Genomic DNA, 288358 nt, shown 5'->3' with positions numbered 1-288358 from the left:
ATGGACATAGTGTAAAATGGTCCAATTCAAGTAAGTTATTCATTTGGCATCATTCGAAGTGATAGAAATCAAGTTTCAATGAAAATTATCATACTCAGCCAAAACATGCTTTTCAGCCCCTGAAAAGCACATTTTGGCCATAAAAACTGAATATGTCCCCTGCAACCAAACGAACTGTCAGAGACACAAATCTACAATGGACATAGTGTAAAATGGTCCAATTCAAGTAAGTTATTCATTTGGCAACATTCGAATGGATAGAAATCAAGTTTTAATGAAAATTATCATACTCGGCCAAAACATGCTTTTCAGCCCCTGAAAAGCACATTTTGGCCTTAAAAACTGAATATGTCCCCTGCAACCAAACGAACTTTCAGAGACACAAATCTACAATGGACATAGTGTAAAATGGTCCAATTCAAGTAAGTTATTCATTTGGCATCATTTGAAGTGATAAAAATCAAGTTTTAATGAAAATTATCATACTCGGCCAAAACAAGCTTTTCAGCCTCTGAAAAGCACATTTTGGCCATAAAAACTGAAAATGTCCCCTGCAACCAAACGAACTGTCGGAGACAAAAATCTACAATGGACATAGTGTAAAATGGTCCAATTCAAGTAAGTTATTCATTTGGCATCATTCGAAGTGATAGAAATCAAGTTTCAATGAAAATTATCATACTCGGCCAAAACATGCTTTTCAGCCCCTGAAAAGCACATTTTGGCCATAAAAACTAAATATGTCCCCTGCAACCAAACGAACTGTCAGAGACACAAATCTACAATGGACATAGTGTAAAATGGTCCAATTCAAGTAAGTTATTCATTTGGCATCATTCGAAGTGATAGAAATCAAGTTTTAATGAAAATTATCATACTCGGCCAAAACATGCTTTTCAGCCTCTGAAAAGCACATTTTGGCCATAAAAACTGAAAATGTCCCCTGCAACCAAACGAACTGTCGGAGACACAAATCTACAATGGACTTAGTGTAAAATGGTCCAATTCAAGTAAGTTATTCATTTGGCATCATTCGAAGTGATAGAAATTAAGTTTTAATGAAAATTATCATACTCGGCCAAAACATGCTTTTCAGCCCCTGAAAAGCACATTTTGGCCATAAAAACTGAATATGTCCCCTGCAACCAAACAAACTGTCAGAGACACAAATCTACAATGGACATAGTGTAAAATGGTCCAATTCAAGTAAGTTATTCATTTGGCATCATTCGAAGTGATAGAAATCAAGTTTCAATGAAAATTATCATACTCGGCCAAAACATGCTTTTCAGCCCCTGAAAAGCACATTTTGGCCATAAAAACTGAATATGTCCCCTGCAACCAAACGAACTGTCAGAGACACAAATCTACAATGGACATAGTGTAAAATGGTCCAATTCAAGTAAGTTATTCATTTGGCAACATTCGAATGGATAGAAATCAAGTTTTAATGAAAATTATCATACTCGGCCAAAACATGCTTTTCAGCCCCTGAAAAGCACATTTTGGCCTTAAAAACTGAATATGTCCCCTGCAACCAAACGAACTTTCAGAGACACAAATCTACAATGGACATAGTGTAAAATGGTCCAATTCAAGTAAGTTATTCATTTGGCATCATTTGAAGTGATAAAAATCAAGTTTTAATGAAAATTATCATACTCGGCCAAAACAAGCTTTTCAGCCTCTGAAAAGCACATTTTGGCCATAAAAACTGAAAATGTCCCCTGCAACCAAACAAACTGTCAGAGACACAAATCTACAATGGACATAGTGTAAAATGGTCCAATTCAAGTAAGTTATTCATTTGGCATCATTCTAATGGATAGAAATCAAGTTTTAATGAAAATTATCATACTCGGCCAAAACATGCTTTTCAGCCCCTGAAAAGCACATTTTGGCCTTAAAAACTGAATATGTCCCCTGCAACCAAACGAACTGTCAGAGACACAAATCTACAATGGACATAGTGTAAAATGGTCCAATTCAAGTAAGTTATTCATTTGGCATCATTCGAAGTGATAGAAATCAAGTTTTAATGAAAATTATCATACTCGGCCAAAACATGCTTTTCAGCCTCTGAAAAGCACATTTTGGCCATAAAAACTGAAAATGTCCCCTGCAACCAAACGAACTGTCGGAGACACAAATCTACAATGGACATAGTGTAAAATGGTCCAATTCAAGTAAGTTATTCATTTGGCATCATTCGAAGTGATAGAAATCAAGTTTCAATGAAAATTATCATACTCGGCCAAAACATGCTTTTCAGCCCCTGAAAAGCACATTTTGGGCATAAAAACTAAATATGTCCCCTGCAACCAAACGAACTGTCAGAGACACAAATCTACAATGGACTTAGTGTAAAATGGTCCAATTCAAGTAAGTTATTCATTTGGCATCATTCGAAGTGATAGAAATCAAGTTTTAATGAAAATTATCATACTCGGCCAAAACATGCTTTTCAGCCCCTGAAAAGCACATTTTGGCCATAAAAACTGAATATGTCCCCTGCAACCAAACAAACTGTCAGAGACACAAATCTACAATGGACATAGTGTAAAATGGTCCAATTCAAGTAAGTTATTCATTTGGCATCATTCTAATGGATAGAAATCAAGTTTTAATGAAAATTATCATACTCGGCCAAAACATGCTTTTCAGCCCCTGAAAAGCACATTTTGGCCTTAAAAACTGAATATGTCCCCTGCAACCAAACGAACTGTCAGAGACACAAATCTACAATGGACATAGTGTAAAATGGTCCAATTCAAGTAAGTTATTCATTTGGCATCATTCGAATGGATAGAAATCAAGTTTTAATGAAAATTATCATACTCGGCCAAAACATGCTTTTCAGCCCCTGAAAAGCACATTTTGGCCTTAAAAACTGAATATGTCCCCTGCAACCAAACGAACTGTCAGAGACACAAATCTACAATGGACATAGTGTAAAATGGTCCAATTCAAGTAAGTTATTCATTTGGCATCATTTGAAGTGATAGAAATCAAGTTTTAATGAAAATTATCATACTCGGCCAAAACAAGCTTTTCAGCCTCTGAAAAGCACATTTTGGCCATAAAAACTGAAAATGTCCCCTGCAACCAAACGAACTGTCGGAGACAAAAATCTACAATGGACATAGTGTAAAATGGTCCAATTCAAGTAAGTTATTCATTTGGCATCATTCGAAGTGATAGAAATCAAGTTTTAATGAAAATTATCATACTCGGCCAAAACATGCTTTTCAGCCCCTGAAAAGCACATTTTGGCCTTAAAAACTGAATATGTCCCCTGCAACCAAACGAACTGTCGGAGACACAAATCTACAAAGGACATAGTGTAAAATGGTCCAATTCAAGTAAGTTATTCATTTGGCATCATTCGAAGTGATAGAAATCAAGTTTTAATGAAAATTATCATATTCGGCCAAAACATGCTTTTCAGCCCCTGAAAAGCACATTTTGGCCATAAAAACTGAATATGTCCCCTGCAACCAAACGAACTGTCAGAGACACAAATCTACAATGGACATAGTGTAAAATGGTCCAATTCAAGTAAGTTATTCATTTGGCATCATTCGAAGTGATAGAAATTAAGTTTTAATGAAAATTATCATATTCGGCCAAAACTTGCTTTTCAGCCCCTGAAAAGCACATTTTGGCCATAAAAACTGAATATGTCCCCTGCAACCAAACGAACTGTCAGAGACACAAATCTACAATGGACATAGTGTAAAATGGTCCAATTCAAGTAAGTTATTCATTTGGCATCATTCAAATGGATATGAATCAAGTTTTAATGAAAATGATCATACTCGGCCAAAACATGCTTTTCAACCCCTGAAAAGCACATTTTGGCATTAAAAACTGAATATGTCCCCTGCAAACAAACGAACTGTCAGAGACACAAATCTACAATGGACATAGTGTAAAATGGTCCAATTCAAGTAAATTATTCATTTGGCATCATTCGAAGTGATAGAAATCAAGTTTTAATGAAAATTATCATACTCGGCCAAAACATGCTTTTCAGCCTCTGAAAAGCACATTTTGGCCATAAAAACTGAATATGTCCCCTGCAACCAAACGAACTGTCAGAGACACAAATCTACAATGGACATAGTGTAAAATGGTCCAATTCAAGTAAGTTATTCATTTGGCATCATTCAAATGGATATGAATCAAGTTTTAATGAAAATGATCATACTCGGCCAAAACATGCTTTTCAGCCCCTGAAAAGCACATTTTGGCCATAAAAACTGAATATGTCCCCTGCAACCAAACGAACTGTCAGAGACACAAATCTACAATGGACATAGTGTAAAATGGTCCAATTCAAGTAAGTTATTCATTTGGCATCATTCGAATGGATAGAAATCAAGTTTTAATGAAAATTATCATACTCGGCCAAAACATGCTTTTCAGCCCCTGAAAAGCACATTTTGGCCTTAAAAACTGAATATGTCCCCTGCAACCAAACGAACTGTCAGAGACACAAATCTACAATGGACATAGTGTAAAATGGTCCAATTCAAGTAAGTTATTCATTTGGCATCATTCGAAGTGATAGAAATCAAGTTTTAATGAAAATTATCATACTCGGCCAAAACATGCTTTTCAGCCTCTGAAAAGCACATTTTGGCCATAAAAACTGAAAATGTCCCCTGCAACTAAACGAACTGTCGGAGACACAAATCTACAATGGACATAGTGTAAAATGGTCCAATTCAAGTAAGTTATTCATTTGGCATCATTCGAAGTGATAGAAATCAAGTTTCAATGAAAATTATCAAACTCGGCCAAAACATGCTTTTCAGCCCCTGAAAAGCACATTTTGGCCATTAAAACTGAATATGTCCCGTGCAACCATCCGAACTGTCAGAGACACAAATCTACAATGGACATAGTGTAAAATGGTCCAATTCAAGTAAGTTATTCATTTGGCATCAATCTAATGGATAGAAATCAAGTTTTAATGAAAATGATCATACTCGGCCAAAACATGCTTTTCAGCCCCTGAAAAGCACATTTTGGCCTTAAAAACTGAATATGTCCCCTGCAAACAAACGAACTGTCAGAGACACAAATCTACAATGGACATAGTGTAAAATGGTCCAATTCAAGTAAGTTATTCATTTGGCATCATTCGAAGTGATAGAAATCAAGTTTTAATGAAAATTATCATATTCGGCCAAAACATGCTTTTCAGCCCCTGAAAAGCACATTTTGGCCATAAAAACTGAAAATGTCCCCTGCAACCAAACGAACTGTCGGAGACACAAATCTACAAAGGACATAGTGTAAAATGGTCCAATTCAAGTAAGTTATTCATTTGGCATCATTCGAAGTGATAGAAATCAAGTTTTAATGAAAATTATCATACTCGGCCAAAACATGCTTTTCAGCCCCTGAAAAGCACATTTTGGCCATAAAAACTCAATATGTCCCCAGCAACCAAACGAACTGTCAGAGACACAAATCTACAATGGACATAGTGTAAAATGGTCCAATTCAAGTAAGTTATTCATTTGGCATCATTCGAAGTGATAGAAATCAAGTTTTAATGAAAATTATCATACTCGGCCTAAACATGCTTTTCAGCCCCTGAAAAGCACATTTTGGCCTTAAAAACTGAATATGTCCCCTGCAACCAAACGAACTGTCAGAGACACAAATCTACAATGGACATAGTGTAAAATGGTCCAATTCAAGTAAGTTATTCATTTGGCATCATTCAAATGGATATGAATCAAGTTTTAATGAAAATGATCATACTCGGCCAAAACATGCTTTTCAACCCCTGAAAAGCACATTTTGGCCTTAAAAACTGAATATGTCCCCTGCAAACAAACGAACTGTCAGAGACACAAATCTACAATGGACATAGTGTAAAATGGTCCAATTCAAGTAAATTATTCATTTGGCATCATTCGAAGTGATAGAAATCAAGTTTTAATGAAAATTATCATACTCGGCCAAAACATGCTTTTCAGCCTCTGAAAAGCACATTTTGGCCATAAAAACTGAAAATGTCCCCTGCAACCAAACGAACTGTCGGAGACACAAATCTACAAAGGACATAGTGTAAAATGGTCCAATTCAAGTAAGTTATTCATTTGGCATCATTCGAAGTGATAGAAATCAAGTTTTAATGAAAATTATCATATTCGGCCAAAACATGCTTTTCAGCCCCTGAAAAGCACATTTTGGCCATAAAAACTGAATATGTCCCCTGCAACCAAACGAACTGTCAGAGACACAAATCTACAATGGACATAGTGTAAAATGGTCCAATTCAAGTAAGTTATTCATTTGGCATCATTCAAATGGATATGAATCAAGTTTTAATGAAAATGATCATACTCGGCCAAAACATGCTTTTCAACCCCTGAAAAGCACATTTTGGCATTAAAAACTGAATATGTCCCCTGCAAACAAACGAACTGTCAGAGACACAAATCTACAATGGACATAGTGTAAAATGGTCCAATTCAAGTAAATTATTCATTTGGCATCATTCGAAGTGATAGAAATCAAGTTTTAATGAAAATTATCATACTCGGCCAAAACATGCTTTTCAGCCTCTGAAAAGCACATTTTGGCCATAAAAACTGAAAATGTCCCCTGCAACCAAACGAACTGTCAGAGACACAAATCTACAATGGACATAGTGTAAAATGGTCCAATTCAAGTAAGTTATTCATTTGGCATCATTCGAAGTGATAGAAATTAAGTTTTAATGAAAATTATCATATTCGGCCAAAACATGCTTTTCAGCCCCTGAAAAGCACATTTTGGCCATAAAAACTGAATATGTCCCCTGCAACCAAACGAACTGTCAGAGACACAAATCTACAATGGACATAGTGTAAAATGGTCCAATTCAAGTAAGTTATTCATTTGGCATCATTCAAATGGATATGAATCAAGTTTTAATGAAAATGATCATACTCGGCCAAAACATGCTTTTCAGCCCCTGAAAAGCACATTTTGGCCATAAAAACTGAATATGTCCCCTGCAACCAAACGAACTGTCAGAGACACAAATCTACAATGGACATAGTGTAAAATGGTCCAATTCAAGTAAGTTATTCATTTGGCATCATTCGAATGGATAGAAATCAAGTTTTAATGAAAATTATCATACTCGGCCAAAACATGCTTTTCAGCCCCTGAAAAGCACATTTTGGCCTTAAAAACTGAATATGTCCCCTGCAACCAAACGAACTGTCAGAGACACAAATCTACAATGGACATAGTGTAAAATGGTCCAATTCAAGTAAGTTATTCATTTGGCATCATTCGAAGTGATAGAAATCAAGTTTTAATGAAAATTATCATACTCGGCCAAAACATGCTTTTCAGCCTCTGAAAAGCACATTTTGGCCATAAAAACTGAAAATGTCCCCTGCAACCAAACGAACTGTCGGAGACACAAATCTACAATGGACATAGTGTAAAATGGTCCAATTCAAGTAAGTTATTCATTTGGCATCATTCGAAGTGATAGAAATCAAGTTTCAATGAAAATTATCAAACTCGGCCAAAACATGCTTTTCAGCCCCTGAAAAGCACATTTTGGCCATAAAAACTGAAAATGTCCCCTGCAACCAAACGAACTGTCGGAGACACAAATCTACAATGGACATAGTGTAAAATGGTCCAATTCAAGTAAGTTATTCATTTGGCATCATTCGAAGTGATAGAAATCAAGTTTTAATGAAAATTATCATACTCGGCCAAAACATGCTTTTCAGCCCCTGAAAAGCACATTTTGGCCATAAAAACTGAATATGTCCCCTGCAACCAAACGAACTGTCAGAGACACAAATCTACAATGGACATAGTGTAAAATGGTCCAATTCAAGTAAGTTATTCATTTGGCATCATTCGAAGTGATAGAAATTAAGTTTTAATGAAAATTATCATATTCGGCCAAAAGATGCTTTTCAGCCCCTGAAAAGCACATTTTGGCCATAAAAACTGAATATGTCCCCTGCAACCAAACGAACTGTCAGAGACACAAATCTACAATGGACATAGTGTAAAATGGTCCAATTCAAGTAAGTTATTCATTTGGCATCATTCGAATGGATAGAAATCAAGTTTTAATGAAAATTATCATACTCGGCCAAAACATGCTTTTCAGCCCCTGAAAAGCACATTTTGGCCTTAAAAACTGAATATGTCCCCTGCAACCAAACGAACTGTCAGAGACACAAATCTACAATAAACATAGTGTAAAATGGTCCAATTCAAGTAAGTTATTCATTTGGCATCATTCGAAGTGATAGAAATCAAGTTTTAATGAAAATTATCATACTCGGCCAAAACATGCTTTTCAGCCCCTGAAAATCACATTTTGGCCATAAAAACTGAATATGTCCCCTGCAACCAAACGAACTGTCAGAGACACAAATCTACAATGGACATAGTGTAAAATGGTCCAATTCAAGTAAGTTATTCATTTGGCATCATTCGAAGTGATAGAAATCAAGTTTTAATGAAAATTATCATACTCGGCCAAAACATGCTTTTCAGCCCATGAAAACACATTTTGGCCATAAAAACTGAATATGTCCCCTGCAACCAAACAAACTGTCAGAGACACAAATCTACAATGGACATAGTGTAAAATGGTCCAATTCAAGTAAGTTATTCATTTGGCATCATTCGAAGTGATAGAAATTAAGTTTTATTGAAAATTATCATACTCGGCCAAAACATGCTTTTCAGCCTCTGAAAAGCACATTTTGGCCATAAAAACTGAAAATGTCCCCTGCAACCAAACGAACTGTCGGAGACACAAATCTACAATGGACATAGTGTAAAATGGTCCAATTCAAGTAAGTTATTCATTTGGCATCATTCGAAGTGATAGAAATCAAGTTTCAATGAAAATTATCAAACTCGGCCAAAACATGCTTTTCAGCCCCTGAAAAGCACATTTTGGCCATAAAAACTGAATATGTCCCCTGCAACCAAACGAACTGTCAGAGACACAAATCTACAATGGACATAGTGTAAAATGGTCCAATTCAAGTAAGTTATTCATTTGGCATCATTCGAAGTGATAGAAATTAAGTTTTAATGAAAATTATCATATTCGGCCAAAACATGCTTTTCAGCCCCTGAAAAGCACATTTTGGCCATAAAAACTGAATATGTCCCCTGCAACCAAACGAACTGTCAGAGACACAAATCTACAATGGACATAGTGTAAAATGGTCCAATTCAAGTAAGTTATTCATTTGGCATCATTCAAATGGATATAAATCAAGTTTTAATGAAAATTATCATACTCTGCCAAAACATGCTTTTCAGCCCCTGAAAAGCACATTTTGGCCTTAAAAACTGAATATGTCCCCTGCAACCAAACGAACTGTCAGAGACACAAATCTACAATGGACATGGTGTAAAATGGTCCAATTCAAGTAAGTTATTCATTTGGCATCATTCGAAGTGATAGAAATCAAGTTTTAATGAAAATGATCATACTCGGCCAAAACATGCTTTTCAGCCCCTGAAAAGCACATTTTGGCCATAAAAACTGAATATGTCCCCTGCAACCAAACGAACTGTCAGAGACACAAATCTACAATGGACATAGTGTAAAATGGTCCAATTCAAGTAAGTTATTCATTTGGCATCATTCGAATGGATAGAAATCAAGTTTTAATGAAAATTATCATACTCGGCCAAAACATGCTTTTCAGCCCCTGAAAAGCACATTTTGGCCTTAAAAACTGAATATGTCCCCTGCAACCAAACGAACTGTCAGAGACACAAATCTACAATGGACATAGTGTAAAATGGTCCAATTCAAGTAAGTTATTCATTTGGCATAATTCGAAGTGATAGAAATCAAGTTTTAATGAAAATTATTATACTCGGCCAAAACATGCTTTTCAGCCTCTGAAAAGCACATTTTGGCCATAAAAACTGAAAATGTCCCCTGCAACCAAACGAACTGTCGGAGACACAAATCTACAATGGACATAGTGTAAAATGGTCCAATTCAAGTAAGTTATTCATTTGGCATCATTCGAAGTGATAGAAATCAAGTTTCAATGAAAATTATCAAACTCGGCCAAAACATGCTTTTCAGCCCCTGAAAAGCACATTTTGGCCATTAAAACTGAATATGTCCCCTGCAACCAAACGAACTGTCAGAGACACAAATCTACAATGGACATAGTGTAAAATGGTCCAATTCAAGTAAGTTATTCATTTGGCATCAATCTAATGGATAGAAATCAAGTTTTAATGAAAATTATCATACTCGGCCAAAAGATGCTTTTCAGCCCCTGAAAAGCACATTTTGGCCATAAAAACTGAATATGTCCCCTGCAACCAAACGAACTGTCAGAGACACAAATCTACAATGGACATAGTGTAAAATGGTCCAATTCAAGTAAGTTATTCATTTGGCATCATTCGAAGTGATAGAAATTAAGTTTTAATGAAAATTATCATATTCGGCCAAAAGATGCTTTTCAGCCCCTGAAAAGCACATTTTGGCCATAAAAACTGAATATGTCCCCTGCAACCAAACGAACTGTCAGAGACACAAATCTACAATGGACATAGTGTAAAATGGTCCAATTCAAGTAAGTTATTCATTTGGCATCATTCGAATGGATAGAAATCAAGTTTTAATGAAAATTACCATATTCGGCCAAAACATGCTTTTCAGCCCCTGAAAAGCACATTTTGGCCATAAAAACTGAATATGTCCCCTGCAACCAAACGAACTGTCAGAGACACAAATCTACAATGGACATAGTGTAAAATGGTCCAATTCAAGTAAGTTATTCATTTGGCATCATTCAAATGGATATGAATCAAGTTTTAATGAAAATTATCATACTCGGCCAAAACATGCTTTTCAGCCCCTGAAAAGCACATTTTGGCCTTAAAAACTGAATATGTCCCCTGCAACCAAACGAACTGTCAGAGACACAAATCTACAATGGACATAGTGTAAAATGGTCCAATTCAAGTAAGTTATTCATTTGGCATCATTCAAAGTGATAGAAATCAAGTTTTAATGAAAATTATCATACTCGGCCAAAACATGCTTTTCAGCCTCTGAAAAGCACATTTTGGCCATAAAAACTGAAAATGTCCCCTGCAACCAAACGAACTGTCGGAGACACAAATCTACAATGGACATAGTGTAAAATGGTCCAATTCAAGTAAGTTATTCATTTGGCATCATTCGAAGTGATAGAAATCAAGTTTTAATGAAAATTATCATACTCGGCCAAAACATGCTTTTCAGCCCCTGAAAAGCACATTTTGGCCATAAAAACTGAATATGTCCCCTGCAACCAAACGAACTGTCAGAGACACAAATCTACAATGGACATAGTGTAAAATGGTCCAATTCAAGTAAGTTATTCATTTGGCATCATTCGAAGTGATAGAAATTAAGTTTTAATGAAAATTATCATATTCGGCCAAAAGATGCTTTTCAGCCCCTGAAAAGCACATTTTGGCCATAAAAACTGAATATGTCCCCTGCAACCAAACGAACTGTCAGAGACACAAATCTACAATGGACATAGTGTAAAATGGTCCAATTCAAGTAAGTTATTCATTTGGCATCATTCGAATGGATAGAAATCAAGTTTTAATGAAAATTATCATACTCGGCCAAAACATGCTTTTCAGCCCCTGAAAAGCACATTTTGGCCTTAAAAACTGAATATGTCCCCTGCAACCAAACGAACTGTCAGAGACACAAATCTACAATAAACATAGTGTAAAATGGTCCAATTCAAGTAAGTTATTCATTTGGCATCATTCGAAGTGATAGAAATCAAGTTTTAATGAAAATTATCATACTCGGCCAAAACATGCTTTTCAGCCCCTGAAAATCACATTTTGGCCATAAAAACTGAATATGTCCCCTGCAACCAAACGAACTGTCAGAGACACAAATCTACAATGGACATAATGTAAAATGGTCCAATTCAAGTAAGTTATTCATTTGGCATCATTCGAAGTGATAGAAATCAAGTTTTAATGAAAATTATCATACTCGGCCAAAACATGCTTTTCAGCCCATGAAAACACATTTTGGCCATAAAAACTGAATATGTCCCCTGCAACCAAACAAACTGTCAGAGACACAAATCTACAATGGACATAGTGTAAAATGGTCCAATTCAAGTAAGTTATTCATTTGGCATCATTCGAAGTGATAGAAATTAAGTTTTATTGAAAATTATCATACTCGGCCAAAACATGCTTTTCAGCCTCTGAAAAGCACATTTTGGCCATAAAAACTGAAAATGTCCCCTGCAACCAAACGAACTGTCGGAGACACAAATCTACATTGGACATAGTGTAAAATGGTCCAATTCAAGTAAGTTATTCATTTGGCATCATTCGAAGTGATAGAAATCAAGTTTCAATGAAAATTATCAAACTCGGCCAAAACATGCTTTTCAGCTCCTGAAAAGCACATTTTGGCCATAAAAACTGAATATGTCCCCTGCAACCAAACGAACTGTCAGAGACACAAATCTACAATGGACATAGTGTAAAATGGTCCAATTCAAGTAAGTTATTCATTTGGCATCATTCGAAGTGATAGAAATTAAGTTTTAATGAAAATTATCATATTCGGCCAAAACATGCTTTTCAGCCCCTGAAAAGCACATTTTGGCCATAAAAACTGAATATGTCCCCTGCAACCAAACGAACTGTCAGAGACACAAATCTACAATGGACATAGTGTAAAATGGTCCAATTCAAGTAAGTTATTCATTTGGCATCATTCAAATGGATATAAATCAAGTTTTAATGAAAATTATCATACTCTGCCAAAACATGCTTTTCAGCCCCTGAAAAGCACATTTTGGCCTTAAAAACTGAATATGTCCCCTGCAACCAAACGAACTGTCAGAGACACAAATCTACAATGGACATGGTGTAAAATGGTCCAATTCAAGTAAGTTATTCATTTGGCATCATTCGAAGTGATAGAAATCAAGTTTTAATGAAAATGATCATACTCGGCCAAAACATGCTTTTCAGCCCCTGAAAAGCACATTTTGGCCATAAAAACTGAATATGTCCCCTGCAACCAAACGAACTGTCAGAGACACAAATCTACAATGGACATAGTGTAAAATGGTCCAATTCAAGTAAGTTATTCATTTGGCATCATTCGAATGGATAGAAATCAAGTTTTAATGAAAATTATCATACTCGGCCAAAACATGCTTTTCAGCCCCTGAAAAGCACATTTTGGCCTTAAAAACTGAATATGTCCCCTGCAACCAAACGAACTGTCAGAGACACAAATCTACAATGGACATAGTGTAAAATGGTCCAATTCAAGTAAGTTATTCATTTGGCATAATTCGAAGTGATAGAAATCAAGTTTTAATGAAAATTATTATACTCGGCCAAAACATGCTTTTCAGCCTCTGAAAAGCACATTTTGGCCATAAAAACTGAAAATGTCCCCTGCAACCAAACGAACTGTCGGAGACACAAATCTACAATGGACATAGTGTAAAATGGTCCAATTCAAGTAAGTTATTCATTTGGCATCATTCGAAGTGATAGAAATCAAGTTTCAATGAAAATTATCAAACTCGGCCAAAACATGCTTTTCAGCCCCTGAAAAGCACATTTTGGCCATTAAAACTGAATATGTCCCCTGCAACCAAACGAACTGTCAGAGACACAAATCTACAATGGACATAGTGTAAAATGGTCCAATTCAAGTAAGTTATTCATTTGGCATCAATCTAATGGATAGAAATCAAGTTTTAATGAAAATTATCATACTCGGCCAAAACATGCTTTTCAGCCCCTGAAAAGCACATTTTGGCCATAAAAACTGAATATGTCCCCTGCAACCAAACGAACTGTCAGAGACACAAATCTACAATGGACATAGTGTAAAATGGTCCAATTCAAGTAAGTTATTCATTTGGCAGCATTCGAAGTGATAGAAATTAAGTTTTAATGAAAATTATCATATTCGGCCAAAAGATGCTTTTCAGCCCCTGAAAAGCACATTTTGGCCATAAAAACTGAATATGTCCCCTGCAACCAAACGAACTGTCAGAGACACAAATCTACAATGGACATAGTGTAAAATGGTCCAATTCAAGTAAGTTATTCATTTGGCATCATTCGAATGGATAGAAATCAAGTTTTAATGAAAATTACCATATTCGGCCAAAACATGCTTTTCAGCCCCTGAAAAGCACATTTTGGCCATAAAAACTGAATATGTCCCCTGCAACCAAACGAACTGTCAGAGACACAAATCTACAATGGACATAGTGTAAAATGGTCCAATTCAAGTAAGTTATTCATTTGGCATCATTCAAATGGATATGAATCAAGTTTTAATGAAAATTATCATACTCGGCCAAAACATGCTTTTCAGCCCCTGAAAAGCACATTTTGGCCTTAAAAACTGAATATGTCCCCTGCAACCAAACGAACTGTCAGAGACACAAATCTACAATGGACATAGTGTAAAATGGTCCAATTCAAGTAAGTTATTCATTTGGCATCATTCAAAGTGATAGAAATCAAGTTTTAATGAAAATTATCATACTCGGCCAAAACATGCTTTTCAGCCTCTGAAAAGCACATTTTGGCCATAAAAACTGAAAATGTCCCCTGCAACCAAACGAACTGTCGGAGACACAAATCTACAATGGACATAGTGTAAAATGGTCCAATTCAAGTAAGTTATTCATTTGGCATCATTCGAAGTGATAGAAATCAAGTTTTAATGAAAATTATCATACTCGGCCAAAACATGCTTTTCAGCCCCTGAAAAGCACATTTTGGCCATAAAAACTGAATATGTCCCCTGCAACCAAACGAACTGTCAGAGACACAAATCTACAATGGACATAGTGTAAAATGGTCCAATTCAAGTAAGTTATTCATTTGGCATCATTCGAATGGATAGAAATCAAGTTTTAATGAAAATTATCATACTCGGCCAAAACATGCTTTTCAGCCCCTGAAAAGCACATTTTGGCCTTAAAAACTGAATATGTCCCCTGCAACCAAACGAACTGTCAGAGACACAAATCTACAATAAACATAGTGTAAAATGGTCCAATTCAAGTAAGTTATTCATTTGGCATCATTCGAAGTGATAGAAATCAAGTTTTAATGAAAATTATCATACTCGGCCAAAACATGCTTTTCAGCCCCTGAAAATCACATTTTGGCCATAAAAACTGAATATGTCCCCTGCAACCAAACGAACTGTCAGAGACACAAATCTACAATGGACATAATGTAAAATGGTCCAATTCAAGTAAGTTATTCATTTGGCATCATTCGAAGTGATAGAAATCAAGTTTTAATGAAAATTATCATACTCGGCCAAAACATGCTTTTCAGCCCATGAAAACACATTTTGGCCATAAAAACTGAATATGTCCCCTGCAACCAAACAAACTGTCAGAGACACAAATCTACAATGGACATAGTGTAAAATGGTCCAATTCAAGTAAGTTATTCATTTGGCATCATTCGAAGTGATAGAAATTAAGTTTTATTGAAAATTATCATACTCGGCCAAAACATGCTTTTCAGCCTCTGAAAAGCACATTTTGGCCATAAAAACTGAAAATGTCCCCTGCAACCAAACGAACTGTCGGAGACACAAATCTACATTGGACATAGTGTAAAATGGTCCAATTCAAGTAAGTTATTCATTTGGCATCATTCGAAGTGATAGAAATCAAGTTTCAATGAAAATTATCAAACTCGGCCAAAACATGCTTTTCAGCTCCTGAAAAGCACATTTTGGCCATAAAAACTGAATATGTCCCCTGCAACCAAACGAACTGTCAGAGACACAAATCTACAATGGACATAGTGTAAAATGGTCCAATTCAAGTAAGTTATTCATTTGGCATCATTCGAAGTGATAGAAATTAAGTTTTAATGAAAATTATCATATTCGGCCAAAACATGCTTTTCAGCCCCTGAAAAGCACATTTTGGCCATAAAAACTGAATATGTCCCCTGCAACCAAACGAACTGTCAGAGACACAAATCTACAATGGACATAGTGTAAAATGGTCCAATTCAAGTAAGTTATTCATTTGGCATCATTCAAATGGATATAAATCAAGTTTTAATGAAAATTATCATACTCTGCCAAAACATGCTTTTCAGCCCCTGAAAAGCACATTTTGGCCTTAAAAACTGAATATGTCCCCTGCAACCAAACGAACTGTCAGAGACACAAATCTACAATGGACATGGTGTAAAATGGTCCAATTCAAGTAAGTTATTCATTTGGCATCATTCGAAGTGATAGAAATCAAGTTTTAATGAAAATGATCATACTCGGCCAAAACATGCTTTTCAGCCCCTGAAAAGCACATTTTGGCCATAAAAACTGAATATGTCCCCTGCAACCAAACGAACTGTCAGAGACACAAATCTACAATGGACATAGTGTAAAATGGTCCAATTCAAGTAAGTTATTCATTTGGCATCATTCGAATGGATAGAAATCAAGTTTTAATGAAAATTATCATACTCGGCCAAAACATGCTTTTCAGCCCCTGAAAAGCACATTTTGGCCTTAAAAACTGAATATGTCCCCTGCAACCAAACGAACTGTCAGAGACACAAATCTACAATGGACATAGTGTAAAATGGTCCAATTCAAGTAAGTTATTCATTTGGCATCATTCGAAGTGATAGAAATCAAGTTTTAATGAAAATTATTATACTCGGCCAAAACATGCTTTTCAGCCTCTGAAAAGCACATTTTGGCCATAAAAACTGAAAATGTCCCCTGCAACCAAACGAACTGTCGGAGACACAAATCTACAATGGACATAGTGTAAAATGGTCCAATTCAAGTAAGTTATTCATTTGGCATCATTCGAAGTGATAGAAATCAAGTTTCAATGAAAATTATCAAACTCGGCCAAAACATGCTTTTCAGCCCCTGAAAAGCACATTTTGGCCATTAAAACTGAATATGTCCCCTGCAACCAAACGAACTGTCAGAGACACAAATCTACAATGGACATAGTGTAAAATGGTCCAATTCAAGTAAGTTATTCATTTGGCATCAATCTAATGGATAGAAATCAAGTTTTAATGAAAATTATCATACTCGGCCAAAACATGCTTTTCAGCCCCTGAAAAGCACATTTTGGCCATAAAAACTGAATATGTCCCCTGCAACCAAACGAACTGTCAGAGACACAAATCTACAATGGACATAGTGTAAAATGGTCCAATTCAAGTAAGTTATTCATTTGGCATCATTCGAAGTGATAGAAATTAAGTTTTAATGAAAATTATCATATTCGGCCAAAAGATGCTTTTCAGCCCCTGAAAAGCACATTTTGGCCATAAAAACTGAATATGTCCCCTGCAACCAAACGAACTGTCAGAGACACAAATCTACAATGGACATAGTGTAAAATGGTCCAATTCAAGTAAGTTATTCATTTGGCTTCATTCGAATGGATAGAAATCAAGTTTTAATGAAAATTATCATACTCGGCCAAAACATGCTTTTCAGCCCCTGAAAAGCACATTTTGGCCTTAAAAACTGAATATGTCCCCTGCAACCAAACGAACTGTCAGAGACACAAATCTACAATAAACATAGTGTAAAATGGTCCAATTCAAGTAAGTTATTCATTTGGCATCATTCGAAGTGATAGAAATTAAGTTTTAATGAAAATTATCATATTCGGCCAAAACTTGCTTTTCAGCCTCTGAAAAGCACATTTTGGCCATAAAAACTGAAAATGTCCCCTGCAACCAAACGAACTGTCGGAGACACAAATCTACAATGGACATAGTGTAAAATGGTCCAATTCAAGTAAGTTATTCATTTGGCATCATTCGAAGTGATAGAAATCAAGTTTCAATGAAAATTATCAAACTCGGCCAAAACATGCTTTTCAGCTCCTGAAAAGCACATTTTGGCCATAAAAACTGAATATGTCCCCTGCAACCAAACGAACTGTCAGAGACACAAATCTACAATGGACATAGTGTAAAATGGTCCAATTCAAGTAAGTTATTCATTTGGCATCATTCGAAGTGATAGAAATTAAGTTTAAATGAAAATTATCATATTCGGCCAAAACATGCTTTTCAGCCCCTGAAAAGCACATTTTGGCCATAAAAACTGAATATGTCCCCTGCAACCAAACGAACTGTCAGAGACACAAATCTACAATGGACATAGTGTAAAATGGTCCAATTCAAGTAAGTTATTCATTTGGCATCATTCAAATGGATATAAATCAAGTTTTAATGAAAATTATCATACTCTGCCAAAACATGCTTTTCAGCCCCTGAAAAGCACATTTTGGCCTTAAAAACTGAATATGTCCCCTGCAACTAAACGAACTGTCAGAGACACAAATCTACAATGGACATGGTGTAAAATGGTCCAATTCAAGTAAGTTATTCATTTGGCATCATTCGAAGTGATAGAAATCAAGTTTTAATGAAAATGATCATACTCGGCCAAAACATGCTTTTCAGCCCCTGAAAAGCACATTTTGGCCATAAAAACTGAATATGTCCCCTGCAACCAAACGAACTGTCAGAGACACAAATCTACAATGGACATAGTGTAAAATGGTCCAATTCAAGTAAGTTATTCATTTGGCATCATTCGAATGGATAGAAATCAAGTTTTAATGAAAATTATCATACTCGGCCAAAACATGCTTTTCAGCCCCTGAAAAGCACATTTTGGCCTTAAAAACTGAATATGTCCCCTGCAACCAAATCAACTGTCAGAGACACAAATCTACAATGGACATAGTGTAAAATGGTCCAATTCAAGTAAGTTATTCATTTGGCATCATTCGAAGTGATAGAAATCAAGTTTTAATGAAAATTATTATACTCGGCCAAAACATGCTTTTCAGCCTCTGAAAAGCACATTTTGGCCATTAAAACTGAATATGTCCCCTGCAACCAAACGAACTGTCAGAGACACAAATCTACAATGGACATAGTGTAAAATGGTCCAATTCAAGTAAGTTATTCATTTGGCATCAATCTAATGGATAGAAATCAAGTTTTAATGAAAATTATCATACTCGGCCAAAACATGCTTTTCAGCCCCTGAAAAGCACATTTTGGCCATAAAAACTGAATATGTCCCCTGCAACCAAACGAACTGTCAGAGACACAAATCTACAATGGACATAGTGTAAAATGGTCCAATTCAAGTAAGTTATTCATTTGGCATCATTCGAAGTGATAGAAATTAAGTTTTAATGAAAATTATCATATTCGGCCAAAAGATGCTTTTCAGCCCCTGAAAAGCACATTTTGGCCATAAAAACTGAATATGTCCCCTGCAACCAAACGAACTGTCAGAGACACAAATCTACAATGGACATAGTGTAAAATGGTCCAATTCAAGTAAGTTATTCATTTGGCTTCATTCGAATGGATAGAAATCAAGTTTTAATGAAAATTATCATACTCGGCCAAAACATGCTTTTCAGCCCCTGAAAAGCACATTTTGGCCTTAAAAACTGAATATGTCCCCTGCAACCAAACGAACTGTCAGAGACACAAATCTACAATAAACATAGTGTAAAATGGTCCAATTCAAGTAAGTTATTCATTTGGCATCATTCGAAGTGATAGAAATTAAGTTTTAATGAAAATTATCATATTCGGCCAAAACTTGCTTTTCAGCCCCTGAAAAGCACATTTTGGCCATAAAAACTGAATATGTCCCCTGCAACCAAACGAACTGTCAGAGACACAAATCTACAATGGACATAGTGTAAAATGGTCCATTTCAAGTAAGTTATTCATTTGGCATCATTCAAATGGATATGAATCAAGTTTTAATGAAAATGATCATACTCGGCCAAAACATGCTTTTCAACCCCTGAAAAGCACATTTTGGCATTAAAAACTGAATATGTCCCCTGCAAACAAACGAACTGTCAGAGACACAAATCTACAATGGACATAGTGTAAAATGGTCCAATTCAAGTAAATTATTCATTTGGCATCATTCGAAGTGATAGAAATCAAGTTTTAATGAAAATTATCATACTCGGCCAAAACATGCTTTTCAGCCTCTGAAAAGCACATTTTGGCCATAAAAACTGAAAATGTCCCCTGCAACCAAACGAACTGTCAGAGACACAAATCTACAATGGACATAGTGTAAAATGGTCCAATTCAAGTAAGTTATTCATTTGGCATCATTCGAAGTGATAGAAATTAAGTTTTAATGAAAATTACCATATTCGGCCAAAACATGCTTTTCAGCCCCTGAAAAGCACATTTTGGCCATAAAAACTGAATATGTCCCCTGCAACCAAACGAACTGTCAGAGACACAAATCTACAATGGACATAGTGTAAAATGGTCCAATTCAAGTAAGTTATTCATTTGGCATCATTCAAATGGATATGAATCAAGTTTTAATGAAAATTATCATACTCGGCCAAAACATGCTTTTCAGCCCCTGAAAAGCACATTTTGGCCTTAAAAACTGAATATGTCCCCTGCAACCAAACGAACTGTCAGAGACACAAATCTACAATGGACATAGTGTAAAATGGTCCAATTCAAGTAAGTTATTCATTTGGCATCATTCAAAGTGATAGAAATCAAGTTTTAATGAAAATTATCATACTCGGCCAAAACATGCTTTTCAGCCTCTGAAAAGCACATTTTGGCCATAAAAACTGAAAATGTCCCCTGCAACCAAACGAACTGTCGGAGACACAAATCTACAATGGACATAGTGTAAAATGGTCCAATTCAAGTAAGTTATTCATTTGGCATCATTCGAAGTGATAGAAATCAAGTTTTAATGAAAATTATCATACTCGGCCAAAACATGCTTTTCAGCCCCTGAAAAGCACATTTTGGCCATAAAAACTTAATATGTCCCCTGCAACCAAACGAACTGTCAGAGACACAAATCTACAATGGACATAGTGTAAAATGGTCCAATTCAAGTAAGTTATTCATTTGGCATCATTCGAAGTGATAGAAATTAAGTTTTAATGAAAATTATCATATTCGGCCAAAAGATGCTTTTCAGCCCCTGAAAAGCACATTTTGGCCATAAAAACTGAATATGTCCCCTGCAACCAAACGAACTGTCAGAGACACAAATCTACAATGGACATAGTGTAAAATGGTCCAATTCAAGTAAGTTATTCATTTGGCATCATTCGAATGGATAGAAATCAAGTTTTAATGAAAATTATCATACTCGGCCAAAACATGCTTTTCAGCCCCTGAAAAGCACATTTTGGCCTTAAAAACTGAATATGTCCCCTGCAACCAAACGAACTGTCAGAGACACAAATCTACAATAAACATAGTGTAAAATGGTCCAATTCAAGTAAGTTATTCATTTGGCATCATTCGAAGTGATAGAAATCAAGTTTTAATGAAAATGATCATACTCGGCCAAAACATGCTTTTCAGCCTCTGAAAAGCACATTTTGGCCATAAAAACTGAAAATGTCCCCTGAAACCAAACGAACTGTCGGAGACAAAAATCTACAATGGACATAGTGTAAAATGGTCCAATTCAAGTAAGTTATTCATTTGGCATCATTCGAAGTGATAGAAATCAAGTTTTAATGAAAATTATCATACTCGGCCAAAACATGCTTTTCAGCCCCTGAAAATCACATTTTGGCCATAAAAACTGAATATGTCCCCTGCAACCAAACGAACTGTCAGAGACACAAATCTACAATGGACATAGTGTAAAATGGTCCAATTCAAGTAAGTTATTCATTTGGCATCATTCGAAGTGATAGAAATCAAGTTTTAATGAAAATTATCATACTCGGCCAAAACATGCTTTTCAGCCCATGAAAAGCACATTTTGGCCATAAAAACTGAATATGTCCCCTGCAACCAAACAAACTGTCAGAGACACAAATCTACAATGGACATAGTGTAAAATGGTCCAATTCAAGTAAGTTATTCATTTGGCATCATTCGAAGTGATAGAAATTAAGTTTTATTGAAAATTATCATACTCGGCCAAAACATGCTTTTCAGCCTCTGAAAAGCACATTTTGGCCATAAAAACTGAAAATGTCCCCTGCAACCAAACGAACTGTCGGAGACACAAATCTACAATGGACATAGTGTAAAATGGTCCAATTCAAGTAAGTTATTCATTTGGCATCATTCGAAGTGATAGAAATCAAGTTTCAATGAAAATTATCAAACTCGGCCAAAACATGCTTTTCAGCCCCTGAAAAGCACATTTTGGCCATAAAAACTGAATATGTCCCCTGCAACCAAACGAACTGTCAGAGACACAAATCTACAATGGACATAGTGTAAAATGGTCCAATTCAAGTAAGTTATTCATTTGGCATCATTGGAAGTGATAGAAATTAAGTTTTAATGAAAATTACCATATTCGGCCAAAACATGCTTTTCAGCCCCTGAAAAGCACATTTTGGCCATAAAAACTGAATATGTCCCCTGCAACCAAACGAACTGTCAGAGACACAAATCTACAATGGACATAGTGTAAAATGGTCCAATTCAAGTAAGTTATTCATTTGGCATCATTCAAATGGATATGAATCAAGTTTTAATGAAAATTATCATACTCGGCCAAAACATGCTTTTCAGCCCCTGAAAAGCACATTTTGGCCTTAAAAACTGAATATGTCCCCTGCAACCAAACGAACTGTCAGAGACACAAATCTACAATGGACATAGTGTAAAATGGTCCAATTCAAGTAAGTTATTCATTTGGCATCATTCAAAGTGATAGAAATCAAGTTTTAATGAAAATTATCATACTCGGCCAAAACATGCTTTTCAGCCTCTGAAAAGCACATTTTGGCCATAAAAACTGAAAATGTCCCCTGCAACCAAACGAACTGTCGGAGACACAAATCTACAATGGACATAGTGTAAAATGGTCCAATTCAAGTAAGTTATTCATTTGGCATCATTCGAAGTGATAGAAATCAAGTTTTAATGAAAATTATCATACTCGGCCAAAACATGCTTTTCAGCCCCTGAAAAGCACATTTTGGCCATAAAAACTTAATATGTCCCCTGCAACCAAACGAACTGTCAGAGACACAAATCTACAATGGACATAGTGTAAAATGGTCCAATTCAAGTAAGTTATTCATTTGGCATCATTCGAAGTGATAGAAATTAAGTTTTAATGAAAATTATCATATTCGGCCAAAAGATGCTTTTCAGCCCCTGAAAAGCACATTTTGGCCATAAAAACTGAATATGTCCCCTGCAACCAAACGAACTGTCAGAGACACAAATCTACAATGGACATAGTGTAAAATGGTCCAATTCAAGTAAGTTATTCATTTGGCATCATTCGAATGGATAGAAATCAAGTTTTAATGAAAATTATCATACTCGGCCAAAACATGCTTTTCAGCCCCTGAAAAGCACATTTTGGCCTTAAAAACTGAATATGTCCCCTGCAACCAAACGAACTGTCAGAGACACAAATCTACAATAAACATAGTGTAAAATGGTCCAATTCAAGTAAGTTATTCATTTGGCATCATTCGAAGTGATAGAAATCAAGTTTTAATGAAAATGATCATACTCGGCCAAAACATGCTTTTCAGCCTCTGAAAAGCACATTTTGGCCATAAAAACTGAAAATGTCCCCTGAAACCAAACGAACTGTCGGAGACAAAAATCTACAATGGACATAGTGTAAAATGGTCCAATTCAAGTAAGTTATTCATTTGGCATCATTCGAAGTGATAGAAATCAAGTTTTAATGAAAATTATCATACTCGGCCAGAACATGCTTTTCAGCCCCTGAAAATCACATTTTGGCCATAAAAACTGAATATGTCCCCTGCAACCAAACGAACTGTCAGAGACACAAATCTACAATGGACATAGTGTAAAATGGTCCAATTCAAGTAAGTTATTCATTTGGCATCATTCAAATGGATATGAATCAAGTTTTAATGAAAATTATCATACTCGGCCAAAACATGCTTTTCAGCCCCTGAAAAGCACATTTTGGCCTTAAAAACTGAATATGTCCCCTGCAACCAAACGAACTGTCAGAGACACAAATCTACAATGGACATAGTGTAAAATGGTCCAATTCAAGTAAGTTATTCATTTGGCATCATTCAAAGTGATAGAAATCAAGTTTTAATGAAAATTATCATACTCGGCCAAAACATGCTTTTCAGCCTCTGAAAAGCACATTTTGGCCATAAAAACTGAAAATGTCCCCTGCAACCAAACGAACTGTCGGAGACACAAATCTACAATGGACATAGTGTAAAATGGTCCAATTCAAGTAAGTTATTCATTTGGCATCATTCGAAGTGATAGAAATCAAGTTTTAATGAAAATTATCATACTCGGCCAAAACATGCTTTTCAGCCCCTGAAAAGCACATTTTGGCCATAAAAACTGAATATGTCCCCTGCAACCAAACGAACTGTCAGAGACACAAATCTACAATGGACATAGTGTAAAATGGTCCAATTCAAGTAAGTTATTCATTTGGCATCATTCGAAGTGATAGAAATTAAGTTTTAATGAAAATTATCATATTCGGCCAAAAGATGCTTTTCAGCCCCTGAAAAGCACATTTTGGCCATAAAAACTGAATATGTCCCCTGCAACCAAACGAACTGTCAGAGACACAAATCTACAATGGACATAGTGTAGAATGGTCCAATTCAAGTAAGTTATTCATTTGGCATCATTCAAATGGATATGAATCAAGTTTTAATGAAAATTATCATACTCGGCCAAAACATGCTTTTCAGCCCCTGAAAAGCACATTTTGGCCTTAAAAACTGAATATGTCCCCTGCAACCAAACGAACTGTCAGAGACACAAATCTACAATGGACATAGTGTAAAATGGTCCAATTCAAGTAAGTTATTCATTTGGCATCATTCAAAGTGATAGAAATCAAGTTTTAATGAAAATTATCATACTCGGCCAAAACATGCTTTTCAGCCTCTGAAAAGCACATTTTGGCCATAAAAACTGAAAATGTCCCCTGCAACCAAACGAACTGTCGGAGACACAAATCTACAATGGACATAGTGTAAAATGGTCCAATTCAAGTAAGTTATTCATTTGGCATCATTCGAAGTGATAGAAATCAAGTTTTAATGAAAATTATCATACTCGGCCAAAACATGCTTTTCAGCCCCTGAAAAGCACATTTTGGCCATAAAAACTGAATATGTCCCCTGCAACCAAACGAACTGTCAGAGACACAAATCTACAATGGACATAGTGTAAAATGGTCCAATTCAAGTAAGTTATTCATTTGGCATCATTCGAAGTGATAGAAATTAAGTTTTAATGAAAATTATCATATTCGGCCAAAAGATGCTTTTCAGCCCCTGAAAAGCACATTTTGGCCATAAAAACTGAATATGTCCCCTGCAACCAAACGAACTGTCAGAGACACAAATCTACAATGGACATAGTGTAAAATGGTCCAATTCAAGTAAGTTATTCATTTGGCATCATTCGAATGGATAGAAATCAAGTTTTAATGAAAATTATCATACTCGGCCAAAACATGCTTTTCAGCCCCTGAAAAGCACATTTTGGCCTTAAAAACTGAATATGTCCCCTGCAACCAAACGAACTGTCAGAGACACAAATCTACAATAAACATAGTGTAAAATGGTCCAATTCAAGTAAGTTATTCATTTGGCATCATTCGAAGTGATAGAAATCAAGTTTTAATGAAAATTATCATACTCGGCCAAAACATGCTTTTCAGCCTCTGAAAAGCACATTTTGGCCATAAAAACTGAAAATGTCCCCTGCAACCAAGCGAACTGTCGGAGACACAAATCTACAATGGACATAGTGTAAAATGGTCCAATTCAAGTAAGTTATTCATTTGGCATCATTCGAAGTGATAGAAATTAAGTTTTAATGAAAATTATCATATTCGGCCAAAACTTGCTTTTCAGCCCCTGAAAAGCACATTTTGGCCATAAAAACTGAATATGTCCCCTGCAACCAAACGAACTGTCAGAGACACAAATCTACAATGGACATAGTGTAAAATGGTCCAATTCAAGTAAGTTATTCATTTGGCATCATTCGAAGTGATAGAAATCAAGTTTTAATGAAAATTATCATACTCGGCCAAAACATGCTTTTCAGCCCATGAAAACACATTTTGGCCATAAAAACTGAATATGTCCCCTGCAACCAAACAAACTGTCAGAGACACAAATCTACAATGGACATAGTGTAAAATGGTCCAATTCAAGTAAGTTATTCATTTGGCATCATTCGAAGTGATAGAAATTAAGTTTTATTGAAAATTATCATACTCGGCCAAAACATGCTTTTCAGCCTCTGAAAAGCACATTTTGGCCATAAAAACTGAAAATGTCCCCTGCAACCAAACGAACTGTCGGAGACACAAATCTACAATGGACATAGTGTAAAATGGTCCAATTCAAGTAAGTTATTCATTTGGCATCATTCGAAGTGATAGAAATCAAGTTTCAATGAAAATTATCAAACTCGGCCAAAACATGCTTTTCAGCTCCTGAAAAGCACATTTTGGCCATAAAAACTGAATATGTCCCCTGCAACCAAACGAACTGTCAGAGACACAAATCTACAATGGACATAGTGTAAAATGGTCCAATTCAAGTAAGTTATTCATTTGGCATCATTCGAAGTGATAGAAATTAAGTTTTAATGAAAATTATCATATTCGGCCAAAACATGCTTTTCAGCCCCTGAAAAGCACATTTTGGCCATAAAAACTGAATATGTCCCCTGCAACCAAACGAACTGTCAGAGACACAAATCTACAATGGACATAGTGTAAAATGGTCCAATTCAAGTAAGTTATTCATTTGGCATCATTCAAATGGATATAAATCAAGTTTTAATGAAAATTATCATACTCTGCCAAAACATGCTTTTCAGCCCCTGAAAAGCACATTTTGGCCTTAAAAACTGAATATGTCCCCTGCAACCAAACGAACTGTCAGAGACACAAATCTACAATGGACATGGTGTAAAATGGTCCAATTCAAGTAAGTTATTCATTTGGCATCATTCGAAGTGATAGAAATCAAGTTTTAATGAAAATGATCATACTCGGCCAAAACATGCTTTTCAGCCCCTGAAAAGCACATTTTGGCCATAAAAACTGAATATGTCCCCTGCAACCAAACGAACTGTCAGAGACACAAATCTACAATGGACATAGTGTAAAATGGTCCAATTCAAGTAAGTTATTCATTTGGCATCATTCGAATGGATAGAAATCAAGTTTTAATGAAAATTATCATACTCGGCCAAAACATGCTTTTCAGCCCCTGAAAAGCACATTTTGGCCTTAAAAACTGAATATGTCCCCTGCAACCAAACGAACTGTCAGAGACACAAATCTACAATGGACATAGTGTAAAATGGTCCAATTCAAGTAAGTTATTCATTTGGCATCATTCGAAGTGATAGAAATCAAGTTTTAATGAAAATTATTATACTCGGCCAAAACATGCTTTTCAGCCTCTGAAAAGCACATTTTGGCCATAAAAACTGAAAATGTCCCCTGCAACCAAACGAACTGTCGGAGACACAAATCTACAATGGACATAGTGTAAAATGGTCCAATTCAAGTAAGTTATTCATTTGGCATCATTCGAAGTGATAGAAATCAAGTTTCAATGAAAATTATCAAACTCGGCCAAAACATGCTTTTCAGCCCCTGAAAAGCACATTTTGGCCATTAAAACTGAATATGTCCCCTGCAACCAAACGAACTGTCAGAGACACAAATCTACAATGGACATAGTGTAAAATGGTCCAATTCAAGTAAGTTATTCATTTGGCATCAATCTAATGGATAGAAATCAAGTTTTAATGAAAATTATCATACTCGGCCAAAACATGCTTTTCAGCCCCTGAAAAGCACATTTTGGCCATAAAAACTGAATATGTCCCCTGCAACCAAACGAACTGTCAGAGACACAAATCTACAATGGACATAGTGTAAAATGGTCCAATTCAAGTAAGTTATTCATTTGGCATCATTCGAAGTGATAGAAATCAAGTTTCAATGAAAATTATCAAACTCGGCCAAAACATGCTTTTCAGCTCCTGAAAAGCACATTTTGGCCATAAAAACTGAATATGTCCCCTGCAACCAAACGAACTGTCAGAGACACAAATCTACAATGGACATAGTGTAAAATGGTCCAATTCAAGTAAGTTATTCATTTGGCATCATTCGAAGTGATAGAAATTAAGTTTTAATGAAAATTATCATATTCGGCCAAAACATGCTTTTCAGCCCCTGAAAAGCACATTTTGGCCATAAAAACTGAATATGTCCCCTGCAACCAAACGAACTGTCAGAGACACAAATCTACAATGGACATAGTGTAAAATGGTCCAATTCAAGTAAGTTATTCATTTGGCATCATTCAAATGGATATAAATCAAGTTTTAATGAAAATTATCATACTCTGCCAAAACATGCTTTTCAGCCCCTGAAAAGCACATTTTGGCCTTAAAAACTGAATATGTCCCCTGCAACCAAACGAACTGTCAGAGACACAAATCTACAATGGACATGGTGTAAAATGGTCCAATTCAAGTAAGTTATTCATTTGGCATCATTCGAAGTGATAGAAATCAAGTTTTAATGAAAATGATCATACTCGGCCAAAACATGCTTTTCAGCCCCTGAAAAGCACATTTTGGCCATAAAAACTGAATATGTCCCCTGCAACCAAACGAACTGTCAGAGACACAAATCTACAATGGACATAGTGTAAAATGGTCCAATTCAAGTAAGTTATTCATTTGGCATCATTCGAATGGATAGAAATCAAGTTTTAATGAAAATTATCATACTCGGCCAAAACATGCTTTTCAGCCCCTGAAAAGCACATTTTGGCCTTAAAAACTGAATATGTCCCCTGCAACCAAACGAACTGTCAGAGACACAAATCTACAATGGACATAGTGTAAAATGGTCCAATTCAAGTAAGTTATTCATTTGGCATCATTCGAAGTGATAGAAATCAAGTTTTAATGAAAATTATTATACTCGGCCAAAACATGCTTTTCAGCCTCTGAAAAGCACATTTTGGCCATAAAAACTGAAAATGTCCCCTGCAACCAAACGAACTGTCGGAGACACAAATCTACAATGGACATAGTGTAAAATGGTCCAATTCAAGTAAGTTATTCATTTGGCATCATTCGAAGTGATAGAAATCAAGTTTCAATGAAAATTATCAAACTCGGCCAAAACATGCTTTTCAGCCCCTGAAAAGCACATTTTGGCCATTAAAACTGAATATGTCCCCTGCAACCAAACGAACTGTCAGAGACACAAATCTACAATGGACAGAGTGTAAAATGGTCCAATTCAAGTAAGTTATTCATTTGGCATCAATCTAATGGATAGAAATCAAGTTTTAATGAAAATTATCATACTCGGCCAAAACATGCTTTTCAGCCCCTGAAAAGCACATTTTGGCCATAAAAACTGAATATGTCCCCTGCAACCAAACGAACTGTCAGAGACACAAATCTACAATGGACATAGTGTAAAATGGTCCAATTCAAGTAAGTTATTCATTTGGCATCATTCGAAGTGATAGAAATTAAGTTTTAATGAAAATTATCATATTCGGCCAAAAGATGCTTTTCAGCCCCTGAAAAGCACATTTTGGCCATAAAAACTGAATATGTCCCCTGCAACCAAACGAACTGTCAGAGACACAAATCTACAATGGACATAGTGTAAAATGGTCCAATTCAAGTAAGTTATTCATTTGGCTTCATTCGAATGGATAGAAATCAAGTTTTAATGAAAATTATCATACTCGGCCAAAACATGCTTTTCAGCCCCTGAAAAGCACATTTTGGCCTTAAAAACTGAATATGTCCCCTGCAACCAAACGAACTGTCAGAGACACAAATCTACAATAAACATAGTGTAAAATGGTCCAATTCAAGTAAGTTATTCATTTGGCATCATTCGAAGTGATAGAAATTAAGTTTTAATGAAAATTATCATATTCGGCCAAAACTTGCTTTTCAGCCCCTGAAAAGCACATTTTGGCCATAAAAACTGAATATGTCCCCTGCAACCAAACGAACTGTCAGAGACACAAATCTACAATGGACATAGTGTAAAATGGTCCATTTCAAGTAAGTTATTCATTTGGCATCATTCAAATGGATATGAATCAAGTTTTAATGAAAATGATCATACTCGGCCAAAACATGCTTTTCAACCCCTGAAAAGCACATTTTGGCATTAAAAACTGAATATGTCCCCTGCAAACAAACGAACTGTCAGAGACACAAATCTACAATGGACATAGTGTAAAATGGTCCAATTCAAGTAAATTATTCATTTGGCATCATTCGAAGTGATAGAAATCAAGTTTTAATGAAAATTATCATACTCGGCCAAAACATGCTTTTCAGCCTCTGAAAAGCACATTTTGGCCATAAAAACTGAAAATGTCCCCTGCAACCAAACGAACTGTCAGAGACACAAATCTACAATGGACATAGTGTAAAATGGTCCAATTCAAGTAAGTTATTCATTTGGCATCATTCGAAGTGATAGAAATTAAGTTTTAATGAAAATTACCATATTCGGCCAAAACATGCTTTTCAGCCCCTGAAAAGCACATTTTGGCCATAAAAACTGAATATGTCCCCTGCAACCAAACGAACTGTCAGAGACACAAATCTACAATGGACATAGTGTAAAATGGTCCAATTCAAGTAAGTTATTCATTTGGCATCATTCAAATGGATATGAATCAAGTTTTAATGAAAATTATCATACTCGGCCAAAACATGCTTTTCAGCCCCTGAAAAGCACATTTTGGCCTTAAAAACTGAATATGTCCCCTGCAACCAAACGAACTGTCAGAGACACAAATCTACAATGGACATAGTGTAAAATGGTCCAATTCAAGTAAGTTATTCATTTGGCATCATTCAAAGTGATAGAAATCAAGTTTTAATGAAAATTATCATACTCGGCCAAAACATGCTTTTCAGCCTCTGAAAAGCACATTTTGGCCATAAAAACTGAAAATGTCCCCTGCAACCAAACGAACTGTCGGAGACACAAATCTACAATGGACATAGTGTAAAATGGTCCAATTCAAGTAAGTTATTCATTTGGCATCATTCGAAGTGATAGAAATCAAGTTTTAATGAAAATTATCATACTCGGCCAAAACATGCTTTTCAGCCCCTGAAAAGCACATTTTGGCCATAAAAACTTAATATGTCCCCTGCAACCAAACGAACTGTCAGAGACACAAATCTACAATGGACATAGTGTAAAATGGTCCAATTCAAGTAAGTTATTCATTTGGCATCATTCGAAGTGATAGAAATTAAGTTTTAATGAAAATTATCATATTCGGCCAAAAGATGCTTTTCAGCCCCTGAAAAGCACATTTTGGCCATAAAAACTGAATATGTCCCCTGCAACCAAACGAACTGTCAGAGACACAAATCTACAATGGACATAGTGTAAAATGGTCCAATTCAAGTAAGTTATTCATTTGGCATCATTCGAATGGATAGAAATCAAGTTTTAATGAAAATTATCATACTCGGCCAAAACATGCTTTTCAGCCCCTGAAAAGCACATTTTGGCCTTAAAAACTGAATATGTCCCCTGCAACCAAACGAACTGTCAGAGACACAAATCTACAATAAACATAGTGTAAAATGGTCCAATTCAAGTAAGTTATTCATTTGGCATCATTCGAAGTGATAGAAATCAAGTTTTAATGAAAATGATCATACTCGGCCAAAACATGCTTTTCAGCCTCTGAAAAGCACATTTTGGCCATAAAAACTGAAAATGTCCCCTGAAACCAAACGAACTGTCGGAGACAAAAATCTACAATGGACATAGTGTAAAATGGTCCAATTCAAGTAAGTTATTCATTTGGCATCATTCGAAGTGATAGAAATCAAGTTTTAATGAAAATTATCATACTCGGCCAAAACATGCTTTTCAGCCCCTGAAAATCACATTTTGGCCATAAAAACTGAATATGTCCCCTGCAACCAAACGAACTGTCAGAGACACAAATCTACAATGGACATAGTGTAAAATGGTCCAATTCAAGTAAGTTATTCATTTGGCATCATTCGAAGTGATAGAAATCAAGTTTTAATGAAAATTATCATACTCGGCCAAAACATGCTTTTCAGCCCATGAAAAGCACATTTTGGCCATAAAAACTGAATATGTCCCCTGCAACCAAACAAACTGTCAGAGACACAAATCTACAATGGACATAGTGTAAAATGGTCCAATTCAAGTAAGTTATTCATTTGGCATCATTCGAAGTGATAGAAATTAAGTTTTATTGAAAATTATCATACTCGGCCAAAACATGCTTTTCAGCCTCTGAAAAGCACATTTTGGCCATAAAAACTGAAAATGTCCCCTGCAACCAAACGAACTGTCGGAGACACAAATCTACAATGGACATAGTGTAAAATGGTCCAATTCAAGTAAGTTATTCATTTGGCATCATTCGAAGTGATAGAAATCAAGTTTCAATGAAAATTATCAAACTCGGCCAAAACATGCTTTTCAGCCCCTGAAAAGCACATTTTGGCCATAAAAACTGAATATGTCCCCTGCAACCAAACGAACTGTCAGAGACACAAATCTACAATGGACATAGTGTAAAATGGTCCAATTCAAGTAAGTTATTCATTTGGCATCATTCGAAGTGATAGAAATTAAGTTTTAATGAAAATTACCATATTCGGCCAAAACATGCTTTTCAGCCCCTGAAAAGCACATTTTGGCCATAAAAACTGAATATGTCCCCTGCAACCAAACGAACTGTCAGAGACACAAATCTACAATGGACATAGTGTAAAATGGTCCAATTCAAGTAAGTTATTCATTTGGCATCATTCAAATGGATATGAATCAAGTTTTAATGAAAATTATCATACTCGGCCAAAACATGCTTTTCAGCCCCTGAAAAGCACATTTTGGCCTTAAAAACTGAATATGTCCCCTGCAACCAAACGAACTGTCAGAGACACAAATCTACAATGGACATAGTGTAAAATGGTCCAATTCAAGTAAGTTATTCATTTGGCATCATTCAAAGTGATAGAAATCAAGTTTTAATGAAAATTATCATACTCGGCCAAAACATGCTTTTCAGCCTCTGAAAAGCACATTTTGGCCATAAAAACTGAAAATGTCCCCTGCAACCAAACGAACTGTCGGAGACACAAATCTACAATGGACATAGTGTAAAATGGTCCAATTCAAGTAAGTTATTCATTTGGCATCATTCGAAGTGATAGAAATCAAGTTTTAATGAAAATTATCATACTCGGCCAAAACATGCTTTTCAGCCCCTGAAAAGCACATTTTGGCCATAAAAACTTAATATGTCCCCTGCAACCAAACGAACTGTCAGAGACACAAATCTACAATGGACATAGTGTAAAATGGTCCAATTCAAGTAAGTTATTCATTTGGCATCATTCGAAGTGATAGAAATTAAGTTTTAATGAAAATTATCATATTCGGCCAAAAGATGCTTTTCAGCCCCTGAAAAGCACATTTTGGCCATAAAAACTGAATATGTCCCCTGCAACCAAACGAACTGTCAGAGACACAAATCTACAATGGACATAGTGTAAAATGGTCCAATTCAAGTAAGTTATTCATTTGGCATCATTCAAATGGATATGAATCAAGTTTTAATGAAAATTATCATACTCGGCCAAAACATGCTTTTCAGCCCCTGAAAAGCACATTTTGGCCTTAAAAACTGAATATGTCCCCTGCAACCAAACGAACTGTCAGAGACACAAATCTACAATAAACATAGTGTAAAATGGTCCAATTCAAGTAAGTTATTCATTTGGCATCATTCGAAGTGATAGAAATCAAGTTTTAATGAAAATGATCATACTCGGCCAAAACATGCTTTTCAGCCTCTGAAAAGCACATTTTGGCCATAAAAACTGAAAATGTCCCCTGAAACCAAACGAACTGTCGGAGACAAAAATCTACAATGGACATAGTGTAAAATGGTCCAATTCAAGTAAGTTATTCATTTGGCATCATTCGAAGTGATAGAAATCAAGTTTTAATGAAAATTATCATACTCGGCCAAAACATGCTTTTCAGCCCCTGAAAATCACATTTTGGCCATAAAAACTGAATATGTCCCCTGCAACCAAACGAACTGTCAGAGACACAAATCTACAATGGACATAGTGTAAAATGGTCCAATTCAAGTAAGTTATTCATTTGGCATCATTCGAAGTGATAGAAATCAAGTTTCAATGAAAATTATCAAACTCGGCCAAAACATGCTTTTCAGCCCCTGAAAAGCACATTTTGGCCATAAAAACTGAATATGTCCCCTGCAACCAAACGAACTGTCAGAGACACAAATCTACAATGGACATAGTGTAAAATGGTCCAATTCAAGTAAGTTATTCATTTGGCATCATTCGAAGTGATAGAAATTAAGTTTTAATGAAAATTATCATATTCGGCCAAAACATGCTTTTCAGCCCCTGAAAAGCACATTTTGGCCATAAAAACTGAATATGTCCCCTGCAACCAAACGAACTGTCAGAGACACAAATCTACAATGGACATAGTGTAAAATGGTCCAATTCAAGTAAGTTATTCATTTGGCATCATTCGAATGGATAGAAATCAAGTTTTAATGAAAATTATCATACTCGGCCAAAACATGCTTTTCAGCCTCTGAAAAGCACATTTTGGCCATAAAAACTGAAAATGTCCCCTGCAACCAAACGAACTGTCGGAGACACAAATCTACAATGGACATAGTGTAAAATGGTCCAATTCAAGTAAGTTATTCATTTGGCATCATTCGAAGTGATAGAAATCAAGTTTCAATGAAAATTATCAAACTCGGCCAAACCATGCTTTTCAGCCCCTGAAAGCACATTTTGGCCATTAAAACTGAATATGTCCCCTGCAACCAAACGAACTGTCAGAGACACAAATCTACAATGGACATAGTGTAAAATGGTCCAATTCAAGTAAGTTATTCATTTGGCATCAATCTAATGGATAGAATTCAAGTTTTAATGAAAATTATCATACTCGGCCAAAACATGCTTTTCAGCCCCTGAAAAGCACATTTTGGCCTTAAAAACTGAATATGTCCCCTGCAACCAAACGAACTGTCAGAGACACAAATCTACAATGGACATAGTGTAAAATGGTCCAATTCAAGTAAGTTATTCATTTGGCATCATTCGAAGTGATAGAAATCAAGTTTTAATGAAAATTATCATACTCGGCCAAAACATGCTTTTCAGCATCTGAAAAGCACATTTTGGCCATAAAAACTGAATATGTCCCCTGCAACCAAACGAACTGTCGGAGACACAAATCTACAATGGACATAGTGTAAAATGGTCCAATTCAAGTAAGTTATTCATTTGGCATCATTCGAAGTGATAGAAATCAAGTTTTAATGAAAATTATCATACTCGGCCAAAACATGCTTTTCAGCCCCTGAAAAGCACATTTTGGCCATAAAAACTGAATATGTCCCCTGCAACCAAACGAACTGTCAGAGACACAAATCTACAATGGACATAGTGTAAAATGGTCCAATTCAAGTAAGTTATTCATTTGGCATCATTCGAAGTGATAGAAATCAAGTTTTAATGAAAATTATCGTACTCGGCCAAAACATGCTTTTCAGCCCCTGAAAAGCACATTTTGGCCATAAAAACTGAATATGTCCCCTGCAACCAAACGAACTGTCAGAGACACAAATCTACAATGGACATAGTGTAAAATGGTCCAATTCAAGTAAGTTATTCATTTGGCATCATTCAAATGGATATAAATCAAGTTTTAATGAAAATTATCATACTCGGCCAAAACATGCTTTTCAGCCCCTGAAAAGCACATTTTGGCCTTAAAAACTGAATATGTCCCCTGCAACCAAACGAACTGCCAGAGACACAAATCTACAATGGACATGGTGTAAAATGGTCCAATTCAAGTAAGTTATTCATTTGGCATCATTCGAAGTGATAGAAATCAAGTTTTAATGAAAATTATCGTACTCGGCCAAAACATGCTTTTCAGCCCCTGAAAAGCACATTTTGGCCATAAAAACTGAATATGTCCCCTGCAACCAAACGAACTGTCAGAGACACAAATCTACAATGGACATAGTGTAAAATGGTCCAATTCAAGTAAGTTATTCATTTGGCATCATTCGAAGTGATAGAAATCAAGTTTTAATGAAAATTATCATACTCGGCCAAAACATGCTTTTCAGCCCCTGAAAAGCACATTTTGGCCATAAAAACTGAATATGTCCCCTGCAACCAAACAAACTGTCAGAGACACAAATCTACAATGGTCATAGTGTAATATGGTCCAATTCAAGTAAGTTATTCATTTGGCATCATTCGAATGGATAGAAATCAAGTTTTAATGAAAATTATCATATTCTGCCAAAACGTGCTTTTCAGCCCCTGAAAAGCACATTTTGGCCATAAAAACTGAATATGTCCCCTGCAACCAAACGAACTGTCAGAGACACAAATCTACAATGGACATAGTGTAAAATGGTCCAATTCAAGTAAGTTATTCATTTGGCATCATTCGAAGATATAGAAATCAAGTTTTAATGAAAATTATCATACTCGGCCAAAACATGCTTTTCAGCCCCTGAAAAGCACATTTTGGCCATAAAAACTGAATATGTCCCCTGCAACCAAACGAACTGTCAGAGACACAAATCTACAATGGACATAGTGTAAAATGGTCCAATTCAAGTAAGTTATTCATTTGGCATCATTCGAAGTGATAGAAATCAAGTTTTAATGAAAATTATCATACTCGGCCAAAACATGCTTTTCAGCCCCTGAAAAGCAAATTTTGGCCTTAAAAACTGAATGAAAATTATCATATTCGGCCAAAACATGCTTTTCAGCCCCTGAAAAGCACATTTTGGCCATAAAAACTGAATATGTCCCCTGCAACCAAACGAACTGTCAGAGACACAAATCTACAATGGACATAGTGTAAAATGGTCCAATTCAAGTAAGTTATTCATTTGGCATCATTCAAATGGATATGAATCAAGTTTTAATGAAAATTATCATACTCGGCCAAAACATGCTTTTCAGCCCCTGAAAAGCACATTTTGGCCTTAAAAACTGAATATGTCCCCTGCAACCAAACGAACTGTCAGAGACACAAATCTACAATGGACATAGTGTAAAATGGTCCAATTCAAGTAAGTTATTCATTTGGCATCATTCGAATGGATAGAAATCAAGTTTTAATGAAAATTATCATACTCGGCCAAAACATGCTTTTCAGCCCCTGAAAAGCACATTTTGGCCTTAAAAACTGAATATGTCCCACTGCAACCAAACGAACTGTCAGAGACACAAATCTACAATGGACATAGTGTAAAATGGTCCAATTCAAGTAAGTTATTCATTTGGCATCATTCGAAGTGATAGAAATCAAGTTTTAATGAAAATTATCATACTCGGCCAAAACATGCTTTTCAGCCTCTGAAAAGCACATTTTGGCCATAAAAACTGAAAATGTCCCCTGCAACCAAACGAACTGTCGGAGACACAAATCTACAATGGACATAGTGTAAAATGGTCCAATTCAAGTAAGTTATTCATTTGGCATCATTCGAAGTGATAGAAATCAAGTTTTAATGAAAATTATCATACTCGGCCAAAACATGCTTTTCAGCCCCTGAAAAGCACATTTTGGCCATAAAAACTGAATATGTCCCCTGCAACCAAACGAACTGTCAGAGACACAAATCTACAATGGACATAGTGTAAAATGGTCCAATTCAAGTAAGTTATTCATTTGGCATCATTCGAAGTGATAGAAATCAAGTTTTAATGAAAATTATCATACTCGGCCAAAACATGCTTTTCAGCATCTGAAAAGCACATTTTGGCCATAAAAACTGAAAATGTCCCCTGCAACCAAACGAACTGTCGGAGACACAAATCTACAATGGACATAGTGTAAAATGGTCCAATTCAAGTAAGTTATTCATTTGGCATCATTCGAAGTGATAGAAATCAAGTTTTAATGAAAATTATCATACTCGGCCAAAACATGCTTTTCAGCCCCTGAAAAGCACATTTTGGCCATAAAAACTGAATATGTCCCCTGCAACCAAACGAACTGTCAGAGACACAAATCTACAATGGACATAGTGTAAAATGGTCCAATTCAAGTAAGTTATTCATTTGGCATCATTCGAAGTGATAGAAATCAAGTTTTAATGAAAATTATCGTACTCGGCCAAAACATGCTTTTCAGCCCCTGAAAAGCACATTTTGGCCATAAAAACTGAATATGTCCCCTGCAACCAAACGAACTGTCAGAGACACAAATCTACAATGGACATAGTGTAAAATGGTCCAATTCAAGTAAGTTATTCATTTGGCATCATTCAAATGGATATAAATCAAGTTTTAATGAAAATTATCATACTCGGCCAAAACATGCTTTTCAGCCCCTGAAAAGCACATTTTGGCCTTAAAAACTGAATATGTCCCCTGCAACCAAACGAACTGCCAGAGACACAAATCTACAATGGACATGGTGTAAAATGGTCCAATTCAAGTAAGTTATTCATTTGGCATCATTCGAAGTGATAGAAATCAAGTTTTAATGAAAATTATCGTACTCGGCCAAAACATGCTTTTCAGCCCCTGAAAAGCACATTTTGGCCATAAAAACTGAATATGTCCCCTGCAACCAAACGAACTGTCAGAGACACAAATCTACAATGGACATAGTGTAAAATGGTCCAATTCAAGTAAGTTATTCATTTGGCATCATTCGAAGTGATAGAAATCAAGTTTTAATGAAAATTATCATACTCGGCCAAAACATGCTTTTCAGCCCCTGAAAAGCACATTTTGGCCATAAAAACTGAATATGTCCCCTGCAACCAAACAAACTGTCAGAGACACAAATCTACAATGGTCATAGTGTAATATGGTCCAATTCAAGTAAGTTATTCATTTGGCATCATTCGAATGGATAGAAATCAAGTTTTAATGAAAATTATCATATTCTGCCAAAACGTGCTTTTCAGCCCCTGAAAAGCACATTTTGGCCATAAAAACTGAATATGTCCCCTGCAACCAAACGAACTGTCAGAGACACAAATCTACAATGGACATAGTGTAAAATGGTCCAATTCAAGTAAGTTATTCATTTGGCATCATTCGAAGATATAGAAATCAAGTTTTAATGAAAATTATCATACTCGGCCAAAACATGCTTTTCAGCCCCTGAAAAGCACATTTTGGCCATAAAAACTGAATATGTCCCCTGCAACCAAACGAACTGTCAGAGACACAAATCTACAATGGACATAGTGTAAAATGGTCCAATTCAAGTAAGTTATTCATTTGGCATCATTCGAAGTGATAGAAATCAAGTTTTAATGAAAATTATCATACTCGGCCAAAACATGCTTTTCAGCCCCTGAAAAGCAAATTTTGGCCTTAAAAACTGAATGAAAATTATCATATTCGGCCAAAACATGCTTTTCAGCCCCTGAAAAGCACATTTTGGCCATAAAAACTGAATATGTCCCCTGCAACCAAACGAACTGTCAGAGACACAAATCTACAATGGACATAGTGTAAAATGGTCCAATTCAAGTAAGTTATTCATTTGGCATCATTCAAATGGATATGAATCAAGTTTTAATGAAAATTATCATACTCGGCCAAAACATGCTTTTCAGCCCCTGAAAAGCACATTTTGGCCTTAAAAACTGAATATGTCCCCTGCAACCAAACGAACTGTCAGAGACACAAATCTACAATGGACATAGTGTAAAATGGTCCAATTCAAGTAAGTTATTCATTTGGCATCATTCGAATGGATAGAAATCAAGTTTTAATGAAAATTATCATACTCGGCCAAAACATGCTTTTCAGCCTCTGAAAAGCACATTTTGGCCATAAAAACTGAAAATGTCCCCTGCAACCAAACGAACTGTCGGAGACACAAATCTACAATGGACATAGTGTAAAATGGTCCAATTCAAGTAAGTTATTCATTTGGCATCATTCGAAGTGATAGAAATCAAGTTTTAATGAAAATTATCATACTCGGCCAAAACATGCTTTTCAGCCCCTGAAAAGCACATTTTGGCCATAAAAACTGAATATGTCCCCTGCAACCAAACGAACTGTCAGAGACACAAATCTACAATGGACATAGTGTAAAATGGTCCAATTCAAGTAAGTTATTCATTTGGCATCATTCGAAGTGATAGAAATCAAGTTTTAATGAAAATTATCATACTCGGCCAAAACATGCTTTTCAGCCTCTGAAAAGCACATTTTGGCCATAAAAACTGAAAATGTCCCCTGCAACCAAACGAACTGTCGGAGACACAAATCTACAATGGACATAGTGTAAAATGGTCCAATTCAAGTAAGTTATTCATTTGGCATCATTCGAAGTGATAGAAATCAAGTTTCAATGAAAATTATCAAACTCGGCCAAACCATGCTTTTCAGCCCCTGAAAGCACATTTTGGCCATTAAAACTGAATATGTCCCCTGCAACCAAACGAACTGTCAGAGACACAAATCTACAATGGACATAGTGTAAAATGGTCCAATTCAAGTAAGTTATTCATTTGGCATCAATCTAATGGATAGAATTCAAGTTTTAATGAAAATTATCATACTCGGCCAAAACATGCTTTTCAGCCCCTGAAAAGCACATTTTGGCCTTAAAAACTGAATATGTCCCCTGCAACCAAACGAACTGTCAGAGACACAAATCTACAATGGACATAGTGTAAAATGGTCCAATTCAAGTAAGTTATTCATTTGGCATCATTCGAAGTGATAGAAATCAAGTTTTAATGAAAATTATCATACTCGGCCAAAACATGCTTTTCAGCATCTGAAAAGCACATTTTGGCCATAAAAACTGAAAATGTCCCCTGCAACCAAACGAACTGTCGGAGACACAAATCTACAATGGACATAGTGTAAAATGGTCCAATTCAAGTAAGTTATTCATTTGGCATCATTCGAAGTGATAGAAATCAAGTTTTAATGAAAATTATCATACTCGGCCAAAACATGCTTTTCAGCCCCTGAAAAGCACATTTTGGCCATAAAAACTGAATATGTCCCCTGCAACCAAACGAACTGTCAGAGACACAAATCTACAATGGACATAGTGTAAAATGGTCCAATTCAAGTAAGTTATTCATTTGGCATCATTCGAAGTGATAGAAATCAAGTTTTAATGAAAATTATCGTACTCGGCCAAAACATGCTTTTCAGCCCCTGAAAAGCACATTTTGGCCATAAAAACTGAATATGTCCCCTGCAACCAAACGAACTGTCAGAGACACAAATCTACAATGGACATAGTGTAAAATGGTCCAATTCAAGTAAGTTATTCATTTGGCATCATTCAAATGGATATAAATCAAGTTTTAATGAAAATTATCATACTCGGCCAAAACATGCTTTTCAGCCCCTGAAAAGCACATTTTGGCCTTAAAAACTGAATATGTCCCCTGCAACCAAACGAACTGCCAGAGACACAAATCTACAATGGACATGGTGTAAAATGGTCCAATTCAAGTAAGTTATTCATTTGGCATCATTCGAAGTGATAGAAATCAAGTTTTAATGAAAATTATCGTACTCGGCCAAAACATGCTTTTCAGCCCCTGAAAAGCACATTTTGGCCATAAAAACTGAATATGTCCCCTGCAACCAAACGAACTGTCAGAGACACAAATCTACAATGGACATAGTGTAAAATGGTCCAATTCAAGTAAGTTATTCATTTGGCATCATTCGAAGTGATAGAAATCAAGTTTTAATGAAAATTATCATACTCGGCCAAAACATGCTTTTCAGCCCCTGAAAAGCACATTTTGGCCATAAAAACTGAATATGTCCCCTGCAACCAAACAAACTGTCAGAGACACAAATCTACAATGGTCATAGTGTAATATGGTCCAATTCAAGTAAGTTATTCATTTGGCATCATTCGAATGGATAGAAATCAAGTTTTAATGAAAATTATCATATTCTGCCAAAACGTGCTTTTCAGCCCCTGAAAAGCACATTTTGGCCATAAAAACTGAATATGTCCCCTGCAACCAAACGAACTGTCAGAGACACAAATCTACAATGGACATAGTGTAAAATGGTCCAATTCAAGTAAGTTATTCATTTGGCATCATTCGAAGATATAGAAATCAAGTTTTAATGAAAATTATCATACTCGGCCAAAACATGCTTTTCAGCCCCTGAAAAGCACATTTTGGCCATAAAAACTGAATATGTCCCCTGCAACCAAACGAACTGTCAGAGACACAAATCTACAATGGACATAGTGTAAAATGGTCCAATTCAAGTAAGTTATTCATTTGGCATCATTCGAAGTGATAGAAATCAAGTTTTAATGAAAATTATCATACTCGGCCAAAACATGCTTTTCAGCCCCTGAAAAGCAAATTTTGGCCTTAAAAACTGAATGAAAATTATCATATTCGGCCAAAACATGCTTTTCAGCCCCTGAAAAGCACATTTTGGCCATAAAAACTGAATATGTCCCCTGCAACCAAACGAACTGTCAGAGACACAAATCTACAATGGACATAGTGTAAAATGGTCCAATTCAAGTAAGTTATTCATTTGGCATCATTCAAATGGATATGAATCAAGTTTTAATGAAAATTATCATACTCGGCCAAAACATGCTTTTCAGCCCCTGAAAAGCACATTTTGGCCTTAAAAACTGAATATGTCCCCTGCAACCAAACGAACTGTCAGAGACACAAATCTACAATGGACATAGTGTAAAATGGTCCAATTCAAGTAAGTTATTCATTTGGCATCATTCGAATGGATAGAAATCAAGTTTTAATGAAAATTATCATACTCGGCCAAAACATGCTTTTCAGCCCCTGAAAAGCACATTTTGGCCTTAAAAACTGAATATGTCCCACTGCAACCAAACGAACTGTCAGAGACACAAATCTACAATGGACATAGTGTAAAATGGTCCAATTCAAGTAAGTTATTCATTTGGCATCATTCGAAGTGATAGAAATCAAGTTTTAATGAAAATTATCATACTCGGCCAAAACATGCTTTTCAGCCTCTGAAAAGCACATTTTGGCCATAAAAACTGAAAATGTCCCCTGCAACCAAACGAACTGTCGGAGACACAAATCTACAATGGACATAGTGTAAAATGGTCCAATTCAAGTAAGTTATTCATTTGGCATCATTCGAAGTGATAGAAATCAAGTTTTAATGAAAATTATCATACTCGGCCAAAACATGCTTTTCAGCCCCTGAAAAGCACATTTTGGCCATAAAAACTGAATATGTCCCCTGCAACCAAACGAACTGTCAGAGACACAAATCTACAATGGACATAGTGTAAAATGGTCCAATTCAAGTAAGTTATTCATTTGGCATCATTCGAAGTGATAGAAATCAAGTTTTAATGAAAATTATCATACTCGGCCAAAACATGCTTTTCAGCCTCTGAAAAGCACATTTTGGCCATAAAAACTGAAAATGTCCCCTGCAACCAAACGAACTGTCGGAGACACAAATCTACAATGGACATAGTGTAAAATGGTCCAATTCAAGTAAGTTATTCATTTGGCATCATTCGAAGTGATAGAAATCAAGTTTCAATGAAAATTATCAAACTCGGCCAAACCATGCTTTTCAGCCCCTGAAAGCACATTTTGGCCATTAAAACTGAATATGTCCCCTGCAACCAAACGAACTGTCAGAGACACAAATCTACAATGGACATAGTGTAAAATGGTCCAATTCAAGTAAGTTATTCATTTGGCATCAATCTAATGGATAGAATTCAAGTTTTAATGAAAATTATCATACTCGGCCAAAACATGCTTTTCAGCCCCTGAAAAGCACATTTTGGCCTTAAAAACTGAATATGTCCCCTGCAACCAAACGAACTGTCAGAGACACAAATCTACAATGGACATAGTGTAAAATGGTCCAATTCAAGTAAGTTATTCATTTGGCATCATTCGAAGTGATAGAAATCAAGTTTTAATGAAAATTATCATACTCGGCCAAAACATGCTTTTCAGCATCTGAAAAGCACATTTTGGCCATAAAAACTGAATATGTCCCCTGCAACCAAACGAACTGTCGGAGACACAAATCTACAATGGACATAGTGTAAAATGGTCCAATTCAAGTAAGTTATTCATTTGGCATCATTCGAAGTGATAGAAATCAAGTTTTAATGAAAATTATCATACTCGGCCAAAACATGCTTTTCAGCCCCTGAAAAGCACATTTTGGCCATAAAAACTGAATATGTCCCCTGCAACCAAACGAACTGTCAGAGACACAAATCTACAATGGACATAGTGTAAAATGGTCCAATTCAAGTAAGTTATTCATTTGGCATCATTCGAAGTGATAGAAATCAAGTTTTAATGAAAATTATCGTACTCGGCCAAAACATGCTTTTCAGCCCCTGAAAAGCACATTTTGGCCATAAAAACTGAATATGTCCCCTGCAACCAAACGAACTGTCAGAGACACAAATCTACAATGGACATAGTGTAAAATGGTCCAATTCAAGTAAGTTATTCATTTGGCATCATTCAAATGGATATAAATCAAGTTTTAATGAAAATTATCATACTCGGCCAAAACATGCTTTTCAGCCCCTGAAAAGCACATTTTGGCCTTAAAAACTGAATATGTCCCCTGCAACCAAACGAACTGCCAGAGACACAAATCTACAATGGACATGGTGTAAAATGGTCCAATTCAAGTAAGTTATTCATTTGGCATCATTCGAAGTGATAGAAATCAAGTTTTAATGAAAATTATCGTACTCGGCCAAAACATGCTTTTCAGCCCCTGAAAAGCACATTTTGGCCATAAAAACTGAATATGTCCCCTGCAACCAAACGAACTGTCAGAGACACAAATCTACAATGGACATAGTGTAAAATGGTCCAATTCAAGTAAGTTATTCATTTGGCATCATTCGAAGTGATAGAAATCAAGTTTTAATGAAAATTATCATACTCGGCCAAAACATGCTTTTCAGCCCCTGAAAAGCACATTTTGGCCATAAAAACTGAATATGTCCCCTGCAACCAAACAAACTGTCAGAGACACAAATCTACAATGGTCATAGTGTAATATGGTCCAATTCAAGTAAGTTATTCATTTGGCATCATTCGAATGGATAGAAATCAAGTTTTAATGAAAATTATCATATTCTGCCAAAACGTGCTTTTCAGCCCCTGAAAAGCACATTTTGGCCATAAAAACTGAATATGTCCCCTGCAACCAAACGAACTGTCAGAGACACAAATCTACAATGGACATAGTGTAAAATGGTCCAATTCAAGTAAGTTATTCATTTGGCATCATTCGAAGATATAGAAATCAAGTTTTAATGAAAATTATCATACTCGGCCAAAACATGCTTTTCAGCCCCTGAAAAGCACATTTTGGCCATAAAAACTGAATATGTCCCCTGCAACCAAACGAACTGTCAGAGACACAAATCTACAATGGACATAGTGTAAAATGGTCCAATTCAAGTAAGTTATTCATTTGGCATCATTCGAAGTGATAGAAATCAAGTTTTAATGAAAATTATCATACTCGGCCAAAACATGCTTTTCAGCCCCTGAAAAGCAAATTTTGGCCTTAAAAACTGAATGAAAATTATCATATTCGGCCAAAACATGCTTTTCAGCCCCTGAAAAGCACATTTTGGCCATAAAAACTGAATATGTCCCCTGCAACCAAACGAACTGTCAGAGACACAAATCTACAATGGACATAGTGTAAAATGGTCCAATTCAAGTAAGTTATTCATTTGGCATCATTCAAATGGATATGAATCAAGTTTTAATGAAAATTATCATACTCGGCCAAAACATGCTTTTCAGCCCCTGAAAAGCACATTTTGGCCTTAAAAACTGAATATGTCCCCTGCAACCAAACGAACTGTCAGAGACACAAATCTACAATGGACATAGTGTAAAATGGTCCAATTCAAGTAAGTTATTCATTTGGCATCATTCGAATGGATAGAAATCAAGTTTTAATGAAAATTATCATACTCGGCCAAAACATGCTTTTCAGCCCCTGAAAAGCACATTTTGGCCTTAAAAACTGAATATGTCCCACTGCAACCAAACGAACTGTCAGAGACACAAATCTACAATGGACATAGTGTAAAATGGTCCAATTCAAGTAAGTTATTCATTTGGCATCATTCGAAGTGATAGAAATCAAGTTTTAATGAAAATTATCATACTCGGCCAAAACATGCTTTTCAGCCTCTGAAAAGCACATTTTGGCCATAAAAACTGAAAATGTCCCCTGCAACCAAACGAACTGTCGGAGACACAAATCTACAATGGACATAGTGTAAAATGGTCCAATTCAAGTAAGTTATTCATTTGGCATCATTCGAAGTGATAGAAATCAAGTTTTAATGAAAATTATCATACTCGGCCAAAACATGCTTTTCAGCCCCTGAAAAGCACATTTTGGCCATAAAAACTGAATATGTCCCCTGCAACCAAACGAACTGTCAGAGACACAAATCTACAATGGACATAGTGTAAAATGGTCCAATTCAAGTAAGTTATTCATTTGGCATCATTCGAAGTGATAGAAATCAAGTTTTAATGAAAATTATCATACTCGGCCAAAACATGCTTTTCAGCATCTGAAAAGCACATTTTGGCCATAAAAACTGAAAATGTCCCCTGCAACCAAACGAACTGTCGGAGACACAAATCTACAATGGACATAGTGTAAAATGGTCCAATTCAAGTAAGTTATTCATTTGGCATCATTCGAAGTGATAGAAATCAAGTTTTAATGAAAATTATCATACTCGGCCAAAACATGCTTTTCAGCCCCTGAAAAGCACATTTTGGCCATAAAAACTGAATATGTCCCCTGCAACCAAACGAACTGTCAGAGACACAAATCTACAATGGACATAGTGTAAAATGGTCCAATTCAAGTAAGTTATTCATTTGGCATCATTCGAAGTGATAGAAATCAAGTTTTAATGAAAATTATCGTACTCGGCCAAAACATGCTTTTCAGCCCCTGAAAAGCACATTTTGGCCATAAAAACTGAATATGTCCCCTGCAACCAAACGAACTGTCAGAGACACAAATCTACAATGGACATAGTGTAAAATGGTCCAATTCAAGTAAGTTATTCATTTGGCATCATTCAAATGGATATAAATCAAGTTTTAATGAAAATTATCATACTCGGCCAAAACATGCTTTTCAGCCCCTGAAAAGCACATTTTGGCCTTAAAAACTGAATATGTCCCCTGCAACCAAACGAACTGCCAGAGACACAAATCTACAATGGACATGGTGTAAAATGGTCCAATTCAAGTAAGTTATTCATTTGGCATCATTCGAAGTGATAGAAATCAAGTTTTAATGAAAATTATCGTACTCGGCCAAAACATGCTTTTCAGCCCCTGAAAAGCACATTTTGGCCATAAAAACTGAATATGTCCCCTGCAACCAAACGAACTGTCAGAGACACAAATCTACAATGGACATAGTGTAAAATGGTCCAATTCAAGTAAGTTATTCATTTGGCATCATTCGAAGTGATAGAAATCAAGTTTTAATGAAAATTATCATACTCGGCCAAAACATGCTTTTCAGCCCCTGAAAAGCACATTTTGGCCATAAAAACTGAATATGTCCCCTGCAACCAAACAAACTGTCAGAGACACAAATCTACAATGGTCATAGTGTAATATGGTCCAATTCAAGTAAGTTATTCATTTGGCATCATTCGAATGGATAGAAATCAAGTTTTAATGAAAATTATCATATTCTGCCAAAACGTGCTTTTCAGCCCCTGAAAAGCACATTTTGGCCATAAAAACTGAATATGTCCCCTGCAACCAAACGAACTGTCAGAGACACAAATCTACAATGGACATAGTGTAAAATGGTCCAATTCAAGTAAGTTATTCATTTGGCATCATTCGAAGATATAGAAATCAAGTTTTAATGAAAATTATCATACTCGGCCAAAACATGCTTTTCAGCCCCTGAAAAGCACATTTTGGCCATAAAAACTGAATATGTCCCCTGCAACCAAACGAACTGTCAGAGACACAAATCTACAATGGACATAGTGTAAAATGGTCCAATTCAAGTAAGTTATTCATTTGGCATCATTCGAAGTGATAGAAATCAAGTTTTAATGAAAATTATCATACTCGGCCAAAACATGCTTTTCAGCCCCTGAAAAGCAAATTTTGGCCTTAAAAACTGAATGAAAATTATCATATTCGGCCAAAACATGCTTTTCAGCCCCTGAAAAGCACATTTTGGCCATAAAAACTGAATATGTCCCCTGCAACCAAACGAACTGTCAGAGACACAAATCTACAATGGACATAGTGTAAAATGGTCCAATTCAAGTAAGTTATTCATTTGGCATCATTCAAATGGATATGAATCAAGTTTTAATGAAAATTATCATACTCGGCCAAAACATGCTTTTCAGCCCCTGAAAAGCACATTTTGGCCTTAAAAACTGAATATGTCCCCTGCAACCAAACGAACTGTCAGAGACACAAATCTACAATGGACATAGTGTAAAATGGTCCAATTCAAGTAAGTTATTCATTTGGCATCATTCGAATGGATAGAAATCAAGTTTTAATGAAAATTATCATACTCGGCCAAAACATGCTTTTCAGCCCCTGAAAAGCACATTTTGGCCTTAAAAACTGAATATGTCCCACTGCAACCAAACGAACTGTCAGAGACACAAATCTACAATGGACATAGTGTAAAATGGTCCAATTCAAGTAAGTTATTCATTTGGCATCATTCGAAGTGATAGAAATCAAGTTTTAATGAAAATTATCATACTCGGCCAAAACATGCTTTTCAGCCTCTGAAAAGCACATTTTGGCCATAAAAACTGAAAATGTCCCCTGCAACCAAACGAACTGTCGGAGACACAAATCTACAATGGACATAGTGTAAAATGGTCCAATTCAAGTAAGTTATTCATTTGGCATCATTCGAAGTGATAGAAATCAAGTTTTAATGAAAATTATCATACTCGGCCAAAACATGCTTTTCAGCCCCTGAAAAGCACATTTTGGCCATAAAAACTGAATATGTCCCCTGCAACCAAACGAACTGTCAGAGACACAAATCTACAATGGACATAGTGTAAAATGGTCCAATTCAAGTAAGTTATTCATTTGGCATCATTCGAAGTGATAGAAATCAAGTTTTAATGAAAATTATCATACTCGGCCAAAACATGCTTTTCAGCCTCTGAAAAGCACATTTTGGCCATAAAAACTGAAAATGTCCCCTGCAACCAAACGAACTGTCGGAGACACAAATCTACAATGGACATAGTGTAAAATGGTCCAATTCAAGTAAGTTATTCATTTGGCATCATTCGAAGTGATAGAAATCAAGTTTTAATGAAAATTATCATACTCGGCCAAAACATGCTTTTCAGCCCCTGAAAAGCACATTTTGGCCATAAAAACTGAATATGTCCCCTGCAACCAAACGAACTGTCAGAGACACAAATCTACAATGGACATAGTGTAAAATGGTCCAATTCAAGTAAGTTATTCATTTGGCATCATTCAAAGTGAAAGAAATTAAGTTTTAATGAAAATTATCATATTCAGTCACTCACTCACTCAATAACTCACTCACTCAGTCACTCACTCATTCAGTCACTCACTCACTCATTCAGTCACTCACACATTTAATCACTCAGTCACTCACTCAGTCAAACACTCAATCACTCACCAACTTAGTAACTCACTTATTCAGTAACTCACTCACTCATTTATACACTCATTCAGTCACTCACTCAGTCACTCGCTCAGTCACTCACTCATTCAATCACTCACTCAGTAACTCACTCACTCAGTAACTCACTCACTCAGTAACTCACTCACTCAGTAACTAACTCACTCAGTAAGTCACTCACTCAGTAAGTCACACACACATTCAGTCACTCATTCATTCAGTTCCCAACTCCCTCACTCACTCACTAGATCACTCACTCACCTACTCACTCACCTACTCACTTCTCACTACTCACTCACACACCCAGTCACTCACTCACTTAGTGATTCAATCACTCAGTCACTCTCTCACTCACTTAGTGACTCACACAGTCACTCACTCATTCACTCACTCGCTCACTCACTCACTCACTCATTCATTCACTCACCCGCTCACTCACTCACTCACTCAGTCACTCACTTAGTCACTCACTCAGTCACTCACTCAGTCACTCACTCAGTCACTCACTCACTCACTCACTAATTCACTCACTCACTCAGTAATTATTTAACTCAGTAACTTACTCACTCAGTAACTCACTCACTCACTCAGTAACTCACTCACTCAGTAACTAACTCACTCAGTAACTAACTCACTCAGTAAGTTACTCACTCAGTAAGTCACTCACTCAGTAAGTCACTCACTCATTCACTCACTCACTCAATAACTCACTCACTCAGTAACTAACTCACTCAGTTAGTCACTCACTCAGTAAGTCACACACACATTCAGTCACTCATTCATTCAGTTACCAACTCCCTCACTCACTCACTAGATCACTCACTCACCTACTCACTCACCTACTCACTCACCTATTCACTTCTCACTACTCACTCACACACCCAGTCACTCACTCACTTAGTGATTCAATCACTCAGTAACTCTCTCACTCACTTAGTGACTCACTCAGTCACTCACTCATTCACTCACTCGTTCGCTCACTCACTCATTCATTCATTCATTCACTCACCCGCTCACTCACTCACTCAGTCACTCACTCAGTCACTCATTCAGTCACTTATTCAGTCAGTCACTCATTCACTCACTAATCCACTCACTCAGTCACTCACCTACTCACTCAGTAACTCACTCAGTCACTCAAACACTCATTCACTCACTCACTCATTCACTAACTCACTCCCTCACTCATTCACTCACTGACTCATTCACTCACTCCCTCACTCATTCGCTCCCTCACTCATTCACTCACTCACTTAGTAATTATTTCACTCAGGAACTCACTCACTCAGTAACTCACTCATTCACTCACTCAGTCAGTCACTCATTCACTCACTAAGCCACTCACTCATTCACTCACTTAGTCACTCACTCAGTCACTCACTCAGTCAATCACTCAGTCAATCACTCAGTCACTCACTCAGTCAATCACTTACTCACTCACTCAGTCAAACTTTTAATCACTAACTCATTTAGTAACTCACTCTCTCACTCACTCACTCATTTAGTCACTCACTCATTCAATCACTCAGTCACTCACTCAGTCAAACACTCAATCACTCACTCACTCACTTAGTAACTCACTTACTCAGTAACTCACTCACTCATTCACTCAGTAACTCACTCACTCAGTCACTCACTCACTCAGTCACTCACTCACTCATTCACTCACTCAGTAATTATTTAACTCAGTAACTTACTCACTCAGTCACTCACTCATTCACTCACTCACTTAGACACTAATTCAGTCAATCACTCAGTACCTCACTCAGTCACTCACTCAGTCACTCACTCAGTCACTCACTCAGTCACTCACTCAGTCACTCACTCAGTCACTCACTCTGTCACTCACTCAGTCAGACAATCAATCACTCACTCACTCAGTCACTCAATGACTCACTCACTCACTCACTCAGAAATTCACTCACTTAGTAACTGACTCACTCAGTAAATCTCTCAGTCACTCACTAAGTAACTCACTCCCTCATTCACTCACTCACTCATTCATTTAATCACTAACTCACTCAGTCAGTCAAACACTCAATCACTCACTCACTCAGTAACTCACTCACTCAGTCAATCACTCAGTGACTCACTCAGTTACTCATTCAGTCACTCTTTCAGTCAATCACTCAGTTACTCACTCACTCACTAACTTACTCACTCAGTAATTATTTCACTCAGTAACTTACTCACTCAGTAACTCACTCACTCAGTAACTCACTCACTCAGTAACTCACTCACTCAGTAACTCACTCACTCAGTAACTCACTCACTCAGTAACTCACTCAGTCACTCACTCAGTCACTCACTAAGTCAAACACTCAACCACTCACTTAGTCACGCAGTCACTCACTCAGTCAAACACTCAATGACTCACTCATTTAGTAACTCACTCACTCAGACACTCACTCATTCAGTCAGTCACTCAGTCACTCACTCAGTTACTAACTCAGTCACTCACTCAGTCACTCAGTCAACTCAGAAATTCACTCACTTGGTAACTGACTCACTCAGTATTTCATTCATTCAGTCAATCACTCATTCATTCACTCACTCAGTAACTCACTCACTCATTCAGTCACTCACTCCACTAATCAATCAAATTAAGTGACTCATTCAATCAATCACTCACTCAATCACCTACTCAGTCAAACACTCACTCACTCACTCATTTAGTAACTCACTCACTCAGTCGCTCACTCATTCACTCAGTCACTCACTCACTCAGTAATTATTTCACTCAGTAATTTACTCACTCAGGAACTCACTCACTCATTCACTCACTCAGTCAGTCACTCATTCACTCACTAAGCAACTCACTCATTCACTCACTTAGTCACTCACTCAGTCACTCACTCAGTCACTCACTCAGTCACTCACTCAGTCAATCACTCAGTCAATCACTCAGTCACTCACTCAGTCAATCACTTACTCACTCACTCAGTCAAACTTTTAATCACTAACTCATTTAGTAACTCACTCACTCTGTCACTCACTCATTCAGTCACTCACTCAGTGACTCACTCAGTCACTCACTTAGTAAATCTCTCAGTCACTCACTCAGTCATTCACTCTCTCACTCACTCACTCATTTAGTCACTCACTCATTCAATCACTCAGTGACTCACTCAGTCAAACACTCAATCACTCACTCATTTAGTAACTCACTTACTCAGTAACTCACTCACTCATTCACTCAGTAACTCACTCACTCAGTCACTAACTCACTCAGTCACTCACTCACTCATTCACTCACTCAGTAATTATTTAACTCAGTAACTTACTCACTCAGTCACTGACTCATTCACTCACTGACTTAGACACTAATTCAGTCAATCACTCAGTACCTCACTCAGTCACTCACTCAGTCACTCACTCTGTCACTCACTCAGTCAGACAATCAATCACTCACTCACTCAGTCACTCAATGACTCACTCACTCACTCAGAAATTCACTCACTTAGTAACTGACTCACTCAGTAAATCTCTTAGTCACTCACTAAGTAACTCACTCCCTCATTCACTCACTCACTTATTCATTTAATCACTAACTCACTCAGTCAGTCAAACACTCAATCACTCACTCACTCAGTAACTCACTCTCTCAGTCACTCACTCAGTGACTCACTCAGTCACTGACTCATTCATTTAATCACTCACTCAATCACCTACTCACTAATCACTCAGTCACTCACTCAGTCAATCACTCAGTGACTCACTCAGTTACTCATTCAGTCACTCTTTCAGTCAATCACTCAGTTACTCACTCACTCACTAACTTACTCACTCAGTCACTCACTCAGTAATTATTTCACTCAGTAACTTACTCATTCAGTAACTCACTCACTCAGTAACTAACTCACTCAGTAATTCACTCACTCAGTAACTCACTCACTCAGTAACTCACTCAGTCACTCACTCAGTCACTTACTAAGTCAAACACTCAACCACTCACTTAGTCACGCAGTCACTCACTCAGTCAAACACTCAATGACTCACTCATTTAGTAACTCACTCACTCATTTAGTAACTCACTCACTCAGACACTCACTCATTCAGTCAGTCACTCAGTCACTCACTCAGTTACTAACTCAGTCACTCACTCAGTCACTCAGTCAACTCAGAAATTCACTCACTTGGTAACTGACTCACTCAGTAATTCATTCATTCAGTCAATCACTCATTCATTCACTCACTCAGTAACTCACTCACTCATTCAGTCACTCACTCCACTAATCAATCAAATTGAGTGACTCACTCAGTCAAACACTCAATCACTCACTCATTTAGTAACTCACTCACTCAGTCACTCACTCATTCACTCAGTCACTCACTCACTCAGTAATTATTTCACTCAGTAATTTACTCATTCAGGAACTCACTCACTCATTCACTCACTCAGTAATTATTTCACTCAGTAATTTACTCATTCAGGAACTCACTCACTCATTCACTCACTCACTCAGTCACTCATTCACTCACTAAGCAACTCACGCATTCACTCACTTAGTCACTCACTCAGTCAATCACTCAGTCACTCACTCAGTCAATCCCTCAGTCACTCACTCAGTCACTCACTCAGTCAATCACTTACTCACTCACTCAGTCAAACTTTTAATCACTAACTCATTTAGTAACTCACTCACTCTGTCACTCACTCATTCAATCACTCACTCATTCAATCACTCAGTCACTCACTCAGTCAAACACTCAATCACTCACTCACTTAGTAACTCACTTACTCAGTAACTCACTCACTCAGTCACTCACTCACTCATTCACTCACTCAGTAATTATTTAACTCAGTAACTTACTCACTCAGTAACTCACTCAGTAACTCACTCATTCAGTAACTCACTCACTCACTCATTCATTCACTCTCTCACTCACTCACTCACTCATTCAGTCACTCACTCACTCAGTCACTCACTCAGTCACTCAATTAGACACTCATTCAGTCAATCACTCAGTACCTCACTTAGTCACTCACTCAGTCACTCACTCAGTCACTCACTCAGTCACTCACTCAGTCACTCACTCAGTCACTCACTCAGTCACTCACTCAGTCACTCACTCAGTCACTCACTCAGTCACTCACTCAGTCACTCACTCTGTCACTCACTCAGTCAGACAATCAATCACTCACTCAGTCACTCAATGACTCACTCACTCACTCAGAAATTCACTCACTTAGTAACTGACTCACTCAGTAAATCTCTCAGTCACTCAATAAGTAACTCACTCCCTCATTCACTCACTCACTAATTCATTTAATCACTCACTCACTCAGTCAGTCAAACACTCAATCACTCACTCACTCAGTAACTCAATTTCTCAGTCACTCACTCAGTGACTCACTCAGTCACTCACTTATTCAATCACTCACTCACTCAATCACCTACTCACTAATCACTCAGTCAATCACTCAGTCACTCACTCAGTCATTCATTCAGTCACTCTTTCAGTCACTCACTCAGTCAATCACTCAGTCACTCACTCAGTCACTAACTCACTCACTCAGTCACTCATTCATTCACTCACTCACTCACTCATTCACTCACTCACTCATTCACTCACTCAGTAATTATTTCACTCAGTAACTTACTCAGTCAGGAACTCACTCACTCAGTAACTTACTCACTCAGGAACTCACTCACTCAGTAACTCACTCATTCACTCACTAAGTCAGTCACTCAGTCAGTCAGTCACTCAGTCAAACACTTAATCACTCACTCAGTAACTCAGTCACTCACTCATTAACTCACTCATTCACTCACTAAGTCAGTCACTCAGTCAGTCAGTCACTCAGTCAAACACTCAATCACTCACTCACTCAGTAATTATTTCACTCAGTAACTTACTCACTCAGGAACTCACTCACTCAGTAACTCACTCACTGAGTCACTCACTCACTCAGTCACTCACTCAGTCAATCACTTAGTACTTCACCCAGTCACTCACTCAGTCAAACACTCAATGACTCACTCATTTAGTAACTCACTCACTCAGACACTCACTCATTCAGTCACTCACTCAGTCACTCACTCAGTTACTAACTCAGTCACTCACTCAGTCACCCAGTCAATCAATCACTCACTCAGAAATTCACTCACTTGGTAACTGACTCACTCAGTTTTCATTCATTCAGTCACTCACTCATTCATTCACTCACTCAGTAACTCACTCACTCATTCAGTCACTCACTCCACTAATCACTCAGACACTCACTCAGTCAATCACTCAGTGACTCACTCAGTTACTCATTCAGTCACTCTTTCAGACAATCACTCAGTCACTCACTCACTCACTAACTTACTCACTCAGTCACTCACTCACTCACTCACTAACTTACTCACTCAGTCACTCACTCAGTAATTATTTCACTCAGTAACTTACTCACTCAGTAATTCACTCACTCAGTAACTCACTCACTCAGTAACTCACTCACTCAGTAACTCACTCACTCAGTAACTCACTCAGTCACTCACTCAGTCACTCACTAAGTCAAACACTCAACCACTCACTTAGTCACGCAGTCACTCACTCAGTCAAACACTCAATGACTCACTCATTTAGTAACTCACTCACTCAGACACTCACTCATTCAGTCACTCACTCAGTTACTAACTCAGTCACTCACTCATTCATTCACTCACTCAGTAACTCACTCACTCATTCAGTCACTCACTCCACTAATCACTCATTCACTCACTCAGTCAATAACTCAGTGACTCACTCTGTCACTCACTCAGTCACTCTTTCAGTCACTCACTAACTTACTCACTCAGTCACTCACTCATTCACTCACTCAGTAATTATTTTACTCAGTAACTTACTCACTCAGTAACTCACTCACTCAGTAACTCACTCAGTCACTCACTCAATAAAACTCTCAGTCACTCACTCAGTCACTCATTCAGTCACTCACTCATTTAATCACTCAGTCACTCAATCAGGCAAACACTCAATCACTTACCCACTTAGTAACTCACTTACTCAGTAACTCACTCACTCATTCACGCACTCATTCAGTCACTCACTCAGTCACTCACTCAGTCACTCACTCAGTCACTCACTCAGTCACTCACTCAGTCACTCACTCAGTCACTCATTCAGTCAATCTTTCAGTCACTCACTCAGTCAATCACTCAGTCAATCACTCAGTCACTCACTCAGTCACTCACTCACTCAGTGACTCATTCAGTCACTCACTCAGTGACTCATTCAGTCACCCACTCAGTCACTCACTCAGTCACTCACTCAGTCACTCACTCAGTCACTCACTCAGTCACTCACTCAGTCACTCACTCAGTCACTCATTCAGTCAATCTTTCAGTCACTCACTCAGTCAATCACTCAGTCACTCACTCAGTCACTCACTCACTCACTCACTCATTCACTCACTCACTGAGTAATTATTTAACTCAGTAACTTACTCACTCAGTAACTCACTCACTCACTCAGTAATTAGCTCACTCAGTAACTCACTCACTCAGTAACTAACTCACTCAGTAAGTCACTCACTCAGTAAGTCACTCACTCAGTAAGTCACTCACTCAGTAAATCACTCACTCAGTAACTCACTCACTCAGTAACTAACTCACTCAGTAAGTCACTCAGTAAGTCACTCAGTAAGTCACACACATTCAGTCACTCACTCATTCAGTGACCAACTCACTAGATCACTCACATACCTACTCACTTCTCACTACTCACTCACAAACCCAGTCACTCATTCACTTAGTGATTCAATCACTCAGTCAGTCTCTCACTCACTTTGTGACTCACTCAGTCACTCACTCATTCATTCATTCATTCACTCACCCACTCACTCACTCAGTAATTATTTCACTCAGTAATTTACTCATTCAGGAACTCACTCACTCATTCACTCACTCAGTAATTATTTCACTCAGTAATTTACTCATTCAGGAACTCACTCACTCATTCACTCACTCACTCAGTCACTCATTCACTCACTAAGCAACTCACGCATTCACTCACTTAGTCACTCACTCAGTCAATCACTCAGTCACTCACTCACTCACTCATTCAGTCACTCACTCAGTCACTCACTCAGTCACTCAATTAGACACTCATTCAGTCAATCACTCAGTACCTCACTTAGTCACTCACTCAGTCAATCACTCAGTCACTCACTCAGTCAATCCCTCAGTCACTCACTCAGTCACTCACTCAGTCAATCACTTACTCACTCACTCAGTCAAACTTTTAATCACTAACTCATTTAGTAACTCACTCACTCTGTCACTCACTCATTCAATCACTCACTCATTCAATCACTCAGTCACTCACTCAGTCAAACACTCAATCACTCACTCACTTAGTAACTCACTCAGTAACTCACTCACTCAGTCACTCGCTCACTCATTCACTCACTCAGTAATTATTTAACTCAGTAACTTACTCACTCAGTAACTCACTCAGTAACTCACTCACTCAGTAACTCACTCACTCACTCATTCATTCACTCTCTCACTCACTCACTCATTCAGTCACTCACTCAGTCACTCACTCAGTCACTCAATTAGACACTCATTCAGTCAATCACTCAGTACCTCACTTAGTCACTCACTCAGTCACTTACTCAGTCACTCACTCAGTCACTCACTCAGTCACTCACTCAGTCACTCACTCAGTCACTCACTCTGTCACTCACTCAGTCACACAATCAATCACTCACTCACTCAGTAACTCACTCAATCAGTAACTCACTCACTCAGTAACTAACTCATTCAGTAAGTCACTCACTCAGTAAGTCACTCTCATTCACTCACTCACTCATTCACTCACTCACTCAGTAACTAACTCACTCACTAAGTCACTCAATCAGTCAATCACTTAGTCACTCACTCAGTCACTCACTCAGTCACTCACTCAGTCAAACACTCAATCACTCACTCATTTAGTAACTCACTCACTCAGTGACTCACTCAGTCACTCACTCAGTCAGTCAAACACTCAATCACTCACTCAGTAACTCACTCTCTCAGTCACTCACTCAGTGACTCACTTAGTCACTCACTCATTCAATCACTCACTCACTCAATCACCTACTCACTAATCACTCAGTCAATCACTCAGTCACTCACTCAGTCACTCTTTCAGTCACTCACTCAGTCAATCACTCAGTCACTCACTCAGTCACTAACTCACTCACTCAGTCACTCATTCATTCACTCACTCACTTATTCACTCACTCAGTAAATATTTCACTCAGTAACTTACTCACTCAGGAACTCACTCACTCAGTAACTTACTCAGGAAGTCACTCACTCAGTAACTCACTCATTCACTCACTAAGTCAGTCACTCAGTCAGTCAGTCACTCAGTCAAACACTTAATCACTCACTCAGCAACTCAGTCACTCACTCATTAACTCACTCATTCACTCACTAAGTCAGTCACTCAGTCAGTCAGTCACTCAGTCAAACACTCAATCACTCACTCACTCACTCAGTAATTATTTCACTCAGTAACTTACTCACTCAGGAACTCACTCACTCAGTAACTCACTCACTGAGTCACTCACTCACTCAGTCACTCATTCAGTCAATCACTTAGTCACTCACCCAGTCACTCACTAGGTCAAACACTCAATGACTCACTCATTTAGTAACTCACTCACTCAGACACTCACTCATTCAGTCACTCACTCAGTCACTCACTCAGTCACTCACTCAGTCACTCACTCAGTCACTCACTCAGTCACTCACTCAGTCACTCATTCAGTCAATCTTTCAGTCACTCACTCAGTCAATCACTCAGTCAATCACTCAGTCACTCACTCAGTCACTCACTCACTCAGTGACTCATTCAGTCACTCACTCAGTGACTCATTCAGTCACCCACTCAGTCACTCACTCAGTCACTCACTCAGTCACTCACTCAGTCACTCACTCAGTCACTCACTCAGTCACTCACTCAGTCACTCATTCAGTCAATCTTTCAGTCACTCACTCAGTCAATCACTCAGTCACTCACTCAGTCACTCACTCACTCACTCACTCATTCACTCACTCACTGAGTAATTATTTAACTCAGTAACTTACTCACTCAGTAACTCACTCACTCACTCAGTAATTAGCTCACTCAGTAACTCACTCACTCAGTAACTAACTCACTCAGTAAGTCACTCACTCAGTAAGTCACTCACTCAGTAAGTCACTCACTCAGTAAATCACTCACTCAGTAACTCACTCACTCAGTAACTAACTCACTCAGTAAGTCACTCAGTAAGTCACTCAGTAAGTCACACACATTCAGTCACTCACTCATTCAGTGACCAACTCACTAGATCACTCACATACCTACTCACTTCTCACTACTCACTCACAAACCCAGTCACTCATTCACTTAGTGATTCAATCACTCAGTCAGTCTCTCACTCACTTTGTGACTCACTCAGTCACTCACTCATTCATTCATTCATTCACTCACCCACTCACTCACTCAGTAATTATTTCACTCAGTAATTTACTCATTCAGGAACTCACTCACTCATTCACTCACTCAGTAATTATTTCACTCAGTAATTTACTCATTCAGGAACTCACTCACTCATTCACTCACTCACTCAGTCACTCATTCACTCACTAAGCAACTCACGCATTCACTCACTTAGTCACTCACTCAGTCAATCACTCAGTCACTCACTCACTCACTCATTCAGTCACTCACTCAGTCACTCACTCAGTCACTCAATTAGACACTCATTCAGTCAATCACTCAGTACCTCACTTAGTCACTCACTCAGTCAATCACTCAGTCACTCACTCAGTCAATCCCTCAGTCACTCACTCAGTCACTCACTCAGTCAATCACTTACTCACTCACTCAGTCAAACTTTTAATCACTAACTCATTTAGTAACTCACTCACTCTGTCACTCACTCATTCAATCACTCACTCATTCAATCACTCAGTCACTCACTCAGTCAAACACTCAATCACTCACTCACTTAGTAACTCACTCAGTAACTCACTCACTCAGTCACTCGCTCACTCATTCACTCACTCAGTAATTATTTAACTCAGTAACTTACTCACTCAGTAACTCACTCAGTAACTCACTCACTCAGTAACTCACTCACTCACTCATTCATTCACTCTCTCACTCACTCACTCATTCAGTCACTCACTCAGTCACTCACTCAGTCACTCAATTAGACACTCATTCAGTCAATCACTCAGTACCTCACTTAGTCACTCACTCAGTCACTTACTCAGTCACTCACTCAGTCACTCACTCAGTCACTCACTCAGTCACTCACTCAGTCACTCACTCTGTCACTCACTCAGTCACACAATCAATCACTCACTCACTCAGTAACTCACTCAATCAGTAACTCACTCACTCAGTAACTAACTCATTCAGTAAGTCACTCACTCAGTAAGTCACTCTCATTCACTCACTCACTCATTCACTCACTCACTCAGTAACTAACTCACTCACTAAGTCACTCAATCAGTCAATCACTTAGTCACTCACTCAGTCACTCACTCAGTCACTCACTCAGTCAAACACTCAATCACTCACTCATTTAGTAACTCACTCACTCAGTGACTCACTCAGTCACTCACTCAGTCAGTCAAACACTCAATCACTCACTCAGTAACTCACTCTCTCAGTCACTCACTCAGTGACTCACTTAGTCACTCACTCATTCAATCACTCACTCACTCAATCACCTACTCACTAATCACTCAGTCAATCACTCAGTCACTCACTCAGTCACTCTTTCAGTCACTCACTCAGTCAATCACTCAGTCACTCACTCAGTCACTAACTCACTCACTCAGTCACTCATTCATTCACTCACTCACTTATTCACTCACTCAGTAAATATTTCACTCAGTAACTTACTCACTCAGGAACTCACTCACTCAGTAACTTACTCAGGAAGTCACTCACTCAGTAACTCACTCATTCACTCACTAAGTCAGTCACTCAGTCAGTCAGTCACTCAGTCAAACACTTAATCACTCACTCAGCAACTCAGTCACTCACTCATTAACTCACTCATTCACTCACTAAGTCAGTCACTCAGTCAGTCAGTCACTCAGTCAAACACTCAATCACTCACTCACTCACTCAGTAATTATTTCACTCAGTAACTTACTCACTCAGGAACTCACTCACTCAGTAACTCACTCACTGAGTCACTCACTCACTCAGTCACTCATTCAGTCAATCACTTAGTCACTCACCCAGTCACTCACTAGGTCAAACACTCAATGACTCACTCATTTAGTAACTCACTCACTCAGACACTCACTCATTCAGTCACTCACTCAGTCACTCACTCAGTCACTCACTTAGTCACTCACTCACTCAGTCACTCATTCAGTCAATCACTTAGTCACTCACCCAGTCACTCACTAGGTCAAACACTCAATGACTCACTCATTTAGTAACTCACTCACTCAGACACTCACTCTTTCAGTCAATCACTCAGTTACTCACTCACTCACTAACTTACTCACTCAGTCACTCACTCAGTAATTATTTCACTCAGTAACTTACTCACTCAGTAACTCACTCACTCAGTAACTAACTCACTCAGTAATTCACTCACTCAGTAACTCACTCACTCAGTAACTCACTCACTCAGTAACTCACTCACTCAGTAACTCACTCAGTCACTCACTCAGTCACTCACTAAGTCAAACACTCAACCACTCACTTAGTCACGCAGTCACTCACTCAGTCAAACACTCAATGACTCACTCATTTAGTAACTCACTCACTCAGACACTCACTCATTCAGTCAGTCACTCAGTCACTCACTCAGTTACTAACTCAGTCACTCACTCATTCACTCAGTCACTCACTCACTCAGTAATTATTTCACTCAGTAATTTACTCACTCAGGAACTCACTCACTCATTCACTCACTAAGCAACTCACTCATTCACTCACTTAGTCACTCACTCAGTCACTCACTCAGTAACTCACTTAGTCACTCACTCAGTCAATCACTCAGTCACTCACTCAGTCAATCACTTACTCACTCAGTCAAACTTTTAATCACTAACTCATTTAGTAACTCACTCACTCTGTCACTCACTCATTCAGTCACTCACTCAGTGACTCACTCAGTCACTCACTCAGTCATTCACTCTCTCACTCACTCACTCATTTAGTCACTCACTCATTCAATCACTCAGTCACTCACTCAGTCAAACACTCAATCACTCACTCACTCACTTAGTAACTCACTTACTCAGTAACTCACTCACTCATTCACTCAGTAACTCACTCACTCAGTCACTCACTCACTCTGTCACTCACTCACTCACTCACACTCATTCACTCACTCAGTAATTATTTAACTCAGTAACTTACTCACTCAGTCACTCACTCATTCACTCACTCACTTAGACACTCATTCAGTCAATCACTCAGTACCTCACTCAGTCACTCACTCAGTCACTCACTCAGTCACTCACTCAGTCACTCACTCAGTCACTCACTCAGTCACTCACTCAGTCACTCAATGACTCACTCACTCACTCAGAAATTCACTCACTTGGTAACTGACTCACTCAGTAAATCTCTCAGTCACTCACTAAGTAACTCACTCCCTCATTCACTCACTCATTCATTCATTTAATCACTAACTCACTCAGTCAGTCAAACACTCAATCACTCACTCACTAATCACTCAGTCAATCACTCAGTCACTCACTCAGTCACTCATTCAGTCACTCTTTCAGTCACTCACTCAGTCACTCATTCATTCATTCACTCACTCATTCACTCACTCAGTAATTATTTAACTCAGTAACTTACTCACTCAGGAAATCACTCACTCAGTAACTTACTCACTCAGGAACTCACTCACTCAGTAACTCACTCATTCACTCACTAAGTCAGTCACTCAGTCAGTCAGACACACAGTCAAACACTCAATCACTCACTCAGTAACTCAGTCACTCACTCATTAACTCACTTAGTCACTCACTCACTCAGTCACTCACTCAGTCAATCACTTAGTCACTCACCCAGTCACTCACTCAGTCAAACACTCAATGACTCACTCATTTAGTAACTCACTCACTCAGACACTCACTCATTCAGTCACTCACTCAGTCACTCACTCAGTTACTAACTCAGTCACTCACTCAGTCACCCAGTCAATCAATCACTCACTCAGAAATTCACTCACTTGGTAACTGACTCACTCAGTTTTCATTCATTCAGTCACTCACTCATTCATTCACTCACTCAGTAACTCACTCACTCATTCAGTCACTCACTCCACTAATCACTCAGACACTCACTCAGTCAATCACTCAGTGACTCACTCAGTTACTCATTCAGTCACTCTTTCAGACAATCACTCAGTCACTCACTCACTCACTAACTTACTCACTCAGTCACCTACTCACTCACTCACTAACTTACTCACTCAGTCACTCACTCAGTAATTATTTAACTCAGTAACTTACTCACTCAGTAATTCACTCACTCAGAAACTCACTCACTCAGTAACTCACTCACTCAGTAACTCACTCACTCAGTAACTCACTCAGTCACTCACTCAGTCACTCACTAAGTCAAACACTCAACCACTCACTTAGTCACGCAGTCACTCACTCAGTCAAACACTCAATGACTCACTCATTTAGTAACTCACTCACTCAGACACTCACTCATTCAGTCACTCACTCAGTTACTAACTCAGTCACTCACTCATTCATTCACTCACTCAGTAACTCACTCACTCATTCAGTCACTCACTCCACTAATCACTCATTCACTCACTCAGTCAATAACTCAGTGACTCACTCAGTCACTCACTCAGTCACTCTTTCAGTCACTCACTAACTTACTCACTCAGTCACTCACTCATTCACTCACTCAGTAATTATTTTACTCAGTAACTTACTCACTCAGTAACTCACTCACTCAGTAACTCACTCAGTCACTCACTCAATAAAACTCTCAGTCACTCACTCAGTCACTCATTCAGTCACTCACTCATTTAATCACTCAGTCACTCAATCAGGCAAACACTCAATCACTTACCCACTTAGTAACTCACTTACTCAGTAACTCACTCACTCATTCACGCACTCATTCAGTCACTCACTCAGTCACTCACTCAGTCACTCACTCAGTCACTCACTCAGTCACTCACTCAGTCACTCACTCAGTCACTCACTCAGTCACTCATTCAGTCAATCTTTCAGTCACTCACTCAGTCAATCACTCAGTCAATCACTCAGTCACTCACTCAGTCACTCACTCACTCACTCACTCATTCAGTCACTCACTCAGTGACTCATTCAGTCACCCACTCAGTCACTCACTCAGTCACTCACTCAGTCACTCACTCAGTCACTCACTCAGTCACTCACTCAGTCACTCACTCAGTCACTCACTCAGTCACTCATTCAGTCAATCTTTCAGTCACTCACTCAGTCAATCACTCAGTCACTCACTCAGTCACTCACTTACTCACTCATTCACTCACTCACTGAGTAATTATTTAACTCAGTAACTTACTCACTCAGTAACTCACTCACTCACTCAGTAATTAGCTCACTCAGTAACTCACTCACTCAGTAACTAACTCACTCAGTAAGTCACTCACTCAGTAAGTCACTCACTCAGTAAGTCACTCACTCAGTAACTCACTCACTCAGTAACTCACTCACTCAGTAACTAACTCACTCAGTAAGTCACTCAGTAAGTCACTCAGTAAGTCACACACATTCAGTCACTCACTCATTCAGTCACCAACTCACTAGATCACTCACTTACCTACTCACTTCTCACTACTCACTCACAAACCCAGTCACTCATTCACTTAGTGATTCAATCACTCAGTCAGTCTCTCACTCACTTAGTGACTCACTCAGTCACTCACTCATTCATTCATTCACTCACCCACTCACTCACTCACTCACTCAATCAGTCACTCACTTAGTCACTCACTCACTCACTCAGTCACTCACTCATTCACTCACTTAGTCACTCACTCATTCACTCACTCAGTCACTCACCTACTCACTCAGTAACTCACTCAGTCACTCACACACTTATTCACTCACTCACTCACTGATTCACTAACTCACTCCCTCACTCATTCACTCACTGACTCATTCACTCACTCACTCACTCACTCATTCACTCATTCACTCCCTCACTCATTCACTCACTCACTCAGTAATTTACTCACTCAGGAACTCACTCACTCAGTAACTCACTCATTCACTCACTCAGTCAGTCACTCACTCACTCATTCAGTCACTCACTCAGTGACTCACTCAGTCACTCACTCAGTCACTCACTCAGTCACTCACTCAGTAAATTTCTCAGTAAATCTCTCAGTAAACCTCTCAGTCACTCACTCAGTCACTCACTCACTCATTCAGTCATTCACTCACTCATTCAATCACTCAGTCACTTAGTCACTCACTCGGTCAAACTTTTAATCACTCACTCATTTAGTAACTCACCCACTCAGTCACTCACTCATTCAGTCACTCACTCAGTGACTCACTCAGTCACTCACTCAGTCACTCACTCAGTCACTCACTCAGTCACTCACTCAGTAAATCTCTCAGTCACTCACTCAGTCACTCACTCACTCATTCAGTCACTCACTCACTCATTCAATCACTCAGTCACTCACTCAGTCAAACACTCAATCACTTAGTAACTCACTTACTCAGTAACTCACTCAATCATTCACTCACTCATTCAGTCACTCATTCAGTCACTCATTCAGTCAATCACTCAATCACTCACTCAGTCACTCGCTCAGTCACTCCCTCATTCACTCACTCATTCAGTCACTCTTTCAGTCACTCACTCAGTCAATCACTCAGTCACTCACTCAGTCACTAACTCACTCACTCAGTCACTCATTCATTCACTCACTCACTCATTCACTCACTCACTCATTCACTCACTCAGTAATTATTTCACTCAGTAACTTACTCACTCAGGAACTCACTCACTCAGTAACTTACTCACTCAGGAACTCACTCACTCAGTAACTCAGTCACTCACTCATTAACTCACTCATTCACTCACTAAGTCAGTCACTCAGTCAGTCAGCCACTCAGTCAAACACTCAATCACTCACTCACTCACTCACTCAGTAATTATTTCACTCAGTAACTTACTCACTCAGGAACTCACTCACTCAGTAACTCACTCACTGAGTCACTCACTCAGTCAATCACTTAGTACTTCACCCAGTCACTCACTCAGTCAAACACTCAATGACTCACTCATTTAGTAACTCACTCACTCAGACACTCACTCATTCAGTCACTCACTCAGAAATTCACTCACTTGGTAACTGACTCACTCAGTAATTCATTCATTCAGTCACTCACTCATACATTCACTCACTCAGTAACTCACTCACTCATTCAGTCACTCACTCCACTAAACACTCAGTCACTCACTCAGTCAATCACTCAGTGACTCACTCAGTTACTCATTCAGTCACTCTTTCAGTCAATCACTCAGTTACTCACTCACTCACTAACTTACTCACTCAGTCACTCACTCAGTAATTATTTCACTCAGTAACTTAATCACTCAGTAATTCACTCACTCAGTAACTCACTCACTCAGTAACTCACTCACTCAGTAACTCACTCACTCAGTAACTCACTCAGTCACTCACTCAGTCACTCACTAAGTCAAACACTCAACCACTCACTTAGTCACGCAGTCACTCACTCAGTCAAACACTCAATGACTCACTCATTTAGTATCTCACTCACTCAGACACTCACTCATTCAGTCAGTCACTCAGTCAGTCACTCAGTTACTAACTCAGTCACTCACTCAGTCACTCAGTCAACTCAGAAATTCACTCACTTGGTAACTGACTCACTCAGTAATTCATTCATTCAGTCAATCACTCATTCATTCACTCACTCAGTAACTCACTCACTCTTTCAGTCACTCACTCCACTAATCAATCAAATTGAGTGACTCACTCAGTCAAACACTCAATCACTCACTCATTTAGTAACTCACTCACTCAGTCACTCACTCATTCACTCAGTCACTCACTCACTCAGTAATTATTTCACTCAGTAATTTACTCACTCAGGAACTCACTCACTCATTCACTCACTAAGCAACTCACTCATTCACTCACTTAGTCACTCACTCAGTCACTCACTCAGTAACTCACTCTGTCACTCACTCAGTCAATCACTCAGTCACTCACTCAGTCAATCACTTACTCACTCAGTCAAACTTTTAATCACTAACTCATTTAGTAACTCACTCACTCTGTCACTCACTCATTCAGTCACTCACTCAGTGACTCACTCAGTCACTCACTCAGTCATTCACTCTCTCACTCACTCACTCATTTAGTCACTCACTCATTCAATCACTCAGTCACTCACTCAGTCAAACACTCAATCACTCACTCACTCACTTAGTAACTCACTTACTCAGTAACTCACTCACTCATTCACTCAGTAACTCACTCACTCAGTCACTCACTCACTCAGTCACTCAGTCACTCACTCACTCACTCACTCACTCACTCACTCATTCACTCACTCAGTAATTATTTAACTCAGTAACTTACTCACTCAGTCACTCACTCATTCACTCACTCACTTAGACACTCATTCAGTCAATCACTCAGTACCTCACTCAGTCACTCACTCAGTCACTCACTCAGTCACTCACTCAGTCACTCACTCAGTCACTCAATGACTCACTCACTCACTCAGAAATTCACTCACTTAGTAACTGACTCACTCAGTAAATCTCTCAGTCACTCACTAAGTAACTCACTCCCTCATTCACTCACTCAATCATTCATTTAATCACTAACTCACTCAGTCAGTCAAACACTCAATCACTCACTCACTCAGTAACTCACTCTCTCAGTCACTCACTCAGTGACTCACTCAGTCACTGACTCATTCAATCAATCACTCACTCAATCACCTACTCACTAATCACTCAGTCAATCACTCAGTCACTCACTCAGTCACTCATTCAGTCACTCTTTCAGTCACTCACTCAGTCACTCATTCATTCATTCACTCACTCATTCACTCACTCAGTAATTATTTAACTCAGTAACTTACTCACTCAGGAACTCACTCACTCAGTAACTTACTCACTCAGGAACTCACTCACTCAGTAACTCACTCATTCACTCACTAAGTCAGTCACTCAGTCAGTCAGTCACACAGTCAAACACTCAATCACTCACTCAGTAACTCAGTCACTCACTCATTAACTCACTTAGTCACTCACTCACTTAGTCACTCACTCAGTCAATCACTTAGTCACTCACCCAGTCACTCACTCAGTCAAACACTCAATGACTCACTCATTTAGTAACTCACTCACTCAGACACTCACTCATTCAGTCACTCACTCAGTCACTCACTCAGTTACTAACTCAGTCACTCACTCAGTCACCCAGTCAATCAATCACTCACTCAGAAATTCACTCACTTGGTAACTGACTCACTCAGTTTTCATTCATTCAGTCACTCACTCATTCATTCACTCACTCAGTAACTCACTCACTCATTCAGTCACTCACTCCACTAATCATTCAGACACTCACTCAGTCAATCACTCAGTGACTCACTCAGTTACTCATTCAGTCACTCTTTCAGACAATCACTCAGTCACTCACTCACTCACTAACTTACTCACTCAGTCACTCACTCACTCACTCACTAACTTACTCACTCAGTCACTCACTCAGTAATTATTTCACTCAGTAACTTACTCACTCAGTAATTCACTCACTCAGTAACTCACTCACTCAGTAACTCACTCACTCAGTAACTCACTCACTCAGTAACTCACTCAGTCACTCACTCAGTCACTCACTAAGTCAAACACTCAACCACTCACTTAGTCACGCAGTCACTCACTCAGTCAAACACTCAATGACTCACTCATTTAGTAACTCACTCACTCAGACACTCACTCATTCAGTCACTCACTCAGTTACTAACTCAGTCACTCACTCATTCATTCACTCACTCAGTAACTCACTCACTCATTCAGTCGCTCACTCCACTAATCACTCATTCACTCACTCAGTCAATAACTCAGTGACTCACTCAGTCACTCACTCAGTCACTCTTTCAGTCACTCACTAACTTACTCACTCAGTCACTCACTCATTCACTCACTCAGTAATTATTTTACTCTGTAACTTACTCACTCAGTATCTCACTCACTCAGTAACTCACTCAGTCACTCACTCAATAAAACTCTCAGTCACTCACTCAGTCACTCATTCAGTCACTCACTCATTTAATCACTCAGTCACTCAATCAGGCAAACACTCAATCACTTAACCACTTAGTAACTCACTTACTCAGTAACTCACTCACTCATTCACGCACTCATTCAGTCACTCACTCAGTCACTCACTCAGTCACTCACTCAGTCACTCACTCAGTCACTCACTCAGTCACTCACTCAGTCACTCACTCAGTCACTCATTCAGTCAATCTTTCAGTCAATCTTTCAGTCACTCACTCAGTCAATCACTCAGTCAATCACTCAGTCACTCACTCAGTCACTCACTCACTCACTCATTCAGTCACTCACTCAGTGACTCATTCAGTCACTCACTCAGTGACTCACTCAGTCACTCACTCAGTAAAACTCTCAGTCACTCACTCAGTCACTCATTCAGTCGCTCACTCATTTAATCACTCAGTCACTCAATCAGGCAAAAACTCAATCACTTACCCACTTAGTAACTCACTTACTCAGTAACTCACTCACTCATTCACGCACTCATTCAGTCACTCACTCAGTCACCCATTTAGTCACTCACTCAGTCACTCACTCAGTCAATCACTCAGTCACTCACTCAGTCACTCACTCACTCACTCACTCATTCACTCACTCACTGAGTAATTATTTAACTCAGTAACTTACTCACTCAGTAACTCACTCACTCACTCATACATTCACTCACTCAGTAACTCACTCACTCATTCAGTCACTCACTCCACTAAACACTCAGTCACTCACTCAGTCAATCACTCAGTGACTCACTCAGTTACTCATTCAGTCACTCTTTCAGTCAATCACTCAGTTACTCACTCACTCACTAACTTACTCACTCAGTCACTCACTCAGTAATTATTTCACTCAGTAACTTAATCACTCAGTAATTCACTCACTCAGTAACTCACTCACTCAGTAACTCACTCACTCAGTAACTCACTCACTCAGTAACTCACTCAGTCACTCACTCAGTCACTCACTAAGTCAAACACTCAACCACTCACTTAGTCACGCAGACACTCACTCAGTCAAACACTCAATGACTCACTCATTTAGTATCTCACTCACTCAGACACTCACTCATTCAGTCAGTCACTCAGTCAGTCACTCAGTTACTAACTCAGTCACTCACTCAGTCACTCAGTCAACTCAGAAATTCACTCACTTGGTAACTGACTCAATCAGTAATTCATTCATTCAGTCAATCACTCATTCATTCACTCACTCAGTAACTCACTCACTCTTTCAGTCACTCACTCCACTAATCAATCAAATTGAGTGACTCACTCAGTCAAACACTCAATCACTCACTCATTTAGTAACTCACTCACTCAGTCACTCACTCATTCAATCAGTCACTCACTCTCTCAGTAATTATTTCACTCAGTAATTTACTCACTCAGGAACTCACTCACTCATTCACTCACTAAGCAACTCACTCATTCACTCACTTAGTCACTCACTCAGTCACTCACTCAGTAACTCACTCAGTCACTCACTCAGTCAATCACTCAGTCACTCACTCAGTAAATCACTTACTCACTCAGTCAAACTTTTAATCACTAACTCATTTAGTAACTCACTCACTCTGTCACTCACTCATTCAGTCACTCACTCATTCAATCAGTCACTCACTCAGTCATTCACTCTCTCACTCACTCACTCATTTAGTCACTCACTCATTCAATCACTCAGTCACTCACTCAGTCAAACACTCAATCACTCACTCACTCACTTAGTAACTCACTTACTCAGTAACTCACTCACTCATTCACTCAGTAACTCACTCACTCAGTCACTCACTCACTCAGTCACTCAGTCACTCACTCACTCACTCACTCATTCACTCACTCAGTAATTATTTAACTCAGTAACTTACTCACTCAGTCACTCACTCATTCACTCACTCACTTAGACACTCATTCAGTCAATCACTCAGTACCTCACTCAGTCACTCACTCAGTGACTCACTCAGTCACTCACTCAGTCACTCACTCAGTCACTCAATGACTCACTCACTCACTCAGAAATTCTCTCACTTAGTAACTGACTCACTCAGTAAATCTCTCAGTCACTCACTAAGTAACTCACTCCCTCATTCACTCACTCAATCATTCATTTAATCACTAACTCACTCCGTCAGTCAAACACTCAATCACTCACTCACTCAGTAACTCACTCTCTCAGTCACTCACTCAGTGACTCACTCAGTCACTGACTCATTCAATCAATCACTCACTCAATCACCTACTCACTAATCACTCAGTCAATCACTCAGTCACTCACTCAGTCACTCATTCAGTCACTCTTTCAGTCACTCACTCAGTCACTCATTCATTCATTCACTCACTCATTCACTCACTCAGTAATTATTTAACTCAGTAACTTACTCACTCAGGAACTCACTCACTCAGTAACTTACTCACTCAGGAACTCACTCACTCAGTAACTCACTCATTCACTCACTAAGTCAGTCACTCAGTCAGTCAGTCACACAGTCAAACACTCAATCACTCACTCAGTAACTCAGTCACTCACTCATTAACTCACTTAGTCACTCACTCACTTAGTCACTCACTCAGTCAATCACTTAGTCACTCACCCAGTCACTCACTCAGTCAAACACTCAATGACTCACTCATTTAGTAACTCACTCACTCAGACACTCACTCATTCAGTCACTCACTCAGTCACTCACTCAGTTACTAACTCAGTCACTCACTCAGTCACCCAGTCAATCAATCACTCACTCAGAAATTCACTCACTTGGTAACTGACTCACTCAGTTTTCATTCATTCAGTCACTCACTCATTCATTCACTCACTCAGTAACTCACTCACTCATTCAGTCACTCACTCCACTAATCATTCAGACACTCACTCAGTCAATCACTCAGTGACTCACTCAGTTACTCATTCAGTCACTCTTTCAGACAATCACTCAGTCACTCACTCACTCACTAACTTACTCACTCAGTCACTCACTCACTCACTCACTAACTTACTCACTCAGTCACTCACTCAGTAATTATTTCACTCAGTAACTTACTCACTCAGTAATTCACTCACTCAGTAACTCACTCACTCAGTAACTCACTCACTCAGTAACTCACTCACTCAGTAACTCACTCAGTCACTCACTCAGTCACTCACTAAGTCAAACACTCAACCACTCACTTAGTCACGCAGTCACTCACTCAGTCAAACACTCAATGACTCACTCATTTAGTAACTCACTCACTCAGACACTCACTCATTCAGTCACTCACTCAGTTACTAACTCAGTCACTCACTCATTCATTCACTCACTCAGTAACTCACTCACTCATTCAGTCGCTCACTCCACTAATCACTCATTCACTCACTCAGTCAATAACTCAGTGACTCACTCAGTCACTCACTCAGTCACTCTTTCAGTCACTCACTAACTTACTCACTCAGTCACTCACTCATTCACTCACTCAGTAATTATTTTACTCTGTAACTTACTCACTCAGTATCTCACTCACTCAGTAACTCACTCAGTCACTCACTCAATAAAACTCTCAGTCACTCACTCAGTCACTCATTCAGTCACTCACTCATTTAATCACTCAGTCACTCAATCAGGCAAACACTCAATCACTTAACCACTTAGTAACTCACTTACTCAGTAACTCACTCACTCATTCACGCACTCATTCAGTCACTCACTCAGTCACTCACTCAGTCACTCACTCAGTCACTCACTCAGTCACTCACTCAGTCACTCACTCAGTCACTCACTCAGTCACTCATTCAGTCAATCTTTCAGTCAATCTTTCAGTCACTCACTCAGTCAATCACTCAGTCAATCACTCAGTCACTCACTCAGTCACTCACTCACTCACTCATTCAGTCACTCACTCAGTGACTCATTCAGTCACTCACTCAGTGACTCACTCAGTCACTCACTCAGTAAAACTCTCAGTCACTCACTCAGTCACTCATTCAGTCGCTCACTCATTTAATCACTCAGTCACTCAATCAGGCAAAAACTCAATCACTTACCCACTTAGTAACTCACTTACTCAGTAACTCACTCACTCATTCACGCACTCATTCAGTCACTCACTCAGTCACCCATTTAGTCACTCACTCAGTCACTCACTCAGTCAATCACTCAGTCACTCACTCAGTCACTCACTCACTCACTCACTCATTCACTCACTCACTGAGTAATTATTTAACTCAGTAACTTACTCACTCAGTAACTCACTCACTCACTCATACATTCACTCACTCAGTAACTCACTCACTCATTCAGTCACTCACTCCACTAAACACTCAGTCACTCACTCAGTCAATCACTCAGTGACTCACTCAGTTACTCATTCAGTCACTCTTTCAGTCAATCACTCAGTTACTCACTCACTCACTAACTTACTCACTCAGTCACTCACTCAGTAATTATTTCACTCAGTAACTTAATCACTCAGTAATTCACTCACTCAGTAACTCACTCACTCAGTAACTCACTCACTCAGTAACTCACTCACTCAGTAACTCACTCAGTCACTCACTCAGTCACTCACTAAGTCAAACACTCAACCACTCACTTAGTCACGCAGACACTCACTCAGTCAAACACTCAATGACTCACTCATTTAGTATCTCACTCACTCAGACACTCACTCATTCAGTCAGTCACTCAGTCAGTCACTCAGTTACTAACTCAGTCACTCACTCAGTCACTCAGTCAACTCAGAAATTCACTCACTTGGTAACTGACTCAATCAGTAATTCATTCATTCAGTCAATCACTCATTCATTCACTCACTCAGTAACTCACTCACTCTTTCAGTCACTCACTCCACTAATCAATCAAATTGAGTGACTCACTCAGTCAAACACTCAATCACTCACTCATTTAGTAACTCACTCACTCAGTCACTCACTCATTCAATCAGTCACTCACTCTCTCAGTAATTATTTCACTCAGTAATTTACTCACTCAGGAACTCACTCACTCATTCACTCACTAAGCAACTCACTCATTCACTCACTTAGTCACTCACTCAGTCACTCACTCAGTAACTCACTCAGTCACTCACTCAGTCAATCACTCAGTCACTCACTCAGTAAATCACTTACTCACTCAGTCAAACTTTTAATCACTAACTCATTTAGTAACTCACTCACTCTGTCACTCACTCATTCAGTCACTCACTCATTCAATCAGTCACTCACTCAGTCATTCACTCTCTCACTCACTCACTCATTTAGTCACTCACTCATTCAATCACTCAGTCACTCACTCAGTCAAACACTCAATCACTCACTCACTCACTTAGTAACTCACTTACTCAGTAACTCACTCACTCATTCACTCAGTAACTCACTCACTCAGTCACTCACTCACTCAGTCACTCAGTCACTCACTCACTCACTCACTCATTCACTCACTCAGTAATTATTTAACTCAGTAACTTACTCACTCAGTCACTCACTCATTCACTCACTCACTTAGACACTCATTCAGTCAATCACTCAGTACCTCACTCAGTCACTCACTCAGTGACTCACTCAGTCACTCACTCAGTCACTCACTCAGTCACTCAATGACTCACTCACTCACTCAGAAATTCTCTCACTTAGTAACTGACTCACTCAGTAAATCTCTCAGTCACTCACTAAGTAACTCACTCCCTCATTCACTCACTCAATCATTCATTTAATCACTAACTCACTCCGTCAGTCAAACACTCAATCACTCACTCACTCAGTAACTCACTCTCTCAGTCACTCACTCAGTGACTCACTCAGTCACTGACTCATTCAATCAATCACTCACTCAATCACCTACTCACTAATCACTCAGTCAATCACTCAGTCACTCACTCAGTCACTCATTCAGTCACTCTTTCAGTCACTCACTCAGTCACTCACTCAGTCACTCACTCAGTCACTCATTCAGTCAATCTTTCAGTCAATCTTTCAGTCACTCACTCAGTCAATCACTCAGTCAATCACTCAGTCACTCACTCAGTCACTCACTCACTCACTCATTCAGTCACTCACTCAGTGACTCATTCAGTCACTCACTCAGTGACTCACTCAGTCACTCACTCAGTAAAACTCTCAGTCACTCACTCAGTCACTCATTCAGTCGCTCACTCATTTAATCACTCAGTCACTCAATCAGGCAAAAACTCAATCACTTACCCACTTAGTAACTCACTTACTCAGTAACTCACTCACTCATTCACGCACTCATTCAGTCACTCACTCAGTCACCCATTTAGTCACTCACTCAGTCACTCACTCAGTCAATCACTCAGTCACTCACTCAGTCACTCACTCACTCACTCACTCATTCACTCACTCACTGAGTAATTATTTAACTCAGTAACTTACTCACTCAGTAACTCACTCACTCACTCATACATTCACTCACTCAGTAACTCACTCACTCATTCAGTCACTCACTCCACTAAACACTCAGTCACTCACTCAGTCAATCACTCAGTGACTCACTCAGTTACTCATTCAGTCACTCTTTCAGTCAATCACTCAGTTACTCACTCACTCACTAACTTACTCACTCAGTCACTCACTCAGTAATTATTTCACTCAGTAACTTAATCACTCAGTAATTCACTCACTCAGTAACTCACTCACTCAGTAACTCACTCACTCAGTAACTCACTCACTCAGTAACTCACTCAGTCACTCACTCAGTCACTCACTAAGTCAAACACTCAACCACTCACTTAGTCACGCAGACACTCACTCAGTCAAACACTCAATGACTCACTCATTTAGTATCTCACTCACTCAGACACTCACTCATTCAGTCAGTCACTCAGTCAGTCACTCAGTTACTAACTCAGTCACTCACTCAGTCACTCAGTCAACTCAGAAATTCACTCACTTGGTAACTGACTCAATCAGTAATTCATTCATTCAGTCAATCACTCATTCATTCACTCACTCAGTAACTCACTCACTCTTTCAGTCACTCACTCCACTAATCAATCAAATTGAGTGACTCACTCAGTCAAACACTCAATCACTCACTCATTTAGTAACTCACTCACTCAGTCACTCACTCATTCAATCAGTCACTCACTCTCTCAGTAATTATTTCACTCAGTAATTTACTCACTCAGGAACTCACTCACTCATTCACTCACTAAGCAACTCACTCATTCACTCACTTAGTCACTCACTCAGTCACTCACTCAGTAACTCACTCAGTCACTCACTCAGTCAATCACTCAGTCACTCACTCAGTAAATCACTTACTCACTCAGTCAAACTTTTAATCACTAACTCATTTAGTAACTCACTCACTCTGTCACTCACTCATTCAGTCACTCACTCATTCAATCAGTCACTCACTCAGTCATTCACTCTCTCACTCACTCACTCATTTAGTCACTCACTCATTCAATCACTCAGTCACTCACTCAGTCAAACACTCAATCACTCACTCACTCACTTAGTAACTCACTTACTCAGTAACTCACTCACTCATTCACTCAGTAACTCACTCACTCAGTCACTCACTCACTCAGTCACTCAGTCACTCACTCACTCACTCACTCATTCACTCACTCAGTAATTATTTAACTCAGTAACTTACTCACTCAGTCACTCACTCATTCACTCACTCACTTAGACACTCATTCAGTCAATCACTCAGTACCTCACTCAGTCACTCACTCAGTGACTCACTCAGTCACTCACTCAGTCACTCACTCAGTCACTCAATGACTCACTCACTCACTCAGAAATTCTCTCACTTAGTAACTGACTCACTCAGTAAATCTCTCAGTCACTCACTAAGTAACTCACTCCCTCATTCACTCACTCAATCATTCATTTAATCACTAACTCACTCCGTCAGTCAAACACTCAATCACTCACTCACTCAGTAACTCACTCTCTCAGTCACTCACTCAGTGACTCACTCAGTCACTGACTCATTCAATCAATCACTCACTCAATCACCTACTCACTAATCACTCAGTCAATCACTCAGTCACTCACTCAGTCACTCATTCAGTCACTCTTTCAGTCACTCACTCAGTCACTCATTCATTCATTCACTCACTCATTCACTCACTCAGTAATTATTTAACTCAGTAACTTACTCACTCAGGAACTCACTCACTCAGTAACTTACTCACTCAGGAACTCACTCACTCAGTAACTCACTCATTCACTCACTAAGTCAGTCACTCAGTCAGTCAGTCACACAGTCAAACACTCAATCACTCACTCAGTAACTCAGTCACTCACTCATTAACTCACTTAGTCACTCACTCACTTAGTCACTCACTCAGTCAATCACTTAGTCACTCACCCAGTCACTCACTCAGTCAAACACTCAATGACTCACTCATTTAGTAACTCACTCACTCAGACACTCACTCATTCAGTCACTCACTCAGTCACTCACTCAGTTACTAACTCAGTCACTCACTCAGTCACCCAGTCAATCAATCACTCACTCAGAAATTCACTCACTTGGTAACTGACTCACTCAGTTTTCATTCATTCAGTCACTCACTCATTCATTCACTCACTCAGTAACTCACTCACTCATTCAGTCACTCACTCAGTCACCCAGTCAATCAATCACTCACTCAGAAATTCACTCACTTGGTAACTGACTCACTCAGTTTTCATTCATTCAGTCACTCACTCATTCATTCACTCACTCAGTAACTCACTCACTCATTCAGTCACTCACTCCACTAATCATTCAGACACTCACTCAGTCAATCACTCAGTGACTCACTCAGTTACTCATTCAGTCACTCTTTCAGACAATCACTCAGTCACTCACTCACTCACTAACTTACTCACTCAGTCACTCACTCAGTAATTATTTCACTCAGTAACTTACTCACTCAGTAATTCACTCACTCAGTAACTCACTCACTCAGTAACTCACTCACTCAGTAACTCACTCACTCAGTAAATCACTCAGTCACTCACTCAGTCACTCACTAAGTCAAACACTCAATGACTCACTCATTTAGTAACTCACTCACTCAGACACTCACTCATTCAGTCACTCACTCAGTTACTAACTCAGTCACTCACTCATTCATTCACTCACTCAGTAACTCACTCACTCATTCAGTCGCTCACTCCACTAATCACTCATTCACTCACTCAGTCAATAACTCAGTGACTCACTCAGTCACTCACTCAGTCACTCTTTCAGTCACTCACTAACTTACTCACTCAGTCACTCACTCATTCACTCACTCAGTAATTATTTTACTCTGTAACTTACTCACTCAGTAACTCACTCACTCAGTAACTCACTCAGTCACTCACTCAATAAAACTCTCAGTCACTCACTCAGTCACTCATTCAGTCACTCACTCATTTAATCACTCAGTCACTCAATCAGGCAAACACTCAATCACTTACCCACTTAGTAACTCACTTACTCAGTAACTCACTCACTCATTCACGCACTCATTCAGTCACTCACTCAGTCACTCACTCAGTCACTCACTCAGTCACTCACTCAGTCACTCACTCAGTCACTCACTCAGTCACTCACTCAGTCACTCACTCAGTCACTCATTCAGTCAATCTTTCAGTCACTCACTCAGTCAATCACTCAGTCAATCACTCAGTCACTCACTCAGTCACTCACTCACTCACTCATTCAGTCACTCACTCAGTGACTCATTCAGTCACTCACTCAGTGACTCACTCAGTCACTCACTCAGTAAAACTCTCAGTCACTCACTCAGTCACTCATTCAGTCGCTCACTCATTTAATCACTCAGTCACTCAATCAGGCAAACACTCAATCACTTACCCACTTAGTAACTCACTTACTCAGTAACTCACTCACTCATTCACGCACTCATTCAGTCACTCACTCAGTCACCCACTCAGTCACTCACTCAGTCACTCACTCAGTCACTCACTCAGTCACTCACTCAGTCACTCACTCAGTCACTCATTCAGTCAATCTTTCAGTCACTCACTCAGTCAATCACTCAGTCACTCACTCAGTCACTCACTCACTCACTCACTCACTCATTCACTCACTCACTGAGTAATTATTTAACTCAGTAACTTACTCACTCAGTAACTCACTCACTCACTCAGTAATTAGCTCACTCAGTAACTCACTCACTCAGTAACTAACTCACTCAGTAAGTCACTCACTCAGTAAGTCACTCACTCAGTAAGTCACTCACTCAGTAACTCACTCACTCAGTAACTCACTCACTCAGTAACTAACTCACTCAGTAAGTCACTCAGTAAGTCACTCAGTAAGTCACACACACATTCAGTCACTCACTCATTTAGTCACCAACTCACTAGATCACTCACTTACCTATTCACTCACCTACTCACTTCTCACTACTCACTCACAAACCCAGTCACTCATTCACTTAGTGATTCAATCACTCAGTCAGTCTCTCACTCACTTAGTGACTCACTCAGTCACTCACTCATTCATTCATTCACTCACCCACTCACTCACTCACTCACTCACTCAATCAGTCACTCACTTAGTCACTCACTCACTCACTCACTCACTCAGTCACTCACTCATTCACTCACTTAGTCACTGTTAGAATTATTATGGAATATTCTACATGTGTTGTAAGCATTTTTCAATAAGTAGTAAGGCTATAAATCAAGTCATGGGAAGATGGACTTTTTTCCTGCACAGTCGACTCCTCAAGGGCGAAGGAAAAGAGGTCACCGCGTTACGGACACTTCTACCAAATGTTATGACGAAGACTCCAACAGCAGATTTGAAAATACGGCTTTGCTTACATTATAATACTACTTTGTTGACCTTATAGTGCATTCCTCACACTGTTGTTTTTCTAAACCATCGAGTGTTATTGTACTGATTACATAACCATGTTTTTCGAATGTCGCGATAAAATACAATGATTCAGTTACTGCAATTCAGAATGCACTGTGGACTGAGACGGCGTCACAAGGCATCTCCTTCGAAGTTGTCAGCAGCTATGTTGAAAGATGTTTTTCCTTTTTTAATTAAATATTACTAATAATGATTTAAAAGGTTTGAATCATTATTCCAACATTTGGTCCTTCGAGTAGCCGGGGTCAACACACCGATAAGGAATCCAGACGCTGCAGTTTAATATCTGGAGTGACCGTGCACGGCGAGAATCCCTTTTCCAGGCTGGATTATTTCTCAGCAGCGCCTGTTTTCTAATCGGTTGACGACTATCCTCTGGGTAAGCATCTTTCGACATTTCTGCCGAGTCCGCGTGTGATGGCTGCATATTGTTGACGGGATCCAAAATGCGCGAAGGGCATCACACGCGAAGGCCTTATTTTGAGAAGTAAGGCTCGCATCCTGGGGATGGCGATTTTAAAACCCTGCGAATACTAGTCACTAGCAGGTAGACACGTTGTGGTCTATAAACATCGACGGTGTTTGGGTGTGTGTGTAGTTGTTAAAAAAACCTAAAAAGAAAAAAGGTACTACGGGGATACACACAAATCCACTCCAAAAATGGGTGGTGCAAACAGTAAGCGGCTATTGACGTCTGCCGTGTACAGATTGGATTGTTGAAAATCAAAGCGCTACAAGGGTTAAACACCTAAACTTATGGATAAATAAATATGGATTTGCTGGTGTTGGGGTAATCATTATTATAAATGTGTTTGCAATGAATATAAAGCCTTATAATATACATGCTTACTATATTGATCAATATATTTGCTTATTAGGAATAGTAATGCTCATCCTAAATGTGTAACTATATTAAACAATATAGTTATATGTGTTGATCGCTTTCAACGAAGACAAACGCTTACGCCAAGGTCGCTCTCCAGGACAGCTGGGTCCAGCGAGAGATACAAGTTCGCAAAGACATAAAACAATACACCGAGTCCTTGCTCCGAGGACTGAGTACTGGAAGATACACCTCAACCTTTTCCCCAGATGCGAGTTCGCAATGAAGATCTGTGAAGGACGCTTAAATTGTTGTTGGGTCAGCGGATGGCTATCAAGCATATTGTTTTAATTTGTGACGCTAGTATGACGCTAGGTTTGCTTGATTATAGAATTGTTTTGTTTCTTGCTTACGCAAATGGAATCGATAACCTTGTAATTGTTTTGATTTGAAGCCTTAAATGGGCAGGACATAATGCCGCTCTTTAGAATAATCTTGGTCGGCCGAGCGGTCCGGATGTATTCTCTTCTTGCAAGAATTAAATGGTGAGATGTGACTACAGATGCCTTTTTTATTGAAAGCTGAATTGGAAAAACCTAAGGATAAACGTACAATTGGATGAACCTAACAGCTGGCCAGCTTAATATGCATAAGATATTGATACTGCAGGATAAAATACGTGCTAAGCATGGGGGAAATCTTAACAAAATGGAGCAGGAGGGATATAATGATACCTATTATTGGTTTATGATACATGGGTTAAATCAGTTGATAACGGTGGGACTGGAAACACAGAGGCTGTGTTATTCCACAGAAAAGAGGACGACTAGCCCGGTGGGGAAAAAGTGTGTTGTTGTTGTTGTTAAAAAGGAGGGCCCCCTCCGACAAATATGACCAGGTCGGGAGGGCCCGTGGGGGACATGGGGAGAAAACGCTATCTCCCCAGCCCGGGGCGCCGCCAATGAGTGATGTGTTTATTGAACAATATCCCATGATCGAAGTTGCTAATACTAATGTGGGCAAGGAGCAGGCTCCTACTAAATTTGGATGTTCAAATCCAAAAGCTGATGGTGGCCCGTTGTGTCATGACGGTCGTAATTTGAATTTGATTGATCGGGTTACGGGGAAGTTTAAAACAAAAGTTAATTATACCGTGATCAGCAGAGCTAAGCAGAGGGATGGTGAGCCTTTTGCAGAATATCAAATCAGGATGACGGCTTGTTTTAAGGCCAACAGCGGCATCGCTGAAGACCACGCGGTGGGCAGCATTTATCAGGAGCAGCTAAAAAATGTGTTGCATGCTCATTCAAATGTGTTGCATGCTCATTCAAATTATACTTATATATATTACATATATCGCTTGATTGCCTGGACAAAAAGGTCTCTAAAAACAAGGCAGGCCTGCTCAAAATGATTTGAATGAGGATTTTGAGGATGTTGAGCTAATTTTAAACCAGAGATCACATTCTTTGGGAATGAATTCAATTGGATTTTTTTGTGTGATGCTGAAAGTTGTAAAATGGCAATTAAAATGGTTATTTCAAAGTGCTAGGCATACTTGTTAATAGTAACTAAATGTACTGTCAATGTACTGGAATGAAATGGCTTATTGTGGCTTATCCTGGTTTCGTTCCCGTCTGCTAGCGGGAATATTTTGGTTAACAGAAATACAAAACAGCCAATTAAATGTTTAGCGGGGTTGCCAAAACTGCGTTTTGGTCAGACTCTAAACTTGCCGAATAATGCTTTGATTGCGGGGGGAGCGCTCTGTTTTGGTGCGGCTGAATATTACAATAATTGGCCTTGGGGGTGCTGAAGCAAACTTGAGGGCAGAAATGGGTTTTGCTATGATATAGTTGTGCTTGCAGCATATTGTGATTATGGGGTCTTGGCAAACTATGATGATATAGTTGGATATCGGGAGAGTAATTAATTTAGTTTATTAATTTAGTCTTCTCTAAAAAATAATTGCTCACAGGAGGCGAAGCATTGGGCACAAAGAAAAGAGAGCATTTTGGAATTTGTAAACAAAAGATAAGGATGCTGCTTCTGCAGCGAGCGTGAAGGTCACAGTCAGCGGGTAAGGGCGCGCTTCCGTTTAAACATTTCAGAATAAGAACAAAACAGTCTGCAAGGGATGCAGGGTTCCGCGATTATCTTCGCATTTATTTTTGGGATTTAATCAGAAATGTCTTTCGAGGTGATAGAAAATCTGTTTGGCAAAGATTGATTTGGTAAAAGCTTTGGAATTGGGAATAATACTATTATTATTATTTTATTTTTTGTTTTGTGAAGTTCAAAGGGCTCTTAATTGAAGAGAGCTAGTTTTGGAGGATAAAACGATATTATTACTGTTTTTGAATGGTTGGATTGTTCAAAATACTTTAATATAGGATTTTTTTTACAATATTATGGCATATTGGTTACAATTTGTGGGTCCTTTAATAAGCATTGAAAATTGTAATTAGGAAATGCCTAGTAAAAGGTGGATTTCTCTAATTTAATTATTGTAGATTTTTCTTGTGGTAACAGAGAGCTATAAAAAATAGCTCTTATCTTAAGTAAACATAGTATGGGGTGATTTACAAATTATGTTTTAGGTACTAAGAGTTATTTGGTTGTTAAAGGAATCAGACATGAAATTAACAATGCAGAAATGCGAAATTTCATGGCATTCGTCCAAATTGTTAGGTAAATTGAACCTGGCTGGGGTAGATAAGATAATTGGTTAAGGATAGGCATAGTTTCCCTAGAAGAAACATGGAGCGTCTTTCAGTGCACAAAATACGTTCCTTGTTTGACCTAGAAGGGAAATATGCTTTGGTATAGGTCATATTGATGACTATTGGGACGTTATTACTGTCTATTGCTTTAGGGGCATACACATTAAGAATTTAGCCAAAACTTACTGCATTGCAATTATGGGGTTAATACACCTGAATGTTACGGTGATAACGATGGGCAATAACAAGATTAGATAAAGGGGAATATCTACAAAAAAATCTAAATTCAGGTGGGGCCTTTCATAGTGGGAAACAAGTGATGAAAAAATGTCTATGTTTTAAAAATAACATCTCCAAATTATAAAATATCAACCTTGGAGCTTTAAGTAGATAGGTTGACTAGAATGGGCAAAATTCGATAACATTGAAAGGGGGTGTAACTTAATCCAGAACATGGAGATAAAGTTTTTACAAACGGTTAAAATACTAAAAGGGTGTGTGTGTGTGTGTTTCAATGTGTCACAACGTTTCCGTTATTGCATTATTGGCGAATAGATAGTTAATCACAGCCACTCGCATGGCAGTCTACATGCTGTCTGACTGGAATAAGGGGCGGTGGCAATTGAACAAATTTCTATTTTTAGATATGTGGCATGTGAATCTAATACATTAATTATCTAGTTTCTTCAGGCATCAATCTTGCGGTTCGAGGATCTACTAATGCGGAGTGGATCCAGACCTTCCGGAGTGTGGAGTATTCCTGGTGTCCTCAAGAATTCGTAGGTTTTCTCTGGGTACTCCAGTTTTACTCCAACAAACCAAAATTATGGATGATTGGGGGAGCACTCAAAGCAAATTCCTTGATTATGAGTGCGAGCGTGGATGAGTGTCTGTCTTTTGTGTTTTAATTGGCTGGCCACCAAGATATATCAATATTCTAATATCAAGGTGGAATATTTCTGAAATCGCTGATAAGCCTTTCAAGGACGGCGGTGGCAGAGTAGGACAGAAACAAAAAGAAAATAATTTCGCCAAATGAAATTTTTTGATTTCTGCAATGCGAAATTTTGGGAACCTGGGGGACTAAACAAAAACAAAAGTCTTATCTAGGAGGGCTACCATTTTGAGTCATGGTAAATTTCATGCCTCAAAAAAGGGGGAGGTTATATATTCAATCTATATGCAGATATACCAAAACACGGGCGATTCCCCCTTATGTCAAGCTACAAAAGCTACATATCCATTTCAAAGGATACACATGGATTTTATAGAATATGTGTGGTACATAACAGTCCTAAAAGAGATTGGGGAAACCTTGTTGCAGAAACTGGTCTAGATTGGCAAGCTTGGATGACACACGTGTGCGAAAAAACCATCAGGCCTTCGATAAAAGTAACCCATACGGTGGGGGCATTACAAATCATAATTCAGACTGACAAATTAACTTGTGGATCCTTGTCTGACGTTTTTCCTAAGTCCATGGGCAGGTGGAACCATGTCTATGGAGACGGTGGGAAGGTCGTCAGAGATGGAAACACCCGGATCCGCCATTGTAAAATTAAAATCTGAGATGACCAGAGAATTCATTTCTGCAACGGGGAGTTCCCAAACGGGAGGCGGTAAGAAATAATTGGTTATTGTTGAAAATGCAGCTATTATAAATCAAACCTGTATCAAACCTGTATAACATGTATGGGGGGCCGACCTCTCTTAAGAGTAGTACCCGCACAAATTACCCCTGATTGTGTAAAGGAGATAATGACAAAAGAAGATGTAAGCCCAAAATGTATGAAATGGAATAATGTCTACCCAGTTACAACGGCAGCAAGGGACAAGCCTAACTTTTCAACACATGTCGCGCGTTTAATCATTTTACCTGCTTAGTCCTCACAGGGCACGGTCCGGCACTGGGAGCGATAAATGTGACGTGGTGTGCCCACGTCCTAAAACAGACTGCACCCCTAATTCCACGTTCTGACCTATGGTGGTGGTGGGGTCAAAACAAATTATACGACTCCTGCCAAAATGACAGCAGGACTTTGTGCCTTGGTCTCACTGCTATTACCAGTGTCTGTTTTTCCATCCACAGTAGAGGAGATACAATTGGCTGCACAGAAATCCGGTATGATGGCGGGCCCCTCGCGACGGCGTCGATCGGCACGGAGAGAGGGTGATCCGACATACATTGATGCGATTGGCATCCACGGGGCGTACCAGATGAGTATAAGTTGGCTAATCAGATCGCAGCAGGTTGGGAGTATATTTTTCTTTTAATTACTCCAAACAAAAATGTTGATTGGATAAATTACCTGCATTACAATGTCCAAAAAACTTGGAAATTATACTGAACAGGGATTTGTGGCGATAAAGGAACAACTGGCAGCCACTAGTCTGATGGCGTTCCAGGATCGTGCAGCGGTTGAAATGCTTCTTGAAGGAGCAGGGGGCGTATGCAACATTTGAAAATGTTGCACTCAACAACACGTCCCCCACTGGGTCCCACACCAGGGCCAACGATGGCCTGCAGACCCTAAACCGCAAGATGAAAAAGCATCCTGGAGTAGAATAATGTCCGCTGACAGATTTGTGGCCTCACTAATAATGATTTGGCCTAATTATTAGCCCTTTTTGCTACGATTTTGACATTATGTGGGTGTTGTATTATTCCCTGCTTAAGATCTTTGATGAGCCGACTTATAACCACTGCGATTGCCCCTACAAATTCTAAATTGCATGAATTATATCCCCTACTGAATTCCAGGAGCATGGTAATTCTGAGGATGGATTGGACGAAAATTATCTTGTTTTCTGCTCTTCAGACCTGCCGAACGAGTAGAGCCTAAGCGGGTAAAATTAAAACAGCCAACGGTGATATCCCTCTCATTTTGAATTCGTCATAAAATGAATAACAAACATATAGTAAAAGGAGGGAATGTTAGAATTATTATGGAATATTCGATATGTGTTGTAAGCATTTTTCAATAAGTAGTAAGGCTATAAATCAAGTCATGGGAAGATGGACTTTTTTCCTGCACAGTCGACTCCTCAAGGGCGAAGGAAAAGAGGTCACGGCGTTACGGACACTTCTACCAAATGTTATGACGAAGACTCCAACAGCAGATTTGAAAATACGGCTTTGCTTACATTATAATACTACTTTGTTGACCTTATAGTGCATTCCTCACACTGTTGTTTTTCTAAACCATCGAGTGTTATTGTACTGATTACATAACCATGTTTTTCGAATGTCGCGATTAAATACAATGATTCAGTTACTGCAATTCAGAATGCACTGTGGACTGAGACGGCGTCACAAGGCATCTCCTTCGAAGTTGTCAGCAGCTATGTTGAAAGATGTTTTTCCTTTTTTAATTAAATATTACTAATAATGATTTAAAAGGTTTGAATCATTATTCCAACAGTCACTCACTCATTCACTCACTCAGTCACTCACCTACTCACTCAGTAACTCACTCAGTCACTCACACACTTATTCACTCACTCACTCACTGATTCACTAACTCACTCCCTCACTCATTCACTCACTGACTCATTCACTCACTCACTCACTCACTCATTCACTCATTCACTCCCTCACTCATTCACTCACTCACTCAGTAATTTACTCACTCAGGAACTCACTCACTCAGTAACTCACTCATTCACTCACTCAGTCAGTCACTCACTCACTCATTCAGTCACTCACTCAGTGACTCACTCAGTCACTCACTCAGTCACTCACTCAGTCACTCACTCAGTAAATTTCTCAGTAAATCTCTCAGTAAACCTCTCAGTCACTCACTCAGTCACTCAGTCACTCATTCAGTCATTCACTCACTCATTCAATCACTCAGTCACTTAGTCACTCACTCGGTCAAACTTTTAATCACTCACTCATTTAGTAACTCACCCACTCAGTCACTCACTCATTCAGTCACTCACTCAGTGACTCACTCAGTCACTCACTCAGTCACTCACTCAGTCACTCACTCAGTAAATCTCTCAGTCACTCACTCAGTCACTCACTCACTCATTCAGTCACTCACTCACTCATTCAATCACTCAGTCACTCACTCAGTCAAACACTCAATCACTTAGTAACTCACTTACTCAGTAACTCACTCAATCATTCACTCACTCATTCAGTCACTCATTCAGTCACTCATTCAGTCAATCACTCAGTCACTCACTCAGTCACTCGCTCAGTCACTCACTCATTCACTCACTCATTCAGTCACTCTTTCAGTCACTCACTCAGTCAATCACTCAGTCACTAACTCACTCACTCAGTCACTCATTCATTCACTCACTCACTCATTCACTCACTCACTCACTCACTCATTCACTCACTCAGTAATTATTTCACTCAGTAACTTACTCACTCAGGAACTCACTCACTCAGTAACTTACTCACTCAGGAACTCACTCACTCAGTAACTCACTCATTCACTCACTAAGTCAGTCACTCAGTCAGTCAGTCAGTCACTCAGTCAAACATTTAATCACTCACTCAGTAACTCAGTCACTCACTCATTAACTCACTCATTCACTCACTAAGTCAGTCACTCAGTCAGTCAGTCACTCAGTCAAACACTCAATCACTCACTCACTCACTCACTCAGTAATTATTTCACTCAGTAACTTACTCACTCAGGAACTCACTCACTCAGTAACTCACTCACTGAGTCACTCACTCACTCAGTCACTCACTCAGTCAATCACTTAGTACTTCACCCAGTCACTCACTCAGTCAAACACTCAATGACTCACTCATTTAGTAACTCACTCACTCAGACACTCACTCATTCAGTCACTCACTCAGTCACTCACTCAGTTACTAACTCAGTTTCTCACTCAGTCACTCAGTCAATCAATCACTCACTCAGAAATTCACTCACTTGGTAACTGACTCACTCAGTAATTCATTCATTCAGTCACTCACTCATACATTCACTCACTCAGTAACTCACTCACTCATTCAGTCACTCACTCCACTAAACACTCAGTCACTCAATCAGTCAATCACTCAGTGACTCACTCAGTTACTCATTCAGTCACTCTTTCAGTCAATCACTCAGTTACTCACTCACTCACTAACTTACTCACTCAGTCACTCACTCAGTAATTATTTCACTCAGTAACTTAATCACTCAGTAATTCACTCACTCAGTAACTCACTCACTCAGTAACTCACTCACTCAGTGTTGGAATAATGATTCAAACCTTTTAAATCATTATTAGTAATATTTAATTAAAAAAGGAAAAACATCTTTCAACAAACTCTGCCTACAACTTGCAAGGAAAATGCCATGTGACGCCGTCTTAGTCCCCAGTGCATTCTGAATTGCAGTAACTGAATCATTGTATTTAATCGCGACATTCGAAAAACATGGTTATGTAATCAGTACAATAACACTCTCGCTGGTTAGAAAAACAACAGTGTGAGGAATGCTTTCAAGGTAAACAAAGCAGTATTATACTGTAAGCAAAGCCGTATTTTCAAATCTGCTGGTGGAGTCTCGTCATAACATTTGGTAGAAGTGTCCATAACGCCGTGACCTCTTTTTCTTTGCCCTTGAGGAGTAGACTGTGCAGGAAAAAGTCCATCTTCCCATGACTTGATTTATAGCCTTACTACTTATTGAAAAATGCTTACAACACATATAGAATATTCCATAATAATTCTAACATTCCCTCCTTTTACTATATGTGTGTTATTCATTTTATGACAAAATCAAAAAGACAGGGATATCTCCGTTGGCTGTTTTAATTTTACCCGCTTAGGCTCTACTCGTTCGGCAGGTCTGAAAAGCAGAAAATAAGATCATTTTCGTCCAATCCATCCTCGTAATTACCATGCTCCTGGAATTCACTGTTAGTGTCAGCACGTTTCATCAGTAGGAGATATAATTCATGCAATTTGGAATTTGTAGGGGCAATCGCAGTGGTTATAAGTCGGCTCATCAAAGATCTTAAGCAGGGAATAATACAACACCCACATAATGTCAAAAACGTAGCAAAAAGGGCCACAAATTAGGCCAAATCATTATTAGTGAGGCCACAAATCTGTCAGCGGACATTATTCTACTCCAGGATGCTTTTTCATCTTGCGGTTTAGGGTCTGCAGGCCATCGTTGGCCCTGGTGTGGGACCCAGTGGGGGGCGTGTTGTTGAGTGCAACATTTTCAAACGTTGCATACGCCCCCTGCTCCTTCAAGAAGCATTTCAACCGCTGCACGATCCTGGAACGCCGTCAGACTAGTGGCTGCCAGTTGTTCCTTTATCGCCACAAATCCCTGTTCAGTATAATTTCCAAGTTTTTGGACATTGTAATGCAGGTAATTTATCCAATCAACATTTTTGTTTGGAGTAATTAAAAGAAAAATATACTCCCAACCTGCTGCGATCTGATTAGCCAACTTATACTCATCTGGTACGCCTCGTGGATGCCAATCGCATCAATGTATGTCGGATCACCCTCTCCATGCGACGCCGTCGCGAGGGGCCCGCCATCATACCGGATTTCCAATTGTATCTCTACTGTAGATGGAAAAACAGACACTGGTAATAGCAGTGAGACCAAGGCACAAAGTCCTGCTGTCATTTTGGCAGGAGTCGTATAATTTGTTTTGACCCCACCACCACCATAGGTCAGAACGTGGAATCAGGGGTGCAGTCTGTTTTAGGACGTGGGCACACCACGTCACATTTATCGCTCCCAGTGCCGGACCGTGCCCTGTGAGGACTAAGCAGGTAAAATGATTAAACGCGACATGTGTTGAAAAGTTAGGCTTGTCCTTTGCTGCCGTTGTAACTGGGTAGACATTATTCCATTTCATACATTTTGGGCTTACATCTTTTGTCATTATCTCCTTTACACAATCAGGGGTAATTTGCGCGGGTACTACTCTTAAGAGAGGTCGGCCCCCCATACATGTTATACAGGTTTGATACAGGTTTGATTTATAATAGCTGCATTTTCCATCAACAATAACCAATTATTTCTTACCGCCTCCCGTTTGGGAACTCCCCGTTGCAGAAATGAATTCTCTGGTCATCTCAGATTTTAATTTTACTATGGCGGATCCGGGTGTTTCCATCTCCGACGACCTTCTTACCCATGGACTTAGGAAAAACGTCAGACAAAGATTCACAAGTTAATTTGTCAGTCTGAATTATGATTTGTAATGCCCCACCATATGGGTTAATTTTATCGAAGGCCTGATGGTTTTTTCGCACACGTGTGTCATCCAAGCTTGCCAATCTAGACCAGTTTCTGCAACAAGGTTTCCCCAATCTGTTTTAGGACTGTTATGTACCACACATATTCTATAAAATCCATGTGTATCCTTTGAAATGGATATGTAGCTTTTGTAGCTTGACATAAGGGGGAATCGCCCGTGTTTTGGCCATATATCTGCATATAGATTGAATATATAACCTCCCCCTTTTTTGAGGCATGAAATTTACCATGACTCAAAATGGCTGCCCTTCCAGATAAGTCTTTTGTTTTTGTTTAGTCCCCCAGGTTCCCAAAATTTCCCATTGCAGAAATCAAAAAATTTCATTTGGCGAAATTCTTTTCTTTTTGTTTCTGTCCTACTCTGCCACCGCCGTCCTTGAAAGGCTTATCAGCGATTTCAGAAATATTCCACCTTGATATTAGAATATTGATATATCTTGGTGGCTAGCCAATTGAAACACAAAAGACAGACACTCATCCACGCTGGCACTCATAATCAAGAAATTTAGAGTGCTCCCCCAATCATCAAGATTGATGCCTGAAGAAACTAGATAATTAATGTATTAGATTCACATGCCACATATCTAAAAATAGAAATTTGTTCAATTGCCACCGCCCCTTACCCCAGTCAGTCAGTCAGCATGTAGACTGCCATGCGAGTGGCTGTGATTAACTATTCGCCAATAATGCAATAACGGAAAAGTTGTGACACATTGAAACACACACACACACCCTTTATGTATTTTAACCGTTTGTAAAAACTTTATCTCCATGTTCTGGATTAAGTTACACCCCCTTTCAATGTTATCGAATTTTGCCCATTCTAATCAACCCATCTACTTAAAGCATTTCTCCAAGGTTGATATTTTATAATTTGGAGATGTTATTTTTAAAACATAGACATTATTTCACTTGTTTCACACCATGGAAGGCCCTACCAGACTTAGTTGTAGATATTCCCCTTTATCTAAGCTTGTTATTGCCCATCGTTATCACCGTAACATTCAGGTGTATTAACCCCATAATTGCAATGCAGTAAGTTTTGGCTAAATTCTTAATTTGTATACCCCTAAAGTAATAGACAGTAATAACGTCCCAAAAGTCATCAATATGACCTATACCAAAGCATATCCCCCTTCAGGCCAAACAGGGAAAGTCTTTTGTGCACCTAAAGACGCTCCATGTTTCTTCTAGGGAAACTATGCCTATCCTTAACCAATTATCTTATCTACCCCAGCCAGGTTCAATTTACCTAACAATTTGGACGAATGCCATGAAATTTCTCATTTCCGCATTGTTAATTTCATGTCTGATTTCTTAATACCTAAGACATAAATTGCAAATCACCCCATACTACGTTTACTTAAGATAAGAGCCATTTCTTATAGCTCCCTGTTACCACAAGAAAAATCTACAATAATTAAATTAGAGAAATCCACCTTTTACTAGGCATTTCCTAATTACAATTTTCAATGCTTAATAAAGGACCCACAAATTGTAACCAATATGCCATAATATTGTAAAAATCCATTCATTTTTCTTTAACCAGCCAACCATTCAAAAACAGTAATAATATCGTTTTATCCTCCAAAACTAGCTCTCTTCAATTAAGAGCCCTTTGAACTTCACAAAAAAGAAAATAAAATAATAATAATAGTATTATTCCCAATTCCAAAGCTTTCCCCAAATCAATCTTTGCCAAACAGATTTTCTATCACCTCGAAAGACATTTCTGATTAAATCCCAAAAATAAATGCGAAGATAATCGCGGAACTCTGCATCCCTTGCAGACCATGTTTTGTTCTTATTCTGAAATGTTTAAACGGAAGCGCGCCCTTACCCGCTGACTGTGACCTTCACGCTCGCTGCAGAAGCAGCTTATCAATGTTGACATTCCTAAGTGCTCTCTTTTTATTTTTGAGCACAATGCTTCACCTCCTGTGTACAATTATAACGCTTTTTAGAGAAGACTAAATTAATTACTCTCCCGATATCCAACTATATCACACTATTTTAGCAATACCCCATAATTACAATATGCTGCAAGCATAGCAAAACCCATTTCTGCCCTCAAGTTTGCTTCAGCACCCCCAAGGCCAATTATTGTAATGTCTTCACGGAAGGGGTCCAAAAAAATTAGCCGCTCGTGCGGTCTGCGCGCATACTGAATGCCTAACACCGTCAAATCAGCCGCTACGCGGTCCACATGTTTTTTTGCATTCAAATCAGCAGCAAAGACAGCCGCGCTCCCCTGCAGCCAAAGCATTATTTGACCAGTTTAGAGTATGACAAAAAACGCAGGTTTGGCAACCCCGCTAAACATTTAATTGGTCGTTTTGTATTTCTTTTCGACTGTTAACCAAAACATTCCCGTTGACAGGATAAAACCAAGATAATCCGCAATAAGCCATTTCATTCCATTAAATTGACAGTACATTTAGGTACTATTAACAAAGTATGCCTAGGACTTGGAAATAACCATTTTAATTGCCATTTTACAACTTTCAGCATCACACAAAAAAATCCAATTGAATTCATTCCCAAAGAATGTGATCTCTGGTTTAAAATTAGCTCAACATCCTCATGTTCAAAATCCTCATTCAAATCATTTTGAGCAGGCCTGCCTTGTTTTTAGAGACCTTTTTGTCCAGGCAATCAAGCGATATATGTAATATATATAAGTATAATTTGAATGAGCATGCAACACATTTGAATGAGCATGCAACATATTTTTTTAGCTGCTCCTGATAAATGCTGCCCACCGCGTGGTCTTCAGCGAGGCCGCTGTTGGCCTTAAAACAAGCCGTCATCCTGATTTGATATTCTGCAAAAGGCTCACCATCCCTCTGCTTAGCTCTGCTGATCACGGTATAATTAACTTTTGCTTTAAACTTCCCCGTAACCTGATCAATCAGTTCATGCACTCTCAAATTCAAATTACGACCGTCATGACACAACGGGCCACCATCAGCTTTTGGATTCGAACATCCAAATTTAGTAGGAGCCTGCTCCTTGCCCACATTAGTATTAGCAACTTCGATTCATGGGATATTGTTCAATAAACACATCACTCATTGGCGGCGCCCCGGGCTGGGGAGATAGCGTTTTCTCCCCATGTCCCCCACGGGCCCTCCCGACCTGGTCATATTTGTCGGAGGGGGCCCTCCTTTTTAACAACAACAACAACACACTTCTTCCTCACCGGGCTAGTCTCCCCGTCCTCTTTTCTGTGGAATAACACAGCCTCTGTGTTTCCAGTCCCACCGTTATCAACTGATTTAACCCATGTATCATAAACCAATAATAGGTATCATTATATCCCTCCTGCTCCATTTTGTTAAGATTTCCCCCATGCTTAGCACGTATTTTATCCTGCAGTATCAATATCTTATGCATATTAAGCTGGCCAGCAAATCCATATTTATTTATCCATAAGTTTAGGTGTTTAACCCTTGTAGCGCTTTGATTTTCAACAATCCAATCTGTACACGGCAGACGCATCTTTGGATCGTCGTCAATAGCCGTTTTACTGTTTGCACCACCCATTTTTTGAGTGGATTTGTGTGTATCTTTTTAGGTTTTTTTTTAACAACTACACACACAACCAACCACCGTCGACGTTTATAACCAACCACCGTCGACGTTTATAGAACACAACGTGTCCACCTGCTAGTGACTAGTATTCGCAGGGTTTTAAAATCGCTATCCCCAGGATGCGAGCCTTACTTCTCAAAATAAGGCCTTCGCGTGTGATGCCCTTCGCGCATTTTGGATCCCGTCAACAATATGCAGCCATCACACGCGGACTCGGCAGAAATGTCGAAAGATGCTCACCCAGAGGATAGTCGTCAACCGATTAGAAAACAGGCGCTGCTGAGAAATAGTCCGGCCTGGAAAAGGGATTCTCGCCGTGCACGGTCACTCCAGATATTAAACTGCAGCGTCTGGATTCCTTATCGATGTGTTGACCCCGGCTACTCGAAGGACCAAATGTTGGAATAATGATTCAAACCTTTTAAATCATTATTAGTAATATTTAATTAAAAAAGGAAAAACATCTTTCAACAAACTCTGCCTACAACTTGCAAGGAAAATGCCATGTGACGCCGTCTTAGTCCCCAGTGCATTCTGAATTGCAGTAACTGAATCATTGTATTTAATCGCGACATTCGAAAAACATGGTTATGTAATCAGTACAATAACACTCTCGCTGGTTAGAAAAACAACAGTGTGAGGAATGCTTTCAAGGTAAACAAAGCAGTATTATACTGTAAGCAAAGCCGTATTTTCAAATCTGCTGGTGGAGTCTCGTCATAACATTTGGTAGAAGTGTCCATAACGCCGTGACCTCTTTTTCTTTGCCCTTGAGGAGTAGACTGTGCAGGAAAAAGTCCATCTTCCCATGACTTGATTTATAGCCTTACTACTTATTGAAAAATGCTTACAACACATATAGAATATTCCATAATAATTCTAACACTCAGTAACTCACTCACTCAGTAACTCACTCAGTCACTCACTCAGTCACTCACTAAGTCAAACACTCAACCACTCACTTAGTCACGCAGTCACTCACTCAGTCAAACACTCAATGACACACTCATTTAGTATCTCACTCACTCAGACACTCGCTCATTCAGTCAGTCACTCAGTCAGTCACTCAGTTACTAACTCAGTCACTCACTCAGTCACTCAGTCAACTCAGAAATTCACTCACTTGGTAACTGACTCACTCAGTAATTCATTCATTCAGTCAATCACTCATTCATTCACTCACTCAGTAACTCACTCACTCTTTCAGTCACTCACTCCACTAATCAATCAAATTGAGTGAATCACTCAGTCAAACACTCAATCACTCACTCATTTAGTAACTCACTCACTCAGTCACTCACTCATTCACTCAGTCACTCACTCACTCAGTAATTATTTCACTCAGTAATTTACTCACTCAGGAACTCACTCACTCATTCACTCACTAAGCAACTCACTCATTCACTCACTTAGTCACTCACTCAGTCACTCACTCAGTAACTCACTCAGTCACTCACTCAGTCAATCACTCAGTCACTCACTCAGTCAAACACTCAATCACTTAGTAACTCACTTACTCAGTAACTCACTCAATCATTCACTCACTCATTCAGTCACTCATTCAGTCACTCATTCAGTCACTCATTCAGTCAATCACTCAGTCACTCACTCAGTCACTCGCTCAGTCACTCACTCATTCACTCACTCATTCAGTCACTCTTTCAGTCACTCACTCAGTCAATCACTCAGTCACTCACTCAGTCACTAACTCACTAACTCAGTCACTCATTCATTCACTCACTCACTCATTCACTCACTCACTCATTCACTCACTCAGTAATTATTTCACTCAGTAACTTACTCACTCAGGAACTCACTCACTCAGTAACTTACTCACTCAGGAACTCACTCACTCAGTAACTCACTCATTTACTCACTAAGTCAGTCACTCAGTCAGTCAGTCAGTCACTCAGTCAAACACTTAATCACTCACTCAGTAACTCAGTCACTCACTCATTAACTCACTCATTCACTCACTAAGTCAGTCACTCAGTCAGTCAGTCACTCAGTCAAACACTCAATCACTCACTCACTCACTCACTCAGTAATTATTTCACTCAGTAACTTACTCACTCAGGAACTCACTCACTCAGTAACTCACTCACTGAGTCACTCACTCACTCAGTCACTCACTCAGTCAATCACTTAGTACTTCACCCAGTCACTCACTCAGTCAAACACTCAATGACTCACTCATTTAGTAACTCACTCACTCAGACACTCACTCATTCAGTCACTCACTCAGTCACTCACTCAGTTACTAACTCAGTTTCTCACTCAGTCACTCAGTCAATCAATCACTCACTCAGAAATTCACTCACTTGGTAACTGACTCACTCAGTAATTCATTCATTCAGTCACTCACTCATACATTCACTCACTCAGTAACTCACTCACTCATTCAGTCACTCACTCCACTAAACACTCAGTCACTCACTCAGTCAATCACTCAGTGACTCACTCAGTTACTCATTCAGTCACTCTTTCAGTCAATCACTCAGTTACTCACTCACTCACTAACTTACTCACTCAGTCACTCACTCAGTAATTATTTCACTCAGTAACTTAATCACTCAGTAATTCACTCACTCAGTAACTCACTCACTCAGTAACTCACTCACTCAGTAACTCACTCACTCAGTAACTCACTCAGTCACTCACTCAGTCACTCACTAAGTCAAACACTCAACCACTCACTTAGTCACGCAGTCACTCACTCAGTCAAACACTCAATGACACACTCATTTAGTATCTCACTCACTCAGACACTCACTCATTCAGTCAGTCACTCAGTCAGTCACTCAGTTACTAACTCAGTCACTCACTCAGTCACTCAGTCAACTCAGAAATTCACTCACTTGGTAACTGACTCACTCAGTAATTCATTCATTCAGTCAATCACTCATTCATTCACTCACTCAGTAACTCATTCACTCTTTCAGTCACTCACTCCACTAATCAATCAAATTGAGTAAATCACTCAGTCAAACACTCAATCACTCACTCATTTAGTAACTCACTCACTCAGTCACTCACTCATTCACTCAGTCACTCACTCACTCAGTAATTATTTCACTCAGTAATTTACTCACTCAGGAACTCACTCACTCATTCACTCACTAAGCAACTCACTCATTCACTCACTTAGTCACTCACTCAGTCACTCACTCAGTAACTCACTCAGTCACTCACTCAGTCAATCACTCAGTCACTCACTCAGTCAAACACTCAATCACTTAGTAACTCACTTACTCAGTAACTCACTCAATCATTCACTCACTCATTCAGTCACTCATTCAGTCACTCATTCAGTCAATCACTCAGTCACTCACTCAGTCACTCGCTCAGTCACTCACTCATTCACTCACTCATTCAGTCACTCTTTCAGTCACTCACTCAGTCAATCACTCAGTCACTCACTCAGTCACTAACTCACTCACTCAGTCACTCATTCATTCACTCACTCACTCATTCACTCACTCACTCATTCACTCACTCAGTAATTATTTCACTCAGTAACTTACTCACTCAGGAACTCACTCACTCAGTAACTTACTCACTCAGGAACTCACTCACCCAGTAACTCACTCATTTACTCACTAAGTCAGTCACTCAGTCAGTCAGTCAGTCACTTAGTCAAACACTTAATCACTCACTCAGTAACTCAGTCACTCACTCATTAACTCACTCATTCACTCACTAAGTCAGTCACTCAGTCAGTCAGTCACTCAGTCAAACACTCAATCACTGACTCACTCACTCACTCACTCACTCAGTAATTATTTCACTCAGTAACTTACTCACTCAGGAACTCACTCACTCAGTAACTCACTCACTGAGTCACTCACTCACTCAGTCACTCACTCAGTCAATCACTTAGTACTTCACCCAGTCACTCACTCAGTCAAACACTCAATGACTCACTCATTTAGTAACTCACTCACTCAGACACTCACTCATTCAGTCACTCACTCAGTCACTCACTCAGTTACTAACTCAGTTTCTCACTCAGTCACTCAGTCAATCAATCACTCACTCAGAAATTCACTCACTTGGTAACTGACTCACTCAGTAATTCATTCATTCAGTCACTCACTCATACATTCACTCACTCAGTAACTCACTCACTCATTCAGTCACTCACTCCACTAAACACTCAGTCACTCACTCAGTCAATCACTCAGTGACTCACTCAGTTACTCATTCAGTCACTCTTTCAGTCAATCACTCAGTTACTCACTCACTCACTAACTTACTCACTCAGTCACTCACTCAGTAATTATTTCACTCAGTAACTTAATCACTCAGTAATTCACTCACTCAGTAACTCACTCACTCAGTAACTCACTCACTCAGTAACTCACTCACTCAGTAACTCACTCAGTCACTCACTCAGTCACTCACTAAGTCAAACACTCAACCACTCACTTAGTCACGCAGTCACTCACTCAGTCAAACACTCAATGACACACTCATTTAGTATCTCACTCACTCAGACACTCACTCATTCAGTCAGTCACTCAGTCAGTCACTCAGTTACTAACTCAGTCACTCACTCAGTCACTCAGTCAACTCAGAAATTCACTCACTTGGTAACTGACTCACTCAGTAATTCATTCATTCAGTCAATCACTCATTCATTCACTCACTCAGTAACTCATTCACTCTTTCAGTCACTCACTCCACTAATCAATCAAATTGAGTAAATCACTCAGTCAAACACTCAATCACTCACTCATTTAGTAACTCACTCACTCAGTCACTCACTCATTCACTCAGTCACTCACTCACTCAGTAATTATTTCACTCAGTAATTTACTCACTCAGGAACTCACTCACTCATTCACTCACTAAGCAACTCACTCATTCACTCACTTAGTCACTCACTCAGTCACTCACTCAGTAACTCACTCAGTCACTCACTCAGTCAATCACTCAGTCACTCACTCAGTCAATCACTTACTCACTCAGTCAAACTTTTAATCACTAACTCATTTAGTAACTCACTCACTCTGTCACTCACTCATTCAGTCACTCACTCAGTGACTCACTCAGTCACTCACTCAGTCATTCACTCTCTCACTCACTCACTCATTTAGTCACTCACTCATTCAATCACTCAGTCACTCACTCAGTCAAACACTCAATCACTCACTCACTCACTTAGTAACTCACTTACTCAGTAACTCACTCACTCATTCACTCAGTAACTCACTCACTCAGTCACTCACTCACTCAGTCACTCACTCACTCACTCATTCACTCACTCAGTAATTATTTAACTCAGTAACTTACTCACTCAGTCACTCACTCATTCACTCACTCACTTAGACACTCATTCAGTCAATCACTCAGTACCTCACTCAGTCACTCACTCAGTCACTCACTCAGTCACTCACTCAGTCACTCACTCTGTCACTCACTCAGTCAGACAATCAATCATTCACTCACTCAGTCACTCAATGACTCACTCACTCACTCAGAAATTCACTCACTTAGTAACTGACTCACTCAGTAAATCTCTCAGTCACTCATTAAGTAACTCACTCCCTCATTCACTCACTCATTCATTCATTTAATCACTAACTCACTCAGTCAGTCAAACACTCAATCACTCACTCACTCAGTAACTCACTCTCTCAGTCACTCACTCAGTGACTCACTCAGTCACTGACTCATTCAATCAATCACTCACTCAATCACCTACTCACTAATCACTCAGTCAATCACTCAGTCACTCACTCAGTCACTCATTCAGTCACTCTTTCAGTCACTCACTCAGTCACTCATTCATTCATTCACTCACTCATTCACTCACTCAGTAATTATTTAACTCAGTAACTTACGCACTCAGGAACTCACTCACTCAGTAACTTACTCACTCAGGAACTCACTCACTCAGTAACTCACTCATTCACTCACTAAGTCAGTCACTCAGTCAGTCAGTCACACAGTCAAACACTCAATCACTCACTCAGTAACTCACTCACTCACTCATTAACTCACTTAGTCACTCACTCACTCAGTCACTCACTCAGTCAATCACTTAGTCACTCACCCAGTCACTCACTCAGTCAAACACTCAATGACTCACTCATTTAGTAACTCACTCACTCAGACACTCACTCATTCAGTCACTCACTCAGTCACTCACTCAGTTACTAACTCAGTCAATCACTCATTCATTCACTCACTCAGTAACTCACTCACTCATTCAGTCACTCACTCCACTAATCACTCATTCACTCACTCAGTCAATCACTCAGTGACTCACTCAGTCACTCACTCAGTCACTCTTTCAGTCACTCACTAACTTACTCACTCAGTCACTCACTCATTCACTCACTCAGTAATTATTTCACTCAGTAACTTACTCACTCAGTAACTCACTCACTAAGTAACTCACTCAGTCACTCACTCAATAAAACTCTCAGTCACTCACTCAGTCACTCATTCAGTCAATCACTCAGTCACTCACTCAGTCACTCACTCACTCACTCATTCAGTCACTCACTCAGTGACTCATTCAGTCACTCACTCAGTGACTCACTCAGTCACTCACTCAGTAAAACTCTCAGTCACTCACTCAGTCACTCATTCAGTCGCTCACTCATTTAATCACTCAGTCACTCAATCAGGCAAACACTCAATCACTTACCCACTTAGTAACTCACTTACTCAGTAACTCACTCACTCATTCACGCACTCATTCAGTCACTCACTCAGTCAACCACTCAGTCACTCACTCAGTCACTCACTCAGTCGCTCACTCAGTCACTCACTCAGTCACTCACTCAGTCACTCAATCAGTCAATCTTTCAGTCACTCACTCAGTCAATCACTCAGTCACTCACTCACTCACTCACTCACTCATTCACTCACTCACTGAGTAATTATTTAACTCAGTAACTTACTCACTCAGTAACTCACTCACTCACTCACTCAGTAATTAGCTCACTCAGTAACTCACTCACTCAGTAACTAACTCACTCAGTAAGTCACTCACTCAGTAAGTCACTCACTCAGTAAGTCACTCACTCAGTAAATCACTCACTCAGTAACTCACTCACTCAGTAACTAACTCACTCAGGAAGTCACTCAGTAAGTCACTCAGTAAGTCACTCAGTAAGTCACTCAGTAAGTCACACACACATTCAGTCACTCACTCATTCAGTCACCAACTCACTAGATCACTCACGTACCTACTCACTCACCTACTCACTTCTCACTACTCACTCACACACCCAGTCACTCATTCACTTAGTGATTCAATCACTCAGTCAGTCTCTCACTCACTTAGTGACTCACTCAGTCACTCACTCATTCATTCATTCACTCACCCACTCACTCACTCACTCAATCAGTCACTCACTTAGTCACTCACTCAGTCACTCACTCAGTCACTCACTCATTCACTCACTTAGTCACTCACTCATTCACTCACTCAGTCACTCACCTACTCACTCAGTAACTCACTCAGTCACTCACACACTTATTCACTCACTCACTCACTGATTCACTAACTCACTCCCTCACTCATTCACTCACTGACTCATTCACTCACTCACTCACTCACTCATTCACTCATTCACTCCCTCACTCATTCACTCACTCACTCAGTAATTTACTCACTCAGGAACTCACTCACTCAGTAACTCACTCATTCACTCACTCAGTCAGTCACTCACTCACTCATTCAGTCACTCACTCAGTGACTCACTCAGTCACTCACTCAGTCATTCACTCAGTCACTCACTCAGTAAATTTCTCAGTAAATCTCTCAGTAAACCTCTCAGTCACTCACTCAGTCACTCACTCACTCATTCAGTCATTCACTCACTCATTCAATCACTCAGTCACTTAGTCACTCACTCGGTCAAACTTTTAATCACTCACTCATTTAGTAACTCACCCACTCAGTCACTCACTCACTCAGTCACTCACTCACTCATTCAGTCACTCACTCACTCATTCAATCACTCAGTCACTCACTCAGTCAAACACTCAATCACTTAGTAACTCACTTACTCAGTAACTCACTCAATCATTCACTCACTCATTCAGTCACTCATTCAGTCACTCATTCAGTCAATCACTCAGTCACTCACTCAGTCACTCGCTCAGTCACTCACTCAATCAGTCACTCATTCAGTCAATCTTTCAGTCACTCACTCAGTCAATCACTCAGTCACTCACTCACTCAGTAACTAACTCACTCAGTAAGTCACACACACATTCAGTCACTCACTCATTCAGTCACCAACTCATTAGATCACTCACCTACTCACTCACCTACTCACTTCTCACTACTCACTCACACACCCAGTCACTCACTCATTAGTGATTCAATCACTCAGTCACTCTCTCACTCACTTAGTGACTCACTCACTCACTCACTCAGTCACTCACTTAGTCACTCACTTAGTCACTCACTTAGTCACTCACTCAGTCACTCACTCAGTCACTCACTCATTCACTCACTTAGTCACTCACTCATTCACTCACTCAGTCACTCACCTACTCACTCAGTAACTCACTCAGTCACTAACACACTGATTCACTCACTCACTCACTCATTCACTAACTCACTCCCTCACTCATTCACTCACTGACTCATTCACTCACTCACTCACTCACTCATTCACTCCCTCACTCATTTACTCACTCACTCAGTAATTTACTCAGGAACTCACTCACTCAGCAACTCACTCATTCACTCACTCAGTCAGTCACTCATTCACTCACTAAGCCACTCACTCATTCACTCACTTAGTCACTCACTCGGTCACTCACTCAGTCACTCACTCAGTCACTCACTCATTCAGTCACTCACTCAGTGACTCACTCAGTCACTCACTCAGTCACTCACTCAGTCACTCACTCAGTAAATCTCTCAGTAAATCTCTCAGTCACTCACTCAGTCACTCACTCACTCATTCAGTCACTCACTTACTCATTCAATCACTCAGTCACTTAGTCACTCACTCAGTCAAACTTTTAATCACTCACTCATTTAGTAACTTACCCACCCAGTCACTCACTCATTCAGTCACTCACTCAGTGACTCACTCAGTCACTCACTCAGTCACTCACTCATTCAGTCACTCACTCAGTGACTCACTCAGTCACTCACTCAGTCACTCACTCAGTAAATCTCTCAGTCACTCACTCAGTCACTCACTCACTCATTCAGTCACTCACTCACTCATTCAATCACTCAGTCACTCACTCAGTCAAACACTCAATCACTTAGTAACTCACTTACTCAGTAACTCACTCAATCATTCACTCACTCATTCAGTCACTCATTCAGTCACTCATTCAGTCAATCACTCAGTCACTCACTCAGTCACTCGCTCAGTCACTCACTCAATCAGTCACTCATTCAGTCAATCTTTCAGTCACTCACTCAGTCAATCACTCAGTCACTCACTCACTCAGTAACTAACTCACTCAGTAAGTCACACACACATTCAGTCACTCACTCATTCAGTCACCAACTCATTAGATCACTCACCTACTCACTCACCTACTCACTTCTCACTACTCACTCACACACCCAGTCACTCACTCATTAGTGATTCAATCACTCAGTCACTCTCTCACTCACTTAGTGACTCACTCACTCACTCACTCACTCACTTAGTCACTCACTTAGTCACTCACTTAGTCACTCACTCAGTCACTCACTCAGTCACTCACTCATTCACTCACTTAGTCACTCACTCATTCACTCACTCAGTCACTCACCTACTCACTCAGTAACTCACTCAGTCACTCACACACTTATTCACTCACTCACTCACTCATTCACTAACTCACTCCCTCACTCATTCACTCACTGACTCATTCACTCACTCACTCACTCATTCACTCCCTCACTCATTCACTCACTCACTCAGAAATTTACTCAGGAACTCACTCACTCAGCAACTCACTCATTCACTCACTCAGTCAGTCACTCATTCACTCACTAAGCCACTCACTCATTCACTCACTTAGTCACTCACTCGGTCACTCACTCAGTCACTCACTCAGTCACTCACTCATTCAGTCACTCACTCAGTGACTCACTCAGTCACTCACTCAGTCACTCACTCAGTAAATCTCTCAGTAAATCTCTCAGTCACTCACTCAGTCACTCACTCACTCATTCAGTCACTCACTCACTCATTCAATCACTCAGTCACTTAGTCACTCACTCAGTCAAACTTTTAATCACTCACTCATTTAGTAACTTACCCACTCAGTCACTCACTCATTCAGTCACTCACTCAGTGACTCACTCAGTCACTCACTCAGTCACTCACTCAGTCACTCACTCAGTAAATCTCTGTCACTCACTCAGTCACTCACTCACTCATTCAGTCACTCACTCACTCATTCAGTCACTCACTCACTCATTCAATCACTCAGTCACTCACTCAGTCAAACACTCAATCACTCAATCACTTAGTAACTCACTTACTCAGTAACTCACTCAATCATTCACTCACTCATTCACTCACTCATTCACTCACTCATTCAGTCACTCATTCAGTCACTCACTCAGTCAATCACTCATTCACTCACTCAGTAAAACTCTCAGTCACTCACTCAGTCACTCACTCACTCATTCAGTCACTCACTCAGTCACTCACTCACTCACTGACTCACTTATTCACTCACTCAGTAAATATTTAACTCAGTAACTTACTCACTCACTCAGTAACTCACTCACTCACTCAGTAACTCACTCACTCAGTCACTCACTCATTCAGTCACTCACTCAGTGACTCACTCAGTCACTCACTCAGTCACTCACTCAGTCACTCACTCATTCACTCACTCAGTAAAACTCTCAGTCACTCACTCAGTCACTCACTCACTCATTCAGTCACTCACTCATTCAATCACTCAGTCACTCACTCAGTCAAACACTCAATCACTCACTCACTTAGTAACTCACTTAGTCAATAACTCACTCACTCATTCACTCACTCATTCAGTCACTCACTCAGTCACTCTCTCAGTCACTCGCTCAGTCACTCGCTCAGTCACTCACTCAGTCACTCACTCAGTCACTCACTCAGTCACTCATTCAGTCAATCTTTCAGTCACTCACACACTCAGTAACTCACTCACTCAGTCACTCACTCACTCACTCATTCAGTCACTCACTCACTCATTCAATCACTCAGTCACTTAGTCACTCACTCAGTCAAACTTTTAATCACTCACTCATTTAGTAACTTACCCACTCAGTCACTCACTCATTCAGTCACTCACTCAGTGACTCACTCAGTCACTCACTCAGTCACTCACTCAGTCACTCACTCAGTCACTCACTCAGTAAATCTCTGTCACTCACTCAGTCACTCACTCACTCATTCAGTCACTCACTCACTCATTCAGTCACTCACTCACTCATTCAATCACTCAGTCACTCACTCAGTCAAACACTCAATCACTCAATCACTTAGTAACTCACTTACTCAGTAACTCACTCAATCATTCACTCACTCATTCACTCACTCATTCAGTCACTCATTCAGTCACTCACTCAGTCACTTGCTCAGTCACTCACTCAGTCACTCAATCAGTCAATCTTTCAGTCACTCACTCAGTCAATCACTCAGTCACTCACTCACTCACTCACTCACTCACTCATTCACTCACTCACTGAGTAATTATTTAACTCAGTAACTTACTCACTCAGTAACTCACTCACTCACTCACTCACTCACTCAGTAATTAGCTCACTCAGTAACTCACTCACTCAGTAACTAACTCACTCAGTAAGTCACTCACTCAGTAAGTCACTCACTCAGTAAGTCACTCACTCAGTAAATCACTCACTCAGTAACTCACTCACTCAGGAACTAACTCACTCAGGAAGTCACTCAGTAAGTCACTCAGTAAGTCACTCAGTAAGTCACTCAGTAAGTCACACACACATTCAGTCACTCACTCATTCAGTCACCAACTCACTAGATCACTCACTTACCTACTCACTCACCTACTCACTTCTCACTACTCACTCACACACCCAGTCACTCATTCACTTAGTGATTCAATCACTCAGTCAGTCTCTCACTCACTTAGTGACTCACTCAGTCACTCACTCATTCATTCATTCACTCACCCACTCACTCACTCACTCAATCAGTCACTCACTTAGTCACTCACTCAGTCACTCACTCAGTCACTCACTCATTCACTCACTTAGTCACTCACTCATTCACTCACTCAGTCACTCACCTACTCACTCAGTAACTCACTCAGTCACTCACACACTTATTCACTCACTCACTCACTGATTCACTAACTCACTCCCTCACTCATTCACTCACTGACTCATTCACTCACTCACTCACTCACTCATTCACTCATTCACTCCCTCACTCATTCACTCACTCACTCAGTAATTTACTCACTCAGGAACTCACTCACTCAGTAACTCACTCATTCACTCACTCAGTCAGTCACTCACTCACTCATTCAGTCACTCACTCAGTGACTCACTCAGTCACTCACTCAGTCATTCACTCAGTCACTCACTCAGTAAATTTCTCAGTAAATCTCTCAGTAAACCTCTCAGTCACTCACTCAGTCACTCACTCACTCATTCAGTCATTCACTCACTCATTCAATCACTCAGTCACTTAGTCACTCACTCGGTCAAACTTTTAATCACTCACTCATTTAGTAACTCACCCACTCAGTCACTCACTCATTCAGTCACTCACTCATTCAGTCACTCACTCAGTGACTCACTCAGTCACTCACTCAGTCACTCACTCAGTAAATCTCTCAGTCACTCACTCAGTCACTCACTCACTCATTCAGTCACTCACTCACTCATTCAATCACTCAGTCACTCACTCAGTCAAACACTCAATCACTTAGTAACTCACTTACTCAGTAACTCACTCAATCATTCACTCACTCATTCAGTCACTCATTCAGTCACTCATTCAGTCAATCACTCAGTCACTCACTCAGTCACTCGCTCAGTCACTCACTCAATCAGTCACTCATTCAGTCAATCTTTCAGTCACTCACTCAGTCAATCACTCAGTCACTCACTCACTCAGTAACTAACTCACTCAGTAAGTCACACACACATTCAGTCACTCACTCATTCAGTCACCAACTCATTAGATCACTCACCTACTCACTCACCTACTCACTTCTCACTACTCACTCACACACCCAGTCACTCACTCATTAGTGATTCAATCACTCAGTCACTCTCACTCACTTAGTGACTCACTCACTCACTCACTCACTCAGTCACTCACTTAGTCACTCACTTAGTCACTCACTTAGTCACTCACTCAGTCACTCACTCAGTCACTCACTCATTCACTCACTTAGTCACTCACTCATTCACTCACTCAGTCACTCACCTACTCACTCAGTAACTCACTCAGTCACTCACACACTTATTCACTCACTCACTCACTCATTCACTAACTCACTCCCTCACTCATTCACTCACTGACTCATTCACTCACTCACTCACTCACTCATTCACTCCCTCACTCATTCACTCACTCACTCAGTAATTTACTCAGGAACTCACTCACTCAGCAACTCACTCATTCACTCACTCAGTCAGTCACTCATTCACTCACTAAGCCACTCACTCATTCACTCACTTAGTCACTCACTCGGTCACTCACTCAGTCACTCACTCAGTCACTCACTCATTCAGTCACTCACTCAGTGACTCACTCAGTCACTCACTCAGTCACTCACTCAGTAAATCTCTCAGTAAATCTCTCAGTCACTCACTCAGTCACTCACTCACTCATTCAGTCACTCACTCACTCATTCAATCACTCAGTCACTTAGTCACTCACTCAGTCAAACTTTTAATCACTCACTCATTTAGTAACTTACCCACTCAGTCACTCACTCATTCAGTCACTCACTCAGTGACTCACTCAGTCACTCACTCAGTCACTCACTCAGTCACTCACTCAGTAAATCTCTGTCACTCACTCAGTCACTCACTCACTCATTCAGTCACTCACTCACTCATTCAGTCACTCACTCACTCATTCAATCACTCAGTCACTCACTCAGTCAAACACTCAATCACTCAATCACTTAGTAACTCACTTACTCAGTAACTCACTCAATCATTCACTCACTCATTCACTCACTCATTCAGTCACTCATTCAGTCACTCACTCAGTCACTTGCTCAGTCACTCACTCAATCACTCAGTAACTCACTCACTCAGTCACTCACTCACTCACTGACTCACTTATTCACTCACTCAGTAAATATTTAACTCAGTAACTTACTCACTCACTCAGTAACTCACTCACTCACTCAGTAACTCACTCACTCAGTCACTCACTCATTCAGTCACTCACTCAGTGACTCACTCAGTCACTCACTCAGTCACTCACTCAGTCACTCACTCATTCACTCACTCAGTAAAACTCTCAGTCACTCACACAGTCACTCACTCACTCATTCAGTCACTCACTCATTCAATCACTCAGTCACTCACTCAGTCAAACACTCAATCACTCACTCACTTAGTAACTCACTTAGTCAATAACTCACTCACTCATTCACTCACTCATTCAGTCACTCACTCAGTCACTCTCTCAGTCACTCGCTCAGTCACTCGCTCAGTCACTCACTCAGTCACTCACTCAGTCACTCACTCAGTCACTCATTCAGTCAATCTTTCAGTCACTCACACACTCAGTAACTCACTCACTCAGTCACTCACTCACTCACTCATTCAGTCACTCACTCACTCATTCAATCACTCAGTCACTTAGTCACTCACTCAGTCAAACTTTTAATCACTCACTCATTTAGTAACTTACCCACTCAGTCACTCACTCATTCAGTCACTCACTCAGTGACTCACTCAGTCACTCACTCAGTCACTCACTCAGTCACTCACTCAGTCACTCACTCAGTAAATCTCTGTCACTCACTCAGTCACTCACTCACTCATTCAGTCACTCACTCACTCATTCAGTCACTCACTCACTCATTCAATCACTCAGTCACTCACTCAGTCAAACACTCAATCACTCAATCACTTAGTAACTCACTTACTCAGTAACTCACTCAATCATTCACTCACTCATTCACTCACTCATTCAGTCACTCATTCAGTCACTCACTCAGTCACTTGCTCAGTCACTCACTCAGTCACTCAATCACTCAGTAACTCACTCACTCAGTCACTCACTCACTCACTGACTCACTTATTCACTCACTCAGTAAATATTTAACTCAGTAACTTACTCACTCACTCAGTAACTCACTCACTCACTCAGTAACTCACTCACTCAGTCACTCACTCATTCAGTCACTCACTCACTGACTCACTCAGTGACTCACTCAGTCACTCACTCAGTCACTCACTCATTCACTCACTCAGTAAAACTCTCAGTCACTCACTCAGTCACTCACTCATTCAATCACTCAGTCACTCACTCAGTCAAACACTCAATCACTCACTCACTTAGTAACTCACTTAGTCAATAACTCACTCACTCATTCACTCACTCATTCAGTCACTCACTCAGTCACTCTCTCAGTCACTCGCTCAGTCACTCGCTCAGTCACTCACTCAGTCACTCACTCAGTCACTCACTCAGTCACTCATTCAGTCAATCTTTCAGTCACTCACACACTCAGTAACTCACTCACTCACTCACTCACTCATTCACTCACTCAGTAATTATTTAACTCAGTAACTTGCTCACTCAGTAACTCACTCACTCAGTAACTCACTCAATCAGTAACTCACTCACTCAGTAACTAACTCACTCAGTAAGTCACTCACTCAGTAAGTCACTCACTCAGTAAGTCACTCACTCATTCACTCACTCACTCATTCACTCACTCACTCATTCACTCACTCACTCAGTAACTAACTCACTTAGTAAGTCACTCACTCATTCAGTCACCCACTCCCTCACTCACTCACTTACTAGATCACTCACTCACCTACTCATTTCTCACTACTCACTCACACACCCAGTCACTCTCTCACTCACTTAGCGACTCACTCAGTCACTCACTCATTCACTCACTCGCTCGCTCACTCACTCACTCATTCACTCACCCGCTCACTTATTCACTCACTCAGTAACTCACTCACTCAGTAACTCACTCACTCAGTCACTCACTCATTCAGTCACTCACTCAGTCACTCACTCAGTCACTCACTCAGTCACTCACTCAGTCACTCACTCAGTCACTCACTCAGTAAAACTCTCAAACACTCACTCAGTCACTCACTCACTCTCTCACACACTCATTCAGTCACTCACTCATTTAATCACTCAGTCACTCACTCAGTCAAACACTCAATCACTCACCCACTTAGTAACTCACTTACTCAGTAACTCACTCACTCATTCACGCACTCATTCAGTCACTCACTCAGTCACTCACTCAGTCACTCGCTCAGTCACTCGCTCAGTCACTCACTCAGTCACTCACTCAGTCACTCATTCAGTCAATCTTTCAGTCACTCACTCAGTCAATCACTCGCTCGCTCACTCCCTCCTGACCGATTTTCTCTCACTCACTCAGTAATTATTTAACTCAGTAACTTACTCACTCAGTAACTCACTCACTCACTCAGTAACTCACTCACTCAGTAACTCACTCACTCAGTAACTCACTCACTCAGTAACTAACTCACTCAGTAAGTCATTCACTCAGTAAGTCACTCACTCACTCAGTAACTCACTCACTCAGTAACTAACTCACTCAGTAAGTCACTCACTCAGTAAGTCACACACACATTCAGTCACTCATTCATTCAGTCACCAACTCCCTCACTCACTCACTAGATCACTCACTCACCTACTCACTTCTCACTACTCACTCACACACCCAGTCACTCACTCACTTAGTGATTCAATCACTCAGTCACTCTCTCACTCACTTAGTGACTCACTCAGTCACTCACTCATTCACTCACTCGCTCGCTCACTCCCCCCTGACCGATTTTCTCTCAGCAGCAGGTGATAGCTTGCGTTTTCTTCCTGATCGTGGCAGTGACAAAACAGTGCCATGCACTTTATACATACAAACAATTGTTTGCACTGTTGCTCTTGGGATCTGCAGCTGCTTTGAAATGCCTCCAAGTTACTCTCCTGACTTGTTCAAGTCAAGTATTCGCTTTTTCAGATCCATGCTGAGCTCCTTTGACTTTCCCATTGTAGCGTTTGTGGGCATTTGCATCCAATGAGCCCTATTTAAATGGCCTCAGAGAAGTCACCAGCTGTAGTCACTCATAATCACTCACAAGAAGTTAAGAGGCCATGCTATGAAGCTCATTTCACTGACACAACTTTCTAATCACCAAAATTGCTAATTTGTGTTGCTGTATGTATATTTTTGACCCAGCAGATTTGATCACTTTTTCTGTTAACCCATAATAAAGTATTCATGAATGTTTTTGTGACAAAGAAGTATCTGTTCCACTCACTCTATCAGAGAAAAATCAGAGTTGTAGAAATAACTTTATAAATATTTGGATTAGATCAGGTGGCTTTACAGGAATAAACATGCAAGGAACCTTGAGAAATAAGGAGTTAACAGATGATTTAAATGCAGGGTTCCTAGGATAGTAAATATATCAAAGATACGCTCAGGTGTTTTATTATATCTTGGTCTTCTAAAAGTCTTGGCAACAAAATGTAATATAACTTCCTATGCGGCAAAGCTAGGCTGTCAAAATTCTCTTATTTGACATCCTTTCAACAGACATGTCTCAACCATTTTGCAGTTGAGCACCAGTGTCTGAGCATTGAGAGCCAGGCCCGTTGCCTCCACAAAAGTAAGCAGCTTACCCAATCGTGCTGCAAATGTACGTCAAAGTTCCCAACAAAACAAGAAAATGCCGGGGCAAATCAGCAGAAACTGGCTAACAATTATCAGATTTGTAGACATTTTCCACAACCTTACCAAAAGATTAGCAAATGATTTTCAGTTTTAATGGAAAGCAGTAAGAGCTTCAGATGGTAAGACACAGACGGCATGAGATGTCGCCATTTCTGCTGCTATATGTTAGAATATGCATGTGATTGAACCACTGAAATAACCAATTAGAGAACCAGTGCAAAAATAACAAACATTTTAGAATGGACAAGTTCTGATGTTTATTATGATGATTAAACATTTCTAAATTACAGATTACTAATAGGTACATTGGGGAAAACGAACATTTACCCAAGTATAATAACAAAAAAAAGACAAAGAATATACAGACGCTCCCCTACTTACGAACATTCAACTTACGAACAACGGTACATACGAACATGTCTGCAAATTGCGTTTAAGTCCAAAAATGTTCGCAAGTCCAATTTTGTATTTCGCGCCTTTTTCGGAGTAGTACTTCTTTCCGCCGCTAATACCGACGCCTGGCGCTGTGAGAGCTCAGCTCACCCAGCATCTACCTTCTTCTTCGTTGCAATGCGGAAGTGCGTGAATGTATCTCCAGTGTGCAAAGAACCTTTTTCATTTGTATCATTAAATATCTCATGCATCCAATATTGAATATGGTTGGTAAAAAGCTAAAGGCTTCTATTGAGGGAGTTGCAAGGAAGAGGCAAGCCATTTCATTTGAAACGAGTGGCAATAATAACGAAGCTTGATGCGCGTGAGAGTGGTGAGCGTTTCACGGGCATTGAATCGTTCGACCGTCAGTACCATTTATAAACAGAAAGATCGAGCAGCAGGACCCAAATATTGAACGTTGTATCGAAGTTTGCAAATCAATTGAATGATGCCATACAGTGCTACCGCATCATTTATGATGAAAAAAAGAAGAAAACTGTGCAATCGTCATTAGGTCGCTTCTTTTGGCCAGTTTCTAATACATAAATCTCTCTCTCTCTCTACAGTACTGTACATATTCTCTCCATTTTATTAAATGTTTTTTTTCAGTACAAACCAATGCGTGTTACTTATACAAGCCTTAAACATACAAATGCACTTATATAAACCTTCAATATACTTATATCGGCCTTAAACATAAATTATAATACAAAATATAGCACTGAATCAACTTACAAACAAATTCAACTTTGGAAACAATCGCTCGGAACCAATTGCGTTCGTAAGTAGGGGAGCGTCTGTATTGGTAAAACAAACTTGGGTATCTACAGTAACCCTTGTCTCTTGAGGTCCTCATATGTTTTTTTGTTGACTACATTTCCACTGGAGTCCTCATACTCTTCCTGGGAAAAAAAACATCTCAGTATGTATTGTCACATTACTGGATCAGAAAATGATTATGCAAAATGTTTTCCATTCTTACCTCTGTGTCAGGCTGCCAACGCTCTAAGGCCTTTTGGGACTTCAGTTTGGCCCACACTAGTGTTAAAAAAAGTGTATTATTATTATACATTTGCCTGCAACCTAAAAGAAGCTTGGCCTTGCTATTAAATAATGCTTTTCTCGCCTCTAGTTATGCGCACAGTATAATTATCATACTTGCTTGCAATGAAGTATAAGGTTTGCTCTTGAAAGTCTTGTTTAATCTAAACAAAGAAGTGCCAGGATGGACCGAAGTACTCATACCTAAGTCAAGGCTGACTCAACGACCTGCAATGAGCACTCCACACTCGTCATCTACACCCCACCATGGACACTCGAAGCGGCTTCCTGACGCTTCGGTCCTCATCTGTTTTGACTTATGAATGTGTTCTGGTACACAATTACTAGGCTAAAGACTGAACGCTCTCGCGCATGCACGCACGCACACATACACAGGGCACATGTAAAAGTCAAAATATTTGTGGCAATCAACATTTTGAATTAAAAAAATGAATAATGAAAGGCCTACAAATTTTATACCGCATGCAAATTCAATCAATTTTCTTAGTTCTATTAAATTTCTCAGTTGCACGCTTGGCCTCTTTGAAAGGAGCTCCTCCCTTGAATATTTCTGTTCATTGCAAGCTGCTCCAGCCAGTTGCATGTCCATCTTTACCAGTTGCATGTCCATCTTTACCATGGCCTCAAGTGTGCTTGGTCTCATTGACATCCTGAAGTCTGTCCTGATCTTCCTCACAGCACTGAAAACATGTTCACATGTGGCATTGCTGTGGGGAATCAAAAGTATGCCCAGTGCAATCTTTGTTATGTTAGCATATTTTGGGTTTCCAGAGCTGTCTTTTATTTCTCCTACTAGTCCCCATTGCACATCTGCTCACTCCTGTACTGTAATGTCTCCTAGCTCCTCAACTTGCAGGCAGCTTAATTCTTCTTCCAAGGCATCAACCTCATAGTCAGGCTTCATGCATGGAAATCTGTTGATGAAATACCTCCTTACACTTGTGAAGAAACTTTTTTGACGATGCTGAGATCAGCTACCTCAGCATGTTTGAGCAATTCGCCCTTCATTGGAAATTTTTCTTTTACATATTTCACTGCATTTTTATAATACTTTCTCACACTTGTGCACTTTTTTCAGGCATTTCTTGCTCTTTCATATACTGACGAACGTTCTCACCAGTACAAAGTCCTTCATCATCTTACTCAAATAGAATACTAATCTTCTCATAATCCACTTTCACTTCCAACCAGACTTTGTCACGCAAAGCAACAGTTTTCATGTTGCAAAACTTATAGTACGCAAAGAATTCTCCTTCGGTGGATGGCGCCAAACACAGTTCGTTGTATTTTTTTTCCGATAGCAAAATATCAGTATCACAGTTCTCTCGTCTTCGCTTGGAAGCCATGGGTATGGTACGTCTATGCTGCTTCAAAAATCTATCGAAACTACATCCACATGACCTAAACGGATGTGACTTAAACAGATGTGACCTAAACGAACGGTCATGGGGATGTAGTTTCGATTTGTGCCATCCTCAATTAGCAAATTTTAACAGAAAAAGTTATTAAAAGCAAACGTAACGTTTTGAAACACCGATCGCGTCAAACATTGCTTGATTATTTTTTTCTTCATAGTTTTCATTGAAAATGCAGATTTTGTAATTTGCTATAAACTGGCGTAATAAACTACGGACGATTCGTAGTATTTGGTAGCTCTGCATTACGTATCCAATTATAACGGCCACGAAGGCAACTATTTTAGCGGGGCAGGGCACATTTTCACATGCTTTTTAAAATTTTAACACATTAATAAATCATTTCCTTATAATTTTCTTTCATTTTTGTGTGTTTCCTCATATCTTTCATATAAAATTGGTACACTAACCAATTTTAAAGGTTTAAGTTGGTAGTTGTGTGAGGACCGTGGAACGAATTAGAGAATTTACATAAAAAGTACACCTACTTACAAAATTTTCAAGTTACAAAAAAAGTTTTGGAACCAATTAATTTCTTAAGTAGAGGTACGACTGTACTAATGTTATGTAAAGGCGGTCCTGGGTTAGGATGCACATTTCCTGATAACAGGAGTAAAGTCAAAATCAAAATCTTACATGTTATGTTGTAAGATGAGCCACTAAAAGTATTTTTTGGTTCCACAGTGTTAATAACTGAGTTGTGACTGCTGTTTCTTTTTTTTTTAACAAAGACATGCCACCTATCTCTTCTTCCTCACTCCCCAATTTCATCATTTCGACGAGATTCTCAACAATTTTGGGGGTTGAGTGGCTCGCGAGCACAACTCCATCGTCATGTCTGGGAAGCCTAGCTAGCATAGCCAGCTTCACAGCCTCATCTGATCGTCTGACTGATGAACCTCCATCATAATCATGGACGATTTTTTTTCGGCCAGAATTTTTTCAGCCTGAAATGATGGTCTTCTCCTTCACATCATTAATTCTTCAAATCATAGTAATTTACCGGCCTGTTTTTCTCTCTATGGAGAGGCGGCCTGCAGTTCTTCAAGAAGGCTACAGCACTTAATTCTTATGAAGTTTTTTTATTTTGGATACTTGGATGAAAAATATGGTGATAGACTGAAGCCACAAACTTTGAATCCGCGAAGTGGCGAGGTATGACAATAATCACCCAGGAGGCGAGACAGTGTCTCAAAATATTTGACGTGACAAGCATTTGTTGTGCAGCGTTTTGGGTTATTCCAATGTTGTGTTGCACTAATCATTAATATATTTGTGGATCTCTTAAGTTAAAATCTTGGATATATTTGTAAATCTTGAAAACACAAGCGTGAATTGCGGATGTGTGTGTGAATATTCTTTACGGAAATCTCTCCCCAGGCAAAGCCACAGTTAAAACTCAACGTAGGATGGTGGCTGCAAGTAGGATATTGGTGAAGACAACTTCTTCGCTACTGCTTCTCGACCTCTACCACTTGACGACTGTTTGCTTACAAAACTCGTTGTTGCGATAGCCCTACGTAGATGGTCCTTGTGTGGATGAGCAATGAGATGGTGCTTGCTCTAGTTGTCACCCCCCTCGGGCTAGCTTCAGACATCATAACAGAAACAACTAGTGCTAAACCGAGCTTGAGCCAAAAACGAACACCAAAACCAGATTATTTATCTCTACTATATAATGATAGTTTCTGCTTGTTTGTTGTTTCGTCCATAGACTCAGCGAATGGTGCGACTTGGCGCTGAATGCCTACAAAACCAACCATGGAACTCCTGTACTTCAGAACGGAACAGGCGCGCTTCACTCTGCTGACCTCACTTGGACTACTTATTTATTAATTTATTTGTCCGTCTGCTTTTATTTGTGCACTGTGGTGAAAGCTTTAAATCTCATTATACTTGTATAATGACGATAAAAAGCATTCAATTCAATTCAAAAAGGGGCCGCATTGAAGTAAAGAGTAAGTAAAAGATGTTGTTTTAATGTTATTTTTCAATACTATATTATTTTTATTCCTATGTTGTTTTGTCACTTTGTCTTTCAGGCTACCTGACGTGATTTACATGGAACATGCATCTTATTTTATTGCAAATATATTGTCTAACCCTATTTTTGTACAGTGGTACCTTGAGACACGAGCTTAATGCGTTCCGGGACTGAGCTTGTATGTCGATTTACTCGTATCTTAAATCAACGTTTCCCATCGAAATGAATTAAATACAAATGAATTTGTTCCCACCCTGTTGGGGTTATTCTGGGATGTTATTATATGTGCATTAATCATTCATATGTATAGGAGCTTTATTTTAATTTGGGACCGAGCAAGCTCAAGGTCACTCTACAGGGCAGCTGGCTTCGAGGACATTTAATTGTTTTCAGGACTATTGACCGGACAGATCCCCATGTTCCAGGCCGAGGACTGTTGATCTGAGTTCGCAATGAAGATCTGTGAAGGACTCTTAAATTGCTCTGACTTGGATTCTGGCAGATGGCGATAATCGAAACAACTTCCGAAAATACTCGCATATTGTTTAAAGATACTATCGCCCGGTTTACCTTATATGAAGTTATTATGCTTACTTGTGCAAATTCTTACGCAGGTGTTTTTGGTGGCCGACCTGATATGCAATTGTTGTGGCAGTTGTTTTTTGACCTTAATGGTGTTATTCGGTTAGCTTATGCAATTGTTTCAATCAGATTACCTTAAGTGTTTTGATTATGCGCGACTAAATGGACAGAGGATGCCGTTTCTTCAGAATGTCACGGTGGCGAGGACGAGCCAGGACGATTCTCACTTGCAAGTTTCAATGCTGGAATGTCAACGATGTTTCTCTGTTTTTATTAAAGTATACCTATTAATAAACCTATCACACCCTTTGAAAAAAACACCAAAAAACAGGATATTACAATGGAAAAACATTTTTATTGGTTGTAATTCACCATCTACTACCAGAGTAACAAATAACTAGTGGTTATGATGTTTAATAATAAAATGAGGCATTATTTTATACAACGGGGAGTTCGTGGATAGGGGGGAGAGAGAGAGTCTCTTGACGATGCGCTTGTAACGTACACACAAAAAAAGTTTTAATCTTACGTTACACTAAATTTAAACATTCTTGTGGAATAACCAAGGCAAAGAGGTTCATGTATTCCACCGCGGCTTTCGGGGCTAACTTCCTGCCTCTCCATACGTATTGACGAGCCAGCTCAGTCACCCGTACACTACTCATGTTTTTCGATTATTTCATGCTTAATATTGATTGTCATCATACGCCTTTTCTTTGCACTACCCTTCATTGCACCGGCCTGCTTTAGATCTATTATGTTTCCCTTAATTCTACACTGACTAATGCAAAAAACAAACAAAACAAAAAGGAAAAAAATGCAACGCTCCGCCCAGTGCTCGTAGAGATCTTTGCATGAGGGAGATGCAGCGAGAGAGAATCTTAAAGCAGCCTGGCGAACTGGCTATCTCAAATGCTCATATCTCGAAATTTGTCTCGTATCTCAAGGTAAATATTTGCTCGGAATTTTACTCATCTCAAATTCCTCGTATGTCGAGGTATTACTGTAGTTGACTTTTCCATGTTACTTGTTGGTTCCCGGACCTTGAGTGAATCATTTCCAGATGCAATATTATAATGTACTGTACAATCCACAGGAAGAATGTTCTGATGTAACTCTTGATATTTGATTTTGCATAAAATTGGATGAAATAATTTAGAAATTAAAAATTAAAAATCCAGGAATTCATAAACAGTGTGAGTTCCAAGACTTACAAGAGACAGCATCCTCAATCTGTGTCACGTTAGCAAAGTGGGCTGTGTTGGGGATTCCAAGACAGCGCATACCATGGGCATGCCTCCATTCCTAACAACACAGATATACATAGTAGTTAATAAGAGGTCTTTATACAGCAAAAAAGAAATTTCCCCGTTATATGTATCGTACATTAATCATAAAATGATATGATAATCTTATATCAAAATGGCACCACTCAAGCGGCAGCTGGTGGCAGTAGCTCCGTCCGTTCTAAGTCATTTTTTACAGCTTTTCTATCTTTTTTTATTACATTTTGATATTTCTTAATACTTTACTTTATCCTTCAATGTTTTTACGACATTTACGACTCGACTCCAGGCAGAGGCAGTCTTTGTTCTATTAGTTTAGTTTCTTTCTGCTGGTTCTGGACGTTTTTTGGACCCATTTGGCCTGGCCTCCTCTGTCCTAAACAGGGGATCAGCTGTTAGCGGTACACCTGGATATTGCTGGAAATTCCCACGGAGTTAAAGAGAAAGAGAAGAGGGTGCAGAGCTAGACGAAAGTGGCGGGAGAAGCGACGCTTCAGACCAAGCATTACGTCTATTATTATGGGGAATGTAAGCTCTCTCCCCAATAAGATGGAAGAGCTAACAGTGCTTACGAGGCTGCAACGCGAATATCGGGAGTGTTGTATTATGTGCTTCATGGAGACATGGTTGAATTAATACCGACTCACTCATCTGCCTGGATGGTTTTCGACTGGTGAGGACAGACAGAAAAGCTGAGGAGGGCGGTTAGAGAGGAAAGGTTGGGGACTATGTGTTTTTATTAATAGCAAATGGTGTAGACGGCGGCACATGACGCTAAAGGAGCAACTTTGTACTCGAGATATCGAGCTGGTAGTTGTAAGCATCAGGCCGTTTTAAATCCCGCAGGAGTTCTCACTTCTCTACATCGTGGATGTTTTTCTGAGGTATAAAAATAAAAAAAAGTTCATACAAATATCTAAATCTATGCTGAAACTCGAAAACAGAAGACATGAAAAATGGCGGAAGTCAGGGCACCGCTTCTTCTTCGGCGCTGAAATGGTTGGCTCTAAGGTCGAAAAAGAAGCGTATTTCACTGAGGAAGAATGGGCGCGCCGAAAATCCAGCAGGTTGCGTTTCCCATCACGTACATTATACAGTGGTCTTACGACGGAAATTTCGATCGAATAATTCGCCCGTCATAGGATCAAAATTTTGTGATGTGACCAAGCCAGGTGGCCATGGCACTGTCTTTTTTGCATATCTTTCGTGTATAACAATATTTACGAGCACCGAATGAGTTATTCAGACCAGGAAACGCACAACGCGCATGCGCGGGGAAAAGAGGGCTTTCTGGGTAATGAAGTATACTCGTGCACACAACGCCGACAGGCAATGGCACTCTTTCTCAGAATAAAACTTTACCCACAATCAATACGTGGGTAAGCTCAGCTGCTGCATTTCCTGTTATTTTTATCTAATATGAGGAGCATTATATTACTTCTCGTTCGCTGCTCATAAGAACATCAGGGGCACTGGCTCGCAACTCCCCGCAATAGCATCCCCGGTAGCAACTCTATCATAGGCGCCGTTCAAAGGGGATGCGAACACAGATGCTACAAGCTAAAAGGGAGCTGCTAGCCAGCGCCCCCGAAGCTCCCATGAGCAGCGGAGCGATCGCTGATAAAAGACTGCTGCTCGTTGGAAAGTGGTCGTGCGTTATCCGATTGTGAGGACATTTGTGTGCATCATTTTCGGAATATTTTGAAGGGAATAGTACAACAGCAAACAGCCCATCGATAGCGAACGTGAGGGTGGAGTGTTTGTTCCGTTTACGAGTGCGTTGTGTGGGGAAAAAACCCGAAGCCCCCCGCCCCTTTTGTGCCCCTCTCCCCTCTGGGAAATCCGCCCAATTTTAGTTAGATTAAACACATTTTATTTCTATTAAACCACTAGTTATGTGTTACTTTGTTAATAGATGGGGAATTAGAAGAAATAAAACATTTTTTCCAATCCAATATCCTGTTTTTGGTGTTTTTTCAGAGGGCTGGAACGAATTAATTTGTTTTCCATTCATTTCAATGGGAAACGTCCGCTCGAGTTACGAGAACCTCGTCATACGATCTCAGTCTCGGAACGGATTACGATCGTATGTCGAGGTACCACTGTACCTTGTGGAGAAAGAACAACTTCGAGTCAATTCCAGCAGGCTTGAATTTTATATCGCTGCCGAATATGCCTGCTAAGCACCCAGCGTCACCTACCACAGCAAGCCGAGGACAGTGCGGGCACGTCGTGTCCCTATTGCTGAGTGAAATAATAATAATAATAATCGGACATAGGCCACAGGGAGTCGAGGACACCTACAACCCCTCGATATCGGAATAGTTGGTATGCCCCTGGTTAGTGAACCGGAGCGTTGCCAAATTTTGAGGAGAAATAAAAACCTCTTCACGTTCATCCTTTTGCAGTTACGAACATGTCCTTGTGCCATTGTGGTATTTTTCCTTGTTACAATAGAAAACTGACGGATTAATGAAGTAGTAGCAGTGGGCTAGAAACCACTAAAAAAACCTAACCCTTCAAGATGTGATGACAACAACTGGTGTTTCAAACCCTACCTAAAACTTTCAAACTGATTCAATTGATTTAAAAGACAATCATCAATTTGAGTTTACAGCACCTTTAAGTCTTTCATTTGGTGAAGTCATTTGTCAGATTTGCACCAATCGATAAATTAGTGTGGGAGGCTTGGCATGTTCATCTTTCCAATATGTAACAAAGTGCTTGCAAACATGGATTGTATTCTTGAGACCGGCGATGTGACATGCAACAACAGGGGAAAGAAACTTCAGAAGGAATGGGTAGCGGCAATTTTATTTTCCCTCACTTGTTAATTCATATTTTTAGATGGGGTGCCGAGAAATTGCATAATACCTTAGAGAGTTTTGAAGGATTTTAAGGGACTGTAGGAACCCTGCAGGAAAGAGTGAAATAAAACTGCTCAAGTTAAAATTACCGCAAAGTGTCGTTGGAAGGCTTTGGGTCCTCGGTAGGTGTAGTTTCCACAGATTTCACAATTGTAATTTATATTCAGGCCATGGAGTTTATAGAGCCAGTATGGAATAGGCTGTAAGAAAGGGAAAATCTGAGTTAAAACTCAACAGGACAATTTTCTTCTATATACAAAAAGCTGTCAATCCATGCATCTATCCATTCTTGCATCCACACACTCACCCATCCATCCATCATCTCCCACTTATCCGAAGTCTAGTCTTGGAGGCAAACTTTTAGCAAGGAACCCTAGATTTTCCTATTTCAAGCCATTTCATCCATTTCTTCTAGACCAGGGGTGGCAAACACGCAGCTCTTAGCTTATCATATTTTTGTCTAACTGCATTTGATGTGTTGAGGGTGGACACTTACCTTAAAATGAACACTTTGTTGTTGTTTTTTTAAGGGGAACAAAGTATTACTGTGAATAATATGGTTTGAATTGTGTGTATCTGTCTGTTTTGGCAGCTCACTGCGTGGTGTGGCTCTTTGTCTCTCAGTTTAAAATTGTTGCTCTTTGCGTCGAACTTGTTACATACATATTCATACATATACATTAATGTGTATATGTATATACATACAGTTGTGGTCAAAAGTTTACATACACTTGTGAATAACAATGTCATGGCTCTCTTGAGTTTCCAGTTATTTCTACAACCCTTGAAAAACCATTGAAAACCCTCGAGGGGAAAGCGAAAGAGTGACAGGAAAGCAGACAAAACACGGGCCATATTACCTTTCGAACAGGATCCTTAGTGCAAACACTCCCACGGCCAGCTGAAGGGCATAAAGCAGGGGTCTCAAACTCAATTTACCTGGGGGCTGCTAGAGGCCGAGTCTGGGTGAGACTCGGCCGCATCAGGATTTCCACAAGAAAAGCGGTGATAAAACATTCCAACGTTATCAAATATCTTTATTTTTTAACAAAAAATAATGAATTAAATAAATTAACTTAAAGATGAATAAAAAATAAATCAATCAGTAATACAAAAATACAATAATAATAATGAGCATACAGTAGATATACACTGGCTGGCTAAGTAGAGAAAATGAATTATTTTTATTCCTTTTCAAATGTCTGTATTAACAGCTCTTTAACCTTTAACTTTCTGAACTTGAATGGAACATTGAACATGAAATATTCTGAACACGGCTTCTCTTGCCTACTTCTTGCTGCTAGAGACCTGGCAGCGCTTCTTCTCACATAGTCACATTTGCCTTGAGGGAGGAAGCAGTGGAGACCCTCAGTATTGCTTGAAGATGCTCATCAGTAAGTCTGGACCTGTACTTGGACTTATTGAAGTTCAAGGTGGAGAAGAGCTTCTCACACAAGTATGTGCTCCCAAAAAGGCACATGGTCCGCTTGAACATTCGGGAAAGTTCAGGGAAGCTGGGGGTCAACTCTCTCAAAAATTGCCCAAGCTTGTCTGCTTCTCCACTCACCTCCCTGAACTTGGCTTTGAGTGCAGAGTTGCACTGCAGGTCAATGAGCTCCATTTGAAGCTCAGGAGGGGCATCTTGCACATCAAAGGAGAAGGGATCCACAAAAATTTGAAATGTGGCTTTGTGTGTCTTGAAGTCTGCAAATCTGTGATCAAATTCCTCCTGTAGCTTCGAAATGGCCTCAACATACTTCTCACCACTGAATGGTGTGCCTGCATCCACGAGAGCCTTGCATGCTGGGAAATGGCAAAGGTTTGTCTGAGAGAGCTGGGCTTTCCATAACACAAGTTTAGTGCAGAATTCTCTCACATTGTCATAGGCAGCACTGACAAGTTGCCCCTGGCCTTCTCAATGGCATCACACAGCTGGTGAAATATTTCCTTAGCGGTGGTCTGGCCATGCATTGGAATTACTGAGCAACTCCTCCATTACTTCAAAATTGTCATCAACACCACGGACATATATTGCGAGCTGGGCAGTGTCTGTGATGTCTGTGGTCTCATCAAGAGCCACTGAATATACACTGAAACATTGTGCTTTCTCACACATTTGATTATAAATGTCACTTGACAGGTGAGAAATGCGCTCTGCCACGGTGTTGGCAGAAAGGCTGATGTGGTTGAACTGATTTTCCTTTTCTGGACAGACAATATGTGCAGCCAGTAATATGCACTTTTTGATCAACTCACAAATGGCGTAGCTAGCTTCGACTGCTGCATTACTGTCTTTGGTAGCCTTCTTGAAGAAATCCTGTTGCCTCAGAAGTGTTGTAAGACTGGCAACCTGGTTGGCTCTCTCATCTCCCTGGTATTTTTCGTACTCCTCAGCATGTCTCGTAGTATAATGACATTTCAAATTGTATTCCTTGTGCACCGCAACTTTTTCAGTGCAAATGACACACGTCGGGGTGTGTGCGCACTTTCGCTTTCCGATCGTATTGTATTACGGCAGTTCTCCGAATTTCTCAAGTGTCATGTTAACGCACTTACTGTTAAGTTTCAGTTTCACTCGCGGAGATGGCTACAGACACTGACAGGCTGGATCATAGCGCGTCATTCAGTTCTATGCTGAGAGCAGCGTAGGAGTGTGCGCGCCGAGCGAAGTGATCGGCTTCACGTCTTCTCCTCCACCCAGCTGATTGGAGGAATGAATGAGTGAGTGAGCGAGGCACTGGACAGCCCGGCCGATGTCCCGCCCTCCAGAGCCGTATACCTCACTGTGATTGGTTCATTCAGCTCCGAACACAACATGTGTCATTCATATCAATCTTGCGGGCCGCACAAACATTAATCTTTCATATTAAGACGGGGGCCGCAAATTATCGTCCCGAGGGCCGCAGTTGGCCCGCGGGCCGCGAGTTTGAGACCCCTGGCATAAAGTATATCTCCCACTCGAGGGTACTCCACGCCAGGTGGTGGATGCTCCAGGTCCGCCCAGGAAACATTTTCGCGAAGCCAAAATCTTTCGCTCCAAAACCAGGCTGAGAACGAGGAAGTCATCGGGGGAGCAACAATTGGAAACGAGTTGGAGAGCTCGGAGCTTGGAGAGTGACAAGCATTGCTATGGTAGCGGCGACTAGACGTTCGGTTTCACGAGGGACCAACTTGTCGACGCCATATCGAGCTGTTTGTCAGCAAACTAACCAGTTGGAAGCTAAAGGCTAAAGGCGTCGTCTCTACCACTTGGCTTGCTGCTAACCTGCTAACGCCTGCACCACGGACTTCTTGTGGGACAAACGTACTGGGCTCGCTGCTAAAACGACCCGCCAAGCAGCAAGCGAGCAAGGGAGCCGAGCCAAAGCCAGTCTTGACGCCCCGTACACCGCAGGAACTCCCGCTTTGGATCTAATTTACTAACTTTTTAGTGTTCGAATTCGTGGTCCAAAAAAAAAACCTAATCGCGGCGGCCCGTTGCATTCATTGAACACGGTGCCAAATGACCTCCTCAGTTGATGCGGACACATGCTTGGCTTGTGGAGAACATGTGCATGAAGGTATTGCTTGTGACTCATGCGACGGGTGGCTCCACTTCAGATGTGCCGGTTTTTCCGATGTGGATATAGAGAACATTGATGATGATACTGCCTTTCAGTGCGATGTTTGTGATCCATCTCACTCATCTAGTCAACCACACATTCCTCCATGTGGTCTTTGCTCCCGCAACAGCAAACGCCTCCGATCTATAAACTGCCATCTATGTAAAAAAGATTACCACTTGAGCTGTGTTGGACTTACCAGGAAACAAGCAGACTCACTCACTCCTTTCTGGGAATGTGCAGCTTGTACGGGAATAACTGGTAATACCGTTGACGTCCAATTTGGAGGGAATGACGTAGACTCATCTTCCCTGTCCACTGATGAATTCTCAAGATACATGGTAAATCTTCGTAAGTCGTCTGTTGTGGTGAAACGAATTCCAGCCGCAGCTCGTCATCTCTTCTCTACAACTCTAGCTTCATTGCTAACAGAAGTTTGCTCAAGTCAAAGTCGCTCAGCATGGTATCGGCTACTAGTGTTCCCCGGATTTGTTCTTCATTTCGCCAAAAATGACTCAGACACAGCCAAGGGCAGCTCTCTAGCCTCAAAAATCAAGTCAAACATATCAGAATTTCTTGCTACATCTGATCTCCCAAGTATCACAAAAAGGTTGGAATGCAGATCCAACATTTCGAGTTTCCGTCGTCTAATCTTCAAAAAGTGGTCAACAGCAAATTGAATGATTTCGACATCAAAGGCGCTGTTCGGGCCCTCAGTTCATCGAACACGTTTGTTCCGATTGACGACAGTGTCATTACCAAATTGAAAATAAAACATCCTCCTGCTCCTTCCCCGATCATTCTCCCAGACAATGTTGACCCTCCTCAGCTAACTTTCACCCCTGAGGGTCTATCGAAAGCCATTTTGTCTTTCCCTAGTGGATCCGGTGCCGGTCCGGATATGTTGAGACCACAACACTTGAAAGATTGCATTGGGAAACGCCAAGGAGACTCCGCAATCGCTCTCATTTCATCTTTGGTGAAGTTTTGCGAGTTAGGAGCAAATGGGAAGTTTCCAAGCTTCATTCGTGACTTCTTTTTCGGAGCTCAATTATTCCCTCTATCCAAAGCCAATGGAGATATCCGTCCAATAGCAGTTGGAAACACTTTACGTCGCTTGATTGCTAAATGTTTGATTTTTCCATGTCTGTCATCGTTGAAAAACAAACTCCTACCCCAGCAGTATGGCGTGGGTGTAGCCCGGGGTTGTGAAATTATCTCACATGCGGTTCGTGAATTCATCCAGCATTCGATCTCACCCACAATCATCATGAAGATCGATGTCCGAAACGCATTCAACAGCCTTGATCGCAACTCAATATTTCAAGCCGTCAAGAGTTTCAATCCCTCACTCCTGCCATACATCAGTCAATCCTACGGATATTCATCCAACCTCTATTGTGATGACCACATAATCCCCTCAAGCTCCGGTATACAGCAAGGTGATCCCCTTGGACCGGCTCTCTTTGCCTTAGCTGTAGACCATATCTCAAAAGCAGTGTCATCCAAGCTCAACTTGTGGTACTTGGATGATGCAACGTTGGGTGGTGACCACTGTTCCCTCTAAGATGCGCGCGTGCGCAATTGCGCACTACTCTCGTCTTCTCTGCGCAGCAGCAATCCTATGGCGCGCAGTAAAAAAAAAAACGGAATTTTTTTTTTTTTTTTTTTTACCCCTTTCTTCATGATGGCGCCATTTAAGCGGCAGCCAGTGGCAGTAGCTCTGTCCACTTATGTTTTTCGTGTTTTACAGCATGTTTTACATGAAAAATTAGAGGGAACATTGACATGCACCTGCTTGTGGCAGGTGTGATACTGGTGTGCCTATAGCGAGCAATGATGATGTCGTGACCGGATGATTCGCCTAAAGACGTTTCGCCGACGGACGTTTGACAGACGGACAGGTCTCCGAATGAACGTTCGTTCAAACAGCGTTTAATGATTAAATACAAATACTAGTATTTGTATTTAATCATTAAACGCTGTTTTCAGCTGGATTTGACCGAATTTGAGAGCATTTTGAGCCGTTTGGCGAATGGACGTATATGGACATTTTTTTGCCTCCATCGCGACATCATCGCGACATTTTACCGAGGAATTCACTTCCCTGGGCTCGGTTTTAATGTTCAAAGAGCTCCAGTATTTGTATTTAATCATTAAACGCTGTTTTCGGCTGGATTTGACCGAATTTGAGAGCATTTTGAGCCGTTTGGCGAATGGACGTATATAGACGTTTTTTTGCCTCCATCGCGATATCATCACGACATTTTACCGAGGAATTCACTTCCCTGGGCTCGGTTCTAATGTCCAAAGAGCTCCAGTATTTGTATTTAATCATTAAATGCTGTTTTAGGATGGATTTGACCCGATTGCTGTCATTTTACGGCTCGGTTCTGCTACATCTGCCCGCCCAAGAGTGCTTATTCCCGGGCTGCCATTGATGGTAGACTAACATTGATTTTTACTATAATTTGGACAACACCGGCGGCGGGCCGGATTAAAAATCCTAACGGGCCGTATATGGCCCGCGGGCCGAGGTTGAAAAACTTGTACACACACGATCCGGGGGCGGGGCGAGCGCGCGAATCCCGTGTTGGCGAAACCTCCGTTCGGCCGAATGAACGTTCGGCGGAACGTCCATTCGGCGACCTGCCCGTCTGTCAAACGTCCGTCGGCGAAACGTCTTTAGGCGAATCATCCGAGTACCGATGATGTCGCTCACACTGGTACTCAGTGCGCTCAGGGAGGTTGACTTTCTGCTCAGACCAACGAAAAATTAGAGGGAACATTGGTGGTGACCCTGATGTGGTTTGGTCGGACGCTGCGATAGTCAAAGAAAATTTCAGAAGCATCGGCCTTGATATCAACGACACCAAATGTGAAGTTTACCTTTCAAACCTTGCCCCCCACGAAAGACAGAGTACGATTTGTCATTTCCAGGAACTCTTCCCTTCAATTGTTGTTGCACCTACTAATAAATGGTCATTGTTGGGTGCACCTCTCCACAAAGATTCAATGCAAGAGTTCCTTGATGCACGACTCAACGATTTGAAGCGTTTAACCTCAAATCTGTGCCAAATTGACAATCATCAGGCCATGTTCATCCTACGAAATTGTCTCTTCATTCCCAAACTTCAATACGCGATGAGAAGCTCCCCGAATATCGTAACATGAATTGTCTACAGAGTTTCGACCATGTCATAAAAGATTGTTTATCCTCGTTGTTGAATGTTGACTTTTCACAGTCCGCATGGAATCAGTCGAAACTCCCAATTCGTCACGGTGGCATTGGTATCCGCTCCCTTGTTGACTTGTCCCTCCCCTCTTTTCTGTCATCATTCTATTCTACAGTTGAGTTAGTGCGACCTGTTTTGTCTTCATCTCAAATTGATCCTCATAAATCAATTGACATTGATGGCGCACTAAATGCCTGGAATGAATGTCATTCATCAACTCCAACACATCTCGGAGTACAGAAAGAGTGGGATGAAATCAATTGCCTGAGGATGAAAGGCAATTTGATTGATTCTTCGAATCAGTGGGACCGCAGTCGAATATTATCAGCGTCGACGTTTCCCTCCGGAGCTTGGTTGAATGCTTTGCCAAGTGCGACTTTGGGCAATAAGCTCTCCCCCGATGAGCTTCGCATCTCGATTGCTCATCGTCTTGGTGTCAAAGTTTGTGACCCGATTCTGTGCAAATGTGGTCATTCAATAGATAGCCGAGCTCTCCACCCCTTATCCTGCCGTGTCCAAGCTGGTCGTTTCCCTCGTCACTCCAACATCAACGACATCGTTAAACGCGCACTATGTCAAGCTGGAGTTCCTTCAATTCTCGAACCAACTGGTCTAGTGCGTGCAGACGAGCGAAGGCCTGACGGCTTGTCAATCTTTCCTTGGAATATGGGAAAGTGTTTGACATGGGATGTGACAGTTGTTGACACCTTTTCTCAATCCTCAATTGCTTCATCTGCAATAAAAGCCTGCTCAGCTGCGAACAAGGCAGAGTCAATGAAGTCTGTCAAATATGCACCGCTTGTTGACAGATACTTGTTCCAGCCCATAGCCTACGAAACTTCAGGTGTATGTGGGGACTCCACTTTGAAGTTTCTGTTAGAGGTAGGTTCCCGGCTCGTGGCTGTTTCAAATGAGCCACGCGAGTGTCAATGGCTGTTACAGCGCATCTCTCTAGCAGTGTGCCGCGGCAACGCATACAGTGTCCTCGACTGTGTGAAGAAGGTGTGAAGTTATGTGATATGTGTCATGTTTCTACAACTCAGATTTTTCTCTGAGTTATTGGAATAGATACTTCTTTGTCACAAAAAACATTCATGAAGTTTGATTCTTTTATGACTTTATTATGGGTTAACCGAAAAAGTGATCAAATCTTCTGGGTCAAAAATATACATACGGCAACACGAATTAGCAATTTTGGTGACTTAGAAAGTTGTGTCAGTGAAATGAGCTTCATAGCATGGCCTCTTAACTTCTTGAGTGATTATGAGTGACTACAGCTGGTGACTTCTGAGGCCATTTAAATAGGGCTCATTGGATGCAAACTCCCACAAAGGCTACAATGGGAAAGTCAAAGGAGCTCAGCATGGATCTGAAAAAGCGAATACTTGACTTGAACAAGTCAGGAGAGCATGGATATGAAAAAGGAATGGAATGGCTAAATCAGGCTAGAATTAAGGTTTTCGAATGGCCTTCCCAAAGTCCAGACTTAAACCCTATTGAGAACTTGTGGACCATGCTGAAGAAACAAGTCCATGACAGAAAGCCATCAAATTGAACTGAACTGCACCAATTCTGTCAAGAGGAGTGGTCAAAGATTCAACCAGAGGCTTGCGGATGGCTACCAAAAGTGCCGAATTGAAAATGAAAATGGCCAAGGGACATGTTACCAAATATTAGCGCTGCTTTATGTATATTTTTGACCCAGCAGATTTGATCACTTTTTTTCTGTTCACCCATAATAAAGTCATAATGGAACCAAACTTCATGAATGTTTTTTGTGACAAAGAAGTATCTGTTCCAATCACTCTATCAGAGAAAAATCAGAGTTGTAGAAATAACTGGAAACTCGAGAGCCATGACATTATGTTCTTCACAAGTGTATGTAAACTTTTGACCACAACTGTATGTAAGTAGGTAGGTAGATATATATACTTTTTTTTCAGCAACACGCTTGTATATTTACTTATGTATTTACTTATGTATTTATTAACTTATTACCTAGCTATTTATGTCTAAAATGCCTTTCCTGTATCTGCATTCTCACCCTCTTGCTACTGTGACAATGAAATTTCCCGAATACAGGATGAATAAAGTTATCCAATCCAATCCAATTATGACCATGTCTGGTCTACGTTATTCGCGATATCCGAGGGATTACTGTACTTGCCTGACTAAGCGCGGGATCAAAACATTTCCGGTAACAACATGACCTAAAAAAACAGCATTGTCTGTTATAAATGAATTAGTCAAAGCATAGGCTTTGTTCTTGTTTTTTTAAGCATAAGGATGGTTAAACTAGTTGATTAAGGCATGAATAAAGTTATCCAATCCAATTATTACACATGATGATGATTATCTGCACGTTCATTTCAGCTTTAAATAAGAATGTCCGGGAGGCATTCAATTCCCCAAAAAATTCTCTGGGAGTTAACCATTCTCTTCAGTTATGTTAGGGAACTCTTCCTCTACGTACCGTGTGGCTGCCTTTTCTGGCCAGGGCCGGGTCTCGGGGCAGACCTCGCTCGAGGGGGCGCACCCACGCCACCGGATCGCCGGCCGAACATTTATCATTCTTCTGCGGTAAAATTGTTCTTCTTCGACGCGTCATTATTCTTCTGCGGTGAAATTCTTCCTCTTTGGGGCTGAGTGGAACCCAATTCAGCAAGAAGAAGTGGGCCCCTAACTTCCCCTATTTTTCATCTCCCGTCTTTCGGTGTCGATTTCACCTTGAATTTTGACATTTTTATTATTTTTCTTTATACACCGAACAAAATCTTCGACATACTGAAGCCTTACTCTCAGGCGATCTACTAGTAGAGCCTTGGAGATCGATCGGTCGATCACGTTCGACGTCATGAGTACCCCTGCTCTAGATAGAGCTAGACCGAGAAAACCACCGATCGAAAAAAAATCCGATAATTTTTTTACTTCATGATTGTGTCCCACTTGTTGATTCTTGACAAAAAAATCCATCCATCCATCCATCAATGGACCCATCAAAATATAACACCAAGAAACCCCCCAACCACCCATCTATCTATCTATATAAACACGCATACAGACACACACACACATGCACACATTGTTGATATACTTAAGATATACTAAAGAAATGACAAGGTAAAATATTCTATTCTACCACTAGATTTATTAAAAATATATTGAGGATTCTTACAAGTTATGTTGATGTATTTTGATTAAAAACAATGTACAATGCAACGTGTACATTGAGAGAGAATTCAAATGAGCATTTCTGGTGGTGTGTGTGCATGGAGGGACGTGTCTCATAACCAACAATGGGGATCAAATTGAAGCCCACTCGTGGCAAACCTCTTCATGTCTCCAACATGAGAGGAGACAGGAGAAAGGTTCAGCGACATCTGAGCTGAAATAACGCAGTTTTGAATTGATTTCTCATATTAGACGATTGGATACCTCAAATTGCCAAATATCAATCTACAATCATGAAGCTAGTGATGTCACAATTGAGGCATTATCTTAGCCCAGGGGTGGCCAAGTCCAGTCCTCGAGAGACCCTATCCAGTCTGTATTCCATGTCTCCATCCTCTACCACACCCGAATCAAATGATCAACTCATCTGTAAGCTCTCCAGAAGCTTCCTATCGATCCCGATTATTTGATTCAGGTGTGTTGGTGGAGGGAGACATGGAAAACAGACTGGATAGAGGCTCTCGAGGACCGGACTTGGCCACCCCTGTCTTAGCCCTTTATCTCGACACTCCAAATTGTGGGTTAAAGAAATTGAATTGATTAAGTTTCTTGATGTTTTAGTCAGTGTGGAAGAATTGAGCAGGACATCTGCAGGCAGTTTAGGGCAGGGCCAGGTGTAAAAACACACTTATGAAAGATGACAGTGACTTAAAGATTTTTTTTTAATTTACGTTGAAAATGTTGTCATTAACATTAGGACATTTTTATTTTATTTTATTTTAATGATGTTCTTTTGGATATAAGCGTGACTGGTCGTACCTTGCCATCCCAGCCCAAGGGCAAGTTCTTAGGGTTGTAAATGATTTCATTGTCTTCGTCTTCACTTTCACTCTCACTAAGCTGCTCCTCCTCCTCTTCCTCACGTTCCTCTCCAGTCCTGGCTTGCTTCCTCTGCACATTCTCATGGGTAAGCTGCCTTTGCTCCTACAAATGCGAATGAAAATTGATTTTGTGGTTATCACAACACAGCCATCCTTCACCACTTCGCAGCTTCAGTAGATTGCGTTTTCTTTTTTTTATGTTAAGGATCCCCGGAAGACATCTCGGTGGACGCCATCGACTTACATACCTGAAACTCAATACCAATTATCATGCGTGAAGACCCATCTCTGAACCTCTTTCCCAATCGTTGAATTTTACATTTTGTCTCGTATAAGACGCCCTGATTCACAATTTTCACCTCCATAATCATGGCTTTAATAGGAGCACAAATGCGTTACATTGAAGGGAAAATCTTCGTATGAATCCAAAGGATCGTCTGTTGGATTGCACATTTAGATCAATATCATAAGGAAGTTAACATGCCTGTCTTTGTTAGGTTAAAACTTTATTTGATCCCGTATTCGAGAAATTTCTAAATGCAAAATATCAAATTATTCAATTTGAAATAAGAAATACCGTAAAACCTATTTCAATAATAATAATAATAATAATAATAATAATAATAATCGGACATAGGCCATGTCGTCATTACCACAACACAAAAAGCCTACTTGTCATCACACGCAGAAACTGCGTGTGACGAAATTGATGGTGCTTCTCCATAAGCTACGTTTAATCGGCAAAAGACCTAAATAAGTGTAAGTTACGGACTTGTAATTTGTCATTCCGCTGTTGTGGTCGCTTACCTCTCGATTTCATACAGGTCGCTTACCTCTCGATTACCGCACACTGTCTGCCACTTACCTTCCTTCAAGTCAGCTAGTAGGAGGCAGATCACCAACCAAACATCTATTCATATGCCGCAGAAGGGAATGTGTGTATGTTAGCGCGAGTTTAGATGTCTGATGGATGTGGGGAAAAACTGTCCTTAAGCCTATTTGTCCGAGCTTTGTGGGACCTATAGCGTCTGCCAGAGGGCAGCAGCTGGAACAGATTGTGACCAGGGTGGTAAGGGTCCCCTATGATGTGCTTGGCTCTGCTGAGGTAACGCGGGCTGGCAATGTCTTCAAGTGAGGGCAGAGAGCAGCCGACAATCCTCTGGGCAGTGTTAATCACTTTCTGCATGGCCTTTTTGTCTGCCGCCGTGCTTCCAGCGTACCACACTGTGATGCCGTACGCCAGGATGCTCTCGACAGTGGTTCTATAGAAGGTTCTCAGAAGATTGGAGCCCAAGTTGTTCTTCCTGAGTACCCTGAGGAAATGGAGTCGTGTCTGAGCCTTCTTCACCACTGCCGTGGTGTTTGTAGACCATGAGAGCTTGTCCGTGACGTGGACCCCCAGGAATTTAAAGGACTGGACCCTGTCTACACATACTCCATTTATGAGGAGTGGGGCCAGATCTGTGCCGTGTTTGCGAAAGTCCAAGATTATTTCTTTAGTTTTCGTGGTGTTCAGTGTGAGATTGTTCACCGAGCACCACGAAGACAAATTGTTGACCTCATCTCTGTAAGCCGACTCATCCCCCCCTGAGATGAGTCCGACCACAGTGGTGTCGTCAGCGAATTTGATGATGGCGTTAGACTGGTGGGTGGGTGCACAGTCGTAGGTGTACAGGGAGTACAGAAGAGGACTCAGTACACAGCCTTGAGGGGAGCCAGTGCTTAGTGTAATGGAGGAAGAGAGGTGGGGACCAAGTCTAACAGTCTGTGGTCGGTTGGTCAAGAAGTCCTTTATCCAGCAGCAGATTGAAGAGGATAGTCCAAGGTGGGAGAGTTTGTCAGTCAGAATGTCCGGTTTTATGGTATTGAAGGCTGAGCTGTAGTCAATGAAGAGCATCCTCACGTAGTTCCCAGGGTGTTCCAGATGGCTCAGTGCTGTATGAAGAGCAATGGCAATAGCATCATCAGTGGACCTGTTTGCTCTATAAGCAAACTGGTGAGGGTCAATTGAGGGAGAGATAGTATTCCTGATATGGCGGGCTACCAACTTTTCAAAGCACTTCATGATCACAGGCGTGAGGGCAACAGGCCTATAATCATTCATGCTGCCAATGGTTGGCTTTTTGGGGACAGGGATGATGGTGGCAGATTTCAGACAAGATGGAATGATGGATAGTTGCAGGGAACAATTGAAAATATTTGTGAAGACTCCAGCCAGCTGGTCAGCACAGGCTTTGAGCACCTTCCCAGGTACCCCGTCAGGGCCCGCAGCCTTCCTGGTGTTCACAGACCGCATTACCAGTCTCACTTCCTGTTCCCGGAACGTCAGTGTGTTGCTGCAGGGTGGTGGTGGGGGTGTTGAGACTGGGCCTGATTTGTCAGTCTCAAAGCGGGCAAAGAAACGGTTCAAATTCTCCGCTAGTGAGGCATCTGCATTAACAGACATAGTATTGTTGTTGTAGTTGGTAATATGTCGTATTCCTTGCCACATCTTCTTTGGGTTATTTTCTGTGAAGTGCTCCTCAATTTTTTTGGTATATGCTGCCTTGGCCTTTTTAATGCCTCTTTTCAGCTCAGCTCTGGCAGCGCTATATTTTATCTTGTCCCCTGATCTAAAGGCGGAATTACGGCATTTGATGAGTGCCTGTGTCTCATTGGTCATCCAGGGTTTTTGGTTAGGAAAAACCCGTATTCGTTTATCTATAGTGACGTTGTCGATGCAGTTTTTTATGTAAGAAAGAACAGAGTCCGTGTAGTCCTGGAGGTTGTCGTGTACAAAAAGTTCCCAGTTGGTGCGGGAAAAGCAGTCCTGCAGCTGAGAGAGTGCGTTGTCGGGCCAAGTTTTTATTGTTTTTATTTTTATTTCAACGGCATGCCGTTCTATTTTTCAACCTTTCCCCAGTAGTGCCGTTCAATTAGAGGTGCCGTTCATTAGAGGGTGCCGCTATATTTTTCGACTAGCTGGTTAGGATTTTGAGAAGATGCGGTAAATTTTATGGATGAAAAGAGAAACCAGATAACATACATATTTATTCAACAAAAGGCAAAAATACAAGGCGATTACTGCTAAGGGATTACAAATTCACTGGTGAAAATCAAGTGACAGATCGCTGTTGTAGCTGTCCTCGTCATTCACATCACCTTCCGCACCAGCGTCGATTTTCTGAGTGAGTTAACGTTCATCGTCGCCAGCATTGGCTCGCGCTTGCTAGAGAAGTTGCAAACCAGTGCAGCTTAGCAAGTTTAACTACGGTAAGATGGCGATGCCCCGAGCGAGCAGTGGCAGTTTTTTCAGGTTTTAAGCAAGATACGTTTTTTTTCTCTTGAATTTCATTCATAGGTGTCAAAATAAATTTTGTTTAGAATTATATGTTTATCTTTACTCTATTTTGAAATAAATGACCGTATCGGCCGCATTGCTTTGCGTTATGGCTTTTCGGTTTTGGCACCTTGCAGTTTGGTGCAGGGCAAGTCTAATTTATGCGGGTATCAGCCGTACCCTGGATTCAGTCATTTTTTTGAGTGACAAATACAGCTTGTATGCAAGAAAATATGATAGATTATTATTTTTACATACTAATACATTAGTCATTTTATATACTTATACAGTGGTACCTCGAGATACGAGCACAATTCGTTCCGAGACTGAGCTCGTATGTCGATTTACTCGTAACTCAAATGAACGTTTCCCATAGAAATGAACTAAAAACAAATTAATTTGTTCAGGTAACGATTGGAGAACTCGTTAGAAGTTAGACCTTTTTGATAGCCAGAAATCTTGCTTGTTTGTAGGTGACCAAATACTTATTTATCCACTCTAATTTGGAAATAATTTCTTTAAAAATCAAACAATCAGATTTTCTGTTTTTTCCCCACATTCTGTCTCTCATGGTTGAGGTTTACCCATGTTGACAATTACAGGCCTGTCTAATCTTTTCAAGTAGGAAAACTTGCACAATTGGTGGTTGACTAAATACTTATTTTCCCCACTGTAAAACATACTTCTACTTACACATTTTTCAAGTTACGAAAAAAGCTATGGAACCAATTAATTTCGTAATTAGAGGTATGACTGTACCTCGATTATTGTCGGAAACCCTCGCGAAAAGTGAAAAACTTTTCTTTGCACAACTCTTGATTCCACCTGTTTGCTTTGGATCCATTGTTGTTCACTTTGTATTATGCATTGACTAACAGGGAAAAACACGGGAAAATGCAACGCTCCGCCCAGTGCTCGTAGATATCTGTTATACCTATACAAAGAGATGCGGCAAAAAAGACAGTGCGCTAAAATCATAAACAGCCTCTCATGTCTTCGCCACCTGGCTTTCTCGTATCTCAAAATTTGTCTCGTATCTCGAGATTAATTATATGCTTGAAATTTTACTCGTATCTCGAATTACTTATATGTCGGGGTGCTCGTATGTCGAGGTACCACTGTACAGTCTTCATATGTTTGTAGCTGTAATATTTAATAAATACACATCTTGATAATTGTTCTTGTGTACTTGTATTTATGCATAGGTGCAAAAACATGTAATATGGTAGTAATAAGTGTGATCCTACTTCACGTTCTTTCGATTATTGGGAGGGAGGAACGGAGGGAGAGAGGAACGGAGGGAGAGAGACTGGACGACAACGCACTCGTAACATAACATAGTCATAAATTTAATTTATATGAAATTAGATTATGATACACACTTAAAAATAAGTTAATCTTACCTTACACTAAACTTAATTCTAATTTTGTATTATTTTTTTTACTGTTCTTCTTGGCTTGGCTGTTTTTGCCTCGCTTCCACCTTCAGTTTTAGCCAGAGTTTTTAAATGGAACTTATCTAGGGTTGTTTGTTTTTGTCTCCTCTTCAAAATATTACGAAAATGACGCACACAAATGTCCTCACAATATGATAACGCACGACCACTTGCCATCTTGTCCGGGTGCTCCTCTCGTATTGGCGAGCCAGCTGTGTCACGCGTACATCACTCATGTTTTTGGATTATTTCGTGCTTAATATCGATTGTCATCATACGCCTTTTCTTCCCACTACCCTTCATTGCACCTGCTTGCTTTGGACCCATTGTTTTCCCCCATTGTTCTGCAATGACTAACGGAAAAAAAAATGGAAAAAATTAAACGCTCTGTCCAGTGCTCGTAGAGATATCTTTACACGAGGGAGTTGTGGCGAGAAAGACAGTGCACTGTTATCATAAGCAGGCTCTCACGTCTCGGCCACCTGGCTGTCTCGTATGCTCATATCTAAAAATTTGTCTCGTATCTCAAGGCAAATATTTGCGCTGAATTTTACTCGTATTTCAAGTCACTGAGATGTTGGGGCACTTGTAAGTCAAGGCATTACTTTACTACATTTCTCGCGGCTGAGTGGTTAGCATGTCGGCCTCACAGTTCTAGGGTCCTGGGTTCGGTTAGATATAAATTGATATAAATGTCCTTTCATGTCCATTTGTTTTTTTTCCCTCAAAAGTGATGTATAACAACCAATAGTCTTAAAGCAGACCTGGGCAATCCTGTCCTCAAGAGCCGCAGTGGGTGCAAATTTTTGTTCCAACCGATCCAGCACAGACAATTTAACTAATTAGATTTCTGCTGAAACAAGAAGCACCTGTCTGCATTCTACTGATTGCATTTCTAAGATACCAGATTGGTGGAAAGGTTTGCTCTTATGGGTTGGCACGAAAACCTGCACCCACTGCGGCCCTTTGTGGAATTAATTGCCCAGGTCTGTCTTAAAGTGTAGTATCGAGATTCAATTGGATTGTGACCTGTGAATCGTGATAGATAATGCCAGATATGAAAGCAATACACAACCCTAGCACACACTGAAGGCTTTTAATATCAAACACTGGGGGAAATCTCTAAAACTCTGGGTAGGTATTGTATTTATATTTTAGCATTTTAACTAATATCTTTATTTCCCCAGATTCTGGAATATCTGGTCACGTTGTTGCAGCCATAGACATAAACACTACTCCCAATGAGGTCTACAGGCATAATTTTCCCGAGACCCCACTCTGGAATAGAACCATTGAGGTAGGTAGTGTTAAAAGAATTCTTTGAAATGACTATTTATGTTTTATTTTGATCTGGTTTACTTTTATTCATAGGGCATATCACTTGATGAATTCAATAAATTGCACTTTAACATGATTCTGATGAGTCCTCCGTGTCAACCTTTTACCAGGTACGTCTTGTGTAGTATAATTCGAATAGCAAGGGACCTTTGAAAACACCCTCTGCTGTGTATTTAGCAGACATTGCACGAGACCTTTTTATCAGAGTCACAAATGTGTTGCAAATTATTTTGTCCGAGTCTTAGGGGCTATTTACACGACAGCAACAGGGGTCTCATCTCTCATTTTCTGAACTGCCTCCTCATTAGGGTCATGGGGGTGCCGGAGCCTATCCCAACTGACTCCGGCCGGGCAAGAGACGGGCCCGGCACACCCTGAATCGGTTGCCAGCCGATCACAGGGCACAAGGAAACCATTCACGATCACACCCTTGGGGCAATTTAGAGTGTCCAATCAGCCTACCATGCATGTTTTTGGAATGTGGGAGGAATCCGGAGTACCCGGAGGAAACCCACGCAGGTACAGGGGAGAAGATGCAAACTCCACACAGGTTGACTAACCTGGACTTGAACCCAGGGCCCCAGAGCTGTGAGGCCGACATGCTTACCACTCACTTCACCAGGCCGCCCGGTGACAGGGGTGAAAATGCAAAAACTTCCAGGGATTCCTGTCATTTATGTGGCAGCAACATGTTGGGGTCCTGAAAATGCAAAAATTTGAACATTCCAGAGAGGAAATCTTGACAATGTTTCAACTTTGTTATCAGCGTCTGAACAGTTAACAAGCCAAAAGTAAATTTTGGGTGGCATATGACTCTAGAACAGTAGTAACGCTCCAACATACCGTATTGCCCAGAATATACGCTGACCCTGATTATAATTGTTAGAATTATTATGGAATATTCTATATGTGTTGTAACATTTTTCAATAAGTAGTAAGGCTATAAATCAAGTCATGGGAAGATGGACTTTTTCCTCCACATTCGACTCCTCAAGGGCAAAGAAAAAAGAGGACACGGCGTTACGAACACTTCTCCCGGCAGGACCAAATGAGACTGTTATGACGAGACTCCACCAGCAGATTTGAAAATACGGCTTTGCTTACATTATAATACTGCTTTGTTTACATTATAATCCTGCTTGGTTTACTTTAGAATGCTTTGATTACATTATAATACTACTTTGTTTACCTTATAATGAAAATATTATGCAATTCTTCACACCATTGTTTTGGGGGTTGTCACACCATTTCATTTCTCAGACTGTTGTTTTTCTAAACCAGCGAGGGTGTTATGGTACTGATTACATAAACATGTTTTTCGAATGTCGCGATTAAATACAATGATTCAGTTACTACAATTTAGAATGCACTGTGGACTGAGACGACGTCACAAGGCATCTCCTTCGAAGTTGTAAGCAGCTATGTTGAAAGATGTTTTTTCCTTTTTTAATTAAATATTACTAATAATGATTTAAAAGGTTTGAATCATTATTCTAACATTTTGGTCCTTCGAGTAGCCGGGGTCAACACACCGATAAGGAATCCAGATGCTGCAGTTTAATATCTGGAGTGACCGTGCACGGCGAGAATCCCTTTTCCAGGCTGGATTATTTCTCAGCAGCGCCTGTTTTCTAATCGGTTGACGACTATCCTCTGGGTAAGCATCTATCGACATTTCTGCCGAGTCCGCGTGTGATGGCTGCATATTGTTGACGGGATCCAAATGCGCGAAGGGCATCACACGCGAAGGCCTTATTTTGAGAAGTAAGGCTCGCGTCCTGGGGATGGCGATTTTAAAACCCTGCGGATACTAGTCACCAGCAGGTAGACACGGTGGGGTCTATAAAAATGTGGTGGTCGACGTTGTTTGGTTGTGTGTGCGTAGTTGTTAACGGGGATACACACAAATCCACTCCAAAAATGGGTGGTGCAAACAGTAAAGCGGCTATTGACGACGATCCAAAGATGCGTCTGCCGTGTAAAGATTGGATTTTTGAAAATCAAAGCGCTACAAGGGTTAAACACCTAAACTTATGGATAAATAAATATGGATTTGCTGGCCAGCTTAATATGCATAAGATATTGATACTGCAGGATAAAATACGTGCTAAGCATGGGGGAAACCTTAGCAAAATGGAGCAGGAGGGATATATGATACCTATTATTGGTTTATGATGGCAAGGAAACGGAATGATACATGGGTTAAATCAGTTGATAACGGTGGGACTGGAAACACAGAGGCTGTGTTATTCCACAGAAAAGAGCACGATGAGACTGGCCCGGTGGGGAAGAAGTATGTTGTTGTTGTTGTTAAAAAGGAGGGCCCCCTCCGACAAATATGAACGACCGGCTGACCAGGTCGGGAGGGCCCGTGGGGGACATGGGGAGAAAACGCTATCTCCCCAGCCTGGGGCGCCGCCAATGAGCAATGTTCCCTCTAATTTTTCGTTGGTCTGAGCAGAAAGTCAACCTCCCTGAGCGCACTGAGTACCAGTGTGAGCGACATCATCGGTACTCGGATGATTCGCCTAAAGACGTTTCGCCGACGGACGTTTGACAGACGGGCAGGTCGCCGAATGGACGTTCGGCGGAACGTCCATTCGGCGACCTGTCCATTTTTCATGTAAAACATGCTGTAAAACACGAAAAACATAAGTGGACAGAGCTACTGCCACTTGCTGCCGCTTAAACGGCGCCATCATGGGGAAAGGGGTAAAAAAAAAAAAAAAAAAAAAAAAAAAAAAAAAAAAAAAAAAAAAAAAAAAAAAAAACGATTTTTTTTTTTTTTTTTACTGCGCGCCATATGATTGCTGCTGCGCAGCGAGGACGAGAGTAGTGCGCAATTGCGCACGCGCGCAGCTTAGAGGGAACACTGCCAATGAGTGATGTGTTTATTGAACAATATCCCATGATCGAAGTTGCTAATACTAATGTGGGCAAGGAGCAGGCTCCTACTAAATTTGGATGTTCGCGTTAAAAGGTGATTGGCATTCTGTTAGAGGTGATTGGAATCCAAAAGCTGATGGTGGCCCGTTGTGTCATGACGGTCGTAATTTGAATTTGAGAGTGCATGAACTGATTGATCGGGTTACGGGGAAGTTTAAAACAAAAGCTAATTATACCGTGATCAGCAGAGCTAAGCAGAGGGATGGTGAGCCTTTTGCAGAATATCAAATCAGGATGACGGCTTGTTTTAAGGCCAACAGCGGCATCGCTGAAGACCACGCGGTGGGCAGCCTTTATCAGGAGCAGCTAAAAAATGTGTTGCATACTCATTCAAATGTGTTGCATGCTCATTCAAATTTTTCTTATATATATTACATATATCGCTTGATTGCCTGGACAAAAAGGTCTCTAAAAACAAGGCAGGCCTGCTCAAAATGACTTGAATGAGGATTTTGAACATGAGGATGTTGAGCTAATTTTAAACCAGAGATCACATTCTTTGGGAATGAATTCAATTGGATTTTTTGTGTGATGCTGAAAGTTGTAAAATGACAATTAAAATGGTTAATAGTAACTAAATTAACTGTCAATGTACTGGAATTAAATGGCTTATTGTGGCTTATCCTGGTTTCGTTCCCGTCTGCTAGCGGGAATATTTTGGTTAACAGAAATACAAAATAGCCAATTAAATGTTTAGCGGGGTTGCCAAAACGGCGTTTTGGTCATACTCTAAACTTGCCGAATAATGCTTCGATTGCGGGGGAAGCGCTCTGTTTTGGTGCGGCTGATTTGATGGTGTTAGACATTATAATACAGTATAGTAGGCGCGCGGACCGCACAAGCGCCTAAAATTTTTGGGGGACCCCTTCCGTGGAGAATATTACAATTATTGGCCTTGAGGGCGCTGAAGCAAACTTGAGGGCAGAAATGGGTTTTGCTATGATATAGTTGTGCTTGGAGCATATTGTGATTATGGGGTCTTGGCAAACTATGGTGATATAGTTGGATAGCGGGAGAGTACTTAATTTAGTGTAATTAATTTAGTCTTCTCTAAAAAGCGTTATAATTGTGTGCACAGGAGGACAAAAAGAAAAGAGAGCGTTTTGGAATTTGTAAACAAAAGATAAGAATGCTGCTTCTGCAGCGAGCGTGAAGGTCACAGTCAGCGGCTAAGGGCGCGCTTCCGTTTAAACATTTTAGAATGAGAACAAAACATAGTCTGCAAGGGATGCAAGGTTCTGCGATTATCCTCGCATTTATTTTTGGGATTTAATCAGAAATGTCTTTCGAGGTGATAGAAAATCTGTTTGGCAAAGATTGATTTGGTAAAAGCTTTGGAATTGGGAATAATACTATTATTATTATTTTCTTTTTTCTTTTGTGAAGTTCAAAGGGCTCTTAATTGAAGAGAGCTAGTTTTGGAGGATAAAACGATATTATTACTGTTTTTGAATGGTTGGATTGTTCAAAATACTTTAATATAGGAGATTGGCTGGTTAAAGAAAAATGAATGGATTTTTTTACAATATTATGGCATATTGGTTACAATTTGTGGGTCCTTTATTAAGCATTGAAAATTGTAATTAGGAAATGCCTAGTAAAAGGTTGATTTCTCAAATTTAATTATTGTAGATTTTCCTTGTGGTAACAGAGAGCTATAAGAAATAGCTCTTATCTTAAGTAAACATAGTATGGGGTGATTTACAAATTATGTTTTAGGTACTAAGAGTTATTTGGTTGTTAAAGAGATCAGACATGAATTTAACAATGCAGAAATGGCATGAGAAATTTCGTGGCATTCGTCCAAATTATTAGGTAAATTGAACCTGGCTGGGGTAGATAAGATAATTGATTTAGGATAGGCATGGTTTCCCTAGAAGAAACATGGAGTGTCTTTAAGTGCACAAAAGACGTTCCCTGTTTGACCTGAAGGGGGCATATGCTTTGGTATAGGTCATATTGATGACTATTGGGACGTTATTACTGTCTATTGCTTTAGGGGCATACACATTAAGAATTTAGCCTAATTACTGCATTGCAATTATGGGGTTAATACACCTGAATGTTACGGTGATAACGATTGGCAATAACAAGCTTAGATAAAGGGGAATATCTACAAAAAAATCTAAATTCAGGTGGGGCCTTTCATGGTGTGAAACAAGTGATGAAATAATGTCTATGTTTTAAAAATAACATCTCCAAATTATAAAATATCAACCTTGGAGAAATGCTTTAAGTAGATGGGTTGACTAGAATGGGCAAAATTCGATAACATTGAAAGGGGGTGTAACTTAATCCATAACATGGAGATAAAGTTTTTACAAACGGTTAAAATACTAAAAGGGGGTGTGTGTGTTTCAATGTGTCACAACTTTTCCGTTATTGCATTATTGGCGAATAGATAGTTAATCACAGCCACTCGCATGGCAGTCTACATGCTGACTGACTGGGGTAAGGGGCGGTGGCAATTGAACAAATTTCTATTTTTAGATATGTGGCATGTGGATCTAATACATTAATTATCTAGTTTCTTCAGGCATCAATCTTGCGGTTCGAGGATCTACTAATGCGGAGTGGATCCAGACCTTCCGGAGTGTGGAGTATTCCTGGTGTCCTCAAGAATTCGTAGGTTTTCTCTGGGTACTCCAGTTTTACTCCAACAAACCAAAATTGTGGATGATTGGGGGAGCACTCAAAGCAAATTCCTTGATTATGAGTGCGAGCGTGGATGAGTGTCTGTCTTTTGTGTTTTAATTGGCTGGCCACCAAGATATATCAATATTCTAATATCAAGGTGGAATATTTCTGAAATCGCTGATAAGCCTTTCAAGGACGGCGGTGGCAGAGTAGGACAGAAACAAAAAGAAAAGAATTTCGCCAAATGAAATTTTTTGATTTCTGCAATGGGAAATTTTGGGAACCTGGGGGAATAAACAAAAACAAAAGACTTATCTAGGAGGGCTACCATTTTGAGTCATGGTAAATTTCATGCCTCAAAAAAGGGGGAGGTTATATATTCAATCTATATGCAGATATATGGCCAAAACACGGGCGATTCCCCCTTATGTCAAGCTACAAAAGCTACATATCCATTTCAAAGGATACACATGGATTTTATAGAATATGTGTGGTACATAACAGTCCTAAAACAGATTGGGGAAACCTTGTTGCAGAAACTGGTCTAGATTGGCAAGCTTGGATGACACATGCGTGCGAAAAAACCATCAGGCCTTCGATAAAATTAACCCATACGGTGGGGGCATTACAAATCATAATTCAGACTGACAAATTAACTTGTGGATCTTTGTCTGACGTTTTTCCTAAGTCCATGGGTAAGAAGGTCGTCAGAGATGGAAACACCCGGATCCGCCATAGTAAAATTAAAATCTGAGATGACCAGAGAATTCATTTCTGCAACGGGGAGTTCCCAAACGGGAGGCGGTAAGAAATAATTGGTTATTGTTGATGGAAAATGCAGCTATTATAAATCAAACCTGTATAACATGTAGGGGGCCGACCTCTCTTAAGAGTAGTACCCGCGCAAATTACCCCTGATTGTGTAAAGGAGATAATGACAAAAGATGTAAGCCCAAAATGTATGAAATGGAATAATGTCTACCCAGTTACAACGGCAGCCGCACCCAAGCGCCGCAACTGGAGACTGCCCAAGAACAACTTCAAACTGCGGTAGATGCCATAGTCGGGTGGAGCAAGAGGTGGAAACTTACTTTAAATGCATCCAAGTGTGAGTGTACTTTCTTCTCCACAAACACACACGAGGCGAAGTGGCAGCCTACGCTGAGCATCCTCCAACAACCGATGCACCACAATCCAACACCCACATTCCTCGGAGTCACCTATGATCGTCAACTGACCTTCACCAAATACACCGAAACAGTCGCGCGCAAAATGGCGACCAGAGCTCGGGCAATCCGCAAACTAGCACACACTGACTGGGGCTATGACAAGGCAACCCTTCGGAACACCTACATTGCCACAGTCAGAACGGTAGCAGAGTACGCGGCGCCAGCCTGGATCCCCTGGATCTCCTCCACCAACCTGGAAAAACTTGAAGCCTCGCAAAGATATGCTGCTCGAGCCATAACTGGCCTTCTGAAGACGACACCATCTGATGTAGTCCTCATTGAGAGTGATCTGCCGTCTATCAAAACACGAACTACTCAGCTAGCAATCTACGCATACGACAAGTCTCTACGCGTTCCAGACGACAACCCGCGACGACTGGTGGCGGAGAGGCACCCGACAAGGCGAACTAAGAAGACCGACTGGCGCGACCACGCACGCGACAGATGGGTGACGGTGTTCGTCAATGCACAGGGTGACCAGGACCCCTTTCCCCAACTGAGAGCACCGTGGGAAGAGACCACCGCCATGACCTTTGCCAAAGCGGCTGAAGGCAGATACCAGCAACCCGAAGACAACTACGCAGCCACAGTCAGCGCTCTCAACAAAGATGCAGACGTCTTCCAACTGACCTGCTTCACTGATGGCTCGGCGCGAACTGGTAATACTGCCGGAGGTGCCGGAGTCCTGATGATTCACAGGGAATCAGGGGAAACGTGGGAGCAAAGTCTACCCGCTGGAAGCTGGACCTCCTCCTTCCAAGCTGAGATGATCGCGATCGAAGCGGCGCTAAAGATGGCCACCGAAAGGTGTGAGCCAGGGGCCCCAATCCGCTTGGTGACAGACAGCCTCTCCTCCCATCAAAGGCTGCAAACCATGGAACATGAGTTCAAACTGAAAACCACCACCGAGGCCTCAATCAGAGAACTCCTGACTACCCTCGAAGATAAACAAGTGGCGGTGGAAGTACTATGGGTCCCAAGCCACTGCGGTGTCCCGGGCAATGAGAGAGCCGACCAACTAGCCGCTGCAGGAGGCGGCATGGAACAAGGCGGTGCACCACGACACTTCGCGACAGCAAAAGCTGCCATCCGGCGAGCGACACGAAGCCACCGCATCCACGCCGACAAACGAAAGAACCTCTACGCTGACAACGAAGGCAACACGATCTTCCCCAGAGATCAAAACTTGAACCGGCAAGAACAAGTAACGATTAGTCGCCTCCGAAGCGGACATCATCCGGAGCTGCGCTACTGGAGGAAGAAGATGGGGCTGACGGAGTCAGAAGAATGTCGGCTATGCGGCACGGGCGACGCTGAGACGGCAGAACACGTCCTGACGAAATGTCCAGCTATGACTGCCCTCTACCCAGATGGCTGGACACACAAAGACCTCTTGACATCCCCCAAAGAGGCACTCAATATCTGGAGCAAATGGCTGGAGGTAGTGTCCCTCGAAGCTGCCTAACAACAACAACAACGGCAGCAAAGGACAAGTCTAACTTTTCAACACGTCGCGTTTAATCATTTTACCTGCTTAGTCCTCACAGGGCACGGTCCGGCACTGGGAGCGATAAATGTGACGTGGTGTGCCCACGTCCTAAAACAGACTGCACCCCTGATACCACGTTCTGACCTATGGTGGTGGTGGGGTCAAAAGAAATTATACGACTCCTGCCAAAATGACAGCAGGACTTTGTGCCTCGGTCTCACTGCTATTACCAGTGTCTGTTTTTCCATCTACAGTAGAGGAGATACAATTGGCTAATCCGGTATGATGGCACAGAAATCCGGTATGATGGCGGGCCCCTCGCGACGGCGTCGATCGGCATGGAGAGAGGGTGATCCGACATACATTGATGCGATTGGCATCCACGGGGCGTACCAGATGAGTATAAGTTGGCTAATCAGATCGCAGCAGGTTGGGAGTATATTTTTCTTTTAATTACTCCAAACAAAAATGTTGATTGGATAAATTACCTGCATTACAATGTCCAAAAACTTGGAAATTATACTGAACAGGGATTTGTGGCGATAAAGGAACAACTGGCAGCCACTAGTCTGATGGCGTTCCAGGATCGTGCAGCGGTTGAAATGCTTCTTGAAGGAGCAGGGGGCGTATGCAATGTTTGAAAATGTTGCACTCAACAACACGCCCCCCACTGGGTCCCACACCAGGACCAAAGATGGCCTGCAGACCCTAAACCGCAAGATGAAAAAGCATCCTGGAGTAGAATAATGTCCGCTGACAGATTTGTGGCCTTAATAATAATGATTTGGCCTAATTTGTGGCATTTTCCGTAGCACTTTTTGCTACAATTTTGACATTATGTGGGTGTTGTATTATTCCCTGCTTAAGATCTTTGATGAGCCGACTTATAACCACTGCGATTGCCCCTACAAATTCCAAATTGCATGAATTATATCCCCTACTGATGAAACGTGCTGACACCAACAGTGAATTCCAGGAGCATGGTAATTCCGAGGATGGATTGGGCGAAAATGATCTTGTCTTCTGCTTTTCAGACCTGCCGAACGAGTAGAGCCTAAGCGGGTAAAATTAAAACAGCCAACGGTGATATCCCTCTCATTTTGAATTTGTCATAAAATGAATAACAAACATATAGTAAAAGGAGGGAATGTTAGAATTATTATGGAATATTCTATATGTGTTGTAACATTTTTCAATAAGTAGTAAGGCTATAAATCAAGTCATGGGAAGATGGACTTTTTCCTCCACATTCGACTCCTCAAGGGCAAAGAAAAAAGAGGACACGGCGTTATGAACACTTCTCCCGGCAGGACCAAATGAGACTGTTATGACGAGACTCCACCAGCAGATTTGAAAATACGGCTTTGCTTACATTATAATACTGCTTTGTTTACATTATAATCCTGCTTGGTTTACTTTAGAATGCTTTGCTTACATTATAATACTACTTTGTTTACCTTATAATGAAAATATTATGCAATTCTTCACACCATTGTTTTGGGGGTTGTCACACCATTTCATTTCTCAGACTGTTGTTTTTCTAAACCAGCGAGGGTGTTATGGTACTGATTACATAAACATGTTTTTCGAATGTCGCGATTAAATACAATGATTCAGTTACTACAATTTAGAATGCACTGTGGACTGAGACGACGTCACAAGGCATCTCCTTCGAAGTTGTAAGCAGCTATGTTGAAAGATGTTTTTTCCTTTTTTAATTAAATATTACTAATAATGATTTAAAAGGTTTGAATCATTATTCTAACAATAATACAACACCCTCTTTTCAAGAGTTTGAAAAAATACTTTTTGTACCACAAATTCAATTCTTATATTTATGTTACAATATAAAATATTGAAATCATCCATACGCAAGAGGAGTCCAGCAGAATGTTGGAAGATCACAAATGGGAGAGTAACTGGCTCTGAAAGTATTGGACAGAAAACCAAAAACACATCATTGTCAGATATTAAGAAAAAAATAAAAATAAAACACAAACGCCTGAACTGGGACCATACTGTTAAAAAAGCTGATGCCATCTTGGTTTACACAATCCTCCATCACAAAGCTCCTCCTCCAGTGCAAGAATTTGTAAAAAAAAAAACTCCAACAAATCTGCAAAAGCTGGTTCTATAGAGGTAACTATGTAGTTCCCTTCAGAAAGAGTGCATTTAGCTAAAGCACCTTCTCTGTTCGTGCCTCACATACCTGGAACTTAATAGCAAATACGTACAATACCAGAACGCCAGTCTTTAAACCTCTTTGGCAATCATGTTAAAGCCTGGCTGCTGGATGAACAACATTGTGATCACAACGCTGCTTGGACCACTTGCATACCTGTCAACCTCTGCCCATAACTGCCCTTATAAATGATTATTGATTCCCCTTACAAACCCTGCAAAAACCTTACAAACACCGTACGAGTCGTACAGTGTTTGTAAGGTTTTTTGGGGGTTTGTAAGGGGAATCAATAATCATTTATAAGGGCAGTTATCGGCAGAGGTTGACAGGTATGCACTTGTGTGTGCATTCCTGTCAACCTCGGCCAATTGCTTCCCTTGTTAATGTTTGCAATTCCCCTTATTCAGCGATAATAAACCATACAAACACAACTCGGCACATATTTACTCACATAGTGTACACTTAAAAGTCTAAAAATTTCCACAATGTGGGAGGAGGGCCCAAGCAGTCTGTGAGCCTTTTGTATGCACTAACTTCAAGATTCTGTAGATGTTGCTGTATGACGCTGACAGCTTGACTGTCTGGGTACATTGCTTGCTGACACGCACAGTGACCAAGGCGATCCAGATTAGAGCCGAAATGGGTAAAACTAGATCCGTCTTTGTCAGGCTCGCCATTAAACATTTCCAAATGCGAAGACAAAAAGACAAGTCTTCTGGATTTTTACTTGCAAGGAGAACGACCGTTGAGACCGCTTCCCAACTCCGTTTTGACCTTACACATCTTTTCTGTTGTTTTATTAAATTCGAGGGCCCTGATTACAATGTACGTCTCAACTCTTGGTTTGCTCTTTACCCGAATTCCCTTTACTTGCAGGTCTGAAAAAGGAAGAACAAAATCAATCCCGTCTAATTCAGTTTCCTATTGATAATAATAATGGACATCAATGCTCTCACCAGTACGCTGTGTAATAAGTGGATACAATTCTTGCAATTTGGAATTTTTAAGGGCAATTGCAGTAACTATAAGTTGGTTGAGCAAAGAGCGTAAGCAGGGGATTAGACAACAGCCACAAGATGTCAAAGTAGTAGCACAAACAGCCATTGAGATCATCACATAGAAGGCCAAATCTTTATACTTGCCGAAGGTCTTATCCCAACAGTCTTCCCAGGAGGATAGTTCGACTCCAGAATGCCTCTTCATATTTCGGTTTAGGGTCCGCTGTCCTTCAATTGGTCTGGTTCGGGACCCATCGGGTGACTTGTCGTTCGGAATAAAGGTGCTATATTGATCTCCAAACATTGCACACGCGCCACCTTGCTCTGCCAGAAGCATATCAATTACTGTGCGGTCCTGAAAAGCTATGTTCCTTTATTGTAGAATTTCCAAGGTTTTGGACATTGTAATGGATTTTGTTTATCCTATCCATATTTTTATTTGGAGTAACGCAAAGAAAAATAGCCTCGCAACCTGCTGCAATTTATTTAGCCAACCTATACTCTTCTGGTACGCCTCCGGGGATGCATCAATGTCACCATCCCTCCATGAGGCTCAACGCCGTGGAGAGGCCAGCCGCCGCACCGAAATTCTTAGCCGCCAATTGCATCTGCTCGACTGGAGATGGAAAAACAGATACTGGTAAGAACAGTGAAACCAAAGCACGAGTCCTGTTGCTTTTTGACAGTGTTAGACGTACAGTTTTAGCACCTATCCCTAATTCCTTAACTCAGTCTGATCCCGTCTAACAACTTGTGCATGTTCAGCATCGAAGGAAGAGACCAGGGTTTGCGCGTTACTCCACAGATGATTTATTCCCAATATTGATCCTTACAGAGCTCCGGGTCCCTTTACCAAATATAAAACCAGCTGAGCGTTGCCGTGCTTCAGTGGAGGATTAAAGAGACTAAAGTCCAAACCCCTGTTTGCCCAATTATAGTATAACAAAGATGAATATTCATTCGCTGATTTTAATGATATGTGGACTGTCCCACGACGTTCTGGAGGGGTGTCCTCTCCTAGAATCTGCTTGCCCGTGAATCCACGTCTGGCCTGGTCGCCCTCTCCGCTGGGATTCCTTTGTCTCTGGTTTCACCTGGACCACTTATCACCTGGACCACACCTTGAAGCAGAAACTCAGACAAAAGACCTTTTGTTCATTGTAATTGAGTTGAGCACAATAGTTTTAATCCTACTGTGGTACTATATCAAAATGAAACAGCTACAATAAAATGAAGGAGTAAAATATGTAATATTCTTCATTCCCTCTCTTGGTCTCCCAAAAGAGACCATACCGAGGAACAATACAGAAGTTAGTAAGAAACAAAACTAAGAAGCACTACATTAGTATAAGAAAAGAAACAAAGAAGCATCACATTAGTGTATCCATGAACACATGCTCGGCGGTGGTTGAAGAGGGATCAGTTTGGAGCAATTGAGCATACTGACCTTTCGGATCTGGTCCCACTGCCCTATCGATCAAACGAACAACCAGAGTACGAGCCATGGGGATGAGGCAACATCCACAAAGACTAAGTAAAGTCGTGAAAACAACAACAGATATAAAGACATTTCCCATCAAACCTTTCCAGGTACCGAGATGATTCATCCATTGGTCCCAGATTGAGTCACCCACACCTGAATGGTCTGCCATCTTATTAGTCAGGGTTCGGAGGCCTTCCAAAGCCAAATTAGAAGACTTTCGAATCCTGCTGAGACCCATCCAGGTGGGTGATGCTCTCTTATTGCGATGCAAAATATCCTTCAGGTTTGAAGGCAATTGTACTCCAGCTGTGAGATTCACTGGGGAAACAGAAACCGGAAGCAACAAAGACACCAAAGAGCACACACCAGAAGCATTTGTGGGTAATCTATCATACAATTTATCGCTTCCACACCATAACCAGATGTCCGCTCGGGATAAGGGGTGTGGTACCGGAAAAGACATATTTAATACACATCAATCAGACGGAGACAATCATCTTGGGTTTTGCTGGCAGCTTGCTCTGCCATTAACAGCCAATTGTTAGATACTGCCGTAATACCTGTAATCATTCTAAACCAATCGTCCACTGATGGTTCGCCATGGATTATGCGGACCTTACTCGATTTAGGGGATACGATTGACGGAGTCACCTTGCCAGTTTTCGCCTGAGTAGACTAGGTTTTTTACACATCCCCACTGGCCAGCATGGATCGGTATCCGAGGACCACACACACACAGGGTTAGGAAGCTAGTGGTGTCTCATCTGTTGGAGATTGCGGTGTCATTGGAGCCACATCCGTCTGATTGGAGATCGCCAAACAGGAGTATGACATACACGTGGAGCGCGCCTTCAAAAAATAACAAGAGAAAAATTAAAACAATAATCAATAAGCCAAAACATCCTGTACACCACTTCCCTCTCTTGGACTGGGATAAGCCCAGTCCAGAACAGGAACTATGTGTCATGTTTAGATGAATGTGACCTGTCCCCGGAAGAATCAAAGGCCGCTTTTGGAGGATCCTGTGGTGGAGTGTGTGGTTATGGGTTACGTGGATCAACGGCTCCAATTAGGGAATAATGAAACCACTTCTGTCCCTTATGTTCAAGTTGAACCGCCTTTGATGTACGAGCAGTCACTTTGAAAGGACACCTGTCAACCTGGGCTCCGACCACTTCCTGGATAGAACCTTGAGAAGAATGTGGGTTGAGACCGTGGGTTCCTCCTGTGGGTGATCACGTGCAACTCCAGTCGCCTCCTGCACCTGTGAGGATATACGAGATACAAGAGAATGAAGTTGTCGACTAATATGCTGCATGCGAGAGATCGGGTAATGGAACCTCTTCATATGGGGTAAAATTTGTGGTTTTGTTGATGGTTTGACAAATAGAGAGTAAAGCCAATGGGAGGGCTTGAACCCAAGACCTTTTGGTGCCGTACAAAGCAAACCAGGCTGCCTTCTCCTCAGGAAAACAGCTTTCCCGTTCTCTGCAATAGCCACACTCACATCAATCAATATCCACAAACAAATGCACACATCTATAATTCTGAAAAGAATTGAACCCACTAAACTGTAACCACCCCTTGCTTGTCAGGGTGAATAATTTTAGCATAAATGTGTCCTTAAGAGCAATTAAAACTCATTACTTTTAAAATGCATACTAATCCAGTCCCAATTTATTCAATAATGTGTATCGCGTTGCATAGCAAACTCGGCTGCTTGAAACTCAAAATACCCCAATCTACCAGTCCTTCCATCAAATACAACATTCCACCGTCCCTGGAGCCTGCCAATCATCTCCTGTAAAACTTTCCCAATCAACATTTCAATAGTCAGGCATAAAATTAAAATCTAGTTACATTTCTATCCATTTTCTTTCTAATTGTTTACTTTAAAAATCTGTAAGAAGGTTTGGTCTCAATTGAAACGCTTTCATCTTTTTTTATGGAGACATTAAAACCAATATAAAAAGTTCCTTATGGTTTATCGCATTGCTCCTCAAGCCATAATCTTTCCAATCAATATTGGAGTGCTTGCCATTCCGTCTGATCACGGCAAAAAGTTTATCTTACCTGTCTCCTCAAACGTTTCAACTGAGAGAACCTTCCTACAGTGCACAAGGTGGATCGGCCATTCTCATGTCTGCTGGTTGGTCAGGAACACTTGCACGGACACTCTTATCCTGGGTTGCTCGTGCGTGCTCTCCATGTTTCCTGTTAAGAAGCGCAATCTCCCTCTGCCAACCCAAATTTAATGCGTTTCTTTAAAGTTTTTTCTTTTATGCAGATAGCCAGATTAGCCTTATCATCCAGCTCCAATCGTGTAGTGAATAATGGCGTTTGGTACATTCCACTAAATTGGATTTCCATATTTTGTTGTCCTGTTGACCTCGTTATGTAGGCGCAATGATTTCATAACGAAATATGGAAACTTTTGTCAATTCAGTCAATTATTCTGTTAACAAAATTTGGATGCCATTATCACTATAATACTTTGGAATTTCATATCATTTTTTTTGTTTTTTTTAGTGCTCCTAAATTTCGCATAGCAGATTTGTTTCTCCACTTCAAATTTCACATTTGGAGTACTGCTGCTTTTTCTAAATCCTTTTCCACCTTGATATCTAGCCAATTAATTATATCTCGGTGTTCGGCCAATCAAAAACACAAAAAGACAAACAAACAACCTTTCACGCTCACACTCATTTTCAGATATCAGTGGTCTGCAATTTTTCACTAGTGGAGAGCGCCATCCCCACTCTGGGGCTCATTGGCAGCTAACCACCTTTTGCTGTAATCTGTGATATTCTAATTGTCATTAATATGACTCACGCTAAAGCATATTTCATCTGCTGATGGGCAAAACAAGATACATGTCCCGTGCACTTGAACATGTATTGTTTATTCCATCACAGAGAAATCATGCCTATCCTAAATTAATTATTTTATCTAAACTTGTCAGGTACAATTTACCTAATAATTTGGATCCATGCCATCTCTGCATTGTTTTCTCCATGTTTGACATCATTAATAATTTGGATGATTCTTAATACTTAAGTCTAAATCGCAAATCACTCTCATATTGCTAAAACCAATAGCTAAAGCTCTGGCTGAATTCCTATCCGCTCTAAGAAGGCGGTTTTATTTAAAATAAGAGCCATTTTCTGTGCTCACTGTTACCTCAATTAAAATGTAGGGAAAATAACCTTTCACTATGCATTTCCTAATATAAATTTCAGTGTTTAATAGAGGACCCATAATTTGTCACTAATATATCCCAATACTGTCAACTACCTCTCTCTCTACATCTCTCTGTCTCTTTCTCTTCCTACATCTCTCTCTCTCTCTTTGGGCGACCCCCCTCTTTTTGTTTGTCGGGTGAGGGGTGTGCGCATCTGTGAAGGGGTGCTGGCCATGACCATTGGACCGAGCCGGCGAGCCTCATGACCAGGAGACAGAGCCAAAGCCTTTCAACTGCCAGGGTGCTCCAAGAACCTTCTGAAAATGGTCTTAATAGACTAAATCATCCTCCATGTCATAAAACAACGTACAATGAAAATCATCCATGGGTGGATGGTAAGGCCGGAGTCAGTCAATGAATGATTTCCACCGGCGATACACAGACAACAGTCCCCCAGTGGCCGGAGTTTCAGGCTCAAGACGTGACCTATAGATTGTCCACCACTGTCCACATGTTCATATTGGTTGTGAACACGGAATCTTTGCACCATTTGGTAAAGTCACTGTGAGGCCATCCGGTCCACATAAGATGGTAGCTCCAATAGACATCAACAAGTCTCTTCCCATCAAATTCATAGGAGCCTCTCGGGCACCTCTATTCGGAGTGTGGAGGATCCCCTGGTCCGTAAGAATCATCTCCGCCGTGGTAATATTGTCCAGGTGACTGGGCCGGCTGCTGCGGCCGCCATGGTCTGCCAGTGCCTCGTCCTCCCTCACGCGTAGGCCGCTGTTGCTGTAGTGGGCCATACTGCTGTGCTTGGGGTTGCCATGGGAACAGTTGTTGCGGTTCCCATTGTTGACTGGGGCAATCACGTCTCCAGTGTCCAATACCGCCACATATAAAACAGTTGCCTTGTTGGCCCTGTCCCGAGTACCCTCTTCCCCGGCCACCAGAGAAACCATGCCAGCGACCACCGTATCGACCATGTAACTGACCATCTCGGGCCCCACCACATTCCTGGTAATATAGAAAGTTGGAGTTCCAACACAGTAGAGATCAAAGGTTCCGGAACACCCTCGACAATAGCCGCTATATGGCCCGTCTCGTGTCAAGCGCACAACTCTGTCCACTCCACGCCAGGAGCCTCCTCCGCCATGAACTTCCTCCCCTCACCGGAGGGGGGGGGGATTTATTTAGTGCCATATCTCTAAGAACCATATATCACGCCTCCTCCCAAACACCTCCCTCCGTTTTTTTTTTTTAAGTTCTGCCTTAGCTGTGACGTCACGCTCCTTTTTTCAATGCTACGGACAAATGCTTTTGACCTGTACAATGTAAATTTCCTTTCAACGTACAAAATTATTTCTCCAACTCACATTTAATTTAGCTTGTCTTTGAAAACCTGTGCTTCTACATCTCCATACAAACTCATCAATTCATTCCATTCCATTCTCATTCAGCATCTTTCTCCCCATTCCTCTCAAAACGCACGCACGCACACACACACTCACACTCCATTCTCTCCCAAGCCCTCTCAACATTCCTTCTAACATACACATTTTCAACCTCTCCTCGCATTTTACCAATTCAGTCATCACAAATCACCGGATAAATTTAGAATTTCAGTATGTTCAATTTAGAATTTTAGTATATCCATTTTAGAATTAGGAATTTTTATTAGGAGCAATCCTAAGAAAAAAACATCTGTGGACCCTGTCGTTTCCCTGCTGAAGACTTAAAAAATAAGTTTGCTGAATTTTTCTTACAATTAAGTAAAAGGTCTCCAACATATAACCTTTTTACGGAATCACCTTATTCCCTTGTTTTCATACGAACGTTTCCCTTTATCTCAAAACGACCGTTCTGGAATCCCCAATCACTGATTCCAGATATATAATCACGGAAATGTCCCTGAACAAATACTCATGTTATATGAATCACATTTCTACTGTGACTTCTACTCTAAAAAATAAGTTTGCACAATTTACGTACGGTTAAGTAACAGGTCTTATACATACAACCTTTCGGAATCTTAAAAAATCCCTTCTACTCTAAAAAATAAGTTTGCAGAATTTTCATACGATTAAGTAACAGGTCTTATACATACAACCTTTCGGAATTTTTTTTTTTTTAAAATCCATAGAACACGTTTCTACTGTGACTTCTCCATAATTTAAAAATCCAATAGCAGAATTTTGACAGTTAAGTAACAGGCATTCCGCTTACCTTTTAGATTTCAGGCGCCCGTCAGAGAAGTCTCCATAGAAAGATGCCGAGTGTCTCAAATCCAGACCACTCTTATAAATATCACGTTCACGACGTGCTTCGAAGTCCGCGACTTCGGCGGGGTTCCCCTTCCTTAATCCCACGTCCGCGACGTGTCACGTTTCAAAACGTTTTTCCTTTTCCTAATAAATATCACTCCTCGGAATCCCTGACTCCGGCATTAACCATTAACCGACCGACCCCTATTTGTCTACGCAGCCTCTCTCCCCCCTCGACTCACGGACAGGGTCACCAAATTGTTAGACGTACAGTTTTAGCACCTATCCCTAATTCCTTAACTCAGTCTGATCCCGTCAACAACTGTGCGTGTTCAGCATCGAAGGAAGAGACCAGGGTTTGCGAGTTACTCCACAGATGATTTATTCCAGATATTGATCCTTACAGAGCTCCGGGCCCCCTCCCAAATAATAATAAACCAGCTGCGCGTCGTAATGCACAGTGGAGGATGAGAAAGACTAAAGTCCAGACCCGCGTTTGCCAAATTATAGTATAACACAGATGAATATTCATTCGCTGAGTTTAATTATATGTGGACTATCCCACGACGTTCTGCGGGGGTGTCCTCTCCTAAAATCTGCTTGTCCTTGAATCCACGTCTGGCCTAGTCGCCCTCTCCGCAGGGATTCCTTTGTTTCTGGTTTCACCTGGACCATCGCCCTCTCCGCGGGGATCCCTTATCACCGACCATTTATCACCGACCACACCTTGAAGCAGAAACTCAAACAAAAGACCTTTTGTTCATTGTAATTGAGTTGAGAACAATAATGTTGGGGTAATCATTATTATAAATGTGTTTGCAATGAATATAAAGCCTTATAATATACATGCTTACTATATTAATCAATATATTTGCTTATTAGGAATAGTAATGCTCATCCTAAATGTGTAACTATATTAATCAATATAGTTATATGTGTTGATCGCTTTCAACGAAGACAAACGCTTACGCCAAGGTCGCTCTCCAGGACAGCTGGGTCCAGCGAGAGATACAAGTTCGAAAGGACATAAAACAATCCACTGAGTTCTTGCTCCGAGGACTGATTACTGGAAGATGCGAGTTCGCAATGAAGATCGGTGAAGGACGCTTAAATTGTTGTTGGGTCAGCGGATGGCTATCAAGCATATTGTTTTAATTTGTGACGCTAGTTTGACGCTAGGTTTGCTTGATTATGGAATTGTTTTGTTTCTTGCTTACGCAAATGGAATCGATAACCTTGTAATTGTTTTGATTTGAAGCCTTAAATGGGCAGGACATAATGCCGCTCTTTAGAATAATCTTGGGTGGGGCGAGCTGCCGGATGTATTCTCTTCTTGCAAGAATTAAATGTGATGTGACTACAGATGCCTTTTTTATTGAAAGCTGAATTGGAAAAACCTAAGGATAAACCTACAATTGGATGAACCTAACATTTGGTCCTTCGAGCCTGTGGTCAAGATACCGGAGCAGAATCCAGGTCGCTTCCGTTCGATATCTGGAAAGACCGTGCACGGCGCTTAAATACCCTTTTCCGGGCTGGATTACTCGACGAGGCGACTTGGGTTCTCGACGGTTGACGACTAACACTCTGAAAGAGACATCTGGTGTCATATCTGGTAAGTCCACGTGAATGTCTGCGTTTGTTGAAGGGGCATTGCACGTGAGGTCCATTTTTTAAATGTGACTCGCGTCCAGGGGACTGCGACACGCGTCCAGGGGACTGCGTTACAAACCCTGGGTATACTAGTCGCTGCCAGGTAACGAGACAGAGCATGAGTCTATAAAACTTGGGGCAGTTCGGGGTGTCCTGTGCCGTGGTCCGGAAAGGTACAAATATAACTCTGACAGTATATCAAGCTAGGGTATACATTTGTGTTACGTGTTGCGTGTGTTACGTATGTCCTTCCGCGGAAAAGAAATTTGCTAACTGATAACTGAGTGCACGCGAGCTCCATCCAAAGATGGGCAACTCGAATAAAAAGCGGCTAGCGACGACGATCCAAAACAGCGTCTGCCGTGTAGAGATTGGAAGTTTGTTGAAAGTCAAAGCGCTACAAGGGTTAAACACCTAAATTTATGGATAAACAAATATGGGTTTGCTGGCCAGCTTAAATATGCATGAAATATTAAAACCTGCGGGATAAAATACGCACTAAGCATAGAAGTAATCTATATATAAAATGTGAAGGGAGACACAAGCGATACGGCTTGTTCCACAGATACTAATTATTGTTTTTGATGACGAGGCGGGGAAAGGCAAAACGTGCTGTTTTGTATATGATAGCGGGCCTCTGCTGGTTGATAGGAGCGAGGCGATGGGCTGTTTTATTCTAAAAACAAGACAGGCCTGCTCAAAATGATTTGAATGAGGATGTTTGAGCTAAATTTTAAACCAGAGATCACATTCTTTGTGAATGAATTCAATTGGAATTTTTTGTATGATGCTGAAAGTTGTAAAACGGCAATTAAAATGGTTATTTCCAAGTGCTAGGCATGCTTTGTTAATAGTAACTAAATGTACTGGAATGAAATGGCTTATTGTGGCTTATCCTGATTTCGTTCCCGTCTGCTAGCGGGAATATTTTGGTTAACAGAAATACAAAACAGCAAATTAAATGTTTAGCGGGGTTGCCAAAACTGCGTTTTTTGTCATACTCTAAACTTGCCAAATAATGTGTTGATTGGGGGGAAGCGCTCTGTTTTGGTGCGGCTGATTTGATGGTGTTGGACATTATAATACAGTATAGTATGCGCGCGGACCACACAAGCGACTAAAATTTAAGGGGGACCCCTTCCGTGGAGAATATTACAATTATTGGCCTTGAGGGCGCTGAAGCAAACTTGAGGGCAGAAATGGGTTTTGCTATGGTATAGTTGTGCTTGCAGCATATTGTGCACAGGAGGACAAAAAGAAAAGCGTTTTGGAATTTGTAAACAAAGATAAAAATGCTGCTTCTGCAGCGAGCGTGAAGGTCACAGTCAACGGAAGGGCGCGCTTCCGTTTAAACATTTCAGAATAAGAACAATCATGGTCTGCAAGGGATGCAGGGTTCCGCGATGATCTTCGCATTTATTTTTGGGATTTAATCAGAAATGTCTTTCGAGGTGATAGAAAATCTGTTTGGCAAAGATTGATTTGGTAAAAGCTTTGGAATTGGGAATAATACTATTATTATTATTTTATTTTTTGTTTTGTGAAGTTCAAAGGGCTCTTGATTGAAGAGAGCTAGTTTTGGAGGATAAAACGATATTATTACAGTTTTTGAATGGTTGGTTTGTTCAAAATACTTCAATATAGGTGATTGGCTGGTTAAAGAAAAATGAATGGAATTTTGTTTTTTGTTTTTTTTTACAATATTATGGCATATTGGTTACAATTTGTGGGTCCTTTATTAAGCATTGAAAATTGTAATTAGGAAATGCCTAGTAAAAGGTGGATTTCTCTAATTTAATTGTAGATTTTTCTTGTGGTAAACAGGGAGCTATAAGAAATGGCTCTTATCTTAAGTAAACATAGTATGGGGTGATTTGCAATTTATGTCTTAGGTATTAAGAGTTATTTGGTTGTTAAAGAGATCAGACATGAATTTAACAATGCAGAAATGGCATGAGAAATTTCGTGGCATTCGTCCAAATTATTAGGTAAATTGAACCTGGCTGGGGTAGATAAGATAATTGATTTAGGATAGGCATAGTTTCCCTGGAAGAAACATGGAGCGTCTTTAGGTGCACAAAAGACTTTCCCTGTTTGGCCTGAAGGGGGATATGCTTTGGTATAGGTCATATTGATGACTATTGGGACGTTACTGCCTATTGCTTTAGGGGCATACAAATTAAGAATTTAGCCAAAACTTACTGCATTGCAATTATGGGGTTAATACACCTAAATGTTACGGTGATAACGATTGGCAATAACAAGCTTAGATAAAGGGGAATATCTACAACAAATTCTGGTAGGGCCTTCCATGGTGTGAAACAAGTGAAATAATGTCTATGTTTTAGAAATAACATCTCCAAATTATAAAATATCAACCTTGGAGAAATGCTTTAAGTAGATGGGTTGACTAGAATGGGCAAAATTCGATATTATTAAAAGGGGGTGTAACTTAATGCAGAACATGGAGATAAAGTTTTTACAAACGGTTAAATAAAAGGGGGTGTGTGTGTGTTTCAATGTGTCACAACTTTTCCGTTATTGCATTATTGGCGAATAGATAGTTAATCACAGCCACTCGCTTGGCAGTCTACATGCTGACTGACTGGGGTAAGGGGCGGTGGCAATTGAACAAATTTCTATTTTTAGATATGTGGCATGTGGATCTAATACATTAATTATCTAGTTTCTTCAGGCATCAAATTTGCGGTTCGAGGATCTACTAATGCGGAGTGGATCCAGACCTTCCGGAGTGTGGAGTATTCCTGGTGTCCTCAAGAATTCGTAGGTTTTCTCTGGGTACTCCAGTTTTACTCCAACAAACCAAAATTATGGATGATTGGGGGAGCACTCTAAATTCCTTGATTATGAGTGCGAGCGTGGATGAGTGTCTGTCTTTTGTGTTTTAATTGGCTGGCCACCAAGATATATCAATATTCTAATATCAAGGTGGAATATTTCTGAAATCGCTGATAAGCCTTTCGAGGACGGCGGTGGCAGAGTAGGACAGAAACAAACAAAAAAAAAGGAAAAGAATTTCGCCAAATGAAATTTTTTGATTTCTGCAATGGGAAATTTTGGGAACCTGGGGGACTAAACAAAAGACTTATCTGGGAGGGCTGCCATTTTGAGTCATGGTAAATTTCATGCCTCAAAAAAAGGGAGGTTATATATATTCAATCTATATGCAGATATATGGCCAAAACACGGGCGATTCCCCCTTATGTCAAGCTACAAAAGCTACATATCCATTTCAAAGGATACACATGGATTTTATAGAATATGTGTGGTACATGACAGTCCTAAAACAGATTGGGGAAACCTTGTTGCAGAAACTGGTCTAGATTGGCAAGCTTGGATGACACACCCGTGCGAAAAAAAACCATCAGGCCTTCGATAAAAATTAAACCATACGGTGGGGGCATTACAAATCATTATTCAGACTGACAAATTAACTTGTGGATCCTTGTCTGACGTTTTTAAGAAGGTCGTCAGAGATGGAAACACCCGGATCCGCCATAGTAAAATTAAAATCTGAAATGACCAGAGAATTCATTTCTGCAACGGGGAGTTCCCAAACGGGAGGCGGTAAGAAAAATTGGTTATTGTTGATGGAAAATGCAGCTATTACTATAAATCAAACCTGCATAACATGTATGGGGCCCCGCCCTCTCTTACGAGTAGTGCCCACGCAAATTACTCCTGATTGTGTAATGGAGATAATGACAAATAAAAATGTAAGCCCCAATTGTGAAAAATGGAATAATGTCTACCCAGTTACAAGAGCAGCAAAGGACAAGCCTAACTTTTCAAAAAATGTAAGCTTTTAAATAATTTTACCTGCTGGCACCTTACAGGGCTTGGTCTGAAGCTGGGCGCGATAAATGAGACATGGTGCGCTCGAATCCTAAAACCGACTACACCCTGGTACCACGTTCTGACCTATGATGGTGGTGGGGTGGAAATAAATTATACGACTCCTGCCTGGATGACAGCAGGACTTTGTGCCTTGGTCTCACTGCTATTACCAGTGTCTGTTTTTCAATCTACAGTAGAGGAGATACAATTGGCTGCACAGAAATCCGGTATGATGGCGGGCCCCTCGCGATGGCGTCGATCGGCATGGAGAGAGGGTGATCCGACATACATTGATGCGATTGGCATCCACGGGGCGTACCAGATGAGTATAAGTTGGCTAGTCAGATCGCAGCAGGTTGGGAGTATATTTTTTCTTTTAATTACTCCAAACAAAAATGTTGATTGGATAAATTACCTGCATTACAATGTCAAAAAACTTGGAAACTATACTGAACAGGGATTTGTGGCGATAAAGGAACAATTGGCAGCCACCAGTCTTATGGCGTTCCAGGATCACATAGCAGTTGATATGCTGCTTGCGGAGCAAGGGGGCGTGTGTGCAATGTTTGGAGATCAATGTTGCACCTTCATACCGAACAACACGTCACCCGGTGGGTCCCTCACCCAGGCCATTAGTGGCCTGCAGATCCTCAACCGCAATATGAAGAAGCATTCTGGAGTCGGAGAATTCCGCCTTGGAAAGCTGGTGGCATGTCCTTTGGATTTGGCCCAAATTTGTTGCATTTTCCGTAGCCCTTTTTGCTACGATTTTGACATTATGTGGGTGTTGTATTATTCCCTGCTTAAGATCTTTGATGAGCCGACTTATGACCACTGCGATTGCCCCTACAAATTCTAAATTGCATGAATTGTATCCCCTACTAATGAAGCGTGCTGACGACAGCAGTGAATTTCAAGAGCATGGTAGTTCCGAGGATGAAAAATGATGGCGAAAATGATTTTGTTTTCTGCTTTCAGACCTGCCGAACGAGTAGGGCCTAAGCGGGTAAAATTAAAACAGCCAACGGAGATATCCCTCTCTTCTTGGATTTGCCATAAAATAAATAACGAACATATAATAAAAAAGGGGGGAATGTTGGGTTAATTCTGGGATGTTACTATATGTTCATTTGGAATTAATGGAATAAAGCTGAAAGGAAGTTTTATTAAGGGGATCATGTGCAAATTTATAATATAGGGGGGAATGTTGGGGTAATCATTATTATAAATGTGTTTGCAATGAATATAAAGCCTTATAATATACATGCTTACTATATTAATCAATATATTTGCTTATTAGGAATAGTAATGCTCATCCTAAATGTGTAACTATATTAAACAATATAGTTATATGTGTTGATCGCTTTCAACGAAGACAAACGCTTACGCCAAGGTCGCTCTCCAGGACAGCTGGGTCCAGCGAGAGATACAAGTTCGAAAGGACATAAAACAATCCACTGAGTTCTTGCTCCGAGGACTGATTACTGGAAGATGCGAGTTCGCAATGAAGATCGGTGAAGGACGCTTAAATTGTTGTTGGGTCAGCGGATGGCTATCAAGCATATTGTTTTAATTTGTGACGCTAGTTTGACGCTAGGTTTGCTTGATTATGGAATTGTTTTGTTTCTTGCTTACGCAAATGGAATCGATAACCTTGTAATTGTTTTGATTTGAAGCCTTAAATGGGCAGGACATAATGCCGCTCTTTAGAATAATCTTGGGTGGGGCGAGCTGCCGGATGTATTCTCTTCTTGCAAGAATTAAATGTGATGTGACTACAGATGCCTTTTTTATTGAAAGCTGAATTGGAAAAACCTAAGGATAAACCTACAATTGGATGAACCTAACAAATAGTTTTAATCCTACTGTGGTACCATACCAAAATGAAACAGCTACAATAAAATGGACTAAAATATGTCATATTCTTCAGTATGTGTGTATATATATGTATGTACAGACACTCCTCAACTTACGAACGCAATTGGTTCCGAGCGATTGTTCATAAGTTGAATTTGTTTGTAAGTTGATTTAGTGCTATATTTTGTATTATAATTTATGTTTAAGGCCTATATAAGTATATTGAAGGTTTATATAAGTGCATTTGTATGTTTAAGGCTTGTATAAGTAACACGCATTGGTTTGTACTGAAAAAAAAAACATTTAATAAAATGGAGAGAATATGTACAGTACTGTAGAGAGAGAGATAGATTTATGTATTAGAAACTGGCCAAAAGAAGCGACCTAATGACGATTGCACAGTTTTCTTCTTTTTTTCATCATAAATGATGCAGTAGCACTGTATGGCATCATTCAATTGATTTGCAAACTTTGTGCAACGTTCAATATTTGGGTCCTGCTGCTCGATCTTTCTGTTTATAAATGGTACTGAATGTGCAACGCTCACCACTTTCTGACGCGCATCAAGCTTCGTTATTATTGCCACTCGTTTCAAATGAAATGGCTTGCCTCTTCCTTGCAACTCCCTCAATAGAAGCCTTTAGCTTTTTACCAACCATATTCAATATTGGATGCATGAGATATTTAATGATACAAATGAAAAAGGTTCTTTGCACACTGGAGATACATTCACGCACTTCCGCATTGCAACGAAGAAGGTAGATGCTGGGTGAGCTGAGCTCTCACAGCGCCAGGCGTCGGTATTAGCGGCGGAAAGAAGTACTACTCCGAAAAAGACGCGAAATACAAAATTGGACTTGCGAACATTTTTGGACTTAAACGCAATTTGCAGACATGTTCGTATGTACCGTTGTTCGTAAGTTGAATGTTCGTAAGTAGGGGAGCGTCTGTATATATATATATATATATATATATATATATATATATATATATATATATATATATATATATATATATATATATATATATATATATATATATATATATATATATATATATATATATATATATATATATATTAGCAACACTTTAGAACCCAAAACATAATGTACAATTACACTCGTTCAACTCGTTAACAGTCATAACTTGTGTTATCTTTTCTTTTTACAACTTCTCAACTATTCAACAGGGCAAACAATGCAATAACATAACATCCTTTCTATGACCGTCATAGACATTGTACAGGATAATGGTGGCTGAAGGTAGCGTGCTAAATGCTATTCCATGTGGATGACACGAGACACGCACATTCACGCTCGCAATTCAAAAGTAAATAAACATTACCAAACATTATCTCCTTTCTCACACGCTAAACAGTGTATATTGCAAACCACCAACTCAACAGGCCTCTACAACAAACAGCATTCCTTAAAACACAGGGAGAAATAATCAGAACAGTGATACGTTGTTGTTTCCTCAATCCAACTTTTACTGTAATGACTAAAAATCACCCGTGCCTCAAGCTATATGCTAAGGCATCAATAATCGAATACCGATATTTTTTAACATGCCACACACTTGCCATATGGATCAAAGGATCAACAATCGAACACCAATACACACATCCAATCCAAATTCGTTGTACATTCTCAACATGCAATCGTTAATAAATCAAACACTCTAGCATGTCACATTTACACTACTTATCTACATTTCTACAACAATTTAGGCTAAATAAAGTAGAAGTAACAATAGTACACAGGAAAGGAATACTCATTTGATTTTTATGACTTTGTAACTAACTTGACTATTATAACTATGATTTTAAAACTTTCAATTATTGTTAAGTTACAATATGACAACGCACACATAAATACATATCACATTTTTTCTGATTGATTTAGAAATATTGACATTTATTTTGAAATTCCCAGTTCACCTAAGCAGCGTTTCATATTAAGAAGATTTGGTTTTCCCCTGCCACGTGATGGTGTAGTGATAAACTTGGCTGACTTCAGTGTGGGCTGGTGCAGGCTCTATTTCTGCTGTTGGTGGTATGATTGTGAGTGTGAATCGACATTTTTCTCTCTATGTGACCTACTGCTAACTGGCGACCAGTATAGGGTGTAGACTGCCTTTGCACGAAGTCAACTGGGATAGGCTCCGGCAAACCCTGCAAACCTTCCGAGGATGCGCAGTACAGAAAATGAATGAATGAATGAATTGTTGTTCCCTCAATAGAGTTCCTTTTACTCATAGTGTATCTCAAAACAGGGGGTGGGTGGGTACAGAGAAGAACAAGCCTCATTCTGTTCCTCAACTAAGCTGTAGCCCATTAGAAATTTTATCTTTCTGATATAATATCTTCTACTATTCCTTTTCCACAGTCAATAAAAAGACTTACTTCACCTGCATATCGGTAAGTTAGCTTTTATCTATTAATGTTGGGATTTTAACCCCACAGCCTACTTCTAGGGATTCATATAACATTTTACAACCCACTTTTTATATTGTGTGTACAAATGTTTATTCATCTAGATGTATTTATTCTGATTTCTTTCATTTTCATTTATTTACGTATTTTTAAATTAATTATTTACTTGTGTTTTCTTTATTTCATGGCAAGAGATTATGATTACGGAAGCTTATTGCATTCACCTTGAAGATAAAAAAGCCCTGGTCATTTATCAAATTAATTCTTTTGGGAGTTGTTTTTTTAATTAATTATTTTTTGAAACCTCCATTTTTCGAAATAATTAAATTCCTGGGGTTGTTTTTTGATTTTTTTTCTTCCTCATATATATATATATATATATATATATATATATATATATATATATATATATATTTATGTATATATATATTTTTTTTTTTCCTTGGGTTGTTCTTTGAATATTTTTTTTTATTCTTCATTTTTCAAATTAATTACTTTTTTGGGGTCCTTCTTATAATTAATTATTTTTCAAAACTCCCTTTTTCAAATTATTTAATTTGGGGGTGTTGTTTTTTTATTATTATTATTATTTTTTTTTTCAAATTATATATATTTTTTTCTTTGTTTTTTAAAAATAATTAATTTTGGGGGTTGTATTTTGAGTTATTTGTTTTCTTCCTTTTCAAATTAATTTATTTTTTGATGATGTTTTTTGAATTATTTTTTTCTTCTCATCTCATCTCATTTTCTGAACCGCTGAATCCTCATTAGGGTTCACGGGGGGGGGCTGGAGCTTATCCCAGCTGACTTCGGGCCAGAGGCGGGGGACAGCCTGAATTGATGGCCAACCAATTGCAGGGCACAAGGAGACATGATGGCGCAATCACACGGAAGCCAGTGGCAGTAGCTCTGTCCACTCTTATGTTTTTCGTGTTTTACAGCCCTTCTATCTTTGTTTAATTACATTTTAATATTTCTTAATACATTCCTTTTTACTTTACTTTGTACTTTATACTTTTTACTTTAATGTTTTTACAACTTTCCTTGTTCTGTTAACCTGGCTTCTTTCGGCTACTTCTTTTTTGGAACCATTCAGCCATGCCTACGCTGTCACACACATGGGACTAGATGTTACAATACGCAGCAGAAGGAGCAACACCTCGGTGCCACCGGAGATTCGGAGCCGAACAAAAGTGCCGGGAGAAGAGGCAACGCTTCTGACCAACCATTCCATCATGGGATAAGATGGAAGAGCTGTCGGCGCCTACCAGCAACGGAGTCGAGGGGCTCTACTCTGCTACTGTTGTCTTCAGCTCCAGACTACTGAAAAACTGTGCGGATAAGGGTGGAAGAGTGACTGCATATTCTCTACCTTGGTCACAGTCTGCAGAAGTTCCCCATCTTGTGGAAGACTTCCTGTGTGTGGTTCCAGTTTTTGTCCAACTTTACAACGTCTTTTTGAGTCTTTATCCGTCTTTGCTACCGCAACCAAGATGGCGCCGTTCAAGTGGCAGCCGGTGGCGGCAGCTCCGTTCACTCTTGCTCGTTTTGTGTTTTTACTACTTTTCTGTCTTAATGATTTGATTTGGTGATTCTTAATGATCCCATTTACTTTGATTTGCTTGTACTTTGTGCTTTTGCTTTGTTGTTCTGTCTAATCACCCTCTTGCTACTACCACAATGAAATTTCCCAAATATGGGATGAATAAAGTTATCCAATCCAATCCAATTCACACTCACCTAGGGGCAATTTAGTGTCCAATCAGCCTACCATGCATGTCTTTCGAATGTGAGCGGAAACCAGAGTACCCGGAGAAAACCTATGCTTGCCCGGGGAGAACATGCAAACTCCATACAAGTGGACCGACCTGGATTTGAACCCAGGTCCCCCACTGTGAGGCAGACGCGCTAACCAGCCGCCAGGCTGTCATTTATATCTTCTTCGTTTTTCAGATTATTTTCTTTGTTGGGTTGTTATTTGAATATTATTGTTTCTTTATTTTTCAAATAAATTTGTTATGGGGTTGTTTTTTTCTCTCTCCTTCATTTGTCGTTTTATTTTTTTCCTCACTCGTGAACAAGGAAAAAAAATCAAAAAACGAGGTGTCAGTTATCAAGATATTCGAGTAGTTTGCGTTCCCCAAATTCTAGAAAGGAAGACCCGTGGTTCAGTACACGCTTGCTTCCATTCGGCGTAATCAAGTTTTATTTAGATGTGGGGCTAAGACAGTACGAGATCATAGCCCAGTCATTAAGTCACATTAATGACGAGTATGGGTTCAGTTTCCTCTAGTCTTGAATTTGCGGAAAGCCATTCGCACGAGACTTCAGAATATATCTGTTATAAACGAATCTGTCAATACAAAGGCTCTTTTCTTGTTTTTTTAAACCATAAGGACCTTACACGAAAAAGCGCAAAGTACGATCCCCCCATTATAACTACCACAATACATGTTTTTGCGCCTATACAGAAATAGTACAATTGTGTATATTTATTAAATATTACAGCTATACATATGTCAAAAGACTGTAATGTATTATTATCGAAATATAATGTATATAATTAAAAATGTAACTGATAGATCTGGAAAACAACTTCAGGAGCAGGTTAAGAACGAGGGAGAACAATTTCAAGGAGATACGTTTATTACCAGACTACAGGATGGGGAGAAATCGAACGGCTGTGAACGCACAGCCTATTCGCCACGACTCTCCCCGAACGAACAGTTTGTGCATCTATTTATATGTGAAAACATGATGCTGCACAGAGAAGATCACAGAAACAGGGTGTGGGCTGATACGCCCAAACAACTGTAGAGCTGATGTCTCAACATGGACTCAACATTTTTCATTACTCACCAAACTGATGCAATACTACAAGGAATTGCAAATAGTGAGTCAGCATATCTTACAATTCCTTCCTGTTTGTAAGTATAAAAAATATCGGAAGCTCGTTTGTTAGCGACGCTACTTTTGAACAAAATTCTTCACAAATTACTTCGAACTGGAGTTTAGACCGACAAATCAAACCGACAATCATGGTACGTTCGACTGGCATCAATGTTTGATCAAAGCTGAGAAGCAGGGAAAACAACAGGTTAGGATAACAAGCACGAGAGCAATAACAGTTACGAACGGTACTAGGGCTTTCAAAAGAGTCTGTGTCCATGAGCCCGAGAGGAACCAGTCAAGCCATCCCCGTTGCGGAACCGGATTTCCCGCAGTCGCTCCCCTGTATCCCCAAGTGAGCAAGCTGTAGGGTGATCAACGGGACCTGGACGACGATGGGTGTCCTGGCCGACGGGCTGCAGATATGGAGGGCCACTGACCACCTCCGGAACCAGCTAGTGGGGCACCAAGGTTCCGGGAGGTCCCCTCATATGGTGGAACACAGAGCGGTGATGACGATGACCAACCACTTCATTCTTGTACTTGTCCACAGTGGGACTGATGTATCCAGGTGTCTCTTCCTTCGATTTTGACAGTGGTAATTTGGACTTCTCGGCCTCGTTGTAGTCAGACTGTGTCGTTGACATAGGCCTGGAATCTGGAGTCAATGGTTTCCAGACGTAGTGTGTTCTTTGCTGTTCCTTGACGAGTACTAGAGGAACAGAGCCATCAGGATTATGGAGAAGACTGACCAGTGTTTGTGTTTGAGGGGGACATCCGAGCCCAACAATGGATCATGGTCGTGAGCTCCAACACTTGTTCATCAGCTTTGACGGTGGTGGCCAACTTGGTGAAGTTAGCGGTCAAAATCACACGGTGAGGTCCTCTCCCAACGTGGAGATGACCAGCACTTTCTTTTTATCACCTTGACAAGTACCAGGTCGCCTGGGGACAGGACTTTCTGTGTGGTAGGCAGAGAAGATGTCGGCAGATCATTTGCATTAATCACAGTTCTTTCTTGGAACATTTTGCATAACCACTGAGTGAGAGAATCTGTTTCTCCTTTCTCTTCAGCTCTCTTGGATGGGCATATCTCAACCCACTTGGTAACTGTGTCAATGATCACCAGACAGTACTTGTATGTGCCACTTTGGTTCAGTTCGATGAAATCCATGTTCAGAACCTTGAAGGGATATGTCCCTGTTTGCCTTGTTCCACGCTTGAGTCGTTCTTTGCCTTGAGAGTTGTGTCTACAGCAGGTGAGACAGTTTCTGCAAAAAAAAAAGTAGGTTTGGAGACCTCTGGGGCTATACTATCCCTCCTCTTGAGACATTCATGGCTCAATCCTGGAATAAATTTTTGGTAGGCACGGTAGGCCTTTAGCTGTGTACAGTTCGTCTGCAGACTGTTCTTGAGATCGGCTCAGCCCTTGTTGCTGTGGATACTGTGCAGCAAGTGTTTGCGCTGCTGCTTTAGCTGCTGTGTTCTGTTGTTGTCTTCAACACGTGCTTAACATTTGCTTACAGCTATTTGGTTGGGCTTAAATACCTCAATGAACAAAAATCGCAACAATCTTACTTATTCCATCACTATAGTTTGTGAAAATTTAAATGCCTTTTCAGTCAAAATCAAATATGCTAGTTGGTATTCTATTATGATCACTGCTTCCTTGTTAAGATCAAAATTTGTTTTTTTTCCTTTCCTGCAATTACACAAATTAACTAATCATACTAAAAATAGGAAAAATAAAAAAGCAAACCAGGCTGCTTTCTCCTCAGGAAAACAGCTTTCCCGTTCTCTGCAACAGTTACATTCACATCAATTCATATCCAGAAACAAAATGGACACATTTATAATTCTGAATAGAATTGAACCCACTAAATTGTAATCACCCCTTGTTTGTCAGGGTTAATATTTTTAGCATAATTGTGTCCTTTAGAGAAATTCAAACTCATTACTTATAAAATGCATACTAATCAAGTCCCAATTCCTTCAATAATGTGTATCGTGTTGCATATTAAACTCAGTTGTTTGAAATTCAAAATATCACAACCTAGTAGTCTTTTTATCAAATGTAACATTCCATTGTCTTTGGAGTTTGTCAATCATCTCCTACAAAACTTTCTTAATCAATATTTTTCAATAGTCAGGCATAAAATTAAAATCTAGTTACATTTCTATCCATTGTTGTTTCTCTTTTCTCTCTAATTGTTTACTTTAACTATCTGTAAGAAGGTTTAATCTCAATTGAAACGATTTCACCCTTTTTTATGGAGACAATAAAACCAATATAAAAAGTTCCTTTTGGTTTATGGCATTGCTTCCCCGAGCAATAATCTTTCCAATCAATATTGGAGTGCTTGCCATTACGTCTGATCACGTCAAAAAGTTTATATTACCTGTCTCCTCATACGTTTCAACTGAGAGAACCTTTTTACAGTGCACAAGATGGATCCCACTATTTTCATGTCTGCGTGTTGGTCAGCAACACTTGTACGGACATTCTCATTTTGGGTTGCTCGTCCATGTTTCCTGTTGAGAAGCACAGTCTCCCTCTGCCAACCCAAATTCAATGTGTTTCTTAAAAGTTTTCCTTTTATGCAGATAGCCAGATTAGTCTCATCCTCTAGTTCCAATCGTATAGTGAATAATGGCGTTTGGTATGGTCTACTAAATAGGATGTCCATATTTTGTTGTCAGGTTGACCTCGTTATGTAGGCATAATGATTTCATAACGAAATATGGAACCTTTTGTCAATTCAGTCAATTATTCTGTCAACACAATTTGGATGCCATTATCACTATAAATCCATAGTACTTTGGAATTTTGTATCATGCACTGTCGTTGTTTTTTGTTTTTCTCAGTGCTCCTAAATTTCGCATAGCAGATTTGTTTCTCCACTACAAGTTTCACGTTTGGAGTAATGCTGCTTTTTAAAAAAAAATCATTTTCCACCTTGATATCTAACCGATTAATTATATCTCGGTGGTCGGCCAATCAAAAAGACAAACAACCATTCACGCTCACACATAATCAGACATCAGTGGTCTGCAATTTTTTCATCACTAGTGGAGAGCGCCATCCACCAGTCTGGGGCTTCTTGGCAGCTAACCACCTTTTGCTGTCCTAAACTCTTTTCTATTCACTTACAAAACTCTTTTCTATTCACTTACCAAAATCGTTTCTATTTACTTACGAAAAATCTTTACTACGTTAATCAAACCTTCCACATCCTTCAAATTGGGACAGAAACCATGCCTCTCCACCCATCGCGGCAGACAGGCAACCCTCCACACTACGCATCCGCACATACCCCACATCTGGCAACCCTCCGATCTCCATTCTGCAGTCTGGCAACAAACCCATCTCACTTGTCGCTTTCCGATCCATATTAATCACTTACTTAATAGTTTAAACAACAATTCTATTCTAAATTTACCAAATTGATCTCAATACTTCGTGATTCACCCAATATTTCTGAACACACCAAGACCACAAGACTGTCTCTTAGCGGAGTCCCTGACTCTATTCTTGTTCTACCTACGTCGGTCTAGACCTCGAACATTCATGTTCTACCTACGTCGGTCTAGACCACGAACATTTACGTTCTACCTACGTCCGTCCAGCCAACAAACATTCATGTTCTGCCTACGTCGGTCTAGACCACGAACATTCAACACTACCGCAGTGATAATACTAATTCAAATTATCACACTTCACGGAGACAGAAATCAAAGGGTGAATTCACGATCTTTCTCGTTCCGAACCTGCCCTAGTTCGGGGAACCCGTCACCAGATCACCGAAGCGGCGAGGGAACAGCCGTCGGGTTTACCCTTTCAATGGAGGAATGGAGGATGCTGTTGACAGTCTTAATTTGCCCTTCGTCGTGCTCTGTCGCCGCTCTGGCAATTGTTGGCGTGTTGGGTTTGGGGTATTGGCACCAAATATGATAGATCTGGAAAACAACTTCAGGAGCAGGTTAAGAACGAGGGAGAACAATTTCAAGGAGCTAAGTTTATTACCAGACTACAGGATGGGGAGAAGTCGAACGGCTGCGAACGCACAGCCTATTCGCCGCGACTCTACCCGAACGAACAATGTGTGCATCTATTTATATGTGAAAACATGATGCTGCACAGAGAAGATAACAGAAACAGGGTGTGGGCTGATACACCCAAACAACTGTAGAGCTGATGTCTCAACATGGACTCGACATTTTTCATTACTCACACCAAACTGATGCAATACTAACGAGCAATTGCAAATAGTGAGTCAGCATATCTTACAGTAACTACTTTAAATACTGTACTCACAGTTAAAATAGTTACTCTTACCTCATCTCATCTTCCGCTTTATCTGAAGTCGGGTCGCGGGGGCAGCAGCTTCAGTTGCTTCAGCAGGGAAGCCCAGCTCTTCCAGGAGGACCCCAAGGCGTTCCCAGGCAAGCTGAGAGACATAGTCTCCCCAGCGTGTCCGAGGTAAGTCCCGTGCCCCCCTCCCAGTGGGACATCCCGAGGGAGGAGTCCAGGGCGCATCCTGATCAGATGCCCGAGCCAACTCATCTCGCTCCTCTCGGGACGTTTGGTTTTGTGTGGACTCTGGGACATGCTTTAAAATAATAATAATAATATAATAATAATAATAATAATCAGACATAGGCCCTGTCGTCATTATCAACAACTCAAAAAGCCTACTTGTCATCACACCCAGAAACTGCGTGTGACGAAATTGGTGTGAACAAACAAGAACAAAGCCTATGTTTTGACTGATTTGTTTATAACAAATAATGGTGTGTTTTAAGTCGTTTCGTTACCTGACATGTTTAGTCAGGTGAGTACAGTAATCCCGCATATATTGCGGACAATGGACCCATGGCCACAAGAAGACGAAGGACTAGGACTAAAACTCCCATTTGCCTGTTTTTTGTAAGGCCGTTTGTCTTACATACACTTAAACTCATTCATTCATCTCCATACCGCCTTTCCTCAAAAGGGTTGCGGGGGTTGCTGGAGGCTAACCCAGCTGTCTTTGGGCGGACTACACCCTCGACTGGTCGCCAGTCAGCCGTAGGGCACACAGAGGGACAAACGACCAACCGCACCCACAATCATACCGCCACCAGTGGGACTTGATCCCGCGCCTGCCCACACCGAAGTCAGGCGAATGAACCTTTTACACCATGAGGCCGCCACGTAAACTAAGTGTTGTCATTTTTACTTGTCAAAGCTGATTTTCCAGCTCACTCTACTTGCAAACCATGGACTCGTTTTTGTTGGTGTTTCGATGCAGCCCGACTTCAATATTCCTCTGTGTAGCAGATAGTCTTCAGTTTGAACTGTGCCTCCTATGTGTATTTCTTTTCCGGGAGTCAAAAACAAAATTGTTGCATAATACATACCTTAATACATTCCTATTCGTACGTGATCTTTTGGTGTCCACAAATAAGGGATTTTTGTATTCTTCACTGTGTTTGTTTACTGAAGGTATGGAGAGGCAGCTTATTCAACATACACGGGAGGCCTTTGTGAGTGGGAGAACCCGCATTCTTGGGTTCAGGGTACAACAGCTTCAGGCCCTGCAGAGGATGGTCAGCGAGAGGGAAGTTGAAATCACAGCAGCTCTCAAACAGGACATCAACAGGGTGAGTGAACACAAAAAATAAGGCCTATCAAGCAATATTCCTTAATTTTATTCTGACTTTATGTTGTTTTATTTGTATAATATGTGTTGGATGTCTTACAGAGCCAGTACGATACATCACTTTTGGAATTAATCGGAATAGACAATGAAATTAACCTCGCTCTGGAGAAAGTAAGAGAATGGGCAGCTCCTCGTCTGGTGGAGAAGAATCTCCTCACAATTTCAGACAAGGCTTACATTCAGTCCGAACCCCTAGGAGTGGTGTTAATAATTGGAGCTTGGAATTACCCGTGGGCCTTGACATTGATACCCCTTGTAGGAGCGATAGCTGCAGGTATATATATACATATATATATTCCTCTTCAGTTGTTGACAATACTCAATAACCAATTTTGTTGATAATAAATTGAATTATGGATTTGTCAATTTTATTGAGTAGTTGTTGCAGCCTTACTAGGTATCCCTACCTAATTGGTGTCCCTTCAGTAAGAGGAGATACAACACTACTACTTGCATTAGCTACTATATATATTTAATGTTTTTTGGTATCATTATATATTCTGTCTGTGATTCTGTCATTTTTTTATTTTCTCATTTACCTCCAACCCTTTTCTGTCCATCTTCCTTCTTTTAAGAAACAATCACAATGGTTCCCCAAACTCCCATGAGGCACATAAAAAATGCTCAGCCTATAAAGACATTTAGATTTAAATCCTCTTTTTTTCAAAGAGCTGGATAGGACACATTAAAAGAAAAAGAAAAATGGTCAACAATGGCAGGTAATTGGGTCATATGTGGGACAATGGATAAAATGTGTTTGTGTGACATTGTTGTAACCATGAATTAGAGTTACTGGCTTTGCTTTGAACTTATTTTAAACAAGCAGATAAATAGAAGTGGGTAAGCTTAACAATGGAAGGCCACCAGATATGGCATTTCAGTAGGGAACTTGTTTGATTGGCTTCAGGGTGACAGACAAAAGACTGGGATACACCCACTGAAAAGTTTCAGAATTAACCAATTTGGAATGCATAATTTACCTGAAGTAGCAAGGCCAAAATCTGGTTGGTATCTTTGCCAATTCTCAATAAGGTTATTAATGTCCTAGTAAACTGCAGCTACTGCTTGAGTAGGGGATAATAGGTTTAGAATCTGAATCCTTTGTGCTGAACTGTCTGAGAGAACCTTACCTTTGATGTTTCTGGATCAGGGATGGCAGATGAGTCTAAATTCACAGTGGTAAAGCCGAGCTTGCCTTGATTTGAATCTCTTGCGTGACTAACTACTTTTCAAATGTTTTTGCACAACTAAAGTCGGAACAAGGCTCCGGACTTCATACCGAACATGAAAAACTTCAGGAATACTGCACAGGTTTGATAATTCCAAGTTAGGGTGTAGCATCTGGATGTCTCCCTCTGTATCTGAAAATGCATCACATTACTCTCGCTACTCACCCCTCCTTTTTGTGGAGCCATCTTCTGTAGTGTGGAGGTCGATAGCTGAGAGGTCAGTAAAGGGGTCCAAAGCGAAGGTGCAAGATGCATGGTCATGGTTAGGATCCTCATCATGGTCCGTGGTTGTGGAAGTGGTCAGGATCATGATCATGGTCCGTGGTTGTGGGCGTGGTCAAGGTCCTTGGAACAAAACACGAGGTGAGAGATCAGGTGAGGCAAACAAGGAGGTACCGCAAAAGGGTAACGTGGTCATACTCTGGTCGGCTTAAATACATCTTCATGATTGATGAACCGCATGTGCCATTGTCTAGCACATCAGGTACTGGACATGTGATTGGGTGAGAGGATCAACCAGCCACCTGTCTGGCCCTGGACCAGACAGTAACCCCTACGCGCGCCACCTGGCCCGAGACGTAAAGCCTCCGAGTGATTCCGGCGGCAATCTCGAATGAGGGACCGGCACAGGATCTGGCGAGCCGGGATTCAACAGCATTCCTCCGGACCGTAGCCCTCCAAGTTGAAAAGATAGTCAAAGCGGGGGTGGAGGGGGTTATACAGGGGGATGGGACAGGGGGGACAACATGTTCGTCTCAAACTGTGAAACATGGAAGGTGGGGTGGGTGCAAAGAGCTATTGGTCTTGACTCGTTCGATCTCATATAGACCGATGAAACGGGGGGCAGTTTCCTAGATTCGGTCCTGAGGCGAAGATCTTGGGATGACAACCAGAACTTCTGGTCAATGACGTAGGATGGAGCCAGTGCGCCATGGCAATTGGCATGTCTCTGGGTGCGGGTCGAGGCATGGGCATAGCCGGTCTGGCAGGCATCCGTGCCGGGCCATGAAGAGGCGTGGGAGTGGCGGGTCCGGTGGGTGTCCATGCCGGCCCTTGACGAAGAGTGGGAGTGGCCAGTCCGGCGGGCGTCCGTGCTGACATTTGACGAGGAGAGGCGTGGCTGGTCCGGCAGGCGTCCACACCGGCCCTTTAAGTGATGGCGGAGCGCCCTGCTCTGAAAAAGATCGTCAGCCACCTTACCCTGGCTGCTAGGCAAGCCGCCGACCCCTTTGTTCCTGGCTTTGTTCGTGGCTTCGGCACGGGGACCCTGGTTCGTCGCTTCGGCATGGGGACACTGGTTCATGGCTTCGGCATGGGGATGACTGGCGGGCCAGCCGACATGGGGATGACGGGTGGGCCAGCCGGCACGGGGATGCTCGTTCGTGGTTTTGCCGCAGGGATGACTGGCAGGCTAGCCAGCACGGGCGAAGGCGAACAGAGGGCTCAGACGGGCGAGGGCGAGCGAATAGCTAACTGGAGGCTTGAGCGTCCAACCCCTCCTTCCTCTTCTCCCTGGGTCCATGCTGGTTGGATTGTTCTGTTACGTCTTTGGCAAGATGTCGTGGCGAGGTAACGAGTAATTAGGACCCAATCGCAGGGAAGCAGGGGAGAACGAGGGAGGTGGTGCTAAGACCAAAACTTTAATAACTTAAACAGCATCTTAGAAAATAACAACGAGTAAGAAATCAAATTACATAACCAAACCTGACAAGGGGAGATACGGGACAGCGAGGAATGGGGCACATGGAACATGGATCGAGGAAACGTGGACAAACAAATGAAAGCAGATGATCCGACAAATGACATAACAATCAGTGGGGTTTAAATAGACTGACATAGGTTGACGAGACAATTAGGAACACCTGGGAAACACACGAGGGAGCAGGCAGGGAATACACCAGGGATGGAGAAATGACAGCTGAACACAATGGGCAATCACTCAGACAGGACATTAGGTGGAAAAAAGCATAAAACTAAGCAGCCCTAACAACTACGATGTTAGTAGACTGAGTAGAGTCTGGTCTCAGTTGGTACCAAACGACACACAGCTCTGATAGTCTCTGAACCAAAAGGAGTAAGGAGTTCAGTGAGGCCATAGACAACGACTTCCAGGCGGTTTCAAAGAAATGTTAGTCAACTATCTGACATCTCAGGAAGCACCATCAACACAGTATATAGTGGGCATGGGGCGCTGCTGACTTCATCTCGGGATGTCATGAATTGCTGGGCCAAATACTTTGAAGACAACCTGAACTCCACCAGCACACTTTCCCATGAGGAAGCAGACCCTGGAGAAGCTAAGGCAGACTATCTTCTCTCTCTCTCTCTCTCTCTCTCTCTCTCTGAGGTGTCTAAAAAGCTCATCAGTGGCAAGGCTCCAAGAGATGTGCCCATACTTTCCAAAGATTCTGTTGTGGGTTTGTCTTGGTTGAAACTCCTATGAAACATTACTGGATTGTCAGTCTGAGGTAGTGGGTTCTCCTTTTTAAAAATAGGGAACTGGATGGTGTGTTACAATTTTATAGGAATCACACTCCTTAGCCTCACTGGGATAGTATATTCAGAGGTAGTGGAGAGGAGGGTTGAATCTCGGACTCAGGAGGAGCAGTGTGGATTTCATCCTGGCCGCCCGAGTGGATCAGCTCTATACTCTCAGCAGGGTTCTTTGGGGTGCATGGGAGTTCACTCAACCAGTCTACATTAGCTTTGTGAATTTGGAGAAGGCATTTTACCTTGTCCCTCATGGAGTCTTGTGGGTGGCAGTCCAGGAGTGTGGAGTACGGGAAACCCTGATACGTGGGGTCCGATCCTTCTATGACAAGTGTCAGACTCTGGTCCATGTAGACAGCTGTAACTCGGAACCACATATTGGACTCCCCGAAGACTGCTCTGTCACCGATTCTGTTCATAACTTTTATTATTTTTGCAAATGATGTAGTACTTTCTCGATTATAACACGCAGATTTTTGCTGTATAATTAATTCCAATAGATGGGGTGCGTGTTATAATCAATAAAATAAATTACAAATTTTCGATCGAAAAAAGCATTGTCAAACTCACTTTGACGCACGGACATTGTGCAATTTCCAACTTTGAATTCAAAATACACGCATATTAAAGATCGTCAAGCCTCACAAACATCACAATCCTGCATTAATAAGCTGGAAAGTAGAATGGCGATAGAGACAAATGGTCAACGCCAATATTTTTCCTGTAACAGCATAAAAACACCATGAACTTACCGTCAGTAGTGCAAAATGGAAGCGTCCATTTTGTATTGCATTCCAGCTCGCTGATTGGCTGATTTTCGGAGCCTGCCGCGCTCGGTACGATTATAAATTTTCGGTTTTACGTCATCTCGTAAAGCCGATCGAAAATCGGAAAGCCGAGACCACCACTGCCCCCCTCTAGCCTCGTACTCGTCTCAGTTCACCCTCTCTCAGTTCAGTTTTGGACATTGTACAAGCAACATGGCATCAAAACGAGCAAGTTATACCGCAGCGTTCAAAAGAAAAGTCATCAAAGTGGCAGAGGAATTGGGCAACAGAGCTGGATGGTACTGAGGATGATGTGTTGTGGGAGGAAGAGGAAGTGGATGAAGGAAGCGTGGACGTTGATAGGATTCTCAACGAAGAGATGTATGAGGAGACGGATGAGAGGACAGACAAAGAGAGAGAGGAATATCTGCAGAGACTATTTAAAGATTCTGATGCGGACTCTTCATTTGAAGGATTCTAATGAATAAATTTGTACTCTTGATGAACACTTGTAGTTTAAACACATGTGATAGTCTTTTCCATTGTGCATATCTTCAAATCATTTATTTATTCAATTTGTATGTTCCTTTTCTTGTTTGAGAATGACAATAGATATTTGAATTAAAACATGGTATTGTCAATTGAAATGTAGTCAATGTTCAAGGAAGTCTAAAAGGTATTGCAACATAACATGTCTACATGATATGTTTGTCCACTCTGTGTATCCCTTTTCACATAATAATCAACTAAAACTTTCACAGTATTGTCCTAAAAACCAATACCCCTCACCCAACCCCCTTCACCCGACTTACTTTCTACCCCCTACTACTAAAAAAGGTAAGATTTCTGATTTTCGTCAGCGGGAAATTTTAGGTGCGCACTATATTCGATTACTGCGTTTTTCCAGATGTTTTTGGCCCAAAATTACCTGCGTGTTATTTTCGAGTGCGCGTTAAAATTGAGAAAATACGGTAGTTGGCTTCATCAGGAAGTGATCTCGAACTCTCACGGGAGCAATTTGCAAACAAGTGTGAAGTGGTCGGCACTAGAATCAGCAAGGGATTGTGAGTCCTGATGGCTGTGGGGAAAAACTGTCCTTAAGTCAATTTGTCCGTGCTTTGTGAGACCTCTAGCGCCTACCAGAGGGCAGCAGCTGGAACAGGTTGTGACCAGGATGGTTTGGGTCCCTGACAATGTTCCAGGCTCTGCTGAGGTAGCGAGGGCTGGCAATGTCTACCATTGAGGGCAGAGAGCAGCCAATGATCTTCTAGGCAGTGTTGATCACTCTCTGCATGGCCTTTTTGTCTGCTGCCATGCTTTCAGCGTACCACACTGTAATGCAGTATGCCAGGATGCTCTCCAAAGTGGCTCTATAGAAGGTTACCAGAAGCTTAGTGTCCAAGTTGTTCCTCCTGAGTACCCTCAGGAAATGAAGTCGTTTCTGGGTCTTCTTCACCACTGGCGTGATGTTGGTAGACCAGGAGAGCTTGTCCGTGACGTGGACCCCCAGGAATTTGAAGGACTGGACCCTGTCTACGCATACTCCATTTATGAGGAGTGGAGCCAAATCTGTGCTGCATTTGCGAAAGTCCAGGATTATTTCTTTAGTTTTCGTGGTGTTCAGTGTGAGATTGTTGACCATGAAGACAGTTTGTTGACCCTCATCTCTGTAGGCCGACTCATCCCCTCCTGAGATGAATCCGACCACAGTGGTGTCATCGGGAAATTTGATGATGGAGTTAGACTGGTGGGTCGGTGTACAGTCGTATGTGTACAGGGAGTACAGAAGAGGACTCGGTACACAGCCTTGAGGGGAGCCAGTGCTCAGTGTAATGGAAGAAGAGAGGTGGGGACCAAGTCTAACAGTTTGTGGTCGGTTAGTTAAGAAGTTCTTTATCCAGCAGCAGATGGAAGAGGATAATCCAAGGTGGGAGAGTTTGTCAACCAGAATGTCCGGTATTATAGTGTTGAAGTCTGAGCTATAGTCAATGAAAAGCATCCTCACGAAGTTCCCATGGTGCTCCAGGTGGCTCAGTGCTGTTTGTAGAGCTACGGCGATGCGTCCTCAGTGGACCTATTTGCTCTATAAGCAAATTGGTGAGGGTCAACTGAGGGAGGGATTGTATCCCTGATATTGCGGGCGAACAACTTTTCAAAGCACTTCATGATCACAGGCGTAAATGCAGCAGGCCTATAATCATCCAGGCTGTCAATGGTTGGCTTTTTAAGGACAGGGATAATGGTGGCAGATTTCAGGCAGGATGGAATGATGGATTGTTGCAGGGAACAATTGAAAATATTTGTGAAAACACCAGTCACCTGGTCAGCACAGGCTTCGAGCACCTTCCCAGGTACTCCGTCAGGGCCAGCAGCCTTCCTGGTGTTCACAGTCCGCAGCACCTGTCTCACTTCATGTTCCTGAAGCTACGGTGTATTGCTGCAGGGTAGTGGTGGATGTGTTGAGACTGGGTCTAATTTGTCAGTCTCAAAGCGGCCAAAGAAACGGTTCAGTTCCTCTGCTAGTGAGGCATCTGCGTTAACAGACACATTACTGTCATTGTAATTGGTAATGTGTCGTATTCGCTGCCAAATCTTCTTTGGGTTATTTCCTGTGAAGTGCTCCTCAATTTTCATTGTATATCCTGCCTTGGCCTTTTTAATGCCTCTCTTCAGCTCTGCTCTGGCAGCGCTGTATTGTACCTTGTCCCCTGACCTGAAGGCGGTATTACGGCATTTGATGAGTGCTGTGTCTCACTGGTCATCCAGGTTTTTGGTTAGGAAAAACCTGTATCCGTTTATTAACAGTAACGTTGTCCGTGCAGTATTTGATGTAGGAAAGTACAGTGTGGTCCTGGAGGTTGTGGTGTTCAAAGAGTTCCCAAATGGTCCTCAATTTTCTTGGTATATGCTGCCTTGGCCTTTTTAATGCCTCTTTTCAGCTCAGCTCTGGCAGCTCTATATTTTATCTTGTCCCCTGATCTAAAGGCGGAGTTACGGCATTTGATGAGTGCCTGTGTGTCATTGGTCATCCAGGGTTTTTGGTTAGGAAAAACCTGTATTCGTTTATCTATAGTGACGTTGTCAATGCAGTTTTTTATGTAAGAAAGTACAGAGTCCGTGTAGTCCTGGAGGTTGTCGTGTACAAAAAGTTCCCAGTTGGTGCGGGAAAAACAGTCCTGCAGCTGAGAAAGGGCCATTTTTATTGTCTTTATTTGTGGCTTTGTTAGCTTCTGGAGTGGGGTGTATGAGGAGGTGAGGGACAGGCAGAGATGATCGGATCCAGCAAGGTGAGGGAGGGGTGTGGCTATATAAGCATGTTTGATGTTACAATAAACATGGTCTAGAGTTTTATCTCCCCTGGTGTGACACTTCACGTACTGGATAAACTTAGGCAGAACAGTCTTTAAACATGCTTTGTTGAAGTCACCAGCGACAATAAAGACTTCATTGGGGTGGTCAAGCTGGTGTTTTTTTACAGTTGCTAGCAGGAGGCTAAGTGCTGTGCTAACGTTAGCATCCGGTGGGATGTAAACAGCCATTACAATGACAATCCTTAGCTCTCTAGGTAGATAGAAGGGCATACACCGTACTGCCAAGAGCTCGAAATCAGGGGAGCAGTGAGTGTTAATGATCCTACTGTTGCAGCACCAGTCATTGTGTATATACACGCAAAGTTTCTTTAGCTTAGCAGCTAGGCCCGCCCGGCATCCACGCTTTTGCTTTCTTTCCCTTCGCCGCCTCCGTCGTACTCTGAGTGGGCTGACTATCCACGGAGATCCCGGTGGTCTCGAGATGTCCTCGGGGATATTGTAGGTTCGTTGGTAATCTGTTGTGATGGATATATCGCATCTCCTCCCGAGGGTAATTAAATCCTGGCGACTGTACGAGAAAACTAAATACCAAACTGGAAAGCAAAGAGCTGCGCACCCATGCGCGCCGCCATCTTGATCTTGGCACGAAACCAAATCCGAGACCATAGTCCTCAGTCAAAAAGGTAGTATACCCTCTTTGGGTAAGGGATGAGGTCCTTCCCAACGTGGAGGAGTTTAAGTCTCTTGGGGTCTTGTTCACAAGCGAGGAAAGAATGGAGCAGGACATCACCAGGTGAATCTGTGCGACTACTTCACTGACTCAGACTCTGCATCAGTGCATTCTGGTGAAGAAGGAGCAAAGCAGAAATGTGAATCTCTCTATTTACCGGTCGATCTACATTCCTACCATCATCTGTGGTCACGATCCATCGGTCTGTTGCCCCACACAACCTCAAAGGTTTACAAGTTTTTTGTTACTTTTATCCATGTCAGAATATCCATGAGACATTTCAACTTGTCTTTTCTTCGAAATGAGTTGTCAAAGTAAAGTTCCTTTGGATCCTGTTGTCCTGTTGATTGTTCGCAGGGCATTGATCAATTTTACTGATATTGATTTGAATAACAGTCTTGGAGTGGCGCAGGGGTTCGGTCTAGGTCCACTGCTCTTCAGTCTTTACATAAATGATCTGTCAAGCTGTTGTCCTTCGATTGTCTCATCTCATCTCATTTTCTGAACCGCTTTATCCTCCTTAGGGTCGCAGGGGGAGCCAGAGGCAGGGGACACATTAACACCACACACAAGCTCATCATTCTCCAAACAAAAAGTCAGCAAACTCGTTCAACTTACATTTAGTAGCAGGCTTTGTCAGTACATCTGCTACCATTTCTGCAGCAGGACAATATTGTAACATAATGTGTTCAATCGTTCAAAGTAGATCCAATAAAGTTGTACCTTATATCAAAATTTTTACATCGAACACATTATCATGACTCTCATGACCACCTAAAAGTTGTTTAAGATACATACATTCTTGGATTGTGGCAGCTAGTGCCACGTATTCTGCCTCACAAGTGGACAGTGCAACAGTGGGCTGCTTTTTGGTCTTCCACGAAAGCAAAGTGCCATTTTTGGCTTGGCTTACACAGTAACCAGTTGCACTGTCTGTCAATGTCAGCAGCCCAATCTGCATCACTGAGCGGTTGGATACCCAGTGTTTCACACTTTCTGTAACCCAATTTCTTGTCAACTGTACCTTTAAGATACAGCAATACATGTTTAACTGTGACCCATTGTTCATCGGTTGGCTCTGTAAAATACTGTGACGTTTGCTTACAACAAAACTTAATTCAGGTCAGGTACAAACACAAATAGATAAGGCTACCTATAGCTTCTCTTCTTTAGTTCACAAGCTGTTGACCTAGGTTTAGAATTTTGCATTTCAAACTGTTCAATCATTTTCTCCACAGACAGACACCTCGCTACTTCGCGCTTCGGCTGTTGCTGCTTCACTACATCGTAGATTTTTTTTATTCATTCATCTTCCATACCGCCCAACTTCGAAAGGGTTGTGGGGTTGCTGGAGCCTAACAGAGCTGTCTTCGGGTGAAATGCAGACTACACCCTAGACTGGTTGCCAGTCAGTCATAGGACACGCAGAGGGACAAATGAATATCCGCCCTCCCAATCATACCGCCGCCTGCGGGAATCGAGTCCATGTCTGCCGGCAACGAAGTCAGGCGGGTGAACCTCTACTACAGCATGAGGGGGCTTACTTTTTTATGTTTTTTTATTTATTTTTATGTTCATAAAAATGTGAAAATACATGGTGAAACTCGCAAGCGGAAGCAACTCTCCTGACTTCTGCTTGCTACTATTACTCAGCACTGAAGAATTTTTTTTTTTAATAGGATTGACCCTACTTCGCGGATTTTCACTTTATGTCCTAGTAAAATCATCCAATTAACTGAATAGTGTCATTACCCTGCAGGCAATGGAGCTGTGGTGAAACCTTCAGAGATTTCTGCATACTCATCCGCTCTCTTGGAAAGACTGCTGCCTCTATATTTGGATAAGGTATGAAATATTGTAGCATGTTCTCTTTTTTCCATTAAAAAAAGAAAACACACTGGTACCACTATGGAAATAATTTCTCCAACTAATATTGTAACTTGGATTTTTCAAAAGAAGAGCTGTACTTGACATGTAAATTGTTGAATTCATTCCATCTCTGGTCTCTCTCTCTGGTCTATCCCTGTTCTCCGGTCTCTCTCTCCAATCTTTCCTCCCAACGCCCTCTCTCCCTCTTTCACTCTCTGGTCTCTCTCTCCAGCCATCTCTCCAGCCCTCTTTCCCTCTCTGGTCGCTCTCTCCAGCCACCCCTCCTGCCCTCTCTCCTTCTTTCCCTCTCTGGTCTCTCTCTCCTTCTTTCCCTCTCTGGTCTCTCTCTCCAGCCACCCCTCCTGCCCTCTCTCCTTTCCCTCTCTGGTCTCTCTCTCCTTCTTTCCCTCTCTGGTCTCTCTCTCCTTTCCCTCTCTGGTCTCTCTCTCCTTCTCTCCTTCTTTCCCTCTCTGGTCTCTCTCTCCTTTCCCTCTCTGGTCTCTCTCTCCTTCTCTCCTTCTTTCCCTCTCTGGTCTCTCTCTCTTTCTCTCCTTCTTTCCCTCTCTGGTCTCTCTCTCCTTCTCTCCTTCATTCCCTCTCTGGTCTCTCTCTCCTTCTCTCCCTCTCTCCCTCACTCCTCCTCTCACTCTGGTCTCTCTCTCTGTTCTGTCTCTCTCTCTCTGTTCTGTCTATCTCTGTGTTCTGTCTCTCTCTCTCTGTTCTGTCTCTCTCTGTTCTCCCTCTCTCTCTCTCTCTCTCTGTTCTGTATCTCTCTCTGTTCTGTCTCTCTCTGTTCTGTCTCTCTCTGTTCTCTCTCTCTCTGTTCTGTCTCTCTCTCTGTTCTCACTCTCTCTCTCTGTTCTGTATCTCTCTCTCCTGTCTCTTTCTCTCTCTGTGTTCTGTCTCCTTCTCTCTGTTTTCTCTCTCTCTCTTTCTCTCTCTTTCTGTCTCCTTCTCTCTCTCACTGTTCTGTCTCTCTCTCTCTGTTCTCTCTCTCTGTTCTCTCTCTCTCTTTCTGTTCTCTCTCTCTGGTCTGTCTCTCTGTCTGTTCTGTCTCTTTCTCTCTCTGTTCTGTCACTCTCTCTGTTCTGTCACTCTCTCTCTGTTCTGTGACTCTCTGTGTTCTCTCTCTCTCTCTGTTGTCTCTCTCTATGTTCTCTCTCTCTGTTCTGTCTCTCTCACTGTTCTGTGACTCTCTCTGTTCTGTGACTCTCTCTGTTCTCTCTCTCTCTCTCTCTGTTCTTTCTCTCTCTGTCCTGTCTCTCTCTGTTCTGTCTCTCTCTCTGTTCTCTGTGTGTGTGTGTGTGGGTTAGGGTTAGTGTGTGTTCTCTCTCGCTCTCTCTGTTCTGTCTCTCTCTTTCTCTCTCTGTCTCTCTTTCTGTTCTGTCTCCCTCTCGCTCTGTTCTTTCTCTCTCTCTCTCTCTGTTCTCTCTCTCTCTTTCTCTCTCTCTCTCTGTGTTCTGTATCTCTCTGTTCTCTCTCTCTCTCTGTTCAGTATATCTCTCTCTCTGTGTTCTGTATCTCTCTGTTCTCTCTCTCTCTCTCTGTGTTCTGTATCTCTCTGTTCTCTCTCTCTCTCTCTGTTCTGTATCTCTCTCTGTTCTCTCTCTCTCTGTTATCTCTCTCTCTCTCTGTGTGCTGTATCTCTCTCTGTTCTCTCTCTCTCTCTCTCTGTTCTGTCTATTTCTCTCTCTCTGTTCTGTGTCCCTCTCTCTCTCTGTTCTTTCTCTCTCTCTCTGTTCTCTCTCTCTGTGTTATCTCTCTCTGTTCTGTCTCTCTCTCTCTTTCTCTCTCTGTCTCTCTCTCTGGTCTCTCTCTCCAGCCACCCCTCCTGCCCTCTCTCCTTCTTTCCCTCTCTGGTCTCTCTCTCCTTCTTTCCCTCTCTGGTCTCTCTCTCCTTTCCCTCTCTGGTCTCTCTCTCCTTCTCTCCTTCTTTCCCTCTCTGGTCTCTCTCTCCTTCTTTCCCTCTCTGGTCTCTCTCTCCTTCTCTACTTCTTTCCCTCTCTGGTCTCTCTCTCTTTCTCTCCTTTCCCTCTCTGGTCTCTCTCTCCTTCTCTCCTTCATTCCCTCTCTGGTCTCTCTCTCCTTCTCTCCCTCTCTCCCTCACTCCTCCTCTCACTCTGGTCTCTCTCTGTTCTGTCTCTCTCTCTCTGTTCTGTCTCTCTCTGTGTTCTGTCTCTCTCTCTGTTCTGTCTCTCTCTGTTCTCCCTCTCTCTCTCTCTCTCTCTCTCTCTCTCTCTCTCTCTGTTCTGTATCTCTCTCTGTTCTGTCTCTCTCTGTTCTGTCTCTCTCTGTTCTCTCTCTCTCTGTTCTGTCTCTCACTCTCTGTTCTCACTCTCTCTCTCTGTTCTGTATCTCTCTCTCCTGTCTCTTTCTCTCTCTGTGTTCTGTCTCCTTCTCTCTGTTTTCTCTCTCTCTCTTTCTCTCTCTTTCTGTCTCCTTCTCTCTCACTGTTCTGTCTCTCTCTCTGTTCTCTCTCTCTGTTCTCTCTCTCTCTTTCTGTTCTCTCTCTCTGGTCTGTCTCTCTGTCTGTTCTGTCTCTTTCTCTCTCTGTTCTGTCACTCTCTCTCTGTTCTGTCACTCTCTCTCTGTTCTGTGACTCTCTGTGTACTCTCTCTCTCTCTGTTGTCTCTCTCTCTGTTCTCTCTCTCTGTTCTGTCTCTCTCACTGTTCTGTGACTCTCTCTGTTCTGTGACTCTCTCTGTTCTCTCTCTCTCTCTCTCTGTTCTTTCTCTCTCTGTCCTGTCTCTCTCTGTTCTGTCTCTCTCTCTGTTCTCTGTGTGTGTGTGTGTGGGTTAGGGTTAGTGTGTGTTCTCTCTCGCTCTCTCTGTTCTGTCTCTCTCTTTCTCTCTCTGTCTCTCTTTCTGTTCTGTCTCCCTCTCGCTCTGTTCTTTCTCTCTCTCTCTCTCTGTTCTCTCTCTCTCTTTCTCTCTCTCTCTCTGTGTTCTGTATCTCTCTGTTCTCTCTCTCTCTCTGTTCAGTATATCTCTCTCTCTGTGTTCTGTATCTCTCTGTTCTCTCTCTCTCTCTCTGTGTTCTGTATCTCTCTGTTCTCTCTCTCTCTCTCTGTTCTGTATCTCTCTCTGTTCTCTCTCTCTCTGTTATCTCTCTCTCTCTCTGTGTGCTGTATCTCTCTCTGTTCTCTCTCTCTCTCTCTCTGTTCTGTCTATTTCTCTCTCTCTGTTCTGTGTCCCTCTCTCTCTCTGTTCTTTCTCTCTCTCTCTGTTCTCTCTCTCTGTGTTATCTCTCTCTGTTCTGTCTCTCTCTCTCTTTCTCTCTCTGTCTCTCTCTCTGGTCTCTCTCTCCAGCCACCCCTCCTGCCCTCTCTCCTTCTTTCCCTCTCTGGTCTCTCTCTCCTTCTTTCCCTCTCTGGTCTCTCTCTCCTTTCCCTCTCTGGTCTCTCTCTCCTTCTCTCCTTCTTTCCCTCTCTGGTCTCTCTCTCCTTCTTTCCCTCTCTGGTCTCTCTCTCCTTCTCTACTTCTTTCCCTCTCTGGTCTCTCTCTCTTTCTCTCCTTTCCCTCTCTGGTCTCTCTCTCCTTCTCTCCTTCATTCCCTCTCTGGTCTCTCTCTCCTTCTCTCCCTCTCTCCCTCACTCCTCCTCTCACTCTGGTCTCTCTCTGTTCTGTCTCTCTCTCTCTGTTCTGTCTCTCTCTGTGTTCTGTCTCTCTCTCTGTTCTGTCTCTCTCTGTTCTCCCTCTCTCTCTCTCTCTCTCTCTCTCTCTCTCTCTCTGTTCTGTATCTCTCTCTGTTCTGTCTCTCTCTGTTCTGTCTCTCTCTGTTCTCTCTCTCTCTGTTCTGTCTCTCACTCTCTGTTCTCACTCTCTCTCTCTGTTCTGTATCTCTCTCTCCTGTCTCTTTCTCTCTCTGTGTTCTGTCTCCTTCTCTCTGTTTTCTCTCTCTCTCTTTCTCTCTCTTTCTGTCTCCTTCTCTCTCACTGTTCTGTCTCTCTCTCTGTTCTCTCTCTCTGTTCTCTCTCTCTCTTTCTGTTCTCTCTCTCTGGTCTGTCTCTCTGTCTGTTCTGTCTCTTTCTCTCTCTGTTCTGTCACTCTCTCTCTGTTCTGTCACTCTCTCTCTGTTCTGTGACTCTCTGTGTACTCTCTCTCTCTCTGTTGTCTCTCTCTCTGTTCTCTCTCTCTGTTCTGTCTCTCTCACTGTTCTGTGACTCTCTCTGTTCTGTGACTCTCTCTGTTCTCTCTCTCTCTCTCTCTCTCTCTCTGTTCTTTCTCTCTCTGTCCTGTCTCTCTCTGTTCTGTCTCTCTCTCTGTTCTGTGTGTGTGTGTGTGTGTGTGGGTTAGGGTTAGTGTGTGTTCTCTCTCGCTCTCTCTGTTCTGTCTCTCTCTTTCTCTCTCTGTCTCTCTTTCTGTTCTGTCTCCCTCTCGCTCTGTTCTTTCTCTCTCTCTCTCTCTCTGTTCTCTCTCTCTTTCTCTCTCTCTCTCTGTGTTCTGTATCTCTCTGTTCTCTCTCTCTCTCTGTTCTGTATCTCTCTCTCTGTGTTCTGTATCTCTGTTCTCTCTCTCTCTCTCTCTCTGTGTTCTGTATCTCTCTGTTCTCTCTCTCTCTCTGTTCTGTATCTCTCTCTGTTCTCTCTCTCTCTGTTCTCTCTCTCTCTGTGTGTGTTCTGTATCTCTCTCTGTTCTCTCTCTCTCTCTCTCTCTCTCTCTCTGTTCTGTCTATTTCTCTCTCTCTGTTCTGTGTCCCTCTCTCTGTTCTTTCTCTCTTTCTGTTCTCTCTCTCTGTGTTATCTCTCTCTGTTCTGTCTCTCTCTCTCTTTCTCTCTCTGTCTCTCTCTCTGGTCTCTCTCTCTGTGTTCTGTATCTCTCTCTCTCTGTTCTGTCTCCCTCTTGCTCTTTTCTTTCTCTCTCTCTCTCTCTCTCTGTTCTCTCTCTCTCTCTCTGTTCTGTCTCCGTTTCTCTCTGTTCTCTCTCTATGTTCTCTCACTCTCTGTTCTGTCGCCCTCTCTGTTCTTTCTCTCTCTCTCCTGTCTCTCTTGCTCTCTGTGTGTTCTCTCTCTCTGTTCTCTCTCTCTCTTTCTCTCTCTCTCTCTCTCTCTTCTGTATCTCTCTCTGTTCTCTCTCTCTCTGTTCTCTCTCTCTGTCTCTCTCTCCGTTCTGTCTCCCTCTCTCTCTGTTCTCTCTCTCTCTGTGTTCTGTCTCTCTCTCGGTTCTGTGACTCTCTCTATTCTGTCTCTCTCTCTCTCTCTGTTCTGTGACTCTCTCTGTTCTGTCTCTCTCTCTCTCTCTGTTCTGTCTCTCTCTCTCTCTGTTCTCTCTCTCTCTCTGTGTTCTCTCTCTCTCTGTTCTGTCTCTCTCTCTTTCTCTCTCTGTCTCTTTCTCTGTTCTGTCTCTCTCTCTTTCTCTCTCTCTAAGTCTCTCTCTGTTCTGTCTCCCTCTGTTCATTCTCTCTCTCTCTGTTCTCTCCCTCTCTCTCTCTCTCTCTCTCTCTGTTCTGTCTCCCTCTCTCTCTGTTCTCTCTCTCTGTTCTTTCTCTCTCTCTGTTCTCTCTCTCTCTTTCTCTCTCTCTCTCTCTATCTCTCTCTCTCTCTCTGTTATGTATCTCTCTGTTCTCTCTCTCTGGTCTCTCTCTCTGTTCTGTATCTCTCTCTGGTCCCTCTCTCTCTCTGTTCTGTCTATTTCTCTCTCTCTCTCTCTCTCTCTCTCTCTCTCTCTGTCTCTCTCTCTGTTCTGTCTCCCTCTCTCTGTTCTCTCTCTCTGTGTTCTCTCTCTCTGTTCTGTCTCCCTCTCTCTGTTCTTTCTCTCTCTCTGTTCTCTCTCTCTGTGTTCTCTCTCTCTGTTCTCTCTCTCTCTCTTTCTCTCTCTCTGTCTCTCTCTTTCTCTCTCTCTGTCTCTCTCTCTCTGTTCTCTCTCTCTCGCTTTGGTCTCACTCTCTCTCTCTCTCTCTCTCTCTCTCTCTCTCTCTGTGTTCTGTATCTCTCTCTCTGTTCTCTCTCTCTGGTCTGTCTCTCTCTCGCTGTTCTGTCTCTTTCTCTCTCTGTTCTATCTCTCTCTTTCTCTCTCTCTCTCTCTGTCTCTCTCTCTGTTCTGTATCCCTCTCTCTGTTCTCTCGCTCTCTCTCTGGTCTCTCTCTCTCTCTGTTCTGTCTCTTTCTCTCTATGTTCTGTCTCTCTCTCTGTTCTGTGACTCTCTCTATTCTGTCTCTCTCTCTCTCTGTTCTGTGACTCTCTCTGTTCTGTGACTCTCTCTGTTTTGTCTCTCTCTCTCTGTTCTCTCTTTCTCTGTTCTCTCTCTCTGTGTTCTCTCTCTCTCTGTTCTTTCTCTCTCTCTCACTGTTCTGTCAGTCTGTCTCTCTCTGTCTGTGTTCTGTCTCTCTCTCTTTCTGTTCTGTATCTCTCTCAGTTCTCTCTCTCTCTGGTCTGTCTCTCTCTCTGTTCTGTCTCTTTCTCTCTCTCTGTTCTGTCGCTCTCTCTCTGTTCTGCATCTCTCTCTGTTCTGTCTCTCTGTTCTGTGACTCTCTCTGTTCTGTCTCTCTCTGTTCTCTCTCTCTGTTCTGTCTCTCTCTGTTTACTCTCTCTGTTCTGTCTCTCTCTGTTCTCTCTCTCTGTTCTGTATCTCTCTCTCTGTTCTCTCTCTCTCTCTCTGGTCTCTCTCTCTCTCTGTTCTGTCTATTTCTCTCTCTCTCTGTCTCTCTCTGTGTTCTGTCTCCCTCTCTCTCTCTGTTCTTTCTCTCTCTCTGTTCTCTCTCTCTGTGTTATCTCTCTCTGTTCTGTCTCTCTCTCTCTCTTTCTCTCTCTGTCTCTCTCTCTGTTCTCTCTCTCTCTCTGTTCTGTCTCCCTTTCTCTCTGTTCTCTCTCTCTCTCTCTGTTCTGTCTCCCTCTCTGTTCTTTCTCTCTCTCCTGTCTCTCTTGCTCTCTGTGTTCTCTCTCTCTGTTCTCTCTCTCTCTTTCTCTCTCTCTCTCTCTTCTGTATCTCTCTCTCTGTTCTCTCTCTCTCTGTCTCTCTCTCTGTTCTGTCTCCCTCTCTCTCTGTTCTCTCACTCTCTGTGTTCTGTCTCTCTCTCGGTTCTGTGACTCTCTCTATTCTGTCTCTCTCTCTCTGTTCTGTCTCTCTCTGTTCTGTCTCTCTCTCTGTTCTGTCTCTCTCTCTCTCTGTTCTCTCTCTCTGTGTTCTCTCTCTCTGTTCTGTCTCTCTCTCTTTCTCTCTCTGTCTCTTTCTCTGTTTTGTCTTTCTCTCTTTCTCTCTCTCTATGTCTCTCTCTGTTCTGTCTCCCTCTGTTCATTCTCTCTCTCTCTGTTCTCTCTCTCTCTCTCTGTTCTCTCTCTCTGTTCTCTCTCTCTTTCTGTTCTTTCTCTCTCTCTGTTCTCTCTCTCTTTCTCTCTCTCTTTCTCTCTCTCTCTCTCTCTCTGTTCTGTATCTCTCTGTTCTCTCTCTCTGGTCTCTCTCTCTCTGTTCTGTATCTCTCTCTGGTCCCTCTCTCTCTCTGTTCTGTCTATTTCTCTCTCTGTTCTCTCTCTCTGTTCTCTCTCTCTCGCTTTGGTCTCACTCTCTCTCTCTCTGTGTTCTGTATCTCTCTCTCTGTTCTCTCTCTCTGTTCTGTCTCCCTCTCTCTCTGTACTTTCTCTCTCTCTCTGTTCTCTCTCTCTCTGTGTTCTCTCTCTCTGTTCTGTCTCTCTCTCTTTCTCTCTCTCTGTCTCTTTCTCTCTCTGTTCTCTCTCTCTCGCTTTGGTCTCACTCTCTCTCTGTGTTCTGTATCTCTCTCTCTTATCTCTCTCTCTGGTCTGTCTCTCTCTCGCTGTTCTGTCTCTTTCTCTCTCTGTTCTATCTCTCTCTCTTTCTCTCTCTCTCTGTTCTGTATCCCTCTCTCTGTTCTCTCGCGCTCTCTCTGGTCTCTCTCTCTCTGTTCTGTCTCTTTCTCTCTATGTTCTGTCTCTCTCTGTTCTGTGACTCTCTCTATTCTGCCTCTCTCTCTCTGTTCTGTGACTCTCTCTGTTCCGTGACTCTCTCTGTTCTGTCTCTCTCTCTGTTCTGTCTCTCTCTGTTCTGTCTCTTTCTGTTCTCTCTCTCTGTTCTGTCTCTCTCTGTTCTCTCTCTGTCTCTGTGTTCTGTCTCTCTGTTCTGTGACTCTCTCTATTCTGTCTCTCTCTCTCTGTTCTGTCTCTCTCTGTGTTCTCTCTCTGTTCTGTCTCTCTCTTTTCTGTCTCTCTCTCTGTTCTCTCTCTCCGTGTTCTCTCTCTCTCTATTCTGTCTCTCTCTCTTTCTCTCTCTGTCTCTCTCTCTGTTCTGTCTCTCTCTCTTTCTCTCTCTCTCTCTCCTGTTCTGTCTCTCTTGCTCTCTGTGTGTTCTCTCTCTCTCTGTTCTCTCTCTCTTTCTTTCTCTCTCTCTCCTATCTGTTCTCTCTCTCTCTGTGTTCTCTCTCTCTCTCTGTTCTGTCTCTCTCTCTCTTTCTCTCTCTGTCTCTTTCTCTTTTCTGTCTCTCTCTCTTTCTCTCTCTAAGCCTCTCTCTGTTCATTCTCTCTCTCTGTTCTCTCTCTCTCTCTCTGTTCTGTCTCCCTCTCTCTGTTCTCTCTCTTTCTGTTCTTTCTCTCTCTGTTCTCTCTCTCTTTCTCTCTCTCTCTCTCTCTCTCTCTCTCTCTATCTCTCTCTGTTCTGTATCTCTCTGGTCTCTCTCTCTGGTCTCTCTTTGTGTTCTGTATCTCTCTCTGGTCCCTCTCTCTCTCTGTTCTGTCTATTTCTCTCTCTGTTCTCTCTCTCTCTCTCTCTCTCTCTCTCTCTGTTCTCTCTCTCTCGCTTTGGTCTCACTCTCTCTCTCTCTCTGTGTTCTGTATCTCTCTCTCTGTTCTCTCTCTCTCTGTGTTCTGTATCTCTCTCTGTTCTCTCTCTCTGTTCTGTCTCCCTCTCTCTCTGTTCTTTCTCTCTCTCTGTTCTCTCTCTCTCTCTCTGTGTGTTCTCTCTCTCTGTTCTGTCTCTCTCTCTTTCTCTCTCTCTGTCTCTCTCTCTGTTCTCTCTCTCTCGCTTTGGTCTCACTCTCTCTCTGTGTTCTGTATCTCTCTCTCTGTTCTCTCTCTCTGGTCTGTCTCTCTCTGGTCTGTCTCTCTCTCGCTGTTCTGTCTCTTTCTCTCTCTGTTCTATCTCTCTCTTTCTCTCTCTCTCTGTCTCTCTCTCTGTTCTGTATCCCTCTCTCTGTTCTCTCGCTCTCTCTCTGGTCTCTCTCTCTCTGTTCTGTCTCTTTCTCTCTGTTCTGTGACTCTCTGTATTCTGTCTCTCTCTCTGTTCTGTGACTCTCTCTGTTCTGTCTCTCTCACTGTTCTCTCTTTCTCTGTTCTCTCTCTCTGTGTTCTCTCTCTCTGTTCTTTCTCTCTCTCTCTCACTGTTCTGTCAGTCTGTCTCTCTCTGTCTGTGTTCTGTCTCTCTCTCTTTCTGTTCTGTATCTCTCTCAGTTCTCTCTCTCTGGTCTGTCTCTCTCTCTGTTCTGTCTCTTTCTCTCTCTCTGTTCTGTCGCTCTCTCTCTGTTCTGCATCTCTCTCTCTGTTCTGTCTCTCTGTTCTGTGACTCTCTCTGTTCTGTCTCTCTCTGTTCTCTCTCTCTGTTCTGTCTCTCTCTGTTCTCTCTCTGTCTCTGTGTTCTGTCTCTCTGTTCTGTGACTCTCTCTATTCTGTCTCTCTCTCTCTGTTCTGTGACTCTCTCTGTTCTGTCTCTCTCTGTGTTCTCTCTCTGTTCTGTCTCTCTCTTTTCTGTCTCTCTCTCTCTGTTCTCTCTCTCTCTCTGTGTTCTCTCTCTCTCTATTCTGTCTCTCTCTCTTTCTCTCTCTGTCTCTCTCTGTTCTGTCTCTCTCTCTTTCTCTCTCTCTCTCTCTCTGTTCTGTATCCCTCTCTCTCTGTTCTCTCTCTCTGTTCTTTCTCTCTCTCTGTTCTCTCTCTCTTTCTCTCTCTCTCTCTCTGTCTCTCTCTCTCTCTGTGTTCTGTATCTCTCTGTACTCTCTCTCTCTCTGTTCTGTATCTCTCTCTCTGTTCTCTCTCTCTGTTTTCTCTCTCTCTCTCTGGTCTCTCTCTCTGTTCTGTCTATTTCTCTCTCTCTCTCTCTCTGTTCTGTCTCCCTCTCTCTCTCTGTTCTCTCTCTCTGTGTTCTCTCTCTCTCTCTCTGTTCTGTCTCCCTCTCTCTCTGTTCTCTCTCTGTGTTCTCTCTCTCTGTTCTGTCTCTCTCTTTCTCTCTCTTTCTCTCTCTCTGTTCTCTCTCTCTGGTCTCTCTCTGTTCTGTATCTCTCTCTGTTCTCTCTCTGTTCTGTCTCCCTCTCGCTCTTTTCTTTCTCTCTCTCTCTGTTCTCTCCCTCTCTGTTCTGTCTCCCTCTCTCTCTGTTCTCTCTCTATGTTCTGTCTCTCTCTATCTGTTCTGTCTCCCTCTCTGTTCTTTCTCTCTCTCTCTATCTCTCTCTCTCCTGTTCTGTTTCTCTTGCTCTCTGTGTGTTCTCTCTCTCTCTGTTCTCTCTCTCTTTCTTTCTCTCTCTCTCCTATCTGTGTGTCTCTCCCTCTGTGTTCTGTATTTCTCTATGTTTTCTCTCTCTCTTTCTGGTATGTCTCTCTCTCTGTTCTGTCTCTTTCTCTCTCTCTGTTCTCTCTCTCTCTGTCTCTCTCTCTGTTCTGTCTCCCTCTCTCTGTATTCTCTCTCTCTCTGTGTTCTGTCTCTCTCTCGGTTCTGTGACTCTCTCTATTCTGTCTCTCTCTCTCTCGGTTCTGTGACTCTCTCTATTCTGTCTCTCTCTCTCTATTCTTTCTTTTTCTGTTCTGTCTCTCTCTCTGTTCTGTCTCTCTGTGTTCTCTCTCTCTCTGTGTTCTCTCTCTCCCTCTCGCTCTGTTCTTTCTCTCTCTCTAACTATCTCTGTTCTCTCTCTCTCTCGCTGTTCTCTCTCCCTCTCTCTCTGTTCTCTCTCTCTCTGTTCTTTCTCTCTCTCTGTTCTCTCTCTCTTTCTCTCTCTCTGTTCGCTCTTTCTTTGTTCTCTCTCTCTCTCTGTGTTCTCTCTCTGTTCTTTCTCTCTCTCTCTCTCTCACTGTTCTGTCAGTCTGTCTCTCTCTCTGTATTCTGTCTCTGTTCTGTCTCTCTCTCTTTCTGTTCTGTATCTCTCTCAGTTCTCTCTCTGGTCTGTCTCTCTCTCTGTTCTGTCTCTTTCTCTCTCTCTGTTCTGTCGCTCTCTCTCTCTGTTCTGCATCTCTCTCTCTCTGTTCTGTCTCTTTGTACTGTGACTCTCTCTGTTCTGTGACTCTCTCTGTTCTGTCTCTCTCTGTTCTCTCTCTCTCTGTCTCTGTGTTCTGTCTCTCTCTCTGTTCTGTGACTCTATCTATTCTGTCTCTCTCTCTCTGTTCTGTGACTCTCTCTGTTCGGTCTCTCTCTGTTCTCTCTCTCTCTGTCTCTGTGTTCTGTCTCTCTCTCTGTTCTGTGACTCTATCTATTCTGTCTCTCTCTCTCTGTTCTGTGACTCTCTCTGTTCGGTCTCTCTCTGTGTGTTCTCTCTCTGTTCTGTCTCTCTCTCTTTTCTGTCTCTCTCTGTTCTCTCTCTCTCTTTTCTGTCTCTCTCTGTTCTCTCTCTCTCTGTGTTCTCTCTCTCTATTCTGTCCCTCTCTCTTTCTCTCTCTGTCTCTCTCTCTGTTCTCTCTCTCTCTTTCTCTCTCTCTCTCTCTGTTCTGTCTCCCTCTCTCTCTGTTCTCTCTCTCTCTCTGTGTTCTCTCTCTCTTTCGCTCTCTCTCTCTCTGTTCTGTCTCCCTTTCTCTCTGTTCTCTCTCTCTGTTCTTTCTCTCTCTCTGTCTCTCTCTCTCTTTGTGTTCTGTATCTCTCTGTTCTCTCTCTCTGTTCTGTATCTCTCTCTCTGTTCTCTCTCTCTGTGTTCTGTATCTCTCTCTATTCTCTCTCTCTCTCTCTCTCTCTGTCTCTCTCTCTCTGTTCTGTCTATTTCTCCCTCTGTCTCTCTCTCTGTTCTGTCTCCCTCTCTCTGTGTTCTCTCTCTCTGTGTTCTCTCTCTCTCTGTTCTGTCTCTCTCTCTCTCTCTGTTCTTTCTCTCTCTCTCTGTTCTCTCTCTCTCTCTCTCTCTGTTCTCTCTCTCTGTTCTGTCTCTCTCTCTTTCTCTCTCTGTCTCTCTCTCTGTTCTCTCTCTCTGGTCTCTCTTTTTCTCTCTGTTCTGTATCTCTCTCTGTTCTCTCTCTCTGTTCTGTCTCCCTCTCGTTCTTTTCTTTCTCTCTCTCTCTGTTCTCTCTCTCTGTTCTGTCTCCCTCTCTCTCTGTTCTCTCTCTCTGTTCTTTCTCTCTCTCTCTCCTGTTCTGTCTCTCTTGCTCTCTGTGTGTTCTCTCTCTCTCTCTGTTCTCTCTCGCGCTCTTTCTTTCTCTCTCTCTCCCTCTCTCTCTCTCTTTATCTCTGTATCTCTCTCTCTGTGTTCTGTATTTCTCTATGTTTTCTCTCTCTCTCTGGTCTCTCTCTCTCTCTGTTCTGTATCTCTCTCTCTCTGTTCTCTCTCTCTCTGGTCTGTCTCTCTCTCTGTTCTGTCTCTTTCTCTCTCTGTTCTCTCTCTCTGTCTCTCTCTCTGTTCTGTCTCCCTCTCTCTCTTTTCTCTCTCTCTCCCCCTGTGTTCTGTCTCTCTATTCCGTTTCTCTCTCTCTATTCTTTCTCTTTCTGTTCTGTCTCTCTCTCTCTGTTCTGTCTCTCTCTCTGTTCTCTCTCTCTCTCTATGTTCTGTCTCCCTCTTGCTCTGTTCTTTCTCTCTCTCTCTCTGTTCTCTCTCTCTCTCTGTTCTCTCTCCCTCTCTCTCTGTTCTCTCTCTCTCTGTTCTCTCTCCCTCTCTCTCTGTTCTCTCTCTCCCTCTCTCTGTTCTTTCTCTCTCTGTTCTTTCTCTCTCTCTCTCTTTCTCTCTCTCTCTCTCTCTCTCTGTGTTCTGTATCTCTCTGTTCTCTCTCTCTGGTCTCTCTCTCTCTGTTCTGTATCTCTCTCTGGTCTCTCTCTCTCTGTTCTGTCTATTTCTCTCTCTGTTCTCTCTCTCTGTCTCTGTCCCTCTCTCTCTGTTCTGTCTCCCTCTCTCTGTTCTCTCTCTCTGTGTTCTCTCTCTCTCTGTGTTCTGTCTCCCTCTCTCTCTGTTCTTCCTCTCTCTGTTCTCTCTCTCTCTGTGTTCTCTCTCTCTGTTCTGTCTCTCTCTTTCTCTCTCTCTCTCTCTCTCTCGGTTCTCTCTCTCTCTTTGGTCTCTCTCTCTTTGGTCTCTCTCTTTCTCTCTGTGTGTGTTCTGTATCTCTCTCTCTGTTCTCTCTGGTCTGTCTCTCTCTCGCTGTTCTGTCTCTTTCTCTCTCTCTTTCTCTCTCTCTCTTTCTCTCGGTGTGTGTATTCTGTCTCCCTCTCTCTGTTCTCTCTCTCTGTTCTCTCTCTCTTTCTCTCTCTCTCTGTCTCTCTCTCTCTGTGTTCTGTATCTCTCTATTCTCTCTCTCTCTCTATGTTCTGTATCTCTCTCTCTGTTCTCTCTCTCTCTGTGTTCTCTCTCTCTCTCTGGTCTCTCTCTCTGGTCTCTCTCTCTCTCTCTCTGTTCTGTCTATTTCTCTCTCTGTCTCTCTCTCTGTTCTGTCTCCCTCTCTCTCTCTCTCTGTTCTCTCTCTCTCTGTGTTCTCTCTCTCTGTTCTGTCTCCCTCTCTCTCTCTCTCTGTTCTCTCTCTCTCTGTGTTCTCTCTCTCTCTGTTCTGTCTCCCTCTCTCTCTGTTCTTTCTCTCTCTCTGTTCTCTCTCTCTCTGTGTTCTCTCTCTCAGTTCTGTCTCTCTCTTTCTCTCTCTGTCTCTCTCTCTGTTCTCTCTCTCTGGTCTCTCTCTCTCTGTTCTCTCTCTCTGTTCTCTCTCTCTGTTCTGTCTCCCTCTCGCTCTTTTCTTTCTCTCTCTCTGTTCTCTCTCTCTGTTCTGTCTCCCTCTCTCTCTGTTCTCTCTCTATGTTCTGTCTCTCTCTATCTGTTCTGTCTCCCTCTCTGTTCTTTCTCTCTCTCTCTCTCTCTCTCCTGTTCTGTCTCTCTTGCTCTCTGTGTGATCTCTCTCTGTCTCTGTTCTCTCTCTCTCTTTCTTTCTCTCTCTCTCCTCTCTGTGTGTCTCTCCCTCTGTGTTCTGTATTTCTCTATGTTTTCTCTCTCTCTCTCTCTGGTCTCTCTCTCTCTGTTCTGTATCTCTCTCTCTGTTCTCTCTCTCTCTGGTATGTCTCTCTCTCTGTTCTGTCTCTTTCTCTCTCTGTTCTCTCTCTCTCTGTCTCTCTCTCTGTTCTGTCTCCCTCTCTCTCTATTCTCTCTCTCTCTCTCTCTGTGTTCTGTCTCTCTCTCGGTTCTGGGACTCTCTCTATTCTGTCTCTCTCTCTCTCTCTCTCTCTCTCTATTCTTTCTCTTTCTGTTCTGTCTCTCTCTCTTTCTCTCTCTGTCTCTCTCTCTTTCTCTCTCTATCTCTCTCTCTGTTCTGTCTCCCTCTCGCTCTGTTCTTTCTCTCTCTCTCTCTCTGTTCTCTCTCCCTCTCTCTGTTCTCTCTCTCTCTCTGTTCTTTCTCTCTCTGTTCTCTCTCTCTCTCTGTTCTCTCTCCCTCTCTCTGTTCTCTCTCTCTCTCTGTTCTTTCTCTCTCTGTTCTCTTCTCTCTCTTTCTCTCTCTCTCTCTCACTCTGTGTTCTGTATCTCTCTGTTCTCTCTCTCTGGTCTCTCTCTCTCTGTTCTGTATCTCTCTCTGGTCTCTCTCTCTCTGTTCTGTCTATTTCTCTCTCTGTTCTCTCTCTCTCTGTCTCTCTCTCTCTGTTCTGTCTCCCTCTCTCTGTTCTCTCTCTCTCTTTGGTCTCTCTCTCTGTTCTGTCTCTTTCGCTCTATGTTCTGTCTCTCTCTCTGTTCTGTGACTCTCTTTATTCTGTCTCTCTCTCTCTGTTCTGTGACTCTCTCTGTTCTGTGACTCTCTCTGTTCTGTCTCTCTCTCTGTTCTTTCTCTCTGTTCTCTCTCTCTTTCTCTCTCTCTCTCTCTCTCTCTCTCTCTCTCTCTCTGTGTGTGTGTGTGTTCTGTATCTCTCTGTTCTCTCTCTGGTCTCTCTCTCTCTGTTCTGTATCTCTCTCTGGTCTCTCTCTCTCTGTTCTGTCTATTTCTCTCTCTGTTCTCTCTCTCTCTGTCTCTCTCTCTCTGTTCTGTCTCCCTCTCTCTGTTCTCTCTCTCTCTTTGGTCTCTCTCTCTGTTCTGTCTCTTTCTCTCTATGTTCTGTCTCTCTCTCTGTTCTGTGACTCTCTCTATTCTGTCTCTCTCTCTGTTCTGTGACTCTCTCTGTTCTGTGACTCTCTGTTCTGTCTCTCTCTCTGTTCGCTCTTTCTTTGTTCTCTCTCTCTGTGTTCTCTCTCTCTGTTCTTTCTCTCTCTCTCTCACTGTTCTGTCAGTCTGTCTCTCTCTCTCTGTGTTCTGTCTCTGTTCTGTCTGTATCTCTCTCTCAGTTCTCTCTCTCTGGTCTGTCTCTCTCTCTGTTCTGTCTCTTTCTCTCTCTCTGTTCTGTCGCTCTCTCTCTCTGTTCTGCATCTCTCTCTCTGTTCTGTGACTCTCTCTGTTCTTTGACTCTCTCTGTTCTGTGACTCTCTCTGTTCTGTCTCTCTCTTTTCTCTCTCTCTGTTCTGTGACTCTCTCTGTTCTTTGACTCTCTCTGTTCTGTGACTCTCTCTGTTCTGTCTCTCTCTTTTCTCTCTCTCTGTCTCTGTGTTCTGTCTCTCTCTCTGTTCTGTGACTCTCTCTATTCTGTCTCTCTCTCTGTTCTGTGACTCTCTCTGTTCTGTCTGTCTGTGTGTTCTCTCTCTGTTCTGTCTCTCTCTCTGTTCTGTCTCTCTCTCTGTTCTCTCTCTCTGTGTTCTCTCTCTCTATTCTGTCCCTCTCTTTTTCTCTCTCTGTCTCTCTCTCTTTCTCTCTCTCTCTGTTCTGTCTCCCTCTCTCTCTGTTCTCTCTCTCTGTGTTCTCTCTCTCTCTCTTTCTCTCTCTCTCTGTTCTGTCTCCCTCTCTCTCTGTTCTCTCTCTCTCTCTCTGTTCTTTCTCTCTCTCTCTGTTCTCTCTCTCTTTCTTTCTCTCTCTCTGTCTCTCTCTCTCTCTGTTCTCTCTCTCTCTGTTCTGTATCTCTCTCTGTTCTCTCACTCTCTGTGTTCTGTATCTCTCTCTCTCTCTCTCTCTGGTCTCTCTCTCTCTCTGGTCTCTCTCTCTCTCTGGTCTCTCTCTCTCTGTTCTCCCTCTGTCTCTCTTTCTCTGTTCTGTCTCTCTCTCTCTGTTCTCTCTCTCTCTCTCTGTTCTCTCTCTCTCTCTCTGTTCTCTCTCTCTGTTCTGTCTCTCTCTCTTTCTCTCTCTGTCTCTCTCTCTGTTCTCTCTCTCTCTGGTCTCTCTCTTTCTCTCTGTTCTGTATCTCTCTCTGTTCTCTCTCTCTGTTCTGTCTCCCTCTCGCTCTTTTCTTTCTCTCTCTCTCTGTTCTCTCTCTCTCTGTTCTGTCTCCCTCTCTCTCTGTTCTCTCTGTTCTGTCTCTCTCTTGGTTCTCTCTCTCTCTGTTCTTTCTCTCTCTCGCTGTTCTGTCTGTCTCTCTCTCTCTCTCTGTGTTCTGTCTCTTTCTGTTCTCTCTCTCTCTGTTCTGTATCTCTCTCTCTGCTCTCTCTCTCTCTCTCTCTCTGGTCTGTCTCTCTCTCTGTTCTGTCTCTTTCTCTCTATGTTCGATCTCTCTCTCTTTCTCTCTCTCTGTTCTGTCTCCCTCTCGCTCTTTTCTTTCTCTCTCTCTCTGTTCTCTCTCTCTGTTCTGTCTCCCTCTCTCTCTGTTCTCTCTCTATGTTCTGTCTCTCTCTCTGTTCTGTCTCCCTCTCTGTTCTTTCTCTCTCTCTCTCTCCTGTTCTGTCTCTCTTGCTCTCTGTGTGTTCTCTCTCTCTCTGTTCTCTCTCTCTTTCTCTCTCTCTCTCTCCCTCTCTCTCTCTCTCTCTCTCTGTGTCTCTCTCTCTGTGTTCTGTATTTCTCTATGTTTTCTCTCTCTCTCTCTGGTCTCTCTCTCTGGTCTGTCTCTCTCTCTGTTCTGTCTCTTTCTCTCTCTGTTCTCTCTCTCTCTGTTCTGTCTCCCTCTCTCTCTCTCTCTCTGTGTTCTGTCTCTCTCTCGGTTCTGTGACTCTCTCTGTTCTGTGACTCTCTCTGTTCTGTCTCTCTCTCTAATCTCTCTCTCTCTCTCTGTTCTCTCTCTCTCTGTTCTGTGACTCTCTCTGTTCTTTCTCTCTCTCTGTTCTGTCTCTCTCTCTGTTCTCACTCTCTGTTCTCTCTCTCTCTCTCTCTCTTTCTGTTCTGTCTCCCTCTCGCTCTGTTCTTTCTCTCCCTCTGTTCTGTCTCTTTCTCTCTGTTCTGTCTCTCTCTGTTCTGTCTCCCTCTCTCTGTTCTTTCTCTCTCTCTCTCTGTTCTGTCTCTCTCTGTTCTGTCTCAGTCTCTCTCTGTTCTTTCTCTCTCTGTGTTCTGTCTCTCTCTCTGTTTTGTGACTCTCTCTATTCTGTCTCTCTCTCTGTTCTGTGACTCTCTCTGTTCTGTCTCTCTGTGTGTTCTCTCTCTGTTCTGTCTCTCTCTCTGTTCTGTCTCTCTCTCTGTTCTCTCTCTCTCTCTGTGTTCTCTCTCTCTATTCTGTCCCTCTCTCTTTCTCTCTCTGTCTCTCTCTCTTTCTCTCTCTGTGTCTGTTCTGTCTCCCTCTCTCTCTGTTCTCTCTCTCTGTGTTCTCGCTCTCTCTTCCTCTCTCTCTCTGTTCTGTCTCCCTCTCTCTATGTTCTCTCTCTCTGTTCTTTCTCTCTCTCTCTCTGTTCTCTCTCTCTCTCTTTCTCTCTCTCTCTCTCTGTCTCTCTCTCTCTGTTCTCTCTCTCTCTCTCTGTTCTGTATCTCTCTCTCTGTTCTCTAACTCTCTGTGTTCTGTATCTCTCTCTCTGTTCTCTCTCTCTCTCTCTCTCTGGTCTCTCTCTCTCTGTTCTCTCTCTTTGGTCTCTCTCTCTCTCTCTGTTCTGTCTCTTTCTCTCTCTGTTCTGTCTCTCTCTCAGTTCTCTCTCTCTGTGTTCTGTCTCTCTCTCTGTTCTATGACTTTCTCTGTTCTGTCTCTCTCTCTCTGTTCTCTCTCTCTCTGTTATGTCTCTCTCTCTGTTCTCTCTCTCTCTCGGTTCTCTCTCTCTCTATCCCTCTCTCTGTTCTTTCTCTCTCTCCCTGTTCTGTCGGTCTCTCTCTGTGTTCTGTCTCTCTCTGTTCTCTCTCTCTCTCTGTACTCTCTATCACTCTGTCTCTCTCTGTTCTGTATCTCTCTCTGTTCTCTCTCTGAACTCTCTCTCTCTGTTCTCTCTCTCTCTGTTCTGTCTCCCTCTCTCTGTTCTCTCGCTCTCTCTCTGGTCTCTCTCTCTCTCTGTTCTGTCTCTTTCTCTCTATGTTCTGTCTCTCTCTCTGTTCTGTGACTCTCTCTATTCTGTCTCTCTCTCTCTCTGTTCTGTGACTCTCTCTGTTCCGTGACTCTCTCTGTTTTGTCTCTCTCTCTCTGTTCTCTCTTTCTCTGTTCTCTCTCTCTGTGTTCTCTCTCTCTCTGTTCTTTCTCTCTCTCTCACTGTTCTGTCAGTCTGTCTCTCTCTGTCTGTGTTCTGTCTCTCTCTCTTTCTGTTCTGTATCTCTCTCTCAGTTCTCTCTCTCTCTGGTCTGTCTCTCTCTCTGTTCTGTCTCTTTCTCTCTCTCTGTTCTGTCGCTCTCTCTCTGTTCTGCATCTCTCTCTGTTCTGTCTCTCTGTTCTGTGACTCTCTCTGTTCTGTCTCTCTCTGTTCTCTCTCTCTGTTCTGTCTCTCTCTGTTTACTCTCTCTGTTCTGTCTCTCTCTGTTCTCTCTCTCTGTTCTGTATCTCTCTCTCTGTTCTCTCTCTCTCTCTGTTCTGTCTATTTCTCTCTCTCTCTGTCTCTCTCTGTGTTCTGTCTCCCTCTCTCTCTCTGTTCTTTCTCTCTCTCTGTTCTCTCTCTCTGTGTTATCTCTCTCTGTTCTGTCTCTCTCTCTCTCTTTCTCTCTCTGTCTCTCTCTCTGTTCTCTCTCTCTCTCTGTTCTGTCTCCCTTTCTCTCTGTTCTCTCTCTCTCTCTCTGTTCTGTCTCCCTCTCTGTTCTTTCTCTCTCTCCTGTCTCTCTTGCTCTCTGTGTTCTCTCTCTCTGTTCTCTCTCTCTCTTTCTCTCTCTCTCTCTCTTCTGTATCTCTCTCTCTGTTCTCTCTCTCTCTGTCTCTCTCTCTGTTCTGTCTCCCTCTCTCTCTGTTCTCTCACTCTCTGTGTTCTGTCTCTCTCTCGGTTCTGTGACTCTCTCTATTCTGTCTCTCTCTCTCTGTTCTGTCTCTCTCTCTGTTCTGTCTCTCTCTCTGTTCTGTCTCTCTCTCTCTCTGTTCTCTCTCTCTGTGTTCTCTCTCTCTGTTCTGTCTCTCTCTCTTTCTCTCTCTGTCTCTTTCTCTGTTTTGTCTTTCTCTCTTTCTCTCTCTCTATGTCTCTCTCTGTTCTGTCTCCCTCTGTTCATTCTCTCTCTCTCTGTTCTCTCTCTCTCTCTGTTCTCTCTCTCTGTTCTCTCTCTCTTTCTGTTCTTTCTCTCTCTCTGTTCTCTCTCTCTTTCTCTCTCTCTTTCTCTCTCTCTCTCTCTCTCTGTTCTGTATCTCTCTGTTCTCTCTCTCTGGTCTCTCTCTCTCTGTTCTGTATCTCTCTCTGGTCCCTCTCTCTCTCTGTTCTGTCTATTTCTCTCTCTGTTCTCTCTCTCTGTTCTCTCTCTCTCGCTTTGGTCTCACTCTCTCTCTCTCTGTGTTCTGTATCTCTCTCTCTGTTCTCTCTCTCTGTTCTGTCTCCCTCTCTCTCTGTACTTTCTCTCTCTCTCTGTTCTCTCTCTCTCTGTGTTCTCTCTCTCTGTTCTGTCTCTCTCTCTTTCTCTCTCTCTGTCTCTTTCTCTCTCTGTTCTCTCTCTCTCGCTTTGGTCTCACTCTCTCTCTGTGTTCTGTATCTCTCTCTCTTATCTCTCTCTCTGGTCTGTCTCTCTCTCGCTGTTCTGTCTCTTTCTCTCTCTGTTCTATCTCTCTCTCTTTCTCTCTCTCTCTGTTCTGTATCCCTCTCTCTGTTCTCTCGCGCTCTCTCTGGTCTCTCTCTCTCTGTTCTGTCTCTTTCTCTCTATGTTCTGTCTCTCTCTCTGTTCTGTGACTCTCTCTATTCTGTCTCTCTCTCTCTGTTCTGTGACTCTCTCTGTTCCGTGACTCTCTCTGTTCTGTCTCTCTCTCTGTTCTGTCTCTCTCTGTTCTGTCTCTTTCTGTTCTCTCTCTCTGTTCTGTCTCTCTCTGTTCTCTCTCTGTCTCTGTGTTCTGTCTCTCTGTTCTGTGACTCTCTCTATTCTGTCTCTCTCTCTCTGTTCTGTCTCTCTCTGTGTTCTCTCTCTGTTCTGTCTCTCTCTTTTCTGTCTCTCTCTCTGTTCTCTCTCTCCGTGTTCTCTCTCTCTCTATTCTGTCTCTCTCTCTTTCTCTCTCTGTCTCTCTCTCTGTTCTGTCTCTCTCTCTTTCTCTCTCTCTCTCTCCTGTTCTGTCTCTCTTGCTCTCTGTGTGTTCTCTCTCTCTCTGTTCTCTCTCTCTTTCTTTCTCTCTCTCTCCTATCTGTTCTCTCTCTCTCTGTGTTCTCTCTCTCTCTCTGTTCTGTCTCTCTCTCTCTTTCTCTCTCTGTCTCTTTCTCTTTTCTGTCTCTCTCTCTTTCTCTCTCTAAGCCTCTCTCTGTTCATTCTCTCTCTCTGTTCTCTCTCTCTCTCTCTCTGTTCTGTCTCCCTCTCTCTGTTCTCTCTCTTTCTGTTCTTTCTCTCTCTGTTCTCTCTCTCTTTCTCTCTCTCTCTCTCTCTCTCTCTCTCTCTCTCTATCTCTCTCTGTTCTGTATCTCTCTGGTCTCTCTCTCTGGTCTCTCTTTGTGTTCTGTATCTCTCTCTGGTCCCTCTCTCTCTCTGTTCTGTCTATTTCTCTCTCTGTTCTCTCTCTCTCTCTCTCTCTCTCTCTCTGTTCTCTCTCTCTCGCTTTGGTCTCACTCTCTCTCTCTCTCTGTGTTCTGTATCTCTCTCTCTGTTCTCTCTCTCTCTGTGTTCTGTATCTCTCTCTGTTCTCTCTCTCTGTTCTGTCTCCCTCTCTCTCTGTTCTTTCTCTCTCTCTGTTCTCTCTCTCTCTCTGTGTGTTCTCTCTCTCTGTTCTGTCTCTCTCTCTTTCTCTCTCTCTGTCTCTCTCTCTGTTCTCTCTCTCTCGCTTTGGTCTCACTCTCTCTCTGTGTTCTGTATCTCTCTCTCTGTTCTCTCTCTCTGGTCTGTCTCTCTCTGGTCTGTCTCTCTCTCGCTGTTCTGTCTCTTTCTCTCTCTGTTCTATCTCTCTCTTTCTCTCTCTCTCTGTCTCTCTCTCTGTTCTGTATCCCTCTCTCTGTTCTCTCGCTCTCTCTCTGGTCTCTCTCTCTCTGTTCTGTCTCTTTCTCTCTGTTCTGTGACTCTCTGTATTCTGTCTCTCTCTCTCTGTTCTGTGACTCTCTCTGTTCTGTCTCTCTCACTGTTCTCTCTTTCTCTGTTCTCTCTCTCTGTGTTCTCTCTCTCTGTTCTTTCTCTCTCTCTCTCACTGTTCTGTCAGTCTGTCTCTCTCTGTCTGTGTTCTGTCTCTCTCTCTTTCTGTTCTGTATCTCTCTCAGTTCTCTCTCTCTGGTCTGTCTCTCTCTCTCTGTTCTGTCTCTTTCTCTCTCTCTGTTCTGTCGCTCTCTCTCTGTTCTGCATCTCTCTCTCTGTTCTGTCTCTCTGTTCTGTGACTCTCTCTGTTCTGTCTCTCTCTGTTCTCTCTCTCTGTTCTGTCTCTCTCTGTTCTCTCTCTGTCTCTGTGTTCTGTCTCTCTGTTCTGTGACTCTCTCTATTCTGTCTCTCTCTCTGTTCTGTGACTCTCTCTGTTCTGTCTCTCTCTGTGTTCTCTCTCTGTTCTGTCTCTCTCTTTTCTGTCTCTCTCTCTCTCTGTTCTCTCTCTCTCTCTGTGTTCTCTCTCTCTCTATTCTGTCTCTCTCTCTTTCTCTCTCTGTCTCTCTCTGTTCTGTCTCTCTCTCTCTCTTTCTCTCTCTCTCTCTCTGTTCTGTATCCCTCTCTCTCTGTTCTCTCTCTCTGTTCTTTCTCTCTCTCTGTTCTCTCTCTCTTTCTCTCTCTCTCTCTCTGTCTCTCTCTCTCTCTCTGTGTTCTGTATCTCTCTGTACTCTCTCTCTCTCTGTTCTGTATCTCTCTCTCTGTTCTCTCTCTCTGTTTTCTCTCTCTCTCTCTGGTCTCTCTCTCTGTTCTGTCTATTTCTCTCTCTCTCTCTCTCTGTTCTGTCTCCCTCTCTCTCTCTGTTCTCTCTCTCTGTGTTCTCTCTCTCTCTCTCTCTGTTCTGTCTCCCTCTCTCTCTGTTCTCTCTCTGTGTTCTCTCTCTCTGTTCTGTCTCTCTCTTTCTCTCTCTTTCTCTCTCTCTGTTCTCTCTCTCTAGTCTCTCTCTGTTCTGTATCTCTCTCTGTTCTCTCTCTGTTCTGTCTCCCTCTCGCTCTTTTCTTTCTCTCTCTCTCTGTTCTCTCCCTCTCTGTTCTGTCTCCCTCTCTCTCTGTTCTCTCTCTATGTTCTGTCTCTCTCTATCTGTTCTGTCTCCCTCTCTGTTCTTTCTCTCTCTCTCTATCTCTCTCTCTCCTGTTCTGTTTCTCTTGCTCTCTGTGTGTTCTCTCTCTCTCTGTTCTCTCTCTCTTTCTTTCTCTCTCTCTCCTATCTGTGTGTCTCTCCCTCTGTGTTCTGTATTTCTCTATGTTTTCTCTCTCTCTTTCTGGTATGTCTCTCTCTCTGTTCTGTCTCTTTCTCTCTCTCTGTTCTCTCTCTCTCTCTGTCTCTCTCTCTGTTCTGTCTCCCTCTCTCTGTATTCTCTCTCTCTCTGTGTTCTGTCTCTCTCTCGGTTCTGTGACTCTCTCTATTCTGTCTCTCTCTCTCTCGGTTCTGTGACTCTCTCTATTCTGTCTCTCTCTCTCTATTCTTTCTCTTTCTGTTCTGTCTCTCTCTCTGTTCTGTCTCTCTGTGTTCTCTCTCTCTCTGTGTTCTCTCTCTCCCTCTCGCTCTGTTCTTTCTCTCTCTCTAACTATCTCTGTTCTCTCTCTCTCTCGCTGTTCTCTCTCCCTCTCTCTCTGTTCTCTCTCTCTCTGTTCTTTCTCTCTCTCTGTTCTCTCTCTCTTTCTCTCTCTCTGTTCGCTCTTTCTTTGTTCTCTCTCTCTCTCTGTGTTCTCTCTCTGTTCTTTCTCTCTCTCTCTCTCACTGTTCTGTCAGTCTGTCTCTCTCTCTGTATTCTGTCTCTGTTCTGTCTCTCTCTCTTTCTGTTCTGTATCTCTCTCAGTTCTCTCTCTGGTCTGTCTCTCTCTCTGTTCTGTCTCTTTCTCTCTCTCTGTTCTGTCGCTCTCTCTCTCTGTTCTGCATCTCTCTCTCTCTGTTCTGTCTCTTTGTACTGTGACTCTCTCTGTTCTGTGACTCTCTCTGTTCTGTCTCTCTCTGTTCTCTCTCTCTCTGTCTCTGTGTTCTGTCTCTCTCTCTGTTCTGTGACTCTATCTATTCTGTCTCTCTCTCTCTGTTCTGTGACTCTCTCTGTTCGGTCTCTCTCTGTTCTCTCTCTCTCTGTCTCTGTGTTCTGTCTCTCTCTCTGTTCTGTGACTCTATCTATTCTGTCTCTCTCTCTCTGTTCTGTGACTCTCTCTGTTCGGTCTCTCTCTGTGTGTTCTCTCTCTGTTCTGTCTCTCTCTCTTTTCTGTCTCTCTCTGTTCTCTCTCTCTCTTTTCTGTCTCTCTCTGTTCTCTCTCTCTCTGTGTTCTCTCTCTCTATTCTGTCCCTCTCTCTTTCTCTCTCTGTCTCTCTCTCTGTTCTCTCTCTCTCTTTCTCTCTCTCTCTCTCTGTTCTGTCTCCCTCTCTCTCTGTTCTCTCTCTCTCTGTGTTCTCTCTCTCTTTCGCTCTCTCTCTCTCTGTTCTGTCTCCCTTTCTCTCTGTTCTCTCTCTCTGTTCTTTCTCTCTCTCTGTCTCTCTCTCTCTTTGTGTTCTGTATCTCTCTGTTCTCTCTCTCTGTTCTGTATCTCTCTCTCTGTTCTCTCTCTCTGTGTTCTGTATCTCTCTCTATTCTCTCTCTCTCTCTCTCTCTCTCTGTCTCTCTCTCTCTGTTCTGTCTATTTCTCCCTCTGTCTCTCTCTCTGTTCTGTCTCCCTCTCTCTGTGTTCTCTCTCTCTGTGTTCTCTCTCTCTCTGTTCTGTCTCTCTCTCTCTCTCTCTGTTCTTTCTCTCTCTCTCTGTTCTCTCTCTCTCTCTCTCTCTCTGTTCTCTCTCTCTGTTCTGTCTCTCTCTCTTTCTCTCTCTGTCTCTCTCTCTGTTCTCTCTCTCTGGTCTCTCTTTTTCTCTCTGTTCTGTATCTCTCTCTGTTCTCTCTCTCTGTTCTGTCTCCCTCTCGTTCTTTTCTTTCTCTCTCTCTGTTCTCTCTCTCTGTTCTGTCTCCCTCTCTCTCTGTTCTCTCTCTCTGTTCTTTCTCTCTCTCTCTCCTGTTCTGTCTCTCTTGCTCTCTGTGTGTTCTCTCTCTCTCTCTGTTCTCTCTCGCGCTCTTTCTTTCTCTCTCTCTCCCTCTCTCTCTCTCTTTATCTCTGTATCTCTCTCTCTGTGTTCTGTATTTCTCTATGTTTTCTCTCTCTCTCTGGTCTCTCTCTCTCTCTGTTCTGTATCTCTCTCTCTCTGTTCTCTCTCTCTCTGGTCTGTCTCTCTCTCTGTTCTGTCTCTTTCTCTCTCTGTTCTCTCTCTCTGTCTCTCTCTCTGTTCTGTCTCCCTCTCTCTCTTTTCTCTCTCTCTCCCCCTGTGTTCTGTCTCTCTATTCCGTTTCTCTCTCTCTATTCTTTCTCTTTCTGTTCTGTCTCTCTCTCTGTTCTGTCTCTCTCTCTGTTCTCTCTCTCTCTCTATGTTCTGTCTCCCTCTTGCTCTGTTCTTTCTCTCTCTCTCTCTGTTCTCTCTCTCTCTCTGTTCTCTCTCCCTCTCTCTCTGTTCTCTCTCTCTCTCTGTTCTCTCTCCCTCTCTCTCTGTTCTCTCTCTCCCTCTCTCTGTTCTTTCTCTCTCTGTTCTTTCTCTCTCTCTCTCTTTCTCTCTCTCTCTCTCTCTCTCTCTGTGTTCTGTATCTCTCTGTTCTCTCTCTCTGGTCTCTCTCTCTCTGTTCTGTATCTCTCTCTGGTCTCTCTCTCTCTGTTCTGTCTATTTCTCTCTCTGTTCTCTCTCTCTGTCTCTGTCCCTCTCTCTCTGTTCTGTCTCCCTCTCTCTGTTCTCTCTCTCTGTGTTCTCTCTCTCTCTGTGTTCTGTCTCCCTCTCTCTCTGTTCTTCCTCTCTCTGTTCTCTCTCTCTCTGTGTTCTCTCTCTCTGTTCTGTCTCTCTCTTTCTCTCTCTCTCTCTCTCTCTCTCTCGGTTCTCTCTCTCTCTTTGGTCTCTCTCTCTTTGGTCTCTCTCTTTCTCTCTGTGTGTGTTCTGTATCTCTCTCTCTGTTCTCTCTGGTCTGTCTCTCTCTCGCTGTTCTGTCTCTTTCTCTATCTCTTTCTCTCTCTCTCTTTCTCTCGGTGTGTGTATTCTGTCTCCCTCTCTCTCTGTTCTCTCTCTCTGTTCTCTCTCTCTTTCTCTCTCTCTCTGTCTCTCTCTCTCTGTGTTCTGTATCTCTCTATTCTCTCTCTCTCTCTCTGTTCTGTATCTCTCTCTCTGTTCTCTCTCTCTCTGTGTTCTCTCTCTCTCTCTGGTCTCTCTCTCTGGTCTCTCTCTCTCTCTCTCTGTTCTGTCTATTTCTCTCTCTGTCTCTCTCTCTGTTCTGTCTCCCTCTCTCTCTCTCTCTGTTCTCTCTCTCTCTGTGTTCTCTCTCTCTGTTCTGTCTCCCTCTCTCTCTCTCTCTCTGTTCTCTCTCTCTCTGTGTTCTCTCTCTCTCTGTTCTGTCTCCCTCTCTCTCTGTTCTTTCTCTCTCTCTGTTCTCTCTCTCTCTGTGTTCTCTCTCTCAGTTCTGTCTCTCTCTTTCTCTCTCTGTCTCTCTCTCTGTTCTCTCTCTCTCTGGTCTCTCTCTCTCTGTTCTCTCTCTCTGTTCTCTCTCTCTGTTCTGTCTCCCTCTCGCTCTTTTCTTTCTCTCTCTCTGTTCTCTCTCTCTGTTCTGTCTCCCTCTCTCTCTGTTCTCTCTCTATGTTCTGTCTCTCTCTATCTGTTCTGTCTCCCTCTCTGTTCTTTCTCTCTCTCTCTCTCTCTCTCTCCTGTTCTGTCTCTCTTGCTCTCTGTGTGATCTCTCTCTGTCTCTGTTCTCTCTCTCTCTTTCTTTCTCTCTCTCTCCTCTCTGTGTGTCTCTCCCTCTGTGTTCTGTATTTCTCTATGTTTTCTCTCTCTCTCTCTCTGGTCTCTCTCTCTCTGTTCTGTATCTCTCTCTCTGTTCTCTCTCTCTCTGGTATGTCTCTCTCTCTGTTCTGTCTCTTTCTCTCTCTGTTCTCTCTCTCTCTGTCTCTCTCTCTGTTCTGTCTCCCTCTCTCTCTATTCTCTCTCTCTCTCTCTGTGTTCTGTCTCTCTCTCGGTTCTGGGACTCTCTCTATTCTCTCTCTCTCTCTCTCTCTCTCTCTCTATTCTTTCTCTTTCTGTTCTGTCTCTCTCTCTTTCTCTCTCTGTCTCTCTCTCTTTCTCTCTCTATCTCTCTCTCTGTTCTGTCTCCCTCTCGCTCTGTTCTTTCTCTCTCTCTCTCTCTGTTCTCTCTCCCTCTCTCTGTTCTCTCTCTCTCTCTCTGTTCTTTCTCTCTCTGTTCTCTCTCTCTCTCTGTTCTCTCTCCCTCTCTCTGTTCTCTCTCTCTCTCTGTTCTTTCTCTCTCTGTTCTCTTCTCTCTCTTTCTCTCTCTCTCTCTCACTCTGTGTTCTGTATCTCTCTGTTCTCTCTCTCTGGTCTCTCTCTCTCTGTTCTGTATCTCTCTCTGGTCTCTCTCTCTCTGTTCTGTCTATTTCTCTCTCTGTTCTCTCTCTCTCTGTCTCTCTCTCTCTGTTCTGTCTCCCTCTCTCTGTTCTCTCTCTCTCTTTGGTCTCTCTCTCTGTTCTGTCTCTTTCGCTCTATGTTCTGTCTCTCTCTCTGTTCTGTGACTCTCTTTATTCTGTCTCTCTCTCTCTGTTCTGTGACTCTCTCTGTTCTGTGACTCTCTCTGTTCTGTCTCTCTCTCTGTTCTTTCTCTCTGTTCTCTCTCTCTTTCTCTCTCTCTCTCTCTCTCTCTCTCTCTCTCTGTGTGTGTGTGTGTTCTGTATCTCTCTGTTCTCTCTCTCTGGTCTCTCTCTCTCTGTTCTGTATCTCTCTCTGGTCTCTCTCTCTCTGTTCTGTCTATTTCTCTCTCTGTTCTCTCTCTCTCTGTCTCTCTCTCTCTGTTCTGTCTCCCTCTCTCTGTTCTCTCTCTCTCTTTGGTCTCTCTCTCTGTTCTGTCTCTTTCTCTCTATGTTCTGTCTCTCTCTCTGTTCTGTGACTCTCTCTATTCTGTCTCTCTCTCTGTTCTGTGACTCTCTCTGTTCTGTGACTCTCTGTTCTGTCTCTCTCTCTGTTCGCTCTTTCTTTGTTCTCTCTCTCTGTGTTCTCTCTCTCTGTTCTTTCTCTCTCTCTCTCACTGTTCTGTCAGTCTGTCTCTCTCTCTCTGTGTTCTGTCTCTGTTCTGTCTGTATCTCTCTCTCAGTTCTCTCTCTCTGGTCTGTCTCTCTCTCTGTTCTGTCTCTTTCTCTCTCTCTGTTCTGTCGCTCTCTCTCTCTGTTCTGCATCTCTCTCTCTGTTCTGTGACTCTCTCTGTTCTTTGACTCTCTCTGTTCTGTGACTCTCTCTGTTCTGTCTCTCTCTTTTCTCTCTCTCTGTCTCTGTGTTCTGTCTCTCTCTCTGTTCTGTGACTCTCTCTATTCTGTCTCTCTCTCTGTTCTGTGACTCTCTCTGTTCTGTCTGTCTGTGTGTTCTCTCTCTGTTCTGTCTCTCTCTCTGTTCTGTCTCTCTCTCTGTTCTCTCTCTCTGTGTTCTCTCTCTCTATTCTGTCCCTCTCTTTTTCTCTCTCTGTCTCTCTCTCTTTCTCTCTCTCTCTGTTCTGTCTCCCTCTCTCTCTGTTCTCTCTCTCTGTGTTCTCTCTCTCTCTCTTTCTCTCTCTCTCTGTTCTGTCTCCCTCTCTCTCTGTTCTCTCTCTCTCTCTCTCTGTTCTTTCTCTCTCTCTCTGTTCTCTCTCTCTCTTTCTTTCTCTCTCTCTGTCTCTCTCTCTCTCTGTTCTCTCTCTCTCTGTTCTGTATCTCTCTCTGTTCTCTCACTCTCTGTGTTCTGTATCTCTCTCTCTCTCTCTCTGGTCTCTCTCTCTCTCTGGTCTCTCTCTCTCTGGTCTCTCTCTCTCTGTTCTCCCTCTGTCTCTCTTTCTCTGTTCTGTCTCTCTCTCTCTGTTCTCTCTCTCTCTCTCTGTTCTCTCTCTCTCTCTCTCTGTTCTCTCTCTCTGTTCTGTCTCTCTCTCTTTCTCTCTCTGTCTCTCTCTCTCTGTTCTCTCTCTCTCTGGTCTCTCTCTTTCTCTCTGTTCTGTATCTCTCTCTGTTCTCTCTCTCTGTTCTGTCTCCCTCTCGCTCTTTTCTTTCTCTCTCTCTCTGTTCTCTCTCTCTCTGTTCTGTCTCCCTCTCTCTCTGTTCTCTCTGTTCTGTCTCTCTCTTGGTTCTCTCTCTCTCTGTTCTTTCTCTCTCTCGCTGTTCTGTCTGTCTCTCTCTCTCTCTGTGTTCTGTCTCTTTCTGTTCTCTCTCTCTCTGTTCTGTATCTCTCTCTCTGCTCTCTCTCTCTCTCTCTGGTCTGTCTCTCTCTCTCTGTTCTGTCTCTTTCTCTCTATGTTCGATCTCTCTCTCTTTCTCTCTCTCTGTTCTGTCTCCCTCTCGCTCTTTTCTTTCTCTCTCTCTCTGTTCTCTCTCTCTGTTCTGTCTCCCTCTCTCTCTGTTCTCTCTCTATGTTCTGTCTCTCTCTCTGTTCTGTCTCCCTCTCTGTTCTTTCTCTCTCTCTCTCTCCTGTTCTGTCTCTCTTGCTCTCTGTGTGTTCTCTCTCTCTCTGTTCTCTCTCTCTTTCTCTCTCTCTCTCTCCCTCTCTCTCTCTCTCTCTCTCTGTGTCTCTCTCTCTGTGTTCTGTATTTCTCTATGTTTTCTCTCTCTCTCTCTGGTCTCTCTCTCTGGTCTGTCTCTCTCTCTGTTCTGTCTCTTTCTCTCTCTGTTCTCTCTCTCTCTGTTCTGTCTCCCTCTCTCTCTCTCTCTCTCTGTGTTCTGTCTCTCTCTCGGTTCTGTGACTCTCTCTGTTCTGTGACTCTCTCTGTTCTGTCTCTCTCTCTAATCTCTCTCTCTCTCTCTGTTCTCTCTCTCTCTGTTCTGTGACTCTCTCTGTTCTTTCTCTCTCTCTGTTCTGTCTCTCTCTCTGTTCTCACTCTCTGTTCTCTCTCTCTCTCTCTCTCTCTTTCTGTTCTGTCTCCCTCTCGCTCTGTTCTTTCTCTCCCTCTGTTCTGTCTCTTTCTCTCTGTTCTGTCTCTCTCTGTTCTGTCTCCCTCTCTCTGTTCTTTCTCTCTCTCTCTCTGTTCTGTCTCTCTCTGTTCTGTCTCAGTCTCTCTCTGTTCTTTCTCTCTCTGTGTTCTGTCTCTCTCTCTGTTTTGTGACTCTCTCTATTCTGTCTCTCTCTCTGTTCTGTGACTCTCTCTGTTCTGTCTCTCTGTGTGTTCTCTCTCTGTTCTGTCTCTCTCTCTGTTCTGTCTCTCTCTCTGTTCTCTCTCTCTCTCTGTGTTCTCTCTCTCTATTCTGTCCCTCTCTCTTTCTCTCTCTGTCTCTCTCTCTTTCTCTCTCTGTGTCTGTTCTGTCTCCCTCTCTCTCTGTTCTCTCTCTCTGTGTTCTCGCTCTCTCTTCCTCTCTCTCTCTGTTCTGTCTCCCTCTCTCTATGTTCTCTCTCTCTGTTCTTTCTCTCTCTCTCTCTGTTCTCTCTCTCTCTCTTTCTCTCTCTCTCTCTCTGTCTCTCTCTCTCTGTTCTCTCTCTCTCTCTCTGTTCTGTATCTCTCTCTCTGTTCTCTAACTCTCTGTGTTCTGTATCTCTCTCTCTGTTCTCTCTCTCTCTCTCTCTGGTCTCTCTCTCTCTGTTCTCTCTCTTTGGTCTCTCTCTCTCTCTCTGTTCTGTCTCTTTCTCTCTCTGTTCTGTCTCTCTCTCAGTTCTCTCTCTCTGTGTTCTGTCTCTCTCTCTGTTCTATGACTTTCTCTGTTCTGTCTCTCTCTCTCTGTTCTCTCTCTCTCTCTGTTATGTCTCTCTCTCTGTTCTCTCTCTCTCTCGGTTCTCTCTCTCTCTATCCCTCTCTCTGTTCTTTCTCTCTCTCCCTGTTCTGTCGGTCTCTCTCTGTGTTCTGTCTCTCTCTGTTCTCTCTCTCTCTCTGTACTCTCTATCACTCTGTCTCTCTCTGTTCTGTATCTCTCTCTGTTCTCTCTCTGAACTCTCTCTCTCTGTTCTCTCTCTCTCTCTCTGTTCTCTCTGTTCTGTCTCTCTCTTGGTTCTCTCTCTCTCTCTGTGTTCTTTCTCTCTCTCGCTGTTCTGTCTGTCTCTCTCTCTCTCTGTGTTCTGTCTCTTTCTGTTCTCTCTCTCTGTTCTGTATCTCTCTCTCTGCTCTCTCTCTCTCTCTCTGGTCTGTCTCTCTCTCTGTTCTGTCTCTTTCTCTCTCTGTTCGATCTCTCTCTCTTTCTCTCTCTCTCTGTCTCTCTCTCTCTGTTCTGTCTCCCTCTCTCTCTGTTCTCTCTCTCTCTGTGTTCTGTCTCTCTCTCTGTTCTGTGACTGTCTCTATTCTGTCTCTCTCTCTGTTTTGTGACTCTCTGTTATAATAATAATAATCGGACATAGGCCCTGTCGTCATTATCAACAACACAAAAAGCCTACTTGTCATCACACGCAGAAACTGCGTCTGACGAAATTGGTGGTGCTTCTCCATAAGCTGCGTTTACTTGGCAAAAGACCTAAATAAGTGCAAGTGACGGACTTGTAATTTGGCATTCTGCTGTTGTGGATACAGGTCGCTTACCTCTCGCTTACCTCTCACTGTCTTTCACTTACCTTACTTCAGTCAGCTAGTAGGATGCAGATCACCACCCAAACATCTTTTCATATTACCGCAGAAGGGAATGTGTGTTATGTTACCGCAAGTTTAGATTTCTGATGGATGTGGGGAAAAAACTGTCCTTAAGCCTATTTGTCCGTGCTTTGTGGGACCTATAGCGTCTGCCAGAGGGCAGCAGCTGGAACAGATTGTGACCAGGGTGGTAAGGGTCGCCTATGATGTTCTTGGCTCTGCTGAGGTAACGAGGGCTGGCAATTTCTTCCAGTGAGGGCAGAGAGCAGCCGACAATCCTCTGGGCAGTGTTAATCACTTTCTGCATGGCCTTTTTGTCTGCCGCCGTGCTTCCAGCGTACCACACTGTGATGCCGTATGCCAGGATGCTCTCTACAGTGGTTCTATAGAAGGTTATCAGAAGCTTGGTGCCCAAGTTGTTCTTCCTAAGTACCCTGAAGAAATGGAGTCGTTTCTGAGCCTTCTTCACCACTGCCGTGATGTTTGTAGACCATGAGAGCTTATCCGTGACGTGGACCCCCAGGAATTTAAAGGACTGGACCCTCTCTACACATACTCCATTTATGAGGAGTGGGGCCAGATCTGTGCCGTGTTTGCGAAAGTCCAGGATTATTTCTTTAGTTTTCGTGGTGTTCAGTGTGAGATTGTTGACCGAGCACCACGAAGACAATTTGTTGACCTCATCTCTGTAAGCCGACTCATCCCCTCCTGAGATGAGTCCGACCACAGTGGTGTCGTCAGCGAATTTGATGATGGCGTTAGACTGGTGGGTGGGTGTACAGTCGTATGTGTACAGGGAGTACAGAAGAGGACTCAGTACACAGCCTTGAGGGAAGCCAGTGCTTAGTGTAATGGAGGAAGTTGGTAATATGTCGTATTCCTTGCCACATCTTCTTTGGGTTATTTTCTGTGAAGTGCTCCTCAATTTTCTTGGTATATGCTGCCTTGGCCTTTTTAATGCCTCTTTTCAGCTCAGCTCTGGCAGCTCTATATTTTATCTTGTCCCCTGATCTAAAGGCGGAGTTACGGCATTTGATGAGTGCCTGTGTCTCATTGGTCATCCAGGGTTTTTGGTTAGGAAAAACCCGTATTCGTTTATCTATAGTGACGTTGTCAATGCAGTTTTTATGTAAGAAAGTACAGAGTCTGTGTACTCCTGGAGGTTGTCGTGTACAAAAAGTTCCCAGTTGGTGCGGGAAAAACAGTCCTGCAACTGAGAGAGTGCGTCGTCGGGCCAAGTTTTTATTATCTTTATTTGTGGCGTTGTTTGCCTCCGGAGTGGAGTGTAAGCGGGGGTGAGAGATAGGCAGAGGTGATCTGATCCAGCTAGGTGAGGGAGGGAAGTGGCTTTATAAGCATGTTTGATGTTAGAATAGACATGGTCAAGAGTTTTGCCTCCTCTAGTGTTACAATTTACGTATTGAATAAACTTAGGTAAAACAGTCTTTAAACACGCCTTGTTGAAATCACCAGCGACAATAAAAACTCCATCGGGGTGGTCAAGCTGTTGTTTGTTTACAGCCGTAGCAGGAGGTTAAGTGCCGTGTTAACGTTAGCATTCGGAGGTATATAGATAGCCGTTACTATGACGACAGTTAGCTCTCTCGGTGTTCTGTGACTCTCTCTGTTCTGTCGCTCTCGCTCTCTCTGTTCTCTCTTTCTCTGTTCTGTCTCTCTCTCTGTGTGTTCTCTCTCTCTGTTCTTTCTCTCTCTCTCTTGCTGTTCCGTCTCTCTCTCTCTCTCTGTGTTCTCTCTCTGTTCGTCTCTCTCTCTGTTCGTCTCTCTCTGTGTTCTCTCTCTGTTCTGTCTCTCTCTCTTTCTGTTCTGTATCTCTCTCTCTGTTCTCTCTCTCTGTGTTCTCTTTCTCTCTGGTCTGTCTCTCTCTCTGTTCTGTCTCTTTCTCTCTCTCTCTCTGTTCTGTTGCTCTCTCTCTGTTCTGCATCTCTCTCTGTTCTGTCTCTCTCTTTGTTCTGTGACTCTCTTTGTTCTGTCTCTCTCTCTGTTCTGTGACTCTCTTTGTTCTGTGACTCTCTCTGTTCTGTCTGTCTCTCTCTGTGTATTCTCTCTCTCTGTTCTGTGACTCTCTCTGTTCTCTCTCTCTCTGTTCTTTCTCTCTCTGTTCTGTCTCTCTCTCTCTTTCTCTCTCTCTCTGTTCTGTCTCCCTCTCGCTCTGTTCTTTCTCTCTCTGTTCTGTCTCTTTCTCTCTGTTCTGTCTCTCTCTCTCTGTTCTGTCTCCCTCTCTCTCTCTCGTTCTGTCTCTCTCTCTGTTCTGTCTCTCTCTCTGTTCTGTCTCTGTCTCTCTCTGTTCTTTCTCTCTCTCTCTGTGTTCTCTCTCTCTCTCTCTGTGTTCTCTCTCTCTGTCTCTCTCTCTGTTCTCTCTCTGTTCTCTCTCTCTCTCTGGTCTCTCTCTCTGTGTTCTCTCTCTCTGGTCTGTCTCTCTCTCTGTTCTGTCTCTTTCTCTCTCTGTTCTGTCTCTCTCTCTCTCTGTTCTCTCACTCTGTGTTCTGTCTCTCTCTCTGTTCTATGACTCTCTCTGTTCTGTCTCTCTCTCTGTTCTGTGACTCTCTCTGTTCTGTGACTCTCTCTGTTCTGTTTCTCTCTCTCTTTTCTCTCTCTCTCTCTGTTCTGTTTCTCTCTCGGTTCTCTCTCTCTATCTCTCTCTCTGTTCTTTCTCTCTCTCGCTGTTCTGTCTGTCTCTCTCTGTGTTCTGTCTCTCTCTGTTCTCTCTCTCTCTGTTCTCTCTCTCTCTTTTCTCTCTCTCTGTCTCTCTCTCTCTCTCTGTTCTCTCTCTCTGTGTTCTGTCTCTCTCTGTGTGTTCTCTCTCTCTCTGTTCTTTCTCTCTCTCTCTTGCTGTTCCGTCTCTCTCTCTCTCTCTGTGTTCTCTCTCTGTTCGTCTCTCTCTCTGTTCGTCTCTCTCTGTGTTCTCTCTCTGTTCTGTCTCTCTCTCTCTCTCTCTCTGTTCTGTCTCTCTCTGTTCTCTCTCTCTCTCTGTTATCTCTCTCTCTTTCTCAGTTCTGTCTGTCTCTCTCTCTGTTCTGTCTCTCTCTGTTCTATCTCTCTCTCTCTCTCTCTCTGTGTTCTCGCTCTCTCTTTCTCTCTCTCTATCTCTCTCTCTATCTCTCTCTCTCCCTGGTCTGTCTCTCTCTCTCTGTGTTCTCTCTCTCTCTTTCTCTCTCTCTATCTCTCTCTCTCCCTGGTCTGTCTCTCTCTCTCTCTGTGTTCTCTCTCTCTCTTTCTCTCTCTCTATCTCTCTCTCTCTCTCCCTGGTCTGTCTCTCTCTCTCTGTTCTCTCTCTCTCTCTGTGTTCTGTCTCTCTCTCTGTTCTGTCGCCCTCTCTGTTCTGTCGCCCTCTCTCTCTGTTCTGTCTTCATCTCTCTCTCAGAGAGAGAGAGAGAGAGAGAGTCAAAAACTGTTTTGGTTTCTAACATAGCCTCTTAAAAATCATCAAGCAGTGCAGTCCTCAGGGAAACCATGTTTTATTATACTGTTTCATATTTTTTCCTCTCTCTCTTGATATTTGTAGGATTTGTATCCAGTGGTTACAGGTGGGGTGCTCGAGACGCAGGAATTATTGAAGCAGAGATTTGACCACATCTTCTACACTGGAAGTAGCCCGGTGGGCAAATTGGTGATGGAGGCTGCTGCACGACACCTCACCCCAGTGACTCTGGAGTTGGGAGGGAAGAGTCCTTGCTACATCGACAAGATTTGTGACATCAGAGTTGCCTGTCGGTAACTGTCGAGTGAATGATAATGGTCAAGAAAAACTATTGCCAAAGTTCTGATTGAAAGCATGAGCAGTGTAGAAAATATTACTAGATTTATCCTAACGATAGATAATAAATAAATATTTTACCAATATAACAAAAAAACACTATCAAGACACTGTGTAAGGCAGGAGTTGTTATCACACCTCAGTTTATTTGGGCCGGTCTCCTCCTCCCCCTGTCGGTCTGGGCTCCCAGATAGTGCCACTGCCCCTCAGGTTAATGATTGCTATTCAGAAACCTGGCAATAAAAATAATAACAATAATAACTAACAATAATAATAATATTGATAATAATAATGATAATAATATAATCATCATCATCATCATAATAATGACGACGACGACGATGATGATGATGATAATGACGACGACGATGACGATGACGAGGACACTGCCCATGACGATGACGATGACGATAACGATGACGATAACAATAATAGGAGCAAGGTGGGTTCCACTTCTCCTTTCATGTGGCTCTTTGGATGGGGGGGCTCCTCCGCGTACAGGCAGGCTGGTAATGGTACTAGAGTTTGGCTCCTTCTTCCTCCTACGTCCTACGTTGATTCCATTTAACATTTTTGTCTCTGTCCCCTCTTTCACGGTGACCTGGTAAGACCACAGCGGTGGTCGGCTTCCCGCTTGCATTGGTTTAGTTTACTCTCCCTCGATGACTGTCCGCTCCCGTGCACTGTATTGGAGGCTGTGCTTTATTTCGGTTTGTGTGGAGGGCTGGAACAGCGACATGAAGTGCGGCAAGTTATTGGGATTACACAGGCAAATGGTTATGTGCTCCCTTGTCGTTTTCTCGAGGGCTTATTAAAATTGTTGAAAAAACTGCAATCATATAATCAATCACACCAAAAAAACTGTCTTCCATTCCTCAAGAATGTCACAGACTGATCTACTCAAGACCAGGGGTGGGCAAACTGTTCCACAAAGGGTCGCAGTAGATGCGGGTATTCATTCCAACCCATAAAGAGGACACTTTTTCACCAATCCGGTGTGCTACAAGTGCAATTACTGGATTGCAGTCAGGTGCTTCTTGTTTTCTGCAGAAATCTCATTGGTCAAAGTGTCTGTGCTGGATCTGTTGCTACAAAAACCTGCACCTACAGCAGCCCTCGAGGACAGGTTTGCCCACCCCTGCTATAGGGCTTAAGCCAAGGCAGGAAAAAGTGTCTCGAAAGACAAATTAATTTCATACATCAGGAAACAGCTAATACTACACTTTCAGCTTGTCCTGTGAGAGGTCGCCACAGTGAATCAACTTTTCCATTTCACCCTACCCACCAGCCATTTTCATGTCCTCCCTTATTACTTCCATGTATCTAGGTCGACCTATAGCCATGGTTTCCTTGCAGTTCCGGCCTCAACATTTTTTTACCGATCTAGTCCCTATCTCCTCTGGACAAGCCCACACCCTCAATGTCTGGTCTCTATGACCTTGTCTTTAAATTCCCTAACCTGAAGTGTCCCTCTTATTGATTACTTGTACAATCCCATAAACAATGCCTTGTGCCTTGGAGGTCAACGAGAATCTAAACAATAGGGCATTAGAACCTGTATAATGTGAGAGGATGATAAAGCTCCCCAAGAAGTCTCAAATCTAAGAAAACTGAAAATTAAGCAAATATGTATGTACCGTGTAATCTTTTAATCCTGCAAAGTCATTTGAAAAAAAACACGTAAATATCATGGGTAGTGCCTTGACTATATCAACATCTGGGCCATGTTGTCAAGTTAAACCGACTGTCAGAAAATGTTGAGTGATGTCCCTTAGTAATTGACGGAAACGTAGAAAAGGAGTTTTTGGTTGCAGTTGGCCATCGTAGACAAGGAGTGTAATGACGAATGAGATCAATGAGACCTATTTCAATAACTATGAGCACATTTTAATGAGACCTTCTTCAATCCCCATTTTGGACTCGAGAGAGTCTGACACCTGAAATTAATACAATTAAGGAAAGACCAGCGGCATCATCGTCTGGAGAAATTGTGTATGGTGCATGGGGCCGGAAAAGGGAAGCAATTTGGCCATCATATAGGGTGGAGGATGATTAATATCCTTTTTCTCAATGGCGGCAGATATTAATCACTGACATAGGGATCGGATAAAAGGAATACAACAACAACCACACAAAATTAAAATAGCTGAAAAAATAGCAGTGGAGATAAGGGCCATAGTTATCAAAGCCTTGTATTTGTCGAAGACATTACAAGCATTATTCCACATAGAGGTGACAATCCCTGAGTGGGATTTCATCTCAATAGACAAGGACTACAACTTTTTCAAGGTGACAGTGAGGGATCCATCAGGGGCTGTGTAATTCGGAAAACTGTGCAACATTGATCACCAAACATGAAACAAATACCTCCCCTTTCTGTGAGGATCATTTCCACTCCACCTCCATGTTGATGTGGCGTGTCACCAATTCATGGACAGCTTCAAAGCCGTCCCTGGTGGAATTAGCCAGACGCTGCTGGTTATAATGTAAATAATGCGATCTACATTTTTATTGGGGCTGACAGGAAAATGGCAGAGATCAAGGGAATGTTCTCAAATCATGTGCCTATTTGATTAGTAAGTTTATATTAATCAGGAATATCACGGGGTATCCCTATACTATAGGGATACCCCGTGATGTTCCTGATTAATATAAACTTACTAATCAAATAAGCACATGATTTGAGAACATTCCCTTGATCTCTGCCAGGGGTCTCAAACCGTTTCCGCCGAGGGCCGCAGTGGGTCCTGGTCTTTGTTCCAACCGATCTAGTGCCGACATTTTAACCAATCAGGGGTCTTCTAAAATAAGTAGCACCTGACTTTAATTAACTGATTACACTTGTAAAAGGTATCCTCTTGTTGAGTTGGAATGAAAACCTGCACCCACTGCGGCCCTTTGAGGACCGGTTTGACACCCCTGCCCTATAGCATCTATATAAATAGGGGAATTAAAGAATGGGTGTTTGGGGTCGCTAATAGAACTGTGGTGACGGGTTTCCACAGTCTGTTTTGTTACTTTGAAGAGATTAGCATGAATGCCTAGTGGCATGATGAAGGTTGGATAAATAGCAGACACCAGAGCGCATCGATCTGTCCAATAAGAAGGGAAGACATTAAATATGGTAACTCCACTACAAAACCACCACACGTCCGCCTGACCTAGTGGTCACCAGAGGCAGTGTTGTTAGGGAATGATTCTAACTTTTGCTTCGTGTGGGAGAGTGGATGAATATTTATAAACACAGGTAGCATTCAGAGACATTTTACCGGCATAGGAAATCAGTATGGGGGCCGTTGCTGGAGACAAGGGATGAATCATATCCCATTTTGTACACGGCTCAGGTGGAATGTCTCGAGACATGACCTGAAGAATGCACGGCATGTTTGCTGGCGTATCTAAGGGGATATCAGGAACTTAACGGGGCATGCTACCATACACACGAGACAGTCGGCCTCAGGGTACACTGCACTGGCCGCTGATGCTCTTTCCATCCATAAATTTCTACAAATTGTTCTCACCCCCAATGCAACCCCTAGGGCATTTGACAGTTCTTGAGTAAACTGGGCACCAACCTTGGTCTTCAACTAAATGCCCATGTCTGTGCTCTTGTGCGGCCCATTGGCATCTCTGACAGACGCGAACAAGAGTAAAGTCCAGATTCAAAGCATATGAGTTAGCAAGAAATCTATACAACGTGAGGCGATGGCGATTTGAGGGGAGCCGGTGTACGGAGTTGCAGTTGTCAGGGGAGGGGAGATATTTAGTGATCGAAGATCCACTGTTTAACTTAAACGAGCATGACCTGCATCAAAGGTACCCACTCGTATTAAATTCAGGCACTTAGCGATTTGTTCACATTCGATAGGGTGGGGATGGGAGGCACAGGAAATTTGCCAATGAAACCCTACGCTACGGTCATATAATACAACCAAGACACAGAAGATAGATAATATTGATAATTAGGAGCCCAAGACCAAGGGTAAAATTTGCACGCATCGAATTCAAACGTGACTTGAGAATTTCCTGGAATCATTAGGCATTTTTCTTTGCTGGTCGGGATGGGACATTCTACGGCTGCTTCCGCAGCGACTCCTGGTCTTATCAGGATGATGTCCACCAAGGTGATGGCCATTCCTCTCAATGTCTGCGTCAAAGAGAGTCGCATGTTGAACACCACGGAGAGAGATCTTGCCGCTTTTCCTCTGGGCTGAGTGGAGCCGGGGTGCAGTCGGCTTCTTCAGGACCTTGGGGTTAGACTACCCGGTCCCCCAGGTTGACTCACCAGGTTTATTCGGTCTGTATGCCATAAAATCAACCTTTGTCAAGTGATGTTATCAATGGGTGCCAGCCGGTACCAGATAAGACGTGGTTTTCCGGTTGTCCCCAAATGGAGAGATGGCAGAGCCGAGGCAGATCTGGCGGGTCTTGTAGACAAGATGTCGAAACACGTGTCGCCCTTTCCTTCAAGACGTACTGCTGTGGCCGTCCGCTCAGTGACCCGGAAGGGTCAGACCATTTCCGTTTAATTACTTTTAATCACACAGAATTACAAACATTCATTTTGAAGGGAGTGTCTGGTTGTCTTTCTGTCAAATGGGAGAACCTGATGGTTAGTTCTTTGAGTCCAGGTGGGCCTAGAATTTCAGCAGCAGTCAATGGAGCTCTGGGTGCAGGAAACGGTCTGTTAGTGTGACATTCGAATGGGGTCCAATCTTTAGAAAAATTTAATGACATTGGAATATGGGGAGGGCCTGCAGCCAATTAAGTGTGGAAGAAGCTAAAGCCTTAGCTATCTTTTCCTTGATGTTCCTGTTAAACCTGTCCTTGTGATTGTGGATGGTGCACAGACCCAAAATGATTTTTCAGCCCCATCATTTTTTCCACAGCTTGGAAATTTTTATTTTTAAAATGAGTTCCATTGTCTGATCAGATTTTCTAGGAAACACATGTGTTGGAATGTAGTGATTAACCAAATGTTTGATCAATATGCTTGCTGTTTCAGATTTGCAGGGATATGCCTCTGGCCATCCCGAAAAGGAATCCACTATGACTAGTATGGGCTTCAGAAATTCAATTTCTTTTGTGTTTGTGATGGATCCATTTACCTTCTTTTCGCCATATTCCATCCTCATCTTTGATGCCCCCTTTCGACATCCACACACTCTTTTCTTCTGGACATGCAATTAGTTGCAGTGTTTGACAGTACCCCGCCATTTGATCTGCTTATTCGGTCGAGTCGAGTCTAATCTAATCTAATATTTTAACTCGAAAAACACACAAACTTAAAAAAATATTGGGGTGAAAGCTCTAGTTTTGTAGGTAGTTGCCATATGCGCAATTCAAAACAACTGCGAAAGGGTCCCAACCCTATAAGAAGTCAGTCTTAGAACAGTTAAGAATTGCATATAAGTGATGTTTGTTTTCTTTTTTCTTTTTTAGACGTATAACATGGGGAAAATTTGTCAACTGTGGTCAGACGTGTATTGCTCCAGATTACATCCTTTGTGAGCCTTGTGTCCAAGGCCATGTGGTGGAATGCATCCAGCAAACTCTTTTGGTAATTCATTTTTAAAAATCCCAATAGTTCTCTTTTGTTATTGTATTTTCATGACTATATCACACGGCATATTAAAAGGCGCATTCTCAGCTATTTCTGTATTGAAAACACAGGGGGTTCCGTGTTATTGGGCACAGGTATGGTAAAACATACACAACCTTAAAACATTTGGTAGTATGAATATCATATGTTCCATGCTAAAGCATGTTTTTAAAAAATCAGCAGGCACAAAACTAAGTTGGGTTGCATTTTATTGATGTATCTTCATCTTTGGTATACCCTCTAATCATTATTAAAGACTGGCTTGTTGCTGTGCTGCTCCTCTTGCAATAGCTCGATCAAAAGTGCAAGCAGACATATTAACCAAACTATCCACCGAGCATTCACAAATTGTGGTGGAACACACTCGGCGCTTCCTTCCACTATTACCGTATTTTCACGACTATAAGGCGCACTTAAAAGTCTTAATTTTCTCCAAAATAGACAGGGCGCCTTATAATCCAGTGTGCCGTATATATGGACCAATATTAAAATTGTTATCAAGATAAAATAAAATAAATCAGTCGATAGGGTACACCATCCTCTACAGGTCTCGCGTCTTCGGTAAGCAGCCTGCGACCTTATTTTCCCCCGTGCGCGGTTCATGCTGGGATATGTAGTTCTTTTGTCAATACACCCAGTATGACGGCGAGCACACTAATTTGGTGCTCGCCCTCATTCCGGGTGGATTGATAAAAGAACTCCAGCCGCTAGATTGGCGTCAACAGAGCATTCAAAGCTAGACTGCGAACTCTCTCTCTCTCTCTCTCTCTCTCTCTATATATATATATATATATATATATATATATATATATATATATATATATAATATCGCTCAAGATTGAGCCGCAACAGCTCTCGCACTACGACAAGCTTCCCCCAACTCTATTTTCCCCGTAGAAAATGTAGTGCACAGTGACTCCTGGGATATATAGTGTAAGATAAGACAAAGTCTCTTTGCAATTGCTTGTTCATATTGTATCAGTTTTTGTAAGTATAACAGCATCGTAGTCGTCTTTGTGAATGAATGATATGTCAGCATAAACACTCAACTGTCTGACTGAATTATCAATCTTACTATTGTGATTGGGTTGACATGTCAGCACAAACACTCAACTGTCCGACACTGATCAATTACTTTTTGCCCTGCAAATGACTGAAACGTATCTGTCCAAAGTCCTGCTGACAACTGTCAGTTTTGCCTGTATTTAAGACTCACTCACTGGTCATTCGAAGAGAGCTTGCAAGGACAACAGACTGTGAGCGATCACGCTGTTCGAGCTCTCCCCATTCTGCAGTCTGGTAATAAACTGGATCTCCTTTAAATTGGTCTCACTCTTTCTTAACCTGCTCCTTAAGTTGTTTTACAGACTTAACGTATAGTTCTTTTGTCAATCCACCCAGTATGACGTGAGCACCAAATTAGTGTCTAGTGCTTTACCAGCTGACATCAGGTGAAAGGCTCACTGAATTGCTGGGCACACATAGAGACATGCAACCATTCACACTCAGAACCTTACCGCCACTGAGTGAAAATCGATCCGATGAAGTCCAACCGAAGTCAGGCAAAAGAACCACTACACCACAGGTTGGCTTACAACTTTGGAATCTTTTCTTTTTAGGTTTCAAACATTTTGCCTGTTTCAGTGCGGGGTCCATTGGCTTTTGAAAGACAGGCTACCACACTTCCCTAGACCTCACTCAGACAGTCTCATATTATCCTTGAAACTTTTTGACTTGGCGAACCTCACTTTCAATTGAGTCATTCATTTACTGAACCGCCTATCCTCCACACAAGGGTCGCAGGGGCTGCTGGAGCCTCTCCCAGCAATAAAAATAAAAGTTGCTTCAATAAAAATAATTATTTTAATTTAAAAAAAACAACTAATTTCACTCAAAAGAAAACTTTCAAAGGATAAAAGGTGTTTGAATGCAAATATAATGACTCAAAAAAACTTGAACACATTCTTTCAGTGGAGTCAATAAAGCAAAGCGTTCTTCAGTCATATATCAGCATTAAGAGATTTTGGAACTAGAGGCAGTCTTTTAAATGCACCTGATGGTTGTAAAAAAAAACTGTAATTTGATTGTAAAAGATCTAATAGGTTTGAAAGTAGTTCATGGTCAACTTTATTTTCTCAAAGGAGTTTTATGGCCCTGACCCCAAATCATCACCGGACTATGGTCGCATCATTAACCAAACTCACTTCAACAGACTTGTAGGTCTGATGGAGGGATATACACCAGTGCTTGGTGGCCAATGTGACCCATCACAGCGTTATATTGGTAGGAGCCTTTTTCATACAACATGCACAGCTACATACAGTAAATGTGTTGTTCAAGATTGTTACCTAAAAACTTTTGTCAACAGCCCCAACCATCTTGAAGGATGTGCCACCCAACTCCAGACTGATGCAGGAAGAAATATTTGGTCCCCTGTTACCCATAATGACTGTGAGTGGCTTAAATGAAGCTATTGATTTCATCAATGAGAGAGACAAACCTTTGGCCCTCTACATATTTTCTTCTGACAATAAGGTGAGCAAGCTGGGAGAAGCATATTGCTCCTACTAACACCGCGGTACCTGCTCCTCCTGAAACTATTCATTATCATAATTGTGATAGTAAGAATAACAATTAAAACACAACATTTAGTAAGATTGTGTCTGTTCAGATTTACTCTGTCTGCCTCATTTGGACTATATGACTCCCACGTTCATCAAGCTTTTTTGGGTGTAAGTTAACTCATTAGTTGACAAATAGCCAAATTTCGATTAAAATATAGGCCATGTATTTTCATCTCCACAGAAGAAGTTTTGTTGTGATTAAGAAAAAAATGGTGGTCAATATGATTTATTCATTCATTTTCCATTCCACTTATCCTCACTATGTGTGCTGGAGCCTGTCACATAGGGGAAATTCTGAGTTGATTACAAGGGTCACTGGGGTTGCTGCAGCTTAGGAAGAACAACTTGGGCACCAAGCTTCTGATAACCTTCTATAGAACCACTGTAGAGAGCATCCTGGCGTACGGCATCACAGTGTGGTACGCTGGAAGCACGGCGGCAGACAAAAAGGCCATGCAAAAAGTGATTAACACTGCCCAGAGGATTGTCGGCTGCTCTCTGCCCTCACTGGAAGACATTGCCAGCCCTCGTTACCTCAGCAGAGCCAAGAACATCATAGGGGACCCTTACCACCCTGGTCACAATCTGTTCCAGCTGCTGCCCTCTGGCAGACGCTATAGGTCCCACAAAGCACGGACAAATAGGCTTAAGGACAGTTTTTTCCCCACATCCATCAGAAATCTAAACTCGCGGTAACATAACACACATTCCCTTCTGCGGTAATATGAAAAGATGTTTGGGTGGTGATCTGCCTCCTACTAGCTGACTGAAGTAAGTGAAAGACAGTGAGAGGTAAGCGACCTGTATCCAAAACAGCAGAATGCCAAATTACAAGTCCGTAACTTACACTTATTTAGGTCTTTTGCCGAGTAAACGTAGCTTATGGAGAAGCACCATCAATTTCGTCACACGCAGTATCTGCGTGTGATGACAGCGTGTGATGACAAGTAGGCTTTTTTTGTGTTGTATAATGACGACAGGGCCTATGTCCGATTATTATTATTATTATTACACCAGGGCAATTCGGGCAACAGGCGGTTTGACACTGAATGGGTGGCCAGCCGATCACAGGGCAGAAGTACACGGACAACCATTTACACTCACACTTAGAGTGTTCATCCAGCCGACTCAGCATTTTTCTTGGAATGTGGGAGGAAACCGGTGTACCCGGAAAAAACCCACGCAACAGAACATGCAAACTTCTCATAGTGCGGATCTCACCTGGGATAGAACCCTCGACCCCAGAATGTATGAAGCCGAAAGGCTAACCACTCATCTGCCGGGGTGCCCACTATTGAAATTGTAAAATAAAAATAATTTATGCATTGGTATACCTCTGCATTGTTGACAATATTGGTAATTATCCAAGAATTCCAGAAAACGGTGTATGAGTCAATAGAAAAGAGACATTAGTCCATGGTAAGCTAAAGCTTCCTTTCGGTTACCAACAACACCACACTATTTGCCAAGACTCAATAAACGTAAAAAATGCTGCAAGCACAATAATTTTTTATAATTAATAATAATAATAATTAATAATGTTTCTACAGTGCAACAAACAAACATTGTCAAAATGGGCGATTGCACAACCCATGAAGACTTTTTTGTTTTTTCGACAAAAACAGAAAGTTCCTTAAATTTCTCCAGCATTTCTTTTATTTCCGCTATTGGAATCCTCGCTTCTCCCTTCTCGTCCGCCTTCTCGTTATATTGCTCCTTAATTGCCGAGTGCTGCATTACATCTAGTTCATTCAGCTCCTCCGTTGAGTTTGATGTTATGCCCCTTGACCAACTCGTCATTGTCTTACTCGCTGACCCACAACACAAGGGCGATGCCATCCACGATAATGTCGCGCGGAGCTTGCACTTTGAAACTTTTCTGGGAAATTCCACTATCAGCTCTCCAACCACGAGCCCCCCAGAGTCCGCTGAACGAGCTCTATTTTCAGTTTAGGAGCACGGCGTCCGCCGTAATGTCACCTGGGTCTCGCATTACTGAAAAAAATCCACCTTCACCGTGGCTCTCTGCCATCCAGTTCGCCAAGCAAGCTCTATTTTCAAATAAGCACCACAGCATCTGCTGGAAGGTCACATGGGGATTGCATTTTTCATAAAAATTAACCCTCACAGAGGCTCCCGGCCACTCAGAAAAATCTATTTTTGGATAAAAGTAATGGCCACCGACTGCTGCCCGCCATTTTTTTTCTCAGTGTAGAGTTTAGTGACAGTCCCCTTTCTTCCACCATTTTCTTAGTGGTAACCAGAAGAAAGGGTGTCTTCTGCTTGTGAGTTTCAGCGTGAGTTGTGACATTTTTAGGAACTTTTTTATACTTAATATAAAAAAACACCAGACGTCTTTTGGAGAAAACTCATTTCAGCTCGCGACCATACATGAGGGTGGGAACGTAAATCGACCGGTAAAAAAGAGAGCCTCACCTTTTGGCTCAGCTCCTTCTTCACCACGACGGACCGATGCAGAGGCAGCATCACTGCAGACGCCGCACAGATCCGCCTCTCGATCTCCCGCTCTATTCTTACCTCACGTGTGAACAAAACCCCAAGATACTTAAACTCCTCCACCTGGGGAAGGACCTGATCCCTGACCCGGAGATGACATGCCACCTTTTTCCGACTGAGGGCCATGGTCTCAGATTTGGAGGTGCTGATTCTCATCCCAACTGCTTCACACTAGGTTGTGAATGAGGTGGAGATCACGGCTTGATGAAGCCAACAGAACCACATGTGCAAAAAGCAGGGATGCAATACTGAGACTACCAAACCGGACCCCTGAACGCCATGGCTGCGCCAAGATATTCTGTCCATAAAAGCTATTAACAGAATCGGTGACATAGGGCAGCCCTGGCGGAGTCCAACCCCAACTGGAAACGGGTCCGATTTACTGCCAGCTACGCGGACCAGTCTGACACCTGTCATTAAGGTGAGAAGTTTGGTCATCCAGGAGGGTCTCAGAGTAGAGCTGGTGCTCCTCTGGATCGAGAAGAGCCAGATTGCGGGGTGTGCTGGAGCCTACCCCAGCTGACTCCGGGCCAGAGGCGGGGGACAACCTGAATCGGTGGCCAGCCAATCGCAGGGCACAAGGAGACAGACAAGCATGCACACACACACCTACACCTAGGAGCAATTTAGAGTGACCAATCAGCCTACCATGCATGTTTTTGGAATGTGGGAGTAAACCGGAGTACCCAGAGGAAAGCTTCCCAACTCTGTCATGACCTTACACATCTCTTCTGTTGTTTTATTACATTCGAGGGCCCTGTTTACATGGACGTCTCAACTCTAAGGAGAGGGGTGAAAACACAAGTCAGACGTCTGAGCGTGCTTGTGCGTTGATAGATGTTTAGTCAAAACAGATGCAGACTGAACCACCAATAAGCCTTGTGGAGCATCTGTGGTGGATGCAGGTGCAGTTCCCAGACCAGATTTAAACAGTTCTGTTTGTTCTTTTGTTTTTTTTCACATTGTCATTTTATCAGTGGTGGGCCGTTGGGGCCTTCAAGGCCTTCTCTGCTGGCCTAAGAAATATCTGAATTATATATTATATTTTTTCCATCAATACTTATTAAATAATTCCAAATTGTCTGTAAGCTTCCTTTCATTGCTTTTCCCCCTGGTTGCACTGCTTCCAGATGTGTGTTTTCATATTGAAGCATTTAACCAATCACATTTCAGCCATTATTTGTTGCCAGGGTCAGAAATCTGCCTCAAGGCCTTCACAATCAGTTCTGCGGGCTCTGCTGCATTAAACAAGCGTCGATAAGACTGTTGCTTTAACCAATCAGATTTTGAGTTGGCAACACCACAATCCACAATGCATTGCCGCAGGCGTAGGGATATGTCATCGCTTTCACCAACTATAATTGGCTCGTGATTAGCCAGAGCTACCAAACTGTATCTGGAGCGAGCTGCACAAGCAAAGATATTGTTGTGTTGATTTAAAGCCATTTTCAAGACGGACTATGCCAGAAATACGACGGGACAGGCTCAGCTTTCAGCATTAGTTTCGATGGCGATAGAAAAGAAGGAAGAAAGAAAGAAGGATGGATATTGTGTACAGTTAAAAATGATTTTTGGTGAGTAAAATATGGCTATATTCCTGAATAATATTTCAATTGTGTGCCCGGTTCTGATATCTGAAAAGCTCCAGTGTTTGTATTTAAGCTCCAGTGTTTGTATTTAATCATTAAATGCTGCTAGTAAGTGGATTTTACCCTTTGAAGGCACTACGAGAAAATGCACGGACCGCCACTGCATTTTATTCTTTTGACATCTGGTTATTTGCTTTATTTAAGGTGATTCAAAAAATGATTGGGAAGACCACAAGTGGAGGCGTGACCGTCAATGATGTTCTGATGCACTACACACTAATCTCGCTTCCATTTGGAGGTGTAGGTAAGATGTCTTTACACTCTAATTATATATTTTGCTACAGGTTTGTAGAGGATATTTTGTTAGCCAAACAACCAACATTTCAGATTCCACACCTACTGTATGTTGAAGTGGTAAAATTCTCTGGGTCTTCTGTAATTAAGTTTTATATTATGCTGGCTATTGTGTTTTCAAGTGTTGTGTCGGCTACATGCTCATGGCCTTTGTATGCTATGTATAACTCTATCTAGGGCGTTTTAGGTAGATTTTTATGATGGTTTCTTAGGTTTAGTCTTTTGGAAGGAAATGGATATAGTGGAACCCCTTATTTACGAATACCTCAATGTTCAAAATATTCAGTTTTAGCCACAGGCCAATGTTCGAGACTTGTAACAGTGTATCGTGCATGTTTCGGTCATTTATTTATGCCTTACAGTACAGACATTTAGAGGTGAAGGATCAGTCATTGCACTCTGCCCAATGTTGTGGTTGCTTGCTACTTGGCTTAGTGCAGTGGTTCTTAACCTTTTGGAGCTATCGAACCCCACCAGTTTCATATGCGAAATTCACCGAACCTTACTTTAGTGTAAAATAAAACATAAACGTGATAAGAAACATATTCACATTTTCAATGGAAACAGAAATTGTCGTAATCTCACAAATGACGTGTTTTGCATTTGAAATCTGCACTTAGGGGTGGAAGAATCCAGTGGCGGGCGGTGCATTTTCTGGTAGCGCCTTCAATGTATCAATCCAACCCTCAAAAACTATTTTATGGCTATAAAACCTCTACTGCAGCTACAGCTGCAACACATAAAAAATAATCAATAAATTAATGCACAAAAATGGGGTAAAATCCACTTCCTAGCAGCATTTCATGATTAAATACAAATACTGGAGCTTTTCAGACATTAAAACCAGGCCAGGGGGTGATTTTCCCGGGAAAAGACAGCGATGAACGTCAATGGCGTACGGGCAAACATTGCCCGAAAATGGGGTAAAATCCAGCCAAAAACAGCATTTATTGATTAAATACAAATACTGGAGCTTTTTAGACATCAGAACCGGGCCCGGAGTATCATTTCCCCGGTAAAAAGACAGCGATGAACGTCGATACGTCCATACGTGAAATGACAAAAAATGCACTAAAATACTAAAATTAGGTAAAATCCACTTCCTAGCATCATTTATTGATTGAATACAAATACTGGAGCTTTTGAGACATTACAACCAGGCCAGGGGGGTGATTTTTCCCGGGAAAAGACAGCGATGGACGTCAATGGTGAAACGCCAAAAATTAAACTGGGGTAAAATCCACTTCCTAGCAGCATTTTGTGATTAAATACAAACACTGGAGCTTAAATACAAACACTGGAGCTTTTCAGATATCAGAACTTGGCCCACAATTGAAATATTATTTAGGAATATAGCCATATTTTACTCACCAAAAATCCTTTTTACACAATATCCATCCTCCTTTCTTTCTTCCTTCTTTCCTATCGCCATCGAAGCTAATGATGAAAGTCGAGCCTGTCCTGTCATATTTCCGGCATAGTCCGTTTTGAAAATAGCTTTAATAGATTGATAGCCATCCGCTGAATCAACAACAATTTAAGCGTCCTTCACAGATCTTCATTGCGAACTTGTATCTGGGGAAAGGGTTGAGGCGTATCTTCCAGTAATCAGTCCTCGGAGCAAGGACTCAGTGAATTGTTAAGTCTGGAGCCAGCTGTCCTGAGAGCGACCTTGGAGTAAGCGTTTGTCTTCGTTGAAAGCACATATTAATTCTAACTCTAACATAAAAGCGATCAACACATATATATATATTGTTTAACATAGTTACACATTTAGGATGAGCATTACTATTCCTAATAAGCAAATATATTGATTAATATAGTAAGCATGTATATTATAAGGCTTTATATTCATTGCAAACACATTTATAATAATGATTACTCCAACATTCCCCCTATATTATACATTTGCACATGATCCCCCTAATAAAACTTCAAACACATTTATAATAATGATTACTCCAACAATACACCAATAAACAAAAATCACAATAATTTATTCCATCACTATAGTTTGTGAAAATCCAAAATTTTGAGTGATTAGTCAAAATTAAATCTATTAGCTGGTATTCTATTATGATCATCGCTTCCTTAGCAAGATTGAGAACTAAATTTGTTTTTTTCTTTTCTGCAATTACACAAATTAACTAAACATACACCAAATCAAAACTTTTTACTGTAATAAATAGCCAAACTTGCTTCCTCCATTTGCAAATTCCTTCCTTCTCATCAGTGAACATAAGAAGGTAGACTTGATTCCAAGACAATAGAATGATACAAACAAAAGTCAACTAAACTAAAAAAAAAAATACAAAAGGCAAACTGGGCCGCTTTCTCCATGGGAAAACAGTTATCTTGTTCTCTGCTATAATTACATTCACATCAATTTATGTTCATAAACAAATGAATACATTTGTATTTTTTAATAAAATTGAACTACTACCTCAGTTTATCAAGTTTAATATTTTAAGCCAGACTTCATAAATGTGCCCTTTACAACAATTTAACCACATAACTTATAAAATGTATGCTAAATAAAAACAGTCCCAATTAATTCACTAATGGGTATCGTGTTGCATAATTAAACAGTTGTTTAAAATTAAAAACTCAAATTTAGTAAGTTTTTTTGTTAAAAAAAATAACATTACATTGTCTTTGTAGTTTTTCTATCATCTATAAAACTTTCTTAATCAATATTTGTTGGAATAATGATTCAAACCTTTTAAATCATTATTAGTAATATTTAATTAAAAAAGGAAAAACATCTTTCAACATAGCTGCTTACAACTTCGAAGGAGATACCTTGTGACGTCGCCTCAGTCCACAAGGCATTCTGAATTGCAGTAACTGAATCATTGTATTTAATCGCGACATTCGAAAAACATGTTTATGTAATCAGTACAATAACACCCTAGATGTTTAGAAAAACAACAGTGTGAGGAATGCATTATAAGGTAAACAAAGTAGTATTATAATGTAAACAAAGCAGTATTATAATGTAAGCAAAGCCGTATTTTCAAATCTGCTGTTGGAGTCTCGTCATAACAGTCTCATTGGGTCCTGCCGGGAGAAGTGTCCGTAACACTGTGTCCTCTTTTCTTTTTGTCCTTGAGGAGACGAATGTGGAGGAAAAAGTCCATGTTCCCATGACTTGATTTATAGCCTTACTACTTATTAAAAAATGCTTACAACACATATAGAATATTCCATAATAATTCTAACATTCCCTCCTTTTACTATATGTTTGTTATTCATTTTATGACAAATTCAAAATGAGAGGGATATCTCCGTTGGCTGTTTTAATTTTACCCGCTTAGGCTCTACTCGTTCGGCAGGTCTGAAAAGCAGAAAACAAGATCATTTTCGCCCAATTCATCCTCGGAATTACCATGCTCCTGGAATTCACTGCTGTCGTCAGCACGCTTCATTAGTAGGGGATACAATTCATGCAATTTAGAATTTGTAGGGGCAATCGCAGTGGTTATAAGTCGGCTTATCAAAGATCTTAAGCAGGGAATAATACAACACCCACATAATGTCAAAATCTTAGCAAAAAGGGCTACGGAAAATGCAACAGATTGGGCCAAATCAAGAGGACTTATGGCACCAGCTTTTCAAGGCGGAATTTTCCGACTCCAGAATGCTTCTTCATATTGCGGTTGAGGGTCTGCAGGCCACTAATGGCCTGGGTGAGAGACCCACCGGGTGACGTGTTGTTGAGTGCAACATTTTCAAACATTGCATACGCCCCCTTGCTCCGCAAGCAGCATATCAACTGCTATGCGATCCTGGAACGCCATAAGACTGGTGGCTGCCAATTGTTCCTTTATCGCCACAAATCCCTGTTCAGTATAGTTTCCAAGTTTTTGGACATTGTAATGCAGGTAATTTATCCGATCAACATTTTTGTTTGGAGTAATTAAAAGAAAAATAGACTCCCAACCTGCTGCGATCTGATTAGCCAGCTTATACTCATCTGGTACACCCCGTGGATGCCAATCGCATCAATGTATGTCGGATCACCCTCTCTCCATGCCGATCGACGCCGTCGCGAGGGGCCCGCCATCATACCGGATTTCTGTGCAGCCAATTGTATCTCCTCTACTGTAGATGGAAAAACAGACACTGATAATAGCAGTGAGACCAAGGCACAAAGTCCTGCTGCATTTTGGCAGTAGTTGTATAATTTGTTTTGACCCCACCACCACCATAGGTCAGAACGTGGAATCAGGGGTGCAGTCTGTTTTAGGACGTGGGCACACCACGTCACATTTATCGCTCCCAGTGCCGGACCGTGCCCTGTGAGGACTAAGCAGGTAAAATGATTAAACGCGACATGTGTTGAAAAGTTAGGTTTGTCCTTTGCTGCTCTTGTAACAGAGTATACATTATTCCATTTCTCACAATTTGGCTTACATCTTTCATCATTATCTCCTTTACACAATCAGGGGTAATTTGCGCGGGTACTACTCTTAAGAGAGGTCGGCCCCCTACATGTTATACAGGTTTGATTCATAATAGCTGCATTTTCCATCAACAATAACCAATTATTTCTTACCGCCTCCCGTTTGGGAACTCCCCGTTGCAGAAATGAATTCTCTGGTCATCTCAGATTTTAATTTTACTATGGCGGATCCGGGTGTTTCCATCTCTGACGACCTTCTTACCGTCTCCATAGACATGGTTCTCCACCTGCCCATGGACTTAGGAAAAACGTCAGACAAAGATCCACAAGTTAATTTGTCAGTCTGAATTATGATTTGTAATGCCCCCACCGTATGGGTTAATTTTATCGAAGGCCTGATGGTTTTTTCGCACGCGTGTGTCATCCAAGCTTGCCAATCTAGACCATTTTCTGCAACAAGGTTTCCCCAATCTGTTTTAGGACTGTTATGTACCACACATATTCTATAAAATCCATGTGTATCCTTTGAAATGGATATGTAGCTTTTGTAGCTTGACATAAGGGGGAATCGCCCGTGTTTTGGCCATATATCTGCATTATAGATTGAATATATAACCTCCCCCTTTTTTGAGGCATGAAATTTACCATGTCTCAAAATGGCAGCCCTCACAGATAAGTCTTTTGTTTTTGTTTAGTCCCCCAGGTTCCCAAAATTTCCCATTGCAGAAATCAAAAAATTTCATTTGGCGAAATTCTTTTCTTTTTGTTTCTGTTCTACTCTGCCACCGCCGTCCTCGAAAGGCTTATCAGCGATTTCAGAAATATTCCACCTTGATATTAGAATATTGATATATCTTGGTGGCCAGCCAATTAAAACACAAAAGACAGACACTCATCCACGCTCGCACTCATAATCAAGGAATTTGCTTTGAGTGCTCCCCCAATCATCCACAATTTTGGTTTGTTGGAGTAAAACTGGAGTACCCAGAGAAAACCTACGAATTCTTGAGGACACCAGGAATACTCCACACTCCGGAAGGTCTGGATCCACTCCGCATTAGTAGATCCTCGAACCGCAAGATTGATGCCTGAAGAAATTAGATAATTAATGTATTAGATTCACATGCCACATATCTAAAAATAGAAATTTGTTCAATTGCCACCGCCCCTTACCCCAGTCAGTCAGCATGTAGACTGCCATGCGAGTGGCTGTGATTAACTATCTATTCGCCAATAATGCAATAACGGAAAAGTTGTGACACATTGAAACACACACACACCCCCTTTTAGTATTTTAACCGTTTGTAAAAACTTTATCTCCATGTTATGGATTAAGTTACACCCCCTTTCAATGTTATCGAATTTTGCCCATTCTAGTCAACCCATCTACTTAAAGCATTTCTCCAAGGTTGATATTTTATAATTTGGAGATGTTATTTTTAAAACATAGACATTATTTCATCACTTGTTTCACACCATGAAAGGCCCCACCTGAATTTAGATTTTTTTGTAGATATTCCCCTTTATCTAAGCTTGTTATTGCCAATCGTTATCACTGTAACATTCAGGTGTATTAACCCCATAATTGCAATGCAGTAAGTTTTGGCTAAATTCTTAATTTGTATGCCCCTAAAGTAATAGACAGTAATAACCTCCCAATAGTCATCAATATGACCTATACCAAAGCATATTCCCCCTCTAGGTCAAACAGGGAACGTATTTTGTGCACTTAAAGACGCTCCATGTTTCTTCTAGGGAAACTATGCCTATCTTAAATCAATTATCTTATCTACCCCAGCCAGGTTGAATTTACCTAACAATTTGGACGAATGCCATGAAATTACTCATTTCCGCATTGTTAATTTCATGTCTGATTTCTTTAACAACCAAATAACTCTTAATACCTAAGACATAGCCTCTCGGCGTCGCTCGAAACTTGAACATTTCGAAGGAGGACCGTCGTGGTGCTTTTGTTTTATGAAACGGCATCATCTGGCGATCAGAGTGAGGACAACCATGGCACAGCAACTCCCGGCGGACTACATTGACAAGCTAGCCGCTTTCCGCACCTACTGCTCCAAGCAGTATATATATATATATATATATATATATATATATATATATATATATATATATATATATATATATATATATATATAGTTCGCAGTCTAGCTTTGAATGCTCTGTTGACGCCAATCTAGTGGCTGGAGTTCTTTTATCAATCCACCCGGAATGACGGCGAGTGCCAAATTAGTGTGCTCTCCGTCATACTGGGTGTATTGACAAAAGAACTAAATATCCCGGCCTGAATCGTGCACGGGGGAAAATGAAGTCGCAGGCTGCTTACCATAGATGCGAGACCTGTAGAGGATGGTGTACCCTGTCGACTGATTTATTTCTATTTTCGTCGGCGGCGCTCGTCTCGTCGGCTCCCGCTCGGCGCTCACAAAAGGCGCTCTGCATTAAAAGGCGCCCTGTCTATTTTGGGGAAAAATTTGGACTTTTTTTTACTTTTATGCGAGCCTTATAGGCATGAAAATACGGTATATATATACATATATATTATATATGGATCAATATTGAGCCACAACAGCTCTCGCAACTACGGCAAGCAGCCCCCGACTCTATTTTGCCCGTAGAAAAAGTAGTATGCAGTGACAGCTATATAGTTATTTTGTCAATACACCCAGTATGACGGTGAGCACACTAATTTGGTGCTCGCTGTCATTCCGGGTGGATTGACAATGAACTCCAGCCGCTAGATGTTGGCGTCAACAGAGCATTCAGAGCTAGACTGCGAACTATATATATAAATATATTATATATGGATCAATATTGAGCCGCAATATCTCTCACAACTACGGCAAGCAGCCCCCGACTCTATTTCCGGTGCACAGTGAATGCTGAGATATATAAAACGGTGTTTCATTTCGGTTGAGCTCGATCTAGCACATTAATTCTATGTTCCCCGTCATTCCCAGTGGAAGTTTCAACTGTGGTCCGAGCTTTCAGGAAAGCAGAAATTAATGACTCGATTAATGACAACTTTGGTGAGATGGAGACTTGCGTGTTGGATGCCGCATTCGCCCACCTGTTCAACATGAGTTATTATGCTATTGCTGTGTCACGAAAATACTAATACTTTAACCTTAAAGAGAGAAAAAAACTTTGTTTATTCATGTTTGGAGTGAATGGGGTTGTCAGAAAGCTGATTTGTAATCTATTAATAAAATTTGGCTTACCTAAATGACTGTTTTGTTGACATTCCTTTTAGCGCAGCACCATCTCATCTAGTGGATGCATACCGTAACCCCAGCCTCTACTGTTGACCCGTGTAATGCGGAGTGGTGCACCTTACAATGCGGTGCGCCTTTTATATGGGAACATATTGAAATGTGTCATTCATTGAGGGTGCGCCTTATAATGCGGTGCACCTTATAGTTGTGAAAATACGGTAATTATTAAACGGTATTACAGAGTCAAAACAGCATCATTATTAAAAGTCAAAACAAATGAGAACCAAAAACGTCAGGTACCCTCTTGGAGGTGTCCTTTGTTTAGACTAAACAAGTCCTTCAGGAGCAAAGCTTATACTTAATTGCAAGCAAGTATAATAATAATAATCTGCACATAACTAAAGACCAAAGCATTCTTTAATAGAAAGGCCAAGCTTATACTTTGTTGCAGGCAAATGTATAATAAAATGAAATAACATAAAAACTGACAGTCAGAAATCATCTCAGGGACAAAGTCGATAAAGTTCACGTTGTGCCGGATTTGTAGGTAAATGGTGAAGTCATCCTTTTTTGAGGTTGTAGGAATTAAATTCTCTTGTCTAGTGCAGATTTTCAGCATATCACACACTATGCTACTGCTCCAAATTGTATTTATCCATCATTACAGAGATTCAAAGGAAACCAGAACCTCCTCAAATCACTTAAACCAGTTCACAGGATTTTTAATGTTCAGTAATAATCAATAGCAATGAAACTGATCTCGCCTACTAATCTAACCAACTGCCAGAACTGTAGTATTTTTAGACCAAAATTCAAATCCCTTTATTACTTTGAAAAACATGAAAACACTAACAGTGTTAATATGCTGCTTAAATATCACGGAGTCAACATGGCTAGGAGCAGACCTGTGGTGCATGAACACAGACTGCACTGTTCTGTTTGTGATTTAATTACTACTTTATTTTCAGGCCAGAGTGGAATGGGGTTCTATCATGGCAAACACACCTTTGACCAGTTCAGCCACCAGAGGGCATGTCTACTCCGTACCCTTGGAATGGAAAGTATCAACCTAGCTCGGTACCCACCTCAGGACCGCCAGCGTGCCAGGCGAGCACGGTTGGCCCTCAAATCACCCTTGATTGATTTATCAAGGAAGACTTACATTTGGGCTATCAGTGTGACTGTTATTGCATTTGGGCTCCTCATCACTTTAGTAGTTATTCTGCTCATTGCTGCAGGCTTGAATTGTACCTGCTGGTACTGGAGAGGTTTTTTCAATTAGACAATTTAAAGGAGTGATTTATACAGACACAACATATCCATTGTGAGATTATTCAAAGATTAAACTAGGTGTATCTGTATTATTCCACAAAAGGCCATGGTGAGTGCAAGTTTTCCTTCCAACTGATCCAGCATTGACAGTTTAACCAATTAGATATCTTTTGGACAAGTAAGCAACGAGCAGCCCTGATTGCCATAAACGGATTACATGTTTAAAACACCAGATTGGTGAAAGTGTATCTTCTTCATTCATTTGAATGAAAACCTGCACCCACTGCAGCCCATGAGAACTGGTTTTGACACCCATGAGTTAAGATATCCATCTATTCGATTCCATTTTACCGTTTTCCCGTTGACGAAAGACCACAAAGTCCACTGGCTTGTTTGCAGATTTATTCATGCCTTCCGAAGTGTGCTTGTCACAAGATTCAAATAGTGTACAGCGATGAAAATACACCGCAGCCCGGCAGCTTGAAAAATAAATACAATTTGTCGGAAAATTTCAACCCATTGGCCCGGTGCCGCGAGTGGATAGCGCGTCGGCCTCACAGCTGTGGGGTCCTGGGTTCAAATCCAGGTCGTGTCCACCTGTGTGGATGTGCATGTTCTCCTCGGGCCTGCGTGGTTTTCCTCTGGGTACTCCGGTTTCCTGCCACATTCCAAAAACATGTATGGTAGGCTGATTGGTCACTCTAAATTGCCCATAGCTATGAGTGTGAGCATGAATGGTTTTCCGTCTCCCCGTGCCCTGCGATCGGCTGGCCACCAATCCAGGGTTTCCCCTGCCTCTGGCCTGAAGTCAGTTGGGATAGGTTCCAGCACCCCCCGCAACCCTAATGAGGTTAAATAAATGAAAAAAATGAACAATGAACATACAAACCGTATGACACATCGCGGGTTGTCCAATGTCCTTGGTAAGAACATCTAGAATTGTTTACAATAGCCAATGTTCTTGATAGATAGTGATTATCATGGGCGTAGTAGCAATTATATTACCTTGTTCACCCACTTCATGTAAACAGACCTCTCTCTCAATGTGCCTTGAATTACATACAAATTAAATTTAATAACAAGAATTATTTAACAATATTTCCCTCTTTTGTGGTTTCAACCACAAATACAATTGATTAGCTAAATTCATTGATTCACAAATTGATGCAGTGCAAATCCCTACACAACCCCATTGGTTCACATACTTTTTTTTTCCTTTCACTTTCATTCATGTAAAAGTGTCCACAGATAATTTCGACTTGTCCCTTCCTCAAAGAGGATTCGAAGATTCTGTCATTTTGACATCAGGACGTTTATGGGGAAAATAAGTTAATTAGAGCAAATATTTTTCACAAGCATATCAGCAGGCATGATTTTCTTTCTTCCTGTTTTTATTTTCTCTTGATCTAACTGAGAGTAAAAAATATATACTGTATTTTCTCGCGTATTGACCGCCTCCGAGTAAAAGCCTTACCCTTAAAATTGTTGAATTTTGCGATTTCTCTTGTATAAGACACCCCCTGATTCATAATTTTCAACTCCATATTCATGCTTTTAATAGTGAAGGAAAGTAACATTTAACATGTACAAGTAATATGTAAATAGAAATAAACATTAAATTTGTTAACTTTCAGACGAGCTGTGTCTGTTTTCCCAAGCAGGGAATCGGGCAGAAAGAGGGCATAAAAATGCGGCGATAACACAAACACAGGATGACCCTGCCAGCGAAATGACTACAAGCAGGAGGCAGGAGACTCCCTTATCTTCTCGGAGGAAGGCACGGCTGGGGCCTGAGTCTTCCATACCCTGGGACGATGGACACGAGATGATGGACGTCTGACAGTACGGGGGAGGATGAGCCTTTCCTTTGTCCTCAAGTTGTATAACGAAACTTTAAATTAGATTTGGGAAGATTAAGGGAGATTAGGGGAGATTAGAGAATATTGGGGTAGATTAGGGTAGATTAGGGTCGATTAGGGTAGATTAGGGTAGATTAGGGTAGATTGGGGTAGACTAGGGAAGACTAAGATAGACTAGAGTAGACTAGAGTAGACTTGTGTAGACTAGTGTGGGGTAGAGTGGGTAGAAGGGGTAGAGTAGATTAGGTAGATTAGGGTAGATTAGGGTAGATTGGGGTAGACTGGGGAAGACTAAAACAGACTAGAGTAGACTAGAGTAGACTAGAGTAGACTAGTGTAGACTAGTGTGGGGTAGAGTGGGTAGAGGGGGTAGAGTAGAGTAGGATAGAGTAGATTAGATTAGAACTTTATTTCTTCCCATACATTTGAAATTTCCTTGGTTGCAGTAGCAAAAAATACACAGAAGAGATTAGAGACCTAGTTAAAAAAACTGGAGCCACACAAGGGCTTAAGGTGGGGATGTTCTGCAGACTGAGTATAAATATGCAGAATCACTCTATCAAGATTATTCGCAAAGTCCCTCAGTAGTCTGGAGGTGATCATCTTGTATCCTAGATCCTCCTAAAATGTCATATCACCTGATGAGCAGCAGCGGAGAGGCCGGTGGGGGGCTTCAAGACACACAAGCATACAACTCTCCGGTTGCAGCCCGGCAAGCAACAACAGCTCCTCCATCTGACCGGGGAGATATCTGACACTCCCATAACAATGATGTAATGCTCTGTCTGGAGCGTCGCCTCTTCTCCCGGCACTAACCCTAACCCGTCCACTGCTCACAGCTGATCCCGCGTGCATGACAGTGGCATGGCTGAACGGCTCCAAAGACGTCTAGGACTAGCACAAAGAAACCAAGTCACGCGACGGGTGGGGTCAAGTCACAAAGGTAGCAAAACAACAAAGCAAAAATCACAAAGTACAAAGCAAAGTATATGGGAAAGCATTAAGAAATATGAAAATGTATTTAGGGCGGCCAGGGTGGTTTGAGTGGTTAGCGCGTCGGCCTCACATCTCTGGGGTCCTGGGTTAAAATCCAGGACACGTCCACCTCTGTGGAGTTTACATGTTCTCCGTGGGTTTCCTCTGGGTACTCCAGTTTCCTCCCACATTTCAAAAACATAAATGGTAGGCTGATTGGACACTATTGTTGGGTTCATTCTGGGATGTTACTATATGTTCATTTGGAATTAATAGGTAATGAAGCTATAATTTAAATGTTGCTCTGTTTACCTTATAAAGAAATTATTATGCTTACTGGTGCAAATTCTAATGCCATTGTTTTGCTTATTGTGCAAATTCTTACGCAGGTGTTCCGATAAAAACAGATTGTTGTGACAGTTGTTTTTATAACCTTCATGATGTTATTCGGTTAAGCTTATACAATTGTTCAAAACAGTTGAGACAGTTGTTTTTGCTTATGCAATTGTTTAAATCAGATTACCTTTGAATGTTTTGGTTATGTGCCGCTAAATGGACCGGAGAGTATGCCGCCCGTCAGAATCCTCTTGCGAACGAAGCCACGTTGGGAGCGATTTTCCTTGCAAGTTGTAAGCAGTTATGTTGAAAGATGTTTTCCTATTTTAATTAAATATTACTAATAATGATTCAAAAGGTTTTAATCATTATTCCAACATTTGGTCCTTCGAGTAGCCGGGGTCAACACACCGATAAGGAATCCAGACGCTGCAGTTCAATATCTGGAGTGAATCCCTTTTCCAGGCTGGATTATTTCTCAGCAGCGCCTGGATTCTGATCGGTTGACGACTATCCTCTGGGTGAGCATCTATCGACATTTCTGCTGAGTCCGCGTGTGATGGCTGCATATTGTTGACGGGTTCCAAATGCGCGAAGGGCATCACACGCGATGGCCTTATTTTGAGAAGTAAGGCTCGCGTCCTGGGGATGGCGATTTTAAAACCCTGGGTATACTAGTCGCTGCCAGGTAAAGAGACAGAGCATGAGTCTATAAAACTTGGGGCAGTTCGGGGTGTCCTGTGCCGCGGTCCGGAAAGGTACAAATATAGCTCTGACAGTATTTCTCGCTAGGTTATACATTAGGAATTTGGGGCAGTTCGGGGTGACCTGTACGGAAGGTACAAATATAGCTCTGACAGTATATCACGCTAGGGTATACATTTGTGTTGCGTGTTACGTGTGTCGTTCCGCGGAAAAGATAACTGAGTGCACGCGAGCTCCCTTCAAAATGGGCAGCTCAAATATCAAAGCGGCTAGCGACGACGATCCGAAACAGTGTCTGCCGTGTAAAGAAAGAAATTTGTTGAAAATCAAAGCGCTACAAGGGTTAAACACCTAAATTTATGGATAAACAAATATGGGTTTGCTGGACAGCTTAAATATGCATGAAATATTAAAACCTGCAGGATAAAATACGCACTAAGCATAGAAGTAATCTATATATAATATGTGAAGGGAGATACAAGCGAGGCGGCTTGTTCCACAGAAAGAAGGGTGATAAAACGGGTCCATTGTGTGAAAAAATAAAAGATAGCGCGGCCTCCTCGGCTGACGGGGACAGAATAGAAATGTTACCAAGAGGTTGGAAAAAACAAATGAAATCGGGTTTTCAAAAATGCTATGTGCTGGGTTTGTGGAAAATTGGGGCATATATCGCGTGATTGCCTGGACAAAAGGTCTCTAAAAACAAGACAGGCCTGCTCAAAATGATTTGAATGAGGATTTTGAACATGAGGATGTTGAGCTAATTTTAAACCAGAGATCACATTCTTTGTGAATGAATTCAATTGGATTATTTTTGTGTGATGCTGAAAGTTGTAAAACGGCAATTAAAATGGTTATTTCCAAGTGCTAGGCATACTTTGTTAACAGTAACTAAATGTACTGTCAATTTAATGGAATGAAATGGCTTATTGCGGCTTATCTTGATTTTATCCCGTCTGCTAGCGGGAATATTTTGGTAAACGGAAATACAAAACGGCCAATTAAATGTTTAGCGGGGTTGCCAAAACTGCGTTTTTGTCATATTCTAAACTTGCCAAATAATGCGTCGATTGCGGGGGAAGCGCTCTGTTTTGGTGCGGCTGATTTGACGGTGTTAGACATTATAATACAGTATAGTATGCGCGCGGACCGCACAAGCGACTAAAATTTTTGGGGGACCCCTTCCGTGGAGAATATTACAATAATTGGCCTTGGGGGTGCTGAAGCAAACTTGAGGGCAGAAATGGGTTTTTGCTATGATATAGTTATGCTTGCAGCATATTGTGATTATGGGGTCTTGGCAAAATATGGTGATATAGTTGGATATCGGGAGTGTAATTAATTTAGTCTTCTCTAAAAAGTGTTATAATTGTGCACAGGAGGCGAAGCATTGTGCTCAAAAAGAAAAGAGAGCATTTAGGAATGTCAACAAAAGATAAGCTGCTTCGCAGCATTCGTGAAGGTCACAGCTAGCGGCTAAGAGCGCGCTTCCGTTAAACACTTCATAATAAAAGCAGCAGGGTTTCCGCAATGACCTTCGCATTTATTTTTGTGATTTAATAAGAAATGTCTTTCGAGGTGATAGAAAATCTGTTTGGAAAAAAATGATTTGGTAAAAGCTTTGGAATTGGGAATAATGCTATTATTATTATTTTCTTTTTTCTTTTGTGAAGTTCAAAGGGCTCTTAATTGAAGAGAGCTAGTTTTGGAGGATAAAACGATATTATTACTGTTTTTGAATGGTTGGATTGTTCAAAATACTTTAATATGGGAGATTGGCTGGTTAAAGAAAAATGAATGGAATTTTTACAATATTATGGCATATTGGTGACAATTTGTGGGTCCTTTATTAAGCATTGAAAATTGTAATTAGGAAATGCCTAGTAAAAGGTGGATTTCTCTAATTTAATTATTGTAGATTTTTCTTGTGGTAACAGAGAGCTATGGGAAATAGCTCTTATCTTAAGTAAACATAGTATGGGGTTATTTGCAATTTATGTTATGTATTAAGAGTTATTTGGTTGTTAAAGAGATCAGACATGAAATTAACAATGCAGAAATGAGAAATTTCATGGCATTCGTCCAAATTGTTAGGTAAATTGAACCTGGCTGGGGTAGATAAGATAATTGGTTAAGGATAGGCATAGTTTCCCTAGAAGAAACATGGAGCGTCTTTAAGTGCACAAAAGACATTCCCTGTTTGGCCTGAAGGGGGATATGCTTTGGTATAGGTCATATTGATGACTATTGGGACGTTACTGTCTATTACTTTAGGGGCATACAAATTAAGAATTTAGCCAAAACTTACTGCATTGCAATTATGGGGTTAATACACCTAAATGTTACGGTGATAACGATTGGCAATAACAAGCTTAGATAAAGGGGAATATCTACAACAAATTCTGGTGGGGCCTTTCATGGTGTGAAACAAGTGATGAAATAATGTCTATGTTTAAAAAAATAACATCTCCAAATTATAAAATAGCAACCTTTGAGAAATGCTTTAAGTAGATGGGTTGACTAGAATGGGCAAAATTCGATAACATTGAAAGGGGGTGTAACTTAATCCATAACATGGAGATAAAGTTTTTACAAACGGTTAAAATACTAAAAGGGTGTGTGTGTGTTTCAATGTGTCACAACTTTTCCGTTATTGCATTATTGGCGAATAGATAGTTAATCACAGCCACTCGCATGGCAGTCTACATGCTGACTGACTGGGGTAAGGGGCGGTGGCAATTGAACAAATTTCTATTTTTAGATATGTGGCATGTGAATCTAATACATTAATTATCTAGTTTCTTCAGGCATCAATCTTGCGGTTCGAGGATCTACTAATGCGGAGTGGATCCAGACCTTCCGGAGTGTGGAGTATTCCTGGTGTCCTCAAGAATTCGTAGGTTTTCTCTGGGTACTCCAGTTTTACTCCAACAAACCAAAATTGTGGATGATTGGGGGAGCACTCAAAGCAAATTCCTTGATTATGAGTGCGAGCATGGATGAGTGTCTGTCTTTTGTGTTTTAATTGGCTGGCCACCAAGATATATCAATATTCTAATATAAAGGTGGAATATTTCTGAAATCGCTGATAAGCCTTTCGAGGACGGCAGTGGCAGTGTAGGACAGGAACAAAAAGAAAAGAATTTCGCCAAATGAATTTTTTTTTATTTCTGCAATGGGAAATTTTGGGAACCTGGGGGACTAAACAAAAACAAAAGACTTATCTAGGAGGGCTGCCATTTTGAGTCATGGTAAATTTCATGCCTCAAAAAAGGGGGAGGTTATATATTCAATCTATATGCAGATATATGGCCAAAAAACGGGCGATTCCCCCTTATGTCAAGCTACAAAAGCTACATATCCATTTCAAAGGATACATATGGATTTTATAGAGAATATGTGTGGTACATAACAGTCCTAAAACAGATTGGGGAAACCTTGTTGCAGAAGCTGGTCTAGATTGGCAAGCTTGGATGACACACGTGTGCGAAAAAACCAACAGGCCTTTGATAAAATTAACCCATACGGTGGGGGCATTACAAATCATTATTCAGACTGACAAATTAACTTGTGGATCCTTGTCTGACATTTTTCCTAAGTCCATGGGCAGGTGGAGAAGGCTCTTTTTACAAAATTCTACAATTGTGTCTCAACAACAATGACCATGTCTATGGAGACGGTAAGAAAATCGTCAGAGATGGAAACACCCGGATCCGCCATAGTAAAATTAAAATCTGAGATGACCAGAGAATTCATTTCTGCAACGGGGAGTTCCCAAACAGGAGGCGGTAAAAAAAATAATTGGTTATTGTTGATGGAAATTGCAGCTATTATAAATCAAACCTGTATAACATGTAGGGGGCCGACCTCTCTTAAGAGTAGTACCCGCGCAAATTACCCCTGATTGTGTAAAGGAGAAGATGTAAGCCAAAGTGTGAGAATTGAAATAATGTATACCCTGTTCCAAGATCATTTTACCTGCTTAAAAACCTTACAGGGCATGGTCTGAAGCTGGAGGCAATAAATGAGACATGGTGTGCCCACGTCCTAAAACCGACTACACCCTGGTACCACGTTCTGACCTATGATGGGGGGGTGGAAATAAATTATACGACTCCTGCTGAAACGCGGCAGGACTTTGTGCCTTGGAGTCACTGCTTTTACCAGTGTCTGTTTTTCCATCTACAGTGAAGGAGATACAATTGGCTGCACAGAAATCCAGTATGATGGTGGGTCCCTCCCGACGGCGTCGATCGGTATGGAGAGAGGGAGATCCAACATACATTGATGCGAGTGGCATCCCCGGGGCGTACCAGATGAGTATAAGTTGGCTAATCAGATCGCAGCAGGTTGGGAGTCTATTTTTCTTTTAATTACTCCAAACAAAAATGTTGATCGGATAAATTACCTGCATTACAATGTCCAAAAACTTGGAAATTATACTGAACAGGGATTTGTGGCGATAAAGGAACAACTGGCAGCCACTAGTCTGATGGCGTTCCAGGATCGTGCAGCGGTTGAAATGCTTCTTGAAGGAGCAGGGGGCATATGCAATGTTTGAAAATGTTGCACTCAACAACACGCCCCCCACTGGGTCCCACACCAGGGCCAACGATGGCCTGCAGACCCTAAACCGCAAGATGAAAAAGCATCCTGGAGTAGAATTATTATCCGCTTGACAGATTTGTGGGATAAGGCCATACTAATAATGATTTGGCCTAATCTGTTACATTTTCCGTAGCCCTTTTTGCTACGATTTTGACATTATGTGGGTGTTGTGTTATTCCCTGCTTAAGATCCTTGATAAGCCGACTTATAACCACTGCGATTGCCCCTACAAATTCTAAATTGCATGAATTATATCCTCTGCTGATGAAACGTACTGAGGGGAGCAGTGAATTTTAGGAGCATGGTAATTCCGAGGATGGATTGGGCGAAAATGATTTTGTTTTCTGCTTTTCAGACCTGCTGAACGAGTAGGGCCTAAGCGGGTAAAATTAAAACAGCCAACAGAGATATCCCTCTCTTCTTGGATTTGTCATAAAATGAATAACGAACATATAATAAAAAGGGGGGAATGTTGGGTTCATTCTGGGATGTTACTATATGTTGATTTGGAATTAATAGGTAATGAAGCTATAATTTAAATAGTGCCATACTGTTTGGACTGAGTGCACTTTCCCCCAGTCTTCCTGTTCAGGGCCAGTCAATTGTTTTCATAACTATGAACTGAACAGGACAACAAGTTCCAGGCCAGACGGATGATCTACAAGGACTCTTAAACTGCGATAAATCGAATCAAACTTCCGAGCATTATTCTTCAAATATACTGTTGCTCTGTTTACCTTATAAAGAAATTATTATGCTTACTGGTGCAAATTCTAATGCCGTTGTTTTGCTTATTGTGCAAATTCTTACGCAGGTGTTCCGATAAAAACAGATTGTTGTGACAGTTGTTTTTATAACCTTCATGATGTTATTCGGTTAAGCTTATACAATTGTTCAAAACAGTTGAGACAGTTGTTTTTGCTTATGCAATTGTTTAAATCAGATTACCTTTGAATGTTTTGGTTATGTGCCGCTAAATGGACCGGAGAGTATGCCGCCCGTCAGAATCCTCTTGCGAACGAAGCCACGTTGGGAGCGATTTTCCTTGCAAGTTGTAAGCAGTTATGTTGAAAGATGTTTTCCTATTTTAATTAAATATTACTAATAATGATTCAAAAGGTTTTAATCATTATTCCAACAACTATAAATTGCCCCTTATTATGGATGTGAGTGTGCTTGGTTGTTGGTCTCCTTTTGCTGTGCGATCAGACTGGCCACAGATTCAGGATGTCCCCTGCCTCTGGCCCGAAGACACCTGGGATTGGCTACAGCGCCCTCAGCCCAAACCAACCCCCCGCCCCCCCCCCTAACCCTAATGAGGATAAAGCAGTTCAGAAATGAGATGAGATGAAAAATGCAATTAAAAAAGATAGAAAAGCAGCGAAAACACAAAACGGGCAAGAGCTCTCGGCCACTACCGGCTGCCACTTGAGCGGTGCCATCTTGGTTGTAGTAGCAAGAACGGATACAGACAAAAGAAAAGGACATTGTAGAGCTAGATTTAAAACTGGAACAACACACGGGAAGTCTTCCACAAGGACTGATTGAAGGACTGGTTGAAAATATGCAGTCCCTCTTCCAAGCTTATCCGCACAATCCCTCAGTAGTCTGGAGCTGAAGAATCATCAGTAACACAATACAACACTTCTGATACTCCGTTTCCGGCCTGGTAAGAGCCGACATCTCTTCCATCTTATCGGGGAGGGATCTTACTTTCCCTATAATAATAGATGGAATGATTGGTCTGAAGCGTCCCCTTCTTCTCCCAGCACTTTTGTCCAGCTCCGGATTTCCAATGGCATCGAGGTGTCGCTCTTTCTGCTGCGTATTGTTCACAGCTAATCCCATGTGTATGACATTCATGGCTGAATGGTTCTATAAAGGAACTAGCAGAAAGAAGCCGAGCTAACAGAACAAAGAGAGTTGTAAAAACATTAAACTAAAATAGATAAAGTACAAAGTAAAGTAAAAAGGAATGTATTAAGAAATATTAAAATGTAAAAGATAGATAGGCTGTAAAACACGAAAAACAAATAAGCTTGGCCAGAGCTTTTGCCATTGGCTGCCACCTGACGGCAACAAAAAAAGGCACATGACAGTCAGACTACAGCATCCCCTCAGCGAGTGGCAAGGGAGGAGAAGTGGGGCGGTTTTCAATGCACGAGCCCCCAAGTCAGCACCCCATTCGTCAACTCCACTTCCTGCCTCTCGCTCGCCAGTCCCTGTTCAAGCCACTTGCTCACCAAGGTCAGTTCCCGCATCCAGTTCTCGAGTCAGTTCAGGGCATGGCGCTCGGACATCTCTTCATGGACCAGATCAGACGCCCGCCGGACCGGCCAGCGCCACGCTTCCATACCGACCATTCGGGATGATCGCCAGACTGGTTTGCGAAGCCCCACCACACCCTACCCACCTGGATTTTTTTTGTTGTTGTTGCGGTTTTGGGACTGATAGATCTGTAATAACACTTCAGGAACAGGTTAAGAAAGAGTGAGATCAATTTAAAGGAAATAGGTTTATTACCAGACTGCAGGATGGAGAGAGAGCTCTAACAGTGGAGAACTGCTCAGCCTGGTGTCCTTTGCAACTCTCTCTCCGAATGAACAGTGGGTCAGTCTTTATGTAGGGAAACAGCGTATAGTATAGTTTCTATGACAACGACCAAACTTTGGGTGAAGTCTGATTAATCAGTGTCAAGTCTCCATGACAACGACCAAACTCTGGTCAGTCTGATTAATCAGTGTCAAGTCTCCATGACAATGACCAAACTCTGGGCAAGTTTCTTATGACAACGATGTTTCTATACTTTCAAAAACTGATACAATATGAACAAGCAATTGTCAAGCGACTTTGTCATTTTATCTTACAGGGACATTGGAAGGGGGGGTAATGTTAGGATTGGGTTGGTCTTTTTTTACTGTTTCCTCCGTGTGTGCTTATACTCGTTTCCTACCCTTTTTTGTCCCTCCTGAGTTGACGTTCCTCTTGTACAGCTGCATGTCATTGAAAATTAGTTCCTGTTTTGTCTATTTAAACCCTCTGGAATATTTTGTCATTGTCGGATTGTCTGCTTCAACCTGCTATGTTTCCACATCTCCACGTTGCCTGTTCTTAAAGTCCCCTTGTGATTTCCCCGTCAGGTTTGATTTTGTTATTCGACGCCAAGTCTTTTGTTACTTTCCTTGTCTCCTGCTTAAGTTATTAAAGTTTTGTTTGACAACGCATTCCCTTCATCGTTGTTGGCTTCCCTGCATGTCAAGTTAGTCAGTTTAACATTTTATGATAGCATGGAAAACAGAGGATCAACTCTCTTTTTCTGTTGAGGGGACGGTGCAGTGCTGTCTTCTTCAAATGCCTTCCAAATCTTTTGAATGCTGCGCCCCGCCCCCACTTATTCTGAAAGAATAGGTGTGTCCGTTATAGAAAAATAATGTGTGTATGTGCAAAGACTCCATATCAGAACATCTGGGTTTCATTAAACAGTCTCAGTCTTTTTGGCATAAACAATCATTGAATCATGTAATTTGCTGGAATTGCTTCTCCTTGATCCAAGATGGCCTCTCTCTCTGTCACAATCTCTCTCTGTCTCTCTCTCTGTCACTCCTACAGCTGCTTTTCTCACACTTTCTTTTCTATGCACTTGCAATAATCTTTTCTTCATGCTTACAAAAATCATTTCTATTCATTTACAAAACTCTTTTCTTCAACAATTCCCTTTCTACCATCATCAAACATTCCATATCCTTCGCATATATTTCACATCCGGTAACCCTCCGATTTCCATTCTGCAGTCTGGCAACAAACTGTTGGAATAATGATTAATACCCTTAAATTTTATTAGTAATATTTAATTAAAATTGGAAGACATCTTTCAACAAAACTGGTTACAACTTGCAAGGAGGTACCTTGTGACGTCGTCTTAGTCCACAAGGCATTCTGAATTGCAGTAACTGAATCATTGTATTTAATCGCGACACACGGAAAACATGTTATGTAATCACAACAATTGTCTTAGACGGTACAATAACACCCTAGGCCTAGATGGTTAGAAAAACAACTGTGTAAGAATTGCAGAAGTAAGCATACAAGTTGAACAAGGCAAAACAACGGTGTGAGGAATTGCATAATATTTTCATTATGAGGTAAACAAAGCATTCTGAATTGCAGAAGTAAGCATAAAAGTTTGAACTGGCACCCAAACAACGGTGTGAGGAATTGCATAATATTTTCATTATAAGGTAAACAAAGCATTCTAAAGTAAACCAGGCAGTATTATAAGGTAAACAAAGCAGCCGTATTTTCAAACAATAATGCGATTATCGCCATCTGCTGCCAGAGTCCCGTCCAAACACAGGTTGTGTTTTGCCGAAAAGCGTCCCTGGAAACAATGTGTCCTCGAGCTGTGGGGCCTTGAGGAGACGATGGGGAGGAAAATGCCACAAATTAGGCCAAATCATTATTAGTACGAAGGCCTTATCCCACAAATCTGTCAAATGGATAATTCTACTCCAGGATGCTTTTTCATCTTGTGATTTAGGGTCTGCAGGCCATCGTTGGCCCTGGTGTGGGACCCAGTGGGGGACGTGTTGTTGAGTGCAACATTTTCAAACATTGCATACGCCCCCTGCTCCTTCAAGAAGCATTTCAACCGCTGCACAATCCTGGAACGCCATCAGACTAGTGGCTGCCAGTTGTTCCTTTATCGCCACAAATCCCTGTTCGGTATAATTTCCAAGGTTTGGGACATTCTAATGCAGGTAATTTATCAAATTTTTGTTTTGGGGTACTTAAAAGAAAAATAGACTCCCAACCTGCTGCGACCTGATTAGCCAACTTATACTCATCTGGTACGCCCCGGGGGATGCCACTCGCATCAATGTATGTTGGATCTCCCTCTCTCCATACCGATCGACGCCGTCGGGAGGGACCCAACATCATACTGGATTTCAGCCAATTGTATCTCCTCCACTGTAGATGGAAAAACAGACACTGGTAAAAGCAGTGACCCCAAGGCACAAAGTCCTGCTGCGTTTCAGCAGGAGTCGTATAATTTATTTCCACCCCACCACCATCATAGGTCAGAACGTGGTACCAGGGTGTAGTTGGTTTTAGGACGTGGGCACACCACGTCTCCAGTTTCAGACCATGCCCTGTAAGGTTTAAGCAGGTAAAATGATCAAACACAACATGTGTTGAAAAGTTAGCTTTGCCCTTTGCTCTTGGAACAGGGTATACATTATTTCGATTCTCACACTTTGGCTTACATCTTCTCCTTTACACAATCAGGGGTAATTTGCGTGGGTACTACTCTTAAGAGAGGTCGGCCCCCATGTTATACAGGTTTGATTTATAATAAAGGCATTTTCCATCAACAATAACCAATTATTTCTTACAGCCTCCTGTTTGGGAAACTCCGTTGCGGAAATGAATTCATCATTTCTGGTCATCTCAGATTTTAATTTTACTATGGCGGATGTGGGTGTTTCCATCTCTGACGATTTTCTTACCGTCTCCATAGACATGGTCATTGTTGTTGAGACACAAATGTAGAATTTTGTAAAAAGGGTTAATTTGTCAGTCTGAATAATGATTTGTAATGCCCCCACCGTATGGGTTAATTTTATCAAAGGCCTGATGGTTTTTCGTGTGTCATCCAAGCTTGCCAATCTAGACCATTTTCTGCAACAAGGTTTCCCCAATCTGTTTTAGGACTGTTATGTACCACACATATTCTCTATAAAATCCATATGTATCCTTTGAAATGGATATGTAGCTTTTGTAGCTTGACATAAGGGGGAATCGCCCGTGTTTAGGCCCTATATCTGCATATAGATCAGGGGTCTCAAACTCAATTTACCTGGGGGCCGCTAGAGGCCGAGTCTGGGTGAGACTGGGCCGCATCAGGATTTCCACAAGAAAAGCACTGCTAAAACATTCCAACCAAAGTTCCCTCTAATTTTTTGTTGGTCTGAGCAGAAAGATAACCTCCCTGAGCGCACTGAGTACCAGTGTGAGCGACATCATCGGTACTCGGATGATTCGCCTAAAGACGTTTCGCCGACGGACGTTTGACAGACGGGCAGGTCGCCGAATGGACGTTCCACCGAACGTTCATTCGGCCGAACGGAGGTTTCGCCGAAACGGGATTCGAACGCTCGCCCCGCCGGATCGTGTGTGTACAAGTTTTTCAACCTCGGCCCGCGGGCCATATACGGCCCGTTAGGATTTTTAATCTGGCCCGCCACCGGTGTTGTCCAAATTATAGTAAAAATCAATGTTCGTCTACCATCAATGGCAGCCCGGGAATAAGTACTCTTGGGCGGGCATGGCAGTCCGGGAATAAGCACTCTTGGGCAGGCAGATGTAGCAGAACCGAGCCGTAAAATGACAGCAATCGGGTCAAATCCATCCTAAAACAGCATTTAATGATTAAATACAAATACTGGATGATATCGCGATGGAGGCAAAAAAACGTCTATAGACGTCCATTCGCCAAACGGCTCAAAATGCTCTCAAATTCGGTCAAATCCAGCTGAAAACAGCGTTTAATGATTAAATACAAATACTAGTATTTGTATTTAATCATTAAACTAACAAATACTAGTACAACCTGTCCGTCTGTCAAACGTCCGTCGGCGAAACGTCTTTAGGCGAATCATCCGGTCACGACATCATCATTGCTCGCTATGGGCACACCAGTATCACACCTGCCACAAGCAGGTGCATGTCAATGTTCCCTCTAATTTTTCATGTAAAACATGCTGTAAAACACGAAAAACATGAGTGGACAGAGCTACTGCCACTGGCTGCCACTTAAACGGCGCCATCATGGGGAAAGGGGTAAAAAATAAAAATAAAAAATAAAAAATAAAAAAAATAAAAAATAAAAAATAAATAAAAATTAAATAAAATAAAAAAAAATCGATTTTTTTTTTACTGCGCGCCATATGATTGCTACTGCGCAGAGAAGACGAGAGTAGTGCGCAATTGCGCACGCGCGCAGCTTAGAGGGAACATTGCTCCGAACACAAGTGTCATTCATATCAATTTTGCGGGCCGCACGAACATTAATCTTTCATATTAAGACGGGGGCCGCAAATTATCGTCCCGAGGGCCGCAGTTGGCCCGCGGGCCGCAAGTTTGAGACCCCTGCCTTAAAGCATTTCTCAAAGGTTGATGTTTTATAATTCGGAGATGTTATTTTTTAAACATAGACCTTATTTCATCACTTTTTTCACACCATGAAAGGCCCCACCAGAATTTGTTGTAGATATTTCCCTTTATCTAAGCTTGTTATCGCCAATCGTTATCACCGTAACATTTAGGTGTATTAACCCCATAATTGCAATGCAGTAAGTTTTGGCTAAATTCTTAATTTGTATGCCCCTAAAGCAATAGACAGTAACGTCCCAATAGTCATCAATATGACCTATACCAAAGCATATTTCCCCCTTCAGGCCAAACAGGGAATGTCTTTTGTGCACTTAAAAACGCTCTATGTTTCTTCTAGGGAAACTATGCCTATCCTAAATCAATTATCTTATCTACCCCAGCCAGGTTCAATTTACCTAATAATTTGGACGAATGCCATGAATTTTCTCATGCCATTTCTGTATTGTTAATTTAATGTCTGATCTTTTTAACAACCAAATAACTCTTAATACCTAAGACATAATTTGCAAATCACCCCATACTATGTTTACTTAAGATAAGAGCTATTTCCTATAGCTCTCTGTTACCACAATAAAAATCTACAATAATTAAATTAGAGAAATCAACCTTTTACTAGGCATTTCCTACTAACAATTTTCAATGCTTAATAAAAGACCCACAAATTGTCACCAATATGCCATAATATTGTAAAAAAAATCCATTCATTTTTCTTTAGCCAGCCAATCTCCTATATTAAAGTATTTTTGAACAATTCAACCATTCAAAAACAGTATTAATATCGTTTTATCCTCCAAAACTAGCTCTCTTTATTTAAGAGTCCTTTGAACTTCACAAAACAAAAAATAAAATAATAATAATAGCATTATTCCCAATTCCAAAGCTTTTACCAAATCAATCTTTGCCAAACAGATTTTCTATCACCTCGAAAGACATTTCTGATTAAATCCAAAGAATAAGTGCCAAGGTCATTGCGGAAACCCTGCTGCTTTTATTATGAAGTGTTTAACGGAAGCACGCTCTTAGCCGCTAACTGTGACCTTCACGAATGCTGCGAAGCAGCTTATCAATGTTGACATTCCTAAGCGACCTCTTTTTCTTTCTGCGTACAATGTTTCGCCTCCTGTGCACAATTACAACGCTTTTTAGAGAAGACTAAATTAATTCCTCTCCCGATATCCAACTATATCACAATATTTTGCCAAGACCCCATAATCACAATATGCTGCAAGCATAGCAAAACCCATTTCCGCCATCAAGTTTGCTTCAGCACCCCCAAGGCCAATTATTGTAATGTCTTCACGGAAGGGATCCAAAAAAATTTAGTCGCTCGTGCGGTCCGCGCGCATACTGAATGCCCAACACCGTCAAATCAGCCGCTACGCGGTCCACATGTTTTTTCGCATTCTAATCAACAGCAAAGACAGCCGCGCTCCCCTGCAGCCGACGCATTATTTGAAAAGCTCCAATGTTTGTGTTTAAGCTCCAGTGTTTGTATTGAATCACTAAATGCTGCTAGGATGTGGATTTTACCCCAGTTTAATTTTTGCCGTTTCGCCCTTGACGTCCATCGCTGTCTTTTCCCGAGGAAATAACACCCCTGGCCTGGTTGTAATGTCTCAAAAATTCCAGTACTTGTATTCAATCAATAAATGCTGCTAGGAAGTGGATTTTACCTAATTTTAGTGCATTTTTTGTCATTTCACGTATGGACGTATCAACGTTCATTGCTGTCTTTTTACCGGGGAAATGATACTCCGGGCCCGGTTCTGATGTCTAAAAAGCTCCAGTATTTGAATTTATTCAACAAATGCTGTTTTCGGCTGGATTTTACCCCATTTTCGGGCAATGTTTGCCCGTACGCCATTGACGTTCATCGCTGTCTTTTCCCGGGAAAATCGCCCCCCTGGCCTGGTTTTAATGTCTGAAAAGCTCCAGTGTTTGTATTTAATCATGAACTGCTGCTAGGAAGTGGATTTTACCCCATTTTTGTGCATTGATTTATTGATTATTTTTTATGTGTCGCAGCTCTAGCTGCAGTAGAGGTTTTATAGCCATAAAATACCGTATTTTCACGACTATTCGGCGCATCGTATTTTAAGCCGCAGTGTCAGTAACGAGTGCTATTTCTGTATTTTAGTCACACAAAGCATGCACCGTTTCATTAAACGCATATATATTATATATTATATATGGATGAACATCGAAACGCAATAGCGCTGGCTACCGGAAGCATAAACGCATATATATTATATATTATATATGGATGAACATCGAAACGCAATAGCGCTGGCTACCGGAAGCAGCCTATTTCCGGGTTCCGGTGCGCAGTGACTTGGGAGATATAGTTCTTGCACGCTACACCCACACGCTAAAAACACGTTTTAAAAAGGCAACACAAGCAAAACTGAGTTCGGTTGTACTTTATTTAGACATTTTACAACTCACTCACTTCATCATCACCCACAAATCCATCAAAGTCCTCATTTTTTGTGTCCGAATTAAACAATTGCCCAAACGAGCCTTCCAAAAAGCCGGGTCCCCTCTCTTCGTTCTCAGAGTCACCGTCATTTCCATGTGGCTCCTTAGAAATGATGCCGGCTTTGGCAAAAGCTCGAACAACCATGCAAGCAGACACGTTCACCCAGGCGGCCACAATCCATTCACAAATCGTAGCGTAAGAAGCCCGGCGCTGCCTGCCACTTTTCGTGAAGCCAGGCATGGCATATATATATTATTTATGGATGATTATCGAACCATAATAGCGCTGTCTACGAAAGCAGCCCCCGACGCTATTTCCGGTGCGCAGTGACTGCTGGGATACATAGTCCTTTTGTCAATACACCCAGGTTGACGGCTGTGATAACTTTGCACTAACAGTATCAATATACTACAACGGCGAACACACTAATATGGTGCTACATGCATCAAATGCACGCTTCACCCGCACGCTAAAACACCTTTTTAAAAAGGCAACGGAAGCAAGACTGAGTTCGGTTGTACTTTATTTAGCCATTTTACAATGTAATCACGTCATCATCACCCACAAAACCATCAAAGTCCTCATTTTCTGTGTCCGAATTGAACATTTGTCCATCGAAAACGCTGAGTTTAATACATTCGTCCAGGCGACCACAATACATTCGCAAATGGTAGCTAGCTAGTAGCTAGCGTAACTATTCCAAGGCTGTCTTCCATGCTTCGCAACTGTGTTGATGCCGATCGCCAGACCACAATCCATTCGCAAATAGTAGCTAGCTAGTGTTGATGCCGATCAGCAGCCCACAATCCATTGGGTGTATTGACAAAAAAAACTATATATCCAAGCAGTCACTGCGCAGTACTTTATCTACGGGAAAATAGTAGAGTCGGGGGCTGCTTGCCATAGTTGTCCTATCGACGGATTTATTTTATTTTATCGTGAAAACAATTTTAGAAATGGTCCATATATAAAGCGCCCTCTCTATTTTTGAGAAAATTTCCGACTTTTATGTACGCCTTATAGTCGTGAAAATACGGTAGTTTTTTAGGGTTGGATTGATACATTGAAGGCGCTACAAGAAAATGCACCGACCGCCACTGATATATATATATATATATATAATATATTATATATATATATATATCAGTGGCGGGCGGTGCATTTTCTGGTAGCGCCTTCAACGTATCAATCCAACCCTCAAAAACTATTTTATTGCTATAAAACCTCTACTGCAGCTACAGCTGCGACACTTAAAAATAATCAATAAACTAATGCACAAAAATTGGGTAAAATCCACTTCCTAGCAGCATTTCATGATTAAATTCAAATACTGGAGCTTTTCAGACATTAAAACCAGGCCAGGGGGTGATTTTCCCGGGAAAAGACAGCGATGAACGTCAATGGCGTACGGGCAAACATTGCCCGAAAATGGGGTAAAATCCAGCTGAAAACAGCATTTATTGATTAAATACAAATACTGGAGCTTTTTAGACATCAGAACCGGGCCCGGAGTATCATTTCCCCGGTAAAAAGACAGTGATGAACGTCGATACGTCCATACGTGAAATTACAAAAAATGCACTAAAATACTAAAATTAGGTAAAATCCACTTCCTAGCATCATTTATTGATTGAATACAAATACTGGAGCTTTTGAGACATTACAACCAGGCCAGGGGGGTGATTTTTCCCGGGAAAAGACAGCGATGGACGTCAATGGTGAAACGCCAAAAATTAAACTGGGGTAAAATCCACTTCCTAGCAGCATTTTGTGATTAAATACAAACACTGGAGCTTAAATACAAACACTTGAGCTTTTCAGATATCAGAACTTGGCCCACAATTGAAATAATATTTAGGAATATAGCCATATTTGTAATTTTACTCACCAAAAATCATTTTTACACAATAGCCATCCTCCTTTCTTTCTTCCTTCTTTCCTATCGCCATCGAAGCTAATGATGAAAGTCAAGCCTGTGCTGTCATATTTCCGGCATAGTCCGTTTTGAAAATGGCATTAAATCAACACAACAATATACTATTTGCTTGTGGAGCTAAGTTAGCGCGCTGAAAGTGCCCCACACACCATTTTCCGGGCTGTAACAGGCTTTCTAGCTTCGGAGTTGACCGCCCTTTCTTAATGATGTCCATTTTTTTCCTTAAAAAGTCCGTCTAGAAAATAGCTTTGTGAGCAAACAGAATCTATTTGTTTTTGCTTCTGTCGGCCATAGTGGGTGGAGTTTGCGATCTCGGCTGCCTCGGTACTGCTTTGGCCCGCCTACTAGCCAATCATAGTTTGTGAAAGCAATGACATGTCCCAGCCAGCAAAATGCTAACGCCTATGAAAAATCATTGTGGGGTTGCCAACTCAAAATCTGATTGGTTAAAAGCAACAGTGTAGTTTAATGCAGCAGACCCCGCAGAACTGATTGTGAAGGCTTTGAGGCAGATCTGATCTGGCAACAAATAATGGCTGAAATGTGATTGGTTAAATGCTTCAATATGAAAACACACATCTGGAAGCAGTGCAACCAGGGGGGAAAGCAATGAAAGGAAGCTAACAGACCATTTGGAATAATAAGTACGTATTGATGGACAAAATATAATATGATTCTGATATTTCTTAGGCCAGCAGAGAAGGCCTTGAAGGCCCTGACGGCCCGCCACTGATATATATATATACATCTGTCTATATATCAGTGGCGGTCGGTGCATTTTCTCGTAGCGCCTTCAACAATGGGGCAAAATCCACTTCCTAGCAGCATTTCATGATTAAATCCAAATACTGGAGCTTTTCACACATTAAAACCAGGCCAGGGGGGCGATTTTCCCGGGAAAAGACAGCGATGAACGTTAATGGGGTACGGGCAAACATTGCCCGAAAATGGGGTAAAATCCAGCCGAAAACAGCATTTATTGATTAAATACAAATACTAGAGCTTTTTAGACATCAGAACCAGGCCCGGAGTATCATTTCCCCGGTAAAAAGACAGCGATGAACGTCGATACATCCATACGTGAAATGACAAAAAATGCACTGAAATTAGGTAAAATCCACTTCCTCGCAGCATTTATTGACTGAATACAAATACTGGAGCTTTTGAGACATTACAACCAGGCCAGGGGGGTGATTTCCTCGGGAAAACACAGCGATGGACGTCAATGGCGAAACGGCAAAAATTAAACTGGGGTAAAATCCAAATCCTAGCATCATTTAGTGATTAAATACAAACACTGGAGCTTTTCAGATATCAGAACCGGGCCCACAATTGAAATATTATTTAGGAATATAGCCATATTATACTCACCAAAAATTCTTTTTAACTGTACACAATATCCATCCTATTTTCTTTCTTCCTTCTTTCCTATCGCCATCGAAGCTAATGATGAAAGTCGAACCTGTCCTGTCATATTTCCGGGATAGTCCGTTTTGAAAATTGCTTTAAATAAACACAACAATATTCTTTTTGGTGTTGCAGCTAAGTTAGTGCACTGAAAGTCCTGCCTTCAAGGCCTTCTCTGCTGGCCTAAGAAATATCTGAATCATATTATATTTTGTCCATCAATACTTATTATTCCAAATGGTCTGTTAGCTTCCTTTCATTGCTTTTCTCCCTGGTTGCACTGCTTCCAGATGTGTGTTTTCATATTGAAGCATTTAACCAATCACATTTCAGCCATTATTTATTGCCAGATCCGATCTGCCTCAAAGCCTTCACAATCAGTTCTTGCGGGCTCTGCTGCATTAAACTAGACTGTTGCTTTTAACCAATCAGATTTTGAGTTGGCAACCCCACAATGATTTTTCATAGGGGTTAACATTTTGCTGGCTGGGACATGTCATTGCTTTCACAAACTATGATTGGCTAGTAGGCGGGCCAAAGCAGTACCCAAGGCAGCCGAGATCGCAAACTCCACCCACTATGGCCGACAGAAGCAAAAATAAATGGATTTTGTTTGCTCACAAAGCTCTTTTCCAGACGGACTTTTCCAGAAAAAAATGGACATCATTAAGAAAGGGCGGTCAACTCCGAAGCTAGCAAGCCTGTTACAGCCGGGAAAATGGTGTGTGGGGCACTTTCAGCGCGCTAACTTAGCTCCACAAGCAATAAGTATATTGTTGTGTTGATTTAATACTATTTTCAAAACAGACTGTGCCGGAAATATGACAGGACAGGCTCGACTTTCATCATTAGCTTCGATGGCGATAGGAAAGAAGGAAGAAAGAAAGGAGGATGGATATTGTGTAAAAAGGATTTTTGGTGAGTAAAATATGGCTATATTCCTAAGTAATATTTCAATTGTGGGCCAAGTTCTGATATCTCACAAAATGCTGCTAGGAAGTGGATTTTACCTCAGTTTAATTTTTGGCGTTTCACCATTGACGTCCATCGCTGTCTTTTCCCGGGAAAAATCACCCCCCTGGCCTGGTTGTAATGTCTCAAAAGCTCCAGTATTTGTATTCAATCAATAAATGATGCTAGGAAGTGGATTTTACCTAAATTTAGTGCATTTTTTGTCATTTCACGTATGGACGTATCGACGTTCATCGCTGTCTTTTTACCGGGGAAATGATACTCCGGGCCCGGTTCTGATGTCTAAAAAGCTCCAGTATTTGTATTTAATCAATAAATGCTGTTTTCAGCTGGATTTTACCCCATTTTCGGGCAATGTTTGCCCGTACGCCATTGACGTTCATCGCTGTCTTTTCCCGGGAAAATCACCCCCTGGCCTGCTTTTAATGTCTGAAAAGCTCCAGTATTTGTATTTAATCATGAAATGCTGCTAGGAAGTGGATTTTACCCAATTTTTGTGCATTAATTTATTGATTATTTTTATGTGTCGCAGCTGTAGCTGCAGTAGAGGTTATATAGCCATAAAATAGTTTTTGAGGGTTGGATTGATACGTTGAAGGCGCTACCAGAAAATGCACCGCCCGCCACTGATATATATATAATATATATATATATATATATATATATATATATATATATATATATATATATATATATATATATATATATATATATATATATATATATATATATAAATATATATATATATATATATATATATATATATATATATATATATATATATATATATATATATGTGTGTGTGCGTGCGTGCGTGTGCGTAATTGTATATTATGGGGTTTTGTGTTGATAAAGATATCAGTAAAGCTGGATTGAGGAAGCAACAACGAATCACTATTGTGATTATTTCTCCCTGTGTTTCAAGCGAAAATACAGGGTACAACATAAACAGCCATTACAATGACAATCGTTGGCTCTCTAGGTACATAGAAGGGCCTGGACCGTACTGCCAAGAGCTCTAAATCCGGGGAGCAGTGAGTGTTAATGATCCCATTGTGTATGTACACGAAAAGTTGATTGCATTGGACAGCAAAAACACTGCATGTATCTCCTCTTTAAAGTTAAAGTCCTGAAAGTTAAGGACCATGTAGTTTTAAATTACCATATCTTGCTCAAATTCCAAACCCTCAACAAAATCAGAAAATGAATGGAAATGATTAATTAATCGAACTTTTCTGTCGCAAGATGGCTGATAAAGTTACGCTATCCACAGTGCTTTAAGACATCTAGCATTGTATTTAAAATCTACACCATACTGCAACAAAGCGAAGCAAGGCCGAGTGGCAACGGTAGAACCAGAGAAACACATTTTCACCCAAACGGTAATTAATCAACACGTTTCAATTATTTTTACGTGCAATAACAGTAACTCATTTCATATGGTGATATTGCAGGCTGTGTTTGTTAGGAGACGAGACCAATACTACTATCCAATTAGGCCGAAATCGGCGTTAGCTATGTTATGTTCTCATGATTTCCAATTTAGCTGTTCTTGTAAATTTTGCGTGTTGACGAACTGCTCGAAAGCGAGTTTTTTTTTATAGAACTAATGACCACAATTAGACTATTTCACATGGTAGAGTCCTATTTCAGGCAAGGCCAACGCCTGCTCTTATGAGCGTGGCCAGCGCTCAAATATATAATTTCTACCCCAAAGCTTGTTTATATTTGAAAATTATGTTCAGCGATTTAAGTTTTTTACAGTTACTAAAAGTTGGCATGGAGTAATGAAATATTTTGGCGGTCTCCTAGTCAAATTTTCCCGTAGTTAACGTGCACACGGCAATTTAAATGTGCGTTAATGTGGCTAAGATTGTAGCCATACTTGTACCTATTTCGAACGGGATTAGTTCAGTGGTAACTGTATTTATGAAGTTAATCGGGTCCAGAAGTTTGTTTGTCACTTGTTTTTTTTTTTTTTTACCGCAGATGGGCCTGGATGTGTACTGGCTTCAGCGGGGGAGGGGGGGGGGGACGTCTGGCAGTGCAGGATTTGAGTCCCTGGCGGCGCAACGTGTTACTGATAGTAGCCTTTGTTACTGTGGTCCCAGCTCTCTCTAGGTCAGGGTTGGGCAAACTTTTCGGCCCGGAAGCCACATTGACTTTAAATAATTGACAGAGGGGCCGGGTCAGCACAAGATACGATACATATAAAAAAGTGCATTTGTTAACAGTACATATGAAACATAAACAGAAAAAAAGGACTAAAGTATTAACATACTCATCACTCATCTGGGATTTATGGGGTGCTTTCTTGGTTTTCATCAGATTAAAGGTCTGTTCACACATGTAGAGCCAAATAACACCAGAATCCTTGGTGCCATCTTCTGGATGTTTGGAAATTTGGCTACACTTAATGAAGCATAAAACTCAGGGACTTTCAGGGAGTTGAACTTGTCACATTGAAGATCAATCAGTTCCAACTGCAACTCCTGTGGAACCGTTTCCGGGTCTTGTGAGAAAGGACATGACACCATCTGTCAATTACTCCAAAATCACAAAACTGACGGCAGAATTGCTCATGCAGGTCATCCAAAGATTTCCTGTATTTTTTCACATGCGGGGGCCTCTTTTAACGCAACCAATGTGGGGAAATGAGCAAATGACTTGTCTGATATTTGCTTGAAAAATAAAACCAGCTTGGTTTTGAAGGCGGAAGATTTGCTTGCATTTCATGCACAAACTGTTTTTTTCTCTTGTAGCTTCACATTCAGCTTGTTCGTGTGTCAGGATGTCCACAGTAAAAGTTATATGTTCAGAAATGTGGCAGTATTCTCAAGTAGCTCCAATAACGAACTAATCTCCTGTTTGAGCTCCCACACACATTTACATACTTTTACTAGACTAGTGCGCCATCTAACGGGGGAACAAGGGTATTGCAGGGGAAAGGGAAATTAATGAGGTCATTGATTTTTACTATAATTTGGACAACGTCGGCGGGCCGGATTAAAAAGCCTAACGCGCCGTAGTTTGCCCATGTCTGCTCTAGGTCCTTCACTAGGTCCCCCCGTGTGGTTGTGGGATTTTTGCTCACCGTTCTTGTTATCATTTTGATGCCACGGGGTGAGATTTTGCTGGAGCCCCAGATCGAGGGAGATTATCAGTGGTCTTGTATGTCTTCCATTTTCTAATAATTGCTCCAACAGTTGATTTCTTTACACCAAGCGTTTTACCTATTGCAGATTCAGTCTTCCCAGCCTGCTGTAGATCTACAATTTTGTCTCTGGTGTCCTCCGACAGCTCTTTGGTCTTGGCCATAGTGGAGTTTGGAGTGTGAGAGACTGAGGTTGTGGACTGGTGTCTTTTATACCGATAAGTGAAATCAGATGCTATTAATACAAGTAACGAGTGGGGACCTTGTTAGACGAAGGTAGACCTCTTTGACAGCCAGAAATCTTGCTTGTTTGTAGGTGACCAAATACTTATTTTCCACTCTAATTTGGAAATAATTTTTTTAAAAATCAAACAATGTGATTTTCTGTTGTTTTTCCCCACATTCTGTCTCATGGTTGAGGTTTACCCATGTTGACAATTACAGGCCTCTCTAATCTTTTCAAGTAGAAGTTGCACAATTGGTGGTTGACTAAATACTTATTTGCCCCACTGTACATACATACAGATACATACAGTCATACCTCTCAGTGGTACCTCGACATACGAGTAATTCGAGATACGAGTAAAATTCCGATCAAATAATTATCCCGAGAGACAAGACAAATTTCGAGATACGAGGAAGCCAGGTGGCCAAAACATGAGCGGCTGTTTATGATTTTAGCGCACTGTCTTTTTTGCCGCATCTCTTTCGTGTATAACACATCTACGAGCACTGGGTGGAGCGTTGCATTTTCCCGTGTTTTTTTCCCGTTAGTCAATGCATAATACAAAGTGAACAACAACGGATCCAAAGAAAACAGGTGGAATGAAGAGTTGTGCAAAGAAGAGGCGAACGTTGACAATCAATATTAAGCGCAAAGTAATTGAAAAATATGAGTATTGTACGTGTCACGGAGCTTACTTGGCAATATGAGAGCAATACTTCAACGATATGCACCATCCTGAAGCAGAAGGACCCAATTAAGGATAAGAAGCCTTCCAAAGGACTAACTCTAATTTCCCCCCGGCACAGTGACATTCATAATGAGATAGAGAGCCTTCTTTTATTATGGATAAAAGATACACAGTTAGCAGGAGAGAGCGTGACCGAGTCAACTGTATGTGAAAAAGCCAGCAGAATTTACATGGATTTAATAACAAAGAAAGGATCTGAAAAGGGGGAGCCTTCAACACCTTCAGAACCCTTTAAAGCGAGTCATGGCTGGTTCGAAAAATTTAAAAAGATCTGGAATACACTCGGTTATTAGACACGGGGAAGCAGCAAGTTCCAATTCGAAAGCCGTGGTGGAATTCAGGGTGGAGCCAAATTCCACGTTTGCGTTTAACTTTTTCGGTTAAAATTCGCCGATTGAGGATGGCACAAATCGAAACTTCATCCACGTGACCTAAACGGATGTGACATATATAGCTATCTATACTTGCTCTATAAGCAAACTGGTGAGGGTCAACTGAGGGAGGGATTCTATCCCTGATATTGCGGGCGAGCAACTTTTCAAAGCACTTCATGATCACAGGAATAAGTTCAACAGGCCTGTAATCATTCAGGCTGTCAATGGTTGGCTTTTTAGGGACAGAGATAGTGGTGGCAGATTTCAGGCAGTAGGGGATGATGGATTGTTGCAGGGAACAATTGATAATCTTTGTGAAAACTCCAGTCAGCTGGTCAGCACAGGCTTTGAGCAGCATCCCAGGTACTCCGTCAGGGCCAGCAGCCTTCCTGGTGTTCACAGTCCTCAGTACCTGTCTCACTTCATGTTCCTGGAGCTTCAATGTACTGCTGTAAGGTGGTGGATGTGTTGAGACTGAATCGAGTTTGTCAGTCTCAAAGTGGGCAAAGAAACGGTTCAGTTCCTCTGCTAGTAAGGCATCTGTGTTAACAGACACCTTATTATTGTAATTGGTAATGTATCATATTCCCTGCCACATTTTCTTTGGATTATTTCCTGTGAAGTGCTCCTCAATTTTCCTTGTATATGCTGCCTTGGCCTTTTTAATGCCTCTCTTCAGGTCTGCTCTGGCAGCGCTGTATTGTAACTTGTCCCCTGACCTAAAGGCGTTGTTACAGCGTTTAATGAGTGCCTGTGTCTCACTGGTCATACAGGGTTTTTGGAAAAACCCGGATACGTTTATTAACAGTAACAGTGTCCATACAGTTTTTGATATAGGAAAGTACTGTGTAGTCCTGGACGTTGTGGTGTTCAAAAAGTTCCCAAATGGTGCAGGAAAAACAGTCCTTCAGCTGAGGAAGGGCGTCCTCAGGCCATGTTTTTATTCTTTTTATTTGTGACCTCGTTAGCCTCGGAGTGGCGTGTATGAGGGTGAGGGAGAGATGGTCGGATCCAGCCAGGTGAGAGGGGTGTGGCTCTATAAGCATGTTTAATGTTAGAATAAATATGGTCTAGAGTTTTATCTCCTCTGGTGTGACACTTCACATACAGGGTAAACTTAGGCAGAATAGTCTTTAAACATGCTTGGTTGAAGTCACTGGCGACATTAAGGACGCCATCGGGGTGGTCAAGCTGCTGTTTGTTTACAGTCGCTATCAGGAGGTCAAGTGTCGTGCTAACATTAGCATCTGGTGGGATGTAAACAGCCATTACAATGACTACCGTTAGTTCCCTTGTGCCTGCACAGAACTGCCAAGAGCTTTAAATCAGGAAAACAGTGAGTGCTAATGATCCTACTGTTGCAGCACCAGTCATTGTGTACACACAGACCCCCGGCCCCGTGGGTCTGTCGTTCGTGCGTAGCGTGCGGATCGCTAACGAGACCGCGGCATCGGGGATTTGCGGGTGTAGCCACGTATCCATGATGAGAATAATGCTGCAGTTCCTGACTTAACAAACAATTGTCGTGCCAGTTTGTCCAGTCTATCTTACATTTTACGATCTTAACAAACAATTGTAACCCCAGTTTGGCCACATGGCGCGACATGAACAAACAATTATTAGGCCACTTGGCCAGTCCATCCCACAGTTTCCTTAGCTTAGCAGCTAGGCACGCCCGGCATCCCCGCTTTTGCTTTCTTTCCCTTCGCCGCCTCCGTCATACGCTGGGTGGGCTGACAATCCACGGCGATCCGGTGATCTCGAGATGTCCTCAGGGTTATTGTAGGTTTGTTGGTAATCTGTTGTGATGGGTATATCGCATTTCCTACCGAGAGTAATTAAATCCTGACGACTGGAGAAAACGAGTGCCTCGCAGATGTTCGTAAATAACATTAAGACTGATGAAACAAAGCACCAAACTGGAGAGCAAAGAGACGCTGCACCCGTGCCCGCTGCCATAAAGTTCGGCGTTCAACATGCAATGCTCCACTGTCAGTCAGACTTGTGTATTCCGGGAACTTGATCCCAGCCTTGGCGAAAGCTCGAACAACAGTGCTGGCCGACACTTGAGCCCAGTCATCCACAATCCATTGTAATTCGTGACATGCATCTCCCAAGCCTTTGATTCTCCTCGTTGTTATATCGGCATCGACAATTCATTCCAAATCGTCACGTAACTCGTGCGACGCTGCCTGCCCGAACTACTCTGTTGGCCAATCGGCATTCATCAGTCTCAAGCCATGAGCAAAGCTGTTAAATTGTGTTCGATGCATGGCTTCAGTCCATTTTCAAAGTAAGTATTGAGAGTGTTTTTGAGAGTTAAAAGCGTTGTGAGCAGACAGAAGTTAGATCCCTTGCCACTCCCCTTGGATGTTTTGAATGGATTTACCGTAATGCTTGGAATGCGAGGGGAGGCTATTTTTAGGGTGAACGTCCGCTGGCTTGATTGCAACAAGTAGCGTGCCGGCAAGAAATAAAACCAGTCACTCAAGCGGTCAGGGCCATACAAAAATTGAATTTAGTGCACAAACAAGGCGCATTAACTATTTTATAGAAAATTTTAGACCTTTATGTGCGCCCTATAGGTGTGGAAATACGGTAATTCATTCCAACCCTAAATGATGGGTTCATTATTAGATATACTTTAATGTAATATAAAACAATACAAGGAAGGCATCGGGCACATCTCCAGCGTTATCTTGCAAGTCAAAATCCATCCTGGCTCGTCCTCGCCACGGATCATTCTAAAGGACCTAATTCTCTCCTGCCCATTTAAGACATCGAATCAAAACAATTACCAGGTTATTCATTTCAATTGCATAAACGTTTAACCCAAATAACACAATTAAGGTAAAAAACAACTGCAACAAGCCTCCATTCGGGCAAAACAATTCCATATTAGGTGAACCGAGCAACACTATTTTTAAACAATTCGCGAGTATCCTGGGAGGTTGATTCGATAGCCATCTTCGGAATTCAAGTAAAAACAATTTAAGAGTCCTTCCCCGAATATTCATTGTGAACTTGCAACTGGGTAAAGGGTCGAGGTTTATCCAAATCAAAACAGTGCTCGGAGCCAGCAGCCGTGGAGAGTGACCTTGGAGCTTGTTAAAGTAAGCGTTTGTCTTCGTTGCAAGCACATATTAATATATACATATAATGATTAATATTTCATTTATACATATGATTAATATTCCATACATACATATAAGGATTAATGCGCACATATATAATAGCATCCAGAATAACCCCAACACTGAAAAAACACCAAAAAACAGGATGTTGGAATGGAAATATTTTATTTGTTCTAATTCGCCATCTATTAACAGAGTAACAAATAACTAGTGGTTATGATGTTTAATAGTACAGTGGTACCTCGACATACGAGCGTAATCCGTTCCGAGACTGAGATCGTATGACGAGGTTCTCGTAACTCGAGCGGACGTTTCCCATTGAAATGAATGGGGAAAAAAATTAATTCGTTCCAGCCCTCTGAAAAAACACCAAAAACAGGATATTGGATTGGAAAAATGTTTTATTTCTTCTAATTCCCCATCTATTAACAAAGTAACACATAACTAGTGGTTTAATAGAAATAAAGTGTTTAATCTAACTAAAATTGGGCGGATTTCGCCGAGGGGAGAGGGGCACAAAAGGGGCGGGGGGCTCCGTTTTTTTTTTCTCCACACAACGCACTCGTAAACGGAACAAACACTCCACCCTCACGTTCGCTATCGATGGGCTGTTTGCTGTCGTACTATTCCCTTCAAAATATTCCGAAAATGATGCACACAAATGTCCTCACAATCGGATAACGCACGACCACTTGCCAAAGAGCAGCAGTCTTTTATCAGCGATCGCTCCGCTGCTCATGGGAGCTTCGGGGGCGCTGGCTAGCGGCTCCTTTTAGCTTGTAGCATCTGTGGTCGCATCCCCTCGAACGGGGCCTATGATAGAGTTGCTACCGTGGTTGCTATTGTGGGGAGTTGCGAGCCAGTGCCCCTGATGTTCTTATGAGCAGCCAACGAGCAGCAGTCTTTTATCAGCGATCGCTCCGCTGCTCATGGGAGCTTCGGAGGCGCTGGCTAGCGGCTCCTTTTAGCTTGTAGCATCTGTGTTCGCATCCCCTCGAACGGCGCCTATGATAGAGTTGCTACCGGGGATGCTGTTGCGAGCCAGTGCCCCTGATGTTCTTATGAGCAGCCAACAAGAAGTAATATAATACTCCTCGTATTAGATAAAAATAACAGGAAATGCAGCAGCTGAGCTTACCCACGTATTGATTGTGGGTAAAGTTTTATTCTGAGTGCCATTGCCTGTCGGCGTTGTGTGCACGAGTATATTTCATTACCCAGGAAGCCCTCTTTTCCCCGCGCATGCGCGTTGTGCGTTTCCTGGTCTGAATAACTCATCCGGTGCTCGTAAATATTGTTATACACGAAAGATATGCAAAAAAAATGCCATTGCCACCTGGCTTGGTCGCATCACGAAATTTTGACCGCATCACGGGCGAATTATTCGATCGAAATTTCCCCCGTAAGACGAGCATTTTGTATGACGAGCGGTCGTATGACGAGGTACCACTGTACTAAAATTAGACAGATTTTGTAGAGGGGGGAGAGAAGGACAGTTTTTGCACGGCAACGCACTCAACATAACAAACAAATGTAAATGAGCGTGGATAACGATACAGGGCACATATGTCAAGTCTCTATCTCTCCCCATCCACGGACTCCCAGTTGTATCAAAGAATGTCTCTTATTATTAAACATAACAACTAGTTATTTGTTACTCTGTTAGTAGATGGTGAATTACAACCATTAAAGTCCCGGAACGCATTAAGCTTGTATCTCAAGGTACCACTGTTTATATACTGTATTTACTGGCACATAAGCCGCTCTTGTCGGACATTAAATGATGACTGAATTGAGGGCACGGCATATATGCGCATAAAAACAGGACATGCAAAAAAAATGGCACCGTGACACGAAGTGGCGCAGTGACATGAAATGGCGTCGTTGGGTGCGCCGTGACGTCACGATGCAAGCGAATGCCGATACGGTAATTAATTTCAAAATGGAGAAAAGATAAACAGACAAAACAAAATTTATTTTTACGTCTATGAATGAAAATCAAGAAGAAAAAATATGTATCTTGCATAAAACGTGAAAAAACTCACGTTCCCATCACTGCTCGCACGGAGCACAGCCATCTTACCTATCAGGTTATATCCTTCTTTTCGTTCAGGCACCTAGGCAGACAGCTTGGGGTCCTGTAGTTGCAGTTTGAGTTGTAATCTTTAGTAGAGAGCACCGCGAACATTTCCAGCGGAGTTTGATTCAGTGTTCATCAAAGTTGATTGTAATGTATTGTCAAAGAAGAATGTGCTACATTGTCAATTACTTGGATTGGATATAAAAAAAGATGAAGCATCTATGTGCCTTCGTCTCACTCTGACCGTAGTATCTGGGTAGATGGTGTCCCAGCGCTATCACAGACCATCGCAACGCTAAGCTAATTCGCTAATATTGATTTTTTTTTTTCGCTGTTTTTTTCGAAAGTAACAACTATTGGAGTAATATGAACCATGGAAAGAATTGAGATATTTTGACATCAGAGCAATATGGCTGCCACAACATCTTAAACTTCTGGTAAGAAAATTGTAATTTCTGTAATTAGAAAGAATCAGGTTCTTATCAAGGTAGACATTTCTTTTTTCAAATTGAATAATTATATATTCAATAATGTGCTTTTGATTCATAAGGAATCTCAGAAATACCACTTGTGATGATTTTTCTGAAGATTTTCCCTTCAAGGTAACACATTTTACTCCCTATTAAAACCATGAATATGGAGGTGAAAATTGTGAATCAGGGGGCGGCTTATACGTGAGATATTGTAAAATAATAATATTCAAGGCAATTTTCAGGGTGCGGTTTATGTGCACGGGCGGCTTATATGCGACTAAATATGGTATATATTTTTTTTTATGTCCAGAAAAATGTGAAAATCCACGCTGAAAATCGCAAGCGGAAGCTTCTGCCCTGTCCTCCGCTTGCTACAAGGACTCGGCATTGAAGTAAAAAAAAAATAAAAAAAAATAGTGGTGACACTACTTCGTGGTTTTCCGTTCATCGCGGCTATGTCTGGTCTACATTAACCGCGATAATCGAGGGATTACTGTAAATCCATTCAAAACACTCCAGGCAAGTGGCAAGGCATTTGACTTCCGTTTGCTCGTAGCGCTTACAACCCTCTATCCCAGCTGACTCCGGGCCAGAGGCGGGGGACATCCTGAATCGGTGGCTAGCCGATCGCAGGGCACTAGGAGACAGACAACCATGCACACTCACACCCATACCTAGGGGCAATTTAGAGTGTCCAATCAGCTGTGAGGCCGACGCGCTAACCTCTCGTGCCACCGGGTCGCTCACTTTTCACCAATTATGCCTAAAAAGAAGAGTTCTCATTTCGTATCGAGTTGGGAAAAACGTAAATTGAAGCGCACCAAGATGGCAGCACAATCTTCTGCATTCCATCTATAATCCTAATAAAGAGATTTATAAATGGATGTGTGCATGTTAAGATTTTCTCGCTACGTTTGTCCAAGCCGTGCAACGTAGAGTTAAATTTTTTTATGGTGGCCAGAAAAAGCTGTCGGATCCTAATAGACGAATGATTGGATTTCTTCACCTTCTCTACGTGTGTAAACTCAATCTTTTATCTGTTAAACACCCATTTTTCAAAAGATATTTTTTTAATAGCGCAACAATTGTCTTTTGGTTCTAAACAAGCAGGTGGGTCCGGGGAAGCCGGAGCCCCCTGCTTGTCTTGTAATGAAGTTAAATTTAGGGCGGCATCTTACAACCCATCTGTCACGTGGTACGTCGTTCTCTACAGAATCCACTCAAGGGTAAATACATATTTAATCATGAATCTGTATAACGTATTTGTCGCTAACTTAGTCACTTTCATAGTGGACTAATATAGATAAATACAGCATGTATTGCCTTCATTATAAGGCTTTTGATTTTTTTTGTGCCTCAAGACATGTTTTTTATGTCACCATTGCTCTTTAAGCATTTTGGGTTGCCAACCCCTGCCCTAGTGTGTTTCTTTCTTAAGGTGATAAGGTTTACATCACATGATTTTTCTCTTGTTATTAAAACTTGGCACTGAACGATGAGACATTTTGAGACTCAGTACTACAGAACCATTTTGGTTGGTGCCTGTTAGTCATCTGCCATTTGTCTTGAACTCATCTGAACACTGCAGGCTTATCTTTTTATTTGTGACTTAAGTAAGGTATTGGAAGATTGGATTAGCATTACGATACCAAATACTGCCAAAATAAAAACAAATTACAAGTCAACAGTACCCCCCCCCCCCCCCCCCCCCCCAATTCTCTTTTTGTGTCAGCAGCAGTGGAACTTCTTCCTTCACCATGTCGGAGGGGCGGATTTATGTCGGGAATCTTCCTATGGACATCCAGGAGAGGGATATTGAGGCTCTATTCTACAAATATGGAAAAATCCGTGAGATTGAATTAAAAAACAACCGGGGGACTATTCCATTTGCCTTTATCCGATTTGAAGACCCACGGTGAGTCTGGGGATCGGTCCATCTTCATTCCAATGTAGGGTATCCAGTTTTTGTTTTTATTTGTTCAAGTACTTCAAGTGACTCCCAACAAGGAAGGGATCCACAAAATAGCAGCGAGCATTCGTAAGGAGTTGTGTGCTCTCTTCTCTAGGGATGCAGATGACGCTGTCTATGGAAGGAATGGATACGTATATGGAGACTCCAAACTGCGTGTAGAGTATCCTCGATCCTCTAGTAAATTTAGTCCAATGGGAGGTGGCGGAGGTGGTGAAAGAGGAGGACCCAGAGGAAGATTTGGACCCCCGACACGGAGGTCTGAGTTCCGTGTAATAGTGACCGGTAGGTGGACAGTTTTAGGCCATTATTAATTCGCTCAAGTGTCCCAAGTGGGAGTGGACATGCCAAATCAAGGATTTTCTAACCATCCTATGGTGGACAACAGCATAGAGAGAATTCTAATTAGAAGTGACAAATCACTAGCAGCTACCTCTCATGGCGGACGAGAAGACAAATGGAAACGTAAGATGCAATTCAAGAATTATTACTAGATGTGGCTTCCTTGGGCTCTAATGGAAAATGAGCCGACTGATAGATCAACGACAAGAGGTAGGCCTAGCTACTTTTGGACTCAAGATTTATGGAAAATGTTCAAAATCACTTAATGTTTTTTACCCTTGCATCCAATGGCGGACTAAAACACGGACTAGGAAGAAAGTGGATTTACAGTCACTGTCAATTTGTCTTTGGTGGTGGGACAAAAGTAGCGAATGTTTCTTTTCTTCCATGGACCATGAAGCTAGCAATGAAAATAATAAATCGTAGACAACGACCCTTTTTTTGTTGCGTGGTGGCTCAGAGAATGTTAGAAATGTTAAGAAAGGAAATTTAGAGAGTTGCCTCTTCTTACAGTGCCGATATTAGACCGGTATATGCAGCCTAAATGAATTAAGGGTAGTTGCTATCTTGTTCATCAGTAGTGGACTGGAAAACAAGTGTTAATTGGATGTCACTAGCAATAAACAGGTCTCACCCATGGCCTAAAATAAAATGTCCAGTATAACGGAGGATTTGCAGAGTCTCTAGTGGATATGTTCCTCTCACTCTTGGTTCTCTGACTAGTGGACTGAAGTTATAAATCGTAGGCTGATATGTCTCCCTTGTTCATGAAAAACATGAGGTTTAAAAGAAAAGTGGATGGACCTTATCAGATATTCTGTTGATGGTGGACTGGAGATAAATGGACTTTTATAGGCGGCCTGACTTGAAAATGAAGTGTAGAAACGAAGTACGTAGGATATTCAAATAATTGTCTGATGTTTTTCCTTTCATACATAGTAGACTGCAGCGTTAAAAGGGATCCATAGATGCAAGCCCTAAATTATTGGTGGGTATTTTGCACTCTAAATGAAAAGTGGAAGAGACGGCTTGCTGGTCATGAAAATTGAGAGACCAAGGGTTTGATTAATAAGAACATCACACTGTCCTGAAAAAAAAGAGAGATGTGTAGGGAAATACAGCGCTGCCAACCTCAGTCGACCCCATTTCAGGAGTACCCTAGTCCCATTTCCAGAGTTTTTCCGGAGTGAATGTGATTCACACAAAATCGATTAAAGATGTTAAAAAACAAAAATAAATAACGTAGGACAATTTAAATTAAACTTTAATTATGTTTTAACATTAATTGAAATAGTGTATTTACAAACTTTAAAATGAAAATAAGTATTAAAAGTGAACAAAGTATAATTTGTCGATCATTTATTGGCAAATTACGAACCAATAAACTTTTGCGAGTGTCTGGGTTTCTTAGAAGTTTAATCTAAATTGCCATCCATTTTGTGCTTATCTCGAGCGGGCATATTGATAAAACTGTACTACTACTTCCTTTAGAACAGGGGTCTCAAACTCGCGGCCCGCGGGCCAACTGCGGCCCCCGGGACAATAATTTGCGGCCCCCGTCTTAATATGAAAGATTAATGTTCGTGCGGCCCGCAAGATTGATATGAATGACACTTGTGTTCGGAGCTGAATGAACCAATCACGGTGAGGTATACGGCTCTGGAGGGCGGGACATCGGCCGGGCTGTCCAGTGCCTCGCTCACTCACTCATTCATTCCTCCAATCAGCTGGGCGGAGGAGAAGCCGTGAAGCCGATCACTCCGCTCGGCGCGCACAGTCCTCCGCTGCTCTCAGCATAGAACTGAATGAAGCGCTATGATCCGTGATCCAGCCTGTGTCTGTGTCTGTAGCCATTTCCACGAATGAAACTGAAACTTAACAGTAAGTGCGTTAACATGACACTTGAGAAGTTCAGAGAACTGCCGTAATCCAATGCGATCGGAGAGCGAAAGTGCACATGCGCCACAGACCCGCGCGACTGAAAGTTAAAGTTCAACCCGAGACTCATTCCAAGTGGAAACACATATTACAGAGCCCCAGAGATGTCTCTTTCAAAGCCTGCCGTGAAGAGAAAGGTCGGTGATGAGTACAGACAGTTTCAAGAAAAGTGGGGAGTGCAATATTTCTTTGTTGAGCACAGGGGCACCCCGACATGTCTCATTTGCACTGAAAAAGTTGCGGTGCACAAGGAATACAACTTGAAACGTCGTTATACTACGAGACATGCTGAGGAGTACGAAAAATACCAGGGACATGAGAGAGCCAACCAGGTTGCCAGTCTTAAAACACGTCTTCTGAGGCAACAGGGTTTCTTCAAGAAGGCTACCAAAGACAGTAATGCAGCAGTCGAAGCTAGCTACGCCGTTTGTGAGTTGATTGCTAAAGCAGGAAAGCCATTCACAGAAGGTGAATTTATCAAAAAGTGCATATGACAGGCTGCACATTTTGTCTGTCCAGAAAAGAAAAGTCAGTTCAACCACATCAGCCTTTCTGCCAACACCGTGGCAGAGCGCATTTCTGACCTGTCAAGTGACATTTATGATCAACTGTGTGAGAAAGCACAATGTTTCAGTGTATATTCAGTGGCTCTTGATGAGACCACAGACATCACAGACACTGCCCAGCTCGCAATATATGTCCGTGGTGTTGATGACAATTTTGAAGTGATGGAGGAGTTTCTCACAGTAATTCCAATGCATGGCCAGACCACCGCTAAGGAAATATTTCACCAGCTGTGTGATGCCATTGAGAATGCCAGTTTGCCATGGAAGAGCTTTGTCTGAATAACAACTGATGGAGCCCCATCAATGACAGGGAGGAAGAATGGACTGGTAGAACTTGTTCAAAAAAAACTGGAAGAGGAGGTTGTGGAGGAGGCCATAGCTCTGCACTACATTATCCATCATCAGGCCCTTTGCAGCAGATGCCTGAAGTTTGACAATGTGATGTCTGTCGTTGTGAAATGCATCAACCAAATCCGATCCAGGGGCTTAAGCACAGAAGGTTCCGTGCTTTTTTGGAGGAAATGGAGTCAGAATATGGGGATGTGCTCTACTTCACTGAGGTTTATTTCATTATTTTTTGTTAAAAAATAAAGATATTTGATAACGTTGGAATGTTTTATCAGCGCTTTTCTTGTGGAAATCCTGATGCGGCCCAGTCTCACCCAGACTCTGCCTCTTGCGGCCCCCAGGTAAATTGAGTTTGAGACCCCTGCTTTAGAACAACCCCAGAAATGATTGGCTTTGTTTCAAAACAAAAGCCTGGTTGTTTGTGTCATCTCATCCCACTGAACTGCTTTATCCTCAATAGGGTCGTGGGGGGTGCTGGAGCCAATCCCAGCTGTCTCCAGGCCACAGGCGGGGGACACCCTGAATCGGTGGCCACACAAGTGGAACGTGACCTGGATTTGAACCCAGGACCCCAGAGCTGTGAGACCGACGCGCTAACCACTCGCATCACCGGGCCGCCACTGTTGGATTAATCAGCCTTAATAATACTTACTTCGCTTATGGGAAAAAAAAAACGAAAACGAAAATGTTAAAGCGACAATATTTTGGGTTTTCCGGAGTTACGGGAGGTTGTCAGGAGTCCTGCAGTTTGCGCTACTAGTCCGGGTGAACTCCGGAAATTCTGGAGAAGTTGGAAACTCTGGACACAGAATAGAGAAAGAAACATTGTCTTATTATGGACTGGTAAAAGGAATGTGGATGGACTAAATATGTCAAGTCAAAAGCAGGTCTAGCTGATGTGGGCAATTGTGTAGTGAACTCAAAGCACTAATTCAGTGGTCCCCAAACTATTCCACAAAGGTGCGTTCCAACCTGTAAGAAGAAACCTTTCCACCAATCTGGTATCATAGAAGTGCAATCAATGGATTGGAGTCAGGCGCTTTTTTTTCTTCAGCTAAAACCTTATTGGTTAAACTGTTTGTGTTGGATGGGTTGGAACAAAAACCTGCACCCACAGCGGCCCTCGAGGACTGGTTTGGAGACCTCTGCACTAATGTATTAGCGACCTAAACACAGTGGCATTTCTGTTATGGGAAGACTGCCAGTCAATATGACTAAGGTGAAAGTCATGTTGACGTAATTTACTGTAATCTGCTTAGTCAGCAAAATTGCAACTTGTAGTTTTTTGTTTTGAATACTTTTTTGATATATTATTTGGATCCTTTACAGTTATCCCAAAATGTCAAAGTCCTGTTTGTTGATTATTAGAACATTTTGTATAGTGTTGAATCTAACTAAATTGTAATTGTGATGAGATTTTAATCTGGTTTATCTGAGTGCAAGTCAACTCCAATGTATGTTGAGCAAAGAAGACGTTGTAATTTGCCAAAACATGTTGTGTATAATTGCCATATTTTTTCAAAGGTATTATTACTATGATCTCAGGATTACCACCAAGTGGCAGTTGGCAGGATCTGAAGGATCATATGCGCGAGGCAGGTGACGTCTGTTTTGCCGATGTGCAACGGGATGGAGAGGGTGTCGTAGAATTCCTCCGTCGAGAGGACATGGACTATGCATTGCGCCGGCTGGATCGTACAGAGTTCCGATCGCACCAAGTGAGTGGAAAACCCCACGGTAATCGGATCCTCTATTTCCATCACTATTTACTTTTGTCCTTGTTTGCAGGGTGAGACTGCTTACATTCGTGTCTATGAGGATAGAGGCACCCCCAACTGGAGTCGTTCGCGTTCCCGCTCCAGATCCAGAGGTCGCTTTTCACCACCATACCGAGGATCACCACAGCCACGCTACCAGTCCCCTCCACGCATGTCACGCCATAGTCCACCTCGTAGACCATCACACAACAGCCCGCCGCCCCGTCACTACCGCTAAAGGTTCAGGATTCATCGAAGAAAACAATGGGGGTTTTTCCCCCTTAATTTTTTTTATTTTTATTTTTTTTACAGCATTAAACAGGCACATTGTTTCATACTGCATAAGTACATTCCATGGCTACTCCATTTGTCTATTGTGTAGTTTTAATACCCTTCTGTTTTCTCAAAGTAGAATTTTGGCCCTTTGATTAGGATTGTAAATTAGATTGGTTAAACCAGTTCTCACAATGTTAAAATATCAGCCACATTTATGCAGCTTTATCTCAGAAAATTGCTTTCGTGAAGAAAAAGAATAATATGAAACACTTTCACTGTCTTTTTAAGCATCAAACTGAGGTGCGTAGGTAAAATTGTCAGTCTTTTCAATAAAATAGTAACTTTTACAACAGCTTTTTTAATTCAAAACTTTTTTTATTACTGTTAGACTTTCCCAAATTGACGCACAAAAAAAACAGGAAAAGACAGTCTTCTGGATTTTTCACTTGCAAGGAGAACATCCGCTGAGACACCCTCACAGCTCCGTTCTGACCTTGCACGTCTTTTCTGTTGTTTTATTACATTCGGGGGCCCCGATTACATGGACGTTTCAACTCTAAAGGGAGGGGTGGAACCAAGTTGAAGTGAGACCTTTGAGTGTGTTTATCTATGTGCGTGTATAGTACTAGTCAAAACAGACCGGAAGGACCGAAATGTCAGAAATCCTTGGGGAGCGTCCGTGGTGGAGGGCAGATCGCACAGGTGCATTTCTCAGAGCCGGTTCTCAGTGTTCCAAGGCGTTCGTTCTGGCTTTTCTTTGTTTAGACAAGGCTTCTATGAGAAAAGCTTATACTTCGTTGCATGCAAGTATTATAATAATTTACCTGTCAACTTATACGTTTTTTAATTTCACATTGTGTAAGCCGTATAAGAACTTTTGTACGGGGAAAAAATGTAAAAGTATGTTTTTTGCAAAACCGATCTGAATTTGCCCATTTCGCCTCTAATCTGGATCGTCTTGTTCATTGGTAGCAGAGGAAAAGAGCATTGTGGATTGCTAATATTGTCATGCTTTAAGCATCATGTCCGCATGTGCATCAGTCACGTTCGCCTTTCCACTATGTAGCATGTAGCTGAACAGTCAAGCCGTCAGCGTCATACAGCGACATCTACTGAATCTTGTGAATCTTGAATCCACGATGATTTGATTCAGGTGTGTTGGTGGAGGGAGATATGGAAAACAGAGCGGATAACGGCTCTCGAGGACCAGACTTGGCCACCCCTGCTCTAGTGCATACAAAAGGCTGATGGCACCCGCCCACTTTGGGGAAAATTATAGACTTTAAAGTGCACCCTATGTGAGTAAATATGTGCCGCGTTGTTTGTACGGTTTATTATCGCTTAATATGGGGAATTGCAATCTTTAATAAGGAGAGCAAGTGGCTCTGGTTGACAGGTATGGAAGATTCTTCGTTGCAAGCAAATGTATAATCATGGTTGATTTAAAAGTTAAGTTTGTTCTACGGTTCAATTTATAACTACATTTTTCCTGTAGAAACCTAAATTGATGTACATAAAGGTAGAAATTTTACTCCTACTCCATTTAATTCTTAGGTGACACTCACAATTTTTCCCTCCATGTTACAGGTAGCATTTTTTTTGTAAAGCAAATCACAGTATTAGTCAAATTTAAAGTTACTACCTTAAAATTAGAGCTGGGCATCATGACAAAAATTGTTATTGCAAAAGAAGTATCACTCGCTATTTAACTCATCTTTTTTGTTTCAAATTTGAAACTTCCAACTTCTGTGAAAAAGTAAATAAATCACTGTCCTCCTTATTCAAATCTGAAAGTAACTGTTACCTATATAAGAAGAGAATATGAAATATAATTTTAGAAGTTATTTTTGTTCTGTTGTCCAATTAAGATAAGACCACGCCCTCCTTACACTGACAAGTAAATAAAACCTGCAGATAATTTGACAGGTGTCTTTATTTTTATAAATTTGCCTTCAAATCAAAAGTTGTTGTGCAATATGAAATAAATAAAATAATCAACTGAAGCCATCACCATTGGCAACCAGACTATTTTCAGCCTCACAAAAAGAAACTAAATTTACCTCACATATGGCAATTTACAAAAAAAATTAAGTTGGCGGAACTTAATCCAGGGGTGGTGATTAGTGCGTCGGCCCCACTGGGGTCCTGCGTTCAAATCCAGGTCACTCCACCTGTGTGGAGGTTGCATGATCTTCCTGGGCCTGTGTGGGTTTTCTCTCGGTACTCTGGTTTCCTCTCACATTCCAAAGACACTCATGGTAGGCTGATTGGACACTAAATTGCTCCTAGGTATGAGTGGGCGTGAATGGTTTGGCGATTCGCTGGCCATCATTTCAGGGTGTCTCCTGCCTCCTGCTCGAAGGCTCTGGTGAGGATAACGGGATAACGCGGTTCAGAAAATGAAAACAACAAAAAGTACTTAACCCATTTTATCCAAGATAACAAGTATTTGATTTTTTGCAAAGTTTTCAGAACATTTACCGTATTTACTCGCATGTAAGCTGCTTTTGTTGGACAGATAAATAATAACTGAATCGAGGGTACGGCTTAAATGTGCATAAAACCACGACAGGCACGAAACTGCAAGTTGACGACGCAATGACACGATGATGCAAGACAATGCGGCCGATGCGGTCATTTATTTCAAAATAGAGAAAAGACAAATAGATAAAACGCTAAAACAAAATTTAAGAAAATTGTAATTTCAGTCATTAGAAAGCATCAGGTTCTCATCAAGCTAGACATTTCTTTTTTCCAATAAATTGATATTTTGCATTTACAAAGACAGGCATATTAACTTATGATATTTACCCCAATAATGTGAAAATTTCCCTTCAAAGTAACACATTTGTACTCCCTATTAAAACCATGAATATGGAGGTGAAAATTGGGAATCCGGGGGCAGCTTATACGTGAGAAATTGTAAAATTCAACAATTTTAAGGGTGCGGCTTATACGTGTGGGTGGCTTATATGCGAGTAAATACTATATAAAAAGGTTAAACACCTTGATATGAAGTAAGAAAAATTAAAGGCTGTCCTCAAATAATGACAGTGGGTTAAGGACATTTTCAATAAAGCTGCTCTATGTGCACAGCTATTTCCAAGGCATTTAAAAAAAAAGAAAATGCCAGGGAGAATTCACTTGGATCTTTTAGTGGATCGGCTCTGTGTTGTGTTACATCTCATAATTGGTCATTTTGGCCGTGTTAGTCCTTTTGTGTTCATTCTCCGTGTTAGTCTTTATTGCTAACCAAGCTAAAAACACATTTCCTGATCAATCTCTTCTCCTGAGCTTTGGTGTGGAACTATCGTTCTTGTCTCAACTGCGCCCCCGCACTGTTTGGTAGTTGGGTGGTGTAGTTGCAGTTTAAAATTAATGATTTTTTATCATTTTTTCAAAATTATTATTGTTGGAAAAAAATATTTCATGATTATAATTGTTATTGTTTTATCGCCTAGCTCTACTTAAAATCTATTGTTTCATTCAGTGAATGCCCCAATTTGTTTTACAGTCATACCTCTGCTTAGAAATGCTTCTACATACAAAATATTCAGTTTCCAACAAGCTTCGATGTGAAACCTTTTGATGCAAGATATGGAACATCAATACAAATTAAGAAACGTCCCCTGAGAGGTAAATACACTTCCTGTATGCAGCATTTTTTTCAATTTTCATGCTAGAGCAGGGGTGGCCAACTCCGGTCCTCTAGAGCAGTGTTTCCCACCCTTTTTTGAGCTGCGGCACACTTTTTGTATTGAAAAAATCTCAAGGGACACCACTAGCTGAAAATCTTCTAATTTAAAACTATGTCACCTATATTAACATTCAGTGGGGGTCCGTGAATTTCCTTGCGACGCCTTCAGCTCTCGGAATCAATCCAACCCTCAAAAACTATTTTATGGCTATAAAACCTCTACTCAGCTACAGCTGCGACACAAAAAATCACCAATAATAACCTCATACAATTGAAATATTATTTAGGGATATAGCCATATTTTACTCACCAAAAATCCTTTTTACCTGTACACAATATGCATCCTCCTTTCTTTCCTCCTCCTTTTCTATCGCCATCGAAGCTAATGCTGAAAGTCGAGCCTGTCCTGACGTATTTCTGGCATACGTTTTTATTCGATTTAGTGCTGAAAATGTTCGTTCCTGGTTGTGACAGGCTTGCTTGTGTTGAACCCTGCATTTTCGCTTGAAACACAGGGAGAAATAATCACAATAGTGATTGGTTATTGCCGATAAACACTTCAGCATGTCACACTTGCTTTGGAAAACCAACAAGGCGAGAAGTGTTGTTTCCTCATGACGGGCAAATCGAGAGTGGCCTCGCTCAAACAGGTCACCATCCCCAGATTAGAATTGATCCCAGTAGTCGTCACAGTGAAGATAGAAAACATCCTGGGCCAAGAACTTCTCTCGGTAATTGACGGCTGGGTGGCGAGGAGGAGTGAAGTGGAAGTTTAATTTCCCCCAAAATAATGACAGGAATAAGATGAAGAACGTGGTTTTAGTAAATGCCGCGGTGTTGGTAGACCAGGGACAAGCCCTCCTGGTCTACCAACACCACGGCAGCGGTAAAGAGGGCCCAGAGGCGACTCCATATCCTGAGGGTAGTCAGGAGGAACAAGTTGGACACTAAGCTTCTGGTAAACTTCTATAGAGCCACTGTGGAGAGCATCCTGGCATACTGCATTACAGTGTGGTACGCTGGAAGCACGGCAGCAGACAGAAAAGCCATGGAGATAGTTATCAACACCGCCCAGAAGATCATCTGCTGCTCGCTTCCTACACTGGATGACATTGCCAGTCCTCGCTACCTCAGCAGATTTGGGAACATAATTAGGGACCCCTACCACCCTGGTCACAATCTGTTCCAGCTGCTGCCCTCTG

At 41.4% G+C, this 288358-nt stretch overlaps 4 protein-coding genes across 7 annotated transcripts in view; 3 read left to right on the top strand and 1 right to left on the bottom strand.

The window, feature by feature from the left end:
• Window positions 1-114601: 114601 nt before the first annotated feature.
• On the bottom strand, window positions 114602-134174 carry LOC144091337 (splicing factor 3A subunit 3-like). Its single transcript, XM_077623593.1, has 6 exons — window positions 134151-134174; window positions 133841-134005; window positions 123102-123212; window positions 120074-120164; window positions 114799-114854; window positions 114602-114718 (listed from the first exon to the last, which is right to left on the bottom strand). The coding sequence occupies exons 1-6, from the start codon at window positions 134172-134174 to the stop codon at window positions 114641-114643; spliced, it is 525 nt and encodes a 174-aa protein (XP_077479719.1). The 3' UTR covers window positions 114602-114640.
• On the top strand, window positions 126006-245259 carry LOC144090954 (aldehyde dehydrogenase, dimeric NADP-preferring-like). Of its 3 annotated transcripts, XM_077622892.1 has the most exons (13): window positions 126006-126572; window positions 139845-139954; window positions 140029-140105; window positions 168160-168191; window positions 176581-176738; window positions 176840-177071; window positions 187084-187169; window positions 221774-221982; window positions 227468-227585; window positions 229769-229910; window positions 229996-230162; window positions 234562-234661; window positions 243321-245259. In XM_077622892.1, exons 5-13 carry the CDS (start codon window positions 176583-176585, stop codon window positions 243632-243634), a joined length of 1524 nt encoding a protein of 507 aa, XP_077479018.1. In that variant the 5' UTR covers window positions 126006-126572; window positions 139845-139954; window positions 140029-140105; window positions 168160-168191; window positions 176581-176582; the 3' UTR covers window positions 243635-245259. The 3 variants fall into 3 exon arrangements, with proteins under 3 accessions (XP_077479018.1, XP_077479019.1, XP_077479020.1); XM_077622893.1 differs by lacking the exon at window positions 234562-234661 and having other exon boundaries at window positions 243321-243574; XM_077622894.1 differs by lacking the exons at window positions 126006-126572; window positions 139845-139954; window positions 140029-140105; window positions 168160-168191 and having other exon boundaries at window positions 176689-176738; window positions 176840-176908; window positions 176994-177071.
• A 22051-nt stretch (window positions 245260-267310) lies between these two features.
• srsf9 (serine and arginine rich splicing factor 9) lies at window positions 267311-283811 on the top strand. 2 transcript variants are annotated; one of them, XM_077623601.1, is made up of 5 exons: window positions 267311-267456; window positions 277999-278178; window positions 278330-278517; window positions 282972-283144; window positions 283215-283811. In XM_077623601.1, exons 2-5 carry the CDS (start codon window positions 278021-278023, stop codon window positions 283419-283421), a joined length of 726 nt encoding a protein of 241 aa, XP_077479727.1. In that variant the 5' UTR covers window positions 267311-267456; window positions 277999-278020; the 3' UTR covers window positions 283422-283811. The 2 variants fall into 2 exon arrangements, with proteins under 2 accessions (XP_077479727.1, XP_077479726.1); XM_077623600.1 differs by lacking the exon at window positions 267311-267456 and adding an exon at window positions 268173-268195.
• Window positions 283812-288023: 4212 nt separating this feature from the next.
• LOC144091345 (glycolipid transfer protein-like) overlaps window positions 288024-288358 on the top strand; it is a 31731-nt gene continuing 31396 nt past the window's right edge. The window contains exon 1 of the mRNA XM_077623602.1: window positions 288024-288358. This exon is cut by the window's right edge and continues 2270 nt beyond it. The gene's annotated coding sequence lies outside the window, so the exon portion shown is untranslated.

The sequence above is a fragment of the Stigmatopora argus genome, chromosome 16 (assembly GCF_051989625.1).
Source record: "Stigmatopora argus isolate UIUO_Sarg chromosome 16, RoL_Sarg_1.0, whole genome shotgun sequence".
Taxonomy (NCBI): Eukaryota; Metazoa; Chordata; class Actinopteri; order Syngnathiformes; family Syngnathidae; genus Stigmatopora; species Stigmatopora argus.
This window is presented reverse-complemented; position numbering and strand designations above follow the sequence as displayed.

What these genes read in the sequence shown, in the direction of transcription:
- LOC144091337 (XM_077623593.1), bottom strand. Translation starts at nt 134,174, where the DNA reads ATGATAATTGGTATTGAGTTTCAG. An exon ending in TAATTGGTATTGAGTTTCAG is followed by an intron (nt 134,006 to 134,150) that starts GTATGTAAGTCG and finishes TCGCATTTGTAG; the next exon opens with GAGCAAAGGCAGCTTACCCA. An exon ending in CCTTCCAACGACACTTTGCG is followed by an intron (nt 120,165 to 123,101) that starts GTAATTTTAACT and finishes CTGTGTTGTTAG; the next exon opens with GAATGGAGGCATGCCCATGG.
- srsf9 (XM_077623601.1), top strand. Translation starts at nt 278,021, where the DNA reads ATGTCGGAGGGGCGGATTTATGTCGGGAATCTTCCTATGGACATCCAG. An exon ending in GTTCCGTGTAATAGTGACCG is followed by an intron (nt 278,518 to 282,971) that starts GTAGGTGGACAG and finishes CTATGATCTCAG; the next exon opens with GATTACCACCAAGTGGCAGT. An exon ending in CAGAGTTCCGATCGCACCAA is followed by an intron (nt 283,145 to 283,214) that starts GTGAGTGGAAAA and finishes CCTTGTTTGCAG; the next exon opens with GGTGAGACTGCTTACATTCG.
- LOC144090954 (XM_077622892.1), top strand. Translation starts at nt 176,583, where the DNA reads ATGGAGAGGCAGCTTATTCAACATACACGGGAGGCCTTTGTGAGTGGG. An exon ending in TATTTTCTTCTGACAATAAG is followed by an intron (nt 230,163 to 234,561) that starts GTGAGCAAGCTG and finishes GCTTTATTTAAG; the next exon opens with GTGATTCAAAAAATGATTGG. An exon ending in GCTTCCATTTGGAGGTGTAG is followed by an intron (nt 234,662 to 243,320) that starts GTAAGATGTCTT and finishes CTTTATTTTCAG; the next exon opens with GCCAGAGTGGAATGGGGTTC.